Source organism: Lepus europaeus, chromosome 4 (genome assembly GCF_033115175.1).
Source record: "Lepus europaeus isolate LE1 chromosome 4, mLepTim1.pri, whole genome shotgun sequence".
NCBI classification, from domain to species: Eukaryota; Metazoa; Chordata; class Mammalia; order Lagomorpha; family Leporidae; genus Lepus; species Lepus europaeus.
Window position 1 is genome coordinate 39,905,632 of NC_084830.1, and position 215,876 is coordinate 40,121,507.

The window sequence follows — 215,876 nt, forward strand, 5'->3', positions numbered from 1 at the left end:
CAGAGGCGGGGCCTGCAGGTTTGTGGCCACATCCCCGGAGGCACTGGCTGCAGTCAGGCCCAGGCTCCCTCAGGCTGAAGTGGCAGAACTCACTATCAGCTAGACACAGCCTTAGATTTTTCTTTTTTAAAAACATTAACTCTCAATTATAATATACTCACAATTAATATGACTCTCATAGCAATGTAAAGATCACCCAAAAAATCGGCTTCCTCATCACCTGTAGTACTGATCCCTTCCACAGATACAACCAACATTAAGCGCATTTTCCATGGCCTTCTTTTATGGGTTTACATACATTAATATGTAACCCTTAAAAAAAATACAGTATTGTTCTGCAGGGTGGACTTAAAAATGTTTTAAATTTAAGAGGTAGAAAGAGAGAGAGACAGAGAGAGAGAGAGAGAGACAGAAAGACAGCTGGCATCCACTGGGTCACCTTCCGAATGCCTGCAATGCCGGAGCGAGGAGCTGGGAGCACGAGCCAGGTCTCCCGTGTCCGCGGCAGGAGTCCATGTGCTTGAGCTGTCACTGCTGTCTTCCAGGTGCACATTGGTGGGAATCTGGGGTCGGGAAACAGGGAATGGAACCCAGGCGTTCTGCTGTGGGATCAAGCTTCTTAGCCGTGCACCTGTCCTGGGGGTGTTTACATCACATCCTTGGCACTATTGTTATTCTGTAAGAGCAATTTTCCAACTTTTTTTGTGTGTGTGTGAGCTCCCCCATGTCTTGGAAGGCTTCCCCATCGGTGCCCTCAGATTCCACGGTTTGTAATGGCCACTTCTCGAGCTGTTCTTCCCTCTGGCCTGAATTCTGCCCCATGCATCCCTGAAGGACCACGGGAGCCAGACTCAGCCCTGTCCCCAAGCCCCTGAGGCACCCGCCTCCCGCCTCCCGGGCGGGAGGTGCTGTCCCTGGTCTTGGCGTTCATAAAGGAACAGCTCTGCAGGGCTCCGCGTCTGCGGGCTAAGCGTGGGAAGCCCTGCGACGAGTGCCAGGACAGCGACAAAGAGGCAGTGATGAGCGCGGTCGAGGAACGCAGTGGCCCGGGTTCGTTTGCCCGCACTTTCTGTTTGCCCACAGCCTGCCAACCAGGCCGGCTCTGCAAACACAGCGGCCCATTCTTCCTCCGGTGGAGCTGCCCCAGCGCAGGGGCAGGCCAGAGAGCTTTCCCAGTGTCACCTCTGTTTACAGAGCTGGAGGCTTCTGTTTAATATTTCCTTGGAGGCCGCAGGACGGGCCAGGACGAGGAAGGACCGAAGCCGCTAGGGGAGCTCGTTCTTTGCTGGTGACTTTTCCAGAGGAAGTGTGGAGTTCGTGTATTCAGACCGATAACAGCCTTTCACCGTGCAACTCATTAGATCCTGGAATTGGTTCCTAAGGAAATATACCCTCAAAGCAGACAGTTTTACTCTGGTTACTGCTTTGGGAAGAAAAGAGGACATTAAGGTTTGTTTTGTTTTGTTTTAGTTTAGGATATTTTCTTTTTAAGATCTATTTCTTTATTTGAAAGGCAGAATTATAGATATAGATATAGATACACACACACACACACACACATATATATATATGGAGCAGTTAGGACTGGAATGGGCATCCATATGGGATGCTGGCATTGCAGGTATAGGATTAGCCTGGCACACCACAGCTCTGGCCCCTAAACACATTTTCTTAATTTTTATTGATTTTGTGCCTCTCAACATATTTAAAATGCAATAGCATTTAATAGTATATTGACAAGCAGAGGTATTAAGTATTGGATTTAATGGCATCTGCACCAGGTGTGTTAAAACCCAGTGTAGGGGGCTGGCCTTGTGGCTCAGAGTGCTAAACTGCTGCTTGTGACATTAGCATCCCATCTTGGAGTGTTGATTTGAATCCTGGCTGCAGCTGGGAAGGCAGTGGTGGCCCAAGTACTTGGCCCCCTGCAACCCACATGGAAGACCTGGATGGAGTTCTTGGCTGCTGGCTTCAGCCTAACCCAGCCCTGGCTCTTGCAGCCATTCATGGAGTGAACCAGCAGATGGAAGATCTTCCTTTCTCTCTCTCTCTGTCTCTCTGTCTCTCTCTCTGTCTCTCTCTCTCTCTCTCTGTGTGTCACTCTGCCTTTCAAACAAAACAAACAACAGTTAAGTGAAAACAAATGGGTAGGAAATATTTAGAGTATGTTCAGTGTCATGAAGATCAACTGGGGCAGGTGTTGGGAAATCAATCAGTTTGAACAATTTTTTCTGGGACATTTCTGTCAAGACTTTTGTAGATTCAGTCTTCCTCCCTTCCTTTTCTTTTACTTTCTTTCTTTTTTTAAAAAAAATTTATTTATTTATTTGAAAGGCAGAGTTATAGAGAGGCAGAGGCAGAGGGAGAGACAGAGAGAGGTCTTCCATCTGCTGGTCTACTCCCCACATGGCCGCAATGGCTGGAGCTGAGCCGATCTGAAGCCAGGAGCCAGGAGCCTCTTCTGGGTCTCCCATGCGGATGCAGGGGTCCAAGGACTTGGGCCATCTTCTACTGCTTTCTCAGGCCATAGCAGAGAGCGGGATCGGAAGCGGAGCAGCCAGGACTTGAACTGGTGTCCATATGGGACACCAGAACTGCAGGCAGTGGTTTTACCCGCTACGCCACAGCTCTGGCTCCCCTCCTTTTTCTTTTTTTTAAAATTCATTTTCACTGTATTTGAAACACAGGGACACACACACAGATCTTCCATATACTGATTCACCCTCCAAATGCCCACAACAGACAGGGCTGGGCTAGACTGAAGCCAGCAGCCCAGAACTCAATCCAGGTCCCCCACACGAATGGAAGGGACCCAAACACTGAGCCACCACCTGCCCCCTCTCCAGGTATGCACTAGCAGGAAGCTGGGTGGGAAGTGGAGGAGACAGGACTCAAACCAGGCGCTCCTCTATGGGATGTGGGCATCCAGAGCTGCAGCTTACCCGCCTACAGGCAGCACTTTGCTTCGGTGCCAAACAGCTTCACTTACTTTCTTCTTCTGTGGTGGAAACTTAGAAAATCTATTCTTCAACGTTTTTCCTGGGTTTCCCCTTTTTTTCCTTCTAGGGATGGAAAATAAACAATCTCAGATTTGGCTGCTCAGTCTCATCTTTGTCATCGTTTTCCACTGATTTTCATTTCTAATTAGTGTTTACCACTCCACATCTTTCCCGTGTTTCCTATCATCGCACTTCTTTTCCTGTTGCTCCTCCGGCCGTTTTTATAACGAAGTTTGCTAAGCCACTTTCCGCCACCAGCCAGCTCTGGGCCCCAGTGCCTTTGGTGGTTTGGATCAGCCTTTCCCTCTTCCCCTGCTCTCTCTATGTGCACATTGCCATTGCCAGTTAATGAAAGTTGGATTCTTCTGCCCATGACAGATCACAGCGGCTGCTGTGAAAGCCTTCACCGCCTGGAATGTCTGACTTTCACTTGTGCTGTGGGCTGCGAAGTATTAAAGGCTATGCCTTCCATGCAGAAAACTCACGGCAGGGCTTCTGGTGGTTTGTTGCAAATTATATCTTCCATTTCCTGAAAGTACTAGCGCCCGCCTTGGCGGCGTTCCAACTTTCCAGCAGCGGCGGCAGGGAACGCCCGTCGGAGGTCCGTTGCTGAGAAGATGAGAAGGGGGGACGGGGGAGTGAAACTGTGATTTCCATGATGGGTGGCAATTTCAAGCTGTCTTTGGTGTAGTTTTAACCAGGAAAGTTTAGTTAAGATTCCTTCAGAACCGTAAATAGCATAGTGGGTGTGGATGTCCGTGGGTGTTCTGGGTCTTTTTGAAGGGTGCCAGCCTCTAAATTCTGTTGAGCATTTGTAGCAGACTTTTGAAGTGGAATTGAGCCTTGTCATAACTCTTGCTGCTGGGGTTAGCTGTACACTGATCATGTCCACTTTGTTACTGTGAATGTATATATGATGGTTGATAGGCTCGTGGGAAAATAGAATGAAAAGATAACTTTATTCCCATGCAAAAATTTTGAAACCCATGCATAATTTTTTCATAATTTACATTTCAACAAACTTTTTGAAGATTCTTGGTATGCACAGACTTCAACTTTTCTTTCTTGTTCTTTGGCACCAAAATAATCTTATCTTTTAATTACATTTTACACAAACCTTTGAAGTACTCTCATACATAGCATAATTTACATCAAGTTTCTTGGTTGAGAAACCAGTCATTCTTTAAAAAAAAAGGTCACCTTTTCTGAGACAGCAGGTTCTTTTTGCATCAGAGAACCTGTTCACATGAAAAAGATCTGTTTCCTTTTGCATTAGATTATGCTTTTGAAGTTTAAAAATGAATAAAAATCAAGCCTACTGATTCTAAATATTATGCTGAGGGTTGATAAATCATTTAGAATATAGGTGGATGTCAGTATAAATTTTTGTCCTAAATAAATCATTAACAAATCAAATCCAGCAATATATTAAATGATACATCATGATAAAGTAGGGATTATTCAAAGAATTGCATTTTATTAAGAAGTTTATTTAAAACTTTGTATTATTAGATTGACTTACTGGCTAACAGCTCATTAAACTTGTTTCTTTTCCATGTTAGGTTAACATCCAGATTATATTTTTCAACCTCTTTTGCTGTTAGGTTTGGATTTGTACTTGAGTTCTGGGGACAAGAATGTAGCTGGAAATGTGTGCCACTTCCAACTTGGGGCTATGAAATTTTTCACTGTGCATTCTACTCAACCTCTTCTATGACAGAGAGGACAGAGCCCAAGGTAGAAGTGTTGGGTGCTTGAGGCATCATTTGGATGACTACCTTAAGAATATCTGATGAGGCCAGCACTGTGGCATCAACATGGGTGCTGGTTCAAGTCCCAGCTGCTCCTCTTCCAATCCAGCTCTTTGCTTAAGACCTGGGAAAGCAATGGGTTCTTGGGCCCTTGCACCTACCTGGGAGACTCAGAAGAAGCTTCTGGCTCCTTGCTTCTGATCAGTCCAGCTCTGGTCATTGCAGCTGTTTGGGGAGTGAACCAGAGGATGGAAGACCTCTCTCTCTGTCTCTCGCTCTTTCTGTGACTCTGCCTCTCAAATAATTAGATAAAACTCTTTAAAAAAATGAATATTTGCAGCTGTCAGGTGAATGATAACAATTGCTTAAGCTACTAAGATTTTGAGGATTATTTGTTACAGCAGTTATCCTAATAACAATGAATACTGGTAACAAGAAGAGACAGAATGAAATTTAACATAGATAGTGAATTTAAAAAGAAATTGTAACATGGAATAGGATTCTTTATTAATTCATTAAAGATACTTACCATATCAAATTCCAACATTCTTCTTCTTTTCTTAAAAGATTTATTTTTTTTTATTTGAAAGGCAGTTACAGAGAGGCAGAGAGAGAGAGAGAAAGAGAGAGAGAATCTTCCATCTGCTGGTTTACTCCCCACGTGGCTGCAATGGCTGGAGCTAGGCTGATCTGAAGCCAGGAGCCAGGAGCTTCCTCTGGGTATCCCATGCGGATGCAGGGGCCCAAGAACTTTGGTCATCTTCTATTGCTTTCCCAGGCCATAGCAGAGAGCAGGATTGGAAGTGGAGCAGTTGGGACTCAAACTAGTGCCCATATGGGATGCTGAATCTGCAGGCTGCGGCTTTACCTGCTACGCCACAGTGCCACCCCCCACCCCCAGCATTATTCTTAATGATGAAATACTACAGGCATTTTCATTAAAATATAGGCATTTGGTTTAGCAGTTAAGATGTTGCTTGGGATGCCTGCATCCCCTCTGGAGCCTGGTTCGAGTCCTGGCTACCCTGTTTCCATCCAACTTTCTGCTAATGCACACTCAACAGGCAGCAGATGATGGCTGGAGTGCTTGGCTCCCTGCTACCTTTGTGGAGGCCTGGACTCAGTTCTGGGTTTCTTCTTCAGCCTGGCCAGCATTAGCTGTTTGCAGACATTCGTGGAGTGAACCAGCAGATGGAAGATCTCTGTCTATCTGTGCCTCTGCTTCTGTCTCAAATAAAGTGAGGGAATAAAGGAAATAAAACAAAGATGCCTGGTCTTACCACCTTGAGTACTAATGATCCCTGGCCAGAAGTTCTAACTAATAGAGGACAAATCAAATTCCTGTTACTTGAGATGAAAAGATCATTCGGTTAGAAAATCCAGGAAAAAGCAACTGTAAAAATTTTTTTAAAAAAGATTTTACTTATTTATTTGAGAGGTAGTGTTACAGAAAGAGAGAGGCAGAGACAGAGGGAGACACTTTCCATCTGCTGGTTCACTCCCCAAATGGCCGGAGCTGAGCCAGTCCAAAGCCAGGAGCTTCTTCCGAGTCTCCCCTGCAGGTGCAGGGGCCCAAGCACTTGAACCATCCTCAGCTGCTTTCCCAGCCAATAAGCAGAGAAGCTGGATCAGAAGAGGAGCAGCTAGGACAGGAGTCAGTGCCCATATCGCATGCCGCACTACAGGCAGAGGTTTAGTCTACTATGCCACAGTGCTGGCCCCAGTAACTGTAAATTTATCACAGTGACTAAAGGACTTTAATAAAGTCATGTTAAAAATAAATATTAAAAGTCAATGTTTCCTATGTGACTTGTTTAAATTTTTATTTTTTATTTTCCCCCAGAAACCTTTTATGTAAGGTATACAAACTTCATGTATTGGACAAGTACAATTTTAGGAACATAGTCATAGTAATTCTTCCCTATCCTATCCCATGCTCCTATCCCCATCATTTTTCCTCCTCCCTCTCCTATTCCCATTCTTATTTTTACTAAGATCTATTTTCAATTAACTTTATACACAGAAGATTAACTCTATACAAAGTAGAGTTCAACAAATAGTATTAAAAAAACTGCTCCTCAACAATTTTTTGATTTCTCTTTTGATTTCTTCTGACCCCTTGTTCATTCAGGAACATGTTGTCAGTCTATGTATTTGCATATGTTCTACAGATTCTTAAGTTGTTGATTGCCAACTTCACTCCATTGTGGTCAGAGAAAATGCATGGTATGATTTCATTTTTTTTTTTAAATTTGCTCACTTGCTTTATGGCCTAAACTGTGGTCTATCCTAGAGAAAGTTCCATGCACTGGTGAGACGAATATGTACTCTGCATGTGTAGGATGAAAAGTTCTGTTGATATCTGTAAGGTCCGTTTGGTCTATAGTGTTGATTAACTCTTGTTTCCTTGCTGGTTTTCTGTCTGGTTGATCTGTCCATTGCTGAAAGTGGAGTATTGAAGTCTCCCATTATTATTGTATTGGAGTCTATACCTTCCTATAGATCCATTAACATTTGTTTTAAATAGCCAGGTGCTCTGTGATTAGGTGCATACATGTTTATAATAGTCACATCTTCCTGTTGAATTGATCCCTTAATCATTGTTGAACTATTTTTTATGAATAGTTTATGAAAACCTATTTATTAAACCCAAATAATTTTTCTATAGAATATAACATGTTGAGGGAACCAAAGTTTATATTTAGATGCATTTATTTCATTGCCTTTACCCAATTTAAATTAGCAGTTATGATTTCTTAATCATTACATAGACTTTCTTCATCTCTTTTAGTTTTTGTGTTGTCTGATATTAGGATGGCTACACCAGCTCTTTTTTGGTTTCTGTTAGCATGGATTATATTTTTCCATCCTTTTACTTTCAGTCTACATGTATCTTTGTTGGTAAGATGTGTTTCTTATAGGCAGCAAATAGATAGGTTTTGTTTTTTAATCCATTCAGCCAGTCTATATCTTTTAACTGGAGACTTGAGGCCATTTACATTCAAGGTGACTTTTGATAAGTAATGACTTGGCCCTGCCATTTTCCCATAAATATTCCTATTGTTTACTTTGGATTTCCTTTGTACTTTTACTGGGAGATTTTCTGCCTTCACCTTATTTCATAGTGATGACCATGTTTCTGTGTTTCTATGTGTAGCACATCTGTAGGCATCTTTTTTTTATTATTTTGTTTAAGGAATACAACATCATGCATTTAATATATACAGTTTTTGGAACATGATAATTCTTCCCCCCTTCCCCTGTAAGCACCTTTTATAAGGCTGGACAAGTGGTGACAAATTCTTTCAATTTATTTTTATTATGGAAGGTTTTAATTTCACCTTCATTCATGAGAGCTTTGCAGGGTACAGGATTCTACACTGACAGTATTTTTTCTCTTAAGACTTGGAATATATCTTACCATTCTCTCCTAGTCTGTAGGGTTTCTGATGAGAAGTCTGCTGTGAGTATAATTGGAGACCTTCAGAATGTAATCTGGCATTTCTCTCATACACATTTTAGAATCTTTATGTTTTACTCTGGAAAGTTCTACTACAATAATTTCATGGAAAAAATTTCATTCATGTCATGTATAGATTTCTTTAGTTCATGGATTTGCTTCTGATTACTTCTAAGTAATCCTACTTTTTGAATTCCGTTTCTGTGATTTCTTCAATCTCTTCATCTTCCTATTCTAGTACTGAAATGTTACTGTGTTCTTTTTGGGGCATCATGTTGTCTTCCTTATTCTTGTTTCTTGAATTGCTATGTATACTTTTAGGCACTTGTGGAGAAACTTGTTCCCCCCCATCCCCTCACCCCATGATGGCTTTTATCTTTGGACTATGCTTCTGTGGCCTACTGGAGTTTCTGCTCTTTCAGTGAATACCCAGAGGCATGTGCTGGATGTGGCCCGGGAGTTCTGTTGGGCATGGTAAATCTTCTTTATATAGATATCTATATCTATATCTATCTATATCTCAGAGGTTTGTTCAGCTCTGTTGCATGGTCTCACCTCCTCTCTTCCAAGGAGACCAATGCCTGGGTGCTAGCCCCAATGAGTACGATATTCATCTGTGCTGCTACAAGAACCACATAAAGGATCTGTGCTATCCTCAGTATGAACATGGATCCCATAGCAATGACCCTCACCAGGGAAACAAGGAGCCCTGAGCATGTGCACCCACCTACAGTGACTGCCTGGAGACCCAGCCACACCCTGCATACTCCCACACAGCCAGTGTTTCCACAATCTCAGCACACAAGGCTCACACAGTCACCAGCACCCAGACCCCATGAATTCTCCCAGCAATTCAGGTGTCTCCTCTAGGCTGACTGCAGGCTGCATGGACACGAGCTGGCACAGCTGTTACACATGTCCAAAGTGGCACCTGCCCTCTCTCGGTTAGTTACAGGATGCCAGTGTCAGGTGGTCAGGGAGAGAGAAACGTGGCCCCTCCCCTTTTTTTCCTCTAGGTTGGCAGGTATACTGTACCCCTTAGGGGTACAAGATATACTCACGCCAGGCTCTTCCCATAGCTTGATCACCAGTGGCTTGGGCTGCTGCAATCTGGGCTCACCTCACTCCAAAGCTGAAGCTGAGGCTCTTGGCTGCTGGGGTTCTGAGTTGTGTGCATCCATACCCTCCACATAGGTCTGCAGTGTCCCTCTAATTTGCATGGAGTTTCCTCTACCATTTTCTTAACAACTCAGGGAGTGTACTCTCTTCACTTTTTTTTTTTTAAACTATCTTCCCCTAGACTAGGGTAGCAAGCTCCCTCCCTCCCTATTCTGCCATCTTTAAAACTGCTCAATTTTATATTCATAAGATTAACTCTATACTAAGAGTTCAACAAATAGTATGAAGAAAAAAAAACTGTTCCTCAACTGTCATTATACTTAGTGAAATAAGCCAGTCCTCAAAAGACAAATATTATATGTTTTCCCTGATCTGTGGTAACTAATAGAGTACCTAAAATGTAATCTATAGTAGTGAAATTGACATTTTGAGACTCGAAGATTGTTTACAGCCCTTGTCTCAACAGACTGCAATCTTTTAAAGACAAATTTTATTAATGAAAAGATCACACAAAACCAAATTTTTGTATTCAAAGTTATCTCTTTAAAAATGTGGAAAAGTTATTATTTACAACATTTTCCATACAGTACATGATAATTTTCTTTTTATGCTTTAATAGAGAGACAACTAAAAGCATCAGAAAACTTTGTTCAAGGAGTAATATGAGAAACAAAATTAAGAAAATTCCTTAATATTTTAAAGTATGTTATACAAAGTTTTTTTTGTTTCCCATCTGATTGGCACATACTATTGACCTAGTTTTTAATGTTCAGCAAAAAACTACTTAGCTGAAGAAATGAACTCTGCATAGTGTCTGAGAAAGACAGTGAACAACACAAAGTGTTTGTAGTATTCTAAATGTTGCAAACCAAAAGTGAAAGGAAAAGAATAAGCAGCTGTAAATGGTCATAATTGTATCTTGGGTGGTAATAAAACATTAGAGAAAGGAAATCAATTGCACTTGGCCTAATTTATAAAGGACTAACACTTCATCTACTCATTCTTCAGGACACTTGACTTAAAACATGGAGAAGGGTCAGTAAACTGCACAACAGTCAAAACTGGCCACTTGTTCAGTCAGCACCTTATTTCCAGTGTATAGATCTGTGAGCTTCCTGAAACAAAAATACTCCATGAAATTCACATATTTAAGATGGTAAGGTAGAAGTAAGTGGTTTTAAAATTTTTATTTAGTTGAGAGGCAGATACAGAGGGAGAGCTTTCATTTACTGGTTCACTCCCCAAATGCCTACTATGGCTGGGAGGCTAGGGCTAGAAACTCAACCCAGGTCTCCCATATGGGTGGCAGGAACCCAATATTTGAGCAATTATCACTGCCTCCTAGGGTCTCCATTGGCAGGAAGCTGGAGTCAGGAGCTGAAGCCAAGCATTGAACCCAGGTGCTCCGGTGTGGGACACAGGCATCCCAACCAGTGTCTTCATCACTAGGACAAATGCCTGCCCCCTATCTTGACACACAGAGAGAGACAGAGAGGGAGAGAGAGAGAGAGAGAGAAACAGAGGGGCAGAGAGAAGGAGGGAAGTAGAGACAGAGAGAGAGAGAGATCTTCCAATCAGTGGTTCACTTCCCAAATGGTCACAATAGCCAGGGCTGGTCCAGGTACAGTCAGGTGCCAAGAATTCCATTCTGGTCTCCTAAATGGGTGGCAGGGACCCAAGTACTTGGGCCATCTTCTGCTGCCTTCCCAGGCACATTAGCAGGGAGCTGGCTAGAAGCAAAGTAGCTGACACTCAAACCAGTCCTCTGATTTGGGATTCTGGCATAGCAAGCAGTGTCTTAACCTACTATGTCATAATGCCAGCCCCATTCCTCCAAGTGCTTTTTTTTTTTTTTTTTTAAAGCTGAATTCCTATTATAAAATCTCCTGGTGTATTAGCTATGTTTTATATTATAAAAGAATACAATTTTCCAACCTTCTTATATTCAGTGTAAAACTACCAAAGTAGTGCTAAAATACCAGAAGAGCATAATAAAATATTTGAATAGATTTTTCAGATTTTCCAAAAAAGTTCAAATATATAGAAGCTTATTTTCAAATATATATAAAAAGATACAAGAATATGCTTTAAATACTTCAGCAAAGAAAAATCTTAAACTTATATAAAAATAGTGAAATAGCACAGTTCATCCTAAAAGACTTTCAACAATAGAATCTTCATAAGTAGAAAAGGAAGATTCTTCTAGCCCCCTCCCCCCACATGATTTAAAAAACAGTAAGCTGCACATTTCTGTCTTTAGGTATGTTGTTAGCATTAACCTTTGTGGAAATGAGTTGCATTATTCTTGAAATCTACTTTTTCCAGTGTAACAGTTGGCAAAGCAGCTTTAAGTGCAAAAGAACACGGACACGGTCGTTCTTCTAAGACAGTGCTTTGGTCATCTCCAGTGTAGCAGGAATTTGCCTCCAAGTAATGCGGGAAAGCGTTTCTCAGGTATCTGAGTGACTGCCAGCTCCCTGCTCTTTTCTGACTCCTGGAACCGAGTGAACAAGCAGAGAGGTGGAACCTTTGAGGCTGCTCGGCTCTGAAGAACTGGCGAGCTGCATATTGTTGCTCTGCACTGGGCCACTGTCAGCGTCATCACTCTTTGGACTTACCCTGGATAAAAGAAAAAGTCGACACACATACATGTGAATGCACAAATATGACGTTGGATTTCTTACAACCGCTACCCATTTTTTGTAAGTTCTACCCTCAATGTGTCCACCTTTATCAGAAAATGATTAAGTAAAAATCTTTAAGTATTCTTTAGCATTTCAAAATACAAATAAAAATGCATAACATACAGGTTTCACTGACTTCAGAGACATCAGCAGGCACTACTCATGCCTAACCTAGCATGGCATCTCATGGGGGAATACAATTATAAGGCAGGTTCCTGCCCTCAGTCCAGGAAATCTTCAGTTAATGTCCCACCATGGATATTACACTGTGTAAGAGGCTGGGAACACAAAGATGAGTAAGACCTCAGCTCTGCCTGTGAGGGTTTGCAGATGTATCAAATTGTAATCCAGGTGTATGAAAACTGTTATGAGAACACAGAAAAGGTGCATTTGGGTTTGGTCATTTATGACCATCTAGGAAAATTTATTTAAAATTTTTGTGTTAACACATTAATAATATAACATACTCTTCAATGACCAGAAATTTAAAAATAATTTTACAATCATCTTTGTATAAAATGAGTCCTTTTAGACAGAACAATAATGTAGTATTAATTAAAACTTAGCCTGTATTTCAGGTGAATTTACCTAAACATTTAAACAACTCGTAACAATTACCATAAGACATGAATATTACTTTCCTATTTGACATGTATACTAATGCTCTTTTCAAAGTTAAGAATAAAAAACTATAGGCTGGTGCTGTGGACTCGTGGGTAAAGCTGCCACCTGTGTCGACGGCATCTCATATGGGCACCAGTCTGAGTCCCAGCTGCTTCACTTCCATCTAGCTCCCTGTTAGTGGCCTGGGAAAGCAGCGAAGGATGTCCCACGTGCTTGAGCCCCTGCACCCATTAGGAGACCTGGAAGAAGCTCCTGGCTCCTGGCTTTGACTTGGCCCAGTCCAAGCCGTTGTGGCCATTTGGGGAGTGAACCACCAGATGGAAGATCTATCTCTGTCTCTCCCTCTCTCTCTGTAGCTCTGCCTTTCAAATAAATAAAATAAATCATAAAAAAAGAATAAAAAATTACCAAATAGCACATTTATAGACGAAACCCAAATGTCCTTGCTTTAAGAGTAAGACATAAAATGTTTTCTTTCCAGACATGCCATGCTTTAACAAAAAGCAAGTAATGCAATATTTAAAATTATGACTTTCAATAAGAAAATGAAGTCTTACCTTCCTTCGCTCTGCACACCCTCAGACACACTGTTCTTAGCCTTCACACTGCCTGCTCGGCTTTTCTTGTCCGCCTGTTCCCCAGAGACCTTGGCACTGGCTGCTGCTGGGGAGGCAGTTTCACCACAGTCTTGTTCTCTTACTTTGGGGGTGCTTGCTCCATCTGCTCTCACCTCTCTCACTGATGCCTCTGGGGAGGTTTGGATTTCTGTCAAGGTTTCTTGTCCTAAGAAATCATGATCAGTGATTGCTACCGCAGACGTGCCATGGTTTGCTGTAGCGCCTGTGCTGGTTCCCATGGATTTGGAAATGACCTTCAGCTTATGTGAACTTGGTTTATAGTGCTTCTTTTTGTGCTTAACTTTAGAATTGTGCTTCAAGAAAAACTCACATGACTCCTGTAGTACTCTTCGACTTTCACTGATTGGACTGCAAGACAATCCAAGGAGAGGATTTACTCAATAAATTTGAAGTATTAGAATAGAATAATAGAATAGAAGCCATAAAAAGTATCACATTTGAGGAGGCTTCAAAATGTAAATGGAAAAAAAAAGAATTAAAAGATGTTTACTTCCCATGAACTTTTTGAAGCTCCTTTATATCCTATATATGCAAAAATACTCATTTGTTAAAATTAGAAATTTTCTATCATTTATGAAGTCTGATATTATAAATATTCTAAATAGATTTACATAAAGTAAAATCCTTTGTGCATATACTCTCAGTTGCTTTTCTCAATATAAACAAGAAACTGGTAAGAAATTAAGTAGGTCAAATCAGAGGATGATGGCAAGTAAAATCAAATCAGCATAAAGGGAATAGTTATATTTGTATCATAAATAAATATATCCAACATAAAAGTAAATCAGAAACAGATGATATAGAATATAATTAATGGTTTTTGTTTAAATTTAATTCTTTTCTTCTAACACTAAAGTTTGCAAGTTACATTAAGGATAGTGTGAGTATACAGGGTAATTGAAAACATTAAAGGAAAATGGAATGAGAGATGTTTATTTTGGTGTAAAAATTTTGAAATCTGTGCCTAAGGGGTTCTTTGAAAAACTCAAGAAAATTGTGTATTAAAAAACAGAGAATGGATTTTAATTTTTTTTTTTGCACCAAAGTAAACTTATCTATAAAATTCATTTTCCATGAACTTTTTGAAGCATATATATATATATATATATAGCATATATATACATAGTGCAAAAAAGTCCAGTTAAATGCAGTTTTTTTTTTTTTTTTTTTTTACAGGCAGAGTGGATAGTGAGAGAGACAGAGAGAAAGGTCTTCCTTTGCCGTTGGTTCACCCTCCAATGGCCGCTGCAGCCGGCGCATCGTGCTGATCCGATGGCAGGAGCCAGGTGCTTCTCCTGGTCTCCCATGCGGGTGCAGGGCCCAAGCACTTGGGCCATCCTCCATTGTACTCCCGGGCCATAGCAGAGAGCTGGCCTGGAAGAAGGGCAGCCGGGATAGAATCCGGCGCCCCAACCGGGACTAGAACCTGGTGTGCCAGCGCCGCCCGGCGGAGGATTAGCCTGTTAAGCCACGGCGCCAGCCAAAATGCAGTTCTTCAGACATCAAAACCATACTTGTGAAAAGAGCTACGGTTTTGAAATTTGGACCACAAAAATGTCATTAAACAAACCAGTGGGAACAATTTTAAAAACTCTATATTTCATTGTATGTATTGTATATGAATAATTATAAATAATAAAATAAATAAAAAATTAAAAAATTAAAAAAATAAATTTACTCCTAAATATAAATCTAAATTATTACACAGTATTCCAAGTTTGAATTTTTACCAACTGAGTCAGGGCAAGTAAGTGAAATTTAGGTCAGAACTGTGTAATAAAATTTATAAGTAGTAAATAATTATCACAATACATCACTTATGTTTGAACCATACTTTAGAGATCTGCTTACATATGTTTGATTCCATTTAATATTTTACCAATGACAGCAATTAAGAATACTGAATATATACTATAAACTATGGAAGGAAAATGTGCATTTTAGAAATCATTCATACAAATAGAATAGCATGTATCAAAGTCACTAAATGTCAAAGCATAGATCCTCCATGAAAAAGGTCTTAACACTTCAATTGGCAAATTCAATTGAAGTAAGAGTTGATATAAGCAAACTCAGATAGTACAATAAATTGAATAGTTATTGATATGTGATCTATTTATTTGAAAACAATGTCAGTAATTCAACAGGTTCTTACTCTCTCTTGCGATTTCTTTTAAAAAACCCAGCCCATTCTGTGCATGTCTTTTTGCTTCCAACCCAGAAGACAGGAGAGATGCCAACAATTAATGTCATCAGGTATTTTATCATAAACAAAGCCAATTCTGGTCGAGCTTTTGTTTTTGCCTACAAAAGAAATATTAACAATAAAATTTACCATACTACATTTAAAGTGAAAAGTCTATATTGTCAACATAAAACTTAAACAAAAGTTAAAATCTGTAGTCTGCTTTATTATAAAAGGTTTGAAATGATGTAATATAATAAACGGTGCTTTAATTGCAATACACTCTTTTACCTAAGTCATGAACTAAAGAACCTTGATCTGTGTATTAAAATATATGTCTAGTAAGGTAAAAATACTGAAATATACTTTAGGAATTATCTCTTAAATCCTGGCATGATTTTCTGGCATTTCCTCATATAGGTATAGCTGCCTCTTATAATTGCCAAAGTATTTATAAATATTTATCTATTTTCTCTCACCATAATCTATCAGAAAAATACATTCAAACTCATTAAAACAACATATACATATTTTATAGCCTCTATTCACTATTAATGATTATGTTCTAAAATCTGCATCCTTAGAGAAAAATAAATATCCGTAAAATGGGAAAATGTGGAAATTTCACAAAATTAAAATCAGATTTTTATTCATAAATTTTTAAATACTATTTAAAAATGTTGCACAAGTATCAATATATTACACATTCTGCGTATCTCGCTTTTAGCACTCAATGATAGTTCTGAGATTTTTATTTATCTACAAAACAGAGAAGGAGAGAGAGAGAGAGAGAGAGAGAGAAAGGAAGAGCTTTTCCATCCACGGGTTCACTCTCCAAATCTCTACAACCAAATCTCTACAGCCAGGGCTGGACCAGGTGGAGGCCAGGAGCCAAGAACTCATGTTGGATCTCTCATGTGAGTTGCAGAACCCAAGTACTTGAACTATCACCTGCTGCGTCTTAGGGTGTACATCAACATGGAGCTGGAATTGGAAATGAAGCTGAGACTTCTGAAACCCAGGCATTCTGAACCCAAGCAGCATTTTCACTCTGAAGGCAAATGCCCAAATCTTCATTCTTTTTAAAGGCCGTGCCAGGGGCTGGCACTGTGGCGGAGCAGGTAAAGCTGCAGCCTGCGGTACTGGCATCCCACATGGGTGCCGGTTCAAGTCCTGGCTGCTCTACTTCTGAACCAGCCTTCTGCTATGGCCTGGGAAAGCAGTGGAAGATGGCTCAAGTCCTTGGGCCCCTGCTCCCATGTGAGAGACCGGGAGGGAGCTCTGGGCTCCTGGCTTCAGATCAGCACAGCTCCAGTAGTTGCAGCCATCTGGGGAGTGAACCAACAGATGGAAGACCTCTCGCTCTTTTTTTCTCTCTCTCTCTCTTCTGCCTCTGCCTCTCTGTAACTGCCTTTCAAATAAATAAATAAATAAATTTTTTAAGATTTTATTTATTTATTTGAGAGGTAGAGTTCCAGACAGTGAGAGGGAGAGACAGAAAGGTCTTCCTTCTGCTGGTTCACTCCCCAAATGACCACAACGGTTGGAAATGCGCTGATGTGAAGCCAGGAGCCAGGTGCTTCCTTCCAGTCTCCCATGCAGGTGCAGGGGCCTAAGCACTTGGGCCATCTTTTCCTGCTTTGCCAGGCCACATTAGAGAGCTGGATCAGAAGAGTAGCCAGGACTAGAACTGGTGCTCATATGGGATGCTGGCACCACAGGCGGAGGATTAACCTACTGCACCACAGTGCCAACTATAAATAAATAAATCTTAAAAAAAAAAAAGGCTGCTCTGTTGTATGGATGAACCATAACTTATCCAACTACTTGTATTAATGGATAAGTAAGCTATTTTGCAAATAATGTTACAATGACTATCTTTGTATTACACAATGTATTATGTATTACATAATTTTTCACATTTGTGAGCACATCTGTCTAAAATTCACAGAAAGGCAGAATCATAGTATATGCATTTAAAATCTGAGACATACTGTCAAATTGCTTCTTGCAAAAGGTTGAACAAATTGAAATTCTTGATAGCAAAATGTGAGAATGCATATTTTGCCAGTTTCACCAGCACAGAGGTGATAAAACCTTCAGATGTTTGTTAAGTCATACATAGGGGGTATAAATTAATTTAATAAACATTTCCTACTGTAGTATTTTTCACATTTTAAGAATGCTTTTTAATTTTTCTATTTCATGAATACTCTTATCTTTTTCACATTTTTATATCAGATTGTTGTTTTCCTTACTGATTTGTATGAACGCTATAAATAGCCTTTCAATTACAACATAATATGCACATAAATGTCTCAGCTTGTTTCAATTTTGACAATGGGTTTTTTTAATTTATTTTTGCCATGGAGTATATCAGGCAATGTTTTCTTTTATAGTTCCTGAATTGGATGTCATTCTTATAAATTCTTTTTCCACTTGAGGAATATAATTTTCTCATTCTATGTTCTATTCTTTCTTACAGGAAACATAACTTTAAAAATAAAGCTCTTTGAAATGAAAATGAATCTCGATGTGAATGGAAGGGGAGAAGGAGTGAGACAGGGGAGGGTTGCGGATGGGAGGGAAGTTATGGGGGGGGGTGGGAAGCCATTGTAATCCATAAGCTGTACTTTGGAAATTTGGAAATTTATATTCATTAAATAAAAGTTAAAAAAAATAAAAATAAAAATAAAAATAAAGCTCTTTAACTTTTTTTTTTTTTGAGAAACATTGGTATAGAGTTGTGATTCCCAATTTAAACACATCAGAATAATTAGCTTCTTCTTTTTTTTTTTTTTTTTTTTGACAGGTGGAGTTATAGACAGTGAGAGAGAGAGAGAGACAGAGAGAAAGGTCTTCCTTCCGTTGGTTCACCCCCCAGGTGGCCGCTATGGCTGGAGCTGTGCCCATCTGAAGCCAGGAGCCAGGTGCTTCTTCCTGGTCTCCTACATGGGTGCAGGAGCCCAAGCACTTGGTCCATCCTCCACTGCCCTCCCGGGCCATGGCAGAGAGCTGGACTGGAAGAGGAGCAACTGGGACTAGAACATGGCGCCCATATGGGATGCCGGCGCCGCAGGCGGAGGATTAACCAAGGTAGCCATGACACCGGCCCCAGCTCTTTAACTTTTGAGCAGTATGTAATAGTAGTCCTCCCCCACATTTGTCTAAAGGTCTGAGGAATCTAGGAGATACTCAACACAGCAGCTTCACTCTAAGACATGGCTGCCTTAGTCAGTATGTAGTAAAAGCAGACTGTGGACAGCATGCAAGGCAAGTAGCACTTTTATCCCCACACAGCAGGCTAACATATAGGATCCACCATGGTATAAAGCAGTGAATTTCTAGGATATATAATACAGACTGTGATAGTTCTCATGTTTAATGTAGTTAATATCATACCTATTAAACACAAAAAATTTCTATTAGAAAAATCTCAACTAAAATGCTTTAAGAAATGTCATAGTTTCAGAAGTCTGGTGTTTTGAATCTTAGAAATATCAGCTTTATACTAATCATAAGCATCAAAAACATATGAAACCTACTTCATTTTAATTGCTTTTATCAGCTTAGAAATGATAGGATAGGTTAGGTAAAAATTAAATTGTCTATTGTAAGTATTTCCAGTGCAAAATGTTGCAAGATAATATGGTTAAATTAAATTCATCCAAAAAAGGATTTCCTCTACTAATGGAAGAATGAAAAAACAATCTTCAGTTCAGCAGAAGTCACTCCTCTTTCTCCCTCTGGCAAGGAGTGTCCTTCTACTCTCTTCTTCACTATTATCAATCTGCTTTTGCAACCCAATTTAATCTTGAAAACGATAGTTAAAGGAGGCACCATAATATAGTAACTGAAGCTAAAGCTTGAGGAACGAATGCTTAGGACGCTTGTCACAGCTTCAGCTGGTGCAGAAGGAACCACTCCCAATGTCTGTTTCATTATAGTTCTCAGCTAAAATAAAAATTTTTGCCCATGACTAATAAGTATATTTCCAGGGAACATTTTTGACATTAAAAGTAAAGAGTGATATAATCCACATGACAGCTTTTACCTGATAGGGACAAGGAATATGGTACTGACGACAATGATCGGACACCCACGTTATCTCCCAGGTGATCCTGTTCACTTGTTCATACACATAACATCCAAGGAGTGTCACTAATGGCACAAGATACAGGCCACTGAAGACCCCAATTCGAATCATAAATTTCTTTAGTTTCTCTTGGTTCCGGCCATCATGTTGTATAACCTGTCGCACATGATTTAAGGAAATAATACCAGCTAAAAGAAGAGACAGCCCAACAAACACACAAAGGCACAGTGGCAAGAGTACAAAGTAGCGAGAAGCATCCAGATCATACAGGCCAACAAAGCAAACCCCACTAATGTTGTCTCCTTCAACCTTGTTCATTGCAAGAAGCATAACAGTCAGAAAACCTGGTATTCCCCAGGCAACAGCGTGAAACCACACTGCTTTTTGTTCAATGGCTTCACAACTCCATTTTCGTCCTGCTGCTAAGAACCAAGTAATGGTCAGAATCACCCACCACACGGTGCCAGCCATTGTGAAAAAATACAGAAACATAAACAAAACGGTGCAAGCCTTATTTTGAGAGCCTAGGACAACTGTGTCACCAAGTTCCAGCTTCTCATCCGCCTTGTTACAGGCTGTGTTATTGCCCAGCAGAAATCCAATAAAGTATATAAGAGATACAATGCTGTAACAGACAGAATAATATATAATTGGTCTCTCTGGGTATCTGAATCTCTTGACATCAATTAAAAAAGTAAGGAATGTGAACAGAGTTGCACAAAGACAAAATATTGAAACTATTCCAATAAAACTTTTAGCAAACTCCAGCTCATCGCTTTTAAAATACATGTTGGGGCATGGAGGTGCACATTGGTCAATTCCCAGAAACTTGTATCCTTGTCCCCCAGAAGTCTTAAGATGTCTTGGACACCAAAACCCAATGTCTCTTTGAACTTGCTCTGTTTTCTTCTGAGGACCAAGAAACTCTGTGTGTGGATCGAAAGTTACAGGAACAGTCTCATCGCAGTATTGTAATCTGTAAAGATAACAAATTAAATACATGAAGTCAACAATTTTATTGATCCATTATTTTAATGCTATGCTTTCTAACCATAAAACATTATCTTATGTAATCATAATTGTTGGAAAGAAATACAAAACTAAATAGATTATAGGCTAAAAGAATTGGGTAGAAAGTTTTGAATTTCACTAAAATCTTGTGGCTGTTAATAAGGCTCCAACACACTAATATATATGTATATTATAAGTACAAGGCAGGTGAGCATGAAAATCCACTGAGGAAAAATTAGTGAAGTAATAATTTTAAGAGATTTTGTTTATTTAATTAAAAGGCACAGTTTGAGACAGAGAGGGAGAGACACAGACAGAGAGATCTTCCATCTGCTGTTCACTCCCCAAATGGCCTTATTGGCCAGGGCTGGGCCAGGTCAAAGCCAGGAGCCTGAAATTCTATCTGGGTCTCTCATTTTGTTAGCAAGGCACAAATACTTGGGCCATCATCCGCTGCCTTCCAAGATACATTAGCAGGGACCTGGATTAGAAGTGGAGCAGCTGAGACTCAAAGCAGCACTTATTTGGGAAGCCGGCATCACAGGCAGCAGCTTAACCTGCTGTGCTACAACACTGGCCCTGAATTAAAAAATTTTAATTAATTTCTGCTTTTAAAACTAAATATTGGGGGCTGGTGCTGTGGCACAGCTGGTTAAAGCCCTGGCCTGAAGTACCAGCATCCCATATGGGCACCAGTTCTAGTTCTGCCTGTTCCTATTCCAATCCAGCTCTCTGCTATGGTCTAGGATAGCAGTGGAAAATGGCCCAAGTTCTTGGGCCCCTGCACCCACGTGGGAGACCTAGAAGGAGTTCCTGGCTCTTGGCTTCGGATCGGTGCAGCTCTAGCTGTTGTGGCCATCTGGGGAGTGAACCAGCAGATGAAAGACCTCTCTCTCTGTCTCTACCTCTCTCTGTAACTCTTTCAAATAAATAAAATAAACCTTAAAAAAAAAAAAAAGAAAAGAAAAAAACAAAAACTAAATACTGGGGCCGGTACTGTGGCTGCAGTGGGTTAAAGCCCCAGCATGTAGCACTGGCATCCCATATGGGCACTGGTTCCAGTCCTGGCTGCTCCTCTTCTGATCCAGCTCCCTGCTAATGTGCCTAGGAAAGCAGTGGCGAATGGCCCAAGTGCTTGGGCCCCTGCAACCATGTAGGAGACCGGGAAGAAGCTCCTGGCTCCTGGCTTCGGATCAGCTCAGCTCCAGCGATTGTGGCCATTTGGAGAACCACTCAATGGAAGACCCCTTCTCTCACTTTGTCTCTACCTCTCCCTGTATCTCTGTCTTTCAAATAAATAAATCTTTAAAAACAACAACAACTAAATACTGGGGCTGGTGCTGTGGCGCAGTGGGTTAAGTTGCCTGTGATGCTGGCACGCCATACAGGCACCTGTTCAAATTCCAGCTGCTCCACTTCAGATTCGGCTCCTTGCTAATGTGCCTGGGAAAACAGCAGAAAATGGCCAAGTCCTTGGGACCCTGCACCCACGTGGGAAACTCAAGATTTAGCTCCAGGCTCCTGGCTCCTGCCTAGCCCAGCCCTGGCTGTTGCAGCCATTTGTGGAATGAACCAGCAGAAGGAAGATTTCTCTCTCTTCTCTCTCTTTCTAACTCTTTCAATTAAATTAAAAACAAAAACAAAAACAAAACAAAAATAACAGCTAAATACTTGGGCACTGGTGTTGTGGTGCAGAGAGTTAAGCCACCACCTGGAATTCCAGCACACCATCGGCATACTGGTTCAAGTCCTAGCTGTTCTGCTTCTAATCCAGCTTCCTGCTACTGTGCCTGGGAAGGTAGCAGAATATGGCCCATATACCTTGACTCCTGCCACCCATATGAGAGATGCAGACAGAGCTCCTGGCTTCAGCCTGGCCCAGCCTGGGTCATCATGGTCATTTGGCAAGTAAACCAGCAGATGGAAGATCTCTCTGTTACTCTGCCTTTCAAATAAATAAGTATTTTTTTTTTAAAAAAAAAGACTAAATACCTATGAAAGAATTTTTTTCTGAATTGGTAGTCTATAGACAGAGTACTGGCATGTCTGTTTACAGTGTTTGAGATGTAAGCTTTGGAGAAATTTACTTTTTTCTTAGATTTATTTTCTTGAAAGACAGAATGAGAGTGAGGAAGACAGAGAGAGAGACACACACACACAGAAAGAGAGAAAGAGAGAAAGAGAGAGAGAGAGAGAGAGGATAATCTTCTATCTGTTGCTTCACTTCTCAAATGGTCACAATGGTAGGGACTTGGACAGCTCAAATCCTGGAGCCTCAGCTCCACCCAGGTCTCTCAGGTGGGTACAGGGGCCAAAACACCCGGGTCATCTTCCACTGCTTTTCCAGGCACATTAGCAGGGACCTGGGTTGGAAGTGGAGCAGCTGAGACTCAATCCAGCACTCTGACATGGGATGCCAATGTCACAGGCACCAGCTTACTCTGCTGTGCCACAACGCTGGAGCCCCTCTTTTAATTTCTGATACCCATAAGCAAAATACAGCAATCACATGACCTAAGTGATGACAACTAAAATGACTGAGATGAGATCTTTCCGCTGATGGACAGCACAGCATTCTTCAAAAAAGTCAAGGATACATGGAGAGGGAGCCTAAGGATCAGCCTAACCCACACCCCCGATCTGTTTAGGTTTGGCTGTTTTCCTCAGGCCACTCAGTCATGGGTGATCCACAGGAAAATTTCTGTCTTGAGCAGAACTTTATCTCTGAGTCAAGTTTCTTTACTCTGGTATTTTGGAACACCAATATGGCTTTAAAAGTAATGGGGGGGGGGTGCTTAAGGAGAAAGCACTTTAAATATGCCTTAACATATCTTAGATTAAAAAAATGAAATATATGACCATAAAATTTATATGTATGTATTTAATAGCTTTACTAAAACATCATATATATCAGTTTTGCTTTAAATCTTTCTAAATAAAGCAACAGAACAATCCAGATTCAGCTGGCACCCCTTTCTGGTGCTATGCCCTTCTCTCTCTTCTCAGATGTTTTCATGACTAGAAATTCAATTTTTATTCTTCTCAAACATCTAAAAGTATTTTTATTATACTATTTACTAAGTATAACTGTATATAATACCATTTCACACCTTTTGAGCTTCATATAAATGATGTCATTCCATAATTTCTTTTAAACTCAACACTATATTTTTTAGATTTATCCATCTTGACCGATGTGGGTCAACTGCACCATTTTATCAGCTGTGGCAGTAGTATAGTGTGTAAGTGCATGGCCATCCACTAACTGCTCTTCTACTGTGAACTTCTGGACTCTTCTCATTAAAAAATCAGGATAGTGCTACAGTCAATTTTCTTGTTTATGACTCCTTACTTGTGTTAGAGATCTTATAGACAGATATTTTTTAGGATGTAAGGTATGAGTATTTACAACTTTATATTATTCAACTGAAACTGAAAATGATTATGCATCTACCAGAAGTGTACGAGTTCCACAGAAGTTCTGCAGTATCTTTAGTCTTGAAATAAAAAACCAAAAGTCTAGCCAGCTTCCTTCCCCAATTTATACATTATCGTATTATACCAGTAGAATATTTAAAATTACAAGGCACCAATATCTAGAAAACAGGAAATAAAAGTAATAAATATTGATGTGTAAAGCTTATTGAATTGATAATAAAGTTCATTCATGATATAACTGTGCTTAAAATCCAATTTTTTTTTTTTTTGACAGGCAGAGTGGACAGTGAGAGAGAGAGACAGAGAGAAAGGTCTTCCTTTTTGCCGTTGGTTCACCCTCCAATGGCCGCTGCGGCTGGCGCATCTCGCTGATCCGAAGCCAGGAGCCAGGTGCTTCTCCTGGTCTCACATGCAGGTGCAGGGCCCAAGCACTTGGGCCATCCTCCACTGCCTTCCCGGGCCATAGCAGAGAGCTGGCCTGGAAGAGGGGCAACCGGGATAGAATCTGGCGCCCCAACCGGGACTAGAACCTGGTGTGCCGGCGCCGCAAGGCGGAGGATTAGCCTATTAAGCCATGGCGCTGGCCGAAAATCCAATTTTTCAATATGAACTCTAATGGTAATTGATCAAGCCAATCATTATTTATTATTTTTATTCATTATCAAAGAAAGGCTCAAACTTGAGAGATAGTAGGGGCCTGGTGCTGTGGTATAGTGGGTAAAGCTGCTGCCTGCAGTGCCAACATCTCATAGGGACACTGGTTCTAGTCCTGGCTGCTCCACTTCCGATCCAGCTCTCTGCTATGGCCTGGGAAAGCAGTAGAAGATGGCCCAAGTCCTTGTGCCCCTGCTCCCATGTGAGACCCGGAGGAAGCTCCTGGCTCCTGGCTTCAGATCAGCACAGCTCTGGCTATTGTGGCCAATTGGGTAGTGAACCATCGGATGGAAGACCTCTCTCTTTCTCTCTGCCTCTCCTCTCTCTGTGTAACTCTGTCTTCAAATAAATAAATAAATAAATCTGAGATTTTTATATCCAATAAAGACAAACTGTCTTGCAAAATATTACACTAATACTGATAAGATATATGAAAATATACATTGTTGGCATCTTGACCTTAAAACAGAATATTTCATGTTGTTAGAACATATGCTAATTTAGCCCATTTGCATTATTTTTGTTTTGAAATTCACTTATTAATTTAAAAACCTGTCACAGTAAAGTGGGTAAGGGGTTGAAATGCCTGCTGACATATCACTTCAGGAGGGAATGTTATTAAAGCAAGACAGGTATACCTTTGTGGGGTGAGGAGTTTGACTACCATAACAAAGACAGGAACATGAGGAAAAGAAAAAATTGTAAGGGAAAGTGCTAAGATTCCATAGGCTCTCAGGAGGTATGGTGATATGCATTGCGTGGGAAAACAAGTGAGAAAAGGGCAGGAACGCGACAGGGCATCATGAGAAGGATTAAGCTACTGGCAAACTGTCCAAGCATGGCTTGAGCTAGAAGTGCAAAGAAAGCAAGCCCAGTTTGTCACAAAACTTCCTCAGAGCCTGTGCTCTGAGGAAACTATGAATGCACAAGACATGCACCCTGGGAGGCAGCTGATGAAGGCTCAAGTACTTGAGGCCCTGCCACCCACATGAGAGACCCAGACTGAGTTTTGAGCTCCTGTCTTTGGCCAGGCCTAGCTCTGGTGGTTAGAGGTATTTGCGTAGTGAACCAGCGAATGAAGTTCTCTCTCTCTCTCTCCCTCTCTCTCTCTCTCTTTTAGCCTGCCTTTCAAATAAATAAAAATAAGCTTAAAAAAAAAAAAAAAGACTGAATGCACCTTTTTAATCTCGCTGTGAAGGCAAAGGCATTCTCTGAACACCCAAGTGCTTGATGTGTGCCAGAACCACACAGTTCTACTGTCTTCATGTTTTCACCACAAAGCTAAATGTGTTAAACTTTCTACTCTGCTAGGAACTGTTCAATGAGCTAGAATTGAGGTTTTAATCAGAAGTTCCCCCTTTCTCTCTGTGCATTTTTAGTAAAATAAGATGCCACAAAAACCTAAAGGAAACAAGAATAAAACTATTCTATGAGCCATTAACATTATATCATTTAAAAAACTTTTCAAATTTTTAAAAAAATTTATTTTGTTTCTTTGAAAGGCAAAGAGAGAGTTACAAAGAGAAAGGGAGAGACAGATCTTCCATCTACTGGTTCATTTCCCAAATGTTTGCATCAAAAGTGGAGTAGCCAGGATTCAAACCAGCACCCACATGGGATCCAGCACTGCAGGTTGTAGCTTAATCCATTATGCCACAATGCCAGCCTCATATGTAACATTTATAAGGGAACACTTATGGATTTGCTTTACAATACTGGAATACATATTAATATAGGGTTTACATAATTTAGAAATAGATTTTACTTTTAAATTCAATGTATCAATTATTCTCAAACATGAAATAAATTTTATTTGGCTAAATTACAAGAAAATATGCATCAATTTCCCAACAAAGATCAAGATTTCAAAAGAGTCAAGAATGGCAACGTAGATGCCAGTGTAAATTTTAAGTTGTTAACTCTCCCAATTTGAAATTGAGTAGGAAATCCCATAAAAAAAGAAAAAGATATTTTTTTCTATATGTCTTATCTCCTAACATAAATACAACTTTTTTATTTCATTGTCTCTCTCCCCCCCTAGAAATGCAAGATCCCCAGTTTTGGAAAATTTTGCCTATTATATCTTTAGTGGCTAGAACTGTCCTAACACAAAGTATAATGGCAGTATGTGATTTGTTGAATGAGTTACCAGTTTTCTCTCCTCTCCTTCTGCTGTCCTTATCCTTGGTGACTTGACCATCATGTGGATGACCCATGGATACTTTGGCTTCTCAACTCCTTAACCTCCTCATCTCCAAAGACTATCCCTAACCTACTCTGACCACCTGCAATCATGGACACAAAGAACCCGACCCCAACCTATCAGTGCACACTAGCTCCAAAACCAACCACAGCATCCTGCCTTTGTTCTGCAAGCTCCTATCCTGTGTCTCTAAAAAACAAATATTTTATTGGGATTTCTTCTAGCCCGTCCCCACGCTTCAGTCCTTTTCTGTCTTTTGCTCCTCACCCATTTTGACTTTAATGGGTTGTCACTTAGTAGCATCCTTCTTACTATCCTTCATTTTAAAACTGTTCCTTTATCTGACAAACCCCAACCACAGACAAACCCAACTACATGTTTCTTCTGTATGTAACTTAGCCCCAGGCATTCTACTATTGCTAGAGAAAGTCTCAATGGGTCAGATGAGATCCATTACAAATTCAGAAACACCTCCCTGACTTAAAATGTTAGGAAGACTCTCTGGTCTACTCACTCTCGCTCTCTCTATAACCGCAACTTCTTTTTCTCTTTCTACTTCACAAGGGAAATAGAAGCCATTGGAAGGGAACTCTGCAACAACCCTTACCAAACATACAGACCTACCATTATCCACAGCCATCCAGCCATCCTATTCTCTTTCCTGCTGTTAAAATGGAGGCTCTTCCTATCGATGGCCCACATTTCTCTGTGCTTGGAAATCCTATCTCCTCATCAGAAAGCTTCTAGTGTTGATTGTCTCTTCTACTTCATATATGCTCAGCTCTTCCTTGTTCTTAGCAGTTCTTAAAGTCATCAGTTCTTCCCCATTAAAAGCAAATCCTTTCCCATTAAACCCATAGAACTCCTATCAGTTCTTAGTTATTGGCCATTAAAATACAATCTCCCTGGCGCAAGCCTTTACCCTGATGGTTAAGATACTGGTTGAAATGCCTGTGTCCTTTGGGGCCCACGCTGTGCTGTGGCGTGGCGCAGCAGGTTAACGCCCTGGCCTGAAGTGCAGGCATCCCATATGAGTGCCAGTTTGAGTCCCGGCTGCTCCACTTCTGATCCAGCTCTCTGATGTGGCCTGGGAAAGCAGTGGAAGATGGCCCAAGTCCTTGGGCCCCTGCACACACGTGAGAGACCCCGAAGAAGCTCCTGGCTCCTGGCTTCGGATTGGTGCAACTGCAGCCATTGTGGCCAATTGGGGAGTGAACCATCGGATAGAAGATCTCTCTCTACCTCTCCTTTCCCTGTATAATTCTGCCTTCCAAATAAATAAATAAATCTTAAAAAAGAAGAAAAAAGAATGCCTGTACCCCGTACTGGAGTCCCCTACCCAGCTCTGGCTCCTGACTCCAGCTTCCTATTAATGCACACTCGGGGAGACAGTGGTGATGGTTGAAGTAGCTGGGTTTTTGCCATCCCCGTGGGAGACCCAGATTGAGTTCCTGGCTCCCAGCCTCAGCCTGGCTCAGCTGCAGCCTTGTGCAGCATTCAGAGAGTTAGCCTCTGTCTTTCCCTCTCTCTCTCCCTCTCTGTGTCTCTTTGCCTCCCAAAAAACAAACCATTTCCATGACCCTCCCCTTCTCTTCCTCTTTTATAACCAAATTTCCTGAGAATTATCCATGTGTCTTGTTTCATTTTCCACTCACTCCTTCACTCTTTGTCCCAATTACTTCAGTGAAATACGAGGCAATAATGACCTTTTCAACAGGCAGCATCAGATACTTCCTCTGCCTTCAGTACCCTTTTCCCTTCTGGACACACATTTCCCATTTTCCCAATTCAGTTGTAACCACATGACTGATACCTTGGCAACAGGAATGTGAATGAGAAAAGTATGATACTCCCAGTCTGAAGCAGTTAATAAGAAGTATGAGTTTATTTTGCCTTCTCTCTTGCCCATCTACATGGTTGTCACAGGTGCAAAATGGAAGGTGTCTAGATTCCAGAGGTACATGGCCAAATACAGCTGCCCAATCCTCATTAGGCTGTGACATTGGGCCAGGCTCTACAGAGAAGCTAACAGGACCATGCCACCTACTCCAATTTTAAAATGCTTCACTTCTCATTGCATTTAGCATAAAAGCAGGCAAGACAGGTTCTGAATGGTCTGACTGCTACTTCTCTCCTTCCTTATTTTGTACCACATTCTTTCTTAGCCTCAGCATGCTAGTCACACTGGCTTTCTCATTCCCAGAATATGGCAACCTTCTTGTTGCCACAGGGTCTGAACAAGCTACTCCCACTGTCACAAATGCTCTTTCCTCCCCTTGCTATCTAGTTACCTCTGTCTTACCCTTCATACCTAGGCTCAATTGTCATCTCCTTTCCTTTTCCCAGTTTAGGTCAAAGGCACCACCACATGTTCTCACAGAACTATGCACCTGTCCTTTGCTGCAGAGCAATCATAATTTTACATTTATTTGCATAGTGATTTGACTACTATCTGTTCCTCTCACCTGTCAGTTCTATGAGTAAGAACCAGGTCTGTGTTTTACTCACTACTGTGTCCACAACACTTACCACTATAGTGCCTGGCACGTATTAGTGTGGAATAAACATTTGTTGAATTACATACTGAGAACCTGTCACTAACATTCTAAAGAGCTAACACCAATATTAAAATATTACTAGGAATATTTAGTGAAAAATACAGTTTACCTGTTACACTCGAGTTCCTCTGGCCATCGGATCCCAAAAGTGTCAATCAATTTTCTGCAATCTGAATATACTTTCTCACAAAACTTACGACAAGGTGGAATCACATGAATTTGCTCTGTACAGGTTGGTATAAAAGCTTTGCAAAGGAAAGTTTCAACATTTGGTGAACATTCCAGATTTGCAAGAGGAAGAAAATGCTATTAGGGAAAACAGACAAGGTTAGAAAACATTTTAATAAAAAGTGAATGAAATTAGTTAATTTACTGTTTAAGGTATATACTTTATCACTATACTATATTTAAAGAATCTTTAAATCTCCCTCTCACTATAACCAAATTTTGAGGAAGCAACTTTAGTCTATTAGACCTATGATTTTTTCATACACAATGGACTACTATTATTTTATTCAATTACACACACACATTTTTTTTCAAGATGACATATCCTAGCTTTCTGCTGGCTATTACTTTTCTGATTCTTTTCTACTCTTCCACTGTACAAATTGAAATGCTCCAAGGCTCAGTCCTCAGACCTCTCTTCTCTATCTATGGCTTCCATCCTTGCTGTGAACCCTAGACTTGAATGAACATTTGATTCCTGGACAACTCCACTTGTCTGTCAATAGGCACCTCAAATCAAACATATCCCAAAAACTAGAATGTAAATTCCATGAGGAAAGGGACTTGTCTATTTTGTTCAACACTGTATCTCCAATGTCTAGAAGAAAAGTGTCTGCTACTTAGTGATTTCTCTATATTTACTGAATAAATAAATCCCCCAAACAATGAATGAACAAGGATAAGACATATCAATAAAAAATTTGAATATCAGAATAAATAGATTATAAATGCTCCCACAGAGGCAGAAAACAGGATATAAGCAAAGACATTAAATTTTGAATATTTAATAATATTAGATGCTAAAGACAATGAAGAAATAACTCTAAAATTCTGAAAGAAAGTTACTTTCAACCTAGAATTTTGTTCTATTCTATTCTATTTTAAAAAGGATAAAGCAATGGCATTTTTGGCTCTATGAGAAACAATTTTAACTTTCAGGTTTCTCTTCTTACGAAACAATTAGAAAATACAACATTGAGGAATATATGAATAAACCAGGAAGGAACATAATATGGGACTCAGGATTAATTGATCCAACATTGAAAAATAAGAAGATCAATGGTCTGCATGACAGCCGTGAGTCTAGCCCAGAAAGCACTCCGGGTGCACGAGTTGGGACAGATGGCTGATGCAGAAGCTCTGCAGGGCATGGAGAAGGGGCCTGCTGCCAGTGGCTGATGAGTCTCTTGGGACATCTGGAAAAAAACAGCCATAGTTTCACAAAAAGCAAAGCAAGGAAGGAAAAATATAACTATTACATTAACTGTGGTGGGGGTCTGAGGAAATAAATGTAATCAAAATATACTGCTGGACCCAGCAGTGAACAACATTTAGTATTCCTAACTGAACTACTGATTTATTAGGAGGTTATAAGGAGAAATGGAAGTGGTGGAGTAAGAAAAACAAATTATCATCTACCAAGGAAAAAATAAACAGACACTATCTGAAGCTCTAAACTGATGAGGCAATAAATTAAAAAGTAACCATATCAGCTAGAAGATGGCCTATCTACCAGAAGAGCACCTGCAAGAGTTCAAAGCCACTGTCTCTGAGAAGAAGGACTTCAATGGGGGCAGAGAATGGTAGGCAAGGATTGTTGCTTTCCTGTTAAAAGCCATTAAGTATTGAGGGTTTTTTTCCCCAGCTTTATTCCAGTATAATTGATTGTGCTAAGTGGAGTATGCATAAAGTGTACAATTTGGTAAGCCTGAAGTTATTACCTTTATCAAGGTAGTAAAAGTTTCTTCTAGCCCCTTCGTAATCCCTCCTTCCCATCCATCCTCCTTCATATCCCCTCATTTACCTCCCTCCCTTGGAAACCATGATATACTTCCTGTCACTACAGAGTATTTTCCACAATTTTATATAAGTGGAATCAGATAGTAGCCTGCCTGCCTTCCTGTCTCCCTCTTTTCCTCCCTCCTTCCCTCCTTCTCTCCTTCCCTCCCTCCCTTCCTTCCTTTCTTCTTTTACTCAGCTTCTTATTTTCTAGAAAATAAAAAGAAGGAATGAAGATGTCTACTTTGAGTAGTATGGTCAACTAAATATCTTATAACATAAAACATTCAGATTTTGGATATACTGCAATAAATACACTTTAAAATACATTGTAATGCATGGTATGCACCTAATTAAGATCACCTTAAAATTTATAAAGGAAATAGCAACAAAATTCCAAGGAGAAATAGACAATTCCGTGATCATAAAGAAAAATTTCCATGTGTCATTCCTAGTAAATGAAAGGTTAAACAAAAAAATAAGTAAGTATGAGATTTGATTATGGTACTACAGTCAAGTCTGACTTAAAAGACACACAGAACCTACAGCCAATAGCAACAAGACATCAGTTTTGGACAATGCTAGCCAAGGGGCAGGTTCACCCTGTCCTGATGGAGCCGACAAGGCTGCCATAGTGCATATTATCTCTCTTATTTGAGGCCTGACCGCTCGCCACCTAACAAGAACCTGCTGGAGAACAAACAGCACAGACTTTCCTCAATTTCTTCCACGCTAAGGGGGAGTACTGTCTAGACTGTGTGAACAGCCTCTTCTGGGACTCAGGTGAGAGAAGGGGAGGCATAGGCAACTGGTAGCACTGACTGCTTACTGTCCCTAAGAAGCCTAGTCCCTCAATTTTTGGAGTGTCTGGTAATCAAACCTTTTGGTGGAAAGAAATAAAACATAGTGTCTAGTTCTTCTAACTTATTCATAAGTCATTTAGCAATAGCCATTATATAGCCAATGGTCAGCACTTAAGAACTAATTACTCCGAAAAAAGAAAGGCAAAATGAAATGAAAGTAACACACATACTTTGGCTACACTAAAACATCTTCTTACAGAGCAACCATGGCAAGTCATTTTTCTTGCTATTTCTACTAGGGTGCCAACACTGGTTAACCTAGTAACGCTGATGTCACACACTGTGGAGAGGATGAACTGGATTTTGAAAACTCAAATACCTTCAGAGACCAGACAGGTAAATTCAAAGGGTTATGACAACAGAAGCAGCTGCTACTCAACTCTAAAATGCTGTTATTTGGAAATGTGGACACAAAACTATCAAATATATCAATTTTTCACAAGAAAACATGACCTGGATTTTTATCTTCACATTTTAGACTTTGGCAGTTTAATTTACACATTTAAAAAACTGCAAGACAAATAAACCATTAACTTTGGGTCAGCTGGAACACCAACTTCCAAGCTTTGCTGCAGATGGACAGACTCGATGAATTTTATACTTGAAAGAGACCTGAGAGGAACTTGGTGCATGTGTGCACGCACACCATGTTGCCCAGAAACATTTTCTTTAAGTACAAGACTACAAAGAAGACTGATGTAGTAAATAAATACAGGTCCGGCTGCTGTGGCTGAAAAGGAAGCCCGCCCTGCTGAGCTACTGCTCAATGTTCCCCTTCACTCTCAGTGACCTCAAAGTACCTCCAGAGAAGTTGGTTTAAAAACCACTGATCCAGGCCAAACCTTGAGATTCCAACAGAAAAGTGAAGTCAACTGCTTATTAAAATTATCGTTGAAATTCCAAAATACACCTTGGGTTAAAATCTTGGGTTTTCTTATTCCTGACTGAATGTTACCATACCAATGCAATAGCTACTGATAATAAATTAGAGCTTCGGTTTACTGAGCACTTACCATAAGCAAGGCACTGTGCTTGATCATGTACCATTTACCTATACTACAACTCTGAGACATGGATGTCCTTCTCTGTGCCTTGCAGATGAAGTAACTGAGGTTGTGAGATGGTAAGTTACTTGTACAGTCAGAAAACCAGTAACGCAGAATTAGGCAATGAACCGGGGGCCATGCACTCGAGATGTAACCTTTACACAGTGCTGCATTCGGTGCTCCCTGGAAACCACTCTTTCCCAAAGCACCAAGATGGACAAACATGCCAACAAGGACGAGGGAAGAACAGGTATCAAAGGAAGACTGGGAATCTTTCACATGGGAAAAAAAAAAAACACCTGTGTTTGGAAACAATAAATGTTCACAAGACACATATCAAAGACTATGAAAGACTATAATACCTTAAGCTATGTTTATCCCTTTGTTGGTAATGCATAAACCTCCTGAAGCAGGCAATTTTAGAACAAATTATTTTAGAAGAAATAATCACACTTTAAATAATGGGTTGTCAGTCTATTAATGACATCAATTGGTTGAAAAACGGGATGAACAAGTTTCATTCATCTTTTGAGGTAAAGATTTTGATAGGAATCTCTTATGCTTTGCCACAAGATGCCCTGGGTTGGGGCTGGCACTATGGTGTAGTGGTTAAAGCCATCGCCTGCAGTGCTGGCATCCCATATGGGCGCCAGTTCGAGTCCTGGCTGCTCCACTTCCAAACCAGTTCTCTGCTATGGCCTGGGAAAGCAGTACAAGATTGCTCAAGTCCTTGGGCCCCTGGACCCACATGGGAGACCCAAATAAAGCTCCTTGCTCCTGGCTCCTGGCTTCAGATTAGCCCAGCTCTGGACATTGCAGCCACTTGGAACATGAACCAGCAGATGGAAGACCTCTCTCTCTCTGCCTCTGCCTCTCTGTAACTCTGCCTTTCAAATAAATAAATAAATATTTAAAAAAAGAAAAGAAATGCCCTGGGTACCATTCTCCAAAACCAATCCTTAAAATGGGAGGCTCATTGTGATATTTCTTAAGTTCTGATGCCAGAGAACCAGAAAACAGTATGAAGAGCATGAGTTATTCAAAGATTGTAGCAGTGAGGGTGAGGGCTTCTAATGGCACTGGTTGATCTAAAAAAACACCAACTGGTATCCCTGAATTCTTGACTCAAAGTATGATGCAAAACACAAGGATGAAAAGAATGTGAGGCTTAAGAAGTTGAAAATTAAATGCACAGTTCAATCCTACAGGTTGCCAAATTCTATCAGTTATATTCGCTTTCTTTCTTCATAAGACATTTAGTGATACTCTGATTAGGAAAGCAGTATGGGGACACATAACAAGATTCAGAGTGCTCACACAGTGCTCTGAACTTGTAGTCTGTAGGCAAACCTCATCCAAACCATTTACTTTGTAAGAATAGCTACATTCCAAACCTCACCACTCTTCAAAGTCCCAACCAAAAAACTAGAGGTTCAGCCTACCATGTCCTGGGATGGTCAAGTCAAAATCAAATCTGGAAAAAAGGCCTATAAATTAGTTGTCAGACACTGTTGCTTTATATTGGTTTCTGAGGGTTCTAGATTAAGAAGGAAAGAACATTATTTTAGATAGGACTAAGACATAATGATGAGTTTACTTCTCAGAGATTCTACAGTGGTGTGCTAGCTAGCTTCAGACTCTGGGCTTTTGGAAGTTAGATGATAAACAAGCTCTTGATAGTGGTTCAATAAGACTACAAGCTCAACCCACTGTAATCCCAAGTCCACGTGTATATACTTTAATAGCTCTATTTGGTAAAAACACAATTACCATATTGATTTCCTAGATAAATCAATCATGATAGGAGTAGCCAAGTAAAAAACCATTAGAGGGAGTCTGGCATGTTGTTCAGCAGGTTAAGCTACTGCCTGCGATGTTAATTCTTTATGATCGTTGGTTCGAGTTCCAGGTGCTCCACTCCTGATTCAGCTCTCTACTAATGTGCCTGGGAAAGCAGCAGAATATAGCCCAAGCACTTGGGCTCTAGCCACCTGTCTTGGGAGACCTAGATGAAGTTCTAGGCCCCTGGCTTTGGTCTGGCCCAGCCCTGGCTGTTATGGCCACTTGGGGAGTGAACCAGTAAATGGAAAATGAGCTCTCCTTCCCTCTCTCTCTAACTCTGCCTTTCAAATAAGAAGATACATCTTAAAAAAAAAAAAAATGAGAGGTCTCTTCCCTACCATGAGAGAAAAATCACCTGTTCATGCCAGGTGTGCCCAACAACATTCCATCTTCAAATGAAAATCTTAAAGACAAGCAAAAGTGGCGTGAGCACACTGCTCACATTCTCAGAATGCCAACTTCTGCCATATTTCTGTGTTATCCTTAAAACATACGTGTGGCTTTATGGAGAGTTCCTTCTGACCAAATGACTGATGAGGAAACAATTTTAGCCTGGTTTATACAAGCTGGCCCTAGGCAAGAGCAAACTGCTATAGGATTCTAACTGCACTCAGAGCTGGCCCTGGTGGGCAGAACTGAAATCACCATGTATTGTCTACATTTCAGTACAAAGATGGTCTGAGGTAGGAAGTTACATTGATTGATAGGCTACAGCTAACAGTATAACTGGATAAAGATTTATAAGGAACAAACTGGAGAATTGATGGTTAAGAGTCTGAAAATGTAGTGATAGAGTAGAATTCTCGAAATTAGGAGCACAATTGTAAAATATTTTTGTTGACGTGAATGTAAACCAAAGGCCTCAATACAGAGGAAGCTTTTAAACACAGACTAAACAATCCACTCTGTGGATGTCAATCAGCCTTTTCTCCCGTATTTGCTTATTATGCTCAGGAACAAAAGGGCTACGGTGGCAGGAAGGAGTGCCCAGATCTTAAAGCACAGATTTCTCCCTGAAGTTCATTTGCCCATTGCTGAACAGCTGCCAGAAGCAGAGCAGCCACCAACCTTAAGCTCTAAATGTGGTGCCACCAGAGGGTTCATCCAACTTTTTTAGTGTCAAAAAGTGCCCTGGACCCCTTCCATCCAATATTTGCCCTCGATGACATTCCTTGCTTACAAAGCTCCCAGATCATTCTTAGTCAGGGTCTTAGCTGTAGCTTGTTTCCTTGGGAGTCTGAGCTTTTTGAAATCTTGCCTACCTGTTGATTCTGTGAGCTACCTGCTACTCTTTTAATCAATTATTTTACAGGAACCACATCTTAGATGGAAAATACACAGAAAAAGAAGAAAATAATTCAAACCACAAAGCAAGGAGGATCACTTTTCAGAGTTAAAAGAACTAAAGATCTATAAAAAGTAAACAAAAGAAATAGAGATAATACTGAAATAGGTCTAAAAGTGTTTCTTTGGAAATGAGTAGCCAAGGGCAAAAAGTAATCTAAGAAAATAAGCCTTTGCTAAAACCTAGAGCTAAGTGCACAATGACAAAAACAGGTTGCTCCTCCATCAGAATATGAATTACATGAGGGCACAGTGGTTTGTGTGGTTCATTATAGTATTCCCAGGACCTGAATAGTGCTTCAAATATTTATTTACTGAGGCATCCAAATATTTGTTGAACAAACACTAGCTGGTCTCAATGAGATGTATCAGGGAAAGGACCAGTTAGCTCTCCATGATAAAATGATTTGATTCTTCCCTTCACAGTCTGAAAGAACTGCATCCGTCTGTGGTCAGGCTCTCTTGAGGGCACAACTAATAATCTCCTAGATTGTGGAACACTTGGGTTTGGAATAGGAACCTGTTCCAACAGCAGAGCCTCCCAGGAGAAATATTATCCTTTCTGTACATACACACATCACACACCTACCCTAATTTTGAAGACCCAGAGAAAGCACAGTACTTTCCCTACTACAGCAACAGTTTCATCAGTGAAGGTAAGCTTGTTGTTTCTACATTTAAAACACAAAAGCGTTATTTATTCAATTGACTTGAAACACTTCTCAATATCTTTGTCATTTTACATGACTGCTATCCTACTTTCAGAATAGCTAAAGCTATTTTCAGAGTTTTCCCTGAGAAACAAAGAAGTTAATTACACCAAACATATTCTTTCCTCGCCTATGCATTTGTTTTAAAGGGCAAAGAATAAGGAAGAAAGATGACAGCAGGAAAAGGTCCATTAGACTCTTCTAAAAGCAGAAAAATGAAAAATGTTTAAAACCACTGTACCATCTAAAAATAGATTTTTTTCCTTAAAAGTTTGTGTGTCCATTTCTTCTCCATCCTTTTATTTTTAATTGTATAGAGACATTTTAATAGTACATATTAACAGGTGGAGAGGAAAGTTTTTTTTGGCTCACTTCCCTTTAGACTATTTAAAAGTGGAATGACCCCATGCTGTTCCAAACACAATACATGGCTTTGCTTTTGCCTAGACCTCAATGAAGGCAATTCAAAAAGAAAAATACAATATTCCTGTTTCCATTTTCCCTAGATCAGTCTCAGCCCTTTCTGGATGAAATCAGTCTCTCATGGGACATCAACCTCACAATCTGAGAAACAATGCTCTAGATACGAAACAAAAGGAAAACCGGCAACCATTTGTTTTTCCACTTGGGAGAGTTAGACTGTACAACATCCTTTTCATTTCAAAGCTAAGTTACTATTCAGAACTGTAAATTAACTCTGCATAATACAAGTGATTTCAGGCTCAGATAATAAAGAAAAAATTTAGGTTCCTTATTTCAAGCAATCTCTGAAACAAAACTGAAGAACCAGGATATCCCAGACAGATACTTTCAGGTTGTGATAAATTTGACTTAAAAATTTTATGTGGAAAGTAAATAACATATAAATCAGGGAACAATGATAAACATGCACACTAATATTTATTTATCACATGATATAGTATCCTTAAAACACTTTCAAGGAGCTTAAACCAAAGTTTAGCAAGCTAAATGGTCCATTGCCTGTTTTTGTAAACACAATTTTATTGAAACACAGCCCCACTCATTTGTTTATATACTGCCTGTGAGTGCTTTTGTGCCACAATTGCTGAGTTGAACAGAGACTATATGATCTGCAAAATCAGAAATATTTGGCCCTTTACAGGAAAAGTCTGTAATGCTTGCTCTAAAGCATTGGGTCTTGAACTTTAACATTCATAAGAAACACTAGGACAGCCTCTTAAAACAGTTTCCTGGACTCTCCCTTCAGATGATGACTGGGTAGGTTGGGGTGGGGTACATCAACTCAACTTTCTAAGAAACTAATGAGCTGCTGGTCTATGAACTGAACTTTGAGAGCCACAGCTCAAAGCCATTTCATATAATCACAATGACCATAAGTGTCTAAATTCTATAATAGGTTAGTTGATAAAAAAAAACAAAAAACAAAAAAAACTGAGGAACAAAAGAGGAATGAGATAGATCTTTTGACTTACTTGGAATTCTTGGTGGCAAAGAAGATACAATTGGTTGCCCTAATCATCAAATAATTCTTTAGCACCTCTGCCCAACACTAACTCCCAGTAAATGTTGGATATTAAACAGGGACCAATAGGAATCAAAGGCAATTGGGTTTGAGGTGAAAACCCAAGCTGCTCCTCTGAGAATCTATAAAACACATTTTTGTAAAAGCCAAGGTATTTGCAGCTATAATTTAGGAGTTTCCTGGACTATAGTCATAAACTGAAGTACTGAAGTATAACATTTGAAAGATTTGTGACACATATAGTTTATAATCCAACAGTTCAAACAAATGATGAATTTTTAATTCATCAATTTATTTCATATAATTATTGAAATTCTAACAAGTATGTGTACAGCTCATAGAGAAAATAGAGAATGTGAACTAATTTGTTTAAAACTAGGATGAAGCAGAACAAAAAAGGATGATATGAAAACCACCTAAAAATACCAGAATAGTTTTAACTTGGACACTGCAATAGAGGTAGAAGGCAAAGATTTGGGGGGAAATTTTTCTTTGCTGATTTAGAGGAAGAGGAAAAACCACCTTTCTCTTTATTCAGTGTCCATCGAGACTCTACCATGCCCAGAGGTATTGTGCTCATGTAAGCCATCAGGGATGAAGATAAATAAACACCGTTCCTGCCTTCAACAAGTTCATCATCTAGTGAGAGCGAATGTAAATAACGGAAATACTGCAATACTGTATGAGGTCAGTTGTATATGTTAAGTCCTATGAAAGCTTAGAGAGTGAGTTGATTAAATATGCTTGGAAGAAAGGTCAAAGAGGCCTTCACTAAAAACAACTGCTTTAACTGAGACCTGAAGGAACTGAGCAGGTGAATAAGAGTAGGTAGAGAGTCCACAAGAGATTACAATATCTCCAACAGTCCATGGAGGGAGGGAGTGATACACACTTGAGTTTAAAAATAGGCCAGTTTGGTGAGCAGAGTACATAACGTGGGAAGGGACAAGATGGGAGGCTGGACAGGGTCTCATATGAAGAGTCTTGGGCACCATCTTAAAACCAGGCCTGTATTTCTTCAGCTTTAGGGAAATGATGAAGATTTTCAATTCTAAAATTAAATGTACAGATTTGCATTTTAAAAAAATCACTTTGGCACCCATAGAGGAAAGAGACAGAAGGCTAGGGATTTTATTTTTGATCTAACAAAACTTTGTATGCAAGACACTGATGAGAAGGAGAGGAGTAGAGCTGAATAGAGGTTTAAAAAAAGTCACTCAATTTTTATCTAAATGAAGTTCATAAAAATGAAGCAAAGATTGGAATTGAAACATTATATTCTGGATCTTAGGAAATGCTATCCTACTTATCCAATAAAGTCAAAGGTGTTAAAGAACAGCTAAAGATGACATATGGTCCAGACTGAAATGACTGTCAGTTCATAGTGTTCAAATCTTGGACAAATCCTAACTTCCCTGGGCTTCAGTTTCTTCACCTATATAATAAAGGGTTCAAAGTTCTTAACCTGAACCACATACAGATGTATACTTCTAAATAATTGGTTTCCACTATACCACTCATTTTACTTATTTAAATAAAAAAAATCTTCTTATTTTGAAAAAGAGTTAATGACACAAAAGAAGAAGGATTGTGTGATCTTTGGGGTCACTTAGAAACTTTCAAATTATAAGATCTTGGTCATTCAATACAGGAACTAAAAGAATATGCTGCTGGCTGAAGACAACTACGAATGGGCAAAAGGAAAAGCACAATACCACAGACCAAAAATAAAAATTATTTGTAGTGATGAAAAGTCAAAGTCAAGTTGATATTATTCATATTTTACCTTTCCATTCCCCCTTCTATCCCTTTCTCCTTCTGTAAGATTAGGTTGATACTGGTATTACATGACTATTTGATGGCCTGTTTCTTTTGTATCCTTAAACACACTGCAGTATGATTTATAAGGGGAAAAAAAAACCCTCATTAGTAAAGGCAATGAGGAAATTTAGGTGTACAGCTGTAACACCCTAAATACACCCAATTGTGTCTGACTTTGGAGGCTACATAGGGTTGGGCTTCATTAGAAGTTGGATGGCAGAGGCCAGCGCCGTGGCTCAATAGGCTAATCCTCCGCCTGCGGCACTGGCACACCGGGTTCTAGTCCCAGTCGGAGTGCTGGATTCTGTCCTGGTTGCCCCTCTTCCAGGCCAGCTCTCTGCTATGGCCCAGGAGTGCAGTGGAGGATGGCCCAAGTGCTTGGGCCCTGCACCCGCACAGGAGACCAGGAGAAGCACCTGGCTCCTGGCTTCAGATCAGTGCGATGCGCCGGCCACAGCGGCCATTGGAGGGTGAACCAATGGTAAAGGAAGACCTTTCTCTCTGTCTCTCTCTCTCTCTCACTGTCCACTCTGCCTGTCAAAAAAAAAAAAAAAAAAGAAGTTGGATGCCAGAAAGTTTCGTTTGTAAGAAATATTATATAATAAAGAATTTGGCAAAGTTGACAATCAAATAAAGAAGGGAAGAACAAAAAGCCTTCTTGATAATTAGCCTAGACACACAACCACTTGGGAAAGAAGCTTGGTAAGGCTTGGTAAGTAAAAAACAAAACAAACAAACAAAAAGTAAAAAAAAAAAAAGAATTGGTTTTAAAAAGATATGTGCAGGTCAAAAAGTAGCTGTTACCCATCTTATAATTATAGGTATTCAATAGCAATGATGCATCTCTCCCCTGTCCTTATCATGGCATTCTAAGATAAGGAACTTTAGTCTAAATGGTAAGAGTTTTTAAGATCATTGTAAGCATTCAAACCAAAATGCAAACTAAAATGTAGCTAACAGTAGTTAGGAAGGAAACCAGTTTAACAAAAAAAATTTTAACACAGTTCAAAATTAGTTATAAAACATATTGGCATCAGAAAAAAATGTGAATGAATGATGTAATTATCACTTGACAGTATTCCTACTACATACTTTATTTTAGTCAAAATAAAACCATCAAAAGGCTTCTGATTAGTCAATGAAAGTCTCAGTGCATCATCTGTTCAGTGTTCAAAAGGATATCTTGTACTGGTTTGAAAAACCACTGAAAATTTTAATAATATTATTTGTAATATCCTTTTAAATTACAGCCACTTAGTATTTAAAAAGCTTTTCTATTCTAGACATGAGTCTACAATGAGGTAGTCAGCCAACTATTCAACTGAACAACAATGGAAGACCTTCAAACCTGCAAAAGCAAATCTAGGCAGTTTTAAAAATAGAATCGATATTAAATTCATGGGGGTTTCATCTCTTAACAATAGGAGGGGAAAAGGGCTCTTACCCGTTCTCAGAAAGTTCTTCTAGAGAAAAACTACAAAAACAACCCATTTGTCTTCTTTCCTTCATGAGACTTATCAGCCTAACAGATCTGTATGGGAGAGCAGGTTCCTGTCTCTACAGGTAGCTCTTTCTTCCCACACCTCCCTAGCAATTTACATCTCTCTAAAGCAGAAGCAAGTAACTGAGGCACCTAAGGCAATCTTTAGTGACACTGTTCTTGCCTGACTTGTGGTTTCTTTTAATAACTATCTTACGGAGAATACAGTCACTTTTTAGTAAAACACTGTCTGCAGTCCCAAAGCCTCCCAATAATTTGCTTCAGAAAAACTATGCCAAATGAACAAAATCGTTCTTTACAAAAACATTAAATTGCTTCACTTTTAGTCCAGGCAATCTAGATTATACCTGTATGTTCTGTGAATTAAAAAAAAAAAAACAAAAAAACCTGCATTTCTAGAGGAACTACCATACTTCATTCAGAAAAGCAACATATTCGCCAGGTATAAGGTATTTAGGTATTATTCATAATCATATTTCATTATTAAACCCTATCTTAAGCAAATTCACTAAAGACATAGCCAAATGACACAAAATACAAATAGGGAGCTTTAATTTTCAAAAAAATTGCTCAAAATATGACTTGTCCAAAAATGTGAAGGAATCCCCTGCTGTGTTTAAAAATAAAGGCATATTTATAGTTTATTCCAGAACAGAACATCAACTATTTTTCATTGAGGGCATGAAGAACTTAACCACTCACCTCCATTTCCACAGCAGCAATACCTTGGTCATAATGACCCATCAGATTAGGGAAAAATGTCATGTTGTAGGCCATTTTCATACATCTGGGAACAGTAATTGGTTCACAGGTGAAGAGACTGTGCCCCCTTATGAGGGGTAGAAACATACATGTCAACAGAAATGCAAACATGTCCACTGTCTTCAGATTCCCGATATTACCACATGTCTTAGGTTAACTGCTCTCTTCATCCTCAGAGGATTCCCATCCAAAGGCAAAATGTTCAAATTCCTCATCTCATTATTTTACCATTTTGAAGGAAGCTGTTTTCCTGAAAATGAGTTCTGGGTCAATTACTGTAAAAACAACCAAGAGGGTGTATCAGCAATATTTGTCATAAACGCCAATGCGGGTATCACAGTGCAGATTTTCATCCTGGGAAATGAACTGCGGAAAACGATGGAAAATTCCATCGTAGCAAGATACTCTGCACCTGCCCTAGCCAAGTGTGTGTTTGTGTCTTAGTTTTCAACAATAAAAGCGAATGATGGTTAGAGACGGTGTCATTTGCTGATACACCTCATCTGTAGGGACTGATGGCAGTTTGTGCCCCATGGAACTCGGGCTCCAAGGTGCGCACAGCATGAATGATTTGGAGAAAAAAGGTAATGGTGGCGGTTAGGACTAAGTTAACAGGAATTAATAGAATCGTAAAATATAAGGGCTCTTGTAGGAATCTTATTATGCACAAGAAATTCGGGGTCCTGGGGAATTTCTTCAAATCTAAAGAGTTCTTAAACTTTTTAAAGATTCTAAAGAGCCAGGTTTTGTGACAGTCTTCTGGAAATATACTTTTCCTGTTTTTCAAAAGGTCACCTAGAAGGAGACTTCTAAGAGCGAGTAAGTGGTATGGTTTCCATGGGCCGGCGTGGGGGAAGCGGCAGTGGTGCCCACCAAAGAGGAACGTGAGCCCATCTGTCCTGGGAGGGCCACCGAAGTCCTTGGGGAAAGAAGGGTGCGGGCCCCGAATGACGAATAAGCTCCCCCTGTCCCCACCCAGCGCACCGGTGCCCCCTTGCAGCGCCCCGGTCCCGGGCACCTGCTCCAGGCCTGGAGCCGGGCAGCCGCGGCGTCCCGGCCAGCAGCGCGCCACGGGGACCCGGCGTCGCCCCCACTTCCCTGGAAACCTGCGCTGCTGCCGGCCGGCCCGCCGCCGCCTTCCCCGCACCTGCGGCTCCAAGCGCCAGGCCCGCCCGCCCCATCCCGGACGCCGCCGCCCGGCACCCTCAGGTTCCGGGCCGCCCACCCCACCCCGGACGCGGCCCCAGCCCGCCCTGCACCCCTCCAGGCCCACCCCGCTCCCCTCAGGGCCCGCCCGGCCGTCCGCCCAGTCGGGGCCGGAGGAGCCTCACCTCGGACAGCGGTCGAAGGCCTCGCTCCCTCCCCGGCCCCGTCCAGCCCCACCGCCCCGCGCGACCACAGACGACTCCGGGGAATGTCCGGGCTCGAGCCGCAGGGGGAGCCGCACGGGGAGCGAGAGCTGAGCGATCCCGCGAGACTGCGCCGCCAGGTCGGGCGGGCAGGTCCGGGCTCGCGGCGGCGGCGGCGGCGGCGGCGGGACTGGTCCTCCGTGTGGGCCCCGCCCGCGCCGCGCCCGCAGACCCGGCTCGGCGGGTGACCGTCCCGGTGCCAGGGACGGCCTGGGGCCGGGGAGTCCCCTCCGCCTTGCGGTCCGTGAAGGCACCCGAGGCGCAGGGCCGTGCCCTGCTTGCTCTCCAGCCCTGAGGGCTTCACCGGTGAAGGACTCTTAGAAGCTCCTGGTGATCCTCAAGGTAAAGGCTCTTTTGAAAAGAACCCACTGAACTTCGGGTTTGGGGACCTGAGAATCCTTAAACAGAGCCAGTTTGCTCTGTAGTCAGTTGCCCCGGTGACCCGAGTTAGAAAGCGGGCAACATCCTGGATAATTGTCCAAAACAAAACAAAACAAAACAAACCACTTTTCTTATTTATCAGAGAGGGTGGGTTGCTACCTCGGAGCACAAGGGACAGTGGAATTCCAATCCTAGTGGATCCTACAGCTTTACTGATGGAAAACCTTAACAGGAAGTTCAACCACTTAAGCCAGCCTGGTTTTTAGCGCGGACTCTGCCGCACGTCATCTCAGATAAATAACCTTATCTTTCAGCACCTTGGTTTCTGAGCAGTTTAGACAGGGTAATACATATGGCCACGCATTGCCTAGTGTTGGGGATACACTCTGAGAAATGCAGTTAGGCCATCACAGAGCGAACTTGGACAGACCTACAGGGCTGCATGGTGTATCATGGGTGGGAAAATCTTTGGGTCTGGTTCTGCCAACGCAGCCACAGGTGGAACTCAAAATTTGATAAATCTATAGCAATAAGCCATATATATATATATATATATATATATATATATATATATAAATCTATATTTTTTTTTACAAAAAGGATTTATTTATTTGAAAGAGTTACAGAGAGAGAGAGGGAGAGACACACACAGAGAGAGATCTTCTGTCTGCTGGTTCACTTCTCAGATGGCCCCAAGGGCCAAGGCTGGACCAGGTCCAAGCCAGGAGCCAGGAGATTTAATTAGGGTTTCCCATCTGAATGGCAGGTGCCCAGGCACTTGGCCATCTCCACTGCTTTCCCAGACACATTAGCTGGGAGTTGGATCAGAAGTGAAACAGCTGGGACACAAACTGGAGCCCATATGGGATGCCAACATCACAGGCAGCAACTTTACCCACTATACCACAAAGCCAGCCCCTAGCAGGCTAATTTTTGAGTTGATAATTTTGTTTGCCTCACCACCATGATGTTATAAATATCCAAGTAGCTGTGGGCAGAAAAAAATTTTCCCTACCTCTGGAGCCTGTTGCTCCTAGGCCACAAACCTATGCAGCATGTTACTGTACTCTAGGCAGTTGTAACATAATGATTAGTTTTTATGTGTCTAAGCATAAAAAAGATATAGCAAAAATAGGGTATAAAAGATAAAAAAAAAAATGGTAAACTTGTTTAGGGCACTTATCACGCTTGAAGCTTGTGGGCTGGAAGTTTCTCTGAGTCTGTGAGTGAGTGGAGAGAATGAAGGCCTAGGCTATAACAGTACACCGATGCATACATTATAAACACCAGGCACTTAGGCTACCCTAAAGTTATAAAAAAGGATCTCATATTTCAATAATAATTTAAAATTAGCATGTAAACAAACTTTATAACGTTTTTGACTCATAACAGCTTAAGATGCAAACATTGAACAGCTATACAAGAGTTTACTCTTATATAGTCTTTACTCTTATTTTAAACTTTTGCATATCTTTTTTTTACTTTTAAACTTTTTTGTTCAAAACTAAGACATACTCAGTATTTCTGTGTGTATCTGTTTCTTGAGTTAAACAAAACAGACACACACACACACACATGTAAGCAGCAGCCTTGGTCTACACAGGGTCAAACTCTTCAGTCACTCTCTTCTCTGTCGACTCTTGTCCCACTGGAAGGTCTTCAGGGGTGGTGACGTGCAGGGAGCTGTCATCTCCTATGACAATACCTCCTGTCCTGAGGGACCTGCTACGGCTCTTGAGGAGGTGTCACTCTTTTCAGAACTATGTCCTCGGTAGTTTGCTTGATTTGTTTCTTTTTCTTCTTTAGCCTCCTATGGAAGCAGGTAATGCACCATGAACATTATCTGGTAATGAAAACCTTTCAGTATTGGGGTCCATGTTTTCTGACTTTCTAAGGAGCTTGTTGAAGTCCGCCAAAGCTTCTGCTCTGGTTTGGATATGATTGACGTGTCCCCTGGTGGTTTGTGTTGATTTAATCCCAATCATGGATGAAGAGGCTGGAAACTTACTCTATGATGTTAGAGGTAGGGTCTTAGGGGGTGATTAGGGTTAGATCAGTGCATCACGGCAGAGCCCCCAGGATTGAATACGAGTGGCCAAGTAGAATGAGAGAGTCCAGAAGATAGATACACATATGATCACCCTGTCTCTTGCCCCGTGGTGTCCCGTACCACCTCAGAACTTAGCCAGCAAAAAGCCAATGGCACCCCTAGTTCTTTCACCTCCAGAGCTGTGAGCCACAATACACCCCTTATCTTTATAAAGTTACCCAGCCTTGGATATCTTGTTACAGTAACAGAAAACAGAGGAGGGCACATTCTTCTCTCTTTCCTGCCATTTCCTATTCTCTTGCCTCTTTAGTTTTGTATTCCTTTCTCAGTTCCTCTATAATCTTATGGGACTGTCATTATATATGTGGTCCATTATTGACCAGAATGTCATTATGCAGTGATTAAAATGTGATTAAAATGATGGTTAGCATTTATGGAACACAAATAGCTCAGCATAGGGCTAAATCCTTTATATGCATTTATGGCTAATTGATAGGACCTTCCTATGTGGTAGATAGAATTCTATGTGAAGCAAATGAACTTCTGGAAGCACTTTGACAGATGTCAGGTGCCTTTTACATGGAAGCTGTCCTTGTCACAAAAAACATCCTGCAGCGCCAAACAAAAGTCAGATTTCAATACCTGGGGTAAAGGATACCACCGAGTAACCAGAAGTAAGAATTTTGAAATCTGCTAAGCATCAAAGTGGGGGAAAGACTTCAATCTGGAGAGGATATTTCCTCTTCAGTTTTATCAAGGGCTTAGGCCTGATGTGGGAGGAAAGAAAGTGATGAAGAAATGCTAACACCATTTACAACTGGACAGTTTGTGTGTTGCCAAATAAATTTCACACGGGAAGAATATTTCTCCCTAAGTTTCTACATAGGAAGATTATTTCTCCCCAATTCTTAGAAACTTAACAAAACTTTCTGTGATTGGCCTAGAATACTTGAATGCAAAAATGACATTTTAAAGTGATACTGTTAAAATTCAAATTAACCCGTGTTACATGATTTAGAGGGGAAACTGGTAAGCGTTAGTCTACACAGAAGTAATCCTATTTCTCTGTAATTGCATTTAATTACATAGCCAGCAGTGATGAACTACAATGATTTTGTGTCAGGGTGAGTTTGGAATATTTAGGCAATTGTCCGTACCAGCATTTTCAACATAAAAAGTTCATCTCAATAGCATGAAAATAAGAACACAGACTTTGGCATTCAAAATTCCTGGGTTCAAGGGCTAGCTTTAGCACTTACCAGCTGTGTGAACTTGTGTTTGACATTAACTTGGAGGAAATTTTAGATATTATTGCTTCAAATATTTCTTCCGTTCAATTTTCTTTTTTTTTCTCCAACTGATATTCCCATTACATACATGTTACACTTTTTTTTTAATTATTCCACAGTTCTTGGGACTTATGTTTCCTTTTTTTTATGTCTTTTTTTTCCTTTTCAACTTCAGAAGCTTCTATTAACATAGCCTCAAACTCAGAGACTGTTCCCTCAACCATGTCCATTCTAGTAATAATGAGCCCAGCAAAGGAATTTCCCATCTCTGGCACAATGTTTTTATTCCTAGGAATTCTCTTACTTATTATTTCTTAGAATTTCCATGTCTCTGCTTACATGACCCATCTGTTCTTGCATGTGGTCTCCTTTATCGCCTTTAGCAAATGAATCGTAATTATTTTAAGACCCTGGTCTGAAAATCCAGTACCTCTGCTGTATCTGAGTGTGGTTCTGATGCTTATTCTGTCTTCCCAGACTATGATTTTTGCTTTATAGTATGCCTTAGAATTTTTGTTAAGATCTGCTGGCACCGTGGCTCAACAGGCTAATCCTCCGCCTTGTGGCGCCGGCACACCAGGTTCTAGTCCCGGTCGGGGCACCGATCCTGTCCCGGTTGCCCCTCTTCCAGGCCAGCTCTCTGCTGTGGCCAGGGAGTGCAGTGGAGGATGGCACAAGTCCTTGGGCCCTGCACCCCATGGGAGACCAGGAGAAGCACCTGGCTCCTGCCATCGGATCAGCGCGGTGCGCCGGCCGCAGCGCGCTACCGCGGCGGCCATTGGAGGGTGAACCAACGGCAAAAGGAAGACCTTTCTCTCTGTCTCTCTCTCACTGTCCACTCTGCCTGTCAAAAAAAAAAAAAAAAGAATTTTTGTTAAGATCTGAACATGATGTCCTGAGTGAAAGGAAGAGTGGGAAGTAGGACTTGGGGCTGTGGTAGTAAAGCTGTGCAGGTGGGGAACCCTTCTAGAGAGCTATGATTAGATCTCAGTCTTAGTGAGCCTTGCCCTGGGCTGTGAACTTCTCGGTTTTTCCCCCTCCTTGGGTGAGACAGGAGGGCTATCAGGGGCTAGTTGGATATTTCTTTTCCTCTGGGTTATTAGACTCCGATAAAGAGCAATTGATTGGGCTCTGGTGAAGTAGTTTTCCTTGAGGGCAGGCGGGCTGTGTGAAGAACAGAATGCACTGGCATATTTCAACATAGTTCCTTTTCCCCTCTCCCTGCTGAATATAGGAGGGAATTTTTCTCTGATTTTCAGTGAGAGAACCCAGAAGTGTTCCTGAAGCTAAAACACAGAAGTGTGGCTATGTTTCCCAAAGCTTAGGCCTATTGGGATTTTTAACTGTCAGACTAATTCACACCGAGCCTCTAGCAGTTCATCAGTTCAGTTTCTGATTTTCTTCCCCTGTTCTGGTTCCCTCGGTGGTTTCTGCTTGTGGATTCCTGCTCTGGAAAGTTTTTCAAGTATCTGCTTCTTTGTCTCTACTCCGGGGAGCAGTAGTTTGCCCAGTGACTGCTAAGAAAAGTTGCTGATTTTCAGTTTGTTCAATATTTTACTTATTGTGAGGATGAAGTGACAACTTCCAAGGTCTTTACAGGCCAAAGTGGGAACTCCAATTTATGCTTGTGACCACTAACCTAATGTTAAGGCTCTGTGTAGGAACCTGGAGAGCAGATAGCACCAGAGGGATTCCAACTGGGAAAGGCTGGATTGAACAGAGGCACAGAAGAGAACAGAGAGAAAGAGAACTTGTGAGGAAAGCAGTTCCAACAGTGCCATGGGCCCCTTCCCTGCTGAAGTTCTCTCCCAAACCTTTCTTTGCGCGGATTTTAGAAGCTCTGCTCATGGCTCTGGATCCTCTAAGTGACATTAAGAATTAATAACACACTGAGTTAACTTAGGGGAGTCTAGGAACATGTCAAAGAGGACAGCCTTTACTTAAAAATAAACATTCACTTGAAATGCATTACCTGTTGCTTCCTACTTTAATTGCCACAGTGCTTGTGACATAGCAATTAACCTTTGGATTGTAGCCATTATGGTTGGCTAGAAATATACTTTCCAGTTATTACCACCAGTATTACTGGAAAAGTGAAACTTTCAGCCCAGTAGTAACATGACACTGTTGGAAAGAGCCACATATTTTAATGACAGTTTGATGTGTAAGATTGCCTCTTTGGAGCTCTGGTATTGTCATTTGCAATTAGAGATTCACAATGCTAAAGAAAAATAGGCTCAGCATTACTAATGCTTTGAGTTACATTTTGTGCATGTGAGTTTACCCTGTTGATCTTTGTTTGTAGTGGCTTCAATACTACCACCTGCTCACCTTGAATATTTAATATCCTTCCTTCTAGCATTATACCTTGTCTGGTTAAATTATTATCTAGAAAAGGGCTTCTTGTCCACAGTTAGTGATTTAGACAATAGCTAAATTTCATTATATGCAAACTCAACTTTATACCTACCCGGGCATCATGGGCTGCTAATGACTGCAGGTGATTTTCAAAATTGCTTTAAAAACAAATGGGATAAATTAATATATTGGAAGATTTAGTATTGCTAAAATGGCCATACTACACAAAGTGATCTACAGAGTCAATGTTTTTCCTATTAAAAATTCAAAATATTTTTTCACAGATTTAGAAGAAAATCCTAAAAATTGTATGGAACCACAAAAGACCCTGAGTAGCCAAAGCAGTCTTAAGAAAGAGAAACAGGGGCCAGCACTGTGGTGTAGTGGGTTAAGGATCCACCAGAGTTCTGGCATCCCATATGGGCACCAGTTCGAGTCCCAGCTGCTCCACTTCCAATCCAGCTCCCCGCTGATGGCCTGGGAAGGCAGTGGAGGATGACCTGAGTGCTTGGGCCCCTGTACCCACGTAGGAGACCTGGAGGAGGCTCCTGGTTTGTGGCTTTGGATTGGCTCAGCTCTGGCCTTTGTGGCCATTTGAGGAGTGAGCCAGCATGGATGGAGGACCTCTTTCTCTGTTTCTCCTTCTCTCTGTAACTCTGCTTCTCAAGTAAATAAATAAATCTTTTTGTTAAAAAAAAAAAAAGCTAGATGCATCACACTTTCTGATTTCAAACAGTATTGCAAACCTACCATAGTCAAAACAGAATGGTATAGAGATTAAGACAGACAAAATAGGGGCCGGTGCTGTGGCGCAGTGGGTTAAAGCCCTGGCCTGAAGCACCGGCATCCCATATGGGTGCCAGTTCTAGTCCTGGCTGCTCCTCTTCCGATCCAGCTCTCTGCTGTGGCCTGGGATAGCAGTGGAAGATGGCCCAGGTCTGTGGGCCCATGCACCTGCATAGGAGACCCAGAGGAAGCTCCTGGCTCCTGACTGTTGTGGCCATCTGGGGAGTGAACCTACAGATGGAAGACCTCTCTCCATGTCTCTACCTCTCTCAGTAACTCTGTCTTTCAAATAAATAAAATAAATCTTTTTTAAAAAAAGAGCAGAAAGTAATTTGAATCAATTGGTAATTTACAAAAAGAAAGAAGTTAAAGATTATAAAAGACAGACAAAATAGACCAATAGAACAGTGTAGAGAGCCTAGAGATAAACCCATGAATTTATCATCAACTAATTTTTGACAAGGGCACCAAGAATACACAATAGGGAAAACAGTCTCTTCAATAAATGGTATTGGGAACACTGGATATCTGCATGCAAAATGATAAAATCGGGTCTTTACCATTCACCACATATAAAGGCTAAATTGAGGGGCAGGCCTAGTGGTTCAGTGGATTAAATCACTGCTTGGGATGCCAACATCCCATGCTGGAGTGCCTAGTTAAAACCCCAGCTACTCCCCTTCAGATCTAGCTTGCTAATGTGATCCAGGGAGGCAGCAGGTCAGCAGGTGATTACTCAAATGGTTGGGTACCTGTCACCTACAATCCCAGACCCAGCTGGGATTTTGGAGCTCCTAACTTTGGTTGGGCCCAGCATTGGATGTTGTGGGCATTTGGAGAAGGAAGCACAAGCGAGTGTTACAGATCGGAATAAGTGGTGTCTGAGGCAGTGTCTAATGTGCAAAGGAGACTCTTACACCCCCCTGCCCCCGCAATCTGATGTGCAGCGGAGACTCTTACTCCTCACCACCATTATAGCAAATACATTACCTTGTAGCAGCTTTATTATCCTTAACTGCTAAAATTTGGATGCTACCAAGGTGCATCGTTCATCAGGTGACTGGATAAATCAACTGTGATACATCCAGACATTAAAAGAAGTGAGCTCTCAGGTCATGAGAAGACATGATGGAAACTTAAATGCATGTTACTAAATGAAAAAAAGCCAATCTGAAAAGCCTACATACTGTATGACCTTTTAGAAAATGCACATATGTGACATTCTTGGACACACAAAACTATGTAGGCAGTACCCAGATCAGCAGTTTCCAAGGGTTTATGGGAGGAATGGAGGCATAAGCAGAGAACAGATTTTTAGGGTAGTGAAGCTACTCTGTGTGACAGCACAATGATGGATACAGGTCCCTCTACAGCTGTCAAAACGTATAACATGCATGCTGCCAAGAGCATAATCCCTACTCCAGTGGAAAAAATAGACAAGGCAGAGGAAATTTCTAGAAAATTAGATATGTCTTGGTCATATTTCATCTAATTTGGCATTTAAGAGACATAGCAGAGCAGTATAAGCTACAAGACTGCGGAAAATGTGGAAATGGACACTTTGCTTGGCTTTTTCCCTGTTGGATTGATTTAATTATGGTTGAAGTGTTGGCCGTCCATTGCATTCAGCAAGAAAAACAGTGATTTGAAGCATGCTGTAGCTATCCTGAGCTGCAGGGAGACTCTGAAGGAAAATAATCATCTTGATTATTAGGAATGATTAAGAAATCTGTTCAGATCATTTTAGTTAACAATAACCTGATTTTAAAATGCTTTTTGCATAACCCTGTTTTACATATTTTCTAAGCCTGCTTTACACACATTTCCAACTCTGGGTAGAATGGAAACTCTCATATTGTAGAATTGATTCTCTTGGAAAAGGAGTGTTTTGTCTCCTTGCTCCTCTGCTTTTGGTAATGAGTCTTTTTAAACTTTATTTCCCTATAACAGGTTCCAAGTTTCAGAAAACATCAGGAAATACTTACAGCTACCAAGTCTTGTGACTTTAAGTATAGTCTCTGCAAACAATCTTCCCCTTTGGGTCAGAGAGCAAGAGGCAGTATAGTGTGGCTGAAAGCAAGGGATGTAGCTATAGACTTCCTGGGTTCTAATCCTGGACTGGATTTTCCTAACTCTGTACCTTAAACTCTGCTGTGGTTTGTGTATCTGTAAAATCAGTTTAATAATAATCCTGCATTTCTCATTAGCTGTGATGTTTAAGAAGTATGTGAGGTTTAAGAAGTAGTATGGTAAGATGCCCAATTTATGTTGCTATTACTATGTCTTTGGAGGAAAGTCTCTGGATACCTTCTTGAATGCAGGCAGATGAGTGACTTGAGCTATTCTGATTAGGACACAAGGCACCCTTTGTATCTTACCTTCATCTCAGGATACACTTTGAGAAATGCACAGCAACCATTTATGATTGCCCACAAATGTAAGGTCACCTGGGTGGTTTCTCTGGTCTCAGCTGAGCTCCCTTGTACACCTGTGATCAGCTGCAGATTGGCTAGATGACCCTGCTTCTAGAAGGTGACAGCTATGTAGTTTCTCACCCTCCAATACGCTGGTCTAGCTAGGCTTGTTTGCTCGTAGTCTCAGAGTTTTGGGATTGAAATTATGCAAGGCCTATTGAAGTCTAAACTCATAACTGGTACACTATTACTTCTGCTACCTTTTGGGCAAAGCAAGTCACAAGGCTAGCCCGGCTTCACGGAGTCGGGAAATGTCAGATCTCAATGAAAGGAATTTCATAGTCCTCTTGCAAAGGGGGAATGGGTAAAAGGAAAGGGACTAATTTCAGCCATCTTTGGAAACAATTTTCAACATTGCCCAGTATAATAATTTCTTTATTGGTGACCAGTTACTGTTTTACTAGGCAGCTCTCATGGGTAGAATGTTCTTATGCTTTTCATGCCTCTATAGAGACACTGACTCTCATAGAACCTTTGGATCATAGATGTGAAGGTCATTCAGGCAGTGAACTTTTTGCAACCAGATTCCTGTGCAGGAAGCTGCAAAGAAGTTTGCAATTTCCACTGATGTGTCCCAAGTCTGCCTTTTGGAACAAAACAGAACATTTTGTGTTTGTTTCTTGCTTGTTTTTGAGAGCCTAATCAAGAGCCTAATAAAGGCCTACCTATTATGCAATAGGTACATACTCCATTCTAGCACCCATTCACTCATGTTTTCATTCATTTATTCATGCATTCAAAATCTGCTGAACACTTCTGTGGGTCAGGTACTCATGTTAAGATGACTAAGAAAGTGGGGTTTCAAATCACTTAGATTTAAGCCCCATTTTACTACTTGCCAACTGTGTGACTGGGAAAATTAAGTTTTCTGATGTTAGTACCCTCACCTGAAAAATGAGTATGAGTATTCCTATCTGTTAGGTGATTGTGATAATCAAATTAAGTGACAAATATAAAATGCCTGGCCTACGGTAGGCACTCAGTAGAGGGTAGCTATCATTATTACAAGATGGTCACTACCCTGGATCTCACTGCCGCCTAGGGTCCCAAACTGTTCTCCGTGTTTTGACAGTGCTTCCTTCCTTCCTTAATAATATTCAGTATAGAGAATCTAGTAAAATGTAGCAGTTGAATAAGAACTTTGCCGTGTGCCATATCTGAGCTTGAACACTGGTTCAGCCATTTACTAACTCGGATCTACACTCAAAGCATCAGTTCATAAATCAGCGCACTGAAAGGAAGAATAATTCAGAGCTTTGGCATGAGGATGCTTCCACCCTTTAGCACGGTGTCTGACACTTAGTGAGTGCCTGTACCGTCACTGTCCGCCGAGTGGAGGCTGTGAATTCTTTTCCATGCATTTTCATTATGAGTAGCATGATTCTTTGGAGAGAATCAGTAGAAAAGGGGTCAGGTTGCTCCAACTCTTAAAGTCTTCCCAACAAATTTCAAGGAAGGGCATGAATTCTGTAGTCCTCAGGGTGCCTTGCGCTCCACTAACCTAGTGTTTGAATTTCCCAGGGTGTCCACTTACTCCTTTTATAAAAAAATAGAACCATGTAAGAGTGTTGGGATGACGGTAGAAAGTGCATGAAAATGGATATTCAAAGGCATTCCAGATTAAATAATCCCACAGTTATGAGTCTCAGCTCTCCAGTAATGTGCTACGCCACCTTCTTTGGTGATCAAGTATGATAAACCTGGGAAAGTAAAAAATTGGAAAGAAATTGCTCATTTTGTTCAGATATTATTTCAAGAGTTTCACATGTTAAAATCTGGGAGTCGGCCGGCGCCGCGGCTCACTAGGCTAATCCTCTGCCTTGCGGCGCCGGCACACCGGGTTCTAGTCCCGGTCGGGGCGCCGGATTCTGTCCCGGTTGCCCTTCTTCCAGGCCAGCTCTCTGCTGTGGCCAGGGAGTGCAGTGGAGGATGGCCCAAGTGCTTGGGCCCTGCACCCGCATGGGAGACCAGGAGAAGCACCTGGCTCCTGCCAACGGATCAGCGCCATGTGCCGGCCGCAGCACGCCAACCGCGGCGGCCATTGGAGGGTGAACCAAAGGCAAAAGGAAGACCTTTCTCTCTGTCTCTCTCTCTCTCTCACTGTCCACTCTGCCTGTCAAAAATTAAAAAAAAAAAAAAATATGGGAGTCTACAGTAACTAACTAAAAACAGACCACTAGTCTGTTTTGGAAAGCACTAATGACAGGCACTAATTTCCTTTCACTGGCTTAAATATTGTTCAGAGGTAGAAAGGAAGAGTGGAGAAAATTATTCACTTCCATCTTCTAATGCCTTATAATTTTTTGGAAAAAAAATCAAGTTTTAGCAAATGATTCACTTAAAAATAACTTCCCCCAAACATGACAAGTAAGTCTGACCGTAGAGGGGGGAAGATTACAGAATTGTGGGTCTTGTGATTTTAAGAAAAATCTAATGTAAACAGTTCCCACTAGTGTTAATAGCATATTCACAAGAAAAATTCGGAGCAGTACACAAGCTTGCATGGCTTTGGTGAAAGGCCCCATGTGCCTCTGGGCATGTCATCACCTATTACTAAGAGCAGCCCACTGTACTGCATGCCAGCTAATCTCATTAATTGTTGGATTACTCTCCATTTAGGACTCCACATTCCTTTTCTGTTTACTTTTTCCTCAAAAACCTCCCTTGTAAGTTATCTAAGAAGTGTTCCATGTCCTACAATGTAGCTGAACAATGAAAATATTTGGTTGTCGTTTTTTTTTTTTTTTTCTTTTACCTCCCTGGGAGAATCATTTCACTCCCAGGTGTGTCTCATTAACACCCTTCCTGACTTGAACTGAGATAAGGTGCTCCTTCAGTGCAGTTGCAAGAATGGTTCTGTGTTGTGAAACACCTGCCATTTCAATTGGAATATTGTTTTCTAAGCTGCTGACAATCTCCAGGCTGCAGCAACATTATTTGTGTAAGAGGTAGGCCTCCAGATGCCAGCCTGCTTTCCTAAGCCTTCGAGAGAGCAGAAGAGACTGTGGGAGAGATGGCTAGATTGGGCACAAAATATTACATTCCATAATAAAGTAAACCTCTATAATGTATTAGAACTCTTATAAAACATTTGTAAACATTTATACATCTTTCTTATCTCTAATAATATGATAAGGGAAAGTCAGACATAAACATAAAGTGCCGTGTGTTATGGTGACAGCCTCTTAGCATGTCATAGTCATAGCAGGAAAATGGATAACACTTCATCAGATCCAACAAATGTTATTTTGACATAATTGTGAATGTCCATCACATGTGATAATTATGTAAGTCTTCCATAATAATAGTATGGCTATAATAGTATGATAATTAAGTAAAGGCAAAACAGTCTCTAAGAAGAGTAAGGAGACACTGAAGTCACTTGCTAGACAGAGATGAAGAATAACACAGAAAAGACAGAAGGAAAGAAAGTTTAGCAGATATACCCACAGGATTGTAGTTAAGAGAAACACTGAGAGATGGATTGGAACCATCTCTCCATAGATTTTCTGTGTCCTACTCTGCCCCTCCATGTTCAAAGCTTTGGGAAAGAACCACTGTAGATGACAATTATAATGGACATTTATTGGCCACTTCCCATGAGTCAGGCATTTAGTGAATGGTTGCATCATCTTGTTTAGTTCTGTCAATAACTCTGTAATCCCAGGAGGGAACTATTATGATCATTGCCATTTTTACAAATGGCTTCCAGAGATTGAGTAACTTGTCCGAGGTTTCTCAGCAAGTGAGTGTCAGAGCCAGAGTAGGAACCAAGCCTGAGTACTGACCCTCTGCAGGCATTTGCCTACTTGCCCTTCACTCCATTCTAGCCTTTCCCCAATCTGCTCTGTATTTCAGGGGCTAAATCTTTGCTTTCCAATACAGAAGCCAGTAGTCAAATATGGCTCTTTAAATTAAACTAATCTAGAATTCGGTAAAACTTAAAACTCAGTTTTCACGCATTCTAGTCACATTGCGGGCACTTAGTAGCCCTGCGGTGACTCGTGGCTGTTGTATCAGACAGCGGAGGTTATAGATCACTTCTATCACTGCAGAAAGTTCTATGAGACAGCCCTGAATTCCAGAGCCTGAAAACAACATTTCCTTTCAATAAACTGCCAGTGCCTATGGTAAGCACTCAAAGGATGTGGGAGAAGCCACGATTCTTTGTCTAACACCCCTGGATGGCTACTGTTTCGATGTTCTTTGGCAGTGGGCCGCAGCTGCTGGTGGGCAGTAGGTGAAACCGTGGCTGCTGTGGGCCCTGTAGTTCTGGCAATAACAAGCTGGGTAGTAACAGAGAGGAATGCCTGATGGGCCTGGTGACAGCACTTCCTTCCTTTCTTTTCCTCCCGTCTTGAGGGGGGTAGCAAATTCCCCAGCTGCTAATCTCTCAGGTAGCTCATTGTTTCACTGTTGCTTCTTCTGCCATTCTAGCACTTTTGAACTATTCTTTCTATTAATTGCCCTATTTGAAATACTTAGGGTGTTTTTGAATAGACTCCAACTCTGAGCCTAACTAGTTATGATGGAAAGGAAATGGTAAGAGTTAGGATTTAACCAAAAATAGAGTGATAACTTGCTAGAGCAAAACTAGTGTGGTTGTTAACTAGAGTGAATGCCTAAAGAATCACAAATACTTTGGGAAGGAAAGATAAAGCCCTTTTTTTCTGTGATAGACATTTATTACTTACATAATTCAGAAAATATTTTAACATGTCTGAATGTATAGATTTGCCCTTGAACTTTACTCTCACCCTAAATTTTTGTCTATCAACTTAAATTCGTTTTTCTTAGGAATGCTAAGACAATTAATTAGGCTAATTCCATGATTAATCTTATCCTCCACAAAAATTGCAACATATACCTACTGTACTTAACATATACAAAGTTAATATTCCTCATTAGTGGCAAAAGAGGTTGAGGATACAAAGAGAAGATTCCCAGAACATGCATGCTCCTATTATTTGCTCAAGAGACCTTAGCACAGAGAGAAGACATTTGACTATCGCCTTTCTACTTGCTCATGCTATTTCCACCAACTGTCAGGAAAGGACAAAGAGGATGAGATGGGACTTCCAAAGTGATGGAATGAAAAGGTCAACTTACCTTCTCACCAGCAAAACAGCAATACAATATGAAAATAAAAACTCTTATTCAGTCTCTGGAGATTGTTTGAAAGGTACATGGCAGTGGAGAGCCATTCATGTAGGAAAATGTACCAAATTTCATTTAGGTAGAAGTGACAATTTGTGGCATTTCAGCTATAACTGGCTACATTGCTCTTTCTTCTGCCCCAGTTCTGTGATACAGAAGCCCTACTCCAAGTGTGTGTAACCAACTTAGAAACTGCCTTGCCCACAGTGAGAGGGCACTAGCTGTAATACAGCTGTAAAAGGACCGGCATTGTGGCGTAATAGGTTAAGCTGCCTCCTGCAATGCCACCATCCCACATTGGTGCCCGTTTGATTCCCTAATGCCCTACTTTTGATCCAGCTACCTGCTAATGTGCCTAGGAAAGCAGTAGAAGATAACCCACGTGTTTGGGACCCTGCATCTACATGAGAGACCCGAATGAAGCTCCTGACTCCATGCTTCTGCCTGGCCAAACCCTAGCTGTAGCAGCCATTTGGGGGAATGAACCAGCAGATGGAAAAATCTCTCTTTCCTTCTCTCTCTCTTTTTTATTTGACAGGTAGAGTTATAGAAAATGAGAGAGAGAGAGAGATACAGAGAGAGAGAGAGAAAGGTCTTCCTTCCGTTGGTCCATTGGTTCACTCCCCAAATGGCCACTATGGCCGGCACTACGCAAAACCAAAGCCAGGAGCCAGGTGCTTCTTCCTGGTCCCATGCGGGTGCAAGGGCCCAAACACTTGGTCCATCCTCCATTGCCCTCCCGGGCCACAGCAGAGAGCTGGACTGGAAGAGGAGCAACTGGGACTAGAACCCGGAGCCCATATGGGATGCTGGTGCTGCAGGCAGAGAATTAACCAAGTGAGCCACAGCGCCGGCCCCTCCTTCTCCTTCTCTGTAACAAATAAAATAGCTCTTTAAAAACAAATACAACTGGGGCTGGCGATGTGGCACAGTGGGTTAAAGCCCTGGCCTGAAGTGCCGGCATCCCATGTGGACGCCAGTTCTAGTCCCGGCTGCTCCTCTTCTGATCCAGCTCTCTGCTATGGCCTGGGATAGCAGGCGAAGATGGCCCAAGTCCTTGGGCGCCTGCCCCCGCGTGGGAGACTGGGAAGAAGTCCCTGGCTCCTGGCTTCGGATCGGCGCAGCTCCGGCCGTTGCGGCCATCTGGGGAGTGAACCAGCAGATGGAAGACCTCTCTCTGTCTACCTCTCTCTGTAACTCTTTCAAATAAATCTTTAAAAAAAAATACAGCTGTAATTGATTGCAGAAGAGTCTATCACCTGCAGAAAAAGCTAAAATGAGGCAATCATAGGCTGCTGAAAATAAGCTAAACCATTTCAGAAAATACTACAGCATAAAGAAGTGCTGGCAGGTGTGGTCAGAGCAAGCTGATAAAGAGCCTGTCATGTCTCAGCCCCGAGTTCTGCAGGCTGTAAGGCTTAGTCCATGAAGACATCTTATAAAGACACTGCTCTGTAAAGTCTGCTTCAATATAAAGAATACAAAATTACCTATTCCATAATAGTATTGGTTTTAAAATCCAATGAGCATAGTAGAGGACTACATGGGTGTGTTTCTCAGTCATCTCCCTGAGATGCTCCATCACCACTCTGGATTTGTTCTCTGTAGTAGATGCTGTTTATTACCCATCCATTGCCTACTCATATTCTTTTTTAAAGATTTATTTTATTTATTTGAAGGTTAGAGTTACAGAGAGAGGTAGAGACAGAGAGAGAGAGGTCTTCCATCCGCAGGTTCACTCCCCAGATAGCGCAACGGCAGGAGCTGCGCTGATCCGAAGCCAGGAGCTTCTTCCAGGTCTCCCAGATGGGTGCAGGGGCCCAAGGACTTGTGCCATCTTCTACTGCTTTCCCAGGCCATAGCAGAGAGCTGGATTGGAAGAGGAGCACCTGAGACTAAAACTGGTGCCCATATGGGATGACGAATCTGCAGGCGGTGGCTTTACCTGCTATGCCTCAGTGCCGGGGGGGGGGGGGGGGTGCATTTTCATTCACTATCCTTTTACATTCCAGTGACTTCCTACTGCAAGCACTGTGACTCTGTCAAGTTTTTTTTGTTGGCCCAAGCAGCCCCCAACCAAAAGCTAATGGGAGATACAGGATAAATAGCACAGCTTCCTTGCTCCTTGGATGGGTCAGCTCTGTAGCAGATTCTACTCGTCTCCCAGCAGTCCCCAAGGTTTTGAGCACTCACTGCTTATGGCAATAGCTTGATCATTATGTACTCTATATTGGCTAACTTTTTAAATGATATGGAAAATGTTCAAATACAGTGGCAAAGAAAAAAAATACAAATTTATACCTACAGAATTATTTCAATTATAGGCATATGTGTACATACACATATATCAAAGAAAATATGGAAAGAAAGAACCCAAATCATTTATGGTGGTTATTTCTGGATATTGAGGTTTTAGGTGATTTTTATTTTCTTTTTTATAATTTATTTTCCAACATTTTCAGTGTAACTCTGTATTGCTTTTTAAATCAGAACAAGTCATCCTAAGTTATTTTTAAATGCTTGTAAAACTGGTGAATGTTTTGCCTTTATTCTCTTTAGTTGATGTTGTCAGAGTCTAAAGCAGTGTTTCTCCGGAGTGGTCCCTGGACCAGTAGCATCAGCATCACCTGGGACCCTGTTAGAGATGCAGCTTCTCAGACTTTGCCCAGGACCTTCTGAGTGAGAAACTGGAGGTAGGACCCAGGGGTCTGCGTTTTAGGAAGCCCTGCAAGTGACTTTGTTACACATTAAATTCTGAGAACCCCTGGTTTGAAGATAATGCTCAATAAACAAGTCCATACCTGGAAATCCTCACTAAGTTTCCAGAAATGGAATCCAAACATTTCAGTCATGTAAGATGCAGGATGGGCTCGTTGTGGGATCAGTGAATTTATTGGGGGTGAGCCTGCAGGGGAGGATGAAAATCCACCACAGTTATACTAAATGAGTGTAGGGAAAACTCTAAGGAGGCTGATACATGTCATGGGTGGCAAAGTATTTATGCACTCTATATTGAAATCCATGGTGCATTTAATGCACAAGGCTAGACTAACCTAACCCAACCATCAGGGAGACCACTTGCCAATGATATTTCGTGAGTGGAGAAGGCTTTGTTTTCTTTATTCCTACCCCTACTTGCCTCATGACTTCACTTCAAGTTTTAGTTTTCTTCAGTAATTCTCCCTTCTTTCCCCTGCTTGTGTAAAGATGGTAAATTTCAATATTTTATGGAAAAGACCACCACTTACTGAATTTGGAAGGACCCTCCTTGTCTTCCCCATGGAGCTTTTTGTTTATTCCAATACCTGACATTTAGTTGTTTGTGTGTCTGTCATCTCCCCCATCAAGTGGAGGCTGTAGCCCCTGTGGGATCAGTGACAGCTACTTACACTTTCTTGCATCCCTGATAGACACCAAGAGCTCAAAACATACTGGTTGAATGAATGAATGAATAATTTATGAAACATTTCAGATATTCAGCATCAAATGTTTTTTTTATATGGCAAATTTTAATTCAAGAAATTCATGCCAGGCACTTTACCTACATTAATTTTAATATGGGAGGAATACATGTATTTAAACAAAATGTGCTGTGCTATTTATCATTTTGTTCATCTTAACCTTATCAATTTTTCAGAAGCTTCCAGCAGATGGCACCAATAAATACTGTCATGGGACTGAATTGGAAATTGGCTGATATTTTTCACCATAAACTTAAAAGCTAAAATGAATGAAGCTTCCTTGGTTCAATTAATATTGATAACTGGCATTTAGTTGGCATTTTCCCATTTATGAAGTGCCTTTAAATCTTCATCTCAAATCTGTCTTAAATTCTGTCAATACATTGAAAAAATTTTATTATGCACTTTAAACTTTTGTTGACATGTCATTTAGTCACAATAGCAAGATGAATTATGCTAGTTAATGACAATGCTGAAATTTTATATTTGTCATATACTAATCTTTCAGAGACTAAAATTCTCTATGGAAAATTTGGACATGATCTTACATGTAAAAACTGAACAGGAACTCAGACCACAAATAGTTTAGTGAACTCTTTCTATGGCTCATTAAACAGTAATGATTCCTCCCATTTGTATGGTGTGGTGTGTCTATAAAGTACTTGCACAGACACGCCACCCTTTGATACTTGCAATAGGCCTATGATGTGAGCCAAATTCTATTTTGTGCATAGGAAGAGGGTGAGTCTTCTCTCCTTCTCCATTCCTCATCTCTCCTCCTGGGATCCATCACTGACCTCCCCAGGTTGGTTGACTCAGGCTTAATAATTTGTAAATCTTAACAAAAATTCAAGTGATGTATGAATGGCAATTAATGTTAGTTTAACTTTGCAAATTACAAGGAACTACAGTCACTCCCAACTTTACTCTCCCCATGACTCCTAGAAACCACTAATCTACTTTTTGTTTCTATGTATTATTTCCTATTCTCAACAATCATAAAAATGGAGTTACACATTATGTGACTTTTTCGTGACTACCTTATTTTATTTAGCTTAGTGTTTTCAAGGTACATCTATGTTTGTTGGGTTTAATTGGTTTGTAGTGTTAAATAATGTTTTGTCGGAAGCCATGGATTTAGACCAAGCACCTGCACTGGGTTAATAGATTACATCAACATAGAAGTTATTCATAGTACCTGAGCTTTGGCTAATTTCAGAAGGCTCTGTGGCCAGTTAACTAATGGAGCTACAAATAATTTTCTAGTTAAGCTGTAACCAATTGACTGGTTGATTAACTAGGTTGCAGTCAATTAAGCTGTTTTCTATTTCACAGATTTGTTTTTCTGTAAATATGGTCTAATATTATAGCTGGTTAGAGTTCACAAAACGTTTTCTGGGTCTGGGAAATGCTTCATTTGTAAATTATTTTTGTTCTGTTTTGTTATGCTCAAATGAAATCTACTAGATATAATTGAGCTAAGGAATTTTCCTCTTAACAACAATGACGTTTAAGTGTTTCCTTGTTGATTTTCTGCCTGGTTGAGTTATTATTAAAAGTGAGGTATTTAAATCTCCAACTATTATTGTAGAATTATTTTTGTTTCTTTTCAGTTCTATCAGGTTTTTTTTAAAAAAAAGATTTATTTATTTATTTGAAAAGCAGAGTTACAGAGAGGCAGAGAGAAAGAGAGAAATAGAGAGAGAGAGAGAGACCCTCCATCCGCTGGTTCACTCCCCAGATGAATGCAACAGCGGGAGCTATGCTGATCTGAGAGCAGGAGCCAGGAGCTTCTTCCGGGTTTCAAGCATCTGGGCCATCTTCCACCACTTTCCCAGGCCTTAGCAGAGAGCTGGATCAGAAGTGGAGCAGCTGGGACCTGAACCAGCACCTATATGGGATGCCAAGCACTGCAGGCAATGGCTTTACCTGCTATGCCGCAGTGCTGGCCCCTCTATCAGTTTTTGTTTCATGTATTTGGGACTCTGTTTTTAGGTGCATAGATCTTTATATATATAAAATATATATATATGTACATATACATAATATATGTTATATATAAATATGTAATATAATATATATTATATATATAAAGTATATATATACACACTGCACTGATTCTTTTACCAATATACAATGGGATTCTTTACCTCTACTAAAAATTCTTTTTTAGAAGATTTATTTATTTGAAAGGCTGAGAGAGAGAGAGAGAGACTATCCATCCACTGGTTCACTCTTCAAATGTCTGCAACAGCCTGATCTGGGCCAGGCTGAAGCAAGGAGCCAGGAACTTCAATCAGGTCTCCCACATGGATAGCAGGGCAGAAGTACTTGAGCCATCATCTGCTGCCTTCCCAGGAACATAAGTAGGAAGCTGGACAGGAAGTAGAGCAGCTGGGACTTGAACTGGAATTCCAATATAGGGCATTGGCATTGCAAGTTGCAGCTTAACCCACTACAGCATGATGCCAGCCCCCTGGTAACAGTTCTTATCTTAAATTTTGTCTTATATTAGTATAGTAACTTCAGCTCTCTTTTGGTTTTACTGCTTACATGGAATCTTCTTTTTAACTTTCAACCTGGGGCCGGCGCTGTGGCATAATTGGTAAAGCCATTGCCCACAGTGCTGGCATCCCATATGGGCACCAGTTCATGTAAATAAATCTTTAAAAAAAAACTTTCAACCTGAAGTATTTGTGCATTTGCACCTAAAGTGAAATTCTTGTAGACAGTGTAAAGCTGGATTATATTTTTTAGTTATTATTTTTATTTTTTATTTATTTCCAAGACAGAGTTACAGAAGGTAAGAGAGAGATCGATCGATTCTGCACCCACCCGCTGGTTCACTCCTCAATGGTTGCAACGGCTGGGGCAGTGCCAGGATGAAGCCAGGAGCCCAGAGCTCCTCCCTCAGGGTCTCCTACATGGGTGCAGACTTTCCCATGTCATTAGCAGAGAGCTGGATCAAAAGTGGAGCAGTCAAGATGCTAGCATTGAAGGCAGCGGCTTTACCCACTAATGCCACCATGCTGGCCCCAAGATCAGGGTTTTAAAACAAAACAAAACATTTTCTGCCAAATTCTGTCTTGGAGTTGAAATGTTCGGTTTATTTATAGTCAGTGTAATTACTGATAATGTGAAATTTATGCCTGACATTTTGCTATTTGTTTTATATATGTGTTACATATATTATCCTTTCTTCATTACTGCCTTCTTTCGTATTATTTTCTAGTATATAATTTTTATATATTAATAATATAATTTTTCTCTTATAATTAACTTCACTATACATATTTTCTTCAGTAACAACTTAGATGTTTACTAAACATATATGTAGTGAAATCATAATGTAGTTTAATCTAGTGCACACTTCTGTTTTCAAGGTGGTAAATCAACTACTTCGATGAGTGTTTTAGTGACAGTTCCAACAACAATTAGCTGTTGCTCAAGCTAATACCAATAATCAGTACAAATTACCTTGAAATTAGACTTTTTCAAAACATACACTAAATATATATCATTAATTTGATCATTACTTTACATATTATATTTAAAAACTTACATGTCACATAGTAAGCAGCTTAATTGGGGTTGATGATATATTTGAGACTATCTTAAAACAAAAAAAAGATTTGTTTATTTATTTGAAAGGCAGAGTGACAGAGAAAGAGGGGGAGAGAGAGATTTTCTATTTCACTGGTTCACTCCTAAAATGACCACAACAGCAAGGGGTGGGCCAGGCTAAAGCCAGGAGCCTGGAACACCATCCAGATCTCCCACAAGTATGACAGGGGCCCAAGCACTTGGGCCATCATCTGCTGTCTTCCCAGTTGCATTATCAGGAAACTGGATCAGGAGCAGAGCAGCCAGGACACATGATGGCGTGTCACCAGCAGTGGTCTAACCCACTGTGCCACAGTCCCAGCCTCAGTGTATTTAATGTTAAATAGCATTACCTGTTTGTGGAAATCATTAGTAACATTGAATTTTTATTTTGTTTGCAGCATTTCTTCTCATCACTTTCTCCTATGCTGGGAGATGACCACAACTTTAATTATATAATAATAGAGAAGTTTGTAATTTATTTGATGTTCAGAAACAAAACTATTAGATTCCATGGAGACTTGGGACTTATCTACCTTTAACTGTAATATTTAGATTTCTTAGTAACCTAAGTATTTAAATTACTAGTGTAATATCTTTTTTTCCTTATTTATTTCCAAATAATTTCCTTTTTTTTTTTTTTTTTTTTTTTTGCTTCAGAAAACTTCAACCATAAAAGCAAAGGACTGTGACTGCTTCAAGGGAAAAGTGTTTTAATATACAATCCCTACACTCCTGAGTAATTACGTAAATTCTGAGGTTTCAGTTTGTTTCTTTTGGCTAATTCTGAGTCCTTCTGCTTTTTCCTTTTACAAGAGGAAAATTGAAGTAGACTTCAGGTGATCAAAAACAAAAATATTGGCCAAGGGTCCAACATTGTTTAGTTTGCATTTGTGCTGCCATGGAACAGTATTTCTGTAGGTCCTTCAGTCCTGTCACTGCCACTTACAAGTGAAACATGTAAAGGAGGCTCTGTAACTGAATGAGCAGACTTTGTGAAGTGCCTCCTGTTTTAACACCCAATCACATTTCATTTACTTTTCTCATTCTACTTTCTTAGATTATAGGAAAGATCTGTTTATGTGTTTGTTTTTGCCAGTGCCTGTAGATTAACAAGATTTTTAAAAACTAAAGTTGTACAGGGGCGAGTGTTGTGGCACAGTGGGTTGAACCACCACCTGCAATGCTGGCATCCATATATTGGAGTGCTAGTTGAAGTCCTGGAAGCTCTGCTTCTGATCCAGCTCCCTGCTAGTGTACCTGGGAAAGTAGCAGAATTTTGCTCAAGTCCTTAGGCCCCTGCCACCCATGTGGAAGACTCCGGTGGAGTCCCAGGCTCCTGGCTTTGGCCTGGCCCCAAGCTGTCACAGCTATCTGAGGAGTAAACCAGCAGATGGACAATCTCTTTGTCTCTCCCTCTCCCTGTCATTCTTTCAAATAAATAAAATAAATCTTTAAATGCATAAATGAAATTGTGTAAAACATTTACTTTATTGAGCTTTGTATCATCATTGTATTACAACTGAGCCAGCGATCTTGTAGCTTCGTCAGCATTAACTGGTTCATTTTCATGGTGCAACGGAAGAATCAGTGCTTTCTGCCAAGATTCCTGAGAAGGCCTCTCGAGAAATGTGCAAGTCCCTTTGTATATTTACAAAATATACACATTTTGCTGATTTTTTCATCACTCACAATATTTGTCTTCTTAAGATTAGTAGTAACTGGTTTTGCTTTATTTTTAGCCTTAAAGTTCTCTGACTGGCTCTGTGAAATACAGTTCTGGATTTCTGCCCTCCTCATTTGTTCTTGGCTATTGTCTCCCAAAGCTGTGCGCAGCAGCTTGAGCCCCATATGATGCTATTTGCATACCCTTGTACATATTTTTACATTACTTTTGTATCTGTTATTCTGGGAATTACAATCAATCTTAATTCACAGCAATATCAACTGAAGGATCAATACCAACTTAACCTCAATAGTAAATACAGATGTGCTCCTGTGTAAGTCTGCTCCTCCTCCTTGTATACTATTATTGTCATACCAGTTATATCTCTATGCATTGTTGGCCAGTCGATACAGATTTATAATATTGCTTTACATAACTGTGTTTTAAATAAGATAGGAAGAAAAATTTTTTATACATTTACACTATCTTTTATATTAACCAAGGTAATTACTTTTACCATTCATTGCTCTTTTATTGCTTTGTGTGACTTTCAGTTACTGTTTAGTTCCTGTTTGTTTTAGCATGAAAATCTCCCTTTAGTGTTTCTTTAGTGCAGGTATTCTAGTGACAAATTCATTCAGGTTTTGTTTAATTCTCTTATTTTTAAAGGATAATTTTGCTGGATATAGAATTCTAGATGGACAGGACTTTTTTTTCCCAAAGATTTATTTATTTATTTGAAAGTAAGAGTTACACAGAGAGAGAAGGAGACAGAGAGAGAGAGAGAGAGAGGTCTCCCATCCACTGGTTCACTCCCCAACTGGCAGCAAAGGCCAGAGCTGGGCTGATGCGAAGCCAGGAGCCAGGATCTTCTTCCAGGTCTCACATGTGGGTGCAGGAGCCCAAGGACTTGGGCCATCTTCCACTGCTTTCCCAGGCCATAGAAGAGAGCTGGATCAGAAGTGGAGCAGCCAGGACTTGAACCGATGCCATATGGGGTTGGCACTGCATATGCCAGTACTGCAGGCGGTGGCTTTACCTGCTATGCTACAGTGCCAGCCCCTGGACAGGAATTTTTATCCCAGGACTATGAATATACTCTCCCTTTGCTTTCTTTTTTTTTTTTAAAGATTTATTTATTTTATTTGAATGTCAGAGTTACACAGAAAGAGGAGAGGCAGAGAGAGAGAGACAGAGAGAGACAGAGACAGAGAGAGAGGTCTTCCATCTGATGGTTCACTCCCCAAATGGCTGCAACGGCCAGAGCTGCGCCCATCCGAAGCCAGGAGCTAGGTGCTTCCTCTTATCTCCCACATGGGTGCAGGGCCCCAAGGACTTGGGCCATCTCCTACTGCTTTCCCAGGCCATAGCAGAGAGCTGGACAGGAAGTGGAGCAGACAGGTCTTGAACTGGCGCTCATATGGACACCCATATGGGATGCCAGTGGTGCTTCCGGCCAGGGCGTTGACCCACTGTGCCACAGCGCCAGCTCCTCTCCCTTTGTAACTACGTAGTTTCTGGTGAGAAATTGCCTGTTAATCTTATTGAAGAACTCTTGTATACCAAAACACATTTAGGTAAAGTTTTATTGTTCCATAGTACTTATATCAGGGTGACTATAGTTCACAATAATGTAGTCAATATAATGTAGTATGAAGAACTAGAAGAGAGTAATTTGTAGGCTCCAAATACAAAGAAATGATGAGGCAACAGAAATGCTAATTTCCTGATTTGATTAGTTTATACTGTATGTACCTGTTAAAATATAAGTGTACCCCATAAAAATATACAAGTATTAATTTAAAAAGGAAGATCCTTTATATGTGATAAGTCTCTTCTCTTTTATTGCTTTGAAAATTATATCTTTATCTCTTGACAGTCTTTTTTTGAAGGTTTAAAAGCAAGATTTATTAGAGTCAGAGACTTCCAGACAGAGTGGCATGGAAGGGGGCTCCAAGAAAAGCAAAATCCAAAGGGGCTGGTGGTACTGGGGCTTTTTTTTTTTTTTTTTTTTTGACAGGCAGAGTGGATAGTGAGAGAGAGACAGAGAGAAAGGTCTTCCTTTTGCCGTTGGTTCACCCTCCAATGGCCACTGCGGCCGGCGCATCTCGTTGATCCAAAGCCATGAGCCAGGTGCTTCTCCTGGTCTCCCAGGCGGGTGCAGGGCCCTAGGACTTGGGCCATCCTCCACTGCCTTCCCGGGCCATAGCAGAGAGCTGGCCTGGAAGAGGGGCAACCAGGATAGAATCCAGCGCCCCAACCGGGACTAGAACCTGGTGTGCCGGCGCCGCAAGGCGGAGGATTAGCCTGTTAAGCCACGGCGCCAGCGGTACTGGGGCTTTTAAGCATAATTTTGGAGAAGAAAAAACTTCAACTTGATATTCATTTACAAGGCAGGGATAACACCCATCAAAATACCTGATTTGCAATCTTTCATCCTGTCTGGAAGAAACAAAGAACCATCAGGAGGGTGGGATGCCTAATTTGCTTTATAGTCAACTGGGAGCTCAGAAGGAATTGCCTCTCCCTTGCTATTCTTATGATAAGATTGGAAGCTGCAAAGGAGTGGGCAGGCACTTTTTTCTTTTCTTTCTTTCTTTTTTTTTAAATTTAATGAATACAAATTTCATAGATACAGCTTTAGGAATATGGTGGTTCTTCCCCCCACCCACCCACCCTGCCACCCCCACTCCCATCCTACCTCCTATTCCCTCTCACACCCTATTATTCTTCATGCTGAGTGAAATAAGCCAGTCCCAAAGGGACAAATATCATATGTTCTCTCTGATCGGTGACAACTATCTGAGCACCAAAAAGGAAACCTGTTGAAGTGAAACGGACACTATGAGAAACAGTGATTTGATCAGCCCTTGTCCTGACTGTTGATGACAACTTAATACTTTATCCCTTTTAGTATTTTTTTTTTGTTCTGCTTAATACTATTGGTTGAACTCTGTAATTAATACACAATTATTTGTAAGTGTTGAAATTTAACTGAAAAGTGATCCCTGTTAAATATAAGAGTGGGAATAAGAGAGGGAGGAGATGTACAATTTGAGACATGCTCAATCAGACTTGCCCCTAATGGTAGAGTTAGAAACGTGCCAGGGGATTCCAATTCAATCCCATCAAGGTGCCATGTACCAGTGCCATCTCACCAGTCCAAGTGATCAGTTTCTGTTCACAATTGATCATAATGTAGGACTAAGAGTCAAAGGGATCACATAAACAAGACTAGTGTCTGCTAATACTGATAGAATAAAAAAGGGAAAAAACGATCCAACATGGGAAGCGGGATACACAGCAGACTCATAGAATGGCACATGTCCTAAATAGCACTCTGGCCTCAGAATCAGCCCTTAAGGCATTCGGATATGGCTGAAGAGCCCATGATAGTATTTTAAGCATGAAAAGCCAAGACACTCTGGCAAAGAAAAAAAAAAAGACCTAAATGAAAGATCTCTGCAAGTGAGATCCCAGTGGAAAGAACGGGGCCGTCAACATCAAAGAAGGAGGTACTTTTCTCTGAAGGGAGGAGAACTTCCACTTTGACTATGACCTTGTCTAAATAAGATCAAAGTTGGTGAACTGAAAAGGCCTCCATAGCCTTGGCAACTCATGACAAGAGCCTAGGGTGATTACTGACGCCATAAACAAGAGTATCAATTTGTTAAGTCAACAACAGGAGTCACTGTGCACTTACTCCTCATGTAGGATCTCTGTCCTTATTGTGTTGTACATTGAAATTTAATGCTATAACTAGTACTCAAACAGTATTTTACACTTTGTGTTTCTGTATGGGTGCAAACTGTTGAAATCTTTACTTAATATATGCTAAATTGATCTTCTGTATATAAAGAGAGTTGAAAATGAATCTTGATGTGAATGGGATGGGAGAGGGAGTGGGAGATGGGAGGGTTGCGGGTGGGAGGGAAGTTATGGGGGGGGGGGAGACATTGTAATCCATAAGCTGTACTTTGGAAATTTATATTCATTAAATAAAAGTTAAAATTCATTTTAAAAAGAACTATAAAATAATAAAAAAGATTCATTTTTAATTTTTATATACAGAAGACTAACTCTATACTAATTAAAGATTTCCACAATTTGTACCCACACAGATACACAAAGTATAAAGTATTGTTTGAAAACAACTTCTACAGTTAATTCTCATAGTCAACTCATTAAGGATAGACGTCCTACATGGGGACTAAGTGCACAGTGACTCCTGTTGTTGATTTAACAATTGACGTTCTTGTTTATGGCGTTAGTGATCACCCAAGGCCCTTGTCATCAGCTGCCAAGGCTGTTGAAGCCCTTTGAGTCCACAAACTCTGTCAGTATTTAAACAGGGCCATAAGCAAAGTAGAAGTTCTCTCCTCCCTTCAGAGAAAAGTACATCCTTCTTTGATGGCCCCTTTTTTCCACTGGGATCTCACTCACAGAGATCCTTCATGTAGATCATTCTTTGCCACAGTGTTTTGGCTTTCCATGCCAGGCAGGCACTTTTAAGCTTGCTAAAGACATCCTCTGGAGAAAGCAAGTATTTTGCACCCTTAAACCTCTGTCCGGACTACCCTGACTGCCCACTAACCCATCTGACTCCTCACATCCACTCCCCCCGCTCCCCGCCCCCCGCAGAAAAATAGACCCTAACTTCTGTTAGGGGAACTGGGCGATGACCACTGTGGCTGCTTCATGCTAAAAAGGGGCATCATTGGGAATGGCAGTCAAGACAGGGTTCCACAAGAGGTGGCTTCTCAGCAACAGGTGGCTTCTCGAGGGGGATGCAGTGCCAACTTGCAGGAACTGCTTCCATCCGAGGTTTCATGGGCATGGCCATCTAGAATTTCACTGTTTCAAGACTTGAGAAAAGGAATCTAATAAGCAGTTTAAACTCACAGAGTCTAAAAACAAAGCATGGAGTCATTGCCGGACCTAAGAAAGGTGCTGGCTGAACTATGAGCAAGTGTTCCTATTGAGAGGCAGATAGAAACTGACAGGAGGGACCAGATACCAATCAGCTGGGCTAAGGCCTGGCCAGGTATATATGAGGTCCAAACCTATCTTTTCACATAAGGTACTGGAAGAGACATCCTAAGGGAGGTGTGAACCTCCTTAGGGAAGGCATCCTGTTGACTTCCATTACCTAGCTGGCCTGGGCGGAGAGCTGGTAGATGGCATCTCTAAAAGGAAATTTACATTTCCACCTGCAGTGTTACTGACCCTACTTGGCTGTCCCCTCAACCGCTGTGGTTACTTTGGAAGCTGGGCTGAGTAAAGGGCTTTTCAGCTTAGAGCTAACAAGGTCTGCAGTTCTGACCTGGGAGTCCTTCGACTCCAGGGCAGTTCCATTTCCAGTGACCCAACTCTTGGCTGGCAGAGCTGCCAGGTCTCTTCAAAAGCTGACTTCTGTGTCCACCAGAAGCCCTGGCTTTCCACTTTGAAAAACCAATGCCATGGGCTGGCACTATGGTGCAGCAGGTTAAAGCCTCAGCCTGCAGCACCAGCATCCCATATGGGCACTGGTTCACATCCCAGCTGCTCATCTCCTGATCTAGCTCTCTGCTATGGCTTAGGAAAGCAGTAGATGATGGCCCAAGTCCTTGGGCCCCTGCAGCCAAGTGGGAGATCTGGAAGAAGCTCCTGGCTCTTGGCTTTGGATCAGCTCAGCTCCAACCATTGCAGCCATTTGGGGAGTGAACCAGCAGAATGGAAGACCTCTCTCTCTCTCTCGCTCTCTCTCTGGCTCTACCTCTCTCTGTAACTATGTCTTTCAAATAAATAAAATATATCTTTAAAAAAATTTAAAAACCAATGCTATTTGCGATGGACTGTACTGTTGTGTCTCCTGGATGGCAGATCACTGTGTATAGCAGCCATTAATTAGCCTGCCACCTATCTTTACATTGCTTCTGCTGCCTAGCTGCTTCCTCCTCCTGGTTTCTGTTAAAGGAGACCAGAGGAAACCTTTAAGAGGATGCAAGTCAAGGGGGTGCTCAGTCCCCTCTCCAATCTTTGGTGGCCTAAGCTGGAAGTCTATAGTCACAAGCATGTTCTGATAGTGGTTTTTCTGTGAGGTAGGCAATACTCACAAGGAAAGCTATGTCCTCACTTTAACATCAAACATGATGACCACCTTATCTATAAAATCTGAAGTCATTAATAAAACTTTCTCTTTCTCTCCCTTCGTTCGGTTTGAAAAGGGAGGTTTTGCTTGTTTACTGTGCCCTTGGCAAAGTAAATCTAGCTGTGAAATAATAATTTCTTCCATATATAGCCAGGCTGTTATTACAGAAGATTGTTAGCCATCATTTTATAAGGTCTAAAGATCAAACTGTACATCCAATGGAGAGTTCTTCAGAATAGAATCAGTTTCCCTTCTTGAAGAGAATAGAGAAATGAGGGAACAAGTCAGGCTTCCCAGATTCTTGACAATCTCATTATAATATATGTAAATGTGGATCTCTGAACTTTGTCCTACTTGAATTTTGTAAAGGCTTGTTGGATTACAGATTAATGATTTTAAAATTACATTTGGGAAGTTTTCAGTCACTTCTGCAAGTACTCTTTCTGTTATTGTTTCTCTCCTCCAAGGATTCTTATTATGATCATGTTGACATACTTGGTGCATCCCACAGGTCTTTGGAGCTCTGTTCCTTTTTCCTATTTTTTTTCTGCTCACTCTAATCTTCAAACTAAATAATATTAAATTCCAGCTCAAATATGCTGTTCAATTCCTCTAGTGAATTTTTTTTAAGATTTTATTTGTTTATTTGTTTATTTGTTTACTTGAAAGTCAGAGTTACAGAGAGGCAGAGGCACAAAAAGAAAGAGAGGTCTTCCATCTGTTGGTTCACTCCCCAACTTGCCAGAATGGCCAGAGTTGTGCTGATCTGAAGCCAGGAGCCAGGAGCTTCTTCCAGGTCTCCCACGTAGGTGCAGGGCCCAAGGACTTGGGCCATCTTCCACTGCTCTCCAGGCCTCGGCAGAGAACTGGATTGGAAATGGAGCAGCCAGAATTTGAACTGGCACCCAAATGGGAAACCAGCACTGTAGGTGACAGCTTTACACACTATTCCACAACGCTGACCCCAAATTTTTAATTTCAATGGTTTTACTTTTCAACTCAAGAATTTTTATTGGCATATTTTATAATTTTTAACCTTTTTGACAATCTTTATTTGATAAATTGTCCTCATATTTTCCTTTAGTTGTTTAGACACAGTTCCTGGAAAATATTTAAATAGGTGTTAAAGTCTTCATCTAGTAAGTCTAACTTTTAGACTTCCTTGGACAATGTTTCCAATGACTATTTTTTAAAATTTATATACATTTTTATTTGAAAGGAAGAGAGAGATAGAGAGATGCAAATACAGACAGACATCTCCTATTTGGTTTTTCACTCCCTAAATGCTTTCAACAGCTTGGGTTGGGCTGGGACAAAGCCAGGACCCAGGAACTCATTCCTGGTCTCCCACATGGGTGGCAGGGATCCAATCACTTGAGCTATCATTTTCTGGCTCTCTGGGTACCCATTAATAGGAAGCTGGACTAGGAAGCAGAGCTGGGACTCAAGCTCTGGCTCTCCAGTACAGGATGTGGATGTCTCAAATGGCATCTTAACCAGTGCACAAAAACTTGCCTCTTCCATGACTATTTTTATTTCCCCCCGTTTGGGGGCCATATTTTCTTGTGTGATATTTTTTGTTGTTGTTGAAAATTGGACATCTTGAGTCAAATGTTGTGGCACCGCGTGTTAACAGACCACTTTGGAAACCCACAATCTGTTTCAGAGTGCCTGGGAGGAAGTCCAATCCAGTTTCCTGGTGTTGTGTCCGAATTTCCCAATCAATGCACGAGGCACAGTCGCAGATGCAAAAGCAGAGGTTTATTTGTTACCAGGGCTGGGACCCCCTACCCGCACACAGCCTTTTAGCAGTGCACAGGCAAAAGGCCCCCTCGTTTACATAAGAGAGGTTTTTATAGCCTCACCCTTACAAGGGTGCAGGTCATCTCCTATGTAGGTTACCTTCTCACTCTCTATATGGCAAGGTATTGGGACCTAACATGTTCATTGGTTCATTTAAACATAAAGGCTATATATGTTATGTGGCGGGAAGGCCACACAAAGGAGATGGCACGGGGAGGAACTGGCGGGAAGCATCGGGCCATAAATTCCAGGGGAGCTAGTGGGGGACAGGAGGTCATAAATTCCAGGGGAGCATAGCAGGCAAGCAAGCAGCCAGGGTACAGAAGCGGAACCCGCATTTAGCAAGCTAGGGACTCCAACTCCTACACTGGCAGTATACCTGGGAGGTAGCACATGGTGGCCCAAATGCTTGAGTCCCTGCATTTGAGTGTGAGACCTGGATTGCGTTCTGGGCTCCTAGCTTCAGCCTGGCCCAGCTCTGGCTGTTGTGAACTAGAGAATGGAATTTATCTCTCTCTCTCTCTTTCTTTCTCTTTTTTCTTTCAAAAAAAAAAAAAAAAAGAAGAAGAAGAAGAAGAAGAAGAAGAAGAAGAAAAGAAAAGAAAAGAAAAGAAAACTGGAAATCTCAAATAATATCATGTAGAAATTCTGGAAATCTGATTTCACCCTCTTCCCCACTATTGTTTTTTTGGTATTTTTGTTGTTGCTTGTTTAGTGACTACTCTGAACTAATTCTGTAGTGTCTATATATATTGTCATGCATAGTTCCAGATAGCTTAGCAGTCAGCTACTAATTGGACATAGATTTCCTTGAATGCCTGAAACCAGAAGGCTTCCAATCTTTGTGAGACTTTGTGTACGTGTTGGAACATACCTTCAATGTTCAGGCACATGGTTTACAACTCTGCTTCTGCCTCCCCTTCCTGCTTGTGTAGACTCTCAGAGTCAGCCAGAGGTGAGAGCTTATGGCTTTATTAGATCTTTCCTGGGCATGTGCACAAGCCTAGCCACATGAATTCTAGATTCCCAGAATGATGTTGGAGCTTTTCAAAGCCCCTCAGGAATATTATCCTCCAGACTTTCAAGTTTTTCTGTTTAGCTTGTTGCTCACCCAAACTGCTACTGTTGCTTCAGGCCACTGTGATGTCAAACAACTGCTGCTGATTGTTTTCAACAAATACCCTAAGGGGAAAGGATTTTATCTATGGTGACCACTGATTTTATCTATGGTGACCTCCTGCAAGTGGGATTTTCCAGGGAATTGCCTGGTCAAACAATGACAGTTCTCTGGGACCTTAGAAGGACCGCCAATCCTGATGTGTGCCCACTAGTAGTTTTTGATTTGCATGTTGATGGGAAGCTGTTGATTTTCAAGATTATCATAGAGCTTTGGAGAGAGAGATAGGAATAAGGCAAGTTAAAATGCCATAAGATTTTTTTTATTATTACTGAAATTCACCATTTTCTTGAATTAATGCTCCCTAACTCTTTGATTAATTTATAAAGTTCTGGAAAAGTTGGTATCAATATTAAAATACCAGTATTTTTGTTTCTTTTATAGAGGGAAGGATTTTCAATAGCTCTTTTTTTTTGAAAATGTATTTATTTATTTGACAGGTAGAGTTATAGACAGAGAGAGAGAAAGGTCTTCCTTCCATTGGTTTACTCCCCGAATGGCCACTACGGCTGGCGCTGTGCCTATCTGAAGCCAGGAGCCAGGTGCTTCCTCCAGGTCTCCCATGCAGGTGCAGGGCCCCAAGCACTTGGACCATCTTCCACTGCCTTCCCAGGCCACAGGAGAGAGCTGGACTGGAAGAGGAGCAAATGGGACTAGAACCTGGCACCCACATGGGATGCCAGCACTGCAGGTGGAGGATTAACCAAGTGAGCTACGGTGCCGGCCCTTCAGTAGCTCTTACTCCACTATTCTTGCCAATGTCATCCTCCAATACAACTTTTAGCATGACCACACTGCAAGTTACTTAACCTTTATGTGCCTCATTTTATTTACCTGTTTATTGGGAATAATAATAGTGCTCACCTCAAGGGTTATGTGTGAATAAAACAAGTTTATTCAGGTAAAGAGCTGAGCACAGTGCCTGCTTCTTTGCAAAAACTCAGTAAATGTTAAACATTATCTGTCGTTTGTTTTCTTGGCTCTTGGACTTTCAGTTTGGTATCCAACAATATCTTACTATTTGGGAAATGGAATGGGAGCCAAAGAATCTTTAGTCCATGGGTAATCACTGATGTAACTTGAGATGTTACTGACTTGAAGACTGAGAACAGCTGGTTTGGAGTCCACATATTTCCCCATGGCATTTCTTCTTATCTCTGAGCTGAATTGCTTTCTTCCCATTGAGCTCATTCTGCAGAGGATTCCTCTGGTTATATAGGAAATAGACCATTTCTGCATTCACTCTGATAATAAACCCAAGACCACAGAGTCTCCTGAGATAAAACAGGCAACTTGCGAGAGCACTGCTCAATATTTGAAAGTCACACAATTATACATGGTGCACATGCAAGCCCTAAAGGATTGCTGAAGTTGACAGAAAATGTAGCACATGTCCAGGAACAAGCTCATCCCAAGGCAGCAAAATTGTCTTGTTGATGTTTCAATTCCAGAAGGACAACTTAACTTGTTACTGGGGGCAATTTTACACACCATAGATTAGGCAGAACTAGCTGTTTACCGGGTTACGTGATCTCACCTGTCCACCCCCTTGTTACTGAAAGTAATCTGTGTGGGGGCAAAAGCAAATAGTTTGGAGTTGGATGGACCTCAGTTCAATTCTTAACTCTGACACTTAGTTTTGTGTGGTTTATATCAACTCCTTGAGTCACAATTTCTTTTTTTTTTTTTGACAGGCAGAGTGGACAGTGAGAGAGACAGAAAGGTCTTCCTTTGCCATTGGTTTACCCCCCTATGGCCACTGCAGCCGGCGCACCATGCTGATCCGAAGCCAGGAGCCAGGTGTTTCTCCTGGTCTCCCATGGGGTGCAGGGCCCAAGCACTTGGGCCATCCTCCACTGCACTCCCTGGCCACAGCAGAGAGCTGGACAGGAAGAGGAGCGACCGGTACAGAATCCAGCACCCCAACCGGGACTAGAACCCGGTGTGCTGGCGCCAAAGGTGGAGGATTAGCCTATTGAACCCCTGCCCGAGTCACAATTTCTGCAAATGTATAAAGAGGTAAGTATATACCTTGAGGGTATTTGAAAGATCAGAGGAGCTAATGCATGCTAAATACTTAGCAGATTGCCTAGCCACATAGTAAATATTCAACAAATACCTTGAGTTATTTTATAACTTTTCCAATATTAACTGAGTTTCTTCTAGATGCTAAATGCTATGTTATACACTGAGTATATGTAGCAAACAAAATGCATCTCTGCTTCTCTAGCAGAGTTTAAGGAAAGGCTAATGAGAAAGAATGATGTTGAAGTTACAAAACAAATTAGTATTAATTACAAAATGGGATTAGGGTGAACTTGATGTGGTTGAAGAATAACAGGGAGAACCAATTTAGATCAGACAGAAAAGCAACTTATCCAAGGAGGAGGTTTTTAGGCCTAAATGATAGGAAGGAGCCACCTAGCAGTGGAAGGAAGAAGTGGAGGGAAAGATCATCAAATGGGAGAAGCTGGTTTTGTGCAAGTATCAGGAAGATGCCCATGCTGCATGCTAGAGGGAGTTGGTGGCTGAAAGCAGAGGTTGGCCAGGGGGACTGACTGTGGGAAGCTTTGTTGTACACTAAAGGGAAGGAAGAAGAGGATAGCTAGGATTCACTGAGCACTTGGCAAGAGAATTTCACATTCATGGACTAACATCCAACCCTAGACAAGGGGCTTCTTAGTGTAGGCAATGCAAAGGGGTTTGTTTTAATTCTGAATGCATTGAGAAACCATGGAGGATTTTAAGCAGGGAGAGACATGACTGTGCTTACAGGTCCAAAAGGCCCTCCTACTGTGTTGAGGCAGGATTGGAGTTGTGCCAGAGTAGAAATAAGGCATCACACTCTCAACCACCCTTTGCTCTTACTCCACAACTTATCAAGTACCTCCTGGTAAATGGATGAACTTAGTACAGTACGTTCAACACTAGTGCAGCAAGAGAGAAAAGCAGAAGCAACAATGTGAAAAGAATGACTTTTCTACTATGCATGTGGCCCTGTGAGTGGAAGTTTAAATCAGGATAAGAGTTCAAGTTTTAAGAGGAAAGAATAGCAAAATTGTGCTGAGTCCTTGGCCTTACCAAAAGGGGACATTACAGAATAGTAATCAAATTCACACAGAGAGGGTCAGTTGCAATTATTTTGCAGGTCAGTAGAGAACTGTTTTTCAGTTTTATTTTTAACTGACAAATAATAAATTGCACATATTTATCTGGTTTAAGAAATGAGCCAGAGATGGCATAACTTGGTATAATGGCATAAGAGAATCTTGCTAACACAGCGTGCAATACCTGCCTGTGTGTCTGTACACTGCTCTCAGATGGCAACCCTGGCATGTTCAGACCAACTCATGGAGGCCTAGCCAAAATGCTGCTTGCTCAGGAGAAATATTGGTTTTCATATCTAACACTGGTTCCTTACAGACACATAATCCAATTTTCAGAGTGTAATTGGTATGTTTGAGTTAAAAATCAATATCCGTCTAGGTTGCAATTTCATGGCCCACTCTTCCCATTTCCATGCTTGATTTAGCACATTAGTGACCCTGGAGTCACAGCATGTCTTCCATCTTCTTCTGCTCTCCCTTACATGGTGATTTAATTTATTAAGGCCTAAATAAAAATTCTAAAGAAATGACTTTGCAGTTGATGTCCTGGAGATATGTGAGAATCTGGGGGTGTCAGGATGTGGGACTCTGGTCTTCACTCCACTAAGGGGATTTTACTGTGTTGGCTAGTGTTCACATAAGTGATTTGCATTTTAAAATTTTTAGTTGTTTATTTGAGAAGCAGAGAGAGAGAGAGAGAAAGAGAGAGAGAGAGAAAGAGAGAGAGAAAGAGAATGCTCCCATCTGCTGTTTCATTCCCAAAATGCCCACCGTGCATGGCTTGGGTTGGGCTGGGCTGAAGCTGGGAGCCAAGACCTCAATCCAGCTCTCCAATCCAGGCAAAGGGCCCAACTACTTGAGCTGTCACCTGCTACCTCCCAGGGCTTTCATTGGTTAGAAGCCTGGGCCAGGATCCAGAGCCAGGAATTGAATCCAGGCAGTCCGAAGTGGGGCATTTCAACTGGCATCTTAAGAGCTAGGCCAAATGCCCACCCACCGTTTGTAATTTTCTAGAGTAAGATATTTGTACTGCTAGAGGCTCATTAGACCCCAGAAAGATCACCATCCCATTCAAGTCCATTCATTTCCATCCGTTAGAGAAGCACATTTTGTTTCTGTTGTCTACAGAGTTAGAGCCAGGCTTATTGTTTTGATTGGAAGTGGGATGAGGTCATCTCTCTACTGACTGTGGTCATTGTTCAGGAATGTATTGATATGATTTCCAACAGCTGGGTTTATAACTGTTTTTCCTGTAAAAGGCCGAGGTTGGTAAGGGCATCTTTGCCTGGACAGGCCTCTGCACTCACAGGAAATCCCTGCTTTTCCTTTCATAGTTCCCAAAATGTGCACAAACTCCCTTCCCTTTTCTTCTGCCACTTCTCAAACCCTGCGATCCAGTGTCCCATGATGGTGTCAGTCGGGCTTCAGTTATAGATAAGAGAACACTTTTGTTTGTTTTCTGGCTTTGGCAGAAATGAACTTACTATTTAAAAATTAGGTGCTTCTCTGGCTTCAGAATCAGCCCTTGGGGCATTCGGATCTGGCTGAAGAGCCCATGAGAGTATTTTAGGCATGGGAGGCCAAGACACTCTGGAAAAATAAATAAATAAAGAAGACCTAGATGAAAGATCTCTGCAAGTGAGATCCCAGTGGAAAGAACGGGGCCATCAAAGAAGGAGGTACTTTTCTCTGAAGGGAGGAGAGAACTTCCACTTTGACTATGACCCTGTCGGAATAAGATCGAAGTTGGCAAACCCTAAAGGCTTCCATAGCCTTGGCAACTCATGACTAGAGCCTAGGGAGATTACTGACGCCATAAACAAGAGTGTTAAATTGTTAAATCAACATCAGGAGTCACTGTGTACTTACCTCTCATGTGGGATCTGCCCTTCATGGGTTGCCCAATGTGAAGTAATGCTATAACTAATACTGAAACAGTATTTTTACTCTTTGTGTTTCTGTGTGGGTGCAAACTGATGAAATCTTTACTTAGTATATACTGAATCGATCTCCTGAATATAAAGATAATTGAAAATGAAAAAAAAAAAACAAACTTGGTGTTAAATTGGAAATTGCATAGCAAATTAATCAATTTAAAAAAAATATCATGTAGGATCTCTGCCATTAATGTGCTGTACACTGTGATTTAATGCTATAACTAGTACTCCAACAGTGTTATTCACTTTGTGTTGCTATGTGAGGGCAAACTGTTGAAATCTTTACTTAATATATACTAAATTGATTTTCTGTATATAAAGAGAATTGAAAATGAATCTTGATGTGAATGGAAGGGGAGAGGGAGCGGGAAAGGGGAGGGTTGCGGGTGGGAGGGAAGTTATGGGGGGGGGAGCCATTGTAATCCATAAGCTGTACTTTGGAAATTTATATTTATTAAATAAAAGCTTTAAAAAAATTAGGTGCTTATTAAGCTTCTAGAAGGGTTGGAAGAGCAAGTTGTAGGCTTAGCCTCCCAGGGGCAAGTGCGTGGGACCAGCCTAATCAGAGAAGAAAACCTTAATTTTGGTCAAAGTTTTTCCTATGAATTTGTCATTGACTAAATATATGGATCAACATAATCATTTTATAATGTTGATGTTTGAAAACTGTCTTAGGCCAGTAAAGCATGGTCCATCCATGGGTAGCATTGCATCCCTGGGAGCTTATTACAAATGCAGAACCTCGAGGCCTCACCCCCACCCTTACTGACTTATGGGCTCTGGGGATGAAGCCTCCATATGGTTTAGATGCAGAGATGTTGACCACCTATCCTGCTGCTTTTGAAAGGATTTCTGGGATACTGGTCTTTTTTTTCTAAGAACAGAACAGTTCTGAACAGGCCAGGACAATTTTTCCACCTTAGATGCAGTGAAAGTTTGGGAAATACAAGCTCAAGCCCTCTGCACAGGTGCTTGTAGCAGGGGCTGCAGAGTGCTTGTGAGTCAGACAGGAGGTACAGTTTCATCACCGTAGCAACGTGACAGTGAAGTTCTGTGCACTCAGAATAACTCTGGTTGCAACTGCAAAATGCTCATTTGTCACTGCTTTTTATACACCCCATTGAAGAAAGAAGGTGCCAACATTCCGAGCTGAATGACTCTAAAGTGAGATCTGACAAATTGAGAGAGCATGTGTTGCTGATGAATTTTCACAAGTTATATACTCAGTTGTACAGGGAAAGTTTTCTCTAACAGAATTTTTTTTTTTTTTGAGATTTAAAAAAGCAAGATTCATTAGAGTCAAAGGCTTCCAGCCAGAGCAGCATGGAGGGGGGCTTCCAAAAGAGGAAAAACCCGGAAGTGGTCTGGCCTACTACATTCTGACAGATAAAATACAAATGTTAATGAGAAGGTTGCAAGTGATCTGTCTCAGTAGGAAGGGATACTCTTGCCTTTCCCTAGTTCCTAGTTTCCCTAGTTCTCATATCCATATATGAGGTTATATGGATATAATGGCTGGAGCTCTAGCCAACCATCTTGTACCAGGAGGTAATCTTGAGGATGCAAGGAAGCTTAGGACAAACTGAAATGCAAATTAAATCTGAGTCTCTTATTACTATACCTGCTCTAGCCTGCCTACAAGACTTTTTAAAAAAGATTTATTTATTTATTTATTTATTTATTTGAAAGTCAGAGTTATACAGAGAGAGAAGGAGAGGCAGAGAGAGAGAGAAAGGTCTTCCATCCACTGGTTCACTCTCCAGTTGGCCACAATGACTGGAGCTGCACCAATCCGAAGCCAGGGGCTAGGAGCCAGGAGCTTCTTCCGGGTTTCCCCCGTGGGTGCAGGGGCCTAAGGACTTGGGCCATCTTCTGCTGCTTTCCCAGGCCATAGCAGAGAGCTGGGACTTGAACCAGCACCCGTATGCGATGCCAGGCACTGCCGGCAGCAGCTTTACTCACTACACGACAGTGCCAACCCCCTACAAGACTTCTTTAACAAGAAAGAGAAATAAACTATATTCACACCTTTTTGTTTTTCTTGTTTCTTTTTCTTTGATTTAGGTTGCACTCTAATTTACTCAAATAAAAATTTTGGTTTATTTTTTTAATCTAGAAACCTTTTATTTAAGGTATACAAATTTCATGCACTTCATATATACAAATTTAGGAACATAAAGATTCTTCTTGCCCTACCTGGCCTCCTGTACCCACTCCCACCGTTTTTCCTCCTCCCTCTCCCATTCCCATTCTTATTTTTACAAAGATCTATTTTCAGTTAACTTTATACTCATGGCATGGGATTAACTGTGTACTAAGTATAGAGTTCAACAAATAGTATGAAGAGAAGCACAAAAAAATCCACAGTTCCTCAGTAGTCAAGACAAGGTATGCTCAAAATCATCACAACTGAAAGTGTCAATTTCACTTCTATAGATTACCTTTTAGTACTCTGTTAGTTTCACAGATCAGGGAGAACATATGGTATTTGTCTTCTTGGAACTGGCTTATTTCACTAACTATAATGGTTTCCAATTTCATCCATTTTGTTGCAAATGACAGGATTTCATTTTTACTGCTGTATAGTATTCCATAGTGTATATATACCATAATGCCTTTATCTAGTCTTCAGTTGATGGACATTTGGGTCAATTCCATCCATATCTTAGCTATTGTGAATTGAACTGCATTGAATATGGGGGTACAGATCACTCATATGCTGGTTTCTTTGGATTTGGGTAAAATCCCAGGAATGAGATGGCTGGATCATATAGTATTCTGAGGTATCTCCAACTGTCTTTCACAGAGCTGCACCAGTTTATATTCCTACCAACAGTGGATTAGGGTATCTCTTTCCCCATATCCTTGCCAGCATTTATTGTTTGTTGATTTCTGTATGAGAGCCGTTCTAACTGGGGTGAAGTGAAACCTCGTTGTGGTTTTGATCTGCATTTTATTGATGGCTAGTGATTCTGAGCACTTTTTCAAGTGTCTGTTGGCCATTTGAATTTCCTTTCTTGAAAAATGCCTGTTCAAGTCCTTTGCCCATTTTTTAAGTGGATAGTTTGTTTTGTTATTGTTGAGTTTCTTGAGTTCTTTATAGATTCTGGTTTGTACTGATTTATTATTTGCATAGTTTGCAAATATTTTCTCCTATCCTACCAGTTGCCTCTTCACTTTGCTGAGTGCTTCTTTTGCAGTGTTGAAGCTTCTCAACTTCTCAACTTGAGGTAATCCCATTTGTCAATTTTGGTTTTGATTGTTTGTGCTTGTGGAGTTTTTTCCAATAAGTCTTTCCTTATGCCAATGTCTTGCAAGGTTTCCCCAGTGTTCTCAAGTAATTTGATGGTATTGGATCATAGATTTAGGTCTTTGATCCATTTTGAGTTTCTGTTAGCATGGAATATCTTTTTTCCATCCTTTCACTTTAAGCCTGTGTGTAATTTTCTTGGTCAGGTGTGCTACTTGAAGGCAACAGAGAGATAGGTTTTGTTTTTTAATCCATTCAGCCAGCCTGTATCTTTTAACTGGAGAGTTGAGGCCATTTATATTCAAGGTGACTTTTGGTTTGTGACAACTTGGCCTTGCCATTTTTGGGTAAATATTCCCATTGATTACTTTGGATTTCCTTTGTACTTTTACTGGGAATTTTTCTGCCTTCACTTTCTTTCATAATGATGACTATCTTTCTGTGTTTCTGTGTGTAGTAGATCCTTAAACATTTTGTAAGGCTGGATGAGTGATGAATTCTTTAAATTTCTGTTTGTTATGGAAGGTCTTTATTTTACCTTCATTCATGGATGAAAGCTTTGCAGTATATAGTATTCTGGGTTGACAGTTTTTTTCTCTTAAGACTTGAACTACATCTAGCCATTGTCTTCTGGCCTGTAGGGTTTCTGATGACAAATCAGCTGTGAGTCTAATTGGAGATCCTCTGAAAGTAATCTGGTATTTCTCTCAAGCACGCTTTAGAATATTTTCCTAATTGATTGTATTGTGGAGAGTTTGACTACAATGTGTGGTGGTGAAGATCTTTTCTGGTCATGTCTATTAGTTCTATGTGCTTCCTGTACTTTGTCATCCTTTTTTTTTTTCCTCCAAATTGGGGAAGTTTTCAGTAATTATCTTACTAAATAGGCCTTCTAATCCATTCTCTTTCCTTTAGGAAACTCCGAAGACCTGTGTGTTGGGTCATTTGATAGTATCCCATAAATCTCACACACTGTTTAATTTTTCTAATTTCTTCTTTTTTCTAGGACTGACAAAAATTTCCAAAGATTTGTCTTCTAGCTCAGATATTCTTTCTTCTGCCTCACCACGTCTGTTTTTAAGGCTTTCTATTGCCTTTTTTATTTGATCTATTGAATTCTCATTTTTAATATTTCATTTTGATTTCCCTTTAAAATCTCAATTTCATGGGAAAAATCTTTATTCATGTCATGTATGGATTTATTTAATTAATGAATTTGCTTCTGAGTACTCCCATGATTACTCTTTTGAACTCAGTTTCAGGCATTTCATCAATATCTTGATCTTCACAGGTTTTTTTTTTTTTAAAGATTTATTTATTTATCTGAAAGACAGAGTTACAGAGAAGCAGAGGCAGAGAGAGTGAGAGAGGTTTTCCATCTGCTGGCTGGTTCATTCCCCAAATGGCCACAATGGCTGGGGCTGTGCCAATCTGAAGCCAGGAGCCAAGAGCTTCTTCCAGGTCTCCCATGCAGGTGCAGGGGCCCAAGCACTTGGGCCATCTTTTACTGCTTTCCAAGGCCACAGCAGAGAGCTGGGTTAGAAGAGGATCAGCCAGGACTTGAACCAGCATTCATATGGGATGCCGGTCCTGCAGGCAGCGGCTTTACCTGCTACACCACAGCGCAGGCCCCATCTTCACATTCTAATATTGAAGTGGTGTTGTTTCTTTGCTGGGGGTGGTTATGTTATCTTCCTTATTCTTGTTTCTTGAATTTCTGTGTTTCTTTTTAGGCATTTGTGGAGATACTTGGTGGATTTTTTCCTCTAGTGGCTTTTATCTTTGAACTATGCCTCTGTGACTTAGTGGAATGTCTGCTCTTTCTGTGAATTCCCAGAGGCATATGCTGGGTGTGGCCAGGGAACTCTGTTCAGTGTGCCAGGCTGGGGTCAGTATCCATTGTGGCACCCTAGTTGGGGGTGGTAGATCTCCTTTCTTTATCAGAAGGGAAGGTTTGATCAGCTTTGTTAGCGTAGTCACACCCTCACCTCCTCTCTTCCAAGGTGATCAGTGCCCAGATGTTAGCCCACGGTGGGTGTGGTACTCATCCATGCTGCCGTAAGAATTGCACAAGGGATCTGTGCAGCCCTCACTGTGAGCACTGATCCTGTTGCAGTGAACCAATCCAGGCAATCGGAGCTCTGAGTGTGTGGAGCCTCTCACAGTGATTGCCCGGAGAACCAGCTACACCGTGGACCCTTTTGTTCAGTCACACAGAGTTCCCACAGTCAGCATACAAAGCTCCCGCAGTCACGGGGTGCAGAGGATCCTCTCCACCCCACTAGTCTGTCCCACCCACAGAGAGGCAGAGACCCTCCCAGAGCCAGCTGTTTGTGGGTGTCCCACCTAGGTGGTTTGGGCCCCAGAGCCTGTGATACGTTGAGAGGCTGTGAGCACCTTACAGTCCTGCATAGTTGCCCAGCCCCCGTCAGTTCTCCCAGCCAGACTCAGGCGTCTCCTCTCAGCCAGTTGCTGGGTGCGTGGGCCTGAGCTGGCACAGCTGTTACCTATGTCCAGAATGGCACCCGCCTTCTCTCAGCCAGTTGCCTGGCACCGTTGTTATGAGATTGGGGAGAGAAAAACATACCCTTCTTTTCCTCTAGGTTAGCAGTTACCTCGTCTCCCACAGGGCTCCAGGCCAGACATAGGTCATGCTCTCTCCAGTGCCGCAGGCTGCTGCAGTCTGACGTCACGGCACTCTCCAGAGCTGGTGTTCTCTCAGACTGTAAGCTCTTGGGGTCCTGTGTTGTGTCCATGCTTGTGCTGTCCGTCCACACCCTCCATGTAGATCCACAGCATCCTCTTCCTTTTATAGAATTTCCACTGCAGTTTTGTCCCTAACTCTACCTTAAGACTATACTCTTGGCGGGCGCCGTGGCTCAATAGGCTAATCCTCTGCCTGCGGCGCCGGCACACCAGGTTCTAATCCCGGTCGGGGCACCAGGTTTTGTCCTGGTTGCTCCTCTTCCAGGCCAGCTCTCTGCTGTGGCCAGGGAGTGCAGTGGAGGATGGCCCAAGTCCTTGGGCCCTGCACCCCATGGGAGACCAGGAGAAGCACCTGGCTCCTGGCTTCAGATCAGCACGATGCGCTGGCCTCAGTGCACCGGCCGCAGCGGCCATTGGAGGGTGAACCAACAGCAAAAGGAAGACCTTTCTCTCTGTCTCTCTCTCTCACTGTCCACTCTGCCTGTCAAAAAAAAAAAAAAAAAAAGACTACACTCTCTCTCCTTTTTTTAAAGTATCAGTAAGCAGTAAGCTCCCTCCCTATTCCACCATCTTGGTATCTCATGGCTTAATTCTTAGAAACTCTTTTATTGGAAGCTATTTTCTTTGCCATGAGTTTCAAAATCTATATTGAAACTCAAAGCTAAACTCTGACTGCTTTTGTTTCTTTGCATTGAAATTACAACAACCCATTTCTGAAAGTCATGTGGAGGAGAACCTGTTGCTGCCTGGAAGGGTAAAGGGAAAGAAGCAAATGCTAATATTTCAAACTGTTTTATCCTCACCTGAAGTTCACCATGTATTCACCAGGCCTTGGATGAAAATCTGGAATTTAGATCTTCAAAGATCTAAAAGAGGCCACACAGAGAAATGAAAAGCTATTAATAAATTTGAAAACAACTCTAGTGAAGCTGCAAATAACGTATTTTGAACTGCTTTGATTCTCCAGCTTTCACTCAATCCCTGGGCATTGTCCCTCAACGGTGGCAGTAACATACTTACTCATGTGTTTTACTGAATTTCATAGGAGCCCTTATTCCTTGGATGAGGAAACCAAGGCTTAGCAACATAGCTGTCTACCTGTAACTGGAGAGCTGAGATTTGAGTAGATACCTGTCCTGCTCCTGAGTCCAAACGCTCAGATCACACTATCCAAAAAAACTCTACACTTTTCTTTACATGATAACTTTATAAGAGAATTGTAATCCATTTCTTTAAAAACATACCAGGATACCTCAAAAGCTCATGGACATGGAATTAAAAGATAAATTTATATTGTCATGAAAAAAATTTGAAATCCATGCATAAAGGGAATATTCAGGGCCAGCGCTGTGGCTCACTTGGTTAATCCTTCTCCTGTGGCGCTGGCATCCCATATGGGCACCAGGTTCTAGTCCTGGTTGCTCCTCTTCCAGTCCAGCTCTCTGCTGTGGCCTGAGAAAGCAGTGGAGGATGGCCCAGGTGCTTGGTCCCCTGCACCCCATGGGAGACCGGGAGGAAGCACCTGGCTCCTGGCTTCGGATAGGCATAGCTCCGGCTGTAGTGGTCATTTGGGGGGTGAACCAATGGAAGGAAGACCTTTCTCTCTCTCTCTCTCTCTCTCTCTCTTACTGTCTAACTCTATCTGTCAAAAAAAAAAGAGGAATATTTAAAAGCTCATGGATAATGTGTGTTATAGAAAAAAAGTTATGCATGAATTTCTAAGTTGTTTGTACCAAAATAAACTTATCTCTTAATTCAACTGTCTGTGAAATTTTCGAAGTATTTTCATGTATGAATTGGAGATTTATTTACAAGTTGAGAGTATTACTCTGCTAAGAGACAAAGTCAGACTACATTTCTTTCTAGCCATATGATTTTTTTTTTCTAATTGGGTACCTATTATATATATCCTTAAGAGAAGAGGGAGCAAAAGCAGTGATGAGTCATTCCCTGTGCTGGGCTAGCTCTTCTTCTTTAGTGCTAAGAGGGAAAAGTTGTGACTAGAATCATCAAACTGAGTTCTACAAAATCATTACAAAAGCAATTAATTGGGTCATGTTCCACACTGCCTAATTTATCATAAGCATTGGGTCATCCTTTTTTTCTGCTCTCCCAAAACATGCCCTCCTGTGCCCTCTGCCCTTTTGAAATTCTCAGCTGTCCAGGGTTTTTATGGCATCTTTAGTTTATTACCCGAGAAGGTACATTGAGCCCTCAAAGAAGAAACAAGGAGTATGAGTCATGTTCTTGTTCACAGCATTTCTGTTTTTTACTGATGTCCTGGGTGCCATCATCTTTCTTCACAGCTTTTTCTTTAAAAATTATTTATTTAGGCGGTGCCGCAGCTCACTAGGCTAATCCTCCACCTGCGGCAGCAGCACCCCAGGTTCTAGTCCCAGTTGGGGAATCAGATTCTGTCCCGGTTTCTCCTCTTCCAGTTCAGCTCTCTGCTGTGGCCCAGGAAGGCAGGGGTGGATGACCCAAGTCCTTGGGCCCTGTACCTGCATGGGAGACCAGGAGAAAGCACTTGGCTCCTGGCTTCAGATCAGCGCGGTGCACCGGCCACAGCGGCCATTTAGGGGGTGAACCAACGGAAGGAAGACCTTTCTGTCTCTCTGTCTAACTCTGCCTGTCAAGAAACAAAATTATTCATTTATTTGAGAGGTAGAGTTATAAACAGAGACAGAGAGAAAGGTCTTCTTACCACTGGTTCACTCCCCAAATGGCTGCAATGGCTGGAGCTGGGCCAATCTGAAGCCAGAAGCCAAGAACCAGGAGCTTCTTCGGGGTTTCCCACATGGTTGCAGGAGTTCAAGCCCTTGGGCCATCTTCTACTGCTTTCCCAGGGTATAGCAGAGAGCTGGATAGGAAAAGGAACAGCTGGGACACAGGTAGGCGCCACAGTGCTGGCCCCACAGCTTTCATTTTAAGACATTCAGAGAACAATCTCAGGACTGTTTCTAGGTGGACAAAACAGGAGTTTAGATGGAATAAATGGATTCTATAGTTCAGTGCCACAAGGTTCAATCAAGCAAACAGAGCATCCCAGGATGTCTTGAGGACTGTGATTATGGGGCTGTCATTTACAGGCCTTGTGAGATTACCTATCAGAGAGCAAATTTCAATTTGACTTCATCCTCCTCTCATCAATATCCAGACTGCCTCCACTTCTACTCTAAACAGGTTTGCTCCTCATTTGCTTAAGGATTATCACTCGAATAAGAAGAAGCATCAAATATAAAAGGGGAGAAGAAGCTCAGGTATTTGCAGCATTGCTATTCTGTGCCAGGCAACTTCACACTTTACATGGATTGGTTATCTCATTTTATCTTGAATGCAAGTCCCTTAAGCTCTACCCCACCTTCCCTAGACAGAGGAAACATTCATGCATAAAATCACTAAGTAATTCACCCCATATCTCACAATCAGTATTTGGTGGTTAGGATTTGAACCAAAGACTGTCCAACTCAAAAGCCTATGTTGTTTCTTTTCTACCAGTGGTTCAGTTAGAACCAAGCCATAGTAGAATCACCTGGGGAATTTTTCAAGCAATGCTGGCACCTCAACTTCTACTCCAAAGCAGATAAGTCAAAATCTCTGAGAGTATGTCCACAGTGTTTTTTAAAGCTCCCCAGATTATTCTCCTGTGCAGCTAGAGTTGAAAAAAAATCTCTCCTCTACACCAAGTTTAATGTAAAATGTCAAGGGTGGAGAATGAACAAATTATTACAGATTCAGTGCTTATGGATGACTAATGTGTGACAACCCTATTGATCACGATAAAAATTATTTTGACATTTATACCAAAAGCACTCTAATTGTACTTGCTGTCTCTGAAAATGTAATTCACACTATTCTCTCTAACTTGAATCAAGAATAGGAAACTGAACACAGAAATTCAAATTATTTTCTCCATTTTGCATCAGTGGTAAATGGAGAACTTGGCAAAAGAAGAAGAAAATGTTCAGCCTGCTATGATTTAAATGATGGTGTCCCTTCCAGAATTCATGCTGAAACATAATACCCAAAGCAACAGTATCAACAAGTGTGGCCTCTGGGAGGTGATGAAGTGACGAAGGCAGAGCCCTTCCTTGGATTAGCACCTTCATATAAGAGCTTGAGGTTGAAAAAGTGCTCTCTTGTCCCTCTGCCTTCTGCCGTGTGAACACACAGTAGCAAGGTGCCATCTTGGAAGCAGGCAGACCAGGCCCTCGTGGACACTGCACCTACTAGCACTCTGATTTTGGACTTACAGCCTCTATAACTGTGAGAAATAAATTGTTGTTCTTTAGAAATTACCCAGTCTGTGGTAGTTTATTACAGCAGCACAAATGGATGGAGACATGGCCTTTTATGTAATCCCCAGCACCTCACTTTTTCTGCCATCCAGGGCCCAGTGTATTCTAGCAGTTCAATCCCAAAGCCCCACTTGGCAAATGCATCTTAAAATTGCAGTATGCCTGAAGTGTCTTTCCAAAGGAAATAGAAAATAAATCCGGCACTTTGTTTCAATACCTATATTTCTTTTTTTTTTAACTTTTATTTAATGAATATAAATTTCCAATGTACAGCTTATGGATTACAATGCCTTCCCCCTCCCATAACTTCCCTCCCACCCGCAACCCTCCCCTCTCCCACTCCTTCTCCCCTTCCATTCACATCAAGATTCATTTGCAATTCTCTTTATATACAGAAGATCAATTTAGTATACATTAAGTAAAGATTTCAGCAGTTTGCACCCACATAGAAACACAAAGTGAAACATACTGTTTGAGTTCTAGTTATAGCATTAAATCAAAATGTACAGCACATTAAGGACAGAGATCCCACATGAGGAGCATGTGCACAGTGACTCCTGTTGTTGACCCAACAAATTTACACTCTAGTTTATGGCACCAGTAACTACCCTAGGCTGTCGTCATGAGTTGCCAAGGCTATGGAAGCCTTCCAAGTTCGCCGACTCTGATCATATTTAGACAAGGTCATAAAAGACAGGGTGAGGATAGTAACCAATGATCCTAAGAGTGGCATTAACCAGGTCTGAACAATTATACAGCATTAAGTGGGGAAGAGGACCATCAGTACACACAGGTTGGGAGTAGAGCCATTGGAGGTAGAGTAGAGGTTATGATTACAAAGGAATGAGGCCCAAGTGTGCTAGACAGGGTCTAGAACAAAGGACAGAGTCATTATTAGAGGACCTAAGAAAGGTGCTGTCTAAGCTACAATTAAGTTTTCTGATTGAGAGGCAAATAGAACCTGACAGAAGGGGCTTGATAATAATCTGTTGGGCTTTAGGCCTTGTAAGTTAAGAGGCCCAGACCTATCTATCTCTTCACATGGGGTACATCCTAAGGGAGGTGTGAACCTCCTAGGGGAAGGCACTCTGTTGACTTTCATTACTTGGCTGGCCTGGGAGGAGAGCTGGCCAGGTAAAAGCAGGTGGCATCTCTAACAAGACATTTACAGTTCTGCCTGCAATGACAATACCTATATTTCTTAAAAACTTCATAGAAGCTATGGAAATTATGCTGCAGCTTATAACTAGAATTCATCAAGAAGGAAGAAGGAGCTCATAGGTTCCACCAGCTTTGGATGCATAGAGTTGAAGGTTGGTTGCAAAACAAAACAAACCCAACCAACTAACCAAAAAAATGTATGCCATGCATGAGCCATCAGAGGCAGCATTGCAATTTCTGAAACTCAGGGTCTTCTGACAGTGTTGGAATCTAGGTGCCAGAGACCTTTGTCACAAGAAGCCTCTGCAGCATGAAGAGTGGGGCAGTGAAAGCTGAGAGGAGAAATTACAGAGGGAAAGAGGAGCGAGAGATGGGAGAAGCTTGCTGGATGAATGTAGCGCACTCTGCAAGCATCCCAGATCCTTCAGTCTGCAGGTGCCAGGAAAAGATGGAGAGCATCTGCAAGGGCTTTCTGTCTACATGAAGCAAGAACAGGGCCTTTGGACCTTTGCCTTGTAAACCACAGAAGTACCTCTGATTGGTCAACATTTCACCCGGAGAAGGAGCAAAGTGGGCAACAGCAGGCTGGTGAAGAAGATACTGAGGCAGGTGGGACCTCGCAGGCGCCCTCAGATCACATAAATGGCACTGGCTAATTTGCCACCTGTGTGGCCAGGTGTGCTGTCTTCCCTTCCCTTAAGAGGCATCACACTAGAGCCTGAGAGTCAGGGATCCAGGTGGGATTAGAGCCATTTGCCCTGTCTCAGAGTGCAAATGATTAGTAAGCTAGTCTTATTGAAGTCTAAATCTTTTTTTTTTAAATGTTATTTATTTATTTTGATTTTATTTGAAAGGCAGAGAGATAGGCAGCTCTTCCATCTGTTGGTTCACTTCCCAAATGCCTATTAACAGCCAGAGCTGGACCAGGCCGAAACCAAGAGACCAGAACTCCATCTGGGCCTCCCAAATGGGTGGCAGGGACACAAGCACTTGGGCCATTATCTGATACCATCAGGATAATGCACAAATTGGAAGCTGAGTTGGAAGTAGAGGAGCTGGGATGTCAACCAGACACTCCAATCAGGGATTCGGGTGTCCCACTTGGCAACTCACCCTAGCATCTAAATCTTGAGGGCAGCAAGTGCTGTGATTGGGTTTTTATTCCACAAAGATAATCTTGCCAGCAGTGTGGAGCCTGGATTAGAGATGAAGGGGGGACAGAGAAGTGAAAAGACTTCTGCTGACATCCAGGAGGTTTGGAGGATTGAGCTAAGGTGGTGGTTGTGAAGCACCAGAGGAAAAGCCAGATGTGAGAGGCGTTTGGGGAGTGTGTGAGACAATATACAACAGAGAGAAGGAACTATCAAGAGCGACCCCAGAGGTGATGTTTTGAGCAGTTTTGTATATGGTGGACTACTGACTGACTGTTGGATGCAAAGCACATTTATAAAGCTGGGAAATTGGAGTGGTATCAAGAAGGGCGAGATACAAGCAAAAGGATATAAGAGAAAGGAAGTAATGGCAACAAAAGCAGAAGAGTGTTGAGGAGCAGATGCTGAACTTGGTTTGGGGCACTTTATTCTCTCCTGTCTGTCTCTCACCAGCTTAGATGTCAACTCCATCTTCTGAGTTAATCATGTGGAACCATCAGAAAGATGTCTTTCCTGCTCTGATTGTTCCAGGAGGAGCAGGAAGATATGGTAATTACTACTCTGTTATCTCCTCTTGGGAAAACTAAATCTTTTTCAAAATGAACCAAAATGACCAAAATGAAAGCAATCTTCCTTTGAGGCTGAGAATAAAAGTCACTCGCTGTAATCACTTGTCTTAGCTGCTGTCACCAAGAGAAAATGGTTAGGTGATCATTGCTCTTGGAAAAAGGTGACCAACCTGTCCTGTGTTGTCTGGGACTGGCATGGTTTTATTGTGGAACACACCCAAAACCGATTGGAGGAATTGCTATAGAATCCCCTAAACTGAGTCTACTTGCCTGATGTTTAGCAAGTCAATTATTGATGCTGGGGAGCTGGAAGAAAGCAGGAGTTTATTTGCAATGCACAGAGCAAGGAGTCAGACAGGTACCACTCAATTCCCAGGCTCTCCAAGGCATTAAAGGCAGTGAATCTTATAGGTAGGGATGAGAAGTACATAATTTCCTCATGTGTGGGTCTCTGATTGGTCCATAGTGTGCCTGGCCTTTCTTTGATGGGTCAGTGAAAGGAGCCAACATGTTTCTTTTGGAATGGAAGGGTAGGCTTCCATCTGTCTGAGTCTAAGGATAGTTTGGGTATTACTTTGTTGGGTCAGGGCCTGTGAGTTCCTGCAAAGGTATCAGAATAGAGACCAGCATGGAAATATTAACTATAAGGACAATTTGATTGACAAAATGATTCAGGGTCTCAACTCTGGTTTTACCCCCATGTCACTCTCTTAACTTAATTAGTTAAATGTTACAGAAAAATTACAAGCTGAGGAAGAGGTACTGGAGACTGGTAAATTTCCAGGTTAATAGCGGGGAGACTCCGGTGTGAACAAGGGGTATATTGACTTCACTCCAGGCTCCTATCATGCACAAAGACACACATTCTAAATGCTGTCATGTGTAAGGTACACAAAATAATAACCCATTTTATTCAAAAGGTGAGAAAGAACACACACACACACATGTGAGCATTATTGCCCCACACAGAGAAATACCCATCATGAGTGAGCAGTGGGCCAGAGGAGAGGAAAATGAGGGGAGACAGAGAGCACCCAAGCAGCAGGGCCTATGGTGGAAGAAGCCCTCTCAGTGGGTGGTGCCTCCAAGCATGATACCCCCTGTGAATTATAGAGCACCTCTAAAAATTCCACATGGAGCTCAATATCCTTATTTTCATGGCATCCCCCTTTTAGTTCCAGGTGAAGCAGATGCATCCTGGGAACTGAAGCAATTTGATTGACAAGTAGAAGGGTAGAATTACATAGGGCAGGGGGCAGGGAGTGTGGCTGGCAGGTACTTTCAGCTCAGTTGACCTGTCCGGCTGCCTGCCTGTCCTGTACCAGCTCAGCTTCTGTTTTGGCACAGAAAGTCCAGTGGTTAACCTCTTCAAGAATTGGATTTGGATTCTAATCTTGGCTGGTTTTGCTGCTTGATTGAAAACTTGGGACACACTTTCCTGAGTAGTTTTCTCCTCTGCAGAATGAGGGAAAAGGGCCTTTCTTTGTACATTCTTTCTTTGTACATTCTCTCCTAAGGCAAGCTCATGAGGCCCCATGAGTTTAAATATGTATTACCAAGGACTTCAAAATGTGTGTATCCACACCTGACCACCCCTCCCACTCCTGACCTACATACAGACTTGAGTTTCCGACCGCCTACTCCACAAGTCCTCAGATGGCTAATAAACATTGAACACTTTAATGCCCAAACCGAACTCTTGATTTTCTCTCCCAAACCTGTTTCTACCCAACCTTCTCTTTCTCAGTAAACAACACAATCAACTTGTCAATCCTTTGAACCAAAAATCTAAGAATCGTCCTTGATTTCTTCCTCTGTTCTCTGTACAAATTCCAATCTAAAAAATGTTCTGTAGGCTAAACCTCTAAAACATGTCCCAAATACATCTAAGTCTCCCAATAATAGCCAGAAGGACCTTATAAAAACAAAGCCATGTGCAACCATGTGAGGACATCTCCCTTTTCCTCTAAACGAGTGACTAGCTGTACACCTGCAAGTGTACAGAAAGTACATCTTCCTTTCCTTTCCACTCCCAGTTAACAGGAGTTAACTGCTAATCTTGTGACTGATGAGAATGTTTGTTGAACAGATGCTGGCCTAAGACTTTCAGGGGATAATCTCAGATAAGGAAGCAGTTTATAACCACCAGTCCCAAACAGCCAAGCTTCATATCAAAGAATCCTCCATCCAACTGGCATCAGAGTAACTACCAGAACCGACCCTAGAAACCTGACAACTAGCCCTCCCCACCCACGCACCCACCAAGTCCTCTTTTTCTATTCAAAGGCTTTGTGCTTATTTGCAAATTGGGAAAAGCACTTCTGTTAGTGAAGAGGTCTGGTTTTCCCCCAAGGCCGCTAGGCTCTCAGGTAAACTTATTACCTTGCATCAACTCTCAGCTCTAGTGAATTGGCTGTTCAATGTCAAGCAGCCCAGGGCTAATTTTAATCCATATCACTGCCTCCTTGCCATGTTCCATGAAGCCTCCCCAAACTGCTTCCCTCTCCCATCTCCCCTCCTCTCTGGCACCTCTATTTCAGCCCTGGGCACACTGGCTTTCCCTGGTGCTCAGCTGCACTCAGAGCCCCTGCATGTGTCCTTCTGATATGGGTTAGGCAAGAAGTCAGTTAGGCCTGGAAGATTTTCTGCAGTTTCTGTTTCTAGCCCTGTAACCCTAACTCCACCTCCTGGCATGCCAATTCAGTACACCCACTTTCCCATGATGCACCAGAATCTCCTCCAGTACCAAGAAGATACCATGATGAATACGTGTAAACTGAGCTCTGCATGGATACACCTTGAAACTTTCCCAGAGGACATATGCACTGAACCCTAGCCTAAGTCCACTCTATTTATATATTCAATTAGTGAACCATCTCCTGCTCCATTAAGGAGTCCATTGGGTTGGGGGGGTACTTGCTTGCTCTCTCTTCTGGGCGGGGGTACACACTCTCCTCATAGGTGAATTCCCAAGGCACATACCTGTCTCTCCTGCAATGGCCAAATCTGGACAGGGACCGAAGACCAGAACCGGGAACTCAATTCAGGTCCCCTCTGTGGGTGGCAGAAACCCATCCACTTGAACCTCCAGGATCTCTATTAACAGGAAGCTGGAATTGGGAGCCAGATCAAGGAATTGACCCCAGGCCTCTCAATATGAGTATATGGACTTTTTTTTTTTTTTTTCATTTTCCTCTCTTCTCAATTTTAGGCATTCTTTTTATTTGTATAAATTTAATAAATACAACGTTAGGTACGTAGTAATACTTCCCACCAAAACCCACCCTCCCATCTACACTCCTGCGCCTCTTCCTCTTCCCTCTCCTGTTCCAAGTCTTGCTTTTTACTAAGATCTATTTTCATTTAACTTTATACACAGAAGATAAACTTTATTCTATTCAACACTTTGTATGAGGAAGAAAAAGAAAGAAAAAAAACCCAAAACAAACAAACAAGAAGAAAAACTAAAACATTAAAAAAAAAAAAAAGAACAAAAGCTGTTCCTCAACAGTCCAGATAAGGGCTGTTCAAAGTCATTGCATCTCAATGGAAATTTTGCTTTTTTTTTTTTTTTGAAACTTAATTATCTTTTAAGAGGAACCCAAGAATGATACATCTTTTGTGAGCACTTAGACATAACTATAATTTGTGTGACAGAAGAATATTCTCCGCTTAATACACTAAAATGAAGTAATTCTTTGAGAACAAGTTTTACTATTAAGTCTCATAATACAACTCTTTGAGGACAGAGGTCATGCATGGGAAGTTAGCGCATAGTGACTCCTATTGTTTATATAACAATGAACACTCTTATGTTTGATGTCAGTGATCATCTGAGGCACTTGAAGAGAGTTTCCTAGGGTATGGAAGCCTTTTGGATCCACAAACTCCTTCAGTAATTCAACAAGGCCATAGGCAAAGTAGAATTTCTCCCCTCCTTTTGGAGAAAAGTACCTTCTTTTTTGATGACCACTTCTTTCCACTGGGGTCTCACCCACCAAGGTCCTTCATGTAGGACATTTTTTGCCACAGTGTCTTGGCTTCCCATGCGTGAAATGCTCCCCTGGGCCTTTTAGCCAAACCAGAATGACTTAAGGGTTGATTCTGGGTCACAGTGCTACTTAAGGTGATTTTCATTCTATGAGTCTGCTGTATGCATTGCTTCCCATGTTGGAATATTCACTCTCTTTTAAATTCTGTCTATTATTATTACAAAACACTTATCCTATTTATATGATTGTTTTAACACTTGATCCTATCTATATGATCACTTTAACACTTAATCCTATCCATATGATCTCTGTAACACTTAGAATGCTGTTTTTACCACCTAGCTTAAGGGGATTTAGGGTCCCATGGCAAGTTTTTAAGTTGTACCCTTAGAAGTAAGTCCATAGGAATGTATGCACAACTATACTGCTTTACAGTTACAAACTTCATGCATTTCACAATTACAACTTTAGGGTCATGGTGATTCTTCCCTCCATTCCCACTCTCCTTCCTCTTTCCTCTCTTATTCTGACTCTTATTTTTAACTGTTTCTTCAACCATTTTAACTTTTTTTAAAAAACTATGTTCAATTAACTTTATATACACATATGGTTAATTCTATGTTTAGCAAAGAGTTCAACAATTAGTATGAAAGAAAAAAAGTACAAAATACAAATAAACCAAAACTGTTCCTCAACAGTCAAGGCATTGGCTATTCAACGTCATTGCTTCTCAAAGCATCAATTTCACTTCTACAGGTTGCCTTTTAGGTGCTATATTAGTTATCACAGATCAGGGAGAACTATGGTATTTGTCCCTTTGGGACTGGCTTATTTCATTAAGTATGATATCTTCCAGCTTCATCCATTTTGTTGCAAATGACCAGATTTCTTCTCTTTTTCTTTTTTTTTTTACTGCTGTGTAGTATTCCATGGTGTACATATTCTATAATTTCTTTATCTAGTTTTCAGTTGATGGGCTTGTGGGTTGATTTAAAGTCTTTGCTATTGTGAATTGAGCTGCAATAAAAATAGGTGTACAGATATCTCTGTAATATGCTGATATAATTTGCCGTGGGTAAATTCCCAGGAGTGAGATGGCTGGGTCATATGGTAGATAATATTCATGTCTCTGAGGTACCTCCATACCATTTTCTATAGTGGCTTTACCAGCTTACATTCCCACCAACAGTGGATTAGGGTACCTTTTCCCCCACATCCTCACCAGCATTTGTTGTTGGTTGATTTCTGTATAAATGCCATTCTAACGGGGTGAGGTGAAATATCACTGTGGTTTTGATTTGCATTTCTCTGATGGCTGGCAATCCTGAGCATTTTTTCATCTGTCTGTTGGTCATTTGGATTTCCTATTTTGAAAAATGTCTGTTTAAGTCCTTGGCCCATTTCTTCATTGGGTTTTTTGTTTTGTTGTTGTTGAATTTCTTGATCTCTTTATATATTCTGGTTATTAATCCTTTATCAATTGTATGGTTTGCAAATAACTTCTCCCATTTTGTTGGTTGTCTCTTCACTTTGCTGATTTTTTCTTTTGCAGTGCAGAAGCTTCTCAATTTGATGTAATCTCATTTATTGCTTTTGGCTTTGATTGCCTGTTTCTCTGGGGTCTTTTCCAAGAACTCTTTGTCAATGTCAATTTCTTGTAGGGTTTCTCCAATGCTCTCTAATAGTTTGATGGTGTCAGGTCATGGATTTAGGTCTTTATTCCATTTTGAGTGGATTTTAGTACAAGGCGTAAGGTAGGGGTCTTGCTTCATGTTTCTGCATGTGGAAATCCAGTTTTCCCAACACCATTTGATGAAGAGAATGTCCTTTTTCCAGGAATTGATTTTAGCTCCTTGGTAAAAATGAATTGGCTGTAGATGCTTAGATTGATTTCTGGAGTTTCTATTCTGTTCCATTGGTCTATCCATCTGTTTTTGTACCAGTACCAAGCTGTTTTGATTATTACTTCTCTGTAGTAGGCCTTGAAATCTGGTATTGCGATGCCTTCAGGTTTGTTTTTGTTGTAGATGATTGCTTTAGCTATTCGAGGTCTCCTGTGTTTCCATATGAATTTCAGCATTTTTTTTTCCTATATCTGAGAAGAATATCTTTGGTATTTTGGTTGGTATCACATTGAATCTGTAAATTGCTTTTGGTAGTATGGACTTTTTGAAGCTACTGATTCTTCCAATCCATGAACATGGAAGATTTTTCCATTTTTGTGTGTCTCCTTCTATTTCTTTCTATAATGTTTTGTAATTCTCATCATAGAGATCTTTGACATCCTTGGTTAAATTTATTCCAAGGTATTTGATTTTTTTGTAGCTATTGTGAGTGGTAAGGATCTTAGAAGCTCTTTCTCAGCCATGGTATTGTCTGTGCATACAAAGGCTGTTGATTTTGTGTGTTGATTTTATATGCTGCTACTTTTCCAAACTCTTCTGAGGTCCAACAGTCTCTTAGTGAAGTCTTTTGGATCCCACATATATAGAATCATGTCATTTGCAAATAGGGATAGTTTGACTTCCTCTTTCCCAGTTTGTATCCCTTTGATTTCTTTTTCTTGCCTAATGGCTCTGGCTAAAACTTCCAGAACTATATTGAATAGCAGTGGTGAGAGTGGGCATCCAGATCTGGTTCCAGATCTCAATGGCAATACTTCCAACTTTTCTCCATTCAATAGGACACAGGCTGTGGGTTTGTTATAGATTGCCCTGATTGTCTTGAGCAATGATTCTTCTATACCCAATTTGCTTGAGGTTTTCCATCATGAAAAGTTGCTGTATTTTATCAAATGCTTTTTCTGCATCTATTGAAATAATCATATGGTTTTTATTCTTCAGTTGTTAATGTGATGTATCATATATATTGATTTGCTAATGTTGAACCATCCCTGCATACCATGAATAAATCCCACTCAGTCCTGGTGAATGATCTTTCTAATGTGCTGTTGGATTCGGTTGGCTAGTCTTTTGTTGAGGATTTTTGTCTCTAAGTTCATCAAGGAAGTTGGTCTGCAGTTCTCTTTCTCTGTTGCATCTTTTTCAGGTTTAGGAATTAAGGTGATGCCGGCTTCATAGAAAGAATTTGGGAGGATTCCTTCCCTTTCAGTTGTTTTGAATAGCTTGAGAAGAATTGGGTTAGTTCTTCAAATGTCTGGTAGAATTCAGCAGTGAAGCCATCCGGTCTTGCTTTTCTTTGTTGGTAGGGTCTTTATTACTGATTGAATTTCTGTCTTGGTTATTGGTCTGTTGAGGTTTTCTATGTCTTCATGGTTCATTTTAGGTAGGCTGTATGTGTCCAGGAAACTGTCCATTTCTTCTAGGTTTCCCATTTTGTTGGCATATTGCTCTTTGTATTAATTTCTGATGATTCTTTTTATTTCTGTGGGGTCTGTTGTTACATATCCTTTTTCATCTCTAATTTTGTTAATTTGGGCCTTCTGCTTCCTCTTTTTGGTTAGGTCCATTTGGTATATAGTGTCAATTAACTGTTTTTTCCTTGCTGATTTTCTTTCTGGTTGATCTGTCCATTCCTGATGTTGGACCTCTCAGTTGCAGAGATGCCCACTTGCTCGGGAGGACGCCCAAAGATCCAGACTCCAGACCAGTTGATGCAAAAAGCACAAGGTTTTTATTGAACGTTTGCGCAAATGGGCCCCCACCTCAGGTAGTGAGGAGCCCTGAGCAGTAGTTTCACACAGGTTATATAGGCAACGAATTAGCATATTCCTAATGCGCATGCGTAGGATTGGTCAGTTCAGAGGGACCATTAGCATATGGGAGAATGCTGGCGAAGAATGCCGGTGGAGAGTGCTGGTGGAAAATGCAGAGGTGGCATGGGATTGGCTGGTTCGGAGGGACAATTAGCATACCAGAGAATGCTGAGGGAGAGTGCTGAGGTGTTACAGGATTGGCCGGTCACAGTGACATCATAAGTGCGCGCCTAGAGACTCTCCGAAGGGGAGGGGCAGCTCTGCTCTGGGCGCGCCCAGAGGTTTCCCGGAGGGGAGGGGCAGTTCTCTCTGGGCGTGCCTAGAGGTTCTCTGAAGGGGATTGACTTTTCCTTCCCAGAGAACGTCCTGCCCGCTGGACTCTGGGGAACATCTAACCTCTTAAGAAGCCCCTGATATTTGCCCAGGCCTAGTTTCTTGTCCCTCTCCCCCATAAGGGTCCTTCACTGAAAGTGGGGTATTGAAATCCCCCATTATTGCACATTTGATCTGTGCAGTCTTTCCTGTGAACAAGGTTCCCTGTCTTACGAGCTGCAGTAGGTAACGGAGGAGCTCAAAGAGTGTGAAGAGGCACTCTGTGGTTGCCCAGGATCTAGCCACACGGTCTCCTCTTATGTAGTCACTGTTTTCTCAGCTCCCAAGGCCCTCTGGGTCATGGATTTTCAGTGGGGCCACTCCACCCTCCTAGTCAGTCCTGTTTATAAGGAAACTCAAGTGTTCCCAGAGCCGCTGTCTGTGTGTGGTCCTCCCAACCAGCTTCAGTGTCTGGGGGCGGGGGGTAGGGTTTTTCCTCTGGTTAGGTCTGTGGTTCACAGGTGTGTAAAGTGCCTGCCCACTGTAGCCCCACTCAGTTCTTGATGGTGCTCTGTGGGTAGGAGAGTCCCACGGTCTGTGTTGCCCCTCCCCTGCCGTTGCTGGGCAACTGGTGTAGAGGGGGAAGCAATTCTTCTGAACTGTTGTGGCCCTCATTGATTGGGTCAGATGCGACCCCTGTTATTTATTGTTGGGCTGGCAGGGGAGGTAGGGTGGCAGCTACCTGCCTGTGTCCAAAAAAATTGGCTAAGCCCATGAGCCCTTCCCCTACTGGTTGCAGGTCTCTGCTGTAGGGAGTAGGGGGAGGGACACACAGTCTCTCCCCACCCCCCCACCCCACCCCCCAGTTCTGCTGACTTAGGGAGTTCGCATGGAACTTTAAAAGCAGTATCAGCAGCACTGTGGGCCCGTGGAGTCCCCTCTCACCTGATTTGCCGCGGCAGGAGTCTTCCTCTGGGATCCAAGCTTCTGTTGTTTTCTACTGTTTATTTGCTCCCTTGGCATGGGTCTGGAGCATTTCTATTGCTCACGCTGGGTCTCCTGCTGGGGTTCCCCCAGAGCTCTATCCTACCAGTGTATTTACTGCCCTTTTTAAATATTATTTTCGCTCCCCGTCAGATTGTGCTGTTGCTATTTTGCCATATTGGAACCCCTGGTATGGACATCTTAAGTACTAGAACAAACAACTGTCCAGGATGTCTCCTTTTGTTGTTGTTTTTAAGATTTATCTTATCTTATTTGAAAGGTAGAGTTACAGAAGAGGCAGAGAGAGAAAAAGAGAGATCTTCTATCCACTGGTTCACTCCCCAAATGGCCACAATGTCTAGGGCTGGTCCATGCCAAAGCCAGGAGCCTGGAACTCCATCCAGGTCTGCTATGTGGGTAGCAGGGGTCCAAGCACTTGGATCATCTTCCACTTCTTTTCCAGATACATTAACAGGGAGCTGGATCAGAAATGCAATAGCTAGGATTTGAACAAGTACTTGTATGGGATGCCAGCATTGCTGGTGGTGACTTAACCTGCTTTACCACAATGCCAGGCCCAGGATATCTTCTTAAAGAAATTTGATTTCCTGGAGCTGGTGTTGTGGCGCAGTGGGTTAATGCCCTGGCCTGAAGCACCGGCATCCCATATGGGCACCAGTTCGCATCCCAGCTGCTCCACTTCCGGTCCAGCTCTCAGCTCTCTGCTATGGCCTGGGAAAGCAATGGAGGATGGCCCAAGTCCTTGGGCCCCTGCAACTGTGTGGGAGACCCAGAAGAAGCTCCTGGCTCCTGGATCCTTTGGATCAGCTTAGCTCCAGCCATTGTGGCCAACTGGGGTGTGAACCAACGGATGGAAGACTTTCTCTCTCTCTGTCTCTATCTCTCTCTGTCTCTCTGTGTGTGTGTAACTCTGACTTTCAAATAAATAAATAAATCTTTTTAAAAATTTTGATTTCTTGTGCCCATTTACATGGTATATTTGAACTTAGGTCTTTCCTGAATCTGTGGGAGTTTTTCTGACCTTGCCACACTACTGGTATGTTTGGTGTCAGATTCTGTACAATTTATGTGTCATAAAGGAAAATGTGAAAACCTCAAATTCATTGCTATATAGCTCTTCACATGAGATTCCTTTATATCTAAATTCTTGTCTCCTCGTTAGTCACCAATTTGTGGAAATTACCTTCCAGAGTGTTTGTGAATGCAAGGTCTGCCCAGCTTAAAGCGGCAACTTAAATTCTTGAGAGCCCGAAATAATCTAAGGGGTTTTCTTCCTTGCATTATCCTGAGTCAGGGCTTCTGCCCAGAGCTGAGTACATGTTCCTTAAGAGTGCTTCTTGAAGATGTTTATTTTTCTCATCCCAGGGATGCTGAAGGTACATTTTGTACTGGAGAAGAAGTGCTTATCTTGAGATGTGTGTGTAAGGACAAAGTACTTCAATAAAGAGCCAGTCCACTGGTACATTTACCCTGACAGCTGAATTTTGTATTCCAGGCCTTGCTCAAGCCCTAGAAATTTCAGGGCTGGATCACAGCTCAATTTTTTTAAAGATTTTATTTGTTTGAGAGATAGATTTACAGACAGAAAGAGGGAGAGACAGAGTGAAAGGTCTTCCATACACTGGTTCACTCTCCAAATGGCAGCAATGGTTAGAGCTGAGCCTATCTGAAGCCAGGAGCTAGGAGCTTCTTCTGGGTCTCCCCTGCAGGTGCAGGGACCCATGCACTTGGGCTATGTTCTGCTTTCCCAAGCCATAGCAGAGAGCTGGATCAGAAGAGGAGCAGCCAGAACACAAACTGATGCCCATAGGGGATGCTGGTGCTACAGGCGGAGGTTTAGCTTACTATGCCACAGCACCGGTCCCCCACAGCTCAAGATGAAACAACTTTGTGTTTACCTTCATATGCTATGGACCATGCTAAGTGTTCTTTGTCTACATCCTTACTCAGCCTCCTGATACTCTGAGGTGCTATGAGCCCCATGTCATCAATGGATAAACAGGAGCTTGAAGAAGTTCAATAACTTGCTCATGGCCACAGAGCTAATAAATATGAAGCTGGAGTGCAAACCCAGGGCATCTGTTAAGATCCACTCATAACGTTTTTGAGACATCAATTATTTCAGTGATTTGCTTAAGCCAGTGATTCTCAACCCTGGCTGTACAGTCGGACCCTCTGGAGGAATATTTAAACATCTCGATGTCCAAGTTGCTCCCTAAACCAATTAAACCAGAAATTCTGGAGGTGGAATCCAGGCACCAGTAATCATCAGAGCTCCCCAGGTGATTTCAATGTGCAGCCATATTGACAATCAGTTGCTAAGCAATCACAATTCTTTCCATCTGTTAAATTTTTTTTAATGAGAAAATAATTCTGTTCCATTTGCCCAAGCAATAGCTGGGAGGACATGATATACAAGGCATGGAGCTACTCTCTGTACTCTGGCACTTCTTTTCTCCCTGGGGATCCAGAGAGCCCAGGCCTTCACTTTCTTATTCTGGAACAAAGAGGAAGGAGTGATTGCTATGGTAGACCTATCACGTTTAGGTTTGCAAGACACTGTAGGAAAACTTCCACTCTTTTTTTTTTTTAAAGATTTTATTTATTTATTTGAAAGTCAGAGTTACACAGAGAGAGGAGAGGCAGAGAGAGAGAGAGAGACAGACAGACAGACAGACAGGTCTTCCATCCAATGGCTTACTCTCCAATTGGCTGCAATGGCCAGAGCTGCGCTGATCAGGAGCCAGGAGCCAGGAGCCTCCTCTGGGCCTCCCATGCAGATGCAGGGACGCAAGGACTTGGGCCATCCTCCACTGCTTTCCCAGGCCATAGCAGAGAGCTGAGAGCTGGACCGGAAGTGGAGCAGCTGGGATGCGAACTGGTGCCCATATGGGATGCTGGCGCCTCAAGCCAGGGCATTAACTCGCTGCACCACAGTGCAGGCCCGACTTCCACTCTTATTAGTATTATCTCCAAAGGGATTTTAATATCATCTCATGACTTAAAAGAATGCTTTGTTGCCATTAAGAAAAAAAGTTACAAGAAACAAAGGCAAAACGTCATAGATTTATATCTGGGGTGCTAAAAATGATCCTTGGTTGGCCCTGACACCTTAGAAGTGTTGAAATACTGATCCTATTGAAAGAGCTGTGAAGTCACTTGCCTTCCATCAGGACAGGAAGAAAATGAGCAATTACTGAGCACTTACGGAGATAGGCAGACATGAGTTCAAACCCCAGGGTTGCTATTTACTAGCTGTTTGGCCTTGAACTTCTGCATCTGTTTCCCTGTCTGTAAAGTGAAGTTGATAAGGTAGGACTGTATGATTAGGGTACTGTGTGTGAAGCACCTGCAGCCTCCTGACACGTGGGATCATGATTTTCATGTGGCAGACACCATGTTATCTACATTGGTTATGTCACATAATCCACACAGGACACCCTCAGAACGCTGCTGTTGTTCCCACTGAAGGGAGATGAGCCCCTGGGAGGCTCCACCATGGGCCCAGGGCACATGGCTGGGGCAGTCAAGTTAGGATTTGTCTCCTTTGCCTGCAGCCTGCATTCTCTCTGTTTTTCAGGCCGTGTGGCACCACCTTTGCTTCACAGGCAATCTCATGGCTAATTTATCTTTTGGAACAGGAAGAGCAGGCATTGGGCCTAGCGTTAAGAATCCACAGCTGAGGTCTTAAGACTGATTCCTGGCTTAGGCTCCTGATTCTAGATTCCTGTCAATATAGACCTTATTAAGCAGCTGTAAGGCTCAAGTAATTGAGCTTCTGCCACTCACATAGGAGACCTAGGTTGCATTTCTGCCGTTGGTCCCAGTTCCAACCTTTGCAGGCACTTGGAGGGAGAACAAGTGGATGGGAACTCTGTCTCTCTGCTTTTCAAGAAGGAGGAGGAGGAGGAGAAGAAGAAGAAGAAAGAGAAAGAAAGAACTGATAATCTCTAGATAAGTAAATAAAATTAAAAAGACAAACAAATTTCCAGCTATCTCCCCAGGATGACAAGGGATACTTTGTACAGGAAGGGCAATTGTATTCACCCCTTTTCCCTTTAAAGTGGAGTTCTACTTGGAGAACACCTGAGATACTAAAACCACAAAGCTCACTCTGGCATCAAGAACCCAGGCTTAACTTTCTGCTGAGTTAAAAAGCCTGGTTATCCATTGTCTGATCATTCAGAATTCTTTAATAGTTCCATATCCCAAGAAAATTAAGTATAAATTCCTTCTGGGGCCAGCGCTGTGGTGTAGCGGGTGAAGCCACTGCCTGCAGTGCCAGCATCCCATATAGGCGCCAGTTCAAGTCTTGGCTGCTCCACTTCTGATCCAGCTCTCTGCTATGGCCTGGGAAAGCAGTGGAAGATGGCCCAAGTCCTTGGACCCCTGCACCAGCACAGGAGACTCGGAAGAAGCTCCTGATTTCTGGCTTCAGATTGGCCCAGCTCCGGCCATTGTGGCCAGTTAAGGAGTGAATCAGTGGATGGAAGACCTCTCTCTCTCTGCCTCTCCTTCTTTCTCTGTGTAACTCTGACTTCTGACACTAGCTTTTGTGATCCCTCCATGGGAGATGGCTTGTGGGAAATATTTTAAGTAATTTAAAATGAAATATTCCTGAAATAGTTTAGGAGCTCCCAGATGGGAAACTAGGAAAAGAGAGGACTTTGGAGACACGTGCCATCCAGAGGAAGGTGTCGAATGCTCATTGGGAATCGAGTGATCGTTGGGAATACAGCATAGGACCTTGGGGCACAGTGGACCTGAGATATAAATTGTTGAGACCATGAGATCAGATGAAATTGATTGTTTTAGGGTGAAGCAGAAGCAGAAGCAGAAGCAGAAGAAGAAGAAGAAGAAAGAAAATTCAATGGCATCTGAAGAAGAAATGTTGAAAATTAAATTTGAGGAATACTAGCATTTAAGGAGCAGGTAGAGCGAGAGAAATTGGCAAGGGAGACCGACAAACAGTAGACTCAGCAGAATCAGGTGAGCTAAAAGGAGGGCAGTGTGTCAGAATGCAAAGGTGAGGAGAGCTGTTAGGAAGGACTTGCAGAAGACATGGGGGCAAAGAGGTCAAGCAAGGATGGGAACCGCAGTGATGTCATTGGATTTGGCAATTGCAGTTTCGGTGACCCTAGGGACCAGAGTTTCGGTTGAGATGGTGGAATCAGAGGCAAGGCGGCAGAGGCCTGAGGAGGAGTTAGGGCTGTTGAGCACAGACTGCTTATTGACTACTGAAGACTTCTGGCATTCCAAGCAACTATTATCATGAAACCTCAGTTAGTCAGCGACCATGAACTGGGTGTCGTATTTCCTGGCATTCTGCCTTGAAGATTCTTAGTCAGGTTGATTAATGCAGATGTCTTTCTTCGTGGAGAAAGCAAGGCAAGCAGCTGGCCACCTCACTGCATGGCATACTCATTTCCCTGGCATCCTTTGCTATGCTTCCTATGGGATCTTTACAGGAGCAAGTGAGTCAGGAGTGGGCACACACACATATTTAAGCAGAATAGTTCCTTTGAGGGGACAAAGCCAAGTGGCAAAGCATTTTGGAAAAATCAGTTATAAGCAGTTTATCAAACATCATTGTCAGGAATCTGGAAATGTTCCTTGCACAAGTCTGATTGTGAACCTATAGTGTAGGTTGCAAAATCTTGGGGCAGTTGTCTTATCAAGTTTTTTTCCCTTTCAGTGTGGCATATGTTTTTCTTCTTTCACCCAATCCCATAACTCCCATGGGTCTACAACATTCATTTATGTCATCTATCTATCCCCTGAACACATGTCATCTATAACTTCTGCCAAGGTATTTGGGGGCCTCCTTTCCAAGTGACTTCTTACCTCTAGGTATTCTAATCTATTTTCCATTACTATAATGAAATACCACAGGCAGGCTATTCTAGAAAAGGGTTTATTTCGCTCACAGTTTTGTAGGTTCAAGAGCATGATGCTCTGTTGAGTACCCACTTGACTATGTCACATCCTGGAGGGAGCATATAATCAAAGTGGGAGATAACAGCATCAAACAGGAAGCCAGAGAGAGAGAGTCGGGGGTCAAGCTCAGGCTTTTATAACAACTTGTTTTTTGAAAGCTACTCTAAGAGATCAGAATTCCCTTCCCAAGGCAGTGCCCCAGTGACTCACCGTCCAGAGTCCTTGCTACCTACATGGAAGATCCAGAATGAGTTCCCAGCTCATGGCTTCAACCTGGCCTAGCCACAGCTGTTGCAGGCATCTGGGGAGTGAACTAACAGATGAGATCTCTCTGTCTCTCTGCCTTTTAAACAATTTTTTAAAAAAAATTCTGCTAAGCAAACAGGTGAAAAAGTTGCATTTCTGTTTTAATTTGCTTTTGCTTAATTACTTATGAGACTGAGGATCTTTTAATATTTATGTTGACCATTAAATTTTCTCCTGTTTATATTCTTTTCCCTTGGGTTGTCTTTTTCCTGTTAAATTCTCATTGCTTTTTAAACATGTGTCCCTGTACCACCTCTTTGATAATTGTGTTGTAGATGTCCTCTCATAAACTATCATTTGTCCTTACACTTGTTGGATGTGAACTTTTTCATAGATGGGATTTAAATTTTAATGTGGTGCTGATGATCTCACCTTCTCATGGTTGCTTTTGCTCTGTAGATCATTCTCTCACCCTTCCAGCACCAACCTCAAACCCCTCCATGGAAAAGTTGCTGTAGTTGAGTCACACTTTCCAAGATGCTCCATGTTTTACAACTTCTCCAACTACTTGTCTCTTTATGCTTTGCTTCATAGCAAAGTTTTTCAAAAAAAAGTTGTTCCCTTCTCTCCACATCCTCTTCACTCCTCCATTCATCAAACTGGCTTCGGTGACCACCCTTCCACTGGGTTGTTCTCATCAAGGTCACCAGTAACCTTGATGGAGCCAATTGAAGTCACATCTCTCTTCTCACTACATTGAGGTCATGGGTGACCATATCTGCTTCCTGAAACTTTTTAAAAAATCTTGGCATTGATAAGTGAGTTCTCAGTTTTCTTCCTGACTTCCTCACCACTTCTAATTTTTGCTGACCCTTCCTCCATCACTACTTCTCTGAACAGTGGCATATACCAGTGGCATATACCATATACTTGGACTCTCCTCTCTAACTTCTTATCAAGCAAGCTAATTCTGTGCCATTGAATATCTTCTATGAGTTGATGAGTTCCAAATTCATATCTCTATCTCTGACTGCTGCCTTGAAATTTGGTCCCATACATACAGCTGCCTATAGGACACTTCCAATGGATATTTCATGCTTAATGGGTCTAAAATTTTCTCTTGGTTTTCAGTGCCCTCCCCTCAACTTTTCCCACTGTGTCTTACCCTATATTCCCAAGAACTCTGTTGCCCAAAGAAAACAACTTAAGACTCCTCCTGATTTCCATTCTCTTTACTTCTAACACCCAAACCATCTGCACACCCTAGTTTCTATTTCCAAAATGTGCTTACCAGCCACCCACTTCTACTCATCTCTGCACTGCCCACACTGTTCCTTGCCATTGGCATCTCTCCTCTGGGCAAGAGCTGTAGACTCCTAAGTGGCCTCCTGCTTCTGTACTTGTCTCCCTCCAGTTCATTCTCCTGTTAACATCCTTTTCAGCACTTATCACCACCTTAAGTCAATGTGATTTATTTCTTTATGTTGTTTCTCCCACTAGAACACTAGTTCTACAAAGGCATGGCAAATTTTGATTCATTGCCAACTCCTGGGACATTGAAACTTCTCAGTAAATATGTTTAGAATAAATGAAAGATATGAAAGAGCAGATGAATGCATATTTTTAAATATTAGGTCATGTTTGTAATTTGCCTACTCAGAAAATTCTCTTGAGATTGACTACTTCCAAGATAGGTGGGATGGAGTGAAAGGACACTCTATTTTGATGATCCCTTAAAAGAAAATGAAAACAAAAACATATTTGGGAGGACTAGCACTGTGGCGTAGTGGGCTAAGCCTCTGCCTGTGGTGCCAGCATCCCATATGGACACCCATTCAAGTCCTGGCTGCTCCACTTCTGATCCAGCTCCCTGCTAATGGCCTAAGAAAAGAGTAGAAGATAGCCCAAGTCCTTGGGCCCATGCACCCAAATGGGAGACCTGGAAGAAGGCCCTTGCTCCTGACTTTGGATCTGTCCAGCTCTGGCCATTTTGGGGGGGGAGGGTTGTGTGGTGAACCAGTGGATAGAAGACCTTTCTCTCTGTCTCTCCCTCTCTCTATCTATAACTCTGTCTCTCAAATAAATAAATATTTTTTTAAAAACCCAACATATTTGGACACACAGTTGGGAGCAGGAGTTGCAAACTCAAATGTCGCAGGCTTGAGCAGGTAACAAAATTGAGGTAATGACCACGTGTAAGCTACAATGAATGGCAGGGACTATCACAATGTGGAGACCTCAGCTCCAGCTAAAACAGACTTACTGGCTTCAGCTGACTATGGCCAAGTAGCAATGCAGGCAGAAGGTTTAGAAATCATCTCAAAAGAAAATGCAAAGTTTGTATATCAATTATATTTGGGTTTGACTATTATAACTGAAACATATCAAATCAAGTGGGATTACAAAATGTGGTCTGGGGTGTACACTCTAGGGTTCCTAGAGACTCAGTGGAATTAGGGACACAGGCTCCTAATTTGTTGCTTAACTGGCATGACGTCTATTATGAATTGAACAGGACTTGGCTCCCCAAACTCCTGCAGAATTTTAAATCCTGAAGTCTGATGTTAACAGCTGCAGAAATAGGGTGGAGTGTTGATCCTATCATGGCATCTGGTCAGTGGGCCTGATTGCTTGCCCTCAGAAAGCTGGTTATATATGCTGGGTGCTCTTATGTCTCTCTGCTTCCGAGATTTCCATGTGATCATTCTTCTGCACGTGCTCCGCCGTCCCTGGCTCTACCAGCCAGACTAATGGTGCTGCCTAATTTTGAACTTTGAACCTCCAAATTATAAGCCAAAATAAACCTTTTCCTTCCCGAGAAGCCCCGCTCAGGTATTTTAGTTGCACTACTGAGAGCTGACTAATACAGCTTCCATTCCCAAGTCACATCGTGGTCCAATGGACTGCTGCAGCTCCAGCCACTGCCTCCTCATTCAGGGAAGCAAGGAGAAAAATACAGAAGATCCCGGCTATTCTTTTATCAAGAGCCTTCCTGGAAGCTTCCATGCACCACTTCTATTTCATTTCTTTGCTAGAATTTAGTCCTGTAGTTACTCCTAGCTGCAAGGGAGGCTGGAAAGCATACTTTTTATTTCTAGTGGACATGTGCCTAGCTCTAGAAGAAGCCAAGTTCTAAATGAGAGGCTTTATGCCAGAACTGGATTTTCATGTGAAGCTCCCAAGGTTTCATACTACAGCAGCCAAACAAAGTGTGCCTATCACCTGGATTCAGCAGAGGAGCTGTCAGTTTGGGGAACCCTGCTCAGAGGGGCAAATATGCATGGGGTGCATTTCTATGACATGTGGGGCAGTCAGCAATTCATAAACAAAGGTCAGCAGGGCTTAGATGAAGCACACAAACAGGAATGTGTTCAGGTAGCCTGGGGAGGGAGGCAGGATGTGGAGAGGGTGGGGTAAAGGTGGGCAATGGGTGAGGCAGTATAGTCCTTCATCTGTGCATTTACGGAGTGGCCCTGGCAGTAACGGGGGAGGTCCGTGGCATCCCTTATGTCTAGGTGTCAGCAGCTATTCCAAGGGGTGCAATTTCCATCTCCTCTGAACTGACTTTCACCAAAGGTGTCCTCTCACACCACCTCAGGGTCACCCTCTGGAGTGACAAGCAATCCTGAGTCAGACCCAATAAGTCACTGTCTTGGGCTTGGGCTCAGCCCAGTCTCAGGCTTGGTGACAATTCCCTTCTAAGTGGCTGAATTTCCCATCCGTGCTAGATTGTCTTGCTGTGGAGGCACGATGCTATGATGAAAAAAGCACTGAACTTGGAAGCAGACTTGAAATTCCTGCACCGTCACTCACCAGTTGAGTGGACCATAATAAATACTTTTATAAGTGTAAATTAGTCTGGCCAGTAGAGCCAGGAATGGCAGAGCATGTCCCTACCTACATCACGGGCTTTTTGGCGGATTCACAGGGATCACTTACATAAAAAGCTTTTATTTAATAAATAAATAAATAAATAAATAAATGCGGCCGGCACTGTGGCATAGCAGGTAAAGCCCTGGCTGCAGTGCTGGCATCTCATATGGGTGCTGGTTCAAGTCCCAGCTGCTCCACTTCCAATCCAGCTCTCTGCTATGGCCTGGGAAAGCAGTAGAAGATGACCCAAGCCCTTAGGCCCCTGCACCACATGGGAGACCCGGAGAAAGCTCCTGGCTCCTGGCTTTGGATGGGCACAGCTCTGGCTGTTGCGGCCAATTGGGGAGTGGACTTGTGGATGGAAGACCTCTCTCTCTCTCTCTCTCTCTCTGCTTCTGCCTCTCCTCTCTCTGTGTAACTCCAACTTTCAAATAAATAAATCTTAAAAAAAAAAAAGTCTACACAGCTCTACATACAAATGTAAGGTTCCAGTAAAGATTCTCTGTAACCACCCATATGTTTGAAATTAACAACTTTATTGACACAAACTTTGCAGTGGAAAGTGTTTTCCCAACGGGATAGCAAGAATCAATGCCTGTCTCATATACACACGGAGAAGCTGCCAGATGAATTTCCAGTAACATGATTTAGCTTCTGGTCACTGTCTCAGGTGGTTCTGGGGAGGGCCAGATCACATGTCCTTCATTCCCTTCCCCTCTAGAGGTGAAAAAGTGTTTCTGGATAAACAGAGCCGCCTTCAGGCTGCTGAATTCCAAATAACCTGCAGCAGTGAACTGAGGCAAAAACAGAGTGTAAAGAGAAACTAGGCTTAGCCCATGGCTCACAGCACAGCGACTGGTGAAAGAATGCCTTACACAAAGCAAAACACACATGCCCTGGGAGAACAAGCCCTTGAACTTGCAGGATCATTGCCAACCTTCAGAGTTGGGGACTCCTGCTGAGTAATGCCACTAGGGACATATGAGTCACAGGTTTTGCTTTAAAATATTAAAAGTTAATTTTTTTTCCAGAATGTGAAGTCCTTAAAAGCCCTTTCTCAAGGAATCAAAATGATAGCGGCTTAGGAAAACTTGTAGTTTTGTGTATGGTAAAGGCTTGTACAATGATGATAACACCCAGATCTGTCATTTAGGACACACATCTACCCTACTATAAAAGCAAGACTCCATTGCAGAGTAATTCACAACACACACTACACCATAGTGTCGCTAAGTCAGTCCTACTTGTTAGGCCTACTGGTAGATTCTGGATATAAGGTCGCAAGAGGCCAGACCCCACATCTCTCAACATCCTGCACAGTAACTGGCATAAAGTGGGCATTTAATGTTTAATGAATAAGTATAAAATCTATCAGCAGGAGGAAGGAAGGAAGAAAGGGAGGAAGGGAGGAAGGGAGGGTGTTTGAGGAATACCAGAGTTAGTAGGTGCGGGATTGAGTAACTGAATTTTAACCTCTTAGGTCAGTTCGCAGGACTATGTTACATAAACACATACCATCAAGCTGCCTATTTCTGCTAAACATGGAGTTTATTGGTATAGTTTGGTACAACTTTAGTCCTACTTTTCCCAATCCCAGACTTGTTAACAGTTCTTTAAAAATCATGCTATGTTACTTTGGAAGAAAATACTTCCAGCTGAACATGTTTAAGGAAATGCTAGAAAAACTTTTTCTATCAGAACATCATTTTACTGTGTCACCTACCTGATCTGTAACACAGTGCACATTAGTCTAATATCAATGTGAATACATGTCCACCAGGTACTGTCTTTCTAAAGTAGTTCCTTTACAGATGCCAAAATGACCCAGTTCTGGGGCTGTGGACAGAGGAAGCTCCATGTGCTGCCACAGGTCCCTAGACTATCTCTCTCCTGTGAGCAATGTCTAGTTTTCAATTAACAGTTGTGAGGGACTCAACTGGAGAGAGAAAACTACTAGACAAGCAAAGGGAACCAGAAAGCTATGAAACACACAATGTCTGTCTGAGCCCTGAGTGGTGTCCCAGGTTGGATGCATGGCCACCTTATATGACATGATGCCACAAACTGATCCTATGGTTTGGAGGCAGGTGAGGAACAGGTGTGACAGCATCACACAGACTTCCCAAGGACACACCATGGGCCTTGCCTGCTGGAGTTAGTGTGTGAAACAGGATCTGGTCTGATTGTGAGCTAAGGAAATGAGAATAACCGGGACTTTTCCTGTTTCCTGATTTCACATCGATCTGGGTTTACAGTTGGATGAAAGCCAGCTTTTAGGTGAACACAGTACGCTTTGTGATGGTGATGTTTAAAAATAAAGAATGAAAGGGTAAGCTTGCCTGAAACCCACACTACTGTGCTCAGGAGAGCTTGGCACTGATGTGCAACTCTTTCACCCAGGAAATCCACTCTTATTTTCCTCTTTCACAAACTGACCTGTGGCTCCAGCTCACCACTGTACCCCTACTCCCTACTACAGGAGATGCAAAGAGGCAAACTGAACGGCACATTTGCAGGTTGTTCACAAAGGTGAGGACTGTTAATGCATTCACGTGCTAAACAAGAGGCTCAGAGGCCCCAACAGCTCAGGCAGGCATTTGCGGTGGGCTAAGACGGTCTCACAAGGCACTCAGCAGCCTTCCTGGTCAGTAAGTGGTCCCCACGTTTTCAAGTTTCCTCGACAGGAATCAATATCATGAAGGTCACCGAAGAAGTCCACCTGCCCTCATGTTTGGACACTTGGCTAGTTGACGCAGTTCTTTGTGATTCTTCTACTTCTGTCCACCTGTCGGATGCTGTCTGTAACGTTGATGGTGACTTCTTTTGTAGACATTCTCTTAGCGTCTCGCTTAGCCTGTTAAAAAGTTTAAAATAGCAAATTGAGTTAATTGGAAACATCCAAGGCTCTTGCACTTGCATTTATCTCTTGAGATTGTTACACACACAGGCAGCTGGAAGGGTGACCCACAGCACGGCAGCACAGCCAGAGGTTTCCTGGTTGGATCTCCAGTACCAACTAGCAGAGCCTGGCGTAAGACACGCTCAGTATTGAAGGTCGAATTAGCGAAGGTCTATCAAAGGGTAATGTGAGGACTTTCACAGTGGGCTTCAGTAGAGTGGGTAAGGAGTCAGGGAGACTTTGGTTCAAAGACTGGGCATGTGATTTCTCAATCAGCAAGTTTTTTCTAGCCTCTCTAACCTTTAGTTTTCTCATCTGTAAAGTGGGGAACACGTTATCATCTACCTGATAAAGGTTGTTATAAACATTAAATAAGGTAATGAATATAAGACACTTAGCACAATGTTTGTCACTAAGTAAATATAAGAAAAAACAATCTTTAAAAGTACACTGGGTAGAAGTTTGGCACATTAGTTAAGACATTGCTTGGCAGGTGGCGGTGTCAGCCCCACCCTCATCCTAATGGGATTCGATGTTCCTACTTCCCTGCCTGCCCCCCGGCAAAGTTTTAAAAGGACCTGTTCCTGAACACATGTGTGTCTCTCTCTCTCCCTCTCCGTCTCCTGACTTCTCTGTCTCTCTCTCTCTTATGCTCTCCTTCTCCCTCTTTTCCTTCTTTGCTCCTTCCCTCCGGTCTGTCAAGTTTCCCCCAATAAACTCTTTCCCTTAAAAAAAAAAAAAAAAAAAAAGACATTGCTTGGAGTACCTGGTTCCTACATCAGAGTGACTGGGTTTGAGTTCTGGCTCCACTCTAGCTTCCTGCTAATGCTCACACTGGAAGGCAGCAGGCTTGGCTCAAGTACTCGGGCCTTTGACATGCACACAGGAGACCTGGCTTGAGTTACCAGTTTCCAGTTTTAGACTAGCCAAGTCCTAGGTGTTGTGGGCATTTGGATCCCCCCATCCCTTCTCTCTCTCTCTCTCTCTCTCTCTCTCTCTCTCTGTCTTTTCAATAAGTAAAATAAATTAAAAATTTAAGTACAAGTTCAAAGTAAAGAAAAACCAATGACAAAGGTCCAGAATTAATATGAAGTTCCAAACTAAATGTGGGTGCTTCAATAAAATGTGCCCAGTGCCCCATCCCTTACTCCCAAAGAGAAAACAACTTCAACCTGTTGGGACTGGGGCTGTTGCACCCAGTCCTCTCAACAATTGAATGCTTGGAATGAGCATGAGAGGAGCCTCAAGTTGTCTCCACCAGCAGATGGGAACAGCTATGTGCCACCCATTTTTCACTCCAGGAAAGACCTGTCACCCATTTACAGGGAACACAGTTTCCTGTAGTCCTTTCAGGGGTGGCCTCACCTGCAGAGAATTCCCTCACTCAAGGTTGTGCCTGGAGGAGGCCCAATATCGGGGTAAATGGAGGAGTATAAAGGCCTGGCCATTTGGGCCCAAAGCAAGCCCTGCCCTAGTGAGCCATTTGGTTCCAAAACTGTCCCTGGGGTGCAGTCGGCAGAGGCCATTACCATCCCACATTGTGGATCAACTTCTCCCTCTGCCCACCCCTGCCTCCTTCTCTCCCTTCCACGTGTGTGGACCTCAAGGACACTTCCTAATAATATTCTGTGTAGTGACATCTCCAGATCTGCTTCCTGGAGAACATAGTCTCAGAGCCTGTGGGAGTCTCACAGGGTATGAGCATCTCATCGTGCTGGGTGTGAGTCCAGTGCTGACAGATGCATGCTTTTCATACAACATGGCCCTGAACACAAGCCAACTGTGTTATCCGTAACACATCCAAAGAAATGGTAGAGTCTTGCCTCACTGGTTACATTTATCAACAGGTGATATGTAGGTTTCTAACATTTCACTTCAATGCTGAGTACTGTAGCCACTGCTGGCAATGGCCATTCTCCATTTTGCCTTTACATGGCTATGCATCTGTACCCCAGCTGCTGGGAGTGTTGCCTTCTGACTATTTGCAGCAGCACCCTTCTGAGAATTGGCCTCATCTGATTGGAACCACTGTCCCCCAAAATGCCGAAGAGGTTGTACTCTAATTCCTAGAGAAGGCTCATAGCCAATGCTTGCTTTTTGGAGATACAAAAGGTTGGCCCTTTTGCCTCATAGAGCTGAAATCTATGATGCCATTCTTGCTCCACAGCCCTCTGTGAAGTCAAGCTGAGGCTGAACTACACTTGTCTGGTGACCTTAGGTATTTCTTAGCTTGATCATCTGCCTTGCCCTGGTTCCCCCACTACTGTGCAGGGGTCAATCCACTACTTGCACAAGAAACATCATCTCAGGCCCTGCTTCTAGGAAACCTGATGTGAAGTAATATTTCTGGTGGATTTGAGAGAAGTTTAAGGACAATGTCACTACTATGTGATTAGCCGTATCCATTGATTTCATGACGTAGGATTTCGTTGTTTCCTTTTATTTTCCCACTGCCCAGCACAGTTCTGAGAGATAGGAGGCTCTACATTTAACTTTGTTTGACTAAATGCATGAACAAGCACCCGGCGTTTGTCCACATACTCTTACTCTATGAGCCAATAGTCAGTAGTGTTTAGGGTTTAGTTGTACAGTTGGGTTTTCAGAGCCTGAACCAGCACCAGAGCTAGCAGGAACTTGTATGGGCTTATTTTTTTCCCCAAGGCAGAGAACTCAAAGTCACCAAACAACCTTCAAACTAGATAGCTGTAGGTATTCATCTGCAGCTCCTCCTGTAAAATCCATTAAAGCATTCTTCCCAGGACTACTTCCTTCATCTTCTCACTCCACTCTGGGCTTCATCCTGCCTGCTGATCACACACACACACACACACAGCATTGTGAAGAAAAAGAAGGCAAAAAGAAATGTGTGGTGATGCTGAAGCCAATTCTGTCTGACCTCCCATTCAGGTATTGTTACACAAACTCTGTGGAAACTGGGACATGGAATAGAGACATAGAGGCAGTATTTGAAATGAGCCAAGTTGACAGCAGCATTCCTTTCAAACTGGTGGGAAGTGAGAGAGCTTACAGAATGGAAATGTAAACTTTCTGAACTCCAAAAGTGTTTTTCTTTGGAAGAGATTATTGGCAAGATTTCACAAAAGGTTATTGAAGGCTATCCATGGAAAGTGCTTTGCTCTCTGTTCTTGTCTGCATTTCCATGCTTGAAAATCTAAGCAAAAGTTTAGTAGTTGGGTAATTCTTAATTTCCAAACCTACATAAAGAGTCAAAGACTATAAAAAAGTCATCCTTGGAACAGCCTCAAAATAAGTGATTGTAACTTTACTTACAGTGGGGCAATTTCTTTTTTATTTCATTTACTTATTTGAGGGAGAAAGAGAGAGAGAGGGAGAGTCGGGGTTCACTCCCCAAGTACTCAAAGCAGCTGAGGCTGGGCCCAGGTAAAGCCAGGAGATGAAAACTCAATCCATGTCCCTCATGTGGGTGTTAAGAACCCACTGACTCCTGGGATCTGCATTTCAAGAGCCCAAGGCAAGAAATGAACCCAGGTACTCTGATATGGGATACAGGCATCCTAACCACTAGGCTAAATGCCTACTCCAAAGGGGGCAAGTCCTTCAATTTGTCTATCACAAGCCTGTACAAAGGAAATGTTCAGAGCACAAACTCTGGGACCAGAGAGACCTGGATGTACTACAAGGCTTTGCCACCATTGGCTATAATAACACTTACTGCTTTCTCTCTCAGTTTCAATTCCCTTACTTGAAAAATGGGAGGCCAGCACCGCAGCTCACTTGGCTAATCCTCCGCCTGCGGCACCAGCACCCTGGGTTCTAGTCCTGGTTGGGATGTCAGATTCTGTCCCGGTTGCTCCTCTTCCAGTCCAGCTCTCTGCTGTGGCCCAGGAAGGCAGTGGAGGATGGCCCAAGCACTTGGGCCCTGCACCCGCATGGAAGACCAGGAGGAAGCACCTGGCTCCTGGCTTCAGATCAGCGCAGTGCAGCAGCCATAGTGGCCATTTTGGGGGGTGAACCAACGAAGGAAGACCTTTCTCTCTGTCTCTCTCTCTCTCTCACTATCTAACTCTGCCTGTCAAAAAAAAAAAAAAAAAAAAGGGGGGGGAAATAATGCTGCTTCCTAAGTTCTTTGAGAGAATTAAGTATGTTGCTTAACATTAATAAGCTGGTTAACATCTCCCTGTTTACCACAGCCTAAGCCATTTTCAAACAAAAAGTCCCACACCCTGAAACCTCCTTGGTCCCCAACCAACCAGGGAGGTTACTCAGCCCTGTTACAGGCATTAACGCTAATTTCATTTGCAAAATGGTGGTAGCAGTCAAACATTCCAAATCAGAAACCTCCTTTAACTGAAAGATTGCTACAACCTCTAAACAGCAGCAACACAACAACAGAACCACAGAAATAGCAGAAATCTAAAGGGCGTGCTTTCACCTAAAGGGCACGCTAGACTCCTCTATACCAGTAATGGGCACAAAAGCTTCCAAGCCATAAAGCATTTTAGTTCCAAATTCTTGCACTGTATCACGTTCAGCAAATTAAGCAAGGAGAATGACAACACATTTTCTGGGAAGTGTTTTAGGAAAGAGAAACTGCCGAGTCTGAGACACGAGCTATAAAGGGCCTGTCCTTCGCACAGCTGCGAGGACATGCAGGAGGCCGGTAGAGGCTGCAGGTTCGGCCAAACTCGGAAATGCTCCACACTCAAATGAGAGGACGAAAGAAGATAAGAAAGACAACTACGGTGCTAGGGATCTTCTCCAGAAGTAAGAAGTAAGCTCTCTGAGAAGTCGAGTTGCTTTGCCTGTCTCCAAGAAAACAGCTCTTTAGACCCAAGGAGCAATGGCACCATTTTGTCTCTCCAAACCCTTTGTTCTACCTAGACGTTTCCTCCCTTTGATAGGGTTTTCAGCTAACCAGAGCTTTTCCTTTAACATCACACCCCTGTTATTAATGACTGGAAAAGAAAACGTATCCCTATTGCATATCCCTATGGCTTAAAAACAAACAAAAAACCCAACTGTGGTTCCCAGTGCCATGATGACAGAAGGCTCTCCAGCCCCTCCTCTTTGTAGATGTCTGCTGCTAATTCAGCCCCTCCTCCATTGCTGATATTCTTGTTTTGTGAGTTTTATCACCGCTGACTCTTGTTAATGGGCCACCTCCTGGTTCTCACCTAGTTGTACAGCTGTTCTATTCTTCCCTTGCCTCATTTTAACTTCTGCAGGTTTAGTACCCTGTGAATCATAGATTTTAGTCTTCTTGATAGTGCCTCTTTAATTAAAAGTAATTTATTGGCTGCCATCTCTCAAGGATAACCAGATTGGCTGCGATAACTTCTTGGCAATCTCCAACCAGATGGACTTGTTTCCCTTGGGGCTCAGAAGCCAAGGATCAAGTTCATTCCCTGCGGAGGTGGGGACAGCTTGGCTGCTCCCAGGAGACTTGGAATCAAGACTGCAGCTAAATTTGCTTACTTTCCCCCCAAATAGAAATAAGAAATGTTCTTGGCATTGCCTGAACTCTATAAATATACCTGTATTCAACATGGTATTATACAAACCTTTTCACAGACAACAAAGGAAAGCAAGGATTACTAAATTATGAATCTCAGATGCCAATTTTTCTGCACAGTTAGTATTTCAAAACAGTAAAAGCAACAATCATGATAAAAATAAACAAACAAACAAACAAACAAACCAGTGGAGATGGGGAAATTGAAAAGCATTGCTTGATTCCTTGCCCTGGCCTCTAGGACTTTCCCCAGAGATGCCATGGCTAATAATTTCCTATACAGCACTGCAGGAACTTTCTAAGCACATACAAACTTGGGGTGCTGTTACTCACTGTTTTTCTCTCTCCCTGTACTGTTCCTTCTTTCTGGCCTTTAACCAAAGTTTAAATTATTTATTTGGTTTCTTGTTTATTTTCTACTTTCTCCTCAGACTATAAACTTCAAAAAGATAGGGAAAGTCTGTTTTGTTCATGACAGTATTCCCAGAATCTTAGTGCCTATCACATAACAGACACCCAGTTAGTACCTTCACAAAGGACATGTGTGAAGGTAAATCTTCATAAAGAAAGAAGGGCAGAGAAGATTCTTGGAAACAATCTGTTTGTATTGCCCTGCCTACATGTTCTAGAACTTTCTTTTGGAATTTCAATTATGTGCATAATCAATTGTTCCTTGCACCACCCCTGAGAGACAGGTGGGAATGTTACTATGTTCACTTTCCCATTGGGGCAGCTGAAGTCACTCAGGCTAATGCAATTTGCCCAAGGCCAATGTCAATATAGGTGCTGAGTCAAACTGAAGATGGTGGCCTCAAGTCTCACATCCAGTCTCTCACAACTCCATTCTCCATCATTATGTTTTAGGTAACAGGAAGGATGACTGTGAGATCTGGAGACACACAGACCTGGGTTTGAATTCCAACACAGCCAAAGCACTACTTCCTTGGCCATGCTGGCCAAATGCCTACTTTCTGAGCCTCTACTTTCCCAGGTGAGGAAGGATACTACTTAACCTTTTAGAGTTGTGAGAGCTAAAAATGGTGTCATAGATAGTGTGGCTGGCATGGAGTAGGTACTCTAAAATGTTAATTTCTTCCTTCCCAAAAGATTAAAGACCATAGTTTTGGGGCCGGTGCTGTGGCACAGTGGGTTAATGCCCTGGCCTGAAGTGCCAGCATCCCATATGGGCGCCAGTTCTAGTCCCAGCTGCTCCACTTCTGATCCAGCTCTCTGCTGTGGCCTGGGAAAGCAGTAGAAGATGGCCCAAGTCCTTGGGCCCCTGCACCCACGTGGGAGACCTGGAAGAAGCTCCTGGCTCCTGGCTCCTGGCTTTGGATCAGCACAGTTCCAGCCGTTGCAGCCAGTTGGGCAGTGAATCATCAGATGGAAGACCTCTCTCTCTCTCTCTCTCTCTTCCTTTCCTCTCTCTGTGTAACTCTGACTTTCAAATAAATAAATCTTAAAAAAAAAAAAAAAGACCATAGTTTTGTCAGCTGCAACTCAAGACATCCAGCTTCTTTTCAGTACTGTCCCATGGAAAGGAGATAGGCAATAACAGATGTCTAATGGTTCCCAAATTCCATTAATTTATTTGGTGCTGCTTCATGAATTTTTACAGCATTAACACAAGATCAGTGAGGGAATTTTGATCTCAGCAGCTCCACCAAGGGCCAGCTGGAGTCTCAGAAGGCAGGGATCAGATCATCCTTCAGGTAAAACTATCATGAATTCCCCAAGCCTGGAGTGAATCCTGTGCAGACCACAGCCTGCGCTCAGCTCTCGCTTAGACAAACTCAGCCTAGGGGTTTTCAGCAAGTGCCAAAAGGAGTTGTTGCTTTTCAACTTGAACCTCAGATAGAAGATCAAACACAGGGAAGGCAGCAGAACCTGCTTTAGGAGAGCAGCTAGACTCCTACAGAGTAGTCATCAGTGACAGGCTGGAGTGGGGATGGGTGGGGTAGAACCCATGGGAAACTTTTCTAATCTGAGTGAATTACGAGGCTGTCTCATTCAATCAGCACGTAGTTACTGAGTACCTGCCTGGTGCAAAACCCTGATGTAGGCTTGGGGGTCAAGGGAAGAATGTGAAGAAATATGTTTGGATCTCTGTCCCGAGAGCCTTAGGATTGACCTGGTTTTACTGCAGACCGTCGGATGAACAGTGAGTCTTGCAAATCTCTACACAAGGCGGCCACTGATGCATACAGGTACACATCCCCATAGTGTTAATCCCTTCCGTTGTCTCAGACGTGAGCTAACGAGTGCCCCAAAGTGCCCTAACACCCTCCTCTCTCCTTGGTGTTCTGAAATGGTTACTTCAGTCCTCTCCATCCTTTTATTGTCTTATTTTAATTTTTCCAGCAGAGATTCACATTTACTTTCCAAAATTTTCTCTGATACATCTCCCATTCCTGTTGTTCAGGAGAAATTCTGGGGAGTCTACCCTTCTTTCCTGATAGATTTTCTATAGGGTTTCACTGTGTCTTCTTAGACAGGGCCAAGCCTTACAGAGGATTATTGGCCAGACACTGGGGGTAGGGAGAGGGGCAGAAGAGAGACGCTCCTCAGCTGCGATCAGTCCAGGCATCCGCGAACTCCTTCGGCATGGGCTGCTTGCTTGGCCAAGAACAATAAAACCACTGGAAAACAGGCAGCTTCTAAGACAGGAGGGCTCATTGGGAGGCCAGCTGCACACTCAGAGCCTTGTCTACACAGAGCTCTAACCACACACACACTTCTTCTGCAGCGAACGCTTCAGGAAATGGTTTGGGGGCGAGGGGTGGAGGGTAACTAACATGGTACATGAGGCTACACAGTAAGTAACTGGGGGCAGCCCAGAGCTCCTGAACACGGGAGGACAAGCGGCTGCAAAGCAGTCTCTCGTGCTGTTTGTGGGAGCTGGAGACGCAGCAAAGGACGTGGCTGACATCGCAGGCTCAAAAAGGTGCCAATGACCGAGGAAATCGCGGTGCCACAGGGAAAGCCGACCGGACTGTTCTGAGTTGAAAACTCATTTTTGCCTGTTAGCCCCTGTTAACACAAGGCTGAAGGCAGGGGCCGGGAGGAACTGGAAAAAATGAGACGGGGTTAGTTTGAGCTGGGGAAGAAGGACTCAGAACGTGGGATGCGATTGCTCACGGTCCTTAGCCACGTTGAGTCGCCCCCGCCACCTTTCAGAAAGAGACGTGAACTAGGGTGTGGCATCTGTGTTACACGGAGCAGTTGTTCCCCTGTGCACGGATCTTCCGCCTCCTTCAGAGCAGCATTCTAAGTCTATACTTGCTCTGTTTATTTGTTCCATACTGTCTGACTGCACACCCTCACCCCATGAAAACCGGCTGTTGCTCCAGAGCAGAAGTCATGCCTGCTGTTGTCACTCCTGGATTGCTGGCAGCAGCACAGTGCCTGGCGCTCAGACAGCCCTCGGTGAACACTGGATGAATGACTCTTAAGAGTGGTTACAGGAACGGAGCAGGACTTTTTCCAGGTCTAACAAGGACTGCCTTAACACACAAACGTGTTTTGTAAATCTGAATGGGAAAACGGTGGTAGCCTTGTAGATGAGGATAAAAAAGGGTCTTCTGGAGAAGGGAAGTTTTTTTAAAAATATTTTATTTACTTATTTGAAAGATAAGAGTTATAGACAGTGAAAGAGAGAGAGAGAGAGAGAGAGAGGTCTTCCATCCTCTGGTTCACTCCCCAAATGGCCGCAACGGTTGGAGCTGAACGGATCTAAAGCCAGGAGCCAGGAGTTTCTTCTGGGTCTCCTATGTGGGCACAGAGGCCCAAGCATCTGGGCCATTTTCCACTGCTTTCCCAGGCCATAGCAGAGAGTTGGATTAGAAGAGGAGCAGCCAGGACTCGAACCGGCACCGTTTGAGAGGCCAGCACCACAGGCAGAGGATTAACCTACTGAGCCACAGTGCCAGCCCCAGGAAAGGGGTTTAAAAACAACCACAACAAAGAACCATCAGCCTGGCAGCCTGGTGATGCGCAAGAAGAATGCTGTAAAATGCGAATACACGGCGTTATGCTCTGATAACCCACTGTAAACTGAAAACACTGCAAGTCAAAACTGCATTTAATGCACCCGACCTATGAACACCCGAGATTCCCCCTCTGATCCTGGGGCTGCCTGGGAGCTGTTGCCACTGTCCGAAGTCACAAGAGAGGAGCCTACCACATATCACTGGCCTGAGCAAAGACCAAAGTCCAAAATTGGAAGTTGTTTCTATTGAATGTATATTGTTTTCACACCATCAAGTCAAAAACTAAGTTTAAAAAATTATAATTTGGGGGACCATCAACAGGTCATCTTGGGGGTACAAAAGAAGACCAAAAGGGGTAAGTGGATACTGATTTGGGTCAGATGCTGAAAATGCATGACGCTTTGGCCCAGAGCATAAGAGACAAGCTGGGAATAGACAGTATATCAAAGGCCAGGGAGGGAACAGAAGGAAAAGTAATTTCTTGGGGCAGATTCTAGGCAGCTGAGGCCTGCTGAGTGTTGGCATCAGACAGTTCTGCCCAGGGAAGCTTCAATCAGAGATAAACATCCTTGTAATTGGACACCTTTGACAGAGAAACCTGTGCCCTGGCCTTTGAGGGCCTCAGAAGTCTGGAGGCTGGTGAGGGCTTGGGACGTGAAGACCACCGATGGACTTGAGCAACTGTCTGAACACATAAAACTAATGCTGTCAGTTCCTGGATCTTATTTTGGATATCATTGCAACACAGCCATTGTTCATTGAATTAATGCAACAAAAGCTGCCTGGACTTCACTGACATGCGCCATCTACCCCAGCGCAGTGTGAGTCAGGGATGTGTGGTCATCATCACTCCCCTGCCACAGTTCCCACTGTTGCTGGAGCCCTGCGCAGGGCTGGCACTGCCTGGCTCCATTTGAACCATCACACAGGCATCCAGACGTACAAGGAGCTTCAAAAAGCTTGGAATTAAGAAAAGATAGGTTTCTTTTGGTGCAGAAATATTTTGAGGGACAGACGTTGTGGTATAGCAGGTTGAGCCACTGCTTAGGACACAAGCTGGAGTGCCAATTCAGGTTCCAGCTACTCTGTACTTCTGATCTACTTCCTGTTAATGTGCTTGGGGGGCAATAGATGATGGCCTAAGTACTTGGGTCCCTACCACCCACCTGGGAGGCCCAGAAGGAGTTCCTGGCTCCTGGCTTTGGCCTGGTCCAACCTTGGCTGTTGTGGTCATTCGGAGAGTGAACCAGCAGATGGAAGATCTCTCTCTGTCACCCTGCCATTGAACTAAATAAATCTTAAAACAGTTTTTGAAGTCCATGATGGGACCAGTGCTGTGACATAGCGGGTAAAGCCACCGCCTGCAGTGCCAGAATCCCATATGGGTGCTGATTCGAGACCCGGCTGTTCCACTTCCGACCCAGCTCTCTGCTATGACCTGGGAAAGCAGCATAAGATGGCACAAGTCCCTGGACCCCTGCACCCACGTGGGAAACTCAAAGGAGGCTCCTGGCTCCTCGCTTTGGATCAGCGCAGCCCTGACCATTGCGGCCAATTAGGGAGTGCACCAGCAGATGGAAGACCTTTCTCTCTCTCTGCCTCTCCTTTTCTCTCTGTGTAACTCTGACTTTCAAATAAATAAATAAATCTTAAAAAAAAAAAAAAGAAAAGAAAAGAAAGAAAGCTGGCCAGCGCCGCGGCTCAATAGGCTAATCCTCTGCCTGCGGCGCCGGTACCCCAAGTTCTAGTCCCGGTTGGGGCTCAGGATTCTGTCCCGGTTGCTCCTCTTCCAGTCTAGCTCTCTGCTGTGGCCCGGGAGGGCAGTGGAGGATGGCCCAAGTGCTTGGGCCCTGCACCCGCATGGGAGACCAGGAGGAAGCACCTGGCTCCTGGCTTTGGATCGGTGCAGCGCCGGCCGTGGCGGCCATTTGGGGTGAACCAACGGAAAGAAGACCTTTCTCTCTGTCTCTCTCTCTCTCACTGTCTAACTCTGCCTGTCAAAAAAAAAAAAAAAAAAGATAAAATTAAAAAAAAAAGAAAGCCATGCAAAGTTTTTTCATAATATGTATTTTCCATAAACTTTTGGAAGATCCTTTATATGCATGGATTTAAAACTTTTTGTACCAAAAAAAATTGTACCAAAATAAACTTATTTTAATACTATTTTCCATGAACTTTCCAAAGTAGCCTTGCATGTGTGTGTGATGTATGGTGTGTGTGGAGGAGTGCTTTCCTTAGCTATATCTGAGTCTCAATTCTTAAATATAAACTGGAGACAACAATACTAATATTTTAGTTATTGTGAGAATTAAGTGAAATAATATAACACAATGCTTAGCATCTTGTTATATCTAGAAAACACACAAATAAATAGTTACTATGACAAGCCTAAGGAAGATAGACTAAGAAAAATTTATTGATTTTTTTTTAATATTTGTTGAATGAAGAATTACAGAGACTGACAGAGATCTTCCATCCCCTGGTTCACTCCTCAAAATCACACAGCAATCAAAGCTTAGAACTCAATGCAGGTCTCCCACATCAGTGGTAGGATCCCAAGTACTTGGGCCGTCACCTGCTGCCTCCAAAGGTATGCCTCGACAGGAAGCTGGGATCAGAAGTAGAGTCAGGACTCAAACACGAGCACTCTGGTATGGCATGTGGGCATCCCAAATGGAATCTTCACCACTGTGCCAAATACCCCTGATTTTAAATTCTTATATTCCATAACCACAGAACAGATCCTCTGTTGATTAGAGCATGATGTGGTATAGTCACTTTGGAAAACTGTCAGTATCTTTCAAAGTCAAATATATCCCTATCCTAAGATCTAGCAATTCTACTCCTAGTTATATGCCCAAAAGAAGTGAATGTCCACCAAAGGGCATGATAAGAATGTTAATTGCTCTATTGTACACAATAGCCCCAAATAGGGAATGACTCTAAATGTTCATCAAGTAGAATGGGAAATTGCTGTGTATACAGATAATGAAATATATATGATAATGAAAATAAAGAAATTATTTCAGCTCACAATAACATAGATGATTTTCACAAGGATTATGTTAGGCAAAAGAAGCCAGACACAAAAGAGCACACTGTAGGATTCCATTTATAAAAATTTAAAAAATAAGCTAAACCAGGGAGGGCATTGTAGCATAGTGGGTAAAACTGCCACCCGCAATGCCAGCATCCCATCTGGGCACTGGTCCCTGTCTTGGTCACTCTACTTCTGATCCAGTTCCCTGCTAACAGTCTGGGAAAGCAGACGGAGATGGCTCAAGAACTTGAACCCCTGCTATCCATGTGGGAGACCAGGAAGAAGTTCCTGGCTTCAGCCTGTACTGGCTATTGCAGCCATTTGGGGAATGAACCAGATTTTGATCTCTCTCTCTTTTCCTCTGTAACTCTGCCTTTCAAATAAGTAATCTTTTTAAAAAAAATAAACAAAAATGATGTATAACGCTAGAAGTCAAAAGAGTGGTTATAGTGTGAGGGAGGATGGTGACGGGGGAAGGGCACTGACAGGATCTCATGTCTTTATCTGGGTGATGGTTATATGAGCGTATCACCTTACAAAAATGCATCGAGAGGCAGATGATTGGTGTGGTGGTTAAGATGCCACTTAGGATTTCTTGAGCTCTACTCCAAATTCTAGCCTCCTGCTATGCTGACCCTGGGAAAGAGCAGGTGCTGTTTGAAGTAACTGGGTCCCTACCACCCACAAGGGAGACATGGATTGAGTTCCCGGCTTCAGCTTGGTCCAGGCCTGGCCGTTGTGGACATTTGGGAAGTAAACCAGCAGATGGGAGACACCTCTCCCTCTCTCTCTCTCTCTGTCTCTTCCTGCCTCTCAAATAAATAAAATAACACAGTTTTTAAAATGTACAAATTAATTGAATTTATGAGTTGTACATTTTTCTGAATGTAACCTGCAGCGGACGCCCTTATGCTCCCAGTTCTCTGTCTACTTCAGACAGAATACACCTCCTTTCCCTGCTGCTGCTGGGCTCACCCATTTGACTTGTTTTGTCAACAGGATGTTAGTGGGGATGATGTGAGCAGAGATACAAAATGTGCTCAGGTCGTTTGGTTTTCCCCTTCTGGAGTTTCTGCCACAGTCATGGGAAGAATAGAACCGAGCGGTGCTGCCTTCTTGGCCTGATTCCCAGGCAGGCTTAACCCACTGAAGCTACGGTGACCATGAAGAGGAAGAAAGGGCTATTGCTCTAAGCCAATGTATGTTGATGTGCATTTTTAGGCAGCACTATTGAGACAATAGCTGACATTCTTTTTATTAAAAAAAAAAGCACTTTAAGATCTTATGTTCCCCCTTTCCAATAATCATCTTTCTACTGTTTGAAGTGACTGACACTCATCTTTACCACTTCTGTGGTCTGATTCAGGTCACACAATCAAATAAACCTCATCCATGAAATGGGCAAGATGCTTCCTTCACAATGCTCTTGGGAGGATCTAATGAGCCAATAGACCCCACAGCAACTCTGGAAACTGCAAAGCCCAATTCTCAAGTGATGGGTGTCGGGGCAGGAAGTGAGGTGGAGAAACACGTGTGTGGGTTTTCCCACCCACCAGGCAAACTGACCTCAACCCTGCCATGGCTCATCCTGTCTCACAATGTGGAGGCACAAATGAAGGGAGGATGCCAGGGGCTGAATGCCTGGGCCTGCACTAGGGCAGCCAAAAAGCATCTAAGCATAGTTTAAAGGGGCTACACAGCCCCAAGAGGTGACAATGATGATTAGGGCTGCAGAATGCCAGCCCTTGCACAGGAAAAGTAGGCCACAAGGACCCTCTCAAGGTCACTGCCGCCCTCAAATCGACCTCCGCCCATCATCTTCCACAGTGTGCAAAGGGCCACACGCTAGTGTTTCATTGAGTTAGGTTATGGCTCTGAGCCTAATGACCCCCTGTCACTCCTCATTGCCATTCTTATGTCATGTCCGTTAGCAAAGAGCAGGCCCATCTCTTCTCTCATTTTGATATTATTTCCACTGTGTGGATAAGAACATGAGATTGTATAGACTGATCCTCGCAAGGCCCTCACAGACCGGAGCAAGCATTTTATCATTAGATTACAAGTTGTACCTTCAAAAAACAGGCACATTGGCCTGCAGGGACAGGATCAGTAAGTTTTGACAGGAGAGAGAATAAAAAATGGATTTGGATCATAGCAGTAGTGTGGACTACAGGATAGGTGATTGGGAGACAGGAACAGGCTGCAGCCCCTGGGGAGCATGGGCCCTGGGCTGTGCATTCCCTCACCCATGAGAGGAGCCACAGGCTGCAGCAGGGGTACTTCTAAATAGCAATGGGAGAAGAGAAAGGATCAGAAAGAATGCCAGCCAGAAACGGAGACATCAGAGCCCTAATAGCAACCGTCTGGGGATGATGCTGTCACACATTTTGCTGTGACAGCCATCCTTGGGACTCTGCTGTTGCCTCTGGAGGGTGGGAAGCAAGATACCAGGCCTGCTTCCTACCACACAGGTCTCTCTCCTTCCTCTGCCCACCCCTGAAACTAGCCAGGAGCTCAACAGAGATCCTTGAACAAAGTTGGACTTAAGCAAACACACACTTTCTTTAAGAAGGTAAACAGCATGGGGCTGGCGCTGTGGCGCAGCGGGTTGAAGCCCTGGCCTGCAGTGCTGGCATCCCATATGGGCACTGGTTCTAGTCCTGGCTGCTCCACTTACAATCCAGCTCTCTTCTATGGCTTGGGATAGCAGTAGACTGCACCCAGGTGGGAGACCTGGAAGAAGCTTCTGGCTCCTGGCTTCGGATCGGCACAGCTCTGGCCATTGCAGCCATCTGGGGAGTGAAGCAGCATATGGAAGATCTCTCTCTCTGTCTCTACCTCTCTCTGTAACTCTGTCTTTTGAAGAAGAAGAAGAAAGAAGAAAGAAGAAAGAAGAAAGATGAAGAAGGAGGAGGAGGTAAACAGCAAAGTTCCATTTCTGCTGATTCAGCAAAACCTAGCAACCTGCAATGGCAAGAGCTGGGGTAGGTATGAAGCAATTGTTACCCTGTGGTGACGTGTCCACTGGGGGTAGGGGGATTTCCAGTGCCACAGGGAACTGTTACAGCTCCTCCCCTGGCCACAGCCCTGCCCTGCAGCAGGCTCCACTCCCACTCTCCAGCCCCACGTGCATCCCCAGGCTCAACCCTACCTCCGTGGTCCGAAGGCCGTTCTGCTGCTGGGGCAGAGGGCCCGAGCTGAGGCTCTGGGGATTCGAGCACTGGGTCCCACAGCTCAGCTTCTTCTCCGGGTTAGAGAGTGCCCCCGGCGCTGCAGATGGAGGCACAGCACTGGAGGGCAGTCCATCTTCCAGCACACCTGCGGGAGGGAAGCAGAGGATGGCAGCAGAGCCTTGCACAGGGCAGCTGTTGCAAACACTCCCAAGATTGTGGAGAAAAAGACAGTCACAGAGAGAAATTAAATGTCCATCCCACTATGCAGAGCTCTCGTTTTCTAGAAGAATGTGTGAGCTTTTTTATAAACATGAGATCTGAAAATTATTTTGGAACCTGGCATTTCTGCTTAATAATGCATGGAGGGTTTTCCTGCGCCACCGCATGTTCAGCCATGTTATTTTCTGCACCATGTCTGTCAGCGTATGGATGCATCACCATTGACCTAACCAACCTCTTTAACCGGGTATCTGCTCTTTTTAATCATGAACGTCCCTGTGATGAAACTCCTTGTGGTGAAGGCTTTAGTCTTAATTACTCCCTTGGGACACATTCCTAGAAGTGGAGTTGCCGGCTGGAAGGTTACACAGAGATGTTTGCATAATTCCATCTCAAGGCTTTGACCTCAGGTGTGCCTCCCATAACAAACACCAAGTGACCTAGAGAAGCCACAGGAAGGCCACACAGAGGAATTCACGGGGAATGACAAGTGTCTGGAAAGAGAAGAGGTCCACGAAAGGGGAAGGACACCGAGGGGGAAGCAGGAAGCTGGCAGAGGCCCTGCACGGGGAAGTTAGAAGTGGCCAGCTGCATCCGCCAGTCTGCTCTACCTGCTTGAGACCAGACAGCAACGATGGAGGAGTCTGTGAGGGGCTTGGCTCAGGGACAGGGGCAGTGTGCTCAGGTGCTGGGGACACCAGAGGGAAAGAGACAACCGGGGCCAAGAGGACTGCCTGGCTCGCTGAAAACAGAGCTGAGAGCCAGGCCAAGAGCTGCCGTCCCATCTCTGCCCTCCTGTGGGCTCTTCAATTGCTGCAGCTAACATTCCAGCAGATGCTTCAGCTCTAAAACTTGGCACAAAAACCAGAATATGCCAAATAGCTGGGGCAGGTCAACACCAGGAAAGGGAGACGAGGAGCTCTAGAAGGTGCACACACCAAAGGAAAGGGAGCTAATATGATTTCAAATAAGAGTAATAGACTAAAATATGAGGGTTTATTTAGAGACATCGGATGTAATCTTAACTGTTGATATGAAAGGGGAAACCTCAACAGAGAAGCTGCACAGCAAGGTAGATAAAGAGCAATTGAGGAGCCAGCGCCGCAGCTCACTAGGCTAATCCTCTGCCTGCAGTGCTGGTACCCTGGGTTCTAGTCCCGGTTGGGGTGCCGGATTCTGTCCCAGTGGCCTCTCTTCCAGCCCAGCTCTCTGCTGTGGCCCGGGAGTGCAGTGGAGGATGGTCCAAGTCCTTGGGCCCTGCACCCGCATGGGAGACCAGGAGGAAGCACCTGGTTCTTGGCTTTGGATTGGCGCAGCGCACTGGCCGTAGCGGCCATTTGGGGGGGTGAACCAACGGTAGGAAGACCTTTCTCTCTGTCTCTCTCTCTCACTGTCTAACTCTGCCTGTTAAAAAAAAAAAAAAAAAAGAGCAATTGAGTGAGCTGGAGGAACTCTCCTGGATAGGAGCTAAGGAACTCTTCCTGGGTAGGAGCACAAAGGGGCAGGTAAGTGATTAACAACACAGTAGGAAACTCACAGGATAGAAATCCAGAAATTGCAATACTGACCCAATAGGAGTTTGGAAGGAAAGGGTAGAGATGATTAAGGGGAAGCCAGAGTCACAGAAAGAATAGGTCAGGATTTCCCAGAACTGAGGAGAGATGGGAAACATCAAACTGCAATGCCCTACCAAGTACTTGGCAAGATAAGTAAAAATGGAAGCCAGCATACACAGATCTCGGTGACGTTTTAGACCATTAGTAATAACAGGAACAGCCTCAGAAGGAGAAAATATCAAGGAGACTGACATCAGTCTCCCATCAGCGACCAATGGAACAAAGTCATCAAGATTTTGAAGGATATGCACACTTTTAAGTCTTTTACAATACAATCCCAAATTCACCTCCATGAATCTTTCTTCCTGTTGTCCTTCTGCCAACAGCACATGACAGAGTACTACTCCCCAAACCCCCACATTTGGGGAACATTCTCTCCTTTTGTTTTTCATCTTTGCCAATTTAAGAGGCAAAATAAAGTATCTCATTTCTTGGGTGTATGCTCTTAATTCAGTAAAGATATTAATCTGCTTATTGACTAGTGGTATAGCTTTTTAAAATTATCGAGTTATCTATCTTCCCTTTGGGGTGTTTGTCTTGGCTTACTATTAATCAAATTTAAGTAAAAGAAACCAAATCCCCTCCCTGGGCACTGAGCAATGATTTGCCTTGAGGCAAGCATCAGAGGCCCAGTGTACTTGATATTCTAAGGGTGGTGAGTGGGATTGGCTGAGCTGAGCTAATGAGGTTGCAATTCCCACACAGCTGGGAAACCAGGAGAGGAGTCCACATGACACACATCCACGTGTCACCCACCTGCTCTGGGTGGGTGACATGCTAAAGGGCCATGGGATAGAAATTAGAATTCAATGCATTGAAAGTCACAATAGAAAATACATCATCCACAGCTTCTTAACTGGCAGGTCTCAGCCTGGTCCAGATGCCAGGAAAATGGCTACTTTCATCTAGGCTTATCCCAAATCTTTGGGGTCCCCTTCCTCTAGCAGCCACAGCCTACCTCCCTTGTCCTCCCATCTCCTCTCTATCCTGAGCCAAAAGGGGTCAGCACTGCATAGGCATGAAAACCCAGCACATGTATCAAAACTCTATCCCCACTCCTCCCTGCAGACAACTACTCCTTGGGCACGTCTTGGGCCTAGAGTAGTGCACACCTGCAAACTGGATCAGGAGATGAGGCCCATGAAGACACAGGAAGCAGGCTTGCTTTGATTTGGATTGGATTCTAGCATCCCAGCACCCACAGAAGAGTCTAAAATGGAGCTTGTTGTCACTGGTCTGCTGTGAAATAAGTCTAAAAAACAGAGTGCAAGCAGATAGAAATTTCTATGCAACTTGACACTGATGAATATCCAAGGATGAGTTTGTTTGATTGAATGAGATACAGGTTAGTTTGGGTGCTATCAAACTCATGTGATAAGTCACAAGTGGCATGAGCTGTGTATGTCATGCACAGTAGGATTACACATTTGTGATGGATCACAGGGTGCCAGGGGGAGGGGAAACAACTAGTCCTAAAGGAGGGCTGGGGACTTTGGTAGATGTGTCCCCATGATCCATGGATAACGCACCATGGGGAAGGGTGTGGCCAATGGGGTGGAAGGGCAGTTATTCCACTTACCTAAGCCTAGCAAGAAATTGCCTTCAGCACTTGGGGCTTGTAACTGGGACTCAAGGCCAGCCAGGGCTGCCTTTGCTGTTCACTACAGGGTGCCATACAAAGGTGGCATTTTCAATGTGTACTGTGACTCCAAACTCAGATGGAGCATGGGTGAGAGGCCCCTACTATTATGGTTTGGATGTTGAATGTCCTCTAAATGCCCAGATGCTAAAGGTTTGGTCTTCAGGGTGGCACTCTTGGGAGGTGGTAGAACCTGTAGGAGGTGGATCCTGTAGGAGGTGGAACCTGTAGGAGGTGGGTCCTGGCAGGGTGGTCCTTAGGTCACTGGGTGACCTTAGAAGGCAGTTCTCACGTGACTCCTGAGAGGCTTGTTACCAAAGCCTGAGTGGGCCCACCCATTCTCTCTGCTTCCTGGCTCACCACATGATCCATCCTCTGTATTTGCTCTGTCATCTGCCGCAAGCCCCCTGCCCAAGTCAGTCTACACCATGCCACATAGACTTTGAACCTCCAAAACTGTGAGCTAAATAAACCCGTCGTTTCTTCATAAGTAACTTGTCTCTGGGTTTTTGATGTAGTAGTGACGAACTGACGAATATACTGAGTCATCCATTAAATGCAGCAGCCTGGTTATTTCCAGCCTGACCACCACCCTGTCTTACTCTGAGACACTTCAAGATGTGCAGCTGACACTGAGCTCTGCACATCCATGGCGGGGCGGGGTAGGGGTGGGGAGGAGGGGCCTGCTGGGGTTGGAAGACATGAAACAGTTCCCTGCCTGTTTCCTCCCAGTGCAATACGATTGCTCACCCTAAAGAAGTCGCTTGTCTCCTTTCCTCTCCATTAGCCACATGAGTCACGTTCTTGACTGTGAGTCACAGGCGGCTAAGTGCTAAGACATTGGCCCGCTGAGTCTGACAAATAAGCAGAGGAGCTCTGATGACAAGGAGGATACAGGGCCAGCGTGGGGACTGGCACTGCAAACAGTGAGAGGGGCTGTTGACCAGGGTGGTCAAGAGAGGACCCTAGAGAGTCAGGAATATGAGTTCATTTACTGTTACTTCTGCCTGCGGCAAACGTGGGGTTAACTTGTGTTTTCTAGTTCCAAAAAAATTGACTCAATCTTAGAGAATTTATAAAACACAGAAAACCTAAAAGGAAAAGCCATTTTTCCCTCATCGCCCGGAAAGATGCCTTGTGTAGGAGATGAGAATACCCCACCTCGAAGTACGTTGTTTTGGAATGAGATCATTTTGAGCTGAAGGCAACTGAGGAGAAGCAGATACAAAGAGTTCTCTGCTCTTAACCCCATTTGTCTCAAAGTAAGACAGAAATTTATAAAAGTGTCCCTCCTGCCCTCTCGACCGGGAAGACAAAGGTTGATCAACAAGGACAACTTTACATCCTTACCAGCCTGGAGACAGCACTAGAGGAATTGACATCAGCAAATGTCACTAACTAGTCTTTCTCTTCTACCTATTTGCCTTCCCATGGGTTGTGGTCCCAGGCTTTTTCTTTGTCTTGCAATGTCCCTTCAAACTTACTGTTCCTTGTTAAAGATGCTGCATAAGGGAATTCTCAGCCATACCTTTGAGATTTACTCAATCTCTGGGTATCTCCCACGTATGTGAGAGATATAAATGCTGCTAAACTTCTGTTCGCTTTTTTTTTTTTTTTTTTGGACAGGCACAGTGGACAGTGAGAGAGAGACAGAGAGAAAGGTCTTCATTTGCCATTGGTTCACCCTCCAATGGCCGCCGCGGCCAGCGCACTGCAGCCGGCACATTGCACTAAGGCAGGAGCCAGGTGCTTCTCCTAGTCTCCCATGGGGTGCAGGGCCCAAGCACTTGGGCCATCCTCCACTGTCCTCCCGGGCCACAGCAGAGAGCTGGCCTGGAAGAGGGGCAACCGGGACAGAATCTGGCGCCCTGTCTGGGACTAGAACCCGGTGTGCCGGCACCGCAAGGCAGAGGATTAGCCTATTGAGCAGCAGCGCCGGCCACACCTTTCTCTTTTCTTATAGAGGGTCCACTCTATCAGCGAACTAAGAATAGAGGGAAAAATTAATTAACACAAAATTTATATAGTGTTAGCAAGGAGATATACATCCTTCCAAACAGATGCAACTGTGCTTGCCCAGACCCTGCAACTCTACCCCCAACTCTTCCCCAGCTGCAGTGATGGTTGGCATCTAATGACTCACCCCACCAGCTTCTCCTGACACTTGCCCTTGGAACCCTCACACCAGGGTGGGCCTGGCCGATTTTATCAGCAGCAGCCCACAGCCAATGACTGAAAGTGTGTGTGTGTGTATGTGCGCGCACGAGCACACATAAGGGATGATACGGATATAATAGCCGTTTGCCTCTGAGCAATTTCTGTTCCTTCATTCTAAAGCAAGCAGTGGATCAGGCTGAGGCTTTATTAATCCTGAAGCCACATCACTGCTCAGCTCCTGCTCCCACCCCTTCCTGCTTCCCTTGCATTCTCCCTCACGTGGATCTCCTCCCAGGAATCACTTATGCCAAATTCCCATCTCAGACTCTGTTTCTAGGGGACCAAACCCAAGACAGAATATATGCCCTGCTTGCTGGCTATATTTCTTCTGCCCCTCAGACTCTTCTTCCCTGTTCTGTCTCCCAGGAGACTGACCCGAGTACATGTGTCAAAAGGTTGTCTTCCCAAAGGTTTTGAGCTGGGTTGGCCAATGGGAGGCACTAGGGAGTGAGGGGAGGGGCCTGAGATTAGGTCTTGATTCTCCTAGCTCCCTCCCCATGGAATGTCATGGGTGGGTGTGTCCTCTAACTCCTCGACTGGAAGAATTTATAGAACCAAGAAAAACCCAGGAAATCATGCAGTTAAGAGTTTTCTGATGACTTGAGGCTCAAGGAAGAGGCAGTAACAGAAGACAGAGGGCAAGTTGTTGAGAGTACAGAAACTGTATCAGAATTCTTAACTGCAAGCAACAGAAATTGGCTGGTGAGTTAAAGTAGAAAAGGGGTTTATTAAAGCAATATGGGGAGCTCGCAGAATTTCTGGGCAGGCTAGAGGCTGAGTCATGTCAGGCTTGAGGATGTCAAGGAACAATTTTCCAAGTCTGTCCTCAGACCTTGTCCAACCAACCTCTAGACTCTGGAAACTGCTCTCAGCATTACTGCTGCCATATTTGTGATATAAAAAAAGAGTTGTTTTCAGAAACTGAAGTTTAACTGGGTGTCCTGCACTTCATCTGGCAACCCTGTTGGGTGTCAAGTGCCCCAGACCTGGGCCACTGTTGTGAAAGCTGCATTGTCTTGGACCCCGGGTTCCATGTAGAAGTCCACTTCCCAGCACCTGCTAAGCCTGGAAGGTGGGAGAAATTACACTTCATTATTTCAAGAAATTAACATTTAACCCAAGTTCTGTTAGTTTCCAAAGCTTGTGGCATTAACAGGTATTTCCTTCTAGGAAACACTACCAGGTAAACAGTTCTCAAATTTTAGTGTGCATGAGACCACTCAGGATGTTAAAATGCAAATGCCTATATCCATTCCTCCAGAACGTCCCATTCAGAAGGGGCCCAGGAATATACATTGTAACTAATTCCCTTCACCCTGCCCCTAGGGGTACAGAGGCTCACATATAGTACAGGAATATAAATATGTAAAGATGTCTCTATCTATCTATCTATCTATCTATCTATCATGTAAATGTATGTCTGTCATAGAGATGCTAGTTTTGGGCTGCATGCAAAAAAAATGCTATGATTTGAATGTGTCCTCCTTCATGTGTTAAATAATCACCTCTGTGAGGTACTGAGGGTGGATACTTAAGTCAACAACTTAATTCAACATTTGGAGGTAGAGCCTCTATGAGGTGAGCACGATTAAATAAGGTCATTAGGATGGAGCCCCCATGATTCAATAGTGGTGATTTCATAAGAAGAAGTGAGACCAGAAGGGCCCCCCCCCACACACACACACGTGATCTTGCCATGTGATGCCCTGTGTCACCTTAGGACCCTGCCAGCAACAAGGCCACCACCAGATATAGCCCCTTGACCATGGACCATGAGTCAAAGTGACCTAGCCTCAGATATTCCATTATAATAATGAGAAGAATGGACTAATACTTTGCTTGTCTATATATTTCCACAGTAAATTCTGTAGCAGTAAATTAAGAGACATTTGTGTGCACCTACAGAGTGTCTTTTTTAACACTCTTCACAAAATTTTCATTCCATCCAAGAGAAAACCAAATCGCTGACTGCCAAAAGATAGGAAGCAGCTGTGTCCAAAGCTTGCTGGTGAACTGCAACTGACACCAGCACTCCTTGTGAATTTGGAAATGGAACTGGTAGGAAAGCAGAGTATAGACATTAACAATGGTAGTGGAAGCCATGTGGAGAGCAGACCAAGGGGTAAGACCTCCTTAACCCAAGCATCTGACTTTTCTTGGTGAAAGTAATCACAGAGTTGTGCCTAAAAGTCATTGAAACCACCTATAAGGCATTTCCCCTCAATAACAGAAAACCAAAGTATAGTACATTAGCCATCTATTTGAGAAGCATCTTCTAAAGTCACATCAGATGAAATTATGGTTCTTCAAATACATTCTAAGTTCAGGTCCTGAACACACAGGTGATGACAATTTTGTCTGAACTAAGGCATAAATTAAATAAACCATGACTACCCACCTATTGAGAATTTGTCTCTTCATCTTTTGAAATGAACTAGGTACCTGTCATTTCTTCAATCATATTAATAATTTGCTGACTATATGCCCTGTATAATATGATACTGCATGGCTATTTAAAATATTTTAGAAAATAGTGAGTAACCTTGCATTTATGGTAAGTTGATTTTGGATGAGAATGCAAGACAATTCAATGAGGAAAGAATAACTTTTCAATAAATGTTCTGAGATACTTGGATATCCACATGAAAAAGAATGGACTGGACCCCCTACCTCACACCATATATGAAAAATTAGGTTGAAAGGCATCAAACATGAAAATGTAAGAGCTAAAGCTAGAAAACACTTTAAAAAACATAGGAGTAAATCTTCACGACTTTGGATTAGGCAATAATTTCTTAGAAGTGACATCAAAAGCACAAGCAGCAGCAGCAACAAAAAATAAATTTGACATCAAATTGAAAACTATTCCTCACTATAATCCAGAAGTTGTGCTTTTGAAACTTATATTTATTAAATAAAAGTTTCCTATTAAAAAAAAACTTTTGTGTTTCAAAAGACACCATGAAGAAAGTGGGAAAAAAACTGACATTGGGGGAAATTTTTTTTTTCAAATTATATACCTGATAAAGAACTCTTATTCTCAAAGAACACTTACAACACAATAATAATAAAAATAAATAACCCAATCAAAACATGAGCAAAGGATGTGAATAGACATTTCTCCAAAGAAGACAAGCAAATGGCCTGTAAATGCATGAAAACATGCTCAGCACCATTAGCTATCAGGGAAATGCAAATCAAAACCACAAGGAGACACCACATCACATCCACTGAGATGGCCATATTGAAGACAGACAGATGATAAATGTCAGCAATCTTATTGGGAAGCCTCACACACTGCTGGTGGGAATCTAAAATAGCGCAGCTGCTTCCAGCCTATCAGTTCCTCAAAAGCTTACACATAGTTACTATAACCCAGAAATCTACTCCCAGGCATTTACCTAAGAGAAATGAAAACCTATATCCACTCAAAACTTTACACAAGACTGTTTATAACAGCATAATTCATAATTGCGGAAAATAGAAACAACACAATATCCATCCATTGATGAATGGGTAAATATAGTATATACATATAGTGGAATACTATTTGGTAATATAAAAATTTAAGTACTGGTACATGCTATACAAATAAATCTTAAAAACATCATGCTAAGTGAAAGAAATCAGTTATAGAAGGCCATATGTTCTGGGATGCCAGCTCTGAAATCTTTAGACACGGGTGATTCAATAGAAAAGTGGACTCCTGGTTGCTTAGGAAAATGGGTATTGGCGGAAATGAGGAGTGACTGCTAAGAGGCATGGGGTTTCTTTTTTGGGCAATGACAATGTTCTCAGATCAATTGTGGGGATGAGCTGCACAACCCTGAGAATTTGACAAAAACATCTAATTGTATACCTTTAACAGGTTAATTGTATGGAATGTGAATTATAACCCAACAAAGCTTTATTTTAAAAACGGTGAGCAACACATTTTGGAATGTGATTCTGAATGAAGAATGTAGGGCAGCACACTTGGACTTGAGAGAGACTAACTGGCACTGTACAGCTCTTGAGGGCTGCAGTTCTAGCGACAACAAGGGCCCTGGAAACCCTATTTCTGGAGATGAATCACCAGCCTGCCAGATGTGCTCTTGGCCCCTGGGGTCTGCGGTGGGTACAGCCTCCCCGCAGTCTCCAGCCATACACAGGAAGATGACTGCTAAGAGCCACAGCTGTCACTGAGGTGACGGCAGTGAAACCAAGCCCGAGTTCTCCTCTCCCCAAAGACACGTCCAGAGATAACAAGCATGCTAAGGGACCGGGAGGCAGCCAAAGGAAAAGCCGAAACCTCACTGTTCTTCTCCCTACAGCCATCCTTGGACCCGCTGGTCCTCCTGGGGTTCCAGACGTCCCTCCATCCCTCCGTCCCTCAGCGGCCCTCCCTTTTCGAAGGTTCACCTCTGCTCCAGATCCCCACAGAGTACATTCATCAGGGTGGGTTGCATCTTACCTTGTGTTAATTACTGTGGTGCTCCTGACTCAGAGGTGCAAATTCAGCTCGCTTGCTCTCTCTCTCTTAGGAGAAATAGAAAACGTCTTTAATTTGTGAAGTTTAAATCTTGTTGAAGTCAGGAACTGGGGGAGCCTGAGTTCATTTTCAACTCTTGGGACAGTATACTTTGGATAGACTTGGTGATAGTGGGATTCTTTTTTTTTTTTTTTTTTTGGATAGTGGGATTTTTTTTGTTTCACTTGAGCTCTAGGGACAGCTTTCTTTTTCTTTCTTTTTTTTAACGCTGGCCCAGCTCTTGTTTATTTCTTTTTGTTTTCATTTTAATTTTCAATTAGTTTTTAACAATATGATTTTTGGATATAATTCTGTTTTTTAAGATTTATTTATTTGAGGGGCCGGCCCCATGGTGCAGTAGGTTAATCTTCCACCTGCAGCGCTGGCATCACATATGGGCGCCGTTCGAGTCCCGGCTGTTCCTCTTCCAATCCAGCTCTCTGCTATGGCCTGAGAAAGCAGTAGAAGATGGTCCAAGTCCTTGGGCCCCTGCACCTGCATGGGAAGACCGGGAAGAAGCTCCTGGCTCCTGGCTTTGGATCAGCACAGCTCTCTGGCAGTTGTGGCCATTTGGGGAGTGAACCAACAGACGGAAGACCTTTCTCTTTGTCTCTTTCTCTCACTGTCTATAACTCTACCTCTCAAATAAATAAAATCTTTAAAAAAAAAGATGTATTTATTTGAAAGGCAGAGTTACAGACAGGCAGAGACAGTGAGAGAGAGAGGTCTTCCATCTGCTGGTTTATTCCCCAGATGACCGAAAAGGCCGGAGCTGTGCCGATTCAAAGCCAGGAGCCAGGAGCTTCTTCCAGGCCTCCCACGAAGGTATAGGGGCCCAAGGACTTGGGCCATCTTCCCTGCTTTCCCATGCGCATTAACAGGGACCTGGATTGGAAGTGGAGCAGCAAAGACTCAAACCGTCACCCAAATGGAATGCTGGCACTGCAGGCACAGCTACGTCACAGCACTGACCCCAGGACAGCTTTCAACATATCAGCATTCAGTAAAATTTGAAGTGTGTTTCATTTTTAGTAACATTTTGTTAGGTTAGGAGTCTTGTTTTGTCCCTGGTTTATGAAGATTTTTTTCAGGAATAGATGTTACATATAAAATATTTTCCTGTATTTGTTGAAATGATATTTTTCCTCCTTTATTCAATTAATTTGGTGAAATACATGGTTGATTTTTTTTTTTTTGACAGGCAGAGTGGACAGTGAGAGAGAGAGAGACAGAGAGAAAGGTCTTCCTTTTCCATTGGTTCACCCTCCAATGGCCACTGCGGCCGGCACGCTGCAGCTGGCACACCGCGCTGATACAAAGGCAGGAGCCAGGTGCTTCTCCTGGTCTCCTATGCGGGTGCAGGGCCCAAGCACTTGGGCCATCCTCCTCTGCACTCCTGGGCCACAGCAGAGAGCTGGCCTGAAAGAGGGGCAACCAGGACAGCATCCAGCGCCCCGACCGGGACTAGAACCCGGTGTGCCAGCATCACAGGCAGAGGATTAGCCTAGTGAGCCGCGGCGCTGGCCATGGTTGATTTTTAAATGTTAGAACAAGCTTGTGTCCTTGGGGAATAATCCAAATTAGAAGTTTTGACTAAATTTTTATATAAAAATAGGCTTTTAAATATTTTTAAAAATATTCATTATGGCATTTTTTTAAAAAAAGATTTATTTATTTGGAAGTCAGAGTTACACAGAAAGAGAAAGAGAGGCAGAGAGAGGTCCTCCATCTGCTGGTTCACTCCCCAACTGGCCACACTGGCCGGAGCTGTGTCGATCCAAAGCCAGGAGCTTATTCCAGGTCTCCCACATGGATGCAGGGGCCCAAGGACTTGGGCCATCTTCTACTGCTTTCCCAGGCCATAGCAGAGAGCTGGATCAGAAGAGGAGCAGCTGGGACTTGAACCAGCACTCATATGGGATGCTGGCACTGCAGGTGGCAGCTTTACCCACTACACCACAGCGCTGGCCCCTTAAGTATTTTTTAATCTATGTCCATGAGTGTGATTGGCTTAGAATTCTCTTTCTTGTTGTATCACTTTATTATTTTTTTTTTCCGACAGGCAGAGTGGACAGTGAGAGAGAGACAGAGAGAAAGGTCTTCCTTTGCCGTTGGTTCACCCTCCAATGGCCGCCGCGGTAGCGCGCTGCGGCCGGCGCACCGCACTGATCCGATGGCAGGTGCCAGGTGCCTATCCTGGTCTCCCATGGGGTGCAGGGCCCAAGCACTTGGGCCATCCTCCACTGCACTCCCTGGCCACAGCAGAGAGCTGGTCTGGAAGAGGGGCAACCGGGACAGGATTGGTGCCCCGACCAGGACTAGAACCCGGTGTGCCGGCACCGCAAGGCGGAGGATTAGCCTAGTGAGCCGCGGCGCCAGCCTGTATCACTTTATTTTAGTATCAAGGTTATATGGGTCCGAAAATTAAACTGCAGACATTACACTCTGTGTTAGTCACCCATTGTTGTCTAACAAATTGCCCCAAAACTTAATGTTGTGAAACAACATTTGTTATTGCAGTTGTTGGCAAGACTCAATTCCTCAGCGGCTGTTGTATTTAAGTCTGTTTCCCATGAGCTGTTGGCATGAGGCCACTCCTAGTTCCTTTCCATGTGAGTCTTTCCATAGGGCATCTCACAAGACAACTGGTTTTGTCTAAGTGAGGAAGCAGAGAAAGAAAGCTTGACGGTACCAGTAAGAAATTGTGCCAGCATTCTTATCCCACTTCCTTTCATGTCCACACAAGGTGTCCTCCTGTGGCCAGGTCTCTTCCCACCAAGTCAACAGCTCTAAGCAGTTGGGGATTTAAAACACGCTGCAGATTATTCCCTTCAGCCACCCCTGGTACCATGCCAGGTTTGATGGACTGGCCTTTAGACTCTTCTCCGTAGTCAGTGAAATTCTTCCTTAGGGAAAGCCTTCTAATCCAGTTTTCCTCCGTGCTATGTTCTGAATATTGATGTCTAAAATGTATGTGTTGAAACCTAATTCCCAACGCAATAGAATTCACAGGTAGGGCCTTTAGGAAGTGAATACGGTCTGGAGGCTCCATCAGTATGAGTGAGACTAGTGCCCTTATAAAAGAGGTTGAAGGGAGCTGTCTTGCCCCTTCTGTCATATGAGGATGCAACAAGAACCCCCATCTTTGAGGCATAAACCAAGGCCTCACCAGACACTGAGTCTGGTAGTGCTTTGACCTTGGACTTCCCAGCCACCAGAACTGTGGGCAATGACTTTCTATAGTCTACAAATTAACCAGTCTAAGATATCTACTTATAGTAGCTTGAACACACAAAAACATTCCCAATTTTCCTTCCTTCCCTGTTCAATCACTTTTGGGGTAGCTAGCCCTTTAAGGAAGGGGGAGTCATTTAGAGAATATTTTATCAGTTTTTATAATAAAACTCACATAAATAAGACCTTACATAGTTAATATAGTGTGTTAACCTTGTAGAAATGGAAAAAATTAAGTTTAATATCTCAAGACCAATATGGCTCCTAATTTCCATAGAATGCCAACTCAACATGGTAAGCTGGGATACAGAAACTAAGAAGGAAGGAGGGAGGGAGGGAGAGAGAGAGAGAGAGAGAGAGAGAATGCTCCCATCCATCCCAAATTCCCTAAACAGCTAGGTCTGGGCCAAGCCAAAAACTCAGCCCAGGCCTCCCACGTAGACTGCAGACTCAACTACTTGAGCCATCACTTGCTGCCTCCCAAGGGTGAGCATTAGCAGGAAGCTGAAATCAGGAGTGGAGCTGGGACTCAAACCCAGGCACTCTGCTAAGCCAAACACTTACCCTACTCCTTGACACTTTCTAAATTTAGTATAACCAACTTCCTCATTAAGACTCTTTCCACACAGAGTAGCTACAACTAAACAGTTCTCTTGGATATTAAAAATTAGATGATATATGTTCATTAGATCTAAGATATTTGAGGGGATGGTGTTGCTGTGTAGTGGGTAAGGTGCCATCTAAGCTGCCAGCATCCCATATCCATGCTAGTTTATGCACTGGCTGCTCCACTTCTGATCCAGTTCCCTGTTAATGGCCTGGAAAAGGCATCAGAAAATGGCCCAAGTGCTTGGGCCCCTGCCACCTGTGTGGGAGACCTGGAAGGAGCTCCTGATTTCAGCCTGGCCCAGTCCTGGCTGTTGTAGTCATTTGGGAAATGAACCAATGGATGAAAGATATCTCTCTCTCCCTCCCCCATCCCCCTTTCTGTAACTCTGACCTTCAGAATAAATAATCTTTTTCTTTAAAAAAGGATATGTGAGTCAATCAATTCAATAGAGGAATTGAATCAATTGAATTGTTTTAATTCTTGAAATGTTTAAAATACCCAAAGCTATCCATCAATCCTCCAGCATCCCTTGGATATCTACCCCATACCTAGCACTGTGTTACACTTAGGGGATACCTACTCAAACCCTTTATTCTTCTATAATTTAATTTGGAACTTGTGGCTTATTAAAGAATTACTGAAACACAGAGTCATGCAAAATGAAATCATAATATATCATTTCTTAGCCATCCGAATGTCAAAAGCTAGGATGTCTGGCAATGTCAAATGTTGAAAGGGTATGGGTTAATAGGTTCTCTCCTGTACTGCTGGTGGGAACACAAAAAGAACTGTTTTGTAAGGCAGTTGGCAGAATCTAATCAAGTTTAAAATGGGCACACCATTATGACTCAGCAATTTCAGTGCTTGGTATCTGCTTTAGAAAACCTCTTACTGCTGCACAAAGAGGCCTACTGAGGATGTGCTTCACACCGCTGGGCTGAGGAAAAGTGGAATCGGCATAGACATTCAGCATCCGTAACTACTGAATAAATTGTGGCTTGCCTGTACTCTGGAATTCCACACAACAATTTGAAAGTATGCAGATTTATAGATAGAAGCTAAATATATAATGATGAGTATAAACGTGCATGGCATAAAGTGGAGCATAACTATGTACAAATGGCAGCTTTTATGGTGTGAAATACTGGTACATACTAGGTTATTACTTTTTTCACATCTATTTGTGTCTGTGTGTGTATACAGAGGGATGTCCCACCAACTGGTGACTGTTTCTGCAGAAAAGACAGGGCACCAGGATCAGGAGGAGGCCCAAAGAGCCTTTTCTATGAACATTTCTATATTTTTCATACACTGCTCGGGGAATAAAAATTATTTTTTAAAAATAGAGCTATGTCACTATGTCATATTCTACCTTTTCTCATTAGTGATGGCTTTGGAAGAATATTTGACTTTTTAAAGTTAATTTATCACATTTTATCATCAAACATGCTATCAAAAATAGTAATCAAATATAATGACTTGTGGCCAGCCCTGTGGCATAGCAGATAAAGCCACAGCCTGCAATACCAGCATCCCACATGGGTGCCAGTTCAAATCTTGGCTGTTCCACTTCCAATCCAGCTCTCTGCTATGGCCTGGGAAAGCAGTAGAAGATGGCCCAAGTCCTTGAGCCCCTGCACCTGTGTGGGAGACCTGGAAGAAGCTAATGTCTCCTGGCTCAGATCAGCGTGGCTCAAGCCATTGCAGCCATCTGGGGAGTGAACCAGCAGATGGAAGATCTCTCTCGCTCTGAAACTCTGCCTTTCAAATAAATAAATAAATCTTTTTAAAAATTCAATTATCTAAAAATACATATATATATATATATATATATATATAATGACTCATAAGATAGAGAACATGTGAGAATTCACACATTGCCATATTAGCCTAGTCTCCAAAGTCCAACCCTTTTAACATCCAGAGATGAGATGTTCAATTCTCCGCTGGGCAGACACTACTGTTGGTGGAGGCAACCCAATCTGTGGGACAGCTCTTGGCTGTTTCTAAGAAGCTGTGGGTTACTCTCATGACTGAAGTCAGGCGTGGTCGTTCGCAGACAGCAGGGAATGCTTGAGCAGTGCCCCAAAGGAAAAACTGGCCATTGCTGGCATGAAGTTTAATGGAAGAATGGAAATGAAACTCACATCTGTGAGTTCACGCCAGCCCCATGCTTGCAATGGAGGATACAAAGACAGACTCATGCAGTGATTCGTAGCTCAGAGCATGGCATTGGAATTGGATTCACAGCTTGACTTCATCGTCATAACCACCTTGTAGGTAGGTGTTCAGATCCTCTCACTCCCCCTTCATTGTCAGAAGAACTGAGGACCAGGCAGGGAGGCTGGGTAACTCACCTTGCCCGAGGTCCTGCAGCTGGTGCCAGGGCCAGGTTTCCATCCCAGGCCTGCCAGATCAACATCTCTGCTTTCACGTACATTTGTGTTTACTCACATCATTTAAAACAAAACAAAACAAAGCAAAAACCTACCATGAATCAGATTCTCCTTTTCAGGTCTAGGCAATAATGAGTGGAAGTATGATGTCATCAAAATAAATGCAAGGCTTTTGGTTTGTTGCTTTAAAGATAATTCACAGCTCACATGACTCCAGGCTGCAACAGATCTTCAAAGTCCAAGGAACTTGCTCTCAGAATCAAGGCGGTCACACCGAAGTACAGTCAGGGAGAAGATGGGTATGTTTCAACTCCCTCGGTGCATTTTCTACTCCTCCAACCTGTGAGTGGTCTGCCCTCCAGGTTCAGTCCTCTGGGTCACCCACTGAAAAGGAGACATTTATTCCCAGCCCACAGAAGTCCCCGCCAGGCCCATCTCTGCATCAACAGCTTCTGTGTCAAGGGTGCCACCAGCTTGCCTGGATCAGTCTCTGTTCCAGACAGGATCACGACTACCTGCTCCAAGGTGGAAAATCATTCCAAGTAGGCTCACCAAGCCAGGCTGCTGCAGGTGTCTGGTGATCAAGGGGACAGGGCGAGGCTGCCCAACCAAGCAGAGTGGGGGAGTGGCCTGTGTACTACATTCTCGTGGGCAGCAGAGCCATCTTTCAGATTTGGAATCTGATCTCAGATCCCCTCCTTCATCAGCTTCCAATGTCTTTGGGATAAAGATCCTACTCCTTGCACACCGTGCAAGGCTCTCAGTGAGCTCTCCTGCCTCTCCCGGCCTCACAGGTTCCTTCTCTGTCCCCTATGCTCCAGCCTTACAGGACATCTAAGTCACCCACCACCTTTATGATGGAGTCCCAGGTATTCAGCAGTTCTGCATTTGGCCTGGCTGATTCTCCAGCTCAGTTGACATGCGTCCTCTCAGAGGGGCCTTCCCATACCCCTTCCCACCCTAGGGTGGTTGTCCCTGTTCCCTCCCACAGCACTGTGTTTCTTCCAGGGAGCATTTGTCGCTGTTGGGATGATTAGTTTCATGCCTGCCGCCCTTCTAGCCTAGGAGACCCACAAAGACAAGGGCAGTACCTGTCTTATTGGGTGCAGGCCCAGCATACATTAGGTACTCAAGAAATGTCTTTTATAAGAGTGTTGAACTGCAGAGCAGTGTGCAGGAGAAAGAATCCTCCCTGCTGGAGAGAGCTGCACGTTGACCTCTATACGCTAACGTGTTTCTGCTTGATGTACCAACTCGCTGAAACTCCAGAGGGAGCAAGTGCAAGCACGAGCTGCTGTTTTACCAACTAGGGTACAGGGGCTCAGAAAGCCCAGGAACTTGCTCAAAGACAAACCATCAGGCCAGTGGTGTAGCCGAGATTCAAGGCCAAGCTCTGTGTGACGTCAAGGCCAAGCTCTGTGTGACGTCAAGGACACCTTGCCCCCATCTACCTAGCAGCACGAAGCCTCACTACTAAGCCTCTGTTTCCTTGGGTACAAAATGAGAATCATGTTCTCTACATCAAAGAGTGTGGATCAAAGAGAAAAAGAGTAGATGAGCTGGCACAAAGTCGGGGTTAATTTCACAACTTCACACCCTCAGGCGCAACAACATGTAAATGGCTGATTTCAGAGCCTGTCTCAAGAGCAAAGGGAGCAAAGGGAGGGCACTTTGTGGGTGAAAGAGTGGAGAAGAGAGGGAGGGATGAGAGAAGTTCAGCCCTGCCAAGTCCACCACACTGTCCCCGATCAGTCAAGGCGGAGCAACCCCTTGGGACTGAGACCAGAGACAAAGGGGCTTGGGAGGCCAGTCACAAAGTCGGAGATGGAGCTGAACTGGAGACTCAGATGGCAGCACAGACAGCTGTTACACCAGGGTGTGTTACAGGCAGTCAAGGGGCTGAGATGTGACACACGTGACACAGAAACAAATAATAAAATGAGGCCAATGTTGTGGCGCAGTGGGTTAAGTTGCCAATTGTGAAGTTGCTGGTTGTAATGCTAATCACTCTGCGTATGATCCAACTCCCTGCTAATGACCTGGGAAAGCAGCAGAAGACGGCCTAAGTGCTTGTGCCCCTGCACCCATGTGGGAGACTGGGAGGAAGCTCCTGGCTTTGGCCAGGCCTAGCCCTGGCCATTGTGGCCATCTGGGGAGTGAACCAGCAGATGGAAGATTCTCCCCACTCCCCACTCTGACATTCTGCCTTTCATATAAATATATCTTTTAAAAATGGTAATAATAAAGCATCACTTTCCCAAGCACTTTCTTTCTGTACCTCAACTTTTTCAGGACAGATCACTGGGGCTTGGCTAGCTGCTAGGGCTTGGTCATACTGAAGAGAAATGGACAGAGCCAGAGAGAAATAGACCACGGTTGGAGGGAGGAGTGGAGGGTGGATCATGTAGTTCTGTGCCAAGTATTTATTTGCCTCTCTGATGTGCCAGGCTCTGCTCTAAGGCTTGGCATGCAGAGGTGAAAGACAGACCCAGTTCCTGCCCTTGGGTAGTGATTTTTATGATGCTGGAAAAAGAGAAATCTACTGGTGGAGAAGCACCAGGCAGCACAAGGAGAGGCAGAGACCAAGCCCTGCATGACCACATGTACCTCGTTAGGGAGTCTGGATGATGTCCTGGGGTAATGAATGACAGCCTTGGGACCGTGTGGAGGATCCATATGAAGGGCTCAAGCCTGGCGTCAGGGAGTCTGGCCTGGGGGGCTTTGTCTGTGGGATTCGACCACCTTCTGGAGCTTCCTTTGCCGTCTGAGTGTCCTTTTTTTTTTTTTTTATTTGACAGGCAGAGTGGACAGTGAGAGAGAGAGACAGAGAGAAAGGTCTTCCTTTACTGTTGGTTCACCCTCCAATGGCTGCTGCGGCCGGTGCACCACGCTGATCCGAAGCCAGGAGCCAGATGCTTTTCCTGGTCTCCCATACGGGTGCAGGGCCATCCTCCTCTGCACTCCTGGGCCACAGCAGAGAGCTGGACTGGAAGAGGGGCAACCGGGACAGAATCCGGTGCCCCAACTGGGACTAGAACCCTGTGTGCCAGTGCTGCAAGGCGGAGGATTAGCCTATTGAGCCGTGGCGCAGGCCCGTCTGAGTGTCCTTTTGAGACGAATGTATCCCCAGCTGGACTCCCAGATTGGAAAGAACTCTTAGAAGTCTGTGATTAGAAACTATACCACTGTAGAAAACTGGCTTTGGCCCAAAAGCTCACCTGATAAAAGGAATTAAACATTTAGAAATAAGGGGGGGGGGGCAAAACAACAGTAAATTGATCAGGATAATTGTGTATAACCTCACTCAGATGAAAAGGCTTTCAGTAACAATTCCCACAGGACACAGAACCCAGGATCACATAACCTATTCAGCATGTGGCTCCCTGTTCATGCTGCAGTAGCTGGTGATACTCCAGATCTATTTTCTTAAAAAAAAAAAAAAAACTTTACTTATTATTTGTATTTGAAAAGTAGAGAGAGACAAAGACAGGTGAAGAAAGGTCCTCCATCTGCTGGTTTACTCCCCAAACGCACACCCCCTCGATCTCTTCTCTCGAAGCATCAGAAGTGATGCTGTGGGTTTACTGTTGGAGGAGTAGGATAGAAACTCCCACGGGTGGATGAATAAACAGGTGTTGGGATGCAGTGGGCCAAGCCACTGCTTGGATTTCCATATCAGAGTGCCTAGGATCAAGTCAGCTTCCTGCTAATGCACTTGGGAGGTAGCAGATTATGGCCCAAGTACTTGAGATCCTGCCATACACCTGAATGGAGTTTCTTTTTTTTATAGAAAACTTTTATTTAATAAATATAAATTTCAAAATTGCAACTTTTGGGTTATAGCGGTTTTTCCCCCATAACCACCCTCCCACCAACAAACCATCCCATCTCCTAACCCTCTCCCATCCCATTCTTTAAGATTCATTTTTAATTATCTTTATATACAGAAGATCAACTCTATACGGAGTAAAGATTTCAACAGTTTGCACCCACACAGACACACGAAGTATAAAGTACTGTTTGAAGATTAGTTTTACTGTTAATTATCATAGTACAACACATTAAGGACATGGGGAGCAAGTGCACAGTGACTCCTATTGTTGATTTAACAATTGACACTCTTATTTATGACGTCAGGAAGCATCCGAGGCTCTTGACATGAGTGCCAAGGCTACTGAATGGAGTTTCTGACCCCTGGCTTCAGCCTTGCCAAGCCCCAGCTGTTGTGAGGATTTGGGGAGTGAACCAGCAGATTAAAGATCTCTTTCTTCCTCTGTCCTCTCTCTGCCTTTCAAATATAAACAAAACAAAACTTTTTTTTAAAAAATCACGTTCTGCTGACTTGATTTTTTATTTCTGAGATACAGGCATTGACTTATGAATCCTCAGTTCCTATCCCTGAGTTTTCCTGAGTAACTTTTTTAAAAAAGAGGTTTATTTGTTTCGAAAATCAGAGTTTCAGAGAGAGATGGAGACAGAGATCTGCCATCTGCTGGTTCACTTCCCAGATGGCCACAATGGCCAGCACTGGGCCAAGCCAATGCAAGGAGCTTCATCTGGGTCTCCCCTGTGGGTGGCAGGGGCCTAAACACTTGGGCCATCCTCCACTGCTTTCCCCCAGGCCATCAGCAGGGAGCTGGATTGGAAGTGGGGAGCTCAGACACTAACTGGCTCCCATAGGGATGCCAGCATCGCAGGTGGCAGCCCAACCTGTTGCTCCACAATGCCAACCCCTCCCTGGATAGCTTTGAAAGCAGGTTTAAGTTTTTTTCTTCAAAGAGAAGTCAAGTTCAAGTCCCCGCAATGTTCTGAAAGCGGGTGCAGTTGACTTTGCTTTAAATCATATTACTATGCTCGATATTTCTGGGAGTTGGCACAGCCAGAGGAAGAGTTTGACATCAGCATATGTAAAGTCATCAACCTGCTTGTGTGATCTGACTCCACGCTAGATACACAGATTCCATGTTGACCCAGAAGTTCCGGTCCCTGGATGATTCGTCAAGTTCCCATTCCAAATATCAAGATCAGACCCCAGGGATGAATGAAAAGGTGGGCAGTTCTAGGGAAAACTGCGTGAGCCCAAGGTCATGCCAGGACTCAGGGCAGCCCTGGGACGGGTGTACTCATGCCCCACACTACTGACCCCTAGCTTTGTTGTTTCTGTCCCCAAAATCAGCACAAGTGACTCACACGTAACTGAGGAGAAGCCAGTCACCCAAAGAATCTGTTCCCCTCGCTTCGTTCTACTCCACTCCCCTCTCAGAACCACCTCCGTCTTCACTGTTTTAGCTCACAACTGACCCCTGCCCCTCTGCCCTGCCAGTCCACCTTGGTCAGTCTGCTAAAGCCTCACACACGGCAGACACTTCACCAGGCCCTGGTGACTCACAGAAGCGACAGTTCCTGTCTTCACCCTCTAGGAGCTCGCATCTAGTTGGACATCTGGAAAGGAAGGTCAGTGCAGCCCTAAAAACCCAGTCATCCTGTACTCCTGTCTCCGTGTCATCAGATCAAAAAACAAAACCAACACTCACAGGTTATTAGAAAGCAATCTAAATCTTCACTTGCTTTTCTTGGAGAAAAGCAAAGGAGGTGTGTCTGTAACCCACTGCAACATCTCATAACATCCCTAAACACTGAGTAGTCAAGAAAACAAAATCTGAGCATTAATGAAAACATGAGAGAAGAGTTCAGAAACAAAGGAGTACGGATGAAGGGGACAAGACAGGAGGTAGGACCATCGGCTGGACCTGTTCCAACCGCGGGGGCAAGAGAAGAGGTGAAGAGGCCTCGACCCGCACACGGGGATGTTGGGGGGGAGCAAACTGGATGGGTTCAAGGGGTCTCTAGGGGGAAAATAGGGAGAGATCCCAAAAGTGACACAGACCAGCGGCAGTCTTACTTTTCCACGTCGAGGTCTCTCCAGCGACTTTAGACTCAATGTGTCCACACTGAGCTCACCATGGCATTCCTGCAGCCCAGCCCCTCCGTCCCCTGTCCACACTGAGCTATCCACGGGGATCCCTACAAGCCCAGCCCCTCCCTCCCCTGTCCACACTGAGCTCAGCACGCATTCCTGCAAGCCCAGCCCCTTCCTCCCCTGCCACGGCTGTCAGCTGTGCCGCTGGTTTTCCAGCCTCTGGCCTTAGAAACTTCTGCACGCTCATCCCCTCCCCCATTCCCTATACTCCCCGCTGACGCCAGCCCCTCCTCAATTGGCTCTCTGCTCTCCCCTTATGTCCCCGTGGAAAGTCCAATCCCCCCGTCACCTCTAGGTCACTCCGCTCGGCCTCCTGGACGTCGGTCCGTCCCCACGGTCCAGGCAGCCCCCTCCTGCAGGAAGGTGAATCTCCGCAGAGCATGGCTGCACAGGAGCCCTCTGCCTGGCTCCACAGTGCTGCCCCGGGGTGCCTGGTAATTATGGAGGCTCGGTTCTCATTCAGGCCTTTCCTTTGGGTCACGCCGGTGCCCTTCCGTTCCTCACGTGGGCCACTCTCGTGCTATGTTTGTGCTGTCACTCAGGACAATCCCGTACTTGGAAGGCTCCCCACCAACCACTTCCCGTCTGGTAAAGGAGGCAACCACTGATCAGTACCTTGCTCCACATCACACAATTCAGCTCTGAGTGATTCCTCGCTCACTCTGAGTGCCCATGGCTCCCCTCCCAGGCTAGGCTGTTTGTCCCCTGGGAACGAAGGTGCTCACTCTGCCCAGCTACCTACGCTAAGGTGTCAAGAAGAAAGATCTCAAGAAGCTTTGGTATTTTAGCTTTTGATCTCATTTCTTCCATGTTTTTCTCAACTAGAACATTGGAAACACATCAATAATCTTAGGAAAATTCTCACATTATCAGTTCTCTAATTCATTTTATATTATTATCTTTATTAAATATGTTTTTAAATAGATTATTTTATTTGAAAGTCAGAGTTACACAGAGAGAGGAGAGGCAGAAAAATAGAGAGGTCTTCCATCTGCTGGTTCACTCCCCAGATGGCCGCAATGGCTGGAACTGCACCGATCCAAAGCCAGGAGCCAGGAGCTTCTTCCAGGTCTCCCTTGTGGGTATAGGGACCAAGGACTTGGGCCATCTTCCATTGCTTTCCTGGGCCTTAGCAGAGAGCTGGATCAGAAGTGGAGCAGCCAGGGCTGGAACCAGCACCCATATGGGATGCCTGCACTGCAGGCGGCAGCTTTACCCAATACGCCACAGCGCCGGCCCTTAAATTATATATGTTAAGACAAAATGCTTTAGTTAAGAGAAACCTCACCACGTCTACTGACTGCAGTGCATATGTTCTAGTTCTTTCCCTTCATAAGAATTTCAAAATGCTTCTAAACGTAGACGGCAAGGATTTCTTTTTCTAGAAAGCCTACTGCACACCAGGCACTGAACTAGTAACTTTATCTGCTTAAGTCTTACAATTGTCCTGTGGGGGCCGGTGCTGTGGCACAGTGGGTTAAAGCCCTGGCCTGAAGTGCCGGCATCCCATATGGGCACTGTTTCTAGTCCCTGCCGCTCCTCTTCCGATCCAGCTCTCTGCTATGGCCTGGGATAGCAGTAGAAAATGACCCAAGTCCTTGGGCCCCTGAACCCACGTGGGAGATCTGGAAGAAGCTCCTTGGTCCTGTCTTTGGATCAGCCCAGCTCTAGCCATTGCAGCCATCTGGGGAGTGAACCAGTGGAAGGAAGACCTCTCTCTGTCTGTACCTCTCTCTGTAACTCTGTCTTTCAAATAAATAAAATAAATCTTTAAAAGAAAAAAAAAATTGTCCTGTGGAATGGGTACAAGGAAATTTTTTTTCTAAAAAAAAAGTCAATTTAAAAATGGTATTAAGAATAGTACTTGGATAAGTTTGAAAAAATGTACTTTGAAGTTTAGTGGGGAAAAAGTACTTCAATTGCTTCTTTTTGATGTTTCAAGGAAACTAGTGGGACAATGTTTTAGAAAGTCACCTATTAAAATAAAGATGGATTTTACCAGCAATTTTAGGGAAAATCTAAAACATGGACAAATTACAATGTAGAGAAATGTAAGCACTCATCTCTGGTGAGTACATCCTGGTCTTTTATCAAGAAAAATCAAGCTGTTTATAAACTTCAGATATCGAAAAGTTGAGGATGGAAGTAGGGGCCTAATTATGAGGCCCAGGCGCAGGCAGCCACATTTCTTTTCTCTCAGATTCCTTTAGCAATCTCTACATTTCTCATCTCCCCATTTCCCACACCATGCATTCTGATTTCTCTAGACATGGAATCACCAATCCTTCCTGCCTGTTTTAAAAGGATAGACGCTTCGTCAGATTCCCTTCCTGACCTACCGTCATCCTACAGCGCATCACTTTCAGACCATGTGGGCGGGGCTTAGAGCATGTGACCAAGGGCAAAACCAATCAGCATTCAGCATTATCCTGAGCCACCTTTGGTTTATTCAAGGGCATCACATGACCTGAGCCAGTAAATCTCAGGACGTGAAAAGTTCTCTCCATGCCCCAATGGACTTGAGTCTGGGAGACGTGGTTGTGGCAGGGGTCTGCCCGCAGGAAGGGGAGGGTCTCGTGGGGATGCAGCCAACGTGGAAGGAGGGGCTGGGGAAACAGGGAGACAGGCTCCTGTGACATCCTGTGGGCCTTGGACCCCGCCGCACTCCAAGCCAGCCCTACCCTTGGGTGCCTGATACCTGAGCCAGTATGGCCCCCTTCCTGTGCCTGGAGCGTCACTGGATGTTGAGGTGTTTGTTTATCACTTGCCACCCCAAAAGTCCTCACACGGCAGAAAACAATAGCACTGTCCAAGTTCGGCACCCCGGGCATCAGCTCAGGAATATTCTCTCTGACTTGCCTGTAAGCCGGGACCTGCCCTGGAGTCAGACCTGTCAGGACCAGGCATGTTCGCGTCAGGCACTAAGGAGCCTCCCCAAAATCCCTGAGCCAGGCTCAGCCAGCCTCAGCCAGAGGCGACGGTGAGCTGCTGAGCTCAGAGCGCGGAGGGGAGGAGCCACTCAGGGAGAACCAGGCTCGGCCCTCAGATCTGTCTTCTGTTCACAACCCCGCCCCATGGAAAGGAGGGGGTGATAAGAAAAATCAGAAAGCTGCGTGTCACCAGAGGAGCTGGGACACAGGGGACGGGCGTCACCGCGGGGTTCGCGCTGCACACCGCGCACACGGAGGATTCCTCCGCTGTTCCCGGTGCCGCTGCTCTGGCTGCGCGCCCAGGCTTAGGGCAAGGTGTCTTGCCTCAGCCCCGCTGACACTTGGGGACAAAGAGTTCTTTGCTGGGGGCGTCTTGAGCATTGTGGCTGTTTAGTGGCACCCCTGGTCTCTACCCACTGGATGCCAATGGCATCATTGTCCCCACCGCCCCCTACCCCGATAGTGACAACCCAAAATGACTCCAGACATGGCACATGTCTCCTGGGGGTGGGGGCAAAGCCGCCCAGTTGAGAGTCACTGCTGGGGAGCATTAGTGGATGTAGCATGAGCTGAGTGGGGACTTCAGTGCGCACAGGAAGTGGCAGACATACCCAGAGCAAAAGGATGTAAAACACCCCAATGGAGGCCAGCACTGTGGCATAGCGGGTAAAGCCGCTGTCTTCAGTGCAGGTGTTCCATGTGGGCACTGGTTCGAGACCTGGCTGCTCCATTTCTGATCCAGCTCTCTGCTATGGCCTGGGAAAGCAGAATAAGATGGTCCAAGTCCTTGGGCCCCTGCACCGGCATGGGAAGACCCAGAGGAAGCTCCTGGCTCCTGGCTTCGGATCGGCGCAGCTCTGGCTGTTGTAGCCATCTGGGAAGTAAACCAGCAGATGGAAGACACCCCCCACACGCCTCTCCTCCTCTCTCTGTGTAAAATCTAACTTTCAAATAAATAAATAAGTAAAAATTTAAAAATTAAAAAAAAAAACCCAGTGCCCATGATGTGTGTGTGCTGGGCAGGGGGGCAAGGCGGGTGGGAGGTCTTCTAAAGCAGAGAAGGGACCCAGAGTAACAGAACTGCACCCAGCCAGGATGGCTCTGAGACCCCTGAAATGCTTCTGGAGACTTCGCGGAAGAGCTGGTGACCTGAGAGAACAGGTGACAGCAAAAGCAGTGGGAGAAGCTCACTGCATTTCAGGTGAGCCCTTTTACACTCTGGGCTAGATTAAACTTGGAAAATTCCATCTCCTTGAATCATACCACATGGCAAGGCTCAAGGTTACCCACTGCCCTTCTGCCAGTCACAAGAGCACCTACTGACAGTCAGAGGATCGTGAACTTCAGCTCTGTGTTCTCGGCTGCCGGGGCTCGGGCAGTGCAGCCTGCATCCTGGGACAGCAGGAAGGCGTGTCGCGGGGATTCACTCAGGGGCTCCCGATGGCAGAGAGTAGCTCCGGTGAGGAAGAGGCCTTGAGACAGACAGAAAATCACCCTTCAGGCAGCGGGGCGGAGCCTGGGGACAAGAAGCAGGTTCGGAATTTCCCGAAGGAACCGATTGCCCAGTATATCCTCAGTGGCCCCATGTGCCTAAGGCTGAGATGCAGTGGTGGAATGGAGCTGGCCGGGCCACCACACAGAGCACGATCCCAGCCCTTGGCCACCGCCGCTCTGTTACACAATCTTGGGCAAGCAACTTCCCCAAGTCCCGGTTTTCTCAAGGATCAGAGAGCCCAGAGTTCCCCGCTCTCAGGATGAGGGTGAGCGGACCTGACACTTAGTAGGTGCTTTGCCACATGCTAGGGAACCTTCCGTAGAGGGGAGCAGGAAGGGCCTCCTGCACCTCCACCCTAGTTGGATGCTGTGACTTGGTGGCCCTGGGGGGACCTCCCAGATGACTCAGGTGTGGCTGCTGCCCCCCAGGGGCACAGCACCTCATTCTCAGGTTCTATTCAACAAACAACTCAAATTGTGTGGATCTGGGTGTGTGGGCTACGCTGAGGACTAACGCAAGATCCTGGCAGCAGGTGGAGGAAAGAAGGCTGGCCCCAGCCCGCGAGGCAGCACCAAGGGGTTGAGGACATGGAGCAGTGACCCTGGGTCCCCCCAGGTGCTCCGGCCACAGGGCCTTACATTCCAAGTCCAAAGCCCTTCGCGCACTGTGAGTGTTGTGTTAATGGTGTGGTTGCTGCTGTCCACAGTGCTGGAGGGTGGGCCCTGCGAAGTCAGGGACCGAGTCTGTGTGCTTTCAGCACCAAGCCTTAGCAAATACCCTGCCGCAGGAAACACTGGATGTGTTTACGTGCCTGAAATTAGGATGTGTGCATTTTCACCTGCTCGGCATTTTTCCCTCCTAGCGCTATTATAAAAACGACTTTACAATCCGCAAAGTTCTCCGAGCCACAGAAAGGCCGTTTCCAGCTAACGGAACAGCGTGGGCGAGGAGTCACCCACGCGCCCAACCTGCTGTCTCCCATTCAGAGATGAGCGGTGGGTTTGACTCCCACCCAGCGTCCTACGGAACGCAGGGGTTGAGATGCCCGATCGTTCACCCACTTCTCAGAAAGACGGCTGGCTACAGGTGTGTTCGGAAACACAAAGGAAACAAACACAGCTCTAAGGCAGGTGCAGGTGAGGAAAGAGCACGCTGGGCGAGCGTGTCCGGGGTCTACAGCATTGCGGAGCTCATCCCTGCAGGAAAGACATTGCCCTGGAGATGCTCTGGGAGGAGGGTACGGCAGTGGTTGTTCAGCCAGACCCCTGGGAGGCAGGAACGCAGTCAGCTGATGGGAAAGGCCTTGGCAGAAGGGAGGCATGAGGCCTCGTCGGCACCACTGAGACTCAGTCCTTGGTCTCAAAGAACCTTTAAATAATGTGATTTTTTTTTTCTCTTCACAAATGCATTTGAAAGTATTAGTATTAGGAACTGAATTGTGTCCGCCTAAAGTTCAGTTGTTCACCTCCTAACCCCCACGACCTCAGAATGTGACCTCATGTTAGATAGGGTTATTGCAGACCCATTAGTTAAAACGAGGTCGCTAGGGTAGGCCCTAACTCACTATGAGTGGTATCCATCTGAGAAGGGGAAATGTGGACAGAGACATGCACACTGGGGGAAATCCTATAAAGGCAGAGATGGTGGTGATGTACCTACAAGCCAAGGAACACCAAAGACTGTGGTAAAGACGGGTGGTGACAAGAGAAGCCTGGGACAAATCCTTCTTCCAGCCCCTCCCAGACACCAACCTTGCTGACACTTTGATCTCAAACTTCCACCTCCAGAACGGAGACAATACATTTCTGTTGTCTAAGTCACCCAGTTGGTGGAACTTGGTCGTGGCAGCCCTAGCAAACCACACACCTGGTGATCGAAGAGAACGGAACAGCAGAAATCAAAGGTGATGGCAGGTGGCTAAGACTTTCCTCAAATGACAAATGACCCTGCTTAGGGGAGGAAAGAAACTTGGCGTCATAAAGACTCCAGTCCCTCTAACCTGCCCGCTGAGGAGTCGTTGGCCACAGCTTCTTGAACTTCAAGCCCCATGTGTCACTCTCAAGCACTGGGTGTCTTATCTTGGGCAAGAATTGACAAAGGAACAGAGACTTATTTAGACTTTGATAAATTATATGTGTAAAAACGTTAGGATACTCATTAGATAGAGGATGCAAAAATTCCCAATGTGTGTAAGGAGTAATAAGAAAAATACACAAATTAAAAAAAATCCAAATGAAGATGAAAACAGAAAAAAATACAATGGTTAGAAGGAGCGAATGGGAAGCAGCAGGAGTCCACAGAAGTAACAGTGTGCTCCCAGGAGAGGGCGGCGCCGGTGACGGAGTGAGTGAGGGGGTGAGAAGAGTTCAGTCTAGGCTGAGTCAGAGAAGCATCGGGCAGTAACCAGGGCCTGGCGGAGGTGTAAAACCCTGGCGTTGCGACACAAGCAGTCCGCTCGCTCTGAGACAGCAAACCAAGCAGGAGGCTGCTGGTGCCGCAGAATCTGGCCACGAGGAAGAGGGTTCCTGGCTCCTCGGCCAGCTTCAGGGGACGGATGGCTCCGCTCTCTGTCAGGACACCGGGGCCCAGGGACGTGCAGCTCTCCTGCAAGGAGCTCAGCGAAGCTGAGACACTCCTATCTCAGCTCCGCTGCCAGTCACTCCCCAAAGACACCCCGGGTCGGACAGGCCCCAGATCATCCGAGCGAATGCAGCGCTCTGAGCCTCGGTCCCCATGGCGCTCCTGGGCCCGCACCCCCAGGGCTCCCACTGCCAGCCTGCAGACCCCCACCGGCTCTGCCGCGGGTGAGTCACTGCCGCTGGCCGCTGCTCGGCCCGATTTCAAGTCCCTCTCCTTAGTGTCAAGTTCAGAAGATGACTCCTCATTGGGCTTTTGTCCCTCGTGTCCACAGGGCGGTCCCCGGGCCCATTCGGGAGGGAGCCAGGGGCGACAGAAGGCGGCACGAGGGGGCGGCCCCAGGCCTGAGCCCCACAGGCACCGGCGCTGTGACTGTGGGTACCTGCAAGTTAGGGACTGCGTGGGGGGATGAAACGAGAGAGCCCGCAGAGCCCCGGCCCTGCCTGGCACAGGGGGACGCCCAGTGAACAGCAGGTCTCCTCCCGCAGCGCCCTGTGTGCTGAGCGCGGGAGGAATCACAGGACGCCCCCTCCCCTCCGCACTGCCAGCCCTCGGCCACGCCCACGCCTCTTCTCCAGAACCTGTGCCTGTGTTAGGGTCTGTAGCAAAGGGAGGTGAAGGTTGCAACTGCAATTAACGCTGATAACCAGCGGTCCTTAAAATAGGTCCTCCCAGCATATCCAGTGGGCCTATTGCCATCCCTGGCAGCCTTAAAAGTGGAAGAGGGAATCTGAAGACAGAATCAAAACTGCGCTGCACGCAGACACGGTGGCATCATGGATGGAGGCTTCTGCATCGTTTACACAAAAGGGGAGCAGACAGCGAATCACGCGGCAATGGCTCAGGGGTCCGTGCTGGAAACCAAGGGATCGGCGTCCGTGTGGCGCAGCCCCCGTCCCCGGAGGAGCTCACTGGCAGTGAGCGTGGGGACTGGCGACCGCTGGCTTCACTGTTAGAGTGCAAGACAGCTGTGATAATGACGATGACGCAAATGATGGTTCCCGGGGCTCCCAAATCAGAAGAATTCAGGGGGCAAAAGTGACATGGAAAGGAAGCCAAGGTATTTTTCTACCGCTAAAACCAACATTTGCAGTTCAGTTTCTGTGAAAGTGTTTGCTGCATTGATACTGTTGTTCGAAATGTTGCTGGCTTTCCAGTCGGTGAGTCTCACCACTGTAAATCGGTTTCTGACTGCAGGCTGTTGATGAGCTGTAAGGACTTGCTTTACTAATTTAATGTGCACATTCTTAAGTGATTTGTAATTTCTTTCAATGTACTTTTCCCCTGGGGTCATTTAATCCTTGCACCTGTGACGCTGGCAGTGTTTCCCCCGCCCCTCATCTTCCGGGGGAGTTAGGAGATGCAGGATTTGTTCCCGCCGGAGAAGGCAGGCAGTGTGAGCCCAGTGACCTTCCGTTGCCTCCTAAAGCGAGAGATGCCTTCGTGGACTGCACGTCTGGTCTCCGGGTGGTTTTGTCGAGTTCTCATTTACCAGAAACCTTCTCACCCATACAAATTTGCCAAAAGCTAACAAAATACTATTTACTGAGGAAAAAAGCAGAAGTCAGTGTTGCACTCCCCAGACGCTTTCAGGCAATCATTTTAAACCCAGTCCAGGAGTGGACGTGTCCCCATGTGGAGGCAGACAGTCAAGGGCTGGGGCTGGGGAGGAGCAGGAAGACGTGCAGAGCACAAGTCCAGAGAGAATGAGCACCCCGCAAGTGGACTTAAAGGCAAGTCAGCCATTGGCGCTTAAAGGCATCCGGGGATGGTCATTACTCTAAATTGGACACTACACACGGTGGCATATATTCAAAATAGCACATTTACACACATATACATACACGCACACACACTATGTGTCAATTAGTTTTTTTTAAATTAACATCTAAATAACTAAAAGTTCTAAAATAGGGGAAAAAAACAAGAAAGTAAGCAATCTTGGACTGTTTGCCATATACCGACAACATATGAATACAAACTTTAAAAATTAAAGACAAGGAATTCTGTACTAACAATTCCAAGCAAAAGCAGCCGCAGCAGAGCTGAGGCAGAACCGGACCGTGAGGAAGGCATAGATAGGTAAAGTCGCTACCAGCAAGCTTATTCTTGGTGCATTGGTCTTTGCATTGATACAGAGTCTGCATATTCTCCACCTGTCTTCACCTGTGAAGTGTGGATTTGGGGACATTTCCTCACCAAGAAAGAATTCTGCCAGGAAGCTTGTTGGGGTGCTCACTCCCAGTGAGAGATGAGCGGGGCTGGGGGCGGGGTGGGGATGGGGCAGCAGTCGCTGGGGCTCCTCGTTGTTCCTCATTTGGTTCTTTGCTGTTCACAGCACGGGAGGGTGGGGGTCTGTGACAGTCAGCCAGCTTCTATGAAGGGGTCCTAGGGAACGAGAGTTCTCTCACTCTTTGGGAAAAGCCACAGCCCAGGACAACGGAAGTAGCTGGCGACTGCCACCAGCCCAGGTGAGGGCTTCAGTAGTGGGGAGAATAGTCAGTGACACAAATTACAGGACAGCCCTAGAAGAATTCGGTGGAGGGGCTAGAACCTGGATCGCATGGAGGAATCTGAGAGCCCCAGACTGGGTTCTGGGGGTGCCTGGTGACCTCAGCAGGAGGAGGCAGCGGGAATGGAGGAGAAAGTCCTGTTAATTCCTGGCTGCTGGAAGGTGTTCCAGCGTGGGCAGCAAAATGAATGGAGGTACTTTTGGACTCCTCCATCTTATTTCTTTTCTGTTTAGCTTTCTTAAATTTCAGTGGGCTCTGTTTGGCTGGATGGTTTTTTCAAAGAAGTCAGACAGGCAGTTTAAAAGTTAGCCAGAAAAACAAGACACACGCAGATGTCTGCTACACAATGACTACTGCACGGAGCTCAAGAAAAATTAAGACTTTTCCCCAGTGAACTGCCAGGAAACAAGTAATTGAGAATAAATTCCCGTCTCAGGAAAAATCGCCTCCCATTTCCCAAAGCACTTCCACTTCTAAGAACCTGGCAAGTTTTTCAAAGCACCTCCATTTCTAAGAAGACCACGCCTCATAATCTAACACCCTCTGTACCCATTTCACAGGGCTGCCACAACAAGGAGCCAAAAGCAGACAGAACGCTGGGTTCAGTTCCCACTCCAGCTCCTGACTCCTGTTTCTTGCTAATGCGGATGCTGGAAGGCAGTGATGGCTTTTTTTTTTTTTTTTTTACAGGCAGAGTGGACAGTGAGAGAGGGAGACAAAGAGAAAGATCTTCCTTTTTGCTGTTGGTTCACCCTCCAATGGCCGCTGCAGCCGGTGCATCTCGCTGATCTGAAGCCAGGAGCCAGGTACTTCTCCTGGTCTCCCATGCGGGTGCAGGGCCCAAGCACTTGGGCCATCCTCCACTGCACTCCTGGGCCATAGCAGAGAGCTGGCCTGGAAGAGGGGCAACCGGGACAGAATCCGGCGCCCCGCTAGGTGGAGGGTTAACCTGTTGAGCCACGGCGCCGGCCAGTGATGGCTTTCATAACTGGGTTCTTACCACCATCGTGAGAGATCTGCATTGCATTTCTGGCTCCTGGCTCCAGCCCTCACCCAGCCCCAACCACTGCAGGCATTTGGGGAGGGAACCAGCAGATGGGAGCTCTCTCTGCCTCTCTCACTTTCTCTCTCTCTCTCTGTCTCTCAAATAAATAAGCTAATAAATTTTTAAAAATAAGTAAGCAGGCCGGCGCCGCGGCTCACTAGGCTAATCCTCCGCCTTGCGGCGCCGGCACACCGGGTTCTAGTCCCGGTCGGGGCACCGGTTCTATCCCGGTTGCCCCTCTTCCAGGCCAACTCTCTGCTGTGGCCCGGGAGTGCAGTGGAGGATGGCCCAAGTGCTTGGGCCCTGCACCCCGTGGAGACCAGAATAAGCACCTGGCTCCTGCCATCGGATCAGCACGGTGCACCCGCCGCAGCGCGCTGGCCGCGGTGGCCGTTGGAGGGTGAACCAACGGCAAAAGGAAGACCTTTCTCTCTGTCTCTCTCTCACTGTCCACTCTGCCTGTCAAAAATAAAAAAAATAATAAAATAAAAAAAAATAAGTAAGCAACAGAAATGCGTTGTCTCACAGTTCCGGAAGTATGAGATCAAAGTGTTGGCATGGGGGGTGCCTTGGGGCCCCAAGGAGAGTCACTTCCAGGCGTGTCTTCCAGCTCCTGGTGGTTGCCAGCAACCTGCGTGCTGCTCGGTATGTGGGTGTTTCACTCCGACCTTGGCCTCCAGCTTTACACAGCCTTCTCTCTGCATCGCTGTTCACACTGCCACCTTCTTACACAGGTGCCAGTCACTGGATGAGGGCTCGGCTTAACCCAGAACAACCTTGCTATAACCCAATTACATCTATAAACACCCTGTTTCCAAATCAGGTCAAATTCACAGGTCCTGGGAGTTAGGACTTGAACATACCTTGCTAGGGCATACAATTGTATCCACTATATCATCTATTGCAAAGCCACTAGGAACCATCAGATCCATTCTCTACGTTCTAAACAAGATTTTTAAAAGGTAGGCTCATGGTATTCCCGTGTTAAAATGGAAAAAAAAAATTTTTTTAAAGATTTATTTATTTATTTGAAAGGCAGAGTTACACAGAAGCAGGGGAGAGAGAGAGAGAGAGAAATTGAGAGAGAAACAGAGAGAAGGTCTTCCATTCGCTGGTTCACTCCCTAAATGGCTGCAAGGGCTGGAGCTAGGCTGATCCGAAGCCAGGAGCCAGGAGCTTCCTCTAGGTCTCCCATGCAGGTTCAGGGCCCAAGAACTTGGGCCATCCTCCACTGCTTTCCCAGGCCACAGCAGAGAGCTGGATCAGATGTAGAGCAACCAGGACTTGAACTGACATTCATATGGGATGCGGGCACTGCTACGCCACAGTGCCAGCCCTGGAAAATTTTTCTAACTGTAAATGCAATTAGCCCTGCCCAGCTCCCAAATTCCACTGAAAGAAATGTAAGAAAACTATAAAGTCATAAACACAAAGGGCAAAGAGAAGGGAAGAGAAGATTCATCTCCAACTTTTAGAAGCTGAAAGGAAATGAGCAAGTGCTTAGGGACCCAGCAGTCCAAGAAAGCTGGATCCAAGCAGAAGTGGCAAGGCTGAGATGTGACATGGTTTATATCCCTATATCCTCAAGGAACGCAGATAAGGAGAAGGGAAGGGGCCTGTGGAAATTATGCATAAAAAGCAGTCAGAACCCCAGGTTAATAGCAAATCTGAGTGACTGCCCTTCCCTCCACCTGAAATTTGTAGTTTTATTTGCCAGTGAAATTTTCTGTGTTGAGGCTCACTCAGAACAACTGAGGTCAGGGCTACTGTACTGAAAATGTGGAGCACTGAGGCGCCAGGCTGCTTCTCTTTCTCAGACAGGCGCACACCCTCCAGGTAGGAGCCGGAAGCCTCTGCTCAGTAGAATCTGTTCATCTCCTACCCACAAAGGCCTCCAATGCAGACATCACGGGTTGCTGAAAGAATGGATCCAGATGCTCCACAGTGAAGATCGTAGACGTCAAGCCACAACCTCGTGGAAAGCGTTCCCAACCAGCGCCTTAGTGCCCCCTCCTTAAATATGAACAAACAGCCCAGGCCACCAGGCATTTGGGGAAAACCTCCAAGTACGAAAAAGGTAGCAAAAAAGACAGAAATTAGAGGGGGCAAATCAATTACATGTCATCATCAAAGAAATATGTATCTTCAGGCCGGCGCTGCGGCTCACTAGGCTAATCCTCCGCCTTGCGGCGCCGGCACACCAGGTTCTAGTCCCAGTCAGGGCACCGATCCTGTCCCGGTTGCCCCTCTTCCAGGCCAGCTCTCTGCTGTGGCCAGGGAGTGCTGTGGAGGATGGCCCAAGTGCTTGGGCCCTGCACCCCATGGGAGACCAGGAGAAGCACCTGGCTCCTGCCTTCGGATCAGCGCGGTGTGCTGGCCGCAGCGCACCTACCGCGGCAGCCATTGGAGGGTGAACCAACGGCAAAAAGGAAGACCTTTCTCTCTGTCTCTCTCTCTCTCACTATCCACTCTGCCTGTCCAAAAAAAATTAAAAAAAAAAAATTCTAAGAGCTCTATTTTGGAAATCCCTTTTTACAACATCCCATTCTTATTTTTGAAGATACATATTTCTTTTTTTTTTTTTTTTTAACAGGCAGAGTGGACAGTGAGAGAGAGACAGAGAGAAAGGTCTTCCTTTTGCCGTTGGTTCACCCTCCAATGGCCACTGCGGCCAGCGCATCGTGCTGATCCGAAGCCAGGAGCCAGGTACTTCTCCTGGTCTCCCTTGCGGGTGCAGGGCCCAAGCACTTGGGCCATCCTGCACTGCCTTCCCAGGCCACAGCAGAGAGCTGGCCTGGAAGAGGGGCAACCGGGATAGAATCCGGCGCCCCGACTGGGACTAGAACCCGGTGTGCCGGCGCCACAAGGCGGAGGATTAGCCTGTTAAGCCACGGCACCAGCTGAGCTCTTAGAAATTAACAACAAAGTAGGAGATATGAAAAGGTCAATGGAAAGAAATCACTCCTAAAGTAGAGGGAAAAGATGAAGAGATTGAAAATAACAAATAAAGATAAGAAAACTAGAGGACCAGTCTAGGAGAAAAAAATAACTTGAAATATGTTTCCACCATTGAGGGCTATTAGTTTTGTTTTTGTTTTTGTTTTTGTTTTTTTGTTTTTTTAAGTTTTATTGGGTCAGGATGAGAAAGGGAGAAAAAGAAAGGATAAATTTCTTATGAAGGATCAAGAATCAGGATGACATCAGACTTGTCTGTGGCAGCTCTGGACTCCAGCAGACATGGAGCAACACCTTCAGAACGCTAAGGAAACGTGGTTCCATCTTAGCCTATTATATCCAACCAAACTGTCAATCAGATATAGAGGTATAAAGAACTTTTTGAACAACAGTGTCTCAAAAATGTCACAGGAAGAATGTTCTATGGGGATGGTGTTGTGGTGCAGTGAGTTAACCCTTGCCTGTGATGCCAACATCCCATATGGGCACCTGGGTCATGTCTCTACTGCTCCACTTTAGATCCAGCTCCTTGCTAATGCACCTGGGAAAGCAGCAGAAGATGGCCCAAGTACTTAGGTCCCTGCCACCAACATGGGAGAACTGGAAGAAGCTCCTGGCTTCAGCCTGGCACAGCTCTGGCTGTTGCAGCCATTAGGGGAGTGAACTAGCAGATGGAAGGTCTCTGTCTCTTCTCTCTCTGTCTGTCTCTTTGTCTCTTCTATCTCTCTCTCTCTCTTCCCCTCTTCCTCTCTTCCCCCCCCCCATCTCTCTCTCCCCCCCCCCACCCTCCCTAACTCCCTCTCCCCATAACTCTGGCTTTCAAATAACTAAATAAATCTTTTTAAAAAAATCAGTAAAGGAAGACAATGAGTACAAAAAATAATTGATTCAACACAAGTGGGCAACAGAATTCTCAGGTTAATGTTGACGAAAAACTCCAGGTAAAGAGATGCATGTATAATCTTGAAAACTATTTTTAACTTTATTTATCCAACAGGCAGAGACACAAACAGAGCCCATCTGCCAGTTCACTCCCCAAATGCCCACAATAGCTGGGGTTGGTCCTTGGGCCAGAGCCAGGAGCCAGGAACCCAGTTCGGGTCTCCATTGGGTGGCAGGAACCCAACTACCTGAGCCACCACCACCGCCTCCCAGGGTCTGCAGCAGCAGGAAGCTGGAGTCAGGAGCCGGAGCTGGAAATCGGACCCAAGCTCTTCAATATGGGGTGGGAGGTGGGGGGAGGGTTAGCCACCAAGCTAAACACCTGCTCCTATTTTTAAGTGTTTTTAAAGCATAATCAGATTAAGTTACTTTTCTCCTTAATGCCCTCCAAAGGCTTCTCATTGCTTTTAGGAGAAGGTTGGAGATCCTCAGCACGGCCTACAGGATCCCGTGTGATGCAGCCCAGTGCTGACCCCCCCATACACATCCACTCACTACTGCCCACTCACACTACTGATGTTCCTTTTGTCTTGGTTGTCCTTCGGTATTTGGAGAATGCCAAACTCTTCCTGCCACAAACCCTTTGCAGTGCGGTTCCTTTTGCTAGAAATCTTCCTCATGCCAACCCCAACCCCAACCTAGTCAAGTCTGGGCAGTCTTCACATTTTAGCACAGACGTCAGAATCTCAGAGAAGTCTTAGCTGGCCCTCATGTTGGGTTTTACCACCCAGCTTTATTTTCCCATAGTGCCTGACTTCTCTTTTATAGCACTTAAGATAATCATAATTCATTAACTACGTGACTCAGTTTCTCTCTTCCAGCTAACATGGTAGCCACTAGCTATGCTGGGCCATGTACGTTCAAGTTGACATTAAATAATATGAAAATTTGGTTCCCATTCACTTCAAACGACCCACAGTGACAGCTGCTGTATGGGACAGTGCACACCCAGCTCGTCCCACCCTCCCGAAAGCTCTACTGGACAGCGCTCCCTGACTGCCGACTCCACAGGGGCTGTCACAGGTCCCCCGAGGGCCAGGACTCCACAGGGGCTGTCACAGGTTCCCCGAGGGCGAGGACTGTGCAGCGCTTTGTAAGCTCCCCAAGCAGCTGCCGCATCAGTAAGTTCACTCATTCATTCAAGGTAAGAAGTAAGGCCACTGCCCTGAGCGGCCGTCTACAGTGTGGTCCCTCTCAGTCTCCTGAACCCTTCAATAACCTGTGTTTCTTACCATTCCAACAACACCCGCATCAAGGAAAACTACAATTTAACTAACAAAGTAAACGCTCATGGACCATTTGGGGCTTAATAGTGGACTCTGGAGACTCATCAAGGCACTCACGAGTCACTCTTGAATCAGATCCCCATTTGTCTTGGGGACAAAATTAATCTGGAAGAATCCATTTAGATTTTATTTATTTATTTATTTATTTGACAGGTAGAGTGACAGAGAGAGAGAGACAGAGAAAAAGGTCTTCCTTCCATTGGTTCACCCCCCAAATGGCTGCAACGGCCAGAACTACGCTGATCCGAAGCCAGGAGCCAGGTGCTTCTCCTGGTCTCCCATGTGGGTGCAGGGCCCAAGCACTTGGGCCATCCTCCACTGCCTTCCCGGGCCACAGCGGAGAGCTGGCCTGGAAGAGGGGCAACCGGGATAGAATCCGGCGCCCATATGGGATGCTGGCGCCGCAAGCGGAGGATTAACCTAGTGCACCATGGCACCGGCCCCAGAATCCATTTAGATTTTTTTTTTTTTTTTTTTGACAGGCAGAGTGGACAGTGAGAGAGAGAGACAGAGAGAAAGGTCTTCCTTTGCCGTTGGTTCACCCTCCAATGGCTGCCGCGGTTGGCGCGCTGCGGCCGGCGCACCGCGCTGATCCGATGGCAGGAGCCAGGTGCTTCTCCTGGTCTCCCATGGGGTGCAGGGCCCAAGGACTTGGGCCATCCTCCACTGCACTCCCGGGCCACAGCAGAGAGCTGGCCTGGAAGAGGGGCAACCGGGACAGAATCCGGCACCCCGACCCAGACTAGAACCCGGTGTCAGGTGGAGGATTAGCCTAGTGAGCTGCAGCGCTGGCCTCCATTTAGATTTAAAGCATCCTAAATGTCCTTTCACCTTGGTCACTGCAGATTCTGAACCCAGTTTAGATGCTGTATTTAGCAGCCCACACAAAGAAAGGTTAAATAGCTATGCTTTTCTTTTAAGAGGATCATTACCAGGTGCTCAAAGAGGCACGAGCCCCTCATTAATGGTTAATGTGTTCATTGGGTCTGGACAAATCCAACAACCCAGAGATTCATTCAAACATTTTTTTAAAAAAAAAAAACGTGGAGATTTAGGGCCGGCGCCGTGGCTTAACAGGCTAATCCTCCGCCTTGCGGCGCCGGCACACCGGGTTCTAGTCCCGGTTGAGGCGCCAGATTCTATCCCGGTTGCCCCTCTTCCAGGCCAGCTCTCTGCTATGGCCCGGGAAGGCAGTGGAGGATGGCCCAAGTGCTTGGGCCCTGCACCCGCATGGGAGACCAGGAGAAGCACCTGGCTCCAAGCTTCAGATCAGCGCGGTACGCCAGCCGCAGTGGCCATTGGAGGGTGAACCAACGGCAAAAAGGAAGACCTTTCTCTCTGTCTCTCTCTCACTATCCACTCTGCCTGTAAAAAAAAAACAAAAAACAAACAAACAAAAAAAAAACACCACTATGGAGATTTAAACGATAAAATAAAATCCGGTTTTTCAGAAAAATGGTAAAAATCACCCTCTGCCTCTGCCTGGCACTCTGGCAATAGGAAAAGTTTCCTGACAGGGTCCCTGTTTGTTCCAGAACACAGTGTCTGCCCCAGTGCTGCCCCTCCCTCCCGCTCGCACATCTCCCCCAGGTGAAGGCAGGATTCAGGCAGGACCCGAGAAGAAAGCTGCTCCTGCAACCCGGGCAAGGCAGCTGGGGAAGCGGGCGCTCTGCTGCTTGTTTTCAGTGGCGAATATGCAGTGACCCTCTTTTTTGTATCTGTCTCCCTTGCCTCTTGCTCTCCCACTCTCTGGGACAAAATCACTCAAGGGCAGGCTTGCGGCATTGCAAGAGCAGGGACTGGCAGGACAAAGGCTACCTATGGGAAGGACTCTCAGCGTCAGGCCCATCTCAGAGCTGCAGTAAGTTAAATCCTGAAGTTCCTAGAGGACACTGAGTACACACAGCCTCCCCTCCCCAAGGCAGCCTCACCCAGCACTGACCACGTGGGATCAGTTCAGGGCAAGCAGGCAACGGGGAGCCTGCGCAGGTGCTGCTGGTTAGACTGGCACAGCTGGAAGGCGCTGGACTTGGTCAGCTGGGTGTGAGCAGGAGTCATGGGAGGAGCCCAGGGGGACTGGGTCACAGCCATCATAACCGACGGTTCGCACTGATCAAATCCTTGCTGGGTCCCCGCACAGGTACACCATTCATCTGCACCGAGTGTTTTTTTGGGGGTAGATGTTCCACAGAGGCGGCATCTTCCCAGCTGTGTGGCCTCCCCTGCAACGCAGGGTGACCTGGCCTGTAAGGGTTGCCACAAAAATGCAGTGACTAGAACCATGTATGGTCCAAAGTCAGTCAAGTACACAAGTATTTGCCAACCACCGTGAGCAGTTCCCCATTTTACAGATGAGACTTTGGATCCTCGTTTCAGATCCGTTGCTGAGAAGCTGTGGGATTTCAGGCAAGACACGGAAGCTCTGGGTGATCACTCTCAGCAGCTCTGGGTTACTTGCATCCCTTGCAGCTGTACACTGCTTCTGAAGGAAACAGTTTCTTTGTAGCTGTTCCCTCCCCTTACTACCCTGGCGCTCATAACTTATGGATCTTTAAAAAAAAAAAACAGATTTGTTTGCTTATTCATTCAAAAGGCAGAGAGAGGGGGAGAATCGGGGGTGGGGATGGGGAGAGGGAAGGAGAGAGAGAGGGAGAGGGAGAGATGGAGAGATGGAGAGAGATCTTCCATCCAATGGTTCACTCCCCAAATGGCCACAACAGCCAGGGCTGGGCCAGGCCGAAATTAGGAGCTTCATCTGAGTCTCCCACACACGTGGCAGGGGCCCAAGCACTTGGACCATCTTCTGCTGCTTCCCAGGTACATTAGCAGGGAGCTAAATTGGAAGTGGAGCAGCCAGGACACAAACTGGTGCCCATATGGGATGTCAGTATTGCAGGTGGTGGTTTAATCTGCTACACCACAATGCCAGCAATTTTTAGATTTTTTTTTTTTTTTTGACAGGCAGAGTGGACAGTGAGAGAGAGAGACAGAGAGAAAGGTCTTCCTTTGCCGTTGGTTCACCCTCCAATGGCCGCCACGGCCGGCGCGCTGCGGCCGGCGCACTGCACTGATCCCAAGGCAGGAGCCAGGTACTTATCCTGGTCTCCCATGGGGTACAGGGCCTAAGCACTTGGGCCATCCTCCACTGCACTCCCGGGCCATAGCAGAGAGCTGGCCTGGAAGAGGGGCAACAGGGACAGAATCCGGCACCCCGACCCAGACTAGAACCAGTGTGCCAGCATCGCTAGGCCGAGGATTAGCCTGTTGAGCCACGGCACCAGCTAATTTTTAGATCTTAACAGGTGGAGAGAGGGAGAGCTTGGAAAGGCATAAGACATTTGGGGCTGTTTTGATGAACAACTGCGACATACTGCCACTTGGTGGCAGACTGCTTAATGTTTAGCAACACCTGCTACAGTCCCCTCCAACCCTCCATACCAATGACTCACCTATGGAAAATACAAATCAGCTTTAAAATGTTGGTGGAAGCTGTGATGTTACTCACAGGAATACAGAGGGAAGAATTTCTGTCAGAGCGATGGAACCACGGAAACTGTGACCAACAGTCAGGCTTCCACATACACAGGCAGCTAAACAGTCCCATAACCATACAGCTAAATGTTCAAGGGGCCACGCCTACAAGCACACAGTTCTACAGCCAAGCAACAGCCCATCATGTTCCTCAAATGTCAGGTGCACATCAAAGGAGGTATGTGCCTGTCTTGTCACGCTCAGGAAACATTAATGGAGTTCCAACTGCATACAGGCTTCACAGGGGACAGACAGTGAGCAAGGCCCAGTGTCTGTGCCCAGAAAACACTCATCCCCAGGGAAAGACTGAGTTGTGCGTGTGCGCAGGCTGAGTGTGACTACAGGAGAAAGGGAAATAGTGATGGACGAGAAACAGAGCTGGGATCCACCGGGGGAGCCCAGGGAGGCCCTGCAGAGGGTGGCTGTGGGGTGTGGCAGGTGCAGGGGAGCTGTTCCATCTGACAGGACTGCAAGGCTGGCGGCACAGAGAAGCAAGGCCCCAGCTGGCAAAGGAAACGGGGAACTCGGGAGTGGGGAACTACAGGGCCAGAAGGCTCAGGCTGGGCAGCCAAGGGACTGGGATGCCACACCAAGGGTGTCCTCATGGTCTGGTAGGATACTGGGGTCAGGAAACATTTTGGGGCATGAGAATGGCAGGGTCCCTACTTGGGAAGACTATCTGACAGGAGTGAGGAATGGACTGAAGAAAGAAAAAGTCAGAGGTTAACGAGGGCTTTAGAGGTTCCAGTATGGGCGCACCTGGTTAAAGCCCTGGCCTGAAGTGCCGGCTTCCCATATGGGCGCCGGTTCTAGTCCCAGCTGCTCCTCTTCCAGTCTAGCTCTCTGCTATGGCCTGGGTAAGCAGTAGAAGATGGCCCACGTCCTTGGGCCCCTACACCCGCGTGGGAGACCTGGAAGAAGCTCCTGGCTTCGGATCGGCACAGCTCCAGCCATTGCGACCAACTGGGGAGTGAACCAGCAGACAGAAGACCTCTCTGTCTCTACCTCTCTCTGTAACTCTGTCTTAGATGACACAGTCAGTGCGGGAAGAGAACCAGCAGTGTGGGAAGACTGAAGGAGGAAGTGGACTTCCAAAGTGGGCAGCGGCCATGGGCAGAGCAGACAGCCCAGATCAGCCGTGCTGAAAGCTGCCCGGAGGACAAGGAAAATGAGTGTGGCGTCTCCACGGCCAAGGTCATGGGAAGCCCTCAGAAGGAGACTTCAGTAGATCAGCAGGAACAGAAACCATCTGTAACACAGGTGCACGAATCCACGTGGCCCCATCTGCTTTTCCCCAGCAAGATTGGGGACAAAAGGGAGCTGCCGCAAGCATGCTAAGACCCGCAAAGCTTGCCGTAGCAAGGCAATCTTGTGTCTTACCGGAATCTCTGGGGGAGGTGGGGGGAGGGGGCGGGTCTCAGATCCCTTGTGGTTTTGGAAAACGCCACACTCTTCCCCAGCCTTGCTGTATCTGCGCAGGCTTGTGATTCATTTGTAACCAGCAGAATGCTGGAGGACTGACAGTGCATGACCTCCAAGACTAGGTCATAAAAGGCAATGCAGCCTCCACCTTGCTGCCTGGGATGCAGGTTGGAGTTCTGAGCGGTTTCCTAAGTGGTCTGACAGCCCTGAGGCTGCTAGCCCCTTGCAGGGAGCCCAGACGTGGAGGAGCCCTGGGCCTGCACTGAGAACCATACGAGCCCAACCCAACCCGGCCGCTGCACCTGACAGCAAGCACCCAGCAACTTCATTCACCCAGAAACCTCAGAGGTGCCATGTTTGCAAAGTCTCTCAGTCATCCTCAAGGATGAAGATGACCAGCTAAGTGACGATGGGGAAAAGAACAGGCCTAGAGACGCAAGCAGATTGGTACACAGAAGGCAAAAGACAATTTGCCCACAATCCTATGAAAAGACAGCAGCCTCGGCCGGCGCTGTGGCTCAACAGGCTAATCCTCCGCCTTGCAGCGCCGGCACACCGGGTTCTAGTCCCGGTTGGGGCGCCGGATTCTATCCTGGTTGCCAGTCTTCCAGGCCAGCTCTCTGCTATGGCCCGGGAAGGCAGTGGAGGATGGCCCAAGTGCTTGGGCCCTGCACCCGCATGGGAGACCAGGAGAAGCACCTGGCTCCAAGCTTCGGATCAGCGCGGTGCGCCGGCTGCAACGGCCATTGGAGGGTGAACCAACGGCAAAAAAGAAGACCTTTCTCTCTGTCTCTCTCTCTCTATCCACTCTGCCTGTCAAAAAAAAAAGAAAAAAGACAGCAGCCTCACTCACAGAAATGACCACTAAGCTCCAGCTTCTCACCTACTCCAGTGACGACAATCTCTAAGTGTGACAGTATCTGTACTCTGGGGACAAGGCTGCAGAGCAACAGGTACCCTCACACCCTGTTGATGGGAAAGGCAAAATGTGTATCTGCCCTGGACAGCAGAATTTGGCTCCATCTAACAAAACTGTACTTGCATTCAGACTTTGGCCCAGACAGCCCCCTTTTAGGAATCTATCTAAATAAATACTGGCAAAAATTAAAAGACATGTGGCCAAGACCCTTTGTTGTTGAGAAAGATTGGGAAGAACACAATGACCACTGGTGGGAAGCTAGTTTAATAAACTGGGACGCAGCTACACAGCTGAGCACTCCGCAGCTACTAAAGAGAATGATGATTTTCCCCACACAGGGCCTTGAGGATACCTCCAGGATAAATCGTTAAGTGGACAGCCAAGCTACATACAGCGCACCAGGTGTACAGTGCTGGGGGAAGAAGCAGGTGACCTTCTGGCTTAAAGGAGAGCATACGAATGCAGTCTCTGTGTGTGTTTGCTTGTTAAAAAATAGAAAAGATAAAGCACAAACTAATACAATGGTTATCTAGTGGATGATGGGTGGAGTAGAGAGGCCAGAAATGAAATCAGACTTCTTACATCTAGTTTGGATTATAGATCTGCCATTGGAACTAGGCAGGTGTTTGACCAACATAAAACAAAAGGAAATTCACATGACAGAAAAAGTAATTTTGTCTGAAAAGCAAAAAAAGAGACAAAGGAACCTACCTATCCAGTAAGTGGATGGATTAACCACACAGCATAAAACTATTCCAAGTGACTTTAAAACATGGAAATCTGTCTCTGATAGGATGTACCCTGACAGCAAAACAAAACCCCTCCAAAATCTTAAAATATGTTCAGTAACCACACCTTGAGATCTACAAGACAAAGCAAATAAACACTTACAATGTTGTAAGGGACCAAGAGTTTCAGCATTAAATATACATATATATAACATAAAGGAGACAAGCACATGGTCTCTTTAGAAAAGAGAACTGTCCCAAGCTCTGGCCACTGGAAATCGGTATGGACAACAAGCCACCAGCCGCAGCAAGAAGTCCAGGCGCCCATGCAGGGGCCTCACATTTCAACCAAAGGACCCAGGGCTCCTAAGAGAGATGACCAGTGCCAAGTCCAGCAAGATATCCTAGAAAAGTATATAATACCAGAAAGCAAGGACCATAAAAGACTATTGGAGACGCTGGCATTGTGATGTAACTTGTTAAGTGGCTGTGTGTGATACCGGCATCCCATACCCATTCAAGTCCCAGCTGTTCCACTCCCAGTCTAACTCACTGCTAATGTTCCTGGGAAGGCAGAAGAAGCACTTGGGCCCCGCTACTCCCATGGGAGACCATGAGTTCCTGGCTCCTGACTTTGGCTGGTTGTAGCCATTTGGGGAGTGAACCAGTGGATGGAAGTTTCTTTCTCTCTCTCTCTCTCTCTCTCTGTGTGTGTGTGTGTGCGTGTGTCTCTCTCTCTCAACAATTTTTTTTTTAAAAAAGAAAAAATTATTAGAATTATGTGAAAAGAGTTAAGAGTCCAGTTGAGGGGCTCTCACTAGCTAAGCGTAGGACAATTTGAGCACACAACACACAGAACAAGTGCAATGAATTAAAACTTATCAAATACCCTGAAAATTCATAAGTTCATAATAATACTTTAAAAAGGAATGAATTAGGCATTTATTCAGCCTTTTCAGGAAAACCAAATGAGCCATGAGGGCAAATTATTCTTTATAAAAGAATTTCAGCTAATCACTGTTGAATAAATGTTAGAATATCACCACTTTGTGATTCTTCATGAAATAATTGATGTGGACAATGATTATAAACAGCTGCTAAAACCCTTAGGTGTAACACTGATGAGAAATTTTCTAATGAATGGATGAGGTTTTCTAAGCCAATCTTAATCACAAAAAAAGAGAGGTGACCAGATAGAGTGTGGCTGCTGGTGTGATTCAATAGAAACAGCATATACTTCATCATTCATGATGCATTCTTGCTCAAAAAAATTGAACTTGAACCTCATCAAATCTATAGTTCTAATGGCCTGTTCACAGGGAATATAGGAATACTTTATTCAATTAATTTTTTAAAAATTTATATTTGAAAGGCAGAGTTATAGAGAGAAGGAGAGACAGAGAGAGATCTTTCTCTGCTGGTTCACTCCCCAAATGGCCGCAATGGCCAGAGCTGGACCGATCCAAAGCCAGGTGCCAGGAGTTTCTCTTGGGTCTCCTGCGTGGGTGCAGGGGTCCAAGCAATTGGGTTATCCTCCTTGCGTTCCCAGGCCATTAGCAGGAAGCTGGTTCAGAAGTGAAGCAGCCAGGACTTTTGAACCAGTACCCATATGGGATGCCAGCACCACAGGCAGAGGCTTAACCTACACAGCACTGGCCCCATTGCTCAATGGATGTTTAAGAGCATTTCCTGAGACAGAGAGAGAGAGAGAGAGAGAGAGAGAGACAAATAGAGAGAACTCCCATCTGCTGGTTTACCTCTCACATGTTTGAAGCCAGGGCTGCACCAGTCTGAAGCCAGGGTCCAGGAACTCAATCCAGTCTCCCATGAGGGTACAGGAGCACGGTTACTTGAACCGTCACTGATACCTTTCAGGGTCTGCACTGGCAGGAAGCTGGAATAAGGAACTGAAGTTGGGAATTGACCCCAGGCACTCAGAAATGGAATGCAGGCATCTCATCTATACCCATTCCCTCATTTGTTTGACAAAAAAATATGAATTTATGAGGTACAACATGATATGTTAATGTACATACACATTGTGGAATGGCTAACTCATGCTAATTAACATATCAATTACTTTACATACTTAACAACTTTTGTGATGAGATCATTTTTAGTCTCCTTATTAAGCAGTTTTCAAGTATATAATGCATTGTTAGTAACTACAGTCATCATGTGATACAATAGATTTCCTGAACTTTTCCCTCTAACTGAATAAAGGGACATTTAAAACAGCATTATAGGGTTTCAGTCAGCAAAATCTATAAAACATGAAACACTACAAAACAAAACAAAAAAAAGCAGTTTCTTCAACAATAAACTGAAGAAGGGAGGGAAGAAAAGGGAAACCTATAAACTAAAAGAAATTTGAAAAACATATTGACCAAGTACAATGTGTGAATGCTGTTTATATCCTGATTTAAACAAGCCAATTACATTTATTTATTTTACTTATTTGAGACACTGAGAGAGAGTGTGTACCCCCATCTGCTGTTCACTCCCCAAATGCCTGCATGCAAAGGCCGGAGGCAAGGGGCTGAAGCCCTGAGCTAGGAACTCAGGTCAGGTCTCCCATGTGGGTGGCAGGGACCCTCCTCATCTGGTGCTTCCTAGGATATGTGGCGGTGGGAATGAAGAGCCAGGAGCCAGAGTCAGGAATCCAACCCAGGCACACCAACGCGGGCGTTCCAGGTGACAAACACCCACCCTCACAAGCCAACTGCAGGAAAAACATTTACGTGGCCATCAGAGAAATGCGGACCCGCACAAGGTGGTGGCCGTGCTTACAGACCCATCACGTCTCCCCAGCAGGCAGGCCCGAGCCCGACTGCTCCTCACGCTGCCGGACCGTCCACGGAAGTAATCAGGTTCAAACCTGCGAGATGTTGCTTGAGATGCTTACCCTGAGTCGTCCCCCATGAGAGGGGTGCACAGGCGACCCCAGCTTTCACTGTCACTGCTGTGACACCACCCTATTGTTAGGGCAACCGGTTCCCCCAACGGCCCTGCTCTTTTCCACAAAGCTTTTGGTTTTACAAGCTCTGAAGCCCACAAGCCCAAGAGGCAGCAGCAGGATGGTCTAACTTCCGCAGGAAAACACGGTGAACCCTTGGAATACACCCGCTGGCCAAGCCCCTGCTCCTCGGGCAGAAGCCCCAGGCTGAGCTGCAACACAGTCCAAGCAGCGCCCTTCCCTAGGTGTCCCCGCCAACCAGAAACAGGTGCCACCAAATACCTACTGGGACTATGGCAGCAAAATGAGGCAGAAAACACAACGTCTACCACACACAGCTCAGAGTGCCACCTCCAAAGACCTTGTTAAAAGATTTACATTGAGGGTATTGCTGCATCATTTACAAACCTATTTCAATATTACTATGTGGGCCAGCGCCACAGCTCACTTGGCTAATCCTCTGCCTGCAGCGCTGGCACCCCAAGTTCTAGTCCCGGTCGGGGCACCGGATTCTGTCCCAGTTGCCCCTCTTCCAGGCCAGCTCTCTGCTGTGGCCCAGGAGGGCAGTGGAGGATGGCCCAAGTGCTTGGGCCCTGCACCCGCATGGGAGACCAGGAGGAAGCACCTGGCTCCTGGCTTCGGATCAGCACAGCGCGCTGGCGGTAGCGGCCATTTGGGGGATGAACCAACAGAAGGAAGACCTTTCTCTCTTTCTCTCTCTCTCACTGTCTAACTCTGCCTGTCAAAAAAAAAAAAAAAATTTAAAAAATATACTCCGTGGAGTATTTTCAGCCGATGTTCACCTTGTGGACACACTTGACTTGGGAACACTAAAAACATTACCATTAGTGTTACTATGGCAAAATCTTAACCCCAGCAGTCCTGCCACCCGGTCGCTGGCAGACCTCTTCCCCTCCTCACCTGCCTCCTTCCTTCCCTTCTCCCTTGCTCTGCTCATCTTCTCCTGCCTCCCCCCCCTTAGGAAGAGGCAGCGGCCCGGTGGAGCCTGCCCCGGCACTGGTACCCCATACTCTTGTAGGGGCAGGGGCCTGGCCAACGGTCCTGATTTCCTAGACTCCCTTGCTGCCAGGGACACCCGCATCGCCCAGTTCTGAATGATGAGACCCAGGCAGTCTCCCTGGTCTGGGAAAGCTGTTGTTTTCCAGCTAAAGCACAGGTTCCGGCAGGATACTCCTCTCTGCCCGCCCTCCTCCTGACTAAACTAAGATGGAGCAGCCTCTCCTAACCACGAGGATGAAACACACACTGCAGGCTGGCAGGGCCGTCCATAGAGAGGAGCCCAGGTCCTTGGTCGCACCCCCTGAGCAGGTGCAGCTGCCCACCTCCAGACCCCTCGTGCAAACCCTTTACTTGCTGAATAAACCCCACTGGTCGGTTTCTGCTCACACAGCCAAACACGGTCCCTAACTGGCACACTAGGTGAGGAGGGCTCCCCTCACTGAACAAATGTCCACTCAGTGCCTCGCTTTGCTGGGCACCGTGCTGAGCGCTTGGGCTCCCACAGTGAGTGTGTGAGTCAGACCCTTGACCTCATGGGGTAAGGAGTCATGAAATAAATGAGTGAACAGAACAATGACAAGCTGTGGCTTCAGGAAGGGAGCAGCCAGCCAGTCACCGGAGAAGGCTGCTTTCCCTAAGGACGTGACATACGAACAAACGAACAAACGGAGAGCGGACAGGTGCGGTGGGGTTTAAGGGAGGAAGCGCATCCCCCGGGAGCACGGGCCTGTTAGAAGGAAAGGGCTGGGTGTAATCAGAGAACAGAGAGCAACGCAATGAGGTTGAAACACTGCAGGGGAGACCTGGAGAGACCATGCAGGAGGAGCTGCAGGGACCCTGGCGGCCAGGGAAAGAGAACAGGAAGTGATCCGGAGGTGGCAGGCCAGAGGGCGACGGAAGCCAATACTGCTCTCCCTGTGACACCAAGGGCGAGTTGTCAGGGACAAGGGTGGAAGCAGCTGTTGCAGGGGGTCAGGGGCAAGGACGATGAGGACGCAAAGTGAACCCTCCCCACACGAGGCTGCCTGGTGGGGCCTGGGAGGGAAAAGGGGAGAGTTCACAGCGAGTCTTTGGTTCTTTGGTAATCACGGGGAAGGAGCAGGACAGAATCGGGGGCTGTGCTGCGGGGGCTGTCGCAGCTTGTTAATAAGAACTTTGAGGCCTGCACTGCGACTCACTAGGCTAATCCTCTGCCTGTGGCGCCGGCACCCCGGGTTCTAGTCCTGGTTGGGGCGCCAGATTCTGTCCCAGTTGCTCCTCTTCCAGGCCAGCTTTCTGCTGTGGCCAGGGAAGGCAGTGGAGGATGGCCAAAGTGCTTGGGCCCTGCACCCGCATGGGAGACCAGGAGAAGCACCTGGCTCCTGGCTTCAGATCAGTGCAGCGCGCCAGCTGTAGCGGCCATTTGGGGGGTGAACCAATGGAAGGAAGACTTTTCTCTCTGTCTCTCTCATTAACTCTGCCTGTCAAAAAAAAAAAAAACCAACTTTGGATATCTGCTGAGAGGTGATGAGGGAGCTGAAGTTCCAACAGGGGCAGGGCACCTTCTGTCCACCAAGGGTCAACTGACTGGATATCAATAACATCATGCACGGGCCACACAAAACTATCAACTTAAGAAAAAGCCTCTGGTTGCCTTGGCCGCGCCAGACCACATGACTTTGCTGGCCCTATGTGGCCCATGTGTGGCCCATGGGCCGGACGGTCCCCTGTATCGAGAGCGTGAACTGCTCTTCAGTGCAGTCACCGACCGTCACGACTTCCTCCAGCAGTGCCAGGCAGCTGCGGGCAGGGGTGTCAGGCCCAGAGGGGACAGGTGACCCAAGAGTGGCAGGAGGAGCCCGATGCACACTGGAGGAGGTGGGGGGTTCTGCTGGTGGGGCGGGTGACACTGACACGCCGGGCCCTTCACGTGTGTGGGTGCATTCATTCTTCAGTGAGTCCCACCCCCACGGCGGGGGGTGGGGAGGACTGAGACACCAGACGCTGAGGCGTTGTCTCAAGTTCACACAGCTGATAAAGGTCTGCTGTTCAAGCCGAATTCCTTAGCCACTGAACCTCACTCCTTAGCTCGCAGCACTGAATGAAGAGTGAGGTGAGATCAGGGTGAAGATTGCGGGGAGAAAGCAAGCACAAGGCAGGGAGACCACATCTGGCTGCGTGGCCTCGTGGGTGTGGCTGAGTCAGAGTGGAGGGCATCAGTGTGAAGAAGAAAGTCAAGAGGCTCTGGGTCAGGCCTGCAGGCCCAAGGGCACCTGGCTATGGACTCAGTGTCATCCAAGTGCCCACTGAATGCCTGCAAAGACACAGCCAAAAAAAAAAAAAAAAAAAAGACACAAAAGATCACCATAAATGAAGCCTAACAGGTGGTCTAATCCCAGAATCTGGGAGAAATTGGATAATCATAAAGCCGACACGACTGGATGAAGGAAGCATACTTGGGCATCTGGCTTTGCTTCATGACACGGGAGCCTGATGGCAGACACCCCCTACCTATCCCATCTGACAGAGACCCAGGGCTGCTGGGAGTGCACGGGGTAGGCCCAGCCAGGACACCAGGCGGTGTGAACACCTAAAACAGATGGGGAGCACACCCCCCACACACACAGAGAGAGAGAGAGAGAGAGAGCGCACGCTCACATCTCTACATCCATAAAAAGCAGAAATCGGCAGGGCTGAATGTAAAGCAGCACGCTCGGGCTAAGCCTACTGTGGGAGGTCAGAGGGGCAGGCGAGAGAATCATACCACAGTGTGTGTTCACCACAGTGTGGGTTTACTGTGCATGGAATTCACCTGAATCCGACCACATTTGCTCAGCGTTGAAAGAAAAAACTGGAGAAAAGTCCCTTCCCTTACCCCTGGCCCTTCTCCTTGCTCTTCCTCCATTCAGACTAGAATTCGGAGGAGCAGGGGTTTAACCAAGCAGTTAAGAAGCCCACATCCTACACTGGGTGGGGTACCTGGATTCGATTTTTGCCTCTGGCTCCTGACTCCAGCTTCCCATTAATGTGGCCCCTGGGAGGCAAGTAGCTGGGTTCATACCGCCCACATGGGAGGCCTGGATTGTGTTCCTAGCACTCACCTCTGGCCCCAGCCCGGCACCTGCCACTGCAGTATTTGTGGAGCTCACTCTCTCTTGCTGTCAAATAAATTAATTTTTATTTTATTTATTTTTTTGACAGGCAGAATTAGACATTGAGAGAGAGAGAGAGACAGAGAGAAAGGGCTTCCTTCCATTGGTTCACCCCCCAATGGCCGCTACGGCCAGTGCGCTGCACAGATCTGAAGCCAGGAGCCAGGTGCTTCCTCCTGGTCTCCCATGCGGGTGCAGGGCCCAAGCACTTGGGCCATCCTCCACTGCCTTCCCGGGCCACAGCAGAGAGCTGGACTGGAAGAGGAGCAACCGGGACAGAACCGGCACCCCAACCGGGACTAGAACCCGGGGTGCCAGAGCCACAGGCTCCCACTACCTCCAGGTAGTTTCCCAAACAAAAAGAAGAAAAAAAAGTTTCTTTTTAAAAAAAAATATTTCTTGTACTTTTTCCTAGGTCTTTGAGCTTCCAAGCAATTTGAGGGATTTTTTTCCCCATGCCCCTTGAGCTGTAAACATCACCCCCATGTACAAAGTAACCTGCACTGCCTATGCCTGGATACAGGACAGGAAGGATGGAGGGCTGCAGAGCTACGGGACTCAGGTGCTCGGCCCTGGACATGTCGGCAGGAGGCTCCCCCTCCAAGTGACTAATGCTTCCAAAAAACTCAAGGCAGATGGAGTGGAGGAGGGTACTAAACACATGCTTAGCAGTTCTAGTACAACGGATACTGCCCAGGATACAGATGCAAGAGACCTGAATTCCAATCCAGGATTCTCCACCTCCTCACTGGGTGACTGTGCTCAGTGCCATCTCATTGAGGCCACTTCCTCATCCAGAAAATGGTGGCGACAATGACCGATGTTCTTTCAGAAAATCACATGAATTTATGTCCAAAAGAGCAATGCCCATGTGTAGTCCACGTTCAATGAACGCTATTGAAATCTGCCTGGCAAGGGAATGGCCTCATCACAGAAAGGCGAGGAAGGACATGAACATCTTCCCTCATTATTTCCAGGGGTTCACAGAGTTTGTGCTCAGAAATGCAGGCTAGGGCTGCTGTAACACAGCCTCGACATCAGAAAGCTACTGCTGCCAGTCTTGGAGGCTAGAAGGCTGGGATCAGGGGGTCGGCGGGGTTGGTTCCCTCCGGAGGCCCCGAGAGGGAATCTGTCCTTGCCTCTCTCCCGCATTCTGTGGTTTCCTGTTAATCCACGACGCTCCTTGTCTTATGGAAGCATCGCCCCATCTCTGCCTTCCCCTCCACGTGGCACATGACTGTCTCCAAATCGCCCCATTTCCTAAGGACACCAGTGAACTGGATCAGGACTCCTCCGAACTCTGTAAGGGCCCTATCTCCAAGCAAGGTCACATTTTGAAGACTTCAATATATAAATTTGGGGGTACATGATTCAGTCCCTTAAAACATCTAAAATGTTTTTATTCCAAAAGACATAGAGGTGGTTGGGTGGGGGGCAGGGGGAGTCTGTAATTGGTGGTGGTGGGGGGCTGTGGGGATGAGCTAGAAGGGGCTGGATCACAATTTGCGCTTGGGGACACCCATGCAGGCTGCTCCACAGATACGAGCCAAGGTGGCGTTCAGACTAGCCTGACGGACACGATTCTGCAGCAGAAGCTTAAGGATCTGCTGCAGAGAGGCCACTGGCTACGGGTCAGACAGGAAAGGATCCAGGATGAACTCCCAGGCCCCATCATCCAAGAGCAATAGGCTCAGATGCCCAGCCTCACTGAAGGGTCCAACGGCCTGATCACAGGGCGATGCTGTGGGTCACAGGTACGCAGAGCCTGTGAAGGTGGGACCGCCAGGGGTCCAAGCCCCAGGGACTGCTGAGTACAAGACAAGTCAGGAAAAGACGCCCTCGCCAGCTGAGAGGAGGCTATCTCCTGCCCGTGGGGATCTAAACAATCAGGAGACGACTCTAGAATCGTCTTAGGATGTTACAACCCCTACCAGTGGACTCACCCTAAATTCATCTTTGGCTGGAGTCAGACTTGCTCAATCTAGTGACCAACAGAGACAAGCTTTGAGGGACTCATAGCTAAGACAAAAGCATCTCAGGTGACCCTCAGGAAAGTGGTTACAAAAACACAGCTTCACTGGCATAGCTAGCTCATTCATGGTTAGTCATTCAACACACCTGTGGCAGAGGCAGGCCCGCAAATGTCAATCATTGATTCCAAACCTAGAAGAGCTCGCAGGCTAACTAGAGAGACACAGGCACAAACAAGCCTGGGTGATGCAGTGTGGCAAAGTGCCTGGAGAGCCTACAGCAAAACGTGACAGCTGCCCAGGAGACGAGGGCCATGAGAGTGGGAGATCCCTAAGCCTTCAAACACCGCCCACCTTTGTACCCACCCGTTTCATGTAGTGATTTTTGCAATAGCAATCCCTATAACACGGTGAGGCTTGTGCTTGGCAAAAGGGCTATGCGGAAGGTGGGACTCTGCTCTTACTACGCAACCAATCAGGTAGACAGGAGCCCAGGGAGCAGGAGCAGATGGAACTGCGGAGGAAGCAGAACATCACCTCTGGGGTCTCAGGGAGGAAGAAAAGGACACAGCGATGTTTTAAGAGATTCATTCATTCTAGCGAGATCAGGCAAGGCCCTACCGTAGTCAGGCAGAGCTGGGCACAGGGACACAGTGGGGGGTGCAGAGACCCCCTACCCAACCCATAGACTCCTTGGCTAATGTCCCAGTCATCTTTGAAGGGGGAGGGCAGTAGTCAGGCTTCCTGGGAAACATCACCATAAGCAGTGTCCGGAGTGGGAGTGGTGGGGGTTATCTGTCAACAAGCCCGCAGGCTCTCCACAGGTGCCCTCATGCTAGGGGGAGGACTCACTCAGCTCGGCTGCCTTCTGCACCTGTCCCCCTGGGCAGGCCTGCAGGTGCCATCGTTGTTTTTTGTTTTGTTTTTTTGGGGGGGTAGTTCCCTGGATCTCTTTTCCTTCGTGTTGTCCCGATATGGACCACGCTGACCCAAACTTTGCCCACCTGTGTGTCTGTCTTAATCTTAGCTGTTTGAAGTCCAGCAACATCTTACTCAGCTTTGTGCCCAATTTCTACTGAATGAAGAAAAAACAAATAGTGTTTCTTCTTTAGTCTGTCCACACAGAGAATCAAAGACCTCGGATGGTCACTTCTTAGCAGTATCAACAGGGATCAAGACCAGCAAATCTAAACATTAAACAGAAACCAAGATGAACTGTAACAGGAATAAATGCAAAAATGACAAAGTTGAGTTAATGAAAACAGTGCTACTGCAGGACTCATGGGAGAACTCATTCATTGAACAAACACACGCAGGCCACCCATATTCTAATCACTGAGTGCCAGGTAGTTAGCAGAGAAAATAGGAACAATGTCCCTGAACTTAAATTTGATTAGAAAGAAAGCCCTCAGGGTTTGAAGTGATCACAAGCTTAGTGTGAGTCATCAAGGTAAGATGGCAACAGCAGCAGGGAAAACAAACAAATCCTAACCCATTTTGCCTGTGCCGGGAGAGACTCCTTCCCAGGCCTCATCACAATACACTGTGTGTTGCCCTGTGATGCTCAGATAGCCTGGAGCCAACCATGGATTCCTCCCTTCAAGTTTCAAGAAGGAAGTTGGGGCCCAGCGTTGAGATGCAGTGGGTTAAGTCACAGCTGACAACGCTGGCATCCCATATCAGACACCAGTTTGAGTCCCAGTTGTTCCACTTCTGATCCAGCTCGATGTTAATGTGCCTGGGAACAGCAGTGGAAAATGCCCCCAAGTGCTTGGGGGCCCTGCTGCCATGTGGGAGACTTGGATAGAATCCCTAGCTCCAGACTTTGGCCTGGAACCTCAGTCATTGTGGCCATCTGGGGTTTGAACCAGATGAAAGATCTCTCTCTCGCTGTCTCTCCCTCTCTGTCAATTAAATAAAATAAATCTTAAAAATAAAAGGGCACTGGCAAACCAAAGAGCGTCGTTAGGCGGCTGTGACTGAGAAGTGACAGCAGGACTGCCTGTGTTTGGTAGGAGGAGGCGGACGCCGCCCCCACAGACTGAGCTGTCTGGGCAAGACTCACCTCACACGGTCAGGAGCTCCCCAGCAGCAATCACAAAGAACAGGAGGGGTTTCTCCCAGGGAGGCTGCGCCACAGCGGTGCCGGGGAGGCCCCATGCCAGGGGGAGGGCTGCTGCCGCCTTGGGATAATGCAGAACAGCCTTGCAGATCGGATTAGAAATCAAGAGATCCGACCCAACTGTGAGTCCCACCAACTGGAAGATGAAGACCTCGGTGGCTAGCCCCCATCCATCAGGAAGACAATATTGAGGGGTACAGGCTTTGGATGGGACACAGCTGGACCCCAGTCTCCCGCTGGCAGAAGTTACTGGTGCTCTCTGAGCCTCATTCTTTGCTTATAAAATGGGGATGCCAACAGCCCTACCTCATCACAGCTGTCAGGATTCATGAGATGAGTGCATATAGCGCCCAGCCCTGGGTAAACAGTGTTAGCTCATGGTAATGGTAAGCGCTCTTTGTTTTATTTAACTGTCTTTCAGTTTATTTGGGTGAATCATTTTGCCGTGAGTCTCCCATTCTCTGCATTTCCATATACTAAAGCAATCATTGTAGCAATTCAAAGCATACAGAAGCACCCTAGGGAAATAGGACGCATTTTATTCTCTAGAGAAACTTGGGGAAGGGGAAAAACCCACCCTAGCAGTGCAAAAGGGGATCCTTAGGGATGTCATTAAAGGGATTGCAATTCACTGGAGGAGATGCTAGGAGGTATTCACGCACAGAAGGGCGGAACTAGGCTGCAGCAAGTCAACCCCAGACCCCTGCTCCTTGGAGACTCATCTGACAACAGAAGCAAAACCAACCCAGTGAACTGAGGCTATGAGCAGTAAATCACGCCCCACCGAATTTCCCTCTGCACAGAGACAGGCCTTCACGGGCACAGGCAAGCCGTGGATGCCAGGCAGGGTGACTTCAGCCAAGCCTTCAACTCCAGCCCACAGAGTAGGCACACCCAAATGAATCGAGTTCTCCTGGCCAGTGGAGTGAGTCTCCCAAAGCAGATGCTCACTTTCTGACTAAAGAGGGGGCAAGAAGCTCCCTTTGTGGATGAACAGGAAAGCACGTTCCACCCCCAGCACCCACGGTGAGCCGTGGAGTCCGTCCTGGGAGAAGCTGGCATCATAGTTAAAAACAGACCCAGCGTAGGGGCTGGGATGCAGGATGCTGACATGGGAGATGGACTGTTTGGGCTGGGCCAGGGGTTTCAAGGGAAGGGGTGAGGTTAGGGGTCGGAGTGGGATGCTTTGTAGGAGAAGCTACATCTGGGGAGGGTGGGTGGGAAAGCTTCAATAGCAAGGGCGACAGGAAGGGAGGCAGAGAGGGACTCCGGGAAGGACAAGGACTGCGAAGAAGGAAGGGCAGGGTTACAGTGACTGCCTGACTGTCCATTCAGAAAACGCCACAAGTCCCAACCTTGTGCCACGCGTGGCTGCACTGTGAGCTCACACAGGAACACAAAGAGGAGGTAAGTCTAATTGGTGCCCTTGAAGATCCTGAGTTTACAGTGGCCTATTTGACAGGAGGCCCAGAAAGAGAAGATATTGAGGGCTGAGGAAGGAGGGTAGGTAAGGGCTGTGAGGTGGAGGAGGGTCGTCCCTCAATGGGACCATCCCACTGAGAACCCCATGTGCCTTTCCATTGATGTAATGGTCTGGACTCTCCTGCCTCTGGCTCTTCCTTTCGTTGCCCCGCCTGAGACAAAGGGGTTGCTGTGAACAGGAATACATGGTGGCCTGGGTTCCTGCCCCACTGCTACTGTGGCCACGGCTGTCTCCCATGGATTCATGGGTACAGCACTGGCAGCGGGTGGATGAGGCAGGAGAGCAACAAGGAAGAAAAAAAACTAAAGGATCTGGCAAATCTCCCAGGGTGGCTGCAACCCAGGAGACTTGTCGCTTTCCCTGATGCCCCTCGCTGACTACAGATGACCAGTGTACAGGCAGAAGAGTCCCGGGGATCAAGCCACTCTTCCAAAGGCCTGAGGGAACACCAGAGCACTCCTAGGGAAGCTTTGCCTCCATCTGCATCTTCAGAAATGCCATTTCCCTCCGAGGCTGATAGAAATTTCTAGGGAGTTGAAACTATGTCGCCCATCTAAGAGTGTGGCCAATCTGAGGGTGCTGTCCTGAGCCGAGCTCCTGAGTGACGCGGGCCTTCTGCACCAGCCGTGCGGCAGGGCTGCCCGGGCTGACAGGCACCATGAGCGGTGCTCCTGCCCAGGGCACCCCCTGTTGCAGGAATCACATCTCAGGATGGATGGGATGCAAGTTGGGATGCCACAGTAATAAATGAATAAACGTTGGGAAAGACTTGAGGGACATATATGTACACATTTAGCCATCTCATACCCCTCTCAGCACCACTACAGCGTGCACACATGCACACACACACCCCAGATACTCCCACTCACCAAGGCTACCATTCCCCAAAGCTGAACTTTGTCTTTTTGTGGTTTTGTTTTGCTTTTCACGCTAGGTCTTTTTACCCCTGTTTCTTGGAGCACAGCTCTGGCCATAGCCTCTGCGGAGAAGCCAAGGGTGGGAAACACCGTGACACCCAGCACTCACCAGGCTCCTGTGAAAGGCTCCTGCTCTGCCCTCACTCTGACTCTGAAATCAGCCAGCAGTCACCTGGGAACTTCTGAAAGCATCAACAAAATAACCGCTGCACCTGCCACTGGGAGTCAGAAACAGAGGCAAACCCGGAGCCCTGTGTGGCAGCGCCCTCACACGGTTCTCACTCACCGGAAAACAGGTCCCCCGTTCACACAGCAAAGGGGCCCCATGGGAGGACTCTCCAGACTGAAGCAACAGCTCTCTGTGGGAGTGCATTGAGGGCTGTTGACCTTTTACAGTCGCTCCCACTCCTCCCTCCTGCACGGATTACACATCACGCCTCCCGTGAGCCCGGCTTCTAGTTCAGATTCCGTTACTCAAAACTGCCAACACAAGGGGTCGCAAACAGGTGCAACTTTTTTTTGTTACCCAAGTATTCACCTGGTTTTTGACAACACCCATGTAATGAGCAGTGGGTTTCTTCCTTTTCATGTCATGAGCGCACTTACAATTAATGGTCAGTTAATGCAGCAATTTTCATTTCTGCTAAAATTATCAGTGTTTGCCTCATAAACAAACAAACAAAAAATTCTGTGACCGGACCAGAAAGTTCTTTGCAGATCCTGCCATCAAATTTCCACTGCACAGGGAGCGGGCCCGGGTGTGGGCATTTAGTTTACAGTCCAAATCCACTTCCGTGAGCTCCCTCCTATACAGCGCCGGGGGCCACGGGGAAGGAGGGAGGGAAGCCCTGGGCTGTGGAACCGCGCAAGCGTGCACGCGCACGGACAGGTGCTTCTGTTCCGCCCTGAGCCAGGATTCCGGGGTTGGTTCCCAAAGGGTGGGAAGAGGAAGCGACACGACGACGCCACCGGGGCAACCCCAGGAAGGCGCCTTGTCTGCAGAACGAGAGAGGGACCAGGTGGCTACGGGTGGCGAAGTCACCGCCCTGGTGCGCAGGTGGCAGGAGGGGCCTCTGGATCACCGCAGCGGGGAGGCGAGCCGCAGGCGGGTGGGGGGCCTGGGGTGGGTGAGTGGCGGAGTGAGCTGTCCGTCCCCTGGTCCCCCGCAGCGGACCCCGCACCGGCCCCGGCCCCGCGTTGGTCCCGCTAGCGCAGGACAGGAGCTGAGCGGGGGCTCTGGGTGCGCGCGCGCTGGGCTAGGGTCCGCGTGTCTCGCCCCCCGCCAGCGATTCCCTGGGGGCTCGAGCTGCGGGCTTTTCTTCCCGCGAGCGGGGCGCTGCCGGGCAGGGGCTGCGGGCCTGGCTCACTCACCCGCGTGCAGGCCGCCCGCCTCGGGGCCGCTGTCCGGGCCGGCGGCGCTGGGCGGCGCGTCCGAGTCGGTGTAGGTGAGCCAGGTGGACTCGGTCTCCCGGGTCCAGCTCTCGTAGTAGCGAGGCTCGATGGCATCGGCCCGGCTCCCGCCGCAGCCCATCCTCCCGCGCTGCGGGTGCGCCCGGCGGCCGCTCGCCTAGCGGCTGGGGCTGCGGCTCAGCCCCGGCGGCGACATCGCGTCCCTGCGCCCGCCCGCGCCGCAGCCTCAGCCGCAGCCCGCACACAGCTCCCGCCGCGCCCGCCCCTCTTCTCCGCCTCCGAGGCCCTCCTCCCACCTCTCCTTCCCCACCTCCCCTCGGCCTCGCCTCTAGCCCAGCCCGGCCGGAGTACCCCGCTCGCCTGCACCCTCCCTTAGTGCTCCTGAGCCGGCCGCCGCGCTGGAGCCGCACCGGAAGCGGGAGGAGTGTGGGGGTCCCGCGAGGGATTACTGTTCCTAGTCTCTAGTCTGCCCGTCCGTCCGTCCATCCATGCGCCCACCCATCTCCCAGCTACGACTCACCCATCCATCCCCCTACCTACCTGTCATCCAGCTACTGCTCATCCATCCACTTACCCACTCATCCATCCACCCACCCTTCTACCACCCGTTCATCTACTGACCCTCCCTCAGTCCCTCTCTTCCCTCCTTGGTTCCTCTTCATTAGGAAAGAACTGAAAAGTTTAGAAAAAGAGGCCCCCAAGCTTCCGAGGTTCGAGTCCCAGCTACTGCACTTGCGATCCAGCTCCCTGCTAAGGCACCTGGGAAAGCGGTGGAAGATGCCCAAGGCCGTGCACAGACATGGGAGACCCAGATGAAGCTCCTGGCCCCTGGCTTTGTTCTGGCCCATCCCCGGCCATTGTGGCCATTTGGGGAGTGAGCCAGCAGACAGAAGATCTATCTCTTCCTCCTTTCTGTATCTGTGCCTTTAAAATACATAAATATTTTAAAAAATAAAAAGCAATGGAGCTGGGGGCTGGCCACAGCAAGTGGAAAGAAGGCGTGGCCGCTAAGAACTAGGGGGCGGAGCCGGCACCTGCACCGTGGCTCACTTGGTTAATCCTCCGCTTGCGGCGCTGGCATCCCATATGGGCGGGGGTTCTAGTCCCGGTTGCTCCTCTTCCAGTCCAGCTCTCTGCTGTGGCCCGGGAAGGCAGTGTAGGATGGCCTAAGTGCTTGGGTCCCTGCACCCACATGGGAGACCAGGAGGAAGCACCTGGCTCCTGGCTTCAGATGGGCGCAGTTCAGGCCGTGGTGGCCATTTTGGGGGTGAACCAACGGAAGGAAGCCCTTTCTCTCTGTCTCTCTCTCTCACTGTCTGTCAAAAAGAAGAAAAAAGAAAGAACTAGGGGGCAGCTGGGCCAGGTTTGTCTTGTTGTAGGGAGCAGGCAGGAGGGCCTTGCATTTCACAGAGAGCCATGCTGGCTACTGTCACCAGCATCCACTTCAGTTCTGCAACTTCATGACCCTCTGAACTTCGTCCTCAACAAAGTGAAAGGTCACCAGGAACCTGAAACACCCAGGAACCAACTATGGGTGGAGCTGGCAGGCAGGCCTCCCTCCCAGCCCCCTGGTGCCCTTGACATTCCCAGGCAAGTCTCAGCAGTAGGTTCAGGGCCTTTGGGAAGAGGTTGCAAGGCTGAGGTCCCCAGCAGGGAGGTTAGATGAAAGAGGGGCTCACAGGCCAGGTGGGTGCCCCCTGTGACCCCTGGCTGTGGAAGAACCAGAGCCAGGGAGCCAGAGGGGTCTCTGAGGCAGAGGCCCAGGTCAGGTGCCACCTGCCTATCTACGCAAGAACGCAGCAGAGGGTGGCCACACGTGGCCTGCTGCGGCCGGAGTGTGGCTGCTCCTTCCTCACGCGGGTCTGGGCAGCCACCTGGGAGAGAGGCTCAAGACGCACGTGGAAAGTGCAGACTATAAAAGACCATGCGCTGATTTCAAAACGTCACTGCACCACAACAAACTCACCTTTCTATTCAAATTTTTCCTCGCCTCTCCTGTCCTCTCCTCTCTTCTCTAAGAACTTCTCCAAGTCCATTTGTGTATTTTGAGCTTCTTCTCTTTTCCTACAGCCATTTCTGCATAACATCATCCATAGTGCAATGTTCTATCATTTTCACGGAATCACTTGCTATGACCTAACACCGCAGTCAGAGAATGTTCTCTTGAGAGGCTGAGAGACAGAGACAGGCAGAGCTCCTGTCTGCGGCTTCACTCCCAGATGCCCGATCCGAACCACCACCTGCTGCCTCCCAGGGTCTGCAGGAGCAGGAAGCTGGAGGGGGGAGCCAGAGCTGGGAACGGAACCACATACTGTGATGTGGAATGTGGGTGGCTGGGCTAACGGGCATCTTAGTGCTAGGCCAAAGGCCCTCGCCAGAGAATTTCTGAGTCCAGGAAACTTGGAGCAGTTGCCAGTTCTTGACTTGACCCCGTGGCTCCCAGTCAGAGAGTAACTGTTATCTCCCACAGAGCTCAAATTTCAGACAGAGCTCGGGGCCTCTGGTTACTGTGGCTCTTTTATAATTTAATTTTTTTCTAATTTATTTATTTGAGGGGCAGAGAGAGAGAGACAGAGAGAGAGAAGTCAGTACAGTTTTTATCTGCTTCCTGGGTGGCAGGAATCCAATTACGTGAGCCGTCACTGCTGTCTCCCAGGGTCCACACTCGCAGAAAGCTGGATCCAGGAGCGGAGGCAAGAACTGAGCGCAGGTACTTCAGTCCGGGATGTGGGCATTGTAACCCCCAGGCCAGACAGCCACCCCGCTGTGTTCTTGTAAGTACAACTCCCTCGTTGGGACTGAATTCACTCTTAAGCCTTTAAGAAAAAATTAAATGTACGCATGTAAAATGTAATAAATGACCTTAAACCATCTGTTCAGAATGTGTAACTTGACTGCTAGGAACTGGCCACCTTTTTCCATCAAGTTTGAGAGCAACGTGAGAAGGGTTGCAACTGGGAACAACAGGAAAGCCTTAGCCAAGGCCATCCAGACCATGAAGCAAACAATCCCTTTAAAACGTGCTGCTGAGCAGCAGCTGTCACCTAATGGGAGTCTAGAATAAAATACCAGTGGCTTGGGGACCTGTGTGGTGGGTGCCACCTCTGGCTCATTGCTCCGGAAACCAGAGCAGAGCGCTTCAGGGCACAGGGCCCTTCCTGTGGCCAGCATCCCAGGGCTCTGCCCCACCTCTGGGAGCACAGAAAGGAGACTCCCAGCAAGGCCGACCACTGGGCAGAACCGAAGGCTCAGCAGGAACCCAACCCTGCCTTGGGGACCCAGCATCTGAAACTGTGTAACGATAGATTCCCCCTTAGAGGTCTCCACCTTCCCAAGTGAAAAGTAGCACGAGGGAGGCACAGGCAGCAATCATTCTGGGCCCACAGGGTGCACCCTTGTGTGTGGCCCTCAGCCCTCAGGGCCTGAATGCCAAACCCAGCAAGCGCTCGCACACCAGTGCTGGAGCCCCTACCTGCCCTCGGGTAGGGGAGAGATTTTCAGTTTCCATAGGTCACCCCTGCAGGTCCCCAGTCTTGGCCTAGCTGACACATCCTCACTCATCTACCACGCATAATTTCTTTATCAAAGAAGAGAACTCAAAGTTAACAGCCCAAAGCACAAAATCAGATTCCATACTCTCCATACTCCACACCTGGAGAAAAACATCAGACAGTGTCATTTGATGTTAGCCCATTCACTATGTCTCGCCTTCGAAGAATGACTCCATCCCCAGGAAATGAGGGGTGCACCTGGAACCCAGGTGATGCCGATGTGGGGAAATATGACAGTGCAAAAACAAGTAAAGGAAACTGAAATATTAAGACAGCAGGAGGGTTGATGAGTTTAAAAGGATCAATGTTTTAACAGGTTGGGAAAGATGAAGCAGAATGGGCTGGAGTTGTGGCACAGTGGGTAAAGCTGCCGCCTGCAATGCTGACTTCCCATATGAATGCCAGTTCAAGTCCAGGCTGCTCCATTTCCAATCCAGCTCCCTGCTCATGCACCTGGGAAAGCAGCAGAAGATAGCCCAGTGCTTGGGCTCCTGCCACCCACACAGGAGACCCAGATGGAGTTCCAGGCTCCCGCCAGCTTTTGCAACTATCTGGAGAGTGAACCTGCAGAAGGAAGATCTCTCTCCAGCTCTGCCTTTCAAGTAAATAAAATAAATCTTAAAAAAAAAAAAAAAGACAAAGTGGGGGTTTGGCAAAAGGAAGAATTGGATGTGCTATCACAAAATATTTATAGAGGGAATGAAATTTAAATGTGAAACTGAGCATGATAGAGCTCATTCTCCCTCTACTAATCTTGAGACCAAATAGCTCTCATGGGAAGGAGAGCAGCTCCCTTGGGTTAATCCCAGCAGGTTCTTCTGGTGACTGAAGTGTCCTGTGGTTTATCAGACCCTACACTGAAACACAGGGCAAAGCCGTGTCTGACGTTCCCCAGTACCTGGGTTCATTGCACTTCCTTTTGTATAGTACCTGCTCATCCATGAGATGTGATGAATGACCGATCTGCTCTGTCACAAGGGAATGTGGGTGACATACACAGGGAATGGCCTGGAGAGGAGAATCTGAGGATGATGAGGTCGGTGGGTGAAGTTTAAAATGACAGAATGAGCAGCTGCTTTCGTCACAAAAGACGCCGGGTCTGGAGGCTGCAGGCCCTGCCCCAGGTGAGCCTCTGGGGGAGGATCCAATGATGCCCTGCTGCACCTGCCCGGAGACCAAGGCGCGACGCATGCATCATGGGAAGGAGAAGAGCATTAGGGTCACATAACTGAGGTCACAGGAGTGTGCGAGAGCCCAGGGATTCAAGACAGGAAGTAGTGCTCTACTCTGTGAGTCCCTGAACAGTGGAGAATAAACAACATTGCAAGTTCTTTAATGAGCTCTGATAAACAGAAAAATACCCATAGTCAAAGATCTTCAGGTGTGCTTGTGTCTTTTTGTGTTCCTCACATGATCACATAGCTCGTGTGTGTGTGTGTGCATGCATCTGTATTAAAATGTAATATCGGGGCCAGCACTGTGGCATAGCATGTAAAGCCACCGCCTGCAGTGCCAGCATCCGATGTGGATGCTGGTTCGAATCCCGGCTGCTCCACTTTTGATCCAGATCTCTGCTATGGCCTAGGAAAGCAGCTACCTGCATGGGAGACCCAGAAGAAGCTCCTGGCTCCTGGCTCCTGGCTTCGGATTGGCCCAGCTCCGGCTGTTGCGGCCATATGGGGAGTGAATCAGTGGATGGAAGACACCCCCCTCCCCCGCCTGTACCTCCAACTCTGCCTTTCAAATAAATAAACTCTGTAAAAAAAAAATGGGTGTGGTGGCACTGTTGTGTAGCAGGTAAAGCTGCCACCTGCAGTGCCAGCATCCCATATGGGTGCCAGTTCAAGTCCTGGCTGCTCCACTTTCGATCCAGCTCTCTGCTATGGACTGGGAAAGCAGTAGAAGATGGCCCAAGTCCTTGGGATCCTACACCTGCATGGGAGACCTGAAAGAAGCTCCTGGCTCCTGGCTTCAGATTGGCACAGCTCCAGATGTTGCAGCCATCTGGGGAGTGAACCAGCAGATGGAAGACCTCTCTCCCTTTCTCTCTCCCTCCCTCTCTCTCTCTGCCTTTCAAATAAATAAATAAATATTTAAAAACAAAGGATATATCAACAAATCTAGCCGAAAAAAAGATAGGATTATAGATTGTAACAGAAAAGAGACTGAGTTAGAAATGAGAATAGATCCAGAAAGGCAAATTCCCACAGGACCAGCTCCAATGAGAACTCTGAAAACCCCAGGAGGGCTCTGCTGGGACATCCATGGGTCATTCACCTCTTCTTAGAGCCCCCTAGAGTCATCATTACCTGTTGATGTGGATTTGTTCTGAGAGGAGGAGTACAGTGGGGACAAGAGGTGTGGAGTCACCACACAGACCCTGGAAGTTGGGTAAAATCAGGCCAGAGGCGAGCAGCCCACAGACTCTTTTATTTCAGTTGATACAGCAGCTTATATAGCCAAGGCAGCCAATCCAGTCAAGGGGCAGTTTATGCCCTAACCAATCACAGCCTGTTGCCAGGCAGGCTCCATTGCCAGGTGGTTTCTCAGGGGGTTTCCAAAACCATTCCTGAGTAACTGACACTGGTTTGCCAGCAGCCATCTTGGCATGGCCTTCTCATTCCACCACAACTACCTATGTCTTCGCACACTGCAGTGGGCAAGTTAGTGCTGCCTTCTGCACTTTCTTCACTAAAACAAATAGAGGTTGAGCAGTTCGCTAAGTTACTCTAAATGTCAGGAAGATGATGATCAGGGCCTAGATCTCTGAGTCCACTCGCTTCTCCTTAGAAAAAGGGGGCTGGCACTGTGGCGAGCAGGTTAAGCTGCCACCAGCGACACCAGCATCCTGTATCACAGCACTGGTTCAAGTCCCAGCTGCTCTCAGCTCCCTGCTATGGTGCCTGGGAAAGCAGCAGAAGATGGTCCAAGTGTTTGGGCCCCTGCACTGACATGGAAGACCTGGATGGAGTTCTTGCCTCCTGGCGTTGGCCTGGTCCAGCCCTGGCTGTTGCCACCAGTTGGAGAATCAACCAGAGGATCGGTGGAATCTCTCTCTCTCTCTCTCTCTTTCTCTCTCTCTCCCTCTCTCTGTTGCTCTGCCTTTCAAATAAAATAAATAATTATTTTAAAGAGTAGATAACCAGAATAGTAAATTAAGAAGAAAGAAAAAAAAAAGGAAGAGCAGATTTTCCCCTTTTCCAGCCTGAAGAAAGAGTGTTTTCTACGGATCTGAACAGCCCACCTTACAGCCATTGTTAATGCTGCCGTCCCTACGCACTTCTCTGACTGTACCTTCACCGTAACCCATGGAGACCTGACAATGTGTGTCTTGTCTTTACCCACCCCGACCCTATAACACACATGGTGGGCTGGGTAATTTACAAGGACAGGAGTGTGTGCTCACAGCTCTGGGGGCCGGAGAATCCAGGGCCAGGGTCAGCAGCAGGTGCTGTGCTTCCAGGCGGCGCCTTCTTGGAAGGCCCAGCCAGCCAGCTCCCTGCAGTCTCTGGTATGGACCCTAACCCCGTTCATCAGGGCTCTGCCACAGCCACTTCCCCCAGGGGCCCTCTGTTATACTTTTACACCCTACACATTTCGGAGGGACACACGCGCGGGTGACAGCAGTAGGTGGCGCTGGGGAGGAGCGGGAGAACCGGCGGGCACCTGGGGAGCAGGTTTGGCGGCTGCTTGGGGCAGCAGATGGCGAGTCCCCTCTGTCAGCAGCCCCAAGTGCGGCAACACGGCAAGCCTCGAGAAGGGGAACTGATGCTCTCCTCCCCCTGACCGTGGCCTGGAGCGGGGGAACTGCTTCCTGCAGCCCCGGGAGGTTCCCAGATCCATTCACGTCACACAGATAGGTCAGAGACCTGGGATTCTTTCTCTGAGAGGAGAAAGTACGTTCAGAACCTCTGTTCTCCCGGGCCCTAGGATGCGGCCACCTGTTCCTGTGCTTCCGTATAAAGTTGCACGAGGAGGCAGGTGGCAACTGTTACTCAGCGTTTCCCGGGCGAGGGAGAGGGACCCCAGTCACTCATTCTCTCAACACCAGTTTGGCTGCTGCTACTGTGATCAAGGCTTTAGTCAGATAGGATGCAGACACGGGAGAGGGGGTCATGGGGCAGGTGCTGGTGCAGCAGTGGAGAAAGACACCACTCGGGACGCCCACATCCCACACCAGATCCCTGGGTTTGCATCCCACCTCTGTGCCCGATCCAGCTTCCCTCTGACGCACACCCCAGCAGGCAGCACATGACGGCTCAAGTACTGGGGTCCCTGCCACCCACACGGGGGACTCAGATTGGGCTCCGGACTCCTGGCTTCAGTCTGGTCCACCCCAGGCTGCTGCAGGCATTTATAAAGGGGAGTGAACCAGTGGATGGAAAATCTCTATCTATCCCTCTTTCAAATAAAATGAAGATGAATAAATTTAATTTATTTAAATAAAAGAAGGCTGGGGCACTGGAAAGCCAGGCTGCCCCTCAGCCCCGCCCCTTCACATGAGTTGGAAATGAGGCTCAGTTTGCTTTTTGCAGTCTTCAGTCAACAGAAGTCACCGCCGTGTCTTACATGGAAAGCACGACTCCCTGCTCACAGGAGGTACAGGCGCAAGGGAAAGGAGTGGGGCAGAACACTGGGTTCTCGACTGTGATCGCCCAGCGGGACCCTGCCTCCTGACGGAGCGGGAGCACAGCAGTCGCTGGCACATTGTCCGTTGTCTGTGTGCACGCTTGTTCAGGGGAGCTGACTTGGCTCTGCCTGAATCTGGGGTGATTAAATCAATGGTCAGAGTGGGTTTCCTACCCCACCCCCAAAGTGTGTTCCAGTAATCAGGGTCCTGGCCTCAGGGTGTTGTGGGGAAGCAGAGAGAGTGCCTGGAAAGCACATGGTGGAAGTCGGCACACAGAGCAAGCACTCAGCAGATGGGAGCTGATATTTCAGTCTTGCAAATGTTTGATTTTTGTCCTTGCTCTTCCTTGGCTAATAGGGGCCATGGCGGCTTCTTTCTGTCCTGCCTGTGACGTCACGCCCTCAAATGCTGGCCATAAAGTCAGGGCACCCTCAGGGCAAGGCAGAAAACCAGAGTGCACTAAGGGAAGCTCAACAGGGCTCTGGAAGTATGGAAGCCCCTCTGCTCTGCCCTGGGTCACCCCCTGCGGCCAGGTCAGCAGAGCTCACAGCAAGGGCTGGCCTGTGCATGGGCGCTGCTGTCTTGCACGTAGAGAGCCTCTTCCTCACCTGGCAGGCTTCCCAGGCCGGGGCAGGCTACACCCAGAGGTGGGCAGCTGTCCTCTCTACCCTGTGACTAACAATAGCTACCATTCAAGCAGCACTCCCAGATCTTCCATCCACTGCTTCACTCCCAAAATATCCACAATAGCTGGGGCTGGGCCAGGCCAAAGCCAGGAGAGCAGAACTCAATCCCATCTCTCACGTGGGTAGCAGGGACCCGATACTTGAGCCATCACCTGCTGCCTTCCAGGTGCTCATCAGCAAGAAGCTGGAGCAATTCTGTCACTTAGACACTCCGATAGAGATGTAGGCACCCCAAGTGGTGTCTTGAATACTGTGCCAAGCATCCCCCTCACCCCCAAATGAGCCTTTTAACAGTACCTACCTCCTGGCATTGCTGTGGGGATTAAATGAAATAATCCATGCTAACAGTATTTATTATGCTCGCATCCCACCTCTGTTTCCCATCCAGCTTCCCGCTAATGCACACCCTGGCAGACAGCTGCTGATGCCAGCGTCCTGGTGGAGGGTTTGTGACGTCCTGTCAACACAAGCCCCAGCGGGAAGGCCGCACTCCCTCCCCTGCAGTTAGGAGGGAAGACGGGAGATCACTGAGGGACTTGGGAGAAATTTTCCATTCCAAGCAGCGTCTGTCCTGGGAGTGATCCGATTCAGAACTGAGAAAAATGCTCCCCCCTCGGTGGAGAACGGCCTCGGGCACACTCAGAGGATGAAATCCATATCAACACGAGGACTTGGTTTTGTTTTTTGTCTGCGCTGCCTGGGTGCTGTCCCGCAGCGTGGGGACGTGAGCGGTGCACAGGGTGTGCAGGCCGTGCGGGAGGCTGGGCGACCGGCACCTCCTGCAGGCCGGATAAGCAGTGCGTGCCCCAGGTCCCCGCGAACCGGGCGATGTGCAGGGGAGAGCGGTGACTGGGGCGTAGAGCAGCAGCCATGAGGACGCCGCTTCTGCCCAGGGCCACTGAGAGATTGACAACGCCATTCTCAGGCCACACAGTGGGCCGCGTAAAACGGAGCCTGCTGGAGACGTGCTGGATTCCCAGGTCCGCCTGCGGCTGCCTAGGCAGGGCAGACCCAGAGGATTTCATGGTCTCGCGGGCCACGGGCGCGCGTTCCCCACCCCGGCGCCGCCCACGCTCGGGCTCGGGTGGGCTCCGGCGGGCGGCGTCTGCTCTCGGGACTGGGGCGCCTCCTGGGGCTAAGCTCAGAGGGGGCCTGGGCGGCATGGCGGGCAGGGTTCTCCCTGCAGCCCGCGCTCCTATTCGCCTCTGCCTCCTGCCCCAGTCCTCTCCCCAGTCCCCAGCCTCCAGGCCTCCGTGAGCTGTGCCCAGACCCTGCAGAAAGGAGGCTGCGAGCAAAACTTGGAGAGCAAGTCCCCAGAGCTACCTGCTGTTAGGGCAGAGTTTCACTCCCGCTGCAGCCTTCTGCTCCGATGGCACAGGTACAAAGCCAGGAGAGAGACCTGTTAGCACCTGCAGGGCGCCATGTCCCCGCAGGAGACCGGTGTCCAGAGGAAGGGCTGGCGCCCCGGAGGGAAGCCAGGGGCTCTGGTGCAGGCTGTGGTAACAGTGAAGGGCATTTTCATCGCAAGAGAGAAGTCTGGTTTCCAGCTCTCACAGGCTCCCTGGTAAGGACACCCGACTTTAGGGAGCCCAGAGAAGAGGCCTGGGGGCCAGCACAGCCAGGGGAGATGACGCTGGTTTGTAGAGCAGGGTGGAGGCCATGGAGGTGAAGAGAGGGGACAGAGTCCAGAGCCCTGCCCAAGACAGAGCCCAGAAGGCTTGCTGATATTCTGGGTGTCAGGGGCCAGGAAGAAGCAGAGACCCCGGCTGTCTCGCATATCTGGGTAAGGGAGGAAGACTTGGTGGGGATCCCTTTGGCAGAAAAACAAGTCAAGGTTTCTGTTTTGGATGCGTTGGGGCAAGTGGACGAGAAGGCGGGAAGTCAAAGGGAGGTGGGTGCTGGGGCCGAGGACAAGGCCTGAGCTTCCCTAAGGAAGGGACAGTGAATGGAGAGAGCGCAGAGGAGCGGCCTGAGCTCAGCCCCGAGGGAGCCACTCTGGGGGACCGGGAGAGGAAAGTGACCTTGAGGACAAAACTGAACCGGGGTGGTGTCACAGCAGCCAAGGGGCGAGAACAGGGAAGACAGGGGCGGGCGTGTGGAGCCGCAGGCAGAGCCCCCGCCTGGGCCACCTGCGCCCTGTGTCCGAGGGCCTGCCCCTGGCCCTGCTCCCCCACTTTCCTGATCCTGCGTCCCTCCAGGAGGCAGCAGATGTGGCCCCCGCTATGGGAGATCTGGTTGGAGTTCTTGGCTCCTGGCTCTTGGTCTGGCCCAGACCTGGCTGATGCAGGTCTTCCCAAGTAATGGAGTGAACCAGTGCATGGAAGACCTTGGTCTCCCCCTTTCTCTCTGTCACTCTATCCTTCAAATAAGTAAATAAATCATTTGTTTAAAAAAAAATAAGAGTGTTTGAGGTGGGCATTTGGCACAGCAGTTCAGACACCACCCACGGGGGAGGCCTGGACTGAGGTCCCAGCTCCTGGCTCTGGTGCTCCCCAGCCTTGGCCAGTGTGGGCCTCTGGGGAGTGACCCAGCCGAGGGCAGCCCTCCTTCTAGCTGGCTGGCTCTGGCTCTCAAATAGTTCTTTTTTTAACCTCGCACACATTCCCCAAGGAGAAACTGGAAGATGTGTTCTACCCAAATAACAAAGAATTTTCAGTCAGTGCCCAGGAAAAGACGAAGGGAACCCCCCCCCCCGGGTGGGGGGACAGTGAGGAGCCTCCTAAGGCACAGTGCTGCTCCAGGGCTGAGGGGCAGGGTGCAGAGCCAAGGAGGAAAAGCCGGAAGGCTGGGGAGAGATCCGTTTTCATTTTTTAAAGATTCATTTATTTATTTGAAAGACAGAAGCACAGATAGAGAAGGGAAGAGAGAGAGAGAGAGATTGAGAGAGAGAGAGAGAGAATATCATCTATCATCCATCTGCTAGTTTTCTTCTCCAAATGACTACAATGGCCATGGCTGGGCCAGGTTGAAGCCAGCAGCTTCTTTTGGGCCCCCATGTGGGTGGCAGGGGCCAAGCATTGGGCCATCAGCTGCTGCTTCCTCAGGCACATTAGCAAGAATGTAGGTGAGAAGTGGAGCAGCCAGAACATGAACTGGCACCCATTCGCAATGCTGGCATCACAGGCCACTTCACACTTGAGGCCACAGTGCCAGCCCTGCAAGAGATTTCCTTAAGAAGATAGAGCTGATAGCGTACATCCCCAATATTGGGAGAAGACAGCTAAATAATGGCAATTTGACATTGAACTGGGAAGAAGAAAAATGGGGGGGGGGGTGGCATATCAGAGGGGAGGGCGTTGTGGCATGGAGGGCTCATTCGCCACTGAGTTACCCCCGTCCCATACTGGAGAGCCGGGGATGCACTCCCAGCTCCTCCACTTCTGCCCAGCTCCCTGCTAACGCACACCCTGCAAGGCAGCCAGTGATGGCTCAAGGACTTGGGTCCCGCCGCCCACATAGGGAACCTGGATGGAGTTCCCGGCTCCTGGTTTAGGCCTGGCCTAGCCCTGGCTGTTGCAGGCATTTGGGGAATGAACCAGTGGGTAGAAGACATCTCTGTCTCTGTCTCTCTGAATGTCAGATAAATAAAAATAAACTTTTTTAAAGAGGTGTATAGGAGCCGGCGCTGCGGCTCAATAGGCTAATCCTCCGCCTGTGGCGCCAGCACCCCGGGTTCTAGTCCCGGTGGGGGCGCCGGATTCTGTCCCGGTTGCTCCTCTTCCAGGCCAGCTCTCTGCTGTGGCCCGGGAAGGCAGTGGAGGATGGCCCAAGTGCTTGGGCCCTGCACCCCATGGGAGACCAGGAAAAGCACCTGGCTCTGGGCTTCGGATCAGTGCGGTGTGCCGGCCGCAGTGCGCCAGCCGTGCTGGCCATTGGAGGGTGAACCAACGGCAAAAGGAAGACCTTTCACTCTCTCTCTCTCTCTCTCTCTCTCTCTCTCTCTCTCTCACTGTCTACTTTGCCTGTCAAAAAAAAAAAAAAAAAAAAGAGGTGTATAGGAAAGTAGAAGTTGTCTCCATGGCTCAGCTCTCAGTAGCATCATATGATTGTAACACAGTAAACACTGCTCAGGAGCTGAGCCAGTCATGCTGTAGCCATGCAGGAAGGGGAAGAGGACGTGTGAACAGCTCTCCAAGCTCAACAGCAGCAGCTTCTAGCATGTTCTCTGGAAACACAGAGCTGAACCCCCAGAAGAATCATCAGCTCAGAGTCTCTGATGGGGAGGCAGAACAAGGGGCCGCTGCTTCCCCACCAGTCTTACGGAACAGCTCCCCGTGGAAACACGTGGGTGCACGGCACAGCCACGGGCGGACTCTCACCTCGGGAGCCTCCACTCTAGATGGGTGGCTGGGTCGGAGCATGGGCCCGGGAGCGCTTACGGGGGCGCTGTCCACGTGAGAGAGGAAATCCACGCGGAACCAAGCGGCCATGGGAGGCCGAGGGAGGCGTGGGGTCCAAACCGTCCATGTGGGGCCAGGCTTCAAGCCGAAGGAGACGCCTCCTTCCCGGGCACACGTGACGGGACACTCCCCGCAGCCACACCGCCCTGGTCCCTTGGAGAAACAAGGAAAGGGCTCACACCGGTCCGGTATTCCCACTGTAAGTTCTTCCCGCGGTGCAGAACGGGTGTGCCCCGAAGGCCCGCTGGACTCACAGGGAACAGGGGACACGGCTCGAGGGCCCTTTGACCCACAGGAGAAAGCCGTAAGTGGACCCGAGAGATGGACGCGAGGAGGACAGAGCTGACCCCGAGAGCAGGCTTCCGTCCCAGGGCCACGGTCCTGGCACCCCACGGGAATTCTGGGAGAGCGCGCGTGGGGCCGAGGTGGCGGCGCCCCCGGTGCTCGTCAGAAACAGGTGCAGCTCTCCCGAAGCGCGCCTGGAGGACCCCCAGAGGTGAGTGAGTGGGTACTGCACGTGCGCGCACACAGCAGCAGGCCCAGGAGCGCAGGGCCACCATGAGGGAGTCCTGAGTCTGAAAGCCTCCACAGGAAGAGGAAATAAAACCCCAGTTGTCGCCTTCCCACGTCTGGCCTCTGGGGCACTCACAGCACTGTCACCTGAGCTTTCTAAAATGCACATTCCTGGGTCGCATTCCAGGCCTGCAGAGCCTGGGCCCTGCGGGTAGAGCCTGGAATCACATCAAGAGCCAGCCCACACAGCCGGGTTTCCTGTCCACAGCCGCCTTCCTGCAGCCTCAGTATCCACTGAGAAGCTAAAGCAAAGTCCGAAGAGGGCTGCACACAACAGCACCCCCCAGCGTCAGCAAGACAGAGGGAGCCACCTGGCCGCAGAACACAGCACCTGGGGCCGTCCCTGCCCCCAGTGACAACACACAAACTCCCAGGACGGAAGCTGAGGAAAGTGGGGGCGTGGTTAGCCAGTGTCACAACAGCTCACCGTAAACTGTGCTCTCCAGGAATCCAGAGGTGCCAGGGTGTCCACAGAACGGGCTGGCAGGAGATGCAGGGGGACCAGCAGGGGCTGGGAAGAACTCTGCAGGACAAGGTCAGGCCTAGGCTGGGCTCAAAGGCAGCGGCCAGGCACAGGCTGCAACTAATTCACCTGGCCCAGCCCCAGGTCCCCGATCCTAGGAACAGCACGGCCAAAACCTCAGCAGTTAGAACCAAAGATAGCATTGCTGTGCAGGCTTTTAGCTTACAGAACAGGGCACAGGCTGAGAGAGAAATGGCAAATGGCAAATGCCTTGTGAAAGACTGGTGATGGCACCAGCAGCCAGTCAATGTGAGTGGCTGTTGTGTCTGTTACAGAAATCTGGGGTGGGAGAACTCCCTCTATTCAAACAGGCACCAGAGACAGCGGAGGATCAAGCAGTTTATTACGCCAGTGGGCTCAGCTGGAATCATTTCCTGAGAACTGAGCAACAATCCCAAGTTTCTTAGAATATTTATAGGTTCATCAGCATCCTACCTTAGCTGTAACAGCACTGGTGGGTTTAAACTGCAGCCTACGTGACTTAGGACTGTTGTAGGCAGGCATGGAGGATAAAATGGATTAGGCTTGTGAGCTGGAAGACCATGCCTTCACCATGCCCCTGTGTGACCTCATGCCCCTGACCACACCTGTGTGCCCACCGGCCAGTCAGGTTAATTAACCACTCCTCTTTGGAAGTGGCTTAAAGGCCTGGAACACGGCCTTTTTTTTGGCCCCTTTCTTCCCTTTTACACTGGACGTGCTTGCTGTCCCCATGCCTTCAGGGGCACGTGGCCTTCGGGCCACCTGCTCCATGCTTTCTGGCCTGCATGTACCTCCACGTGGCTGGCTCCTGGTACTTGGTATGAACCCAGATTTCCCTCTCTTTTAGATAGGGCCCTCACTCTCCTATGCATTTCTCTCACTGAATAAAAAAACTTAAAAACTTGTCATGCCACCTCATTCATTTATGCTGGTATTCAGAATTCTCCTCTGAATATTAGGTAAGAACCCGCACAGGCTTATTAATATTGGGAATTTGTTAATAAGCACACAGTAATAGAATTGGCACCTCATACTCAGATATCAAATGGCACCCCAGATGGGACGTTTAAGGGGTCGGGCTCTGGTGACAGGACCATACTTCCAATGGTCGGTGGGCCAGGTATGTTTGTAAAAAGAGATAGCAGGGTCATTCAGATTTCTTAGGACAGATTTATGACTGGAGTTTACAGAAGCAATAGGACATCTTCCCTCCTAGAGAGGGTGACAGTGGGCAGCTGCTTCACCAGTGAATTGAGAGCAGCCACGTTTCAAGGTCTGTGTTGGGAAGAGGGGTCTGCTTTTCTTTCTTTGTCTCTGGGTGTGGCGTATTTCCTCTACAGGTCCTAGCAGGTAGGCATTGCTGTTTTTATCACACAGGTAGGAAAGCCAAGTTCAGAGAGGTTGAGTAACTTGCCCAACACTACACAGCAATAAGTTATAGCCCCAAACTCAAACCCAGGACTGCTTGACTACATGGCCAGTTACTAATGTTTTTTTCTAATGTGATAATACTTTTAATTTGATTATATTTCTAATTTGATAATTTTTTTTTTGACAGGCAGAGTGGATAGTGAGAGAGAGAGAGAGACAGAGAGGAAGGTCTTCCTTTTTGCCGTTGGTTCACCCTCCAATGGCCGCTGCGGCCGGCGCATGGCGCTGATCCAAAGCCAGGAGCCAGGTGCTTCTCCTGGTCTCCCATGCGGGTGCAGGGCCCAAGCACTTAGGCCATCCTCCACTGCCTTCCCGGGCCATAGCAGAGAGCTGGCCTGGAAGAGGGGCAACCGGGATAGAATCTGGCGCCCCAACCGGGACTAGAGCCCTGTGTGCCGGTGCCGCAAGGCAGAGGATTAGCCTGTTGAGCCACGGCACCAGCCTAATTTGATAATTTTTCTAACTTTATAATAGGTGCTTTAATTTCACAGGTAAAGATTTAGAAAAGAGGCAAGTGTGTGGCACAGTGGGCTAAGCTGCCACCTGTGTTGCTGATATCCCATATCAGAGCCCAGGTTCAAGTCCTGGCTGCTCCACTTCTGATCCAGCTCCCTGCTGATGCACCTGGGAAAGCAATAGAAGATGGCTCAAATACTTGGGCCCCTGCACCCACAGGAGAGACCTAGATGGGATTCTAGGCTCCTAGCTTCAGCCCGGACCAGCCCCTGCCATTGTAGCCTCTTGGGTAGTGAACCAGCAGACAGACAATTTATCTCTTCTCTCTCTCTGTTACACGAATAAATAAATATTTAAAAAAGAAGATTTAGTAAAATCCTTCTTTGGTGCAAATACTTTCCCCACCACTGTTCCTGGCACCCCCACCTCTCCTCCATAGACAACCGTTGCCAGCCGGTAACATGGAGACTGCAGAGGGACTTTATGAATTTGTTTTGCTGCCCAAGGGACAGCATATTCTACAGCACTCTGAGCCCTTGGGAAATGTTCCCTTAGGAAAATCTTTGTCGTTCACTTCCTGTCAGTAGGCTAAGAGCTTCCGTGTTCCATGATGGCTGCAGGATTCTGCATTTCCAGGGTCTCCCATCTCCATACCCAGCCCCTAGCACCTGGCACACCCTACTTTGAACAAACCTTAAATGAGAACACAAAACATGCAAAGCAATGTTTCTACCTTGAAGGAAGTGGATCCTTACCACTCAGCTCCTGGCTGCTGACCCTGGCCTTGGCCCACTTCCAGCCTCTGGGGGCATTGGGGGAGCAAACCCCTGGATGGGAGCTCGCTGTCTCTCTGCCTCTCAGGGAGCCAGACACTCGAGTCATCACCTGCTGCCTCCTAGGGTGCACATTAGCAGGAAGCTGGGATGACAGAGGAGGCAGGACTCGAACCCAGGCACTCTGACACGGATGTGGGGGCCAAGCAGTGGTTTGATGCACTGTGCCACATGCCGGCCCCAGTTAGTGTATTTATTGTATCCTTGTATCCTCAGGTTTTGGAAAGTCGTTTTGTCAAGCATCGCCGCTGTCCCACACCTGTTGTACGTCTCAGGCCCGACTAAGGCTCAGAAACAGAACAGGGAGGAGGAAGGCCATGGACATCTCGCCCTGCCCAGAGAGTCTTCCAGCCCCTGCAGGCCTGGAGTGGCCGAGGCACTGCAGACTTCCAGGGCGGGAAGCTCCCGGCAGTGCTTGATCAGTCCAGGAGCTTCCTGGAATCAGCATCCCGGTGTGACTTGCCCAAGTGCTGACTCTCTCCCATGTGGGGCTTTTTGGGGTCCTTGGAGGCCCCACTGCAAGAGAACATGACCTCAGTCCCCTGGCCCAGAAGACACTCATCAAGCTGCCCACCGATGACTGATGGCTTCTGATGGCTACTCTCTCCTGAGTCTCCCTGCTGGGATCCCCTGGCCTTGCACAAGGTGCTTCAGGGCTAAGCACAATAAGAAACAAAGCCCGCTGGCTGCCAGCCATGGGCGGGGTTGGCAGAGGACGAAGCTTCCTGAAGGGATGTGCTTTCTCCCAGCGCTACCAGGTGAGAGCGGGCTCTGCTGTCAGAGGCCTTGAGCCCCTCTTGCTCTGACCCTCAATTCTCTCTTCCATCAAGTAGACAAGGTAATCATCATTCCCTTGCAGGGCTGTGGGAAGGTAAAGGGAGGATATGCCCATGGAAACCTAGCACAACGCCTGGCACACAGTAACTGTTCAGTAAACCTGAGCAATTCCAAATCCTACTGCTAATGTCAGGATGAGCGACCATGGATGCCACATCTCACCTCCCCAGCTCCCCAGCTTGTTACCACTGCTTCTGCTGCTGCTGCTTTTTAAAAAAAGACTTATTTATTTTAAAGGCAGAGTGAGAAAAAGGGAGAGAGAGCGAGCGAGCGAGCAATGTTTCATCCACTGGTTCACTCCCCACGTGGCTGCAACAGCCAGGGTTAATCCAGGCCAAATTCAGAAACCAAGAACTCCATCGAGATCTCCCACATAGGTGGCAGGGGCCCAAGTACTTGGGCCATCATCCACACTGCCTTTCTGGGTGCATTAGCAAGAAGTTGAACCAGAAGTGAAGAAGTTGGGACTTGAACCATTGCTCTATGATGCTGGCATTGCGAGCTGTGCCGAAACGCCAGCCCCCTGGCATTGCTTCTAGAACACAGAGAGACGGGAATCGGGGTTCTGTATCTGCTTCCCTTACAGACCTAGGAGCTCCTTGAGAGTAAGGCTTGGGTCTCAGCCCGCCCAGGTCTAGCAGCCTCTCCTCCATCATGAATGAACTCATCAACATAGTAATTAACTAATCATTCCCACGCAGGAGAACTGGGGCAGGTCAAAGCTCGGAAGTTCAGGGCGTCACTGACTTCACAGATCCAAGGTTCCCAAAATCCTGAGAGACCTCAGATGACCGGGTGGAGGGCGTGCTTGGTGGGCTTGGAGCCACGAGGACGCAGCTCCCCAGGGTGCTGAAGCAGTGCTGGCAGGCACACTTGCTTCCTCCTCGGTCCTCCATCCCACAGTGACTGGTGGGGAAATTCAGGGTTTGCAGCCCACGCTTCCTGGATTGGTCCACTTTCTTCCAGCAAGTTCCAGGAAGCCCACACTTGGGGCAGGAGGAAGTCTGATTCACATACAGAGGCCTCCTTCACACTCCCTCTCAGATTCCATTCTGGTATCTGCTGACATCAGGATGCCTGTTTAAAAGTACTGAGTTGGGGGCCGGCGCTGTGGCGTAGTGGGCTAAGCCTCGGCCTATGGTGTCAGCATCCTACATGGGTGCCGGTTCGAGTCCTGACTTCTCCTCTTCTGATCCAGCTCTCTGCTTATGGCCTGGGAAAGCAGTGGAAAATGGCCCAAGTGCTTGGGCCTCTGCGTCCATGTGGGAGACCCAGAAGAAGCTCCTGGCTTCACATGAGCCCAGCTCCAGCCGTTGCCATTGCTAGCAGTACTGGCTTTCCCCACAGGGAGCAGGAATACAGCACCTCCAGCCACATGTACTCTCTCTCTCTCTTTTTTTTTTTTTTTTTTTTTTTTTTTTTTTTTGACAGGCAGAGTTAGACAGTGAGAGAGACAGAGAGAAAGGTCTTCCTTTTTCCGTTGGTTCACCCCCAAGTGGTCGCTACGGCCGGTGCATTGCGGTCAGCGCCCTGCGCCGATCCGAAGCCAGGAGCCAGGTGCTTTCTCCTGGTCTCCCATGCGGATGCAGGGCCCAAGGACTTGGGCCATCCTCCACTGCCTTCCCAGGCCACAGCAGAGAGCTGGACTGGAAGAGGAGCAACCGGGACTAGAACCCGGAGTGCCAGCGCCGCAGACGGAGGATTAGCCTAGTGAGCCGTGGCGCCAGCCCACATGTACTCTCACCAGGACTCTGGCTGAGTCTTCCCACAGGCTGGAAATGGACCGGGAGAACCCTGACGCCAGCTTCCTGCTGGTGATGCATTCCGAGGGCTCTGCAGGGGCTGGTGTGTGTGGCATTGCAGCAGTTATGATGCCTGGGATGCCCGCATCCCGTATCAGAGCTCCTGATTCAAGTCCCGGCTCTGCTTCCCCTTCCAACTTCCTGTTTCTGTGCACCCTGGGAGGCAGCAGGTGATCGCTCAAGCAGTGGGGTCTTTGCAACCCACATGGGAGACACGGATGGAGTTCCCAGCTCCCTGCTTTGTCCTGGCCCAGATCGGCTATCATGGGCACTGGGGAGTGAACCAGCTGATGGGAACTCTCTCTCTTAAGGGCAGGGGTTCTGGTTCGCGGGTCAAGCTGCAACTTAGGATGCCTGCTTCCGATACAGGAGCCCTGGTGCGCAAGAGAGCACACGGTGGCCCAAAGACTTGGATGGAGCTCCTGGCTTCGGGCTTCAGACCAGCCCAGCCCTGGTGCTGCAGGGATTTGGGGGAATGAACCAGCAGAGAGAAAATATTTCTCTGTGTGTGTTTCTGCCTTTCAAGTAGATGAAAAAATAAACATTTAAAAAAACTCTGTCTTTCAAATAAATTAAATTAAAATAAATTTAAATTTTTTTTTACAGTTTAAAAACCAAAGGTTGTCACAGGAGTCCCTCTCCTGTCATCAGATGGACCAGGTCACCTGGTCTAAGAATGCAAACTACATTTTGTTTTCTTATTTCAAAGTTGGTATATGAAAAAAAAATGTATTGGGACTTCTTGAATAAACTCTACTGAAGTATAATTTCTTCTTTTTTTCAAGATTTATTTTATTTATTTGAAAGTCAGAGTTACACAGAGAGAGAAGGAGAGGCACAGAAAGAGTGAGAGGTCTTCAACCGCTGGTTCACTCCCCAGTTGGCTGCAATGGCTGGAGCTGGGCCAATCCGAAGCCAGGAGCCAGGAGCTTCCTCTGGGTCTCCCACACTGGTGCAGAGGTTCAAGGACTCAGGCCATCTTCTACTGCTTTCCCAGGCTATAGCAGAGAGCTGGATCAGAAGTGGAGCAGCTGGGTCTATACCGGTGCCCATGTGGGATGCTGGCACTGCAGATGGCGGCTTTACCCGCTGCGCCACAGCCCTGGCCCCAAAGTATACTTTCTATATAATCAACTGCACCTATGGCAATGGACTGAATACTTGTGTTCTCCCAACATTCCTACACTGAATTTTGAAACCTAAGCTCCAAGGCAACGTGATTAGGAGCTGGGACTTTGGGGGTGATTAGGTCATGCGGGTGGAGCCCTCCTGGGTGATATTAGTGCTCTTGGGGGGTACTGTGGCATGGGGAGGTTAAAGCCTCACGTGGAATGTGAGCATCCCATGTTGGAGCACCTGGCTCAAGTCTGGGCTGCTCCACTTCAGATCCAGCTCCCTGCTAATGCACTTGGGAAAGCAACAGAACATGGCACAAGTGCTTGAGACCCTGCCACACACATGGGAGACCCAGATAGAATTCCAGGCTCCTGGCTTCAGCCTCACCCAACCCTGGCTGTTGTGGCCATTTGGGGAGTAAACCGGTGGATGGAAGATCTCTCTCTCTCTCTCTCTCTCTCTCTCTCTGTAACTCTGCCTTTCAAATAAAATTTTATTTATTTATTAAATCAATTTAAAAATTTTTATTTATTTATTTATTTATTAAAGAAAGCCCATCACTTGGAAAGTGTTTGAGTCCTTGCAGAGAACTGTAGCTATACAAAGTCAAGATGACATACATTGAAGTTACAAATACGGATTGCATGTGGGAGGCCAGGCAAAGCAAAGGTAGATGGTGCAAATTGTTGGGGAAATAGAATGAAAAACAAAATCTTTTTCCAACCCAGAGATCCTTTCCACAAGGGTAGTGGAGAACAAAAGCAGTTTTAATACTGCATAAGCATTAAACCAGAATGCAACGTGCGTCACAGGCAACCCGCTAAGAGATTGCAAAGACGGAAAGAAATCTCACCCTTTAAACAGTCAAGGAGGTGCGTGCGTGCTTCCAGGATAAACAAAAGCTAGTCCTCAACTAAGGGCTGGACAGCACCAGTGAGCACACACAGTTTGTCCCAGCTTGGCCCGGTAATTGGGGTAGCATCTGTCTTAGCTAACTGGCTTTAGCCAGAAGGAAAACAAACTTCAGGAATCTTCCCGAGAGAAGGTAGTTTTGCATTTTGGAGCGGGGTTCCCACTTCCTCAGAAACTGAGAGATGGGGGCCCCATCTCCCTGGGTGTTACCATTTCAAAGAGAAGGGCATTTCCAGGCCCTCAAGCCCACAGAGTGCCCAAAGCAACTGCACACACTTCAAAGAGAGAAGGAAGCATTTCCAATGTCAGGATTTCTAAAGAGAAAGCTGGGGAGGGAAAATCTCTTGTTTTCAACCAGCAGAATTGAGTCTCTTGTTTTTCATTGGTATCTGCCTTTGGGGGTCCACGCTAATGTTTCTTAAAATGATGCACACAGAAGAAATCGGTGTTAGTCCCAGCTCTCAGTCGGAGCTTCAGGCTTAGGGATAAGTCAAGGTGAAGGCTGGGGCCAGAGGCCGGGCCCCTGCAGCCTCGACTCCCAGGGGCTCTTCTCCAGTGCAACCTGTTCCCTCCTTCCCTCTGCAACTCATCATTATTCGTGAGGCTGCTCCAGGAACCACCTTCCCTCCTCCCTCCTCCCTCCTCCCAGGCAGCTCCTGGCTTTGATTTGTGCCAGGCTGATCAGAAAACTCGCCAAGTCCTTAGCTGACCCCTGGCCTCTGGGGGCCGCTGGGGCCGCCTCCACTGTGGCCCGGCTCTGCGTTGTTCACTCATTAGATGCCAACAGGCCGCGGCCTGCATCCTCCGTCCTGGGCTGATTCCCTATTGTCTCTGAAAAGAGACATCTGCAAGCCATTTCGTGCTCTCCACAATGCTACCAGCTTCTAAGTGTTTTTCACTGAAATTGGGTGGCTTCCCTTTCTCATTAACTCAAGCAGCTTCCTTCCTGATGGTGGCGGCTGTAATTCTGCCTCACTTAACTCCCAGAGGACTGTTTAAAACGGGGGTGGGAGGGGTGGGGGGGTGGACAAGGTGACCTTTCTGACCACCCTTGTTTAACCCGGGCTTGGTTTCTGGGCCAGAGAAAGCCACTGCCCAGAGCTGCACACAGTCCACAAAGCTGCCCCCACCCTCCCTGCCTACTTCAGTCCCAGGGGCCTGGAGCTGGTGGGTTTGGTGGGGGGAGCGCGTGTGTGGTGGTGTGTGACAGTGTAGGAGGAGGGAGACGGTGATACTGTCATTATTTAAAATCGCTGCCACCCACCAGTCTGAGTCACGGACGGCAGCGTCACTGCCTGCGATCCTGCATCAGCCGCAGAGATGTGCCTGTGCGAAGGAAGCTCAGCTCCTGGGAGTCTGCCTGCTGCCGCCCAGGCTGCCGCCGCCTCCTCCGCAGGCTGCGTGCAGCTCCTATATTAAGTGCCTAATGCTCCCCTGAGGCGTCCTAGCCACAGTCATGTGGCTCGGGGAGGCCGGGAGCCTCTCCCCAAGAAACCAAGGGTTCTGGGCCGGTGGGCCGGTTGGGAGCCCTGGGCTGCACCACTTCTTATCCAGCTCCTTCCTAAAGGCCTGGGAAAGCAGTGAAAGATGGCCCAAGTGCTTGGGTCCCTGCCACCCATGTGGGAGACCCAGATGAAGCTTCTGGTTCCTGACTGCAGCCTGGCCCAGTCCTGGTGGTGCAGCACTCTGCGGCATGAACCAGCAGATGGAAGACTTCTCTCTCTCTCTCTCCCTCCCTCTCTCTCTCTCTCTCTCTCCCTCCCTCCCTCCCTCCCTCCCCACCTCTGCCTTTCAAGTAAACAAGTCTAAGAAAAGGAAGGAAGGAAGGAAGGAAGGAAGGAAGGAAGGAAGGAAGGAAGGAAGGAAGGAATGGAGGGAGGGAGGGAGGGAGGG

At 45.7% G+C, this 215,876-nt stretch overlaps 2 protein-coding genes, 1 long non-coding RNA gene and 1 pseudogene across 5 annotated transcripts; 1 reads left to right on the plus strand and 3 right to left on the minus strand.

Moving 5' to 3' along the window:
- Nucleotides 1-9,872: 9,872 nt before the first annotated feature.
- On the minus strand, nt 9,873-44,257 carry FZD6 (frizzled class receptor 6). Of its 2 annotated transcripts, none has more exons than XM_062188151.1 (7): nt 44,152-44,257; nt 42,761-43,070; nt 29,530-29,726; nt 19,515-20,532; nt 15,431-15,579; nt 13,195-13,623; nt 9,873-11,948 (listed from the first exon to the last, which is right to left on the minus strand). In XM_062188151.1, the coding sequence occupies exons 2-7, from the start codon at nt 42,929-42,931 to the stop codon at nt 11,780-11,782; spliced, it is 2,133 nt and encodes a 710-aa protein (XP_062044135.1). In that variant the 5' UTR covers nt 42,932-43,070; nt 44,152-44,257; the 3' UTR covers nt 9,873-11,779. The 2 variants fall into 2 exon arrangements, with proteins under 2 accessions (XP_062044135.1, XP_062044134.1); XM_062188150.1 differs by having other exon boundaries at nt 42,761-43,095.
- A 171-nt stretch (nt 44,258-44,428) lies between these two features.
- LOC133758315 (uncharacterized) lies at nt 44,429-123,671 on the plus strand. Of its 2 annotated transcripts, XR_009865783.1 has the most exons (5): nt 44,429-44,571; nt 61,284-61,417; nt 78,259-78,583; nt 123,081-123,207; nt 123,324-123,671. It is a non-coding gene; the product is annotated as an uncharacterized LOC133758315 (long non-coding RNA). The 2 variants fall into 2 exon arrangements; XR_009865782.1 differs by lacking the exon at nt 61,284-61,417.
- On the minus strand, nt 67,305-76,280 carry LOC133758158 (ribosomal biogenesis factor-like; annotated as a pseudogene).
- On the minus strand, nt 114,363-192,372 carry BAALC (BAALC binder of MAP3K1 and KLF4). The gene is made up of 3 exons (XM_062189482.1): nt 192,213-192,372; nt 132,397-132,563; nt 114,363-116,677 (listed from the first exon to the last, which is right to left on the minus strand). The coding sequence occupies exons 1-3, from the start codon at nt 192,370-192,372 to the stop codon at nt 116,567-116,569; spliced, it is 438 nt and encodes a 145-aa protein (XP_062045466.1). The 3' UTR covers nt 114,363-116,566.
- Nucleotides 192,373-215,876: the final 23,504 nt, after the last annotated feature.

Bases quoted from the DNA above. Each gene is read 5' to 3' on its own strand.
- BAALC (XM_062189482.1), bottom strand. From the start codon at position 192,372: ATGGGCTGCGGCGGGAGCCGGGCCGATGCCATCGAGCCTCGCTACTAC. The intron at 132,564-192,212 runs GTGAGTGAGCCA...TCCCTCCCGCAG, and splicing joins GGCGGGCGGCCTGCACGCGG to GTGTGCTGGAAGATGGACTG. The intron at 116,678-132,396 runs GTAGGGTTGAGC...ACTTTTTAACAG, and splicing joins ACGGCCTTCGGACCACGGAG to GCTAAGCGAGACGCTAAGAG.
- FZD6 (XM_062188151.1), bottom strand. From the start codon at position 42,931: ATGTTTGCATTTCTGTTGACATGTATGTTTCTACCCCTCATAAGGGGG. The intron at 15,580-19,514 runs GTAAAAGCTGTC...TTTCTTTTGTAG, and splicing joins ATATTCCTTGTCCCTATCAG to GCAAAAACAAAAGCTCGACC. The intron at 11,949-13,194 runs GTAAGACTTCAT...TCTTTTATCCAG, and splicing joins GGTGTGCAGAGCGAAGGAAG to GGTAAGTCCAAAGAGTGATG.